The following is a 219,966-nucleotide window of genomic DNA, read 5'->3' on the forward strand; positions in this document are numbered from 1 at the left end:
TACAATGCTTTTAAATGGCTGTACTGAAGCTCCTTATACGAATTTCACTTACAAGGCTACACTCGTATAGTTGTGGGATTTGGAAAAATAATCATCAGTTGTGTGGTTTCATAATTGTTTATTTGGCTACTGAATTAGGTTAATGTCTTCCATCCCACACGACTTAGCATGGGGACCTTTTGGTAACGTTGCTTCACAGGCTCGCACGCACTCGTGTAAATCATGTAATCGAGTGTGATTCGAGCATAGTCATGGGATAACAGAAGACTTTGACCTATATCAGGAACAAAGGTTCAAAAGTCCCATAATGATGCAACTCACGCGATCTTATGGGTGGTTTAGAACTAGTGCTTGACTAGAGAAAAGGTACATTATTGATAGGCATTGTAAAGTATTTTCATATCTTGCCTTGTCTGACCCTTTGTCAAACATAGGAACAAAAGTGTTGCATTTTGCAAATGTTTCGGCTTTTGGGGAAGGTATATATTCATTACATCTCGTATGGTCCACAAGTCCTGACTTTAACACAAATTGTACACCTTTGATTACAGAAGTGTTCTCTGACTCGTGCTTGTGAAATAGCGTGCAAAAGATCACGTTCACATTCAATGTTTTCTCACTATATCAGAGCGATGAGAACAGATTTGATCATATACAGTTGAAATATTTTGACTCCTTCAGGTTCAAATTTTCATCCCGATCACATTTCTTTCCCATATCCATGGTGGTTAATGCTGTTTTGGATGTTATTAATGCTAAATAGTTGATCAGTCGCGATTTATAACTATCAAATTTATTTTATTGGACTTTTTTTGTTCGTTCGTTTTACTACTGAATAATAAATGAACAAACTCGTGTGTTCTGGTTACTTGACAATTTTACATTCTTATTGTTCTATCCGTAAAAATACTTCTGTTTTAATCGAAGCTGCAATGGTATTGTTATAAATATATAATATAAAGCTAGATATGCACCGTCAATCGATTTAGTTGATAAAAGACGATTGATGACGTTTGGCTAGGTAGGATATGCCAGCAGTTTAAAATAGAGACTCTGATGCCTGAAATAGTTTGTTTGAGTGTAGATCACATCAAAAGAAAACAAAAAGTACATTATTAGCAACAAACGGCTAAAGCAAAAAATTAAAAATATTGAATTATAATTTTTATGGAAATGTGTTGAAACTGGGTAAGAAAGGGTATTTTTTTACATAAAAAAACATAAGTAAATTCACTGATGAATGTTGGTGCAGACTTCAACATAATTTGTTGAGATATTAAAAAGATCTTAAAATAAAAAGCCTAAATTTGATATGATCTTCTGATTAATACTTGAAAAACCTATAAATGTTGCCATATTTGGCTGTCTCTTGTAATCCATGTAGCAGTGATATTTGAGTAGAAAGTGAAATTCATTATCGTATTACAAAAACGCCATGTTCAATTTTCTAATTGTACTGCACGCGCATCTTCATGTTTCAACAGGGCGTATATGAGATGATGCTCTGAATTTAGTTCACAGGCTTACCCAGAAATAAATGGGGGATGGGTGGGGTTAAAAAAACAAGTAGGCAAACTCACTGGGATAGAACCCTCACATTTTGAGCGTTTTTAGGTCATAATTTGAACCATCTAATTGTAATAAAAACCTGCTCTTTGGGACGAAAGGCGGACTTTTAACACATTATGGCAGCCAACTTTTGATATCGGAAACAGCCGACCTTTGGATTACGAGTATGACATTCTACCAGCTGATCTGCCAATAAATATTTGTATTGTATGTGAGTGAGCATGGGCATCTTTAGGGGCTCTACAGTAACGTATGTAATTGTGATAGACATGAAAACTTCTTACTATGGCACTTGACCTTCATTTGGAGTTATGACTATTAATCTAGAAGTATGGGTTTGGTTTGTGACATGTAGCCTAGAGGTAATACATTTTTGGTGTAAACTTTCAAAAATCTTTATCATTTCAAAACCTGGACACAAAATACATAAAACCGCAAGTTGTGAAAAAATTGGCTTGGATAAGTGATTGTGACTGTAGCTGTGTGCCAAACAATCATATTAGGTAACGAATAAAACACGAGATTTGTATACAGTTTCTAGATGTCTGTCAATGTTTTCGGCTTAAATATGGAGACAAAATTTCGACCTGAGAGAGAGAGAGCAAGGTTCTTCTTTTCTTTTCCATGATAGTTCTATACTTCAATGTGTCATACAATTGGAACTTCATGTACATTTTTTTCGTATTTGGTGTTATACTGGATATGTGAAAAAGACGTGTATTTGTATTATTCTATTACGTAATGTTGGTATAATAGTTTAAAAAAAACCCAAAAAATTACATTCTTGGCACCAATGATGCTTTAAAATGCCGTTGAACAGTCGATTGAAATGGCACCCGCTGTCGCAGACTGATTGGTGTGTTCCGGTATAAATTTTTCCGAAATAAAGCTTGAAACTTAGTTATTTTATCAATATGTTACGACCTTCATTCAAAAACGGCAAGAAAAAGGTCCAGGCCCTCTTTTTAACACGAAAATATACAAATGGATCAGAGAAAGAAAAGAAAACTCTGACATTTACAACCGTCAGCAAAGCGGTTAACATTTTAGCTAGTCCGATAAACCTAACCCCCAAATTTGTTGATACTGTTGGACTATATGTCGGTCTGATTTCACCTGGTCATTAAAATGTGCAAACCTGCATAAACTTTAGACACATACCAATAATTGGTAGCAACCATATTCCATATCTAGTGTGAAATTCAAAATGGACATATGGTTGTGCTATTGCACATGAATTTACAAGTCACCAAACAGTATTTGCTCTGGAAATATTATGCACATGTCACCAAAAGAACTCTTCAGCCGATGGTAGCTCCACAGCCGTGAGAAATGCCGATAAGTCTAGGTTCCAAGTTTTAATGAATAGCCTACATCAGCCTCTAAACCACCAATCATCAAGGGTGAGGGGCTGATTTATTGGCGTACATTTTAGCGTGGCCCTTGTTAAGGTAATACATATATAAGAACGAACCAAATTCAATCATCTTTCATTTCTTCTACACTATAAATTGATTATTTATTGCATTATATTGTTGCATTCTAAGATGATTTGCTTCATGACCCCAGTTTCAAGTGAGTGTTTTTGGACCCCATTTCGGGTGCGAGAGTATATCACGTGATTAGTGACTTCCAGGTCCCCAATTTCCAGGACTACTGTCAAAATCATCAAGAGCTATTATTTTAAAAATACAAATAATATCTTTAAATTTAAGTGTGTGTCTAATTTCAGAAGGCCAGGTTTTTGTTATTTTTGACAGTATTTAGTAGATACGACAATAAGAAACATGGGACCCCAGTTTCAGAGATATCTGTCAAAGACCCCACTTTGACGTTAAAACATGTATGTGTGTGTGTGTGTGTGTGAGTGTGTGTGTGTGTGTGTGTTCGCGTACGTTGTGTAGATCGTATATTTGGTTGTTTTTTCTTCTTCCTCCCGAGTGTGGACAGCATGTTTGGGGTTTGTATGCGTTAGCGACGTTGTGTGAATAGTATATTTGGGGTTTGTATGCGTTCGCGTACGTTTGTGTTGATAGTTTATTTGGGGTTTGTATTATCTCCCTTCTGTGTTGATAGTATATTTGGGGTTTGTTTTTGACTCTTCCCTCTGTGTGTGTGTATGTGTGTGTGTGTGTTTGTTCGCGTACGTTGTGTAGATCGTATATTTGGTTGTTTTTTTCTTCTTCCTCCCGAGTGTGGATAGCATATTTGGGGTTTGTATGCGTTCGCGTACGCTTGTGTGGATAGTTTATTTGGGGTTTGTATTATCTCCCTTCTGTGTTGATAATATATTTGGGGTTTGTATGCGTTCGCGTACGTTTGTGTGGATAGTTTATTTGGGGTTTGTATTATCTCCCTTCTGTGTTGATAGTATATTTGTGGTTTGTATGCGTTCGCGTACGTTTGTGTGGATAGTTTATTTGGGTTTGTATTATCTCCCTTCTGTGTTGATAGTATATTTGGGGTTTGTTTTTTCCTCTTCCCTCTGTGTGTGAGTGAGTTTGTGTGTGTGTGTGTGTGTGTGTGTGTGTGTGTGTGTGTGTGTGTGTTCGCGTACGTTGTGTAGATCGTATATTTGGTTGTTTTTTCTTCTTCCTCCCAAGTGTGGATAGCATATTTGGGGTTTGTATGCGTTAGCGACGTTGTGTGAATAGTACATTTGGGGTTTGTATGCGTTCGCGTACGTTTGTGTTGATAGTTTATTTGGGGTTTGTGTTATCTCCCTTCTGTATTGATAGTATATTTGGGGTTTGTTTTTTCCTCTTCCCTGTGTGTGTGTGTGTGTGTGTGTGTGTGTGTGTGTGTGTGTGTGTGCGCGCGTACGTTGTGTGTGTGTGTGTGTGTGTATTGGTCTCTGTTTGTCCCGATAAAAACTCACTTTATCCCTATCAGATACACTCTACCTACCTACCTGCAGTAGCGTGTATTCAGGTCAGCCACTTGCAACAGTGTTGACATTTATCCCCTAGTGTTCAGTACAGTGACGTCACTGACGCTGGAAATTTTGAGACTATAAATATCGACTTGGGGATTTCCACATTTTGTAGCTATACATATATACTAGAATTCATAAACAGGAACGTCACTCAAGCTGAGGCTATAAAAAGATAGTGGGATTTTCCAAAGGAAAAACCCACAAGTTGGAGCTATAAATAGATAGTGGGATTTCATAGGAATTTCAGCTGATTATAGATACATAGGTATTTATTCACGATCGTCACAGAAGTTGATACTGTAAGTAGTTACTAATTTTATCCATTTTAGTCTAAACCATTGTAACTTAATTTTCGGGGATATGTTTATTTTCCTTTAAATTCTGGGACAATTTCGTCATTTTAGCGTTACTTTTAGTCACATCCATTTTGTCGTTGAGCATTTCCTTGATTATAGCTATTTATAGCATCATTACAATTATGCAAATTTTTGAACACCCCAGCAAGATTTCAGGTCTTGGTGATGCTTTATATATAAATCTCACGCTTGTACTAGTGTATGTATGTTTCTGTCTCTGTTGTGTTTGACCCTCTACCATCATTGTCCCTAGACAATCCCACCATGTTCAATTCCCCTTGACGCTATACAGACCCACCATGTTCAATTTCCATATGTTCAATTCCCCTTGTCCCTAGACAGACCCAAACTCTATTCCCATGTTAATTTCCCCTTGTCGCTAGACAGACCCAAACTCTATGTTAAATTCCCATTGTCCCTAGAGTTGCCCACGATTTTTCTCCATGTTAAATTTCCCTTGACGCTAGAGTTGCCCAAGGGGTCTTGTAATGCTAATTCCCATTGACGGTAAAGTGGCCCACTTAACTACTGTCACGATTAAAATCAGATCTGCCCCGTCCTATGTGCAGATCTGATGACAACTACTTAAGGTTCATGTTCTGGAGACTTTTGAGTTAGCCATTGGAAATGTAGCTTGCCAAAACCTAAAACTGAATCAAATCGTTCGGTACACATTCGTGTTCTTCATCCACACTGTTCAATCTCCAAACGTGAAGATATAAGACTTCATTTGTTTAGTTCATACAATTAGCGATTATGGTAATACGATAGGTTACCAGAACATGACCCTTGAGTGGTCGCTGTCAGATGTTCATGCATAGCTGTGGAGATCTCATTTTAATCAGATTGATGGAAAGATATTCTCTTTATATAATGTTTCTATTCTATACAACACTGAGCTTACTTTTATATAGATTATACATTTATTTTGTTTCTCTTTGCAAACGTCATACACTGACATTTTTTATACTGCATTCCTCTTTGCCTTGACCTCTAAATCAATGTAACACTTATATCCAGTTCCACTGAGTGGATATAAATATATGGCCGATTCATTTCAAGTATTTGCATTGATAGTCAGGGGCACGAAAATCGTATTGATATATAATTCGAATTTCGTCTCGAATACATGATCAACCAATTCGCTGTTGTCATAAAGTTTATTTTGAAAGTGTTGCAAACTCACACAATGTTAAATAATATAGATAAATTAAGATTCCGAAGATACACGAAAAACCAATTTATACGGCTGGTATATTGTTCAATCTGCTCTTGTAGCACACTGCTTTTCAGTCCTGTATGATAGCAGTGAATAGCTGGTTAAGTAAGCTTTTTTTATCAAGATAGTTGGTGATACTGCCAAAGCATGTAGTATATCATGTAAAACCCAATTATATTCTAATTAAAACTAAACATTCTAACAACTATGAAAACTTCAAGTCACTTCCAACCAACTACCACCCTATAGCATAACCAGAAAAGAATGAACAACGTCACCAGTACGGACAATTATTGCTTTCATAAGGGATAGCTCAAAATGATAGCGACATCATATAAAAAAGGATCTACATGCAGAGATTGTAGTTGTATTACACATGCAACAAGTATTGATTGAGAGTGTGATATAAAAGCTTTCAAAAAACTTAACTTCCGGGTTCTGCACAAAATTACAAGTTCTCACAATTTTTTGAATCAATTCAACTTATTTTTGTGACTTAAATCAACTTCACCATACGCGAGATGGAAAAGCGATAACATCTTCCGCAGTCGAATGATTTTGGTCTCCAATTGCTTGAAAATTATTGGATATATATGATGCAATTATATCGTGCGAGTTTATGCGCGAAATAGATTGCCAAGAACTGTCTTTTTGTGCCTGCAGACAATGGTCGGGACAATTACTCTTTGTGTTTCTGTCTACGTTGTACACACATATGGACATGCATGCAGATCTTATTCAACATAAATAATTATTGGAGGACATATAATTAAGTATATTATAAATTGTTCAAAATAATTTTAATTAGACCCAAGCTTTGTATTACTTATCAGATATATTATACAATGATGTATTACAAAATAAAAAGAAAATAAATAGAAACGGAGCCTAAGATTCCATATGTCTTTGTCAAATTTGGTTTTAGCCTTCGGAGTGAACTGTCTGGAAGATCTAAATTGTTCTGCTCAAAGAAGTAAAGAATGGCCTGAGGCGGGTCCCAAGATGTTTAATCATTGTTAGTGGGCCAAAATGATTCCTGACTAAAAACGAATACTTGCTGATTCTGACAAAGGCTGATTCGAACTAGTTATCGGCTTATTCGACACAGATTTTGGTCTGATTCGGAGTCAGTGCCTGGCTGATTCTAACCATGGCTGATTCGAACTAATTATCGGCTTATTCGACCCTGATTATATTCTGATCGGCCCCAATGACATGCTGATTCTGACATGGCTGATTAGAACTAATTACCAGCTTGCTCGACCCAGATTATGGTCTGATTTGGCCCCAATTCCAGGCTGATTGGGACCATAAATTTAACACACATACCTGACTTATTTTTGTAGGTGGTACTATTACCGCAAGCTTACTATAAGTGAATGTAATTTTAAGATTGATTTTCTGTTACTAGCTGATTTCTAGATCAAATCAGAATGAAATAAATACGAATGATTTCATTTAGAGTTTTTGTAACGAAACCAACTTTTATTTGTTTAAAATAAAAACAATTTTAAGTTAATATGTAAATTAATACATCTGAAAATCATTTTGCAACTTTTCATAAATAAGGCCCGTCCGACCGAATTTCGATGTTATCGAACAGTAATGCATATAAATTGATACATGGCTTTTAATGATTCTCATGCAAACCATACGTTTAAGCACTGTATTTACTCCAAGAAAGTTTCATCTAAAGAGCAATTGATGAGTAATTCAATAATTTAACGTACCTTACTGTCATCGTTGATTTTTACTTTTCTCATAAAAATCTCAAACCAGTAAACCAACTCATTTTCATTTCAACCTTTCAAGTATTTGAAAATATTTCGTTTAAAAAAATCAATTAATTCAATATTGATTTCTAACTAGTCATTTTGTTATGTTAATTCCTATATAACTAAATGAAATATCTATGGGAATAAGTATCCCAAAGTTATTTCAGGTCGGCGTTTTATTGTGTTCTAGAGTGTAATAATTTAAGCAGTTGGGTCAATTGGCAAATAACATCAAAAATGTGTTTTAATTAGAGGCGCGTTGATCCAACTGGTTTTTGTTGGTCCATAGATGATCCCATTATACGTATTTGCAACTAAATTAATAAGTGAGCAGTGATCCAACAAAGCATTATTAAAGAAGCGGTGATAATATGATGTTTAATTATAATGGCATTAAATAAACAGGTTTTGCACACTATTGGTCAGATGCTCTCACTATCTGCATTTAAACGAATTTAAATATTACATGATTTTTATATTTGCTATTGTACAGTATACATTGTAATTTGCATAAAATTAATTGATTTAGTATTATTTCACAGAAAACAAACACTCTGTAATTTCGACGAAGACGTACAAAATATATTTCATGCTTCAATGGATATGACGTCGCCATTTTCGTTACATTATCATTGCCTTTATTTTAACTATTACGAGGGTCACAAGATTATCATAATTGAGACCTGTACTTTTGACAGATGATAATTTATGGAATTAACAGGAATTCTAATGAATTAACAGATAAGTTGTGAAATTAATAAATAATTGATGGAATTAACAGATAATTTATGGAATTAATATACATCTGACAGGACCTCTGTTTAAGTTTTGGAATACATTTGTTTTTAGCGACAACAGTATATAGTACAATGTATGGGTTGAAAATAAATTTTAAAAAATCCTAACATAAGCATTTACATACTTAGCCCAAAATATATGTTTACCAAAAAGAACTGCTTCTGTACGTTTCCTGTTTCAAGATATGTGTCAGTGTTGGTTATTTTTATTATTTCACAATAACAAAACATTTTTTACATTTCGCACAATATGACTGAGCTGCTTTGCCATTACACTATAAAATTGCCGATACTGGATAAACAGCTTTTAATTATTGAATTTTATGATATATAACAGCGCCATTTTCTAGCATAAAATTAGGGTTTTATGTGCACTTCTCAAGGTACCTAGGAATAATGAGAACTATCATATTCTGAATGAAGGTAAATGTCACATTTAAATCCATGACGAAATTGAATATTTCACATGGTCTTAATCAGCTGGTCATTTGGTCCGAATCAGTACGTAATCTGGGTCGTATCAGCGCGTAATTTGGTTCAAAAACCCTGGTTTGAATCAATCAGTTACCACTGAAACGGCAGATGCGCTGTATATAGTTTTAAACACTCCTTTATATTGTTATTACTGTTATTGTTATTAAACTGTAAATTAAAAACGGAATGTCAAGTGATATTTATTAATATAGTATTATCTATGTTTTAATCTAATATTTTATATGTTAATGATTGGCTTCGTAGGTTTCCTTTCTTTTACTAAGCTAAGTCGAAGATACTTGATACATATAGCTAGGAGTTATGACTCTACGGTCTTAAACCAAGTAAGAGCGAAAGCAAACAAGTTTTATTAACTTCAATAAACAATTTATTTCCCTTAAATTCAAAGTGAAAATGTGGAAACAATAGCTTACGATATTGTAAATTAAATCAACAAGAACCCTAGCGTGCGTATGATTCAAGTCCTGAATGAACTTTAGTACTATTGAAAAAGAAATCCAACGCTGGAAGTGTTGATATGACTGCGGTGGCTTGTTTCCTAGTGATGTGCCAACAGTCTTTTGTTGAGTCACCATAATGTAATTGAACAATATATCGTTATTCGAAATTTCACTATAAATCCACGTTTCTCATTCTAAGAATGGTATTTTTGAGCTTTTTGTATTTCCATAGACGAATAGCTTGATTGAAATAATTTGAATAAATAAATTCCAACCCAACTGTAATACTGGACACAACAACTATACAACTGATTCGGCTCAGGTCTTACAGCCCGAATAAATAATTTTTCCAGTAAACAAGATTTCATACTCTTGTACCTGATCTAGGTCTCCATTGTCATTCCCTAATACAAACTACCACCGGTCGGACAAATTCATTCTAGAAGGTCCCAAATGCTTGCGGGATAAATCTCAGTTATAATTACAAGGTCTGTTACTAAAATTATAATAAAGAACATAGTAAACACAATGCCATTGACTCAGACAAAGATAAATATGTTTACTTCTATTAATAATGATCTTAATATTAAACACGAACACACAGAGAATATATTTGCTATGTATTAATTAAAATAAACATTAAAAAAAATCAATGATTTTGGTCAGTTTTAAAATGAACTTCCTTATGGACAAGTTTAGCTACAAAATGCAACTCTGCATAATTCACAGCATATCATGAACATAAAAAATAACTATAAAACAAACAGTGCAAATTAAATATAAAATTAGGTCAAAGATAACTGATACAAGTAGCTACGTCGAAAATACCTGATGCATATAGATAGTCGGAAATAACTGACACGTAGAGTTAGGTTGGAAATACTTGGTACATCATATAGAAAGGTTCAAATATACAGATTTTCTTTACCCTAATCGAATAGTCCCCGTTAACCGTACCTGAACAAAATAAAAAGAGTACCGATTGAACCTGTTCTCGAAAATGTTGCATACTTCAACGCAGAAGAACAAAAATCGTTTGTATCTTTTCAATGCTGGGGAAAAAATAGATGTTGATATTTATACATGAGGAATACGTCAACTGAAAATTCTTACTTTATGCCTATTGTTTTAAGGGTTGAGGTATTTTATTGATAGCATGATTAAAGAACGTCTCTCAAATGCGTTATGTAATACTCTACCACATGACTATTCTTTTCGCAACCTTTGGGAACAGTACGTGAATAAATGTTGAAACATTTAGAAGAATGTTACTCGATACATTTGACAAGAAAATATCTACTGCCACGATATGCGCACAGTGTCAACAAAAATATTGTGAATGTAGTGGAAACCAAGAATAGTTGTTAAAAAAGAAAGCTTTTGACAATGCAGAGAGATAATGAGCCAAACTTGAATGATTGTGTTATTTTTTCGAGAACTTATGTACGTCCATGAAGGACCATATCAATAATATCCAAGACTTGTAACTGAGACTCTTATATTTAAAAACAGGACATGATTGCTAAATTGAAACAGAGTTACACTAACGCAAGGAACACTTAGCATACCTCATGCATGCAGTTACCTCAAGGAAATGCAAATATAGCCTGCAAGATAATAGACTCACATTTTTGTTTAAATCCCCAGTAAACTGTATATGTTACTTTTTTGGTGTACGTTAGAAGTAATTAATTATTTTCATAAATATGACCACACTTAAAACCACCTCCATTTGTGCAGCTCTCATTTAACGCCTTCATAGAAACTGTTGCTGCTAGCTTGCTCGTCTTGTGTGTCTGATAGTATTTGGCCACTGAAGGCTAGTCTTGTTTTTTAAGAGTCAGCATGGCCAACAAATTGCAAGCGGTTTCTTCAACATGTTATTACTTACGCGGAACGAGCAAATTTGATTTTATTTATACCCAGACGTATTGACTAGCAGTATGTATAACAGATTGAAATAGGAGATATAATTTGGTATCTCGCGCGATAATGTCAGTATTTATCCTTTTGTGTTCTGCCCTTGTTTCAGTATACTCAGACACAACGTATCAACATTAGCATAATTGTCTTTGCTAATTCAAGATACAATCATCTAAAACACAATATCGAATAAACAAGGCACATAGTGGAACATGAACATGTTACTCCTGTGAGACAGGTGGCTACGCTTGTCATTAGATCAAGCGAGCGACAAAATGTCAGACACAGTTTCTTGGTCATAATGTTACCCATGTATATTAACCACACTGAACAAACAATTCTAATTATGAATCAATTTTATTTCCTTCTGATAAAGTAGTTTCAGAAGATGGCTAATTTCGAGTATATCTTTGCTCAGATATATATGACACTACTATAAATATTTACAAAGCATCTTCAGTGAAATTTCTGACACCGTTTGGGCAAAATTTAAAGAGGATGTTGCTGAACTAACATGCTTAAAAGAACTGTAACCGACATATTTCTTTTCAGATACTTACAAAAAGACATTAAATATTCCGTCTTGTATTTTGGTTTTCAAATTTTGAAGAATTTTTTTTTATTGGAGTCATACTAGGGCACTAATAAGTAATGTTACATGGTACATGGCAACATTATTATTTGTATATTTAAACAAAATCTACTATTGATTGTATGGTGGTATTTCAAGGACATGCAGTTGTAATTTGTATGACATGAATGACTTGGAAAACATTTTTATGTTCCATCATGGTGTGTGATTATTTGTATTTTCTTTACTGGTATGCTGAGTTTATTCCTCGTGAATTGCATGCTTCCAGCTTTCTTTAGTGACTAAAGTTCAGAACAACTATACACCCTTCGTCAGCATATAACTAGGCCCAGACATTAATAACCATTTACCAGAATATATGGTAGGGACTGAATACTGGTCCACAAAAAATTAGATGATATAGTGTGAGGAAGGAACAAATAATGTTTTTATGTTGATAATGTACGAAATGTGCACGCGGCTAAATTTACGGTACAAAGTTTAAGATCTGGTATATTTTCCAAAGTCAGTCTACAAAGATTCGACAAAAAATAGTTATATTGTTTGTAGAAACATGGGTATATTTTAATACCGTTATGGTTCTCGGTATATGAAGTGGCACTTCATTCAGCGAAAGACAAAATATGATATGCATCTAGAGAGTATTCATAAAAAGCTTGTAATGGCGATGCAAATTGCTGTAAATGAAAGATTATGTTGTAGATAAAAGTCAAGTTCAATTGTTGTTAACACCTTAAGACTAATTCTCAAGTGCAGAGTATTCTCTAAATGGCATCTACCATCTACCGTTTTAAATCACCGACGTAAGGGTTTTTGATAAAAAGAGGGCAAAAATAGTATCGAAAACTTCTCTTTACTACCATCTTGAAATTTCAGATGCAAACACAAATACAAAAGGATGGTGCGACGAAAATAAACTGATAAAAATAAAAACAAATATGCTAAATTGAATGGCATGCCAACTAAACTGTCTACCTAAATGTTACACAAGCAAGCGACTAAAACATTTCCTTATGGATTGGACTATGTAAATCACGTAGATGACCAGTGGCAGGCAGATATTCTGACATGCAGGAAAATGAAACATCTATGAAATATAAATAGTCGATACAAACCTAAATTGACATGTGAATATTCTTCTTTCACAACTTTCTCGTGATAAGGAAGTAAAACCTAAAAATGAACACGAAATACGCGACGATTAATAGTTTTAAGGAGTGAAAATAGGAAATATACTGCAGGTGAGAGGAGTTTTATTATAAAATTGTAAAGGTGTGATGGAATCGGGACGCGTCGAATACTTCTCAAAAAGCATATATATATATATATATATATATATATATATATATATATATATATATATATATATATATATATATATATATATATATATATATATATATATATGTGTGTGTGTGTGTGTGTGTGTGTGTGTGTGTGTGTGTGTGTGTGTGTGTGTGAAGAAATTTACAAATAATGAAACCAGTGAATGGACTGATGTTTAACCACTAATATTTCATTGACAAAATAACCCACGCACTAATAGACAAGAGTACAAATCAAACAACAAGGAAAACAGATAAAAAGTAATAGTCTATCTATTCGGCTATTTGACAACTGATACATCTGGAACACTTAAATGTAACAGAGATAAAAAAAATTACAATCCGGTAGTTTACAAACTAGCAGATAAGAACTGAGATGATATATGGGACATGTTGTAAGAAGAAACGTTATCTGTTGACGATAAACATGTCAACGTATAGAGAACTGAATCGATCCTCAAGACCTAAAGAATGAAGGGTAAAATGTATGTTCTTTTGAGATAGAGAGAATATAATGAATCATTTAGCACTTGGCAATCAGCATAAATTATGATAAACATATCAACGTATAGAGAACTGAACCGATCCTCAACACCAAAAAAATGAACGGTAAATGTATGCTCCATTAAGCTGGAAAAAATATGATGAATCAACTTGGCTATCAGCAAAAATTATGATATGAAACAAATGATGCATCCAATGTACATCTCTCCTCCGGAAATGATACGCGTACGTCCGACCTCGCATTTAAGAAGAAAAAATACACGGTATTAAGGATTGTGAATATTTTAGGTTTCTACAAGAGTTTCTAGTACGTATTACATATATAGCAGAAACTGCAGGAAATAAAACATAAATTTTTGCGAAATTTTATCACAAAACAAGAAGACAAAAGTAGAATATATAAAACATAAAGCATCAGTGAAGAATAAATGATACACATGAAAAACATATGATGCTATTTCGATAAATACATTTTTATCTCTTGATACGAAATTGCAATCAGAAGACATTAAAAGGGACAATATTTAAAATAAAACTTATTTCAAACTTACCTTGTTTTCAAGAAGAAAACTATAGCTAATATATGAGATCTTTAACAACATAAATCGTAATGAAATATTTCAGATGCATTCTAATTGTATTAAAATCTATGTGAAGGAACCGAGATGAACTTGATTTTAAAATGAAAGACATGAAAACATCGAAGAGCAACATTAGCAGAGAATTGCATGTGCATCTCAAACAGTTAAAACAGGATAAATCGATTTACTTTAGAAAGATCGGTTTCAAACCAATATTTTTAATTTAAATAAATGCCTGTGTCGTAGATGATTAACTATGTTTGCTCATAGACGCACTTATTGTATTGCGTTTATAGGCCCTGGAGAAACACTCCAGACCTCCAATTTGAGCACAAGACTACTGCTAAAGTGTTCTCACGTAAGAAAATCGTGTCTACGGCCTAAGTTTTCATATTTTAAAACTTAGCATTACATTATATTACTGTATTCTTGCACTGCAACCCAGATTAATGCTCAGTCCAATAATTATATTGAATGAATATTTGCCGAATAAGTGTGTTAGGAAATAAATTTCTTAGATAACGACAATTAAATAATGTATGACAATGTAGACTCTATGAAGAGAAATATATTACTATATGAAATGCGATTGTGGCACAAACTAGGGGGTACGAATGGCAAAAGTATGGAATGGAGCATATCATTTTGTTTGCATGAGCTTACACTGTATTTAGCTGATAATGATGTGCTCAAATCAAATACAGGCAATGATACAAAATAATTTCACGTGATATAGGGGTAAGGTTAAAATTCCACCAGAGCATGACTGGAGAGAGCTCAAATGAAAATAAATTTGCTATTATCTATAGGACACACCTGCTTGCAAACAATATCTGATTGTACTGAAGAGGAATTTCATCACAGAATAATAAACCAAGATCTAATGATACTTGTTTCGAATAATATGTTACAGTCATGATATAATTATCAAGATAATGCGTATTTAGATAAAGATTAATCAACAGTCTGGAATTGCCTTTTTGTGCAAGATATCCATTAATTGACAAATGAGGAAAAACCTAGATTGGATAAAGGCATAAGCTGGTATTTTTTCCGTATTTAAAATGCATGGGTACAATATATATATATATATATATATATATATATATATATATATATATATATATATATATATATATATATATATATATATATATATATATATATATATATGCTAAGACAGTACCTACCTCTGTTAAAATCTGATGTGAAAAATTTCAACTATTCATGCCCTACATTTATCCTTTTGCTGGCAGCTTGTACAGCTTTTACATGGTTTTTAGTTGTTGATCCTCTACAGTGATGTATAATTCTTTCTTCTGAGGCAGAAGCTCTCCTATTTGAATTATTATATCACAATAGCCAATTATAGAGTCAGCTACGCTTATCGTTTCATCAAACACATATTTCCTTTATATTGCTAGCATCTCAATTTATTCAGGGACTTGCATTTGGTATCTAATGCAACAGTAAGTTCTGACAAATAGTTGGATTGCATACCCTTGATTATGGTGTCTTCATTTAACGCATCAACAGGAAGTACCAATATATTTATTTGTCTTATCCAAATCAAGTCACTTACCTAGTGCCATCCAATTTTATCCACTATAGTGTTAGATGTTTACTCTACCCGAGTTTGATTATTTCTTATAAAATACTAATAAATGTGCCATCAGGTTATTCAATATAAGGTGTTTGTTTTGTATTTTAATCCTGCTTTAGTGATGTAATGTATTATGCCAAGACTTCCCTTTTGTGTTCTGGTTATATAAATCAAGAACTTGCCGTGAAGTACAATTACCTTTGCTTTGAGAAACATCATAAAAATGTCCATTACTCATAACTAGAACTGTAATATCAGGAACTAAACAGTTGCAAAAACGGAATATTCTAGGAAATAACCTGTCAAAATATAACTGAAATACTTGGAAAAGAGAACAAGGAAAAGGAATACTCATAAAATATTTTTAAAATCGAAGGCTGCTAACATCATCAAATAATTGCCAGATTTTATAGATATTATATTTGATATCGTGTTGGAAGTATAACCAAATGCATATCCAAACAATAGATTAAACGGTTTACAGAAAGAAACAAAAATTGAATGATATCAATCAGAATTAGAAACATCCTTACATGTTTGCCTTTTAGTTAGGTTTGCACCTATCTGTATCGAATGCAAAACATATCAATTTCAAAACCAGAACATAAGCAAGGATTGAGAAAATGTCGATATAATTCGGAATTAAATATGTACTGTTGATTTGTTGTTGTAGCAGCTGTGTTAATAACTACTCGTGTTACTCTAATTATTGTTTTCGGCGATTCCGTCCATTAGGTAATGAGGTCATGTAGTTGAAATATATTAGTCAATATTCATGAAGTTAGGAATCTTGATTGATTTAACGGGGGGGGGGTTGGTGCATTTCCTGATGGCAAATCAGAATCATTAAACCAGTTTTTGCAAGAATTCAAGCGTTTAATCAATGAAAGTATTTTCCCTGCTTTCAGATTTATAATGGTCAAAGAGGCACATTGAATGAAATGATCAATGTCTAAATCTTCATAACTGCCGCCTTCAAGATTTGTATCAAGCGTAAGCACTTAAGGATATTTGCTAGACGTAGATTGAGCATCAAGTACTCTTAATAATAATAATGTAGATTACTCCTCAATTAAAGCAGATCTTACAATTGTTTAAGATGTCAATAGTCGTGCCAATAAACGCTGCTATTTAAGAAGAAAAATAACCTTAAAGTTTATCGTTTCATTTTCACTTAATCAGTTCACAACCGACTACAACCTGTAAACACCATAAAGCTAAAATAAAGCTCAACATACTTTGCTCAATGTTAATCATTTTTTGTAGTGACAAATAGCAGAGAAATGATCATAAAAAAAATTAATGAATGATGTGCAAGACATCATTTTTGTACAGCACGACACAAATTCAAAAGAAAATGTTACATATAGGAATGTTAGGTTTGGGAATCATTATTTTCCTTTACTAATAATTTTCATAAGAGAACATTAATCGCTAGATAGAGGAAACTCTAGATGACGTTGGACTCTAGATGAGCGTCCGCCTTTGTAAAACAAGACATATTTGTTACAATCGATGGATTACTTTAGGTAAATAAGATATTTTACAAATCTAATTGATTTACAGAAATCAAAACGTAGCGATTACATTGCAAATACTATAATTTTATTTTTAAGTACTACAGTATTTAATATGTACTCAAAACAAGACAGACACTCACGAGACAGGGACTAAAATTTATGTTGGGTAATATGCCATGAAAGGCATATGACAAAAGTCAAAGAGGGAATAATTCAAAATCCTCGTATAAAAGAAAGAGTTAATGTTATATGCTTGCATCCAAAACCCAAAAGGTAAAGTTACTAGTAGTAAATACATTACTATTTATATATCTGTAATGTGAGGAATCCATATATATAGATTTATATAGCAATCTACTAAATCAAATGCAGTTTCATGGATTTTAATCAAATTATATTGAACACTTACTTCAATTAGACCAAAAGTACAGCAAATTATTTTCAATGGCTAGTATTCATGTTTTCGAGCGTCCTTGCCAAAAAACAAGTGTATCACATATGCTTTGATTCATACAATGTTAATTTTCATTAATAGTAAATACAAAGAAGTACAAATAACAGATTTAACATCAGCATCAGATATGAAGATTAACATGGGATGCTTATAACGTAGGTAAGGTCATGTATATAATTTTTTAACATATATATGTAATAGATCGTAGTGATTCTCCTTCGGACCTGCTACTGCAATTGTCTTTTCAACAGAGACAAACAAAGAGGAAAACTTGGCAAGGTCTAAAAATGAGCCTTTATTGTCGTATGTCACTTGTTTAGGCTCGAATAAACAGTAACACAAGAAAGTGTGAAAACAACAAGCTTTTAAAAATACATCACTTTATTTCCCTGGAAAAATTCTGTAAAAATGAAAAATAATATATGAACTTATGGCTTTATAGAATCAAATCCAAAAAAGGTTCCAAAAATGATCCGAGAAAAAAATTGTAGTAGTCCTAAAAACAAAATGTTCTACTGAATCCAAGATGGAAGACGATGACGTATGCTGTAATATGTAGTGTTCAAGTGTACAGTTCCTTCTAGAAATAAAAATTATAACTCCGATTTCTGATAGCTGAATATATTTTTATAAACAAAACTGTCCTTGTTACACAATACTGCATGAACACACGTATTTTCCAGAAAATAACAGAATTTATCCTTTTGAATCCAAATAAGTCGAAAAAACTCCAAACAGCAAAACATACAACAATTTAACAGCCCAGCCTCTATTGATTAATTCTCTAAAACATGGGTTATATGGGCTTTCTAAAACGTAAACATGGGTCACGTGATCATGTTCTGGTAGTTTATGGAAGCAAATCCTTGTTACATATCACGTTTACCCAGTGTGATCCTGTTGAAAACAAATCGATTTCACTCAAAGAAATAAAAAAATTGTTTATATCTTAAAGACAATGTCCCATCATGACCTTGGAAACAACCAATCATTTTAAAATAATATATAACTTGTTTACAAAGGTTGCTACAACTTCTGAAACAAGGTCAGGATTTAGATCAACACGTGTTGTTTATAAATTAACAGTCACGGTCAAACTATTTGCTATAAAAACAATCATCTCTAGTGAATACATTTACATTACAATATCATGTAATGAAAAACAAACAATTTAAAACTGACAAACAAATAAATTGAAATAAATATATATTAAATCAGATATAATTAAATCAAATACACATAACAATTGTCAACAATAACTGTAATACCAATATAACAGATCAGATAACATTGGTTGCAGCAAATATAAGCTTTGTGCAATTAAAAAGAGTTCGTGCTTGAATTGGAATGGTGATTTGTTGTTCTTAAGATTTTTAATGCAATAGTTAATTTCTGACTAAGTAATTTCAGAAAAAAAAGTTTATTGTTATCAATTGTAATATTTACGTTATCTTAGGAATATATTGTTTCAATTTTGTTTTCGATATTCTTATTCTTATTCTTTTTAATTTATTTAATTCTTCGAGATTAACATATTGTCTCTTCATCCCGTTTCTCAGATTATTTAGAATTTTCTAATAATCCTTTGGTTTTCTAGTTCTAATTTTTCGCACATTTTTCGCGTTAAATTATTTTCTTACTCATGATAAAGTTTATTGGGGTTTTTTCTGTTGCGTGTTTTACTTGCATTCACAAGGTTTGTTCTATTTATATGTGTTTGGTTTATCTTATATATTTTTCTTGCTAGGTGATACTTTCTGTAAGTCTTTTCGCATTTTCTTCCGAACAATTTGTTATTATTATTACAAGTCTAAGTAGTATTTACAACAAAAATGTTTTGTAGCAGAATCGTTAAATAATTAGACGATCGATGAGTATAGCCTCTTATGTTACCTGTTTAGGCTAGAATAAACAATAACACAAGAAAGAGTGAAAACAACAAGCTTTAAAAAATACAATAATTTATTTCCCTAGAAACATTCTGTAAAAATGAAAAAAATATGAACTTAAGGTTTTATAGAATCAAATCCAAACATATTCAGAGAATTATCCTAGAATAAAATTTTTGAAGTCCTAATAACAAAAAAGTATTCTTATTTCACGTTCGAATTACAGCGAAGAATCCAAGATATCATATCTAGACTTCATTTTGGATTGAGCAGTGTGCAGATTTGCTCTTGAGACCTGACAAGCCTTTGACAACGTATATTTAAAAATTAGAAACATAATCAAGAAGATTAATTTCAGAATCTTCATTAGAAAAAGTTTCTCTTTCAATAACTTCAAAGGTCTACGCACAGTGTGTCCAAAAACCAGTTCAATGGGACTGAAACCTAAAGATTCTTGAACTGATTCCCTAACACCAAACAATAGTAAATGAATGCCATCAACCCAATCTTTACCCGTATCAAAACAATATGATCGAATCATATTTTGCAAAGTCTGATGGAATCTTTCGAATGCCCATTGGCTATAAGGGTGATAGGCAGAAGATTTGAATTGTTGAATGCCTAATTCGTGCATAACTTGCTGGAAAATTCCAGACGTGAAATTTGAGCCTTGATTAGATTGTACGGACTTAGTAGACAAAACTGAGTAAAAAATATTTTATCAAAGCTTTTACTATTGTTTAGATTTTATATTCCTCAAGTGAATTACCTCTGGAAACCTTGTTGACGCACACATAATGGTCAACAGGTATTGGTTACCTGACTTGGTCTTAGGTAAGGACCAACACAATATACCATAATTCTACTAAATGGTTCCTCAAAGGCAGGAATAGGTTGTATATGAGCCTTGGGAATTTTCTGAATTGTTATTACTATCATTTGACAGGTATGACAAGATCTACAGTATTTACCAACATCAATTTTGTTTTTATACAATAAAAGTGAGTTAAGATCTTGCGATAAGTTTTATATATCCCGAAATGACCAGCCAAAGGGGGTTTCATGGGCCAAACTAAGTATTTCCTGTCTGTAAGGTTTTGGAACTACAATTAGATGGTTCACTGACCATTCGTCATCAGCAGGTACCACGGGAGTTCTCCATTTTCTCGTAAACATTCCATTTTTAATGAAATAACAGACAGGAACTTTAGTAGCTTGAGTTTCACTAATGGCCTTTTGAAACAAACAGGAGATCTCGGGTTCTTTTTCCTGTTCAACAACAAGTGATTGTCGTTTATCACCCTGATTAGAATAAAGAGAATGAATGGTTCAAAGAGGATCATTGTGATCAATATCTTCCGATTGATCCAAACAAGGAGTGAAAGTGACCTCATTAAAAGCCTGACCAATACACGTGTCAGCTAAAATAATACTTTCCTTATCAACATCACTCTCAAGAGCCTTCTTTGCCATAGCTCTGGTAACTTCACAAGTTGGAAATACATCAGGGAATTCTTTTTCAATTGGATTGACTTTCTGATCCAAGCAAGGCTTGTCAGTTAGAAGTGGATTACCTACACTCATGTCTCCAGCTAAGTCATTGCCTAGTAATAAATGAATGCCCTCAACGGGTAAAACAGAGACTGTTCCGACTATCACAAGTACTAAGACTAAGTCTGATGACAAATGTACACAATGGAGAGGAACATTAACAAAGCCGCACTATACTCCCTGAATGAGAACACTCTCATTAGAAGAAGACTTCTCAGAAAAAGGCAAAGTACCTGATAATAAAAGACTCTGAAAAGCTCATGTGACCCTTAAAATATTAATATGGATAGGATTGACGGAATCATACAAGAGTGATATAGAACTCTTCGATATGAATGGTTCATAATTCTCCATAATGAAATTAGACAGGGGTTTGTTAAACCCAACAAATGTATTGCTTTCAATACATGAAAGTGACCTTGACATCTTAGAAATAAGAACATTGGGAATAGGTCTGTCTTGATTCTGATGCCTATTTTCAATTTGTAGCAATCATAAATAACGTGTCCTTTTTCTTGCAATACGTACTTGTAGGAAGAGACAAGGATTTTGGATCAAGCTTCTCCGAAGTTTGTTTTTTAGACGTTGTGCCAGTTTGAGTTTTAGAAGGGCTTGTATTAGGCTGAAATACATTTCTGCCAAAATTCTGTTGAGTAGGAGTCTTATTTACAAAAGGAACTTTATGAATTAAAGAGTACTCACCAGCAGCACGAACAGCATTTTCCTAGGTTTCAATCTGATGCTCGTCAAGATAAGACTTAATGTCACTATGTCACAGTTTTTGAACTCTTCAAGTAATATAAGTTGTTTAAGACTTTCATAACCTTGTTCAACTTTCTTAGTTAAGCACCTTCTATCAAATAACTGCTCTTTTTCTCTAGGAAATTCGACATGAGTTTGTCAAGCCTCTTTTCCATAGTTTCTGAAGTTTTGACGATAAGATTCAGGAATGAACTTATAACCCCTTAAGATGCATTCTTTGACCGTATCATAGTCACAGCTTTGTTGAAATGACAGTGAACGGTAAATATCACTAGCTTTAAAAGTCAGTACACATTGTAATAATTTAGTCCAATGCTCGTTGGCCACTTCAAATTTTCAGCAACATTTTCAAAATAAGGAAAATATTTGTCTGCTTCTTTTTCTCTGAAAGAGGGCATTAATCTAATATTCTTTGCAAGTTCAAAACTTAAATTTGGATTTGAAGTATGAATGTGCTTTTCAGTTGCCAGTTCCATTTTTTCATTCTACATTAATATTCCCTCTCTTGCTTCTCTTTCTCCAGCTGTAAATTTATTTGTTCTTTTGCTTTTTCAAATTCCATTTGTTCTTTTCCTTTCTCCAATTTCATTTGTTCTTTCTCTTTCTCCAATTTCATTTGTTCTTTTATTTGCTCCAATTTAACCGCATTTGCATTTGGCTTTCTTCTTTATCTTTCTGAAGCTCCAGCTTCCTCAACTCCAATTCCATCTTCTCTTTTAATTCTAATTCTTACATTTTTGTTTCAGAGACCGATACAGACTTACCGACTGAAACCAAAGCAATTTTATTCAAAACATTCCTTTCTACCAAATACTGAAACAAACTATTTCTAATTTCCAATTTCGTTAAGGAAGACTTTACTTCAAAAAGATCGTATTCTCTGGCAAGTTGAATCAAATCTTCTTTTTTGAAAATATATAATTGTTCCTGAGTAGGATTTGAAAGAAAGATTCCTAATTTTGATGACAATTTAGAAAAGCTTGCCAATGGCACTAAGATTTCAAAAATTTGAGAATCAAAATCTCAAAAGACAGTTTTCTGAAATATTCTTTCCAAATTTCAAAATTATCCCGGACTAGCCCCTAATTTCTTATGTTACCTGTTTAGGCTTGAATAAGCAGTAACACAAGAAAGAGTGAAAACAACAAGCTTTAAAAAATATAATAATTTATTTCCCTGGAAACATTCTGTAAAAATGGGAAAAAAATATGAACTTAACAGTTTTATAGAATCAAATCCAAAACTAACCCAAGAATAATCCACGAATAAAATTTTAGTAGTCCTAATAACAAAATGTTCGACTTATTTCACGTTCCAATCCCAACGAAGAATCCAAGATGGAAGACGATGACGTATGCTGCAATATGTAGCGTTGAAGTCTACAGTTCCTTGTAGAAACAAGAATTATCTCTCCGGTTTCAGATAGCTGAATAAATTATTATTAAAAAACTGTCCTTGTTCCACAAATTAATGAGCACACGTATTTTCCAGAAAAATAACAGAAGTAATCATTTTGAATCAAAGTAATTTGAAATAACTCCAAACCAAGTACTTTGAAACAACTCCAAACAGCATGACATACACCTAACAGTTTAAGAGCACAACTTCTACTGATTACTCCTCCAAAACATGGGTTATATGGGCTTTTTAAAACGTAAACATGGGTCACGTGATCATCTTCAAGACGTTTATAGAAGCAAATACTTGTTAAAGATCACGTTTACCCAGTGTGACCAATCATTTTTACTCTAAGAAATAAAAAAAAAAAATTGTTTATATCTTAAAGACAAGGTCCCATCATGAACTTGGAAACAACCAATCATATTAAGATAAAATAGAACTTGTGTACGAAGGTTGCTACAAATTCTAAAACAACGTCAGGATTTAGATCAACACCTGGTGTTTATAAACTAACAGTCAAAGTCCAACTATTATTCTAAAAAAAAGTATCTTCTCTAGTGAATAAATTTACATTACAATATCATGTAATGAAAAATAGAAAAACATTAAAATTGACAAACAATTAAATTAAAATAAATACATATATATTAAATCAGATATAATTAAATCCAATATAAACAACAATAATAATAATAATAATAATAATGATAATAATGATAATAATAATAATAATAATAATAATAATAATGACTTTGTATAGCGCCTGATATTTAAAAGCTCTAAGCTCTTTATAATATTAGACAACACCTATAACATAAAAAACATATATAATGATATGATTACCAAAAAAAAGCACCATGAAATTAGAAGGAAAGAAAAAACATGCTTAAAATATTGAAGGTAGGAAACATTATTAGGTCTTTAAGTTTGTTCTTGAAGCCTGTTGATAACATTTTTGTCGATGTTTTCTATTCTATTTAGTGCATCCCGGGTCTTCTACTATCACTTCAAGTTTACCGGTATCAATATTATTAATAAAATCATCCTTTCTATGGCTTTGTGATGATATTTTGTTTTCATAAACACAATTTCCATGTTTTGCAGTAAAAACTAAAGCCAGTGATTTACAGTGAGTGATCGTCAGTATAAAGTGGGTCAAGTTCATGTATGCAAAAGTTATTCACCTATTTCAGAGCTAGATAGAAACGATTGAATAATCAACAACAGAAGTGTTTCGGAGTGTTGTAGAATTAACAATCATGTCATTTCCACATCTTCCGTTTAATATAATAAAATTATTATTTCTGCGTATGTCTAACAGACTTTTTCCAGAGTTACTGGTTTCACTGTCCAGCGTTACTCGTTTCTTAGGCGATTTATTTTCAACTAAAAGTTTTGTTTGCATCTTTGAAAAACCTTTGCACAATCAGCACCCAAATTAAAGTGCATGAGAAGGAACTCGTCTATTTCAAGAAATTCATTTATGTTATGAGTTCTGGTATTAATGTCTTGCATTAAAAAAATGCTTATTACACGTAACCGGTTAGTAATTTCGGAAGCGAACATGTCAATTTCGTCTTTAGCATAAAACATTGCATTAGATGGAGGAACATACACTACCCTAAAAAAAAGTCGTCAGTTTGAAACCAGTTTTCTCGAATTTAAACCAAAGTATGTAATCTGATTTAGATTCAACGATATTTATAAAAGGAGAAGTACAATTGTTTGCAAAAACGCCCTACCCGCCACTCTCACGGAGATACCTTTCTGTTTTCGATTTTAGACCAAATAGTACATCTACGCCTTTCAATTGTATCAAAACAATCTAGCTTTGTTTCGCAGACACAAAATAACTTCATATTTTTGGATGAGTTCGCAGAAAACCGGGTAATAGAGTTTACGTTTAAGACCGCAAACATATTTTTCTTTGGTATAAGTAAGTTTTCAGATTGATTTGACACTGATTTGGAAGCGATCAATACGATCGTCTTTTGAACACTCCTTTTACTAGTAAACTGTAATCGATGCACGTTGATTGCTTGCTGATAATCGCGACTAATTCCAAATAAATTCGGTGGCTTTCGGTTTGAAAGCATTTGTTAAGATCAATTCAACATCCTGATAATCATGCAGGGCTGCTATCATTGGCCTAGGGCTCACTTTAGCAGGAATGGCTGATGGTAATCCTGTTGATGTCTTGGTTCATATTTATTTGCAGTTTTCCATTACGGTGAGCTCTTTGTACAGCATACAGTGTCTGTGTCAAGTCCTAATTTGTCGCCGAAAACGTCGTGCACTACATCCAAATAGTCCTGGTTTATGACCTTCATTTAACGCACAAAATATCGGATTGTTCCGTCTATTTCGTGGTTCAATGTCAATTGATTTATAAGCCAATGTTTTGATTTTGTCTGAGTTTATGTCGGCCATATCGTTAGCGTAACGTGCAACATGCTCCACAGCGGAGATACGTTCGTCGGCATTTTTTATCCTTGCAAATAAGCAAAAATTGATTCTAATTTATTATCATTGCCAAGAGTCATAAAATGGCCAAGAGAAATGTTGCTTACACTTGAAATGTGCATACTAGCTGATGAAACTGGCAAGCATGTGTCATGTCTCTTGCTTTTGTAGTCTGAACGATATCCGTTTCAAGCTTGATCATGTACGACTCATGGCCGCCGCCTCCTAACCACTGTATGTCATCCCACAAAATTTGAATTTTCTGCCATTTCCTTAATGTTCAAAGTCCAAATTATAAAGCAAATCAAGCTTATGTTCAGATAATAACAACAACCGAAGTATTAACTGAAAATTTCACATCCCGTGTTCAGACGCACATCTCACTGCGACCATGTTAAAACGTAGTGTTAACTGGCATTGTAGTTATTTTTAAAAATTTCGATTTATCATTCTTATTTGTTGCAAAAGATCAGTGCTAAAATACGGATTCCATCAATATTTTTTTCTGTCTAAGTTAATGTAAGGGATCAGAATGAAGTCTATGTTTTGATCTGTTCACAGATACATCATTGCGAAATCCAGTTATGTACGAAATTTGTACGATATATCCTGGTGTTATCTCCCTGGTCTAGACCGCAGTTATTTGAGCGCTGATATGTTTAAGAGTACGTTATTACAAAATTAGCATTGATTGTGTTAGTGTCAAGCTGGCCTATAATGTTCTATTTTAAGATGTGAAGCATTTTATTGAGTAGTTTGCTGTTTAAAGTTGCATCAGGATTCACTAGTATTTGTTTTAATTTTAACCATAACATTTCGTTCAGGATGTGAAATAAGGCTTTTTTATGAATCTGTGTAGGATAAAAAATATCCAACACAGGAAAATACTTGTCCTATCCACTGATGAGTATGAATTATTCTTTTAGACTTCAGATACTATCATAGTGTCCACTAGATTCCAGAGTCAATACAGCACTTACGAAAGTGGCTTAAGTCAAGATGGTGGAAACTTTGAACTCGAACGAATTACGAGAGAGAGAGAGAGAGAGAGAGAAAGAGAGAAAGAGAGAGAGCAGGTAATATTCGTTAACGAATCTCACACTTTATTCTTGTCGAATAAGCTTGAGGGTGTTTAGCTGTTGTGAAAATCATTTAGAAGTGGTGAAAGTCAGTAAGTATTTCTTCCTTGAACAACAAAGACAAATAAATCAGTAACTTATGTGTGAACAATTTTTACACTGACGGTCATTGTATCTGGTTTGATTTGAAGAACACACACATTGTACGATACATCGGTCTCAAATTGGCGAACGTGCAGAATGTATCCATAGAAAAAATATGGATGTTCACAAATTTGTTACTTGTTTTATGTGTCTAATTTGTCTGTAACAAGACTTACAATGCTAATTGATAGATGTGAGAATAGTAGCCAGGTAAGAAAGAAACTACGTTTAATAGACATACTTTTTATGGTAGACATTTTTTAATACACTGTACACTCCTGGTACCATGTTCAAAAACTGAATTTAATTCCCAACGTTTCAGAATTCGGCAATTTAGTTCCGTCAGCTTCCGGCAGTACCTCTTTATATTTGTAACGTGGTAACTAGGAGATTTAAATCCCTAAATAATTCACAGGCATGGAGATGTTGTTGCGTTAGTCCTCTTGTCTGTGAAGCCCACTATAATTATGAGCGCCATCACCTAATAATTCTAAATTCTCATAAATAGAAGACCTTGGTTTCATATAAGTCGCCAAATAGGTGTAACAGTTTATCTCTCACACATGGTACAAGAACGATTTGAAAACTATTTTTAAAAATCACAAATATTGTTCCTGCAACATAGAGAAAGGACACAAAAAAGTAATTTTTTTCTAAACGTTCAAACAGGCAAAATCAAAATGTAAGTCTCACATGCATAGAAAAGAATGAATGTTATCTTTTGGTGGCCAGTCAATATAGGGGTTTTGTAAGTTAAATGTACATTTAACGCAATCATTGTGCGAAAGAAGATTTTCAAAAGCGAAGTAAAACAATTCTTTGGTTGAGCTATCTAAATTAAGTTCTAGACATTAAAAATGGAAACTCAAAGATTATCAAATACTTAAAGCATATTACCTTACACTCTCAGAAACTATGATCATAGTACACCCTGAAAAATATCAAGATTTTGATACCTACACATTCAGTTAAGGAAGTCCCGTCACTTCAAATTTCACCCTAGCCACCACTTGCACATTTTATAGAAATAAATTAGAATATACCACTGTTTGTGGAATCAAAATATGCATGTGCAATAACAATTTTAGTTTTCATGGGAGGAGAAATTACATATCTATCCTGCTTTTTTTCTTGTACAGAAATGTAGATCTTAGTCGAAACAGCTTCATTGTGAAGATAAGAAGCTTCATTAAATTGTATACTTACTTAATGACGAGAAAACGTTTCAAATCTGATCCCTTTTACCTTCAATAATTTTTTTTTTTTTTTTTTTTTTTTTTTTTGTATGGCGATTATATAACTGGCATCATTCTGTTAGTTCCTTTATATAGTACAGGATAATTAATAATTGAAAGCGGAGATGGTTCATTCACTTTGGGATGTGGTGTGATTTTGAGAACTAAAAAAATTTGCGTTGCACATTCTCTTGAACAAAAATAGCGATGCACCAGTGCTTCTCGTTCTTTGATATAACGTTCGATGTAACAGTGTTAGAGGATGGGTTGAGATTTCTGCCCACCATGATTTTCAATTATCCCACGCCTATTCTCAGTAGTTACTGACTACTTTCGTACAAAATCAATATTTAATTCCCATGGACTCTATGGTGATTCACGTAATGTAACGATCCCTTCTGCACACCTAAAATCTGCATGTAATCTTATTAGATAAGATTTCCACCAGAACGTCAGTGACAACATCACTGTCTAATAGCAAAATGGTGCTGGCACCTCTTCGATATGCATGATACGCTTTATCAGATTCAAATTTAAAGTATCGATTGTATTCTATTCTAATGGAAGGTTGTCTCCTAATGCAAAGACGAGTAACACTAGGCTATAATTTCTGCCGCAAATATGGTTACATTCTGGGCGTGTTGCTTCAGAAAAAAAAGGAAAAACACAAAAGCTATAAACAGAAAGGAACGCACAAACGGAGTGTAGGGCATAGCATACTCTAGTCTATTTCATGTGAAATGTCGGCATTACGGAAAGATTCATTGTCGTAGTGTATATGGTAACAATATTTGCACCGAATATATTTACCAAGTTCTACAGATTGCTTTGCACAACTTTGCGTTAGACGGAAGGGTATTAACTTTTACTGTTCGTCATGCGGCATGCCAATAAAGTAAACATTTCAGGACTCATTTCTTTTCTGTACGATTTTGAAGAAGAAATGTCTCATATTAAAACTTATATATTCACATCGTATGTTGTAATATTTCTTTACAAGTCTAAAGACTTCTGAAAATAAAATCAAATTAACTATAAAGTTCTATGTATCTCGAATCAGCTAATATTTTAAAGTGAATGTTGCTTATATAAGATTTACTTTTAACCTCAAACACCTACAACACCTACAACTAAACCACATTCGATTAGCTTATATTCCTTGATATCCGAAGATTTTAGCCATACTGGTATTATTGCTGAAAATTTAACTATATGACATAGACTGTAAAGAAAACTTCAGTAGTAATCTCCATACATTAGGTTTTCTTTTCAAAACATGTTTATAATGAATTACATATCATACTTCAGTGCACAAATTCTTACATGTCAACAATATAAAATTATTTTTTTAACGAAAAAAAGAATAATAGTTTGGAGGTGGGGTCCATAACCACAAATGGGATCCAGTGTAGTAAACAGGAATTTAATATTTTGCCGACATTTTGAAAGTATGACCCTATGGGCAAAAGAACTTCTATTGGAGATGCGATGAAAAATTCTCCTTCCGACCATCATAGGACTGCGCAGTTACGGGTGAATAGGGAAGATTAGCATTGGTCCATGGGTTTAACACTAGCGGACCATCTGGGATCATGAGAGTAACATGGTGACACGGCATGGAGACACTGGCATCTTGCACACGATGTTGGGTACTGACCATGCTGATAAAAACTAATCTACACATCCTCTTACTGACCAGCAGTCACATGTACTAATACCCCTATACAGACCAGCACTCAAACCTAATGACCACTGACCACTTTTTTGACATTTACGTATACTATTTTAAACTGAATCTCACCAGCACTAACGTCTGATGCTCAAAACGCTCTCTACTAAACACAACATGTATAAACTGAACAGCATTCACACCTACTGAACAATACGCAAATCTGCTGCACAACATGTACACGTCTTAACTAGCACCCACCTCTAATGAACAAATGGGGAGAGGCGACACAGCCTTTTATTGACAGTAATCAAGAGTGATAGAAGATAAATCAATTCTGCCGACCATCACGCTGTCTACTAACCAGAACATGAATTACCGAACAGCAGTGACACCTACTGCATATCAGTCAACTCTGTTGCACAACATGCTCTCTACCAACCAACATACACAAACTGAACAACATTCATTCCTACTAAATAACACTCAACTTTGCTGCACAACACCGTCTCTACTGGCCAGAACAGGTACAAGCTGAACAACATTCACACCTACTGAATAACACTCAACTCTGCTGCACAACACGCTCTCTACTAGTCACATTATGCACAAACTAAACAGAATTCACACCTTCTGGATAATACTCAACTCTGCCGCACAACGCTTACACGTCCTAACCAGCACACACCTCTACTGACTGAATAGTAATTATAGAACATTGGGGAAACAATACAGCCTTCTAATGACAGTGATGAGGATGGAAAGAAAAAAAACAGACTTAATTTCATACATTTGCTCACTTTTACAATCCAAGATGTATGTTGTAAATATCCATTTCAAAACTGAATGAAGGCATGTTGTTTTTGCTGGAGTTTTTTTCTTCTTATGTTCTATAACTTTAATCCTTTATTATACTGTTTTTACGCTTGTTATGGTGTATTTCATACACATAGCGAACCAATAGGAATGCATTCATGGTGAACAGACGCAAAAGTTTGCTTTACTATCAAACATGGCCAGACTTCCGCTTTAATTTAACATTTTACTTTGGAATATACTAAAGTACTGTATACCCTACATTCCGTTCTTTCGTTTGTTTCTGCTTATAGCTTTTATTATCTTCCTTTTATATGTAGCAGCATGATTGACAAATACCCAGCATAACTGACTAACGCACCATCTTACTGACCAACATTCATATACTGATCAACAACGACATCTACTCAACATCACCATTATCTCATCATTATCCCCCATACTTGATTATCATTAACCCAATACTGACGGACAAACTGTCTTGCAGTACCAGGCAAATCAATCAATGCTAGACATATTTTTAAATGAATCAAATGTATGCATGATCATTAGTTTAACGCAAACGATAATACTATCTATCATACTTGGAATTTCTTCTCTCTCTCTCTCTCTCTCTCTCTCTCTCTCTCTCTCTCTGTATTGAATATGTTATTTACTAAACCATATCAATCTATAATCATGAAAATTAGCACACATAATATATATACATAACAACATGGTATAATCAATGCTGAGTCGATCTCACACATACAGAGATTTGAGGATTCAGTCTCACACCAGTTATGAACAGGATGGTTTGTGAATCGCAAAACAAAGTCCCCATTCTCTGCCCATTAGCAGGTAAACTCCTTTGTAAAATTATGTGAAGGAGCAGCGCGGCTGATAAAACGATTTACGCTTGCGTAAGGACATTTATGGAAGGTGTGATTGGGTATATAATTTTCCGCCAGATTTGTCGTGTAACGCGCTGTCAATGGCCAATATATTTAAAGTTTCTAATCACGTGTTCTGCCCAGCCAATTGCAATGCTTTCGCACTGGCTTTGCGGGGAGGGATTATCTCTGCTAGGGACTTTGGCGTCAGTTGAGCCAATTTCCTTATGGGGTGCAGACATGTTTTATTTTATGGTAGAATTTTTTTCACCGTTGTTATCGGTTCAAGTTGTTAGAATTTCCTCGTTTCCTGGAGATTTTGACCACGACGAAACGTCCTGAAAGTTAAGTATTTACGTACAATAAATTGTTTCGTTTCCACAAATTCTGCTAATCTTTCTTTTGATACATATTACGTCACTCTCATAATGGGTCATTCCATCTGTAAAAGATTGCAGCGTCATTTGAAAGCAGAAATAGACGATCGATTACGTCCCGATTTTATTAGTCGGCGTTATTCTCGACTTTATATGCATGGGGTTAGGGACAGAATAGTTCACACAATTATCATGCTCGATCTCTCAGTCGTACGCAAAATTAAACCAGAGAACCATAAGACTATATGTAGATATGCTTTCCATTGTCTCTTGCATACACTAATTTCATCAACGTATGTGCCTAAGAGTGCTTTATCATTATATTGTCATTGGTTCACTGTTAAAATACTTTCGAGCAGGATTTGCAAACGACTCGTGTTTGTTTTCTTTAAATTGGTTCCGTACCACTGGCTTGTGTTTTCGGCTGGTTCCGTACAACTGGATTGTGTTTCTAGCCAGCTGGTTCCGTACCACAGGATTTTATGTTAGCCCTCTGTTTTCTATTTAGTTCCGTACCACTGGAAGTTATGATTATTAGTTGATTCCGTATCACTGACCTGTTTTTTTAACCAGTTGGTTCCGTAAAACTGGAGTGTATGATTGCCAGATGATTCCGTATCACTGGCCTGTGTATTTACCAGTTGGTTCCGTACCACTGGATTTTATGATTACCAGTTGATTCCATATCACTGGCCTGTGTGTTTACCAGTTGGTTCCGTACCACTGGATTTTATGATTACCAGTTGATTCCGTATCACTAGCGTGTGTGTTTACCAGTTGGTTCCGTACCACTGGATTTTATTATTACCAGTTGATTCCGTATCACTGGCATGTGTGTTTACCAGTTAGTTCCGTGCCACTGGATTTTATTATTACCAGTTGATTCCGTATCACTGGCCTGTGTGTTAACCAGTTGGTTCCGTACCACTGGATTTTATTATTACCAGTTGATTCCGTATCACTGGCGTGTGTGTTTACCAGTTGGTTCCTTACGTTTTACGTTTGCTAAGATTTTCATGCTTGACGTACTTTGGTCCCGCACCTCACTACTTGACACTTGATTAGTCATTTATGCTTTCTGCTTCCACCACTTCGTTTCAGGTTAATGGGCTACGTGTTGCCCAGCTGGTTTAGGCCCACTGACCTATAATTGTAATGTTGATACTGGCAATATGTTGCATTCCGCACCTCAAAACAATGACCCATACTTTTCCTAATCTTCAAATTTTGTTCTGTTTTTCATTTTCTTTCTTACTACTACCAAGTTCGTGCCTCATCTCATTAGAGTGAACATTGATGTTCCTAATATTAAAATAAGGGTTATGCATTTGCAACGATTGCTACGCAATAATACCACTGAAATATATGTAATAGTTAACATTTTGTGGCATTCATTACAGAATGCCCCCTACAAAGGAAGCTGCGGCGGCGTCGCAAATGCAATGATGAGAACCAGACCATCAAGGTCCAAAATCCAAGAGGCGGTGAAGAGGCCCAGAAAGAAAACATCATTGTCAACGCCAACGGCCGCCAACCCTGAACGGGCTCGGATGGATCCCCATCTTCTTAATGTTATCCACAAACTTGGTTTCAACTTCAGCCCTCTGTAGCAATAGACAATACATCAGCAGCATCCATGGTATCCTGCGCCATTGTGGAAACCACGGCTTCACTTACAGATACAGCTGTGGATACAGATAACGTTGTCCAAATCGTTTCTTCCGGGGAGGGGGGCTTTCACAATCACAGTTCGTAAGCTCGTTTATCACAACATCCACTCTAATCCCTGATAAAATTAAGGCAAACATATGGGCGGGCTCATGCATTGATTTTCTACCCTCCTCAGTAACTCGCAGGATGCGGGTTTCAAATTTCAGTTTGATACGCACAGTACTGGTCCTGAACTTGGCATTGTCCCAAACATTAGGATCGTCCAACTCACAAGAGGACAGTGGATTCTTGCTTGGAGCAGGTTCACCAGTGTCCTATGTAAAAAAAACATATATCCCCTAGTTGGTACCTCTCTTCCCCACCACATAGAAACTGCCATGAAACAGGAGGAGAGAAGCTCTGATTGAAGGTACTATGATCAAAACTTTAGACAATGGGTTGCAAAGAGGGAAGCTAAATGTGGTACCACACATCTAGAACTCTATATGAAGGCTGTTCTAGAGTCTGGTCATAACAACTACGCAAAACACAATCCCTCACAAATTACAAACATAAAGTATCCGAAGGGAGTTTGTTTTAGTTACCACAAAGCGGTCGCTGTTCATCGCGATTTTCATGCAATTTTAAGTGCTTCACTTGTTTAGGGGGACACTTATTCATTCTCTGTCCCAAACAAATTTCTCAACTCTTTAAGGTACTTCCACAATACAGCCACTAACCGCAGCGACCTAACAACCTGATTTTTCTTTTCTAACGATCCGAACAACCGCGAACCACTAACCCGAACAACAAGAAACCTGTCAGCAAATAGTCAGAATTGACCGCTTGCAATATTGGCTCCACGATTTCGATACTACTACAAAGGAATACCTGCTTTTATGTTTTCAAATGGGTTTTGATGTGGGGTTTAAGGGGACATTGCAAACTCGCGTATGCGATAATCTGAAATCAGCTCAAAATACATATTACTGAAGAAAAGATACAGAAAGAATTATCATTGGGTCGCTTTACAGGGCCTTTTCGTACAAAACCATTTCCCAATTTACACATTTCGCCTCTAGGCCTAGTCGAAAAGAAAATTCCTGGGTCTTTCAGACTAATTCATCACCTTTCCTTCCCACCGGGCCATTTGTTTAACGATGGAATTCCAACTCAACAATCAGCAGTACATTAAGAAGGCATTGATAATGCCATCACATATATAAAACAACTGAGTAGGGGGTGTTTTATGGCAAAAACAGACATATCAAATGCTTTCCGCATTCTTCCTATTTGTCCCATGCAATATCATTGTTTTATGTACTAATATGTACTAATTTGACAAATACTTACCAATGGGCTGTAGTTCCAGTTGCCAGATATTTGAGACCTTTAGCAATTCTCTTCAGTGAATAGCGAACACAAAGTTATCTGTAACACACATGGCGCATATTTTTGACGATTTGTTTTTATATTAGATGCAACTCTTGTCCAATGCCAACATAAGCTCGATTGCTTCCTGACTGTATGTGCCGACATCGGCGTTCCAATGGCTGCGGGTAAAACATTTGCATCGTCAACAACCAAGACGTACCTCGGATACGAATTGGATTCCGTGAGAATGGAGGTTCGCCTTCCCACGGACAAACTAGAAAAATGTAACGAACTTATACATTTACATCTGACTTGAAATAAAATTACTCTCAAGCAGTTATAATCCATCATAAGTACTCTTAACTTTGCTTGAGCAGTAGTTTTGCCGGGACGAGCTTTTCTTCGGCGACTAATCAACCTGACAGTTGGCATCTCAAAATCGCATCACCACATTAGACTAACAAAAGAAGTAAAGAAAGATTTTAGGGCCTGGCAAAACTTTTTAACCGGTTTTATCGGTAGATCTTTATTCTTACCTGACATTTGGCTGACTTCCGTCACGTTGGACTTGTATAAAGATACTTCTGCCTCAGTTGGTTACGGTGCAATCCTAGGCACACACTATTTCTGCGGCATTTGGGATAAGACATGGGCATATCAAAATATAACGCTTCTAGAATTCTACCCCATCGTTCTGGCAGTTGAGGTCTGGGGATAACACTTATCAAATAAATGTATATATTTCCACACTGACAATCAAGCCTTTGTTGAAATAATAAACAAGCAATCCTCTAAGGACACAAAAATCATGCATTTCATTCGTAAGTTTGTACTATCTTGCCGTAAATTAAATATCTTGTTCAGGGCAAAACACATACCGGATATACGTAACAGACTTGCCGATGCCCTTTCTCGCCAACATGTTTTGAGTTTCCACGCCATGGCTCCCTATATGTACTCACACCCTCATCGCATTCCGCTTCTTCCATCCTTGCCCAACTAGAGAGTACTTTTGACCATTTGCTTAAAAATATCATACACCCAGCTACACAAACCACATGTAAGCGGACTTGAACGCTATATAACGAGTTCACATCAGACGCTTTGACCGAGTTCTCTCTCCCAATTTCAATAACCAATTTGGCCCTTTTCATAGCGCACTTAATCAACAAGAAATATGCAGCATCTTCGATGTCCACTTTTGTTTCTGCAATTGGATATGTGCACAAACTTAACGGCTTCGCAGACCCTTCTTCATCTTTTCTTATTCAAAAACTCATTCAAACCATTCACCAAAGTAAATCTCATGATGTTCGTTTTCTTATTGACAAATTTGAACTGGATAAGCTTACAGTTTCTATGATGCATACAATCTCAGACCTTTTCAGGCTTACCATGTTTTCGGCCATGTTTACATTGCCTTTCCATGCCTTTCTCAGAATAGGAGAGATTACAGTGCAAACAACTGCACATCAGAATGATAATTTGATACAATTATCTCAAGTCACTTTTCCCCACAAGCGTCTTACAATCACCTTTCGACACTTCAAACACGGCTCGGGACAACCATATATATTGCATGTTGCTTCCCAACAAAATCCTGCGACATGACCTATAACTTATTTATAAGCATACCTAACCCTCATGGGTAATACTCCAGGACCGCTTTTTATGAACCAAAATGGGCAACCAGTTTCCAGACTAGAATTTAGTACAGAACTTAGAACAGCGCTTCACTTTTGTGGCTTTAACTCTAACCATTTCAAGTCCCATAGTTTCAGAATTGGGGCCGCCACTGAGGCGGCCAGACAAGGTTTCAGTGACAACCTAATAAGGGAATTAGTCCGCTGGAGATCAGATGCATTTAAGAAATACATAAGGTTCGGCAAAAGGGTCTCAGAGTTGTAACACTTCAATCGCTTTTTCTAAGATCGCCATTCTGCCGTGAGTGCTACTTTATCTTTCAGGTCTCGTGGGTTGCACAGACCTAGACCCCTGGGCATCGACCGTGCTTTGCTGAGATATAATTCATTCGACCCGGACTAATCTGTGTCTACCTGCCTTTTCGACCCCCATTAGCGTATGAGGGTACTCTAACAGCTCTGGAAAACTAACAGTGCATTCTGGAAGTACACGCATCTGTGTTAAAGTTTCTTCCCAATCCTCCATGCATGCTGGATATATCCTAATTACGGGGGGTATGAGGGTGCTCTACAGCCCCGGCACTGCAGAATTCATAGGTTTAATTTTGATCAACATTGATATTTTCTTTTCTTTGATGCTGGACATTTTTGTTCTTTGCCTCATCCATCTTTTTGTTGCTGCCAGAAATACAGCTAGGTCTATTTGCTGTATTTCTGTTTATGGTGGTTGCAGCCTCAAAATTTTCTGTATTATACGCTAGGTCTCATTGTTCAATTTCTTAGCACGTTTCCTCTATAGACTTTGTCCAAATAGTTAGACTTTGCTGAAAATACATAGCAAATATTTGTTTCACTAATATCATTCATGTTCAATACAAAGTCACCAAAGTGGCCAGCATCAAACACAACGTTTGTCTTTGTTTTAATTATGTACCCCTATACTTTTACTTTGTAATATTTGCCCGACTGACCTAGAGAATTCTATCTTTTCACTCTCTTATCTTCCTCTCGACTCTACCGATGTCGGAAAGAGTAGGGTGGTGTATGCACATCTAATGTTACAATCTCATCAAACAAGTTAATAATACAGAACCCTGTGTTTTCATTCACTTTCTTTCTGACAATAACTTGCACACCTCTTATACATGAGGAAGAACACATCACATAAAAAACCTTTCAGTACTCAGGCGCTGGATGCTGGCAGAACTAGGGTATCTAGAATGATTAAGGAATTTGAAGAGGCCATCAGCAGCAAGGAATAAAAAAGCACCATAAACAAGCAACAGTTATACAAGAGTCCTTCGCAAATAAAGTCTCATCCGTTGTAACTGCCTATTATGACATGTAAAACCCTTTTAAAGAGGACAGTGGTGATCTCAACTTTGAATAACAAGGCCATAATTAATTTAAATGTAGTGGAGAGAGATAGAGAGATAGGGAGAGAACATTGTCGGGCGATTCAAACCAATTCAAGAACCAGCAGAGAAGAACATGCTGTCATTATTATCCAGAATAAATGTACTAGAAAGGAGAAGGACCAGTGTGCAACATTTAAGAATGTAATTTATTCTCCAGACTGTACACAACATGTTAAATCCCGAGAAGGCAATCGCTAAGATTTTAGCCAGCATGGGAATCAACCATGGATCTTATCCTTATCCTAAGCATATCATTTGGCACATAGTGACGAATAAGCATAGCACACAACAATTGCTCTCAACAGGAACCTCGCATTCTAGACAGCCTAAAATCTGCAAGAGTAACAAAAATGACAACGGTTTGCAAATGATGGTTGATCCTACATCAAGTGTTCCCAGTAACCGCCACAGCTTTCTCTTCCAATCGAAACAAAATTGCATTGGTCCGTCCTATGACTGAAAAAGTTATCTCAAATGAGATAGAAAGAAACATATGAGGACAAGTGCTATGTTCACTAGGCAGTAAACACAAAGTGTCACTGAACCATAATGATGTGACTCTATTGTCTTAAACCAAGCAATAGAAAAAGCTAGTTTTGTAGAATTCAAGAAATATTTCCAAGGAACACAAAGTAAAAAGTGTCGTGAATTAAATCCCAATTATCCTAAAAGTGTTATCACAAGTCCAAAAGTACAGTGTTCAGAATGAATCCCAACGGTGCTACAAATGAATTCTAATCTTGATTGTGTTGATGTACCAGTAAGCTTGAACGTGATAATGTGCTAATAGTTTTGTTGAAATCACACTGATATAGTCTAGAATGTCCTTGAATGAATTCACAATAATTCCAAAGTAATGATTTAGTCTTACAGTCAACGAGAACTTTATAAGTCCAGTAAATAATTTAATAAATACAACATCTAAACACAAAATAGAGATTCCACATGACAGACGTTAAACTATGAATGAATAATTCTGATTGAAATAACCTTAAATACCTCCACACCTGACAAATGTGATAACCATTTTCTAGAAATACTCTGTCAACTTGATGAAAATTTCAGTCAAATGCCTAAACAAGTTCATGTCTATTTAAACTTGTCAGAAGTTAGGTGAACCATATAATGTCCTAGGGTAAAACCAATGTTGTGAACTAACATCTAAGTAAACATTTAACAAATATTATGCTAAGGTTTTGTCTAATAGATGGACAAAAGTCAGCTTAGTAATAATCTACAATCATGGATCAAAATTAAACACACAATCTAGATATAAGTAACAATACTCAAAGAAGCTAGCATGCATATGACGATGCATCTAAAGTGCACGGCTCAAGGACTAAGTGACCTTGAGTAATTGTAGTGACAACGCATACCTGTAAAGGTAAACACCGAAAATAAGCATTAGCGTTTGCAATGGTCACTGAATGTGGATGAATAGTGGTTTGTTAACCTCAGCTTTGTTTTCGCAAATACCTGTACATATGATAATCTTTAGTACCAGCGGTAATATCTGAATATTGTTTTCCAAAGTAATTTGTTTGCAAGTATAAATTATGATGTATAAAGAACTTTCACTTTCGATATCAAATCTGGGAAAAGCTGCTCGACTTTTGTACTTAGAGATTTCAATTACGCTTGAAAAAAATCTTTGTCAAACAGGATTCCAGTGACAGGTTATTCAAGCTAATAGTTTGACAAATATGGATCATTATAAATAATAGCTTTTAATAGAATAGACTCGTGGCTTTTTTCCTATATGTCTTATAATACTGTATCAATTTGGACACATAACCCAGTTATTTGCGAGCTTATCTTTGCATTAAGTATGCTTGGTGATGGGTTTATAGTGAACATAACGTGACTTTCAACAACAGTCTGTAATTAAACTGCATACATTCCTTGATTTCTCCCGAACCACTGGCGTGTATGTCTGTTTAATCCAAATCGATGCTAGATAATATTACATCTGGAACATAAACATGCCTTGCTTTGTGGTCATTGACTATGAAAATACAATATAAATAAGTAGTCTAAATCTGCTGGGACCTTACACCTACCATTTCGAATAGTCTTTTGATGTAGCTAAAATTATAAGCAAATATCGTTGTAAAACATTGAAGCTCATTTATTTCAAATTTGAAGAAGATATAATGGTTACAAAGACAATGTATTTAACATGTGTATTGTATAGACTAATATTCGCGACATCTATTCTCTTGATACCATTGATCAGTTAATGCGTCAGTTTCCAAGTCAATATCAGCTAACACAAAACCGATTGTTCAGCTTTATGTCCATGCTAATCTTTTTTGGTCCAATTGCACGGTCTCGCCGTCGGTGTGCATTGTTCGTGATCATGAAGGGAACTCAAATTATAAGAATCTTGAGTGGAATCAATATAATTATTCGCGTCAGCTGTCTATCTGGGCAGGCTATGCCGAGAAAATGGAATGACATATCTATGAGTATATTAGTCAAAAAAGATAAATTTACTGATGACAGATCTATGAATACCTAGTCATATATAGATATGTGTGTGTGTGTGTGTGTGTGTGTGTGTGTGTGTGTGTGTGTTGTTACATGTCGATGAGCACGTAGTCGAAGAGATAATGTTGGCACATCATAAGAGTACCTAACAAATGAAGGTAATGCTGGCACATACATGAGTACCTGATAAAGGTAATGCTGACAGATATATGAGTACCTAATAAACAGAGGTAATGATGACACATATATGAGTACCTAATATAGGTAATACTGACACATCTATGAGTACCTAATAAACAGAAGTAATGTTGACACATATATGAGTACTTAATAAACATAGGTAATGCTGACACATATATGTGTACCTGATAGAGGTAATGCTAACACATATATGATTATCTATTAAACAGAGGTAACGCTGACACAGTTTTGAGTACCTGATAGAGGTAATGCTGACACATATATGAGTACCTAATAAACAGAGGTTATGTTGACATATATACGCGTACCTAACAAATGAAGGTAATGCTGGCACATACATGAGTACCTGATAAAGATAATGCTGACAGATATATGAGTACCTAATAAACAGAGGTAATGCTGACACATATATGAGTACCTAATATAGGTAATACTGACACATATATGAGTACCTAATAAACAGAAGTAATGTTGACACATATATGAGTACTTAATAAACATAGGTAATGCTGACACATATATGTGTACCTGAGGTAATGCTGGCACATCCATGAGTACTTAGTCAAGAAGATAATATTCGTCAGTCTGAGATACATGTAGATGTTCCAACTGTAAACAAGATGGTTTGGTGCATCAAACTTGAACCGATAGCAATACAATGTTAAATTCTAATGATGAGATAATTTTAACGTAATAATATGAATGAAAGAGTTGGATTACACTGCGATACAAGATATACTTCTGACAACGAAGAGAGTGTTAACTCACACTAAAGCTTTTTATCTGAAATATGTATACTTTAATCAGTAGAAATATGACAAAATGTAATTTCGTTTTCCAACAAACTTAACAATATATCTTCCATACAGGTATACGCCGAATGTAAAAAAAAACAGATAAATTATCATAGATACAAATAGAATATAACCTACCATAGAAATGAGAATGATGTTGAGTAGATCTACTTAAATGACATGTGCATTAAATCTTGGTAGCAACCTGAGTATTCTAAGACTATGATAGAATTTTTCAAAGAAGAGCACGAACTTGAACGTGTTAAATATCCAATAAATTTTGGAACGTGCAGATTTTTTTTAAATACAAACTTATAGAGTTAAATGGACTCCCAGTATATTTTTTAATAAGAAAAACAGGTTTAAATGTACTCCCAGTATAACACACAAACCGAAAGAGTCAAAAGTGCTTCCAATATAATCAAAAACCGATAGAGCAAAATGTATTCCTAGTATAATATACTAACAGATAGAGTTATATGTAAACCACCACCACCCCAGTATAATACACAAAACAATAGTGTTAAATGTACTCCCTGGAAATTACACAAAGTAATTGTTAAATGTTCTCCCAATATAATGCACAAACCGACAGAGTTAAATTTACTGCTAAATTAATAGACAAACCGATTGAATTATTGTACTCCCAATGAAATACACAAACCGATAGAGTTAAATGTACTCCCAGTATAATACATAAAACAACAGAGTTAAATGTACCCCCAATATAATACATAAACCAGATTTTAAATACTTCTCTTCATTAAATGTCATTTCTTCAAATATGGTCGCATATAATGCCCACTTAAATTGTGAAAGGATAACTTCTAATATAAACTAGGAATAATCAGTTCTTACGTATGTTGCACGAGCATTAATTTAGCCTTTTTAACCGGTCTGGTTTCCAAGCCCCTTCCTCGTTCGAAATCATGTTATTTCAATGATAGTAGTATCGGTGTTTCACATACAAAATGCACTATATTGCTTCTATTTTGTCTTGACGATGTTCTAAGAGATTATGGTCTTTTAATGAAAGATTTTAGGAAGACAGAGATCGTTGTACAGTTGCATACTGTATTTTTATGGCGTTGTATAGATGGTGCGTTACAATCCACGCATGGTATAAATTCCTCAATGATAAGTGACTAGTTTATTCTGCACACATATTCCGATTCAAATCATTCAAACGTAGTCCTCGACGGTGTTAATATTGCATATCATTAGTGGCCAAGTGGTTGGAGCGTCCGCCCCAGATGCGGGAGGTTGGAGGTTCGAACACCAGCCGAGTCATACCAAAGACTTAAAAAAATGATACTAACAGCTGCCTCGCTATGCGCTCAGCATTAAGAGGTTAGTATTAGGACTGGTCGGTCTGGCGTCAGGATAATCTGACTGGGTGGGACATCATGCTATATGTCTGCGGCATGATGCCCCAGTGCTAGACATCACTTTAAACAGCCACAACGCAGACATCGTAGCGAAATGACTGAAAACGTGAATAACAGTAATAGTACACTAGACAAAGAAGATAGAATCTTAAACTATATAAATAATGTTTCTTATGCATGGTACTGATTAAGCATTTTTTAAATAAAGGACATAAGGGTGAAAGTTTTTTTAAAAAACCTGAAGTAAAAGAAAATACCTTACTCTAAACCATGATTAGTCTATGTTATTATATAAAAAGAAACAGAAAACATAACCAGTCGAATAAAAACCCTCACCAACGAGAAAAACAGAGGAGCTATCTGTCACAAATTAATTTTGAATATTATAAATATAATTATATGTATGACCATTTAATTACACGTTTGACAGGTGCCAGGGTGGTGGACAAATTATATGTTGTGATGGATATTCGAGAGAAATCCAGCTTTTTGAAAACTTTCGGATTTCTTGCTAGTTACTTGCATATGTGAATGTGTTCAGTACATGTATTCCATTGTAAGACTCATCCAAACATTTTAGAAGAGCAGTTGTTTTATGTTTTAATTTTACTTAATGTCTCAAATCAATTAAATATTTTCTCGATGTTTTTGTAACTGTGCTTGATATGTACTCTCTCTCTCTCTCTCTCTCTCTCTCAATGGACCGACACTTTAATTTATGGGGTTTGGTCGTGATTTGTTTTCAACAGAGATATTTTATTAAATTTTATTTCAAATGTTACGAATCAAGGTCTTAAAATATTTACAGAAAGAAGCGAAACCAAAACGTTCAGCAAAATAAAAAAAATAATGTATTTCTCTACAAGCAAAAATTTTAGAAATCACGTACAGTATTGTGAATTAAATTCCAAAAAATCCTAAATGTACTATCACAAGTCCAGAAGTATAGAATGTTCAGAATCAACTCCAATAGTCTTGAATGTCCGGTACCAATAGCCTTGAATGTCTTGTAATACCAATGTCTTGAATGTCTTGCTGTGCCAATAGTCTTGAATGTCTTGTTGTACCTATGTCTAGAATGTTATCTTCTACCAAATGTCTTGAATATCATATTGTACAAATGTCTTCAATATCTTGTTGTACCAATAGTTTTGAATGTCTTTTTGTACAAATATCTTAAATGTCCTGTACCAATAGACTTAATATCATATTCTACCAAATGTCTTGAATATTATGTTCTACCAATGTCTTCAATGTATTGTTGTACCAATAGTATTGAATGAATTGTTGTACCAATAGTATTGAATGAATTGTTGTACCAATGACTTGAATTACTTGTTAATCCAGTGTCTTGAATGTTTTGTTATATCAATGTCTTGAATGTCTTGTTGTACCAATAATCTTGAATGTCATGTTGAAACAATGTCTTGAATGTCATGTTGTACCAATGTCTTGAATGTCTTGTTGTACCAATGTCTTGAATATCTTGTTGTACCAATGTCGTGAATGTTGTACCAATGTCTTGAATGGCGTGTTGTACCAATATATTGAATGTCTTATTGTACCAATAGTCTTGAATGTCATGTTGTACCAATGTCTTGAATATCTTGTTGTACCAATGTTGTGAATGTTGTACCAATGTCTTGAATGTCATGTTGTACCAATGTCTTGAATGTTTTGTTGTACCAATGTCTTGAATATCTTGTTGTACCAATGTTGTGAATGTTGTACCAATGTCTTGAATGGCGTGTTGTACCAATATATTGAATGTCTTATTGTACCAATAGTCTTGAATGTCATGTTGTACCAATATATTGAATGTCTTGTTGTACCAATGTCTTGAATGTCATGCTGTACCAATAGTCTTGATTGTTATGATATACCATAATGATGTTTTCTGGAATATCGTCGAATTAGTTCTCAGTAATTCCAAAATAAGATGTTAATCCAGTCATTGAACTCTTATTAGTTCAAGGCCCGACTCTAGGATGTGCGGGCCCAAGGCAGCGTGCGGGGCTTCAGGTAGCAATCGATTAGCGCGAGGCCGAAAACCAGTATATTGCATTGCGGAGTTGATTTCCTGAAAGGACTGATCCCAAGGCGGTTGCCTCGTTCGCTTTGCCCTAGGGCCGAGCCTGAGTAATTCTTATGAGGAATTTATGCAAAGAATTCTTCTTGATAAATATCTGAACAACAGCTGTAAATTCTGATAACAAACGAATTCCAGAGACTAGTTGTAAGATAAGAATGAAAACCCCATAAAGTTCCACTTGACCCGCTACGCAATAGCATGCTCTTGATTCCCATGGAAGACCACACTAACTCATAAACGAAGCAAGGTCTTCAAATAAAATTCAACAAAACATTTAGTTTACTGCTTAAATCATCGCAAACGTCTGGTATGCAAAACCTCTATCACCAACCCTCAATAGGGGGAAAAATGTTAAGCATACAATACGGATATACATAACACAAGGTAATTGTACCTTGCGTGTTCAAAGGCTACACTGTGTATAACATCTTATTTTTTTGCTATAAATCAGAACAAAATATTTTTCAGCCATTGACAAAAGGAAATATATAAAAACGGGTCCCGGTTATACAGCATTAAATTGTTGGTCCTTAACATAAAATACAAAATTGTTCGTGTTACCCAGCACAACCAAATCCCAGCACATGTACAGTCATTTAAGCCAATACCTAAAAGATGTTAGTTTGAATCGTGTGGCTCATAGTAAAGACTATCAAATCATAGTCGGCTTCTCAATTTCTAAATTGAACTCCGTTCTTTAATTGCTAGAATTGATTCACTAACATGAATGTAAAGTAACCAAGCGATGACAATCATATTTGATAATATTTGGGTGAAAATTAAATTTCTGAGTCCTGAAAGGTCCGTCTCCTATATATCAAGTATTCAACTGCATTACATCTTGTAATTTGTCAATCATTTATGGCTTTCTTGCACCTAAAGCCTATCAGAAAATTTGACTCAACATAACTGTAAAATACCACCACTAAAGCGAACATTATGTGCTCCTGAAAAGCAATGCGTGAAAACATTATCCCACACTACCGTGATTTAAAAACATATGATTCGAGAGCAAGTCAAATAGTATTGATTCGAACATGTGGCATCGTTAAAGGGCATAAGCTCTTGTTTAATGGTGATTGGCAAAAAGTCAAACACAGACGATGGCAAAAAAAACCCAGATAATATTTTGAAGTTTACATGCCATCGGCAGTTTTTAATACACTGATTATATTCCTATTTCTTTCCAGCTTCAGACCATTCTCTTTAGGAATATAGCAATGAATATTTTATTAATTATTTGCTTCTATTTTAATGCTGTTTTCTATACGGAACATAGTAATGACTGTATTCATATTTCCGTCTAACTTCAGAATATTATCTATGCAGCAATGAATATAAGCCTTGCTATCTCCTTCCAGCTACAGGCTGTTCTCTTTATGGAACAAAGCATTGATTAAAGAATCACAGTCAGACTCGACAAAAGACTCCTATGGTAATCGATGTACACTTAAAAGTTGCATCAAATTATATAGCCTTTGCGCAGATACCAAATGTGAAAGGTATGGTAGAGGTGAATGTGGGAAATAGTGGGGGGGGAAGGGATTTTTCTACCATATAAATTTCTATTTTATAGCAAATCATTACTGTCGTAATCTTCCTTTCACTGTCGATGCTATAAATATCACCCCTTCCGTAAAATAGCGTCAGCTTGATATGAATAGACATATTCATTATTGCATCGACAGTATTATATAACTGATTTAGATATGGACCTAAAACTGATTTCCATTCTAATATAACAGTAGATCCAAGAAACTGATGATGTGAGTACGTATTGATCTTTTATATACTACTATCTTAATCAATAATATTTTATTCTATTTGACAATATTTCCATGCACTGCATTTTTTATTAGTTTGAGCGTGTATTGGTTTTTGTAATCATATCATTATATCATTATGTTTTTTATCTTATAGGTGTTGTCTAATGTTGTAAAGCGCTTAGAGCTTCTAAAGATTAGGCGCTATGCAAAGTCCTCATTATTATTATTATTATAATTATTATTATTATTATTATTATTATTATTATTATTATCATTATTATGTGTACATCATAAGTGCGCTATTATTTAGAAAGAACACTTTTTATAAAAAGCTACTTTGATGAATTGATCCTTGATCTAGAATCTTCAAAACTCAAATTTAAATTATGCCATTCTTTAAATGACATTCCCAAAGACCTCGGCCATCATTCTAAATAACCTAAAGGAAAAAGTATCTCCGTATGTCTGTCTGTCTGTCTGACTGTCGATATTCTCTTTTCCTTTCTCGTAAAAGTCAATTTGTAATATGTGATTTTAAAATATTAACGAGATTCTACGCAATATGTCAGAGTATGGAAGAAGGATCTGCATATACGTTTATTTTATACGATGCGAAGACAACTTTATTAACGTACAAAACAGACCAAGGAGGGAAATAGTCTATTCCGATCATATTTCAGTTCTTATTGTTATTGCTTTTGCCTTAAAGTGGCCATAAGATTAGCAGTGCATTTTCATGAATAATTTAATAAATTCGAATCTATAATATAAAACTTACGCAGCATTCTATATCTTTCTAATCCACAAGAACTCGATGATGTGGGAAATCTTTTTTATATTATATTGCTTTCTAGTTGAGAGTGTATTATTTTCATGTTGTAATGATTCTTTCACATTTTTACCGAATTTTCCAAGCGCCCAGATAAACTAGGCTAACAATTACATGAACTGATAATGCGTAACGGTATTGATGAATGATTTTTATGATTTAAACATTGCCTTCGAAGTATGAATTTTGTTTATGGTTTGTACTTGTCGGGATTATCTGATATCGTGAATCTGTCAGTATAATATGTGTCAAGCAAGATATTGAAGATATGTAACCTATATTGTTATGTAACACGTATGGCAGAATGGTGTAGGGTATATAGGATCGGGTCACAATTAATACTTCCAGTTCAGTACCCACGAATGTAGTTCTAGTCTATTTTAGAACATATTTTCCTTTCTCATTTTGGTGGTGGTAGAAGAGATTTATTTATAAATTTTTTGTAGGGATTTAAATGTAATTGTTTATTCTTGAGAATATGAGCTCAGGGTGTTGTTGTCTGTGTGTATTTCGGCGATAGTGCACAGTGAGTAATAAGGCCTTGGTGATGATCCGGAAGTGAAATCTGTGTTCTGTTTACATGTTGCTCTGTTGACAGTCCAGCATCTCAAAAAAGAGCAAGTCAACCTTTGACGAGAACTTCACCGTGAAGTCATCTTTGAAGGTATTTTAGATTAACATATGATTTGTATTGATTGTAATACAGTGGAAAGGTCAGTACTGAGGAACAAATGTAGAGAACATATAGTAAAATTAATTGTGTTCTATGTCCTGTCAGGGCAGTATTGATTCAACTTTAAATTGCTATAAAATTGTTATTATTAATGATAATCACATGAGATTTTCACACCATGTGTATATTGATTGTATCAATTAGAAACTATAATTAAAATTTAACAAATTTAATTTAATGTTTTTAAATTAATTTTAAAAATTAAAAAATTAAAAAATTATTTTTTCCCCTATAAATTCACAGAAATGGTATCTGTTGGAGATGACACTCATTATTATTAACAGCAATGTATTCCTACACCAAACAGAAGTTGCAATGGAGTATTTTTTTTCAAAGCCTGTCAGTGAAAATCTCTTTAAATTCTGTGATAGCACATAATAGTGTTTTTGCAGTCATATTGTGAATGAATATGCATTGCAACAACTTTTTCATTTGTTCTGGAATGAATAGATTTTGGTATTTTGTTTCGATTCTACGAAAGTTCATGATTTTTGACTGGATTCATCTGTGCAAATTGTACATGAAATACATCGGATTGAAGCAACGTGGGAGAAGTGTGTTTACATTTGCAATTGTGTTTGTTCTGTCAATGACTATACGAAATCATAATGTAGGAAAAATATGAAGTGTTTCAATTGCAATTATCAAAAAGACGCAGTTGAATTTAATGTTTATTTAATTTTGAGGTCGTGCAGTATTCCATCCAAAAACCTCGTTCATATTTTTCCATACAAATGCAGTAACCTATAATTACAGTACAATTTCCAAATGTGTAATCAAGCTTGAGAACTCATGGCATGGCTCATGTAATTCGGATTTGCAGAACTAAAAAAGATATATTTTGAGGAAATTCTTGATGTAAAACTGTAAATATACTTTTTGCCATTATTTTTTACCAGCTAAAGGAGACAGTTTATGCCTTTATAGCTTGCATGTTATTTGTAGGTACCAAGCAATTTTATGAAATCTGGTGTCTATCGCAAAATCTGAAACAATGTATCAGAAAGTTAACGTGGAATTTAGCAAAGCAGTTGTTATATTGCAGTCCACGAAACATCTGCTTTAGTTCATTCAGAAACAAATTTAATCAACCAAAAGGTACTGCGCCTACTATCTGAATGTACATGATTCGTGTACAAAGTAATTCATAATACACTATTGGGCACATGTGTCCTGCGCGTGGGTGCAATATGAAGGTGTGCAATATCGTAAAATATTGAACGATTCTGATAATGTAAAGTTAAAGAAAGAAACAAAATGAGCATATAATAATTCAGAAAGATATAAGATCTCGCGAATGGGTTGCAAGATTGCCAGGTGTGATAAGTGCATTAAATAATGAAATTACTCGAACGACTAACATGAAACCCATTAATGCGATTACAAAAAAACAACATATACCAATACAACGACATGACTTTTCAAAACAACCAGTATTAGGTAATGTTACTTAAGATATTTATATGAATCCAGTGAACTTGAAGGCGGTGAGAAAAAAAAAGAGCCACTGGTCCTATTTGGAGTATTACGAAACATAAAATTTCTAACGTGGTAAGATCTACGGGTAGACCTGCAATCTACAGACTAGATTCAACTGCTCCACAACGTGGATTCGTACGCGAGCAATTACTACTACTTCATCGTATCTTGAATTCGAGATACTGTTAAAATCTTGTGACGTAAATTTACTTTTAATATCAATTATTTCTGACTGCTTCTTTAGGAGACTGTGAGTAGTTATGTGGGATACTATAGCGACAATGGGAATTAGCATTACAGACCCCCCCTTGGGAACATATAGCGACAATGGAAAATTAACATGGAGAAAAATCGTGGGAACATATAGCGACAAGGGAAATTAACATGGAGAAAAATCGTGGGACTGTTGAGCGACAAGGGAAATGAACATGGAGAAAAATCGTGGGACTGTTGAGCGACAAGGGAAATTGAACATGGGATTTTTTTTTTTTTAAATTTTTTTTTAAAAAAAGGGGTAGGCAATCGAAAGTCATTCTCTTTTCGAGAAATGTGGGTGGCCCTGAAAAGGGCCTTTGGGTTTATGTTAATATGCCCTTAACATAAAGGGCATCTGCGGCATCTTCTTGTCCTCAAGCTGAGTCTTACTCGAGGGCCATAAATCAGTGTCCTCTTGAGGCAACCTTGTCTTTCTACGTACACTCTTCGTATCCACAGACTGGTGTCTGACTTGTCGACAACGGTCCACTTGGACCGGACATACATGAGCATGTCCGTCCTAAACATCACTGAAGACACAAGAGTGGATGATTCGACTGTGGTCCACATCTTGAAGCGACGAGAACAGGTGAATCAATGCACTGAACTGCGCTTATTTATAGGTAGAGGAAGGATTGAAACGGATTGAGTTCATTCACCAATCCGAACACGCGTTACAAAATTCAGTCAGCCCGCATCCAATCCGAAAAGAGCAATTTGTGACGTCACGTGGTCTATATAGATTCGCCAGCGCCTGTGTGCAGTCAATCTATGCGAGAGTGATTCAACATGACGGAAACTCAGAAAACGATTCATTGGGGTGCACCAGCAGTGGAGACCACCCAAGGGAACCCGGACTTACTTTCAGAAGAGGTAAATTGGGATTTTGTGGATTTTCTTACCTCGCAAGAATTTGTTCCGGAACCTTCGTTACCTTCTTCATTACCGCAAGTGGAGAATTTTAGACAGAGACAGAAAGAAGAATTGGAGAAATTTATACAACGACAAAAGGAAGCGGAACAAGCTTTTCTCCTACAGCAACAGCAGCAAGAAGAAGAAGAGGTAAGAAAAAAACAACAACAAGAAGAAGTAGCGGCAAAGAAACAAGAGGGTGAAAATCAAACGGTCACGGTACTGTTGGACATTTTAGCGGAGTTAAGAAGTCTGAAACAAATGTATCAGACTTCTTTATTACGACCGAAGAGAATACGACCTTCCCGAGCTAAACACGTTAACCCTGTGACTAAGCCTACCGTACCACCCTTAGTGATTTCAACCAAATCATCATCATCATCAACAGTACGCAGTCCAGAAGTAGGCCTTGGCCGTGGCAAAGGCTTAAGGCAGTTAAAGTTGATTGCTTAAACTCACCCCTACACCAAAAAAGGTCCTTTTCAGGGCCACCCACGTCTCTCGAAAAGAAATACAATTTCAATTGCCAATAACTAAAAAAAAAAACATTTTACCCCTATAGTACGTGTATATGAGTGGGTGAGTGTACGTTCTTATCTTAAAATCAAAACTCAAAGACACTTACCTTATATAATTAATTTATTCTTTTATCCATTGTTACAATCCAATTCACAATTCACAACAGAACACTTTAAAAAGTTCATTAACTTCTTCTGTCTCTTTGTTTACTCTCTCTGCTTTTTAAATTTCTTCACCGTCTTTTCCTCTTCTTCCTCCTCACTTTCTTCCCTTCTTCTTTTCTTCTCCTGTTTCTTTTTCTTTGCCTCTTGTAAATAGAATTGTCTTCTTTCTTCCTCTTCTTCCTCTGAAGAATCCCTCTCTTCCTCTGAAGAATCCCTCTCTTCTTCTGAAGAATCCCTCTTTTCTTCTGACTCCTCTTGTTTCTTTTTTGGGCAATCTGGAGACCAATGTCCTTTTTCTTGACAATAATAACAGGTATCTTGACTTTTGTCTTTTTTAGCCCCTGTTTTTTTTCTTTTTTGACGGTCTGGACACTCTGAAGACCAATGCCCTTTCTTCTGACAATTATAGCAAGTATCTTGACTTTTATCTCGAAAGGAAGGAGAGTAGTCCGTGGGGTGGTCTGAAGAGAATTTTCTAATGACCCCTCGCAAAGCTCTGATGAAACGTTCGATTTGGCTAGTCTCTTCCATCGTTGTGCTCGGTTAGAGAGTGAAATGAATAGTGAAAGGACAAAGACACACCCTTTTATATACGCTGGTCTGCCATGACTATAAATTAGTCCATGGTGTTTAAACTTGAGTCATTTGACGTTTTTCACTCAAGATGAAACGATCCTATTCATTCGAGAAGAAAGAAGAAGAAGAAAGTAAGAGGCAGAAACGTGATCTATCGCCTCGTACCAGAGCTGAAGTCTTGGCACAAATTCATGCCAGTGATTTTGAAGAGGACATGAGTGAACCAGAATCCAAACCCTCTAAACCAAGTTCGCCACCCTTAGTCAACCCTGAAAAATACTATTCCATTCGAGAGACGGAAAAGCGCTCCTCTAGAAAATTTAGAACCACGGCTTACAAATACACGGTGAAGTTTAAAGATTTCAAGGCTTAAGTACCGTTAGAGAAAGCAGAAGTGTTCATCACTGGGGTGTGGGATTCTTTGCTCACCTCACTCAAGCAACAATGTCAACCCAAAGAAGACGATCGCTTGAGACTTTCCATACAACACGACGGTTTGAAATCCCCTGTTTGGATCGAGTTTAGCACCCCGGCAGAATTGACCACTTCCAAAGTCATGGACAAGATTCAACACGTGCAACAATCTAATGACCAGTTTGACATCACCGATGGAAAAGCCACACTGGACATGACCCACGTCTCTCCTCCTCAAGGGACTGGACGCAAAAAGATGTTATTGGTGAACGAGCTTCGCAGCATTAAGCGTAGCCTCGTCCAAATTCACAACCCTCAAGACCAGATGTGTTTAGCCCGAGACATCGTGGTGGGACGAACCTATGCCAACAAGAACGACACGGCAGAATGGAAAAGAGCCTGGAAAACTATTCAACGATCCGACCGAGCCAAACAACGAAACGAAGCAGAACTCCTGATGCAACAAGCTGACCTATCCAAAGACACACCCTGTGGCATTCCTGAGATGCAAAAATTGCAAGATGCCCTAGCTCCACGATACACCTTGAAAGTGCACCCTCAAGAAGTGTGCGAACCTCTGTTGTTTCGAGGCCAAGACTTTAAGGACGGAAAATACATTCATGTCTATTATCACGATGACCATCTTGATACCATTACCAGTATCACCGGATTCCTGGGATACGGTTATTACTGTGAGAAATGTGACCATGGTTTTAATAATCGAGAGCAACACAAGCATTGTGGATTGAAATGCTCAGGATGTTTGGCCTTTCCACCCTGTCTGAGCGAAGGACCAGTGCCTTGTTCAACTTGTCTGCGCACGTTTGTCAGCCCTACCTGTTACCAACAACATTTGAAGACGCAAGGTTCACAGCAGAAATGTACTTGTCAACTGTTGAGATTGTGCCCTACCTGTGGACAAGGCATACTTACCAACAATGCCAAGGCACACGTATGTCGAGGAAAGAAAAAATGTCACATTTGTCACCACATCGTGGACTTGGAACACCAATGCTACGTGCAAAAATACCAACCCTCACCAGAGAAAGAGGACGGTCACAAGAAGAAAGGCAATTTCATCTTTTTCGATTTCGAATGCATGCAAGAGACCGGCATTCACATTCCTAATTTCTGCGTGGCTCATCGAGCGTGCGAGAAGTGCATTCAGGAACCTATTTTCAGTCATTGCCCTCACTGCAGCAAATTTCCTGGAGGGCGTGAAAAAATCTTTCGAGGACCAAAGACGCTAGACGATTTTGCCAAATGGGTCTTAGACCCCATCGACAAGACATGGAGCCAAGAGGACATCGAACGTTACCGAGATTGTCATCGCCATGCCACAGTGATGGCTCACAATTTCTCCGGATACGATGGACAGTTTCTTTTGAGGTACTATACGGAACATGGCACCGAACATCCTAAAGTCATTTTGAACGGAGCCAAAATCATTTTCATGCAAGTGGGACAAGTGCAGTTTAAAGATTCGATGAGTTACTTGGCCATGCCTTTGAGTTGAATGCCTAAAACGTTTGGAATGACAGAAATGGCTAAAGGTTATTTTCCTCACTTTTTCAATACGGAAGCCAATCAACATGCCGTTCTACCCCATTTGCCTGAGGCTCACTATTACGACCCCGACAACATGCGTACCGAACAACGAGAAGCTTTCTACGCTTGGTACCAGGCTCATGCCTCTGACCCCTTCGACTTTCAGGAAGAAATGTTAAAGTATTGTCGTTCCAACGTGGACATTTTACGACGTTGCTGTGGAAAATTTCGAGAACTGTTCATGGAACACGGAGGGGTCGATCCTTTGAAAGAAGCTTGCACCATTGCCAAAGCGTGTTCCTTAGTGTATCGACAACGATTCATGCCTGAAAACACCGTGGCTGTCATCAGTCCTCAAACGACCCACTTTGTCAAACGTCAATACTCGGTCAAAGCCCTACGTTGGTTACATTACTTGTGAGACAAGGAAGACAAGTGGATTCAGCATGCCCGCAACGGAGGGGGTGAAAAGACCATCGGAACGCATTCGGTCGATGGCTGGGACTTAGAAAACCCCAAGATCGTGTACGATTTTAACGGATGCCTATTTCACGGATGTCCCGTCTGTTACCCTGATCGTAGCACTAAAAATCAGTTTTTACAACGAACCATGGAAGGCTTGTACCAGGACACTTGTCAGCGGCGCCTAAAGTTGGAACAGGAAGGATACCAAGTGGTGGAAATGTGGGAACACGAATACGATCACCGTATGAAAACCGATCCCGAGTTTAAACGCCTCGTGGAAAGTTACCAGTTCATGGACCCACTGAACCCGAGGGATAGTTTGTACGGAGGAAGGACCAATGCCACCTGTTTGCTGTACCAAGCCGACGAAGAGAAAGGAGAAGAAATCAAATACTTGGACGTGTGTTCGCTGTATCCCTACGTGTGCAAATATTGTCGCTTTCCTACAGGGCACCCACAATTGTTCACGGAACACATCGACCTGAAAAACATTCGACAATACGAAGGTTTGATCAAGTGTAAAGTTTTGCCTCCCACGAACCTATACCATCCCGTCTTACCTCACCATTGTCAAGGCAAACTGATGTTTCCCTTGTGCCGTACTTGTGCCGAAACGTGCAACCAAGACCAACCTTGTCAGCACAACCAGGAAGAACGGGCCTTGACGGGAACCTGGGTCAGCGTGGAATTGTTCAAAGCTCTGGACATGGGATACCAACTGTTAGAAGTGTACGAAATTTGTCACTTTCCCAAGACACAACAATACCACAAGGGTGACCCCAGTCAGAAAGGCATTTTCGCCGACTACGTGGATGCCTTTTTGAAACTGAAGCAAGAAGCCAGCGGCTATCCATCCTGGTGTCACACTCCCGAAGACCAAATACAATTCAAAGAGAAATACTATGAACAAGAAGGCATCTCTTTAGACCACATCGAGAAAAACGAAGGCAGGCGATCGTTTGCCAAAGTGATGTTAAATTGCTTGTGGGGTAAAATGGCACAACGACCGTGTTTACCCAAGACGGAATATTTGACAGAACCTTCCCGCTACTTCCAGATGATTCACGACAAAACCAAATACATGAAATACGTGGACGTCGTTCGCGAGGATTTGATCTTGGTCAATTACGAAGAAGATCTGGACTTTGTACAAGACGACCCTTTTGGAAAAGTCATCATTGCGGCTTACGTGACAGCTCATGCTCTCTTAAAATTGTACGAAGCTTTAGAACTGTTAGGGGAACTCATCCTGTACTTTGACACGGACAGCTGCATTTACATACATCACCCGAGTCAACAGCACCCTGACATCGAAGGAGACCGTTCAGGAGCCTGGACAGACGAACATCCTGACGACAAGATTCTAAGTTTCGTCAGTGACGGTCCCAAAAATTACGGCTACGAATACCGGGACAAACAAGGAGAAGTGCACACGACGTGCAAAGTGAAAGGACTGACTCTGAATTATCGTACCAGTCGTGTGGTGAACTTTGGGGTATTGAAAGACCACCTATCAACCGAACAAGATTGTACGTTTACCCACTCACCACATCGTCAGTCGACCCTTGGAAAAAGTCTATCAAATCGTGTACCAGAAGCGAGTTCGACTTCCCAATCATTTCACCTTACCGTATGGACACGTTGGTATAAAACATTGGTTGTAAGAGGATAGTCACCCGCTAGAAGGATGACTTCGCCACAGCAAGAATCGAGTGAGAAACCCAATGAGAACTCCAAGTTCAAACCCTACCATTTTCCAGTCTTCTTACCTGACTATTGTGATTGTGCCCGTCGATTGGACACGTTTCAGAAATGGCCTACGGATAGGGAAGGATTACCTTCTTCGCATGTGTTAGCTAGAACAGGATTTGTCTACTTGGGACCTGAGTCAGGATTGGGATACGAGGTACAGTGTTTCGCTTGCGGACTGAAGTTACGAATGGATCTATGTATCTATAAAGATTCAGCTATTCTGGAACATACTCGATGGTCTCCGCACTGCCCTTACCTTTCTATGGCCTTTCCACCCATCACACTACGGTACAATTATGACGGTACCTTAGAGACGGTACCTTCCAGAACAAGACATAAAAAACATTAAAAAGGAAAGATGTACAAGCTAGAGACTGCATTGCGACTAGTATAAAAAGGGGCTATGGTCAAGATCGATAGTTCATTGGGACTACCAAGACCGAGCGAACAAGATGAATACTTTCAGAGAAACACAAAACAAGTTGTTTAGAAAGGCACAATTCAAGTGTGAGGCTTCGGAAGTGGAATGCGATTGTGAGCCTTGCGATGGGTACGATGCTGTACGTTGTGACCTTAGCGATGCCGTAAAGCATCATGGGAACTTTGTTCTCACTACCCCTATCATGGAAAGTGATGCTGTGCGTGTCAAACCTGAGGGATGCGAAAGCGATGCCGCTCGTCCTCTTGGACATTTTACTGGGTTTCGTTTTCAAGGGGAATGTTCACCTTCACGTCTACCCCCCTACGGATGTCATCCAGCCCTGAGCAAACTCCTGCCCATGTCACTCAACCCTCATCGAAACGAACCTGTGAAAGACGAATATTCGTTTCCTGTGCGTTTGTCGGAATACTGCGACTTTGAAAATCGTCTTCAATCGTTCAAAGGAAAATGGCCTAAGTATCTGGGAGGACCGACCCACGAAGAATTAGCCAGATTTTTCTACTTGGGCGAAGGAGATAAAGTCAAGTGCTTCAGCTGCGGTGTGTCACTTCACCACTGGGAACCGCAAGATTCGGCCTACGTAGAACATGCTCGATGGTCACCGAATTGTCATTACTTACCCTTAGTGGGACCGAGATATTGAAGTAACGTACCATAATAATCTGTTCATGAATACTTTACACGAGAACATTCGTGCTTTGCCTGTGGAGTTGAGAGAACGCACTTACCGAGAGCTGGTCAAAATACAAGTGAAACGTAAAGAACAATTGCATCCGTTACGTCACCGGTGTTTGAACCACTGGTACCTGAAGGCTATACAAGGACTGATTCAATTGAAAGTGTTCCATTGGACAGACATTGATCAACGACCCCCTGGGTTTAAAAAGGATTGGTTTGCTCTGGATGATTCTATCTACTACATTGTAAACGTACTGCATCGAATTCCAGAGGAAGAGTTAACGAATTACCGACATCTTGTTCACAACGTCAACTTAGTGAAAGAGGAAACTTCTGAACGAATTGTAATGTGTAAATTAGAAACTAAACGATTTAAATTCGACACTGAAGTAAAACCATGTCTGTGCAAACGGTACATTTCTTGTGTCAGACAAAAGAGGATTTAGTATGACCTATTCATGGATACTTTGCTAGAGAACATTCGTGCCTTGCCTGTGGAGTTGAGAGAACGCATTTACCGAGAACTGATCAAAGTACAAGTGAAACGCAAACGCAAAGTTATTGAACCGTTTTTAAATTATGCTCTGTTCCAAAGTATAAGAAGACTGATTATGAGTGGATATTACATCAGGCACAAAGGTAAACGAGGCTATTGGCCACCACCAAGGATTCCAAAAACAGTGTATATACTTATGGATACTCTACAAGAGAACATTTTGGACTTGCCTGAGGAGTTGAGAGAAAGGATTTACCGAGAGCTGGTGGAAATACAAGTCAAACGTAAAGAACAATTGCATCCGTTACGTCACCAGATCTTTAACCACTGGTACCTGAATGGTATAAGAGAACTGATTCATCAGAAATTGTTTCAATGGTCAGACATTGTTCAAAACTTTGAGGTCGCTAATGATCGACATGTTCATAATTATGGTTACTTCGAGATTCACCTAGTGCAACGCATTGAGGAAGACAAGTTAAAGGATTACCAACATTTGTTACGTGGAATCTACTTAGCGGAAGAGGAAACTTCTAAACGAACTCTGACGTTTCGGTTACAGTATGCAAGATTTAGATTCCCTACTGGAGAACGAAGATCTCTGGCTAGAAAGTACGTGTATTGCATTCGAAAAAAAGAGAATATAAAAACAGGCTGCCATGCCACGGCTTATGTCACATGTCATTGAACAGATTCCGTGGAAGGAACTCAATGACCATATTCAAACCGTGGATCATTACCATCGATTATTACAAGAACTGTATCCATTCAATTTGGGTCGACAAGTGGTGTGTGTCTTAGTGACTTGTTTTCTGGGATTTCGTTTACCAGCCGATTCTTTGTGGACTCTTTACGATCAGTACTTACCACCTCAATGGCCTTAAATGGTCACGAAAAACTCCTTTTGCTCAAAGCCTTGCGTTTTCATCTGGATACTTCTCGACCTCAACAGGAAAATAAGATTCGTCAACTTTTAGCTACCCAAGACGTGTATGACGATGTGTGTGTAGCTTGTGACTTACATCCCCATTGGACAGATGTCCGTGCCTGGAAAGAATGGGATTTTGAGGCTTGGACCCAAGAAGTGGCCCAGTATGCACGAGAGTTGTTCAAGGAAAAAAGTTACTTTTCAACCCGTGTTAGTGACGGTGCCAGAAGAACCCGTCACCCAGGACGGGACAGTCGTGGACAGGCCTGAAAGACCCTTTCGGGAGGACACTTGTGTGACCTTACCCCCTACTATAGAACTGGTTAGAACATTACCCAAAACATGTTGTACAGACACTTGTTTTTATTCCACGTTAATGGTTATCATGTGCCTTTTATCCTTATACTTAAGCCTTTGGTTTTTATGTATTTTTGTCTTTCGTATTCATGTTTGAAACATTCAATAAACGTGTTCTGAAAAAAGTATATAAACTCTTGTCTTGTTTGTTTTCGTGTCACAAGTGACATTTCTAACATTATGGCTACCTCTGCTGTCTCTGCTCCCTCTTCCTCTACTGTCAAAGTCATCGACGAACACTTAGATCGTGCCAGTTGGGAGGCTTTGTATCTTCGCCATCCCTTTAACATGCTCATTGCTGCACCTAGCGGTTCAGGCAAAACCGAATTCGTCAAACGTTTGATCGAACATAAACATCATTTGATCGATCGGCCACCTCAACGAATCGTGTGGTGTTACAAAGAGTGGCAATCGGCGTACAGCCTCTTGCGAGAAAGTCAAGGCGATTCCATCGTGTTTGTGGAAGGCATTCCTAAGGAAGACGACGGCATCGTCTCTGACTCGCGTCAAACCCATTTGGTCATTTTCGACGACATGTTAGGAGAAGACGAAGAAGAAATTAAACTGTGGTTTACGCGCAAAGGGCATCATCGTAATGCCAGTGTCGTTTACATTACCCAAAATTTGTTTCAACAAAGTAAAGCCCATCGCACCATCAGTCTCAATGCGCATTACGTGGTCTTGTTTAAAAGCCCTCAAGATAAATCGCAAGTGCAAGTCTTAGCCAAACAGTTAGGAACGCCTTGGCTGACTCAGGCGTACGACGATGCCACTCAAACTCCACACGCCTATTTACTCGTCGATTTGAAACCTACGACCCCCGAGGATTTGCGATTTCGTACCCACTTGTTTCACCACTGGTGCCAAGACGGAGGGCCTGTCCTGTACACGTCTCCGTCCTCGACTTAATTTCACTCCACATAAAAAAATCTATAAAAACCTCAGACCCTTTTCGTTCTCACACAACGTCTTAGAAGCTAGTCTCAAAGAAGTCTTACGATGGTTCACGGTGACGGCACGTCAATTACTCCAAGGAATCATTCAGATTCCTCATCAAACCAAATGCTTTTTTGATCGAAACAAAGTCGCTTTGGTCCAACTGGCCGATCCCCGCATCGACACTCAAACCAAAAAACAAATCATTTTGAAACCTGGAGGGAGCGGTACTCTAGGAGGGGTCATCATTCGCTCTCTCTTAAGATGGGATCCTAATGCCCCCAAACTTCTCCCCAAGAAAAAAGTCAAACGAAGCCCAAAGAAGAAAAAGACCAGGTCCCCAAGGAGAACTTCTCCAGTGGCGGGGCCCTCCTCTTACCAGACGCCACCCCGGAAAAAGAAAAGAAGCCCCCAGAAAAAGAAACAGAGAAAAAGTCCCCAGAAAAAGAAAAGCCCACAGAAGAAAACTAGTCGCAAGAGAGGCACTTCGGCCAGGACGCAACCTTACACTCGCAAACCACGATCTGCCACTGCAGTGACTGCGTCTCCGGCAGCCTCACGTCCATCCACTTCTCCGTTGATGACACCAAGAACTGAAGAGTACTTGGATACGTTGATCACACCAAGAACTTCTCCGTTGATGACCCCAAAGAGAACTTCCCCAGTGGCAGGACCCTCCAATTTAGTGGCAGTGGCTGCTGCTCACAAAGTACCTTCTCCCAAAATCAAAGTTCAAGAAAGATCGGGCATGTTACAGAGTTTACTGGATTTGTACAAGCAAGAACTGGCTCGATTTAGTCCGTTACGTACCCCTGCACGACGTGTCATGCCTGTCCTGAAGTTGATACGACGTAAAGACAATCAGTGGCGACGCGTTCCAGTATAAAAATGGCCTGTGACCATGTCGGGATATCAGTGTTTTGGTGCTCCTGAAGATGTCACCCTCCGGAAAACATCCCTTTTCTAAACAACCCCAAGGAAAGAAAAGGAAAGGACTGCCTCCTCGTTTAGTCAAACATGGGGACATGTTATCTGTCCTGTCCAAAGCTTCTCCACCTCTACGAAACAAACTCATTCAATCAGCCTCCAAAGAGGTCATCGATACCGTGTGCGAATGTTGTTTGAACGTCTTGAAAGGCACGATCCCTTTGTCAAAACACCAGAAACAATGCTTAGGCAAACATCGTCACGTTCTTCGCCAAATGGTTCAAAAGAAAATCCCCCTTCGTCAAAAGAAGAAGATGTTGGTCCAACGTGGAGGCATTTTACCCCTCTTGTTAGGCCCCTTACTGAAAGGAGTCTTGGGAACCATGTTGGGAGGACTGGTGGGAGCAAGATAAAAAGGCCCTCGGAAGTCCCAAGATCTCAGAATCGACCCCTGACAACCCCATGGAAGGACGAAAACTAGCTTTAGTGCCTTACAAACGATGGATGGAATACCATCGTTGGAAAGAACAACGCACCCCGCATTTACCTCCCAATCCCAATTTGAGCGAGATGTCCCAGTTACAACACGAATTGCAGTCCTTGATGGATTGCCAAGATTTGTCCGAAACAGAAAAATCGCAAAAGTACGGCCAACTCTTGCAACGACTGCAACTCTTTCACCAGAAAGCTTTAGACGAAACAGCTCTACCCACTCTGAAAGATTTTAAGACCTTGATGAAAAGTCCAGCACCATCATCACTACCACTACCACCACTACTACCATCCCCAGGGGTCACCAGAGATGCTACCCCACGAAGACCTGAGGAAGAAGAGATGCGAGAAGTGTTTCAAACACCGTCAGCAGCTCCCATTTCGAGTAAGATTGCAGCATCCTTGTTGACCCCGTCCCCCACACCCCAACGAGAAGAAATGAAAGCTTGGGTTAAAAAGATGATGTCCACTCCTCCTTCGACAGAAGTGAAAAAGAAAGAAGGGAAACCAGAAGTGAAAAAAGAAAAGTAAACCAAAGCCATTCCATTGCCACCCCCACCACCACTACCTTCGACTTCTACTCCCGTAGCCCGTCGGACACGTAAATCCGTTTCTAAACCACCATTTCGACCCACCCAAAGTAGCATCACCGAAGAGTGGCTGACTTATTAACACACCAAAAAAATGGAAAAAGTCTTAGCCAGCATTTACTACGATCCCTCCCATCCTGCAGGTTACGCAGGAGTTCAAAAATTGTATCGTGCTGCCAAAACTCGACTGAAAAGTCTCCGTTTACCTCAAATGCAACGATGGTTACAAGAACAAGCTACCTACACTTTACACAAACCCATTCGACGCAAGTTTGCCAGAAGTCGCACCCGAGTGGAAGGCATCGATCATCAATGGCAAGCCGATTTAGCTGATGTCTCTCATTTGGCCAGCTACAATCGTAGCTACAAATATTTGTTTTGTGTCATCGACGTCTTTTCCAAATTTGCCTGGGTCGTGCCCTTGACTTCCAAATCGAGCAGCGAGTTAGTGCGAGCCCTGCAACGGGTGTTGAAACAAAGTGGTAGTCACCCTCTTCGATGGCAAACGGACAAAGATACCGAATTTCTGAACCAAGCTTTCCAAAAAGAATTAAAGAAACGTGACATTCATTTTTTTACCACCGAGAATCCCGAAACCAAAGCCAGCATCGTGGAACGTTTTCAACGCACATTGAAAGAACGCATGTGGAAATATTTTACGCATCACCACACTTTTAAGTACATCTTCATCTTACCGCACCTGGTGCAAGCGTACAACCAATCTTACCATCGAAGCATCGGACGTGCCCCGCAAGAAGTGACTCCCGAGAACGAAGTGTTGGTGTTTGAGCGCCTGTTTGGTACGTCCCCAACGAGGGCTGTCCCCAAGAAAAGTGGAGTGTTGGCCGTAGGAGATTGGGTGCGCATTGGTAAAACCAAACGCACTTTCGACAAAGGTTACTTACCTAACTGGACGACCGAATTGTTTCGCGTCACTGGACGAGTGCATGGCCGTCATCCTGCCGTCTATAAATTGGAAGACATGAACGGAGAAGTGCTCAAAGGAACGTTTTATTTGCCTGAGTTACAACGTGTCACCAAAAAAGAAGACGACGTGTACGACATCGAAAGCATTCTCGAACGCAGAACCGGTAAAGTGGGCAAACGACGTGTCAAAGAAGTCAAGGTACGTTGGAAAGGATATCCACCCAGTTTTGATTCTTGGATCGACGCTTTGCAAGTCATCGACTATAAAAAGAAGTGACCATCATGCCCTTTCACACAGACACAGCTACGTCGACCACTCCTTCACCTAGTTCTTCTCTGCAAGATTTACAAAAACAACCCTTGTGGGTGTGTTGTGGAGAACGTGTGCCTAAAACGCAAATCGTCTTTTTCTGCCAAATCTTCGTGGTGTATTGTGTCATCGGGGCAGCCATCGCCAATTTGAGTTTGCAACAAGGAGACAAACAATTGTGGACCATTTTATTGAGCAGTTGCATCGGTTACCTGCTTCCCAATCCCTCCCTGAAATTCTCCTCGAACGGGAACCACGGGAACCTTGTGTCCAGTGCCAGTGCCAGTCACCACTCCAACAACAACCACAACCAGAACCCCATTTTGGGCGGAGACACGCCTCTGACGTCCAGTAACCCCTCGGAGAGCCACAGAACTCTGGAATTATGAGTCACCAAAACCAATTTTACTTAACCTTACCTAGTGACAGTTCCATGGAGGTGTTTCCCAATAACACGTTGTGCTGTTACACGGCCAAATTACCTCAGGCCATCCCCTTAGATCACGAAGCCCATTGGGAAGTGGCTTTAGTGGAAATCATTCACCCAACTCAAGTCCTCAATGTCCTTCCCAATCAAAATTTTTTTACAGTGGAAGTTCATGACGAGCAAATGCAACAGTGGTTGGATGCCAATGTCAAATATGACAAGAAAACCCGTTTACAAAATCAAAAGTCGACTATCTATCACTGGTTCATTCCCCGAGGCTATTATTTTAGTGGTCAACATTTGGTCAGCACCATATCCACCAGGTTTAATGGCGTGTTTCTAAAAGCTTTGGAGCAAGCCAGAAAAAGTGTCACCCTGGAATACCACAAAACAGCTCGTCGCTTCCTGATGAAATTTCCTGAGGAGGGTAAAATCATGTCTTTCTTATTTTGTCCTGAATTGTTTGCCATGTTGGGCGGGGACATGGAACTGAGGAAGAAAGTAGAACAACAAAAAGTCGAATTAGCAGTCATTTCCGACAACGATTCTTTTGCCAAGTTTTTCCGTGCCCCGGTAGAACTGAACCAAGGACTGAATTTGATTTTTGTGTATTCCGATGTGGTGGAGTACAACGTGGTGGGACACACCTCCGTACCCGTCCGTTACTGCGTGTCATTCCTTTCAAAGTGGATTCTGTCACCCTCGCTGACGAAGAAGGTGGAAACACTTATCACGTCCACCGCGAATTTGTACATCCTCACTATTTACCTGTCAGCAAGTCGTATTTGGACACGGTCAACATTACTATAAAAGGAGATTTGGGACAAAATATTGCATTCACCAAAGGAAAAGTCACGGTGAAGCTCCATTTTAGAAAACGATTCTCTCACGACTCGTAAGTCATGTATCCAGTGTACCGAGGGGTTGCTCGACAGCGAGGACACGGTTTAGGAGATATGTTAAAATCGGCCTTTCGTTCGGTGGCTCCGGTGTTGAAACCGATGGTGACACGCGGATTGCACGCCTTGAAAGATGCGGCACTGACGCAAGGCAAAGAATTTCTCCAAAATGTCATCATCGACAACAAAACCCTAAAGAAGCCTTCATGAGGGCTGGCAAAAATGTCTTGCTGCAAACGGGTAAAGACATTTTAGGCCTACGAGACACACCTATAAATGCCCTGCACGCTACCGAGTCAGGCATTCAGCAAGGACAAGGCAGAAAGAGATGACGAAGAAAACACCCTTTCACCAGTCTTCAAGCTAGAAAGACAAAGAAAAGAAGAACCGTTCGAGACTTAGACGTTTTCGATTATTAAAGTATTGAGACACGGAAAAAAATGATGCACCGAGAGTCTTGCGCTTGTTCCAAGACGGAACTGGATCTGTTTGCCATGCCACCCACCATGATGACGATGCAAGAATCCCAATGGGTGGAATTTCATCATGTCTCCTCTTTGACGGATTCCGCTCCCATCGAGTTTGAAATCAAAGGACAACCCGAAGATTACATCGATCTGAATAGCAGTTACCTGTACTTGAAAGTGAAAGTGATCGAACCACCCAACGCTAACATAGACAATGATGATATAGTAGCTCCCGTCAATAATTTCATGCATTCCTTGTTTAGCGAAATGGACTTGTACTTGAATAACAAACTGGTCAGCAGCAGCATGGATACTTACCCTTACCGTGCCTACCTGGAAAATCTCTTGACGTACGGAAAAGAAGCCAAGAACACTCATCTGGATGCTTGCGTGGTATGGAAACCTGACCAAGCGACTAGGTTCAACGGCATTACATTTGCTGGGGATGCTCAAAATACAACGGGATTTGTAGAACGACGAAAGAAAATTCATCTAAGTCGTAGTTTAGAACTGATGGATCGCTTGCATTTGGACATGTGGTTACAAGAAAAGTATTTGTTGAACGGGGTGGATATCCGCTTGAGACTGAATCGCACCAGTGCCGCTTTCCATTTGATGGCTGCTGATGGTTCCACTTACAAAACCATCATCCAAGAAGCCAGACTCTACGTGCGTCGTGTGGAAGTGTTACCTAAAGTGGGAAACGACATCAGTCAGACGTTGAGCAGAACGACCGCCAAGTATCCGATACGTCGCGTGGAAGTGAAAACCTTCACCATTCCTTCTGGACAACGATCCATGATCGAAGATTATCTGTTCCAAGGACAGTTACCCAAACGTTTGATTGTTGGTATCGTCAAGAATTCAGCCTTCAATGGAGCCTACCATGAAAATCCTTTTGAGTTTAAGCATTACAATGTGTCCAAGATTAAAGTCAGTCGTGATTTCAAGACCTTGTGTACCCGACCTTTCGAGCCTAACTTTACCCAGTAGAATTACTTGAGATCGTACTTGTCCCTGTACGAAGCCACCGGACAGTTAGGAACCAACACCAGTCACGGTATTACGTACGATGATTATGAAGGAGGCTATGCTTTGTGGGCTTTCGATTTCACTCCTGACCAAGGCAGCGACGAGGGACATTTCCACCCTATAAAATCCGGCCAAATTCGTGTGGAAATTCAGTTTGCGAGTCAACTGGAAGCAGGGCACACAGTGAACGTCATCCTGTATGCAGAATTTGACAATACCATAGAAATCAACGGTTTGAGAAAAGTCATTCTAGACTATTAGAAGCCATGGAAGACTGTTATCCCTCTTTACCTAGTGGAGAAACTTTGGAGATGGAATGTAAGGAGACCGTGGAAAAAGAAGAATCCCAAGACAAAGACGAAGAAGTTGTCATGATGAAGTCAAGATGGCCAGAACAAGAAGCCCATTTAGTCTCCTGTTTTTGCCAAACACTTGATCGAAAAAATGACGGAATTGATCAAGAAAAATTGCTATCGATGTCAAAACGATCATCCCAGTCAAATTCAACACGATAAATGCCTGATGTTGAGTCAAGAAGAAAAATTGGACGAGTATCTGGACGAAGCTTGGAGTCTCATCTCGGACGAAGACGTGTTGCATCAGTGGTATAAAGACTTGCGTGAACATTCTTGTCCACCATTAACCACTGAAGAGATCCATCGCATCGAAGCTCTCCTGAATCAAAGTGAGGAGACGAAACGAAGAAACGGTTATTTGTCAGACATTTTCAAGCAAAAAGTCAGGATCGAATTGATGACTTATTATTACCTGTGAAGAAGAAGAAAAAACAAAACATGGATACCTGGGAACTTTATTACCTTTTGAACCACAGTTCGTATACGTCTTCTTGGAATCCTGTCGTCTGTGCTAAAGATGAACTCCCTCATCGCAAACCTCAAGACCATCTAGCTTACGTGATCAACACGGACGACAGTCATCTCCCAGGAACCCACTGGGTAGCCGTTTACTTTCCTCAAGAAGGATGTGTGGAATATTTTGATTCGTATGGATTGCCCCCTTTGGAAGACGATATCATCGACTTTATGAGAAGAAATGCTCAGACCACCCGATTCAATAACGTGAAATTACAAGGCACAGATTCATTGGTGTGTGGACAATATTGTGTGTATTTTCTGCATCATCGCAGCCTGGACTATTCCTTAGAACATTTAGTGACTCATTTTGATCCTCGTTCTTCTTCTAGAAACGATGTGAAAGTAGATCGATGGTTTTGTGACCATTTATGCTTATCTTTTGTCTCAAGCTAGGAAACGTAGTGTCCATCAATGGCCTAATGACTTCCAACAGTGGAAATCACAATTTCATTCACAACGTTGTCAGCCCTGTTTAAAGTAGACTGTAAATTGAAAAAATGTTTGTCATTTGAAAAAAATGTTTGATGTTATAATGTTGGATTATTGTTAAAAATGTTAGAGTTGTTGTTGGTTAGTGTTAAGTGATTTTGAATAAAAAAAATGTTGTGTTTTGAAAAAAAATGCCTTTATCGTTTGTTTGGTTATAAAAATGTTGATTAATGCTCTTTGACTTCTCTCTATCTCTCTCATGTCACTCATTGAACGTTCCGGCTCGAAAACCGTGGAGGGATGTTTTCCTTCACGTCCGCGCTTTGACTTTAAGAACCGGGGCAGTTTTTCCAGTCTAACCATCCATTGTCGACTCATCCTCCTACGAAGATGTGCTCCAAACTAGCTAAGCTAAACGAAGCCTACGTGAATTTGCATAGGGTCAGACACAGTCTGATACCGAAAGCTGAAGAGATAGAGAATGTGAGAATGTTAAAAGTCACTGAAGACCTGATAGAAGAGCTCTTCAGAGAAGAAGTGAACAGGGAGAAAGAAGAATGGACAGAAAAGTACAGACTTCAGAGACAGCAGCAACAGCAACAACAACAGCAGCAGCAGCAGCAGGAACCTGAACCTGACAAAGGCTTTGTCGATTGTCGTATCGACACCAAAGAGTTCTTCTTCTCTTTCAGAAGAAGTAGACCTATCGTCAGAAAGTCTATCCTCAGAGGACGACGCATTCTTAGAAACTGAAAGATTGCCATAGCAAACAAAAAAAAAACAGCCCTTTTCAGGGCTACCCAATACTCTAGAAAAGAAATAACCATCGATTTGCCAATGTGTGTAGGTAGAGTAGTGTGAATATAAACACTAACTCTTTTTTATAGTGTGAGTGTATGTGTTTGTGTATAAGATTGTGTGTTTGTAAGTGCTAACGTACGTTGGTGTGGATAGTAGATTAAGATCATGTCTTTTTTCTTTGTTGTTAGAGGTGTGGGGAGAGTAGATTTGGGGTTTGATTGGATTGCTTTGCGTATGTGAATAGTATATTGAAGTGATTAATGAAATTTTTTTAGAATAGTGATAGGTAGGATAACAAAGTGAGTGAGTGTTTCTTTTAGATCAGCGCGTTGTGTTGGTCATGATCTAGGTAAGATCAATTTTATGTTTTAGGGGGATGTTTTCCTTCACGTCCGCGCTTTCACTATAAATTGAAACTCGCTGGGCAGTCTAGCTACCCTTGTTGATTGATCAACACCAGAATGAATACCAGAATAAGCAAACTTCTTGAACTCAAGATACATCTAGAATATGTCAGGCGCCTGTTAAATGAACTGGCCGCGGAGGCTATAGTAGAAGAGGAAAGAATAAAGAAGGAAGAGGAGGAGAGAAGACAGAAGGAAGAGGAGGAAAAGAAAATAGGAGAGAGGATGGCTTACAAGATACCAGAGACAGAGGATTGGGGTGATGAAGCTAATCATCCTCCCTCTGCGCTCCCAGTCAAACGAGTCAACTGGAAAGATTGGAGTAGAAGATGCGTGTGTGGTGCCAGGCCAGGAAGGTGCCAACATTAGATAGGTGCATCTGGAGTTCAAAAACAAACAACCCTTTTAAGGGCTACCCAATACTCTAGAAAAGAAATAACCATCAATTTGCCAATATGTGTAGGTAGAGTAGTGTGAATATAAACACTGACTCTTTTTTGTGTGAGGGTATGTGTTTGTAAGCGCTCACGTACGTATGTGTGAATAGTAGAATATGGGTTTGTTTATTGTTTCTTAGCGTATGTGGAGAGTATAGTTGGGGTTTTGTAAACGCTCACGTACGATTATGTGGATAGTAGATTATGGATTTAGTTATAATGATTTGCGTGTGTAAATAGTAGATTTGGGGTTTCTTTATTGATGGTTCACGTATGTGGATAGCAGATCATATGAAATGAGAAAAGTAGGGGATATTTTCCTTCACGTCCTCGCGTTGTTTGGTCATGATCTAGGTAAGATCAATTTTATGTCTTAGGGGATGTTTTCCATCACGTCCGCGCTTTTCGTATAAGAACCCACAGTATTCGTCGTTCAAACCATTCTACGGAGAAGATGGCTTCAAACCACCTGGATAAAATGCAAACATTGCAAGACGTCCTGGACAATTTGGGCATGATGGAACAAATGCTAGTGAGACTAAATGAAGACCACTATTCTTATAGTCCCCATAGAGTAAAGATGGAAATTAATAATTTAAGAAAAGTAAAGGACATGATAAGTGGTGTAATGAAAGAGATAAAGGAGGAGAAGGAGGATGAAGAGGAAAGGATAAGGATAAGAGAATGGAATGAAAAAATTGAAAAAGAAGAAGAAAATGAGAAGAGGAAGAAAGAAGATGAGGAGAAGAAGAAAGAAGAGAAACAAAAGGAAGAGAAGAAGAGAAAGAGTGTAGGAGAGAAAATAAGAAGTTGGTGGAGAAAAAGAAGAAATTAGAAGCAGAAGAAAAAACCAAAGGCCCTTTTCAGGGCCACCCACATTTCTCGAAAAGAGAATGACTTTCTATTGCCCACCCCTTTTTTAAAATAAATTTAAAAAAAAAAAAATCCCATGTTCAATTTCCCTTGTCGCTATACAGTCCCACCCTGTTTAAATTCCTTTGTCGCTCAACAGTCCCACGATTTTTCTCCATGTTCATTTCCCTTGTCGCTCAGCAGTCCCACGATTTTTCTCCATGTTAATTTCCCTTGTCGCTATATGTTCCCACGATTTTTCTCCATGTTAATTTTCCATTGTCGCTATATGTTCCCAAGGGGGGTCTGTAATGCTAATTCCCATTGTCGCTATAGTATCCCACATAACTACTACTGTGGTTGTTTTTGTTGTCGCCGAGGAATTCGTGACCCTGGAGATTGTGGTTGTTTTTGTTGTCGTTCTATTTGTTGCTGCGGTGGAGGAAGTCGAAAAGAAGGTTCTTGCTGGAGAAGTTGTGGTTTAAGTTGAGGTTGGGAAAGTTGCCGTCGAGAAAATTGAGCACCTAACTATATTTTTTTAAAATTGCATTTACATACGCCTGATATATAATATCATCATTTGATATTCGATCTTTGTTAAATTGTATGCGATATATCCATTTGTACCAGGTTTCTGTATTTACAGGCTTATCATGCTCAGGTTTTAAATATCTTTCTCTATAACAAAAACTTGAAACTGCAAACGCAGCACGTTTAGATAAATCTCTTATTTTTTTATACTGCCTCAGCAGCCATGTCATTAAATTTTTCAAGCATCTTAACCTGTTGTTCTTCTGGTTCCTCTTCTTTTAGTTTTGGCTTTGCTGTACGAACTTTTTTTATTTCACCAATACCCTCAAGTATTTCTCCATCTACGGGGGGAGGTTGAGCAGCAGCTATTTCAGTTGGAAATTTATGTTTTTAAATTTTTGTTTTCTTAGTTACCAGTCTCTCTAACGTTGGACGAAGACTTTCAGTAACTGCTGCAGCTTTTTCAGTTGCTTCTATGATAGGTTTAAATACCTGTTTTTATCTTCGGCAAATTCTACCTGAGTTTCTTGACGTTCTTGAAGTTTTTGTCTAAGAAAATCACGAACAGGCAAAAACTTTTTGATTGCTTCTAATCTTTTTCTAACTAATATAGCTGTATAAGATTCCGTACCCGATGTCATTATTGATATATAAATAATGATCTAATTATAGCAGCAGAGGGTGCGACCTTACTTAGACGTCAGACGGGTAAACAAAAACACACACAAATTCCGACAAAGATAAAATAACAAAAAACCTAACCCAATTATAGAAACTCTCGGTAAAGTTAGAGGCTTTGGTTTAGCGTTGGTGACCTTATTTTTTCATTTCATAAGAAGCTTTTATCTTAAGCAAATGCCGTTTCAGCAAAATATAGGTTCACCCTCTCTGCTGCTCTGGCAATGAATATTTTTTCTATGTGGCTACTTTTTTTCTGATAGAATCGTTCAAAATTTAATGAATACCACCCACTTTTCTGCATTCTGAAGTAACATTTGACCACTGAGCACTATTCAGCATTTAGGTATTAAGAAAGAAGAAAAAAACACCTTTTTAATCACTGACGTCACTAGGATTGGGGTCACCCAGTGCGGTAAATCATGGTGTCACCCCCATGGATCTCCTTCCTGCACAAATATTCAAACATTTTATAGACAGTAATATGCGGTAAATCATGGTGTCCCCCCAGCGGCGTCGCTAGGGTTGGTGTCACCCAGTGCGGTAAACTCATGGTGTCACCCCTCCAGACTTCCACCATGGATTTGTTCTTCTTAAAATAACTCCAAATTTTGCTCCGACCAGCTCTGAATCTCATTCAAATAAGCACCAGACGCTCTGCAGACTGCATGGTGGCACCCTGTGCCTGCTAGTCATGTATTTAACTATGATCCTTATCCGCTTATGAAATCCGACTAGACCGATCAGTGTGTGCTCTGTAAAATTTGCAATTTTTCATTTTGGTGTCACCCCTCTGAGATGGTGTCACCCGGTGCGATCCGCACCCCCCGCACCCCCTAGCGACGCCACTGACATGGACACATCCTGTACAAACATTCAAAACTTTTATAGACAGTCATTTAGGTGTCACCCCCTATGATAGTGTCACCCGGTGCGGTTTGCATCCAGCTAATAACGCCACTGTTTCTATTTGTTCTTACGTTCCTCAAATACATTTTAATTTCCTTCAACTAGCGTATTTTCACTGAATGTCAAGGCTGTACGGAGCATTACCTTCGCGAACAAATGCCACATCTTGCATGAAGTATGCTAAATTACCCGAAAAAATCTAATTCATTATTTACGGTATTATTTGAATGAACGCGCTGTCTTTGTCTATCTAAATTGTAAAGAACATACTAACGATGTGTGTTTTGCTCTGTATGTGACTTTTTACAATGCAAAGAACTTAGTAATGATGAATGTATTGCTCCGTATGTACCAGTTTAAATTATAATGCAACGTAGTCATCATGTGTATATTGCTCTGTATGTGTCTTTTTAAATTGTAAAGAACATAGGAATGACGTGTGTCTTGCCAGGTATGTGTCTATTTAAATTGTAAAGGACATAGTAATGATGTCTGTAATGCTCTCTATGTGTTTATTTACAATATAAAGGATGTAGCAAAGATGGGTGTATTGCCCTGTATGTGTCTTTTTACAATGTAAAGGACTTAGTAATGATGGGTGTATTGCTCCGTATGTATCAACTTTAATTGTAAAGCAAAACAGGACGTTGTAATTGTGAAATGTCGAATTTTGAATTAGAGCAGTCTGACTTTAAAGTGACGACCCTAGTCGAAATTCTTTAGTCTGAAAATTTCTTAGAAGAGGGACTTATTCTCGACTCCGTGGAAAGCATAACAGTGATTAGTGCTTTCCTCGTGAAACAAGGAATCGACAATGGTGTTCGTCGTGTAAACAGAAAGACATGTTTAGTACTAGGACGTATAAGTCCTGCAAGAAACAGCGACAAGGTACGCGATCTTAGTTTCACGTAATATTATATTATTTGATTGTTTGTTTTATGAAAATGTGATTGCTATGACTAGGTTTCCATATTATGTATCGTTTATTCAATTCATTTAAAGTGTTAATGCTAGAGATGTTATGCAGTTTATTTTACTGAAAGTGTTGATGATAGAATTGTTATGCAATTTACCTTTTTAATTGTACAGTTATTACTCCACTGGTAGAATTGACTGCATGCGATTCAAATGTTCATATGTGTAGGATTTCATATGGCTATATGAAATAACTTCCTTTGTTGTTAGGACGATACAGATAATCGTGAGTTAGCAATAATTATCTAATTATATCTGATTGTGTAATACATCAATAGTCTTGTAGTTAATGAATGCCATGAGTTGCATTTCTTTTGAATTTCATGCAGTAGTAATCGAACATGTAGTAGCATATGTAAATTAATATGGTAATACTTGGTAGTCGTTCACGTGGTAATTTAAGACCTGCCGCTGGAAAGCGAGGTCAATGTCCTGCCGTATTAAGTCAGAATTTGCGCGGTGTATGGATAGCAACATGCTCTGAATAACTTTAAGTGAATTGAACGTACCTCTAAATAGTGGGTATACGGAATTATGGGGTAACTTTGTCCTTTAATTAACAGCTTTCTGAAAGGAAGACGAGACAGTCCGAAGACAGGAGTACGGGGAAAAGAAAGAAAGAAGGACGAGATCAGAATAAAAGGACCAGGAAGTCTATGAAGGGGGCAGAACATAGAATTTAGGAAGGATGAACTAGGTGACGTTGATATACGGTCAAAGTGAATAAAGGTGATGCAATCGATCGTGGACATTGCGCTCTTTTCATCTCTCGGTATGATAATGTAATAACTCCAAATTGGACACACCAGTTAAATTCTACTTAAATAATCTAACTTGAAGTGGAATTGCCGTTTTAATTTGTTCTGATTAAATTTGTTGTTTCTTTTTATTTATTTATTTTTTATTTTTTTGTCAAAGGGGGGCACGTATTGTTTATTTCTTCCCAACATTATCGCTCAGTTCTCTGTTGAAATTCCATTCTTCTTTCACTCCCGCCCGGCTATAATGTCGAGGGAGGTCATCCTCTGGATAACGCCAGCCAAACCCAATTAACCACCCCTCTTACTAAGAGGGCGACATTACAGTAATGATATTTGTTTTGCTCTGTGTGTGTAGATTTAAATTGTAAAGGACTTAGTAATGATGTGGGTATTGCTCTGTAAGTGTCTATTTAAATTATAAAGGACTTAGAAATGATTTGTGAATTTCTCTGTATGTATCTATATAAATTGTAAAGAAATAAAGACTATTCATTCATGTGGGTACCCCTGTGTATGTGTCCATTTAAAATGTCAATGACATAGTTATAATGTGTGTACAGCAATATATGTGCATATTTATGATGTAAAGGACTTAGTAATGATGTGTGTATTGCTCTGTATGTGTATATTTGCAGTGAAAAGAACTTAGTAATGATGTTTGCATTACTCTGTATGTATCAATCTAAATTATAAGGGACCTAGTAATGATGCGTGTATTGCTCTGTTTGTGCCAATCTAAATTTTAAAGGACTTAGTAATGAAGTATGTTTTGCACTGTATATACTAATTTAAATTGTAAAGGACTTAGTAATGATGTGTTTATTGTTCTGTATTTCTCTACTTACAATATTAAGGACTTAGTATTAATGTGTGTATTGCTCTGCATGTGTCTATTTAAATTGTTAAGGAATAAAGGACCTATAAATGATGTGTGTATCACTCTGGATTCTTCGATATAAATAGTAAAGGACTTAGTAATGATATGTGTATTGCTCTGAATGTTTTTATGTACAAAGTAAATGACTTGGTAATGATGTGTGTATTGCTCTGTACGTGTCTATTTAAATTGTAAAGGACTTAATAATGATGTGTGTATTGCTCCGTGTGTTTTTGTTAATTTTAAAGGACTTAGTAATGATGTGTGTATTGGTCTGTGTATATATCTATTTCAATTATAAATGAATAAAGGACGTAGTAATGATATGGGTATAGGTATGTGTGTATCTATTCAAATTGTAAAGGACTTAGTAATGATGTGTGTATCGCCCTTTATGTACCTATTTAAATTGTATGGCACGTAGTAATGATGTGTATTGCTCTGTATGTGTCTATTTAAATTGTAAAGGAATATAGGACGTAGTAAAGATATGTATATAGGTCTGTATGTGTCTCTTCAAATTGTAAAGCTCTTTGTAATGATGTGTGTATTGCACTGTATGTGTCTTTTTAAATTGCAACGCAAATAGTAATGATGTGTGTATTGCTCTGTGTGTATATATTTAAATTGTAAAGGAATAAGGGACTTATCAATAATATGTGTAAAGCTTTGTATGTGTCTATTCAAATTGTGAAGGACTTAGTAATTAAGTGTGTATTGCTCTGTATGTATCTATTGAAACTGTAAAAGAATAAAGGACTTAGCAATAATGTTTTTTATAGCTTTGTATGTGTCTTATTAAATTATAAAGGACATAGTAATCATGTGTGTATTGATCTGTATATTTATAATTAAATTGTAAAGGAGATAGTAATGATGTGAGTATTGCTCTGTATGAGTCTTTTTAAATTTTAATGGACCTAGCAATAATGTGTGTATTGCTCTGCAGGTATCAATTTATATTGTAAAGGCATGAAGGACTTAGCAATGATGTGCGTATTGCTCTGTATTTGTTTATTTAAATTGTCAATCATGTAGTTATAGTGTGTAATGCTCTGTATGTGTCTATCTAAATTGTAAAGGACTTAGTAACGATGTGTGTATAGCTCCGTATGTGTATATTTACAATGGAAAGGACTTAGTAACGATGTGTGTATAGCTCCGTATGTGTCTATTTAAATTGTAAAGGACTTAGTAACGATGTGTGTATAGCTCCGTATGTGTCTATCTAAATTGTAAAGGACTTAGTAACGATGTGTGTATAGCTCCGTATGTGTCTATCTAAATTGTAAAGGACTTAGTAACGATGTGTGTATAGCTCCGTATGTGTCTATCTAAATTGTAAAGGACTTAGTAACGATGTGTGTATAGCTCCGTATATTTACAATGTAAAGGACTTAGTAACGATGTGTGTATAGCTCCGTATGTGTATATTTACAATGTAAAGGACTTAGTAACGATGTGTGTATAGCTCCGTATGTGTATATTTACAATGTAAAGGAGTTAGTAACGATGTGTGTATAGCTCCGTATGTGTATATTTACAATGTAAAGGATTTAGTAACGATGTATGTCTAGCTCCGTATGTATATATTTACAATGTAAGGGACTTAGTAATGATGTGTGTATTGCTGTGTATATATCTTTAATAATTGTAACGGACTTAGTAATGATATGTGTTTTTATCTGTATGTGTTAATTTAAAATATAAAGGACTTAGTAATGATGTTTGTATTGCTCTGTATGTGTCTATTTGTGTTGTTAAGGGACGCGGTAATTATATGTTTTGCTTTTTATGAATCTCTTTAAATTGTAAAGGAATAAAGGACTTAGTAATGATGTGTATATAGGTCTGTATGTATCTATTTAAATTGTAAAGGAATAAAGGACAGTAATGATGTGTGTATACCTTTGTATATGTCTGTTTAAATTGTAAAGGTCTCTGTAATAATGTGTGTATTGCTCTGTATGTGTCTTTTTGAATTGTAATGGACATAGTAATCGTGTGTGTATTTTTTTGTATGTATTTATTTAACTTGTAATGGGATCAATGACTTAGTAATAATGTATATATTGTTCTGTATGTATCTATGTAATTGTATAGGAATAAAGGACTTAGTAATAATGTGTGTAAAACTCTGTACGTGTCTATTTAAATTATAAAGGACTTACTAATGATATGTGTATTGCTCTCCATGTATCCATTAAATTTGTATAGGAATAAAGACCTAGCAATTATGTGTGTATAGCTCTGTACGTGTCTATTTAAATTGTAAAGAACATAGTAATTTTGTGTGTATAGCTCTGTACGTGTCTATTTAAATTGTTAATGACGTAGTTATGATGTGTGTATTGCTCTGTATGTGTCTGTTTAGAATGTAAAGGAATAAAGGACCTAGGAATGGTGTGTTTATTGTTCTGTATGTGTCTTTTTACAATGTACAGGACTTAGTAATGAAGTTTGTATTGCTCTGTATGTATGTATCAAAATTGTAAGGGACCTAAGAATGATGTGTGTATTGCCCCGTATTGTGTCTCTCTAAATTGTAAAGGACTTAGTAATGATGTGTGTATAGCCGTGTATGTGTCCTTTTGCAATGTAAAGGACATTGTAATTATGTGTGTATTGCTCTACATGTGTCTATATAAATTGTAAAGGACTTAGAAATGATGTGTGTATTGCTGTCCATGTATCTATTTACAATGTAAAGGACTTAGTAATGATGTGTGTACTGCTGTGCATGTATATATTTACAATGTAACGGACTTATTAATTATGTAAATATGTATCACTCTGTAAGTATCTATTTTCATCCTATAGGCAATCAATGAGTAGGTATTGCCTTGCATTTGCTCTTCGTCTTCAAGAATTTCCAGTTTTCATGTGAATATGTTTTAAACACTGCAGGATTTATTTTGAAACCTGCACTTCAAAGGCACAGTTGGTAACATCAGCGCATTGGCACAGTTTATAACACCATCTGTTACGATTCAATGGTCGTAAATTAAGTAACGGAAAGAAGCAAAACCAACTAGTTCTGGAAAATTTTAAAGAACGTAATGATCGATGTTATAAAAAAAACATCCGAAAGGAACTTACAGTATTGTGATGTGAATCCAAAATAAGCTTGATTAAGTTCTATGAAGGTCCTAAAGAAAGAAAAATTCCGTAAAAGAGTTTTAAAAAAAGAAATTTATTATATGCTCATTTTTTCTCCGTTAACTTTGCATTGTCAGAATCGTTCAGTATTTTACGATATCGCACACCTTCATATTTCACTCACGCGCAGGACACGTGTGCCCAATAGTGTATTAGTGTCTAAACAAATCATGTACTCTCGTGTAGCAGACACTTTACGTTTTGGTTGATTAAATCTGTTTCTGAATAAACTAAAGCAGATGTTTCGTGGACTGCCACATACCAGCTGCTTTGCTACATTCCGCGTTAACATTTTTGATACAATGTTTCGGATTTTGGCGATAGACTCCAGATTTCATAAAACTGCTTGGTACCTACAAATAACATGCAAGTTATAAAGGCATAAAGTGTCTACTTTAGCTGGTTATAAGAATGGCAAAAAAATAGACTTACAGTTTTACATTCTGAATTTCCTCAAAATGTACTTTCTTAGTTCTGCAAATCCGAATTACATGAGCCATGTCATGAGTTCCCAAGCTTGATTACACATTTCGAAATTGTACTGTAATTTCAACTATATTCCAAGTGCAATAACATCCTTCTTACTGCACTCAAAATGAAATAAACATTAAATTCAATAGCGTCTTCTTCATAATTGCAATTGAAACACTTCATATTTTCCCACATCATGATTTCAAATAGCCAATGACAGAACAAACACACTTGCAAATGTAAACACGCTTCTCCCGCGCTGCTTCAATCCGATGTATTTCATGTACAATTTGCACAGATGAATCCAGTCCATAATCACGAAATTTCGTAGAACCGACACAAATACCAACATATATTCATTCCAGATCAAATGGAAAACTTGTTGCAATTCGCATTCATACACAATATGACCTCAAATTTCAATTTTGATTACACAAAAGCACCATTTGCTTTCGAAAATTATGTCTAGCGCGCGACAAGTTCAAATTTATCTGTGCGGAGTTATGTGCGTATTGCTGTGTTGTTGTGTAATAATGAATCTGCGCCTGTGTATTTAGTTTGGAATATGGCATATATTCATTTACGTTATTTCTTGTAGTGTATTTTGTTTATGTAATTAAGCCTTAGGCAGAATAAGAAAATGAGCATATAAGAAAAAGGTTACTGCATTTGTATGTGAAAATATGAATTCGTTTTGTCGGATGGATATACTGCACTCCCAAGGTCGTGCAGTATTCCATCCAAAAAACTCGTACATATTTTCCCATACTAATGCAGTAACCTACAAGTACTGGTCCGCCAAGAATAGTGACGTTGTCAAGATGGCGTCATCCATAATTCACAACAGTTCCAGAATATTAGTATCGTCCAAATAAAGAACAATTTCTATTTTTACTGAACAGTCCAAACAAATGCTTTTCCTCTCGAATAACGTCTAAGTACAATATATAATACGTTTGCAGACTTACAACAGAAACACAAGAAATGAGTATGACTTCACAATTGGAATGAATTTGATTTCTCAGTTCTCTCCCTATATACACCTATTACAATTATATTTCACAACATAAACCACGTGACAGATCATGCTACTCAATTTATCTGGAAATTGCCTATTTATATGACCTAACCCAACCAATGGGAAGTTACTGAATGTTTCTAGAACCGTCCAAACCCCGTCTGCCAATGGGAAATTAGCTCAAAGTTGTCATTAAGTCTTATTAAGGTTGTTATTAGTAATTGTCAATACATATGTAAGCATCTATTTTTAGAGTATATGTAATTTTACGCTCTTAACATTCCTAAACAAACCGAGGTTAGATAGGCAAAATCTAACTAAAGATAATCTGTACAATTTACAGCCATGAATAAAAATTTAAACTAGATAAAATCATGTACCAGGAGTTAAAAAAAAATAGATACACATACTATTCTCCATAAATCAACGTGGCTTTCGGAACAAACGGTCCACCACTGACCAACTTCTCAGTATGGAAACAGACATCAAACTCGCTTTTAACGCACATAGGAAAACCGATCGCAACCTCATAGCGGTTTTTCTAGACCTAGAAAAAGCGTTCGACCTAGTATGGACCAATGGATTAATGGCCAAATTAAACCAATTTGGAATAACTGGACGCTTGTTCAACTTGGTTGGCGATTTCCTCACAGGCCGGAAAATTACCACAAGAATAGGCAACACCAATTGGGAACAATTTTCACTTGAAAATGGAATACTGCAAGGCAGTATAATAAGTCCCCTACTATTTAACCTAATTGTAAACGACCTTGACCTCAATGCAGCCTCCACAAAAATAAACTTGTCACAATTTGCAGATGATAGTGGCATATGGAGGAATGGAAATCCTGCCAATAAAACAGTAGTTAAAGAAATCCAGCAGAGCCTAGACAACATAAGGAGATTGGCGGAAAAATGGGGTTTCAAAATATCTCATGAAAAAACTGTGGCAATCGTATTCATCCCCAAACGAAATAACAACCTAGTCTATCCAAACTTCTATATACAAAATCAATTAATCAAATACGTAACAGTAGTAAAATTCCTAGGAATATTCTTTGACAACCACCTCACATGGAAACAGCACATTGAACAACTCACCCAGAATTGTAAGAAAGATCTCAATTTACTCAGGAACATCACTGGGACTGACTGGGGATCCAACCAGGAAACCCTCCTCACGATATATAAAACCCTAATTAGATCAAAACTGGATTACGGTTGCCAAGCATATAACTAGGCTAAGCAACATGTTCTACAAAAACTTGACACTATCCAGAGAAAAGCCTTACTATTATGCACAGGAACACTCCCCTCAACATCATTAGAAGAACTACAAACACTAACAGGAGAACTACCCTTCAAATTATATAGGCAAGAACTGCTCCTCCGATACTCCATTCGATTTGATACCCACCCAGACAACCATCCCACCAAAATAGCTATAAACAAGTGTAAAGTTGTCTTCAAACCTAACATCATACCCACCACACCAAGTGGCAAAGTCATCCTTGAACCGAGAGAAAAGATACCTCTACTAAAAACAAACAGGTAACAAACAATACAGACCAGAATAAATCACCATGGATACAAAACCCACCAAGGATTAACACTAAAGCTACCAATATAGGCAATAAAGAAGGACAAGAAAACTTACTAAAACCTGTACTGTTAAACGAAATCAACCAAAAATACCCTGACTATGTTAAAATATATACCGATGGATCAAAAACAAACAACCCACCAAGAACAACAGCAGCAATAGTCATCCCTGAATTCAATAAACAAACGGGATCCAAATTACCTGACTATTGCTCCATTTACACCACTGAATTCTGGGCTATACTTGAATCACTATAAGGGATCAAAGACAACCAAATACCTAAAGCAGTCATTATAAGCGATTCCCTAAGCGTTATCAAATCGATCCAAAATCGCAATACACACTCTAGGGAACAATTCCTTGACAGAGCATGCCAATTAATCGACGATATCACCACAGCACATCAATTAGTCGAGCTCATGTGGATACCGTCGCACATTGGAATCTCTTGGAACGAAACAGTAGACAAAGTTGCACAAACCAAACTAGGAGATAAAAACTCTGTCAAGCTTAACTTTAGCTCTACTTTAGCACTAAGCTTCTCACAAACATATATACACCAAAAATGACAAGATTTTTGGAACTCCTCCACAAAAGGTGAAAAGCACCATAAAACTCAAAAAACGGCAGATAGGAACATACAGCTACCTAAGGGTACCTATTTAGAACAGAAAACCATAAACAGGATAATAACTGGAAAAACATAACTAGCAAGCAGTTTTGGAAGATTTATAGGACCCAAACCAGCAACCATTAACTGCTTTAACTGCCACACCACCGAAGATCTACACCACGTATTCAATATATGCCCAAAATATCAACCCGCTAGGAAAATATTTATCAAAAACCAAAAGGAGATTGGATCACCACACACATACCCAGAGTTACTTATGGACTCTAATAAAAATAAACAATCAGCATATAAAAATATAAATAAATTCATCGACTCAGCAGGACTTAGGAACAAAATATAATTACTATCCCACAAAACCAAAAGACCCAGTAACTACCTAAATAAATTTAGAAGCTCCCACATAAAAACCCATAACATATCATTCAATTTTATAAAAATATTAATAAATAATTCACTTACGAAGCACCTATCATAAAAACTAAGGAAGCCACAAAATCGGATGTCCTAGATGTCCTTAACGAACCGAGTAATAAGCTAGGACTCCGGTCCTAGATGTCCTTAACGAATCGTGTAATCGGCTAGGACTCCGGTCTCTTGCTAAATAAAGTATAAATAACATTCAATCTCTAAAAACATTAATAAATAAATAACTTAAAGAGGCAATATCTAAAAACTTATAAATAACATAAAGTAGGAAGCACACCCTAAACACCTCGACTAGTAATACCATAATAACCTTGAAAATCTCTCTTCATACATGATTTCTACTAACAACCTCTATAAACAGCATAGAACACACACCCCTTTTAGAACATTTTGAAGAAAGAAAAAAAAAGAAAAAACACGCTAGAAACACCAGGCAAATGCAACAAGAAACCAGCGATGTGAAGTAACCAGGACCGTTCCCGAGTTCTCCTTCCCACTAATGACAGATAACCAATCAACTGTAAGGGACCTTTATGGACACACAGATTGAGGCCAAACTATCAGGGTTCCTTGAACCCATAAAAGCCTGGGGGAGGTGGTACCATTCCCTTCCCCAGGAACAACTAGCAGGCTGCGGTGCAGTCAGAATAAAGTGGCACATGCACAATTGTGCGCACGACACTATAATCAAATTCAACAACAACAACAATGTACCCATGGAGTTTGTTGTTTTAGGGTTTAGCGCCATTTTACAGCACAAGATAGGCTATGCATGGCGGCCAGTAAAACTGGTGGAAGAAGAACCCCGGAAAACCACGGAAAGAACAACAGACCCACGAGAAGCCAATGAAAAGCTTTCTCACGTACCCACATTGGTCGAACCCGAGACTCGAACCCACGTAGACAAGGGTGAGATGGCAGTGAACCATAATGGTAAGCGCTTTAGACCACCTGCCCCCCCCCCCCCCCGGAGTATATTACAGTTAATTCAATCTCTTATTAACAAAGTACGTGAATGTATAATTAAATACGTTTACCAATATTTGAATTGAAAAATGTGGATTTTGAACCGATATTGATTTAATACAAAATAATAAAAGTGTTTGCATATTGGTGTCTTTTTAGAAGTTTTCTTGATTCAAACCAATTGGTTTTAGTGTTCTAGGGCAACGTATCCAATAAGACTTTATATGTTATGGCTCGGTAACTCCAGTTGCTGTCGATTGCAGTCAGTGTATTATGTCACTGAGAATAGAGAAGAGAAATGTTCTGCTACTGGACCTGTGACAAACTTATTTTGTCATTCAATCCGATTTATGAAGATTGATCCCTTCGTGTAGTGTTCGCTTTCTCTAATTTACCAACGACTGCAAATCATAATCAGATTCATTATATTCTCTGTTTAACATGTTTTGTTTGGACCATGTTTGTTCAATATTTCACTCGTCACAGTGCTAGAGAATGTGTTAGGCTCAATCGTATTTAATGTGGTGTTCTTTCACCTTTTATCTGAAAAGGGACATGTTTTTATTGGATCTGTTAAAACCAGTTATGATTAGTGTCTATCCGGTATGTGATACTTTCTCATACTTACACAATAAATAATGGACATGCTGGGAAGAACTGTAACAAAATAGGTTATATTAAGTTTGTTAATGGGTTTTTGCCTAGTAAAACGAAGGCGTGTTACTTTATTAAATATATTTCCGCAATGACGACAGCAGATCTACCCCTATCATAATGCTTTAACTTCACAAATCATGCTATCGGAAAAAGTTAGTGAACATTATACACTTGGACCCAAATTGAGACTTATATCCATTCATAGAACAGGGTCTTCAGGTTTTAAAGCTTGCCTAGATTTACATGTAGGCTTCAGTCTCAGTAATATATGTTTCATGTCATGATATGCCGTTAAACACGGATCCTTGAGAAGACGTCAGACATTGACTATATTTCTGTAGTAATTTGCTATATTTGTCTCATAACCCCTTAGGAACATTTTGTCAAAATCTAGGGAATTGTTTTTGTCCTTCGCAATCACTAACGGATTTGGTTTCTGTGAGCATGTGAGTGATTGATCAGGCTAGTTTGCTCTCTGAAATATCTGTTACAATCTTTACAACAGATGCCGCTCGGGGAATTTTGTGTGGCTGAGACTGCGCCAGGTGAAGCGATTCTGTGCGATTTCCAAGACCCAATGTCAATGTTGAAATGTTTCAAGGTTGACTTGAGGTTATTTTTTAAGCGTTTCTTTTGACCACCCTGATATTGCTTTCTCTACTTCAGTTCACCGTAAAGGATCTTCTGACATCCTATCCACCACATCTGTGATTTCATCAGTAGAGCGTGGATGCTTGGAATGCCTGCTATTGTGAGAACCTCGGTATCTTGGACCCTGTCTTGCCATCTTATCCTCATCAGTTTACGCAGACACCCTATGCGAAAATGGTTCGGTTTATGTACACCATCCATGTTTCGCACGTGTGCAGCAGTTTCGGCAACTCTAGGGCTTTGTAGACCTTAGGTTTTTGCAGACTGGCGCCTCTGCGCTTCCACACATCTGCACGTAAGTCGTCAAGGACCACAATTATTTAGGAATTCACCATCGATGTGGACTGTATGTGACAGTGTACTGCCGAGATATTTGAACTTGTCCACTGCCAGGAGAAATTGGCCATTTACTGCAATGGTAAACTCAGCACACGACTTTTCTCGTGCAGATTAGTGCAGCCCCTCTGCTATTTTGATAATGATTATGAGACCTGAATTGTCGCAAGCCGAAGAGGAATGTCCTATATTACACTGCATGTCACACTCATATTTGGCATTCAAAAACAGTTGTCAGCAAACACTAGATCACGAACAGTTACTTCCTATAAAATAGTATTTGCCTGCACTCTCCTCAGATTGAAGAGTGTACTTTCAGTTCAGAATTTGATGTCAATCTCACTCTCTTAGTCAGACATGCACCAGTTAGCATGACAGAATAGCACACTGAAGAGGTCTGGGGCCAAGACAGCTTTGCTCGACTCCACTTGTAACTGGGAAAGGTTGACATGACTCGTTGTCGTCCACGACACGAGCGAATTTGCCATCATTTAATTTCGAACAAATACGATGAATATTTCTGGGCAAACATATTTAGTCATGATATTCCGGAGACACCCACGACCGGCTGTATCATAGGCTTTTGTGAAGTCCATGAATGTGGTGTACAGGTTGGAGTTGTGTTCCTGGGCATTTCTCCTGGAGTTGATTAGCCACCCGAAGCCAAACTAACTCCCAAACATGCTCACGTGATGCACAAGGTGAATCTGCATAATTTTGGCTTTGCCCACTGTTGACCGCAAGGAGACGCCCTGGTTGTTATCAAGGCTTGTGCGTTGCCATTCCCGCTCGTACACCTAATGCATTCTTATATCCCTGGAATACAGTTCCTTGAGTCTGTATTGACTGGAAAAGTTCAGTAATGTTCTGTGTCATGTGCGAGACTTGGAACATTTAGACTTCTGCTTGTATAGCATGCGCTCCATGCTTTGCATTTGACAGCAAGTCGATTTTTTAATAATTTTTTATTTTTTTTATTTTTTTTTATTTTTACATTAAATTTTAATCGGATCTGGACGCAATGTGTTGATTTCCATTTGCGGCAGTCGATCGATTGTCCCCTCACTGATAGATGATTGTAAATTGAAGATTTTGTTATCCTTTTTCAGTGAATAGTGTGATGTTGTCAGTACTCAGTATTAGAAATGTTTTTGATGACTTTAAAACATCATACAAGTTCTTCATATTATTCGTTCATATCGTCTGTCTTGTTTCTCAGCCACGACTGTTGCAACTCTGAGTTGCATTGGACAGTTCTCGTGATGTCGTCCATGGCGACATTCTTAGATGATGAAGTGCTGTCTTCTAAACATTATTTTTGTAGCTGATGCTTTTGATTATGTAGTCTCTATATGGTAACATTGTTCGCATCAGTTTAATATTGATGTATATGTGTAGTAGGACCGAGAGTTTTTGATGCACCTGGGTACACAGTGTCTCTGAAGGATACTCAGTTTTCCTCAACATTCTCGGAGTTCGCCTCGATTGCTTCTGTTTGGCTGCACAGTTCTTCAGTGAATGCCTGTTGTACCTTTTCCTAAATCAATTTGGAGACGCAGCTATTGCGGCACTTTTTTGGTCATCATCTAGGCTGAATCTGGAGCCTGGAGACGAGGAGCATATGGTCAGCCCAGCAATCTGCACTTGTCATGGCCTTCGTGACTCCGACATTCTGCCTGTCACTTGTCCTGCCGACGACGTAGTCATTGAGATGAAAGTGCTTGGGGCGTAGGTGCATCCATGACGTCTTATTGCGAGTTACACAAACGGAAGACTATTTATTATTAGGATGTAGTTTTCAGAGCATTTCCTCAGTAAGACAAGTCCGTTGTTGTTACATTTGTCAAAGGTATTGTTTCCAATGACATCTGGCCATATATTTTGGTCTGTGCCAACTCGAGCATTTAAGCCACCAAAGATGATGAGCCTGTCTGCCGTCGGTATTTGTCCTGTGGAGAATCATCTATTCACGAGCTACCCTTAGACCTATTTACTCACAATTATAAAACACATGCTCAGCTATGTTGGTTAGGTGGAGTTCTACTAAAATGATTTTTCGACTACGTTTAGACCGTATTTGTACATTTTTTTCGTTGGTTTCTGATTCTAGTCCTATAGTTATACAATCTAGGAAATCTTATATATTCTTTGCGACTAAATACACTTCTACCGCAGACCGGTATCCAATCTCCGTCGGGTCTTAACGTACTTACCCATTGCTGAGAGGTACATTTAAATAAGAAAGTCGCAGACTGGTAGCCAATCTCCGTCGGGTCTTAACGTACTTATCCATTGCTGAGAGGTATATTTAAATAAGAAAGTCGCAGACGCGCAAATAAGAAGGCTAGGGAAAATGAGTATTGTTGGGATTTAACATTCGTGACATTTTCATGCTTCGAAACAGACATCCAACAATACGACTTTGTGGTAAATATATGATAATTTTGTATATGTTCTGACCTTTGTACTCTCCGTTATGGATCACTCATCTCACCTCTGTCTGCATGGGTTCAAGTCTCGGATTCGGCTAATGTTGGTATGTGAAAAAGCTTGCCAGTAGCTTCTCGTGGGTCGGTGGTTCTTTCCGGGTTTTTCCCGGGTTCTTCCTCAACCATTAATACTGGCCACCATGTATAGCCTATCGTGTGCTGAAAAATGGCGTTAAAACCTACAACAACAACAACCGACCCTCGTGTTTAGCGTGCCAGGTTCACAATTGTGGGTGGTGGGTCCAAAGTCTGCCCTTACCATACCCATCAACTTCCCTGGAACGTCACTGACTATGGACGTTTATTCACATGTCCTTAGCATTAAATGGTATTTCATGACATATTTTGCCGTTAAACACGGATCAGTGAATGGTTCAATCAATATGTACTTTCATAGAATAGGCTAAATCTTTTGCTCAGTTTCTGATTACTAATTAATCCAACGCACATATGACTAAAATGTCAACAATAACTGCAAGTTATGCTGGAGAAAGCAGAAGTGAAGTACTAATGGTCTAATATTGTCAGTAAGGTGACACCATTGGTCATGGGTATATCAGTCGATTCAAAATTGTACAATTGTACATGAGATATCAGCACAAACAGTGGTGTAATGCTAAATAAAGAAATGAGAGAACGCAATAAACGAGGGACTACGTGTTACACGGATGGTGGAAGACAATGAAGAGCGCGAAAAATAAGGAAACGCGCAAAAAATATCACTACACCTCAGAGCAAAAATGCTGAGGATTGTATCTTCACCGTCTTTACTTAGTGACTGCGTTGTAATCTCCATGTACTAGTATTACAAATATCCGCTTAAGTAAACGCTCCTTAAGATTCTTAATTAAAAGGTTGCTTTCCAATAGTTCAATATAATCAATATCATTCTCTCTCTTTCTTCGACTTGCTTAAACTCCGTTTTATAATTGGTGAAACCGATTCACCAACATGAAAGCAAACTAACCAGAAAATCACAATCGCACTTGATACGTTTCAATCACAATTAGATTTCGGTAGGCGTTGATCGAGTTTTACGTTCCCATGTTATTAGGGTTATGAATCAGCAGAATCAACGGTCGTTTAGAGATGGTTTAATGAAAAATAAGCATTAGTAGCACCGTTTTACGTCACCTCAGTATTGTAGTGGCCAAATACAAGTACGCTTCCTAAAATGTTAAAATAAATAACCGTATAAAACTGTGGGAATAATGGCAGACAGCTGCTCAGAATAGCCTTACAAACATTATTAGAAAATACCAGCACGAAAAGGGATTTTAAGAACTGAATACTGCGAAGCTTTTTGGAAATTACCGATCTTTGAAACAATAGACCTACAGCTCTAAATTAAATGGAATATTAAAGTCTGAAAACATTTTGATTTCGAAAACATCGTACTTTGTACTAGTAACATATCAGTTTGTGATCAATCTGATATAGACAGAGTATTGTATTTTTACCATCATATGCATTGAATCGACGTATGTAATATTATGACTATTCATGTTGGACCGATCTGAGATCACTAAAAGCTGGTTTTCATGAATTTCGGTAACTAGGTTGCTACATGGCTTACCCCATATATTTCGGCTATGAACAATTTTCCACCTACCATCCTAGAAAAGAAAAATAAGTTTTGGGAAGTAGACTTTCTTGGCCACAATATCCCTACTATCCACTTATTTTTAACTTTAGGCCAGCATCATGTCACCCACTCGTTTTGGACGGAAAATTGCGACACCTCCACTCTCTTTTGTGGGTTTCTTATAGTCCAGGTAGCCTCAGCCTTGGTGCCTGGTTATACATCTAACTCTTAATTGTACATGCTTCCTTCTGCCTAATTTTAAAAATATTATTATGAAATTGAATTGTCACCGATTATTTTACCATTGTTTATAATATTCCGTTCTTTTCCAGGCGTTGGATACGAGATGTAAATCTCGCGCGCTAGCTAGTCAAATCAAACTGTGTATTAATGATAAGCAAATACAACGTATTAAGGATATTCTATAGTTACCTTGCCGGCGGGGAAACATAAGAATCTGGAGATCATTTGCCCCCAAACCACATTTTATCTAAGTCTTGCATTGACTTTGCGTGAAAGGTTATTTTGTTATTCTTCTAATACATAGTATATGCACTGTTAACTTTCTGATTTTGTAAAGCCTGACTTCAGGTAACACAACTCAAACCAATCAGTAAACCAGACAATTTAGTTCACATTATTTTAGGTAGCAAAACAAATATTTCTGTAATGCAACCTGAGATCTGGAAATGGATTTGCTGTACTATTTCCTTTGTGTGAATGGGTTATTTTTCGTGGTGGAATTTTACATTGATATTTATTTAAGCGTTTAATTATCCTGAACAAACTGTAATATACCCGTCATATTTCACTGAATGAATGGTGATATCAAGTAATAATGATTGGCTGCCAATTAGGCGGGATTTGCAAATTTGAATAATGTCACCAACAGATTAATTTTAGTTATACATTAACAAATTGGATCGTGGTCGACATGTTTGTTTGCATTCGTCTTGGTAACTCTACTATTCCAGTAAAAAGTCGGATTTTAATTGCTATTGATATGGTGACATTGATTAATGATCACTCCACTGAACTCAGAAATTGCAAGACTACACAATTAATAAACTTTTTATTTATTAAATACAGATCAATATTATAATACAGTTATTTCAAAACAACGTAAAAGTGAACTATGAAAGTGAAAATACATCATTCATAAGCGTTGCAAATGGGATTACTATACGAACAAATGGTGCTTTTATAACTATTGTGTAAATATAACACGTTGATAATAATGCAAACAGAGCATATGCATAAATAAAAAGACTATTTTAGCCCTATACTCTCTCTCCGGAGGAGGAGGTGGAGGAGGACTAGTGCTTAGAGCGTCCGCCGTGGAGTCCGCTGTTTCGAACCATGGCTAAATCGTACCAAAGACTTATAAAATGGTACTAACTGCTGCCTCGCTAGGCGTTCAGCATTAGGAGGTTATTTGTAGGACTGGTCTGCCTGGGGTCAGGATAATATGACTGGGTGGGAAAAGCATGCTACATGTCTGCGGCATGATGTCCCATTGCTAGACATCACTATAAACCGCCACACTGCAGACATCGTAGCGATATGACTCAAAATATTTTAAAGCTACGTTAAAAATCTCTCTCTCTCTCTCTCTCTCTCTCTCTCTCTCTCGTGCCTTTTACTTCAGTATGACGTAGAATAAGTTACATGTATGTTGTAAGATTGGCATTGGATGGCTTTCGGATCAATGATCAGCCGAACCAGGGGTGCAATTTGGAAAATTGAAAATGTGTGTGTGTGTGTGTTTCACGTAGCTTTAACAAGTTGAGTCATATCGCTACCATGTCGGCAGTTTTGAAGTTATTATTGATGTCTAGCAATGGGCATAATGCCGCAGACATGAAATCATGTCCCTTCTTTCACACTATCTTGGCACCAGGTCGACCAGTCCTAATAAAGAAAAGGCAAGTGTGACGCAAAAAAGCTTTCTATTATATACTATAAGTCCACTTTTCATGTGGTAAAAAAATAAGATAAAATGTTATAAATGACAAAAGTATACATGAAACAATATAATTATATATACGTGAAAGTGTGTCTGCTATTAAATTGTCTTTTTCCTTGATGTGCCTGATGTCAATATTATATTCCTACAACAACCAACTCTACCTTAATAATCTCTGATTTTTGTTTTTCATCTTGCCGATGAAAGTAAGAGGGTTGAGACCACTAAACACAATAATCGGAGAAGGAGCTGAACTAATGTAGACTTCATAGTGTTTTAATGCCAATATCAAAGCCAAACATTCCTTCTCGATTGTGGAATAATTTCTCTGGTGTTTATTTAATTTCATAGAAAACACACTGGGTGATCTATACCATTTTTGTCTTCTTGAATATATACTGCTCCAACTCCAACATCACTTGCATCAACGGACAGTTTAAAAGATTTACTAAAATTTGGAGCTGTAAGAACTGGTGCACTCTTAAATATCGCCTTTAACTTATCAAAAGCCTCCTGCCATTTTTCAGACCAATGTAACTTGGTTTTCTTGCTCAATACATTTGTCAGAGGTTCAGCAATTATGGAAAAAATTGGAACACAATTTACGACAATATCCAGCCATAAATAAACATTTCATCACTTGGTGTATACCGAAAGGCACAGAGAATTCAGAGATAGCCTTGCCCTTAATATATATAGGCTTAACTTGACCATGTCCCCCGATATGTCATATAAATGTTATACAAGCATGACAAAGCTCATTTTTAGATAACTTAATTGTGCATCAGTGAGTCTGTCAAAGAATTTATGAATTTTCGTTAAATGATCTTACCATGTGTCATTGTAGATGATGATATAATCGATGTAAGCAACACAATTATCTAGACCAGGTGCCATCATCTTCATCAAACGTTGAAAAGTACTAGGTGCACCTTTCATCCCAAACAGCATCACTTAATTAATTGCATGATTAACCTGGCTAACTCCATCCACATACTTCTTTTCACATATTTCTCAGGAGTATTGATGACATAATTTAAATCATTTACTTTTTCAGCTGTGTAAGGACCATAATGCTTGGCCTGAAGAAGATTGTATGGTATGGGCAAGAGAGCCAGAATTCCATCACCAGGCTGAACACTCCTTTCCTTTGTATTTTGTTCATACCTTAATTTCATTTTTGACTGAGTAGAGTGCGGATTCGCTCTTGCAACCTCACAAGCCTTTGACAACTAATATTTAAATTGGAAAAGTAAAAATGTGATTCTTATGAGAAAATTAATTGCTATATCTTAGTTAGAAAGAAGTTTCATTTTTAACAGCTTCAGTGGTCCACGCACAGTATGTCCAAAAACTAGTTCAAAGGGACTGAATCCTACAGATTCTTGAACTGGTTCACTAATAGCAAACATGAACATGAACATTTTCATCCCAATCTTTACCCGTCTCAAAACAATATGGCCGAATCAAAGTTGATGAATCTTTCTAAAGCCCCTTGGCTATCAGGGTGATAGGCAGAATATCTGAATTGTTAGATGCCTAATTGGTGCATAGCTTGCTGGAAAATTGCAGATATACAATCTGACACTTGATCAGATTGGACAGATTTGGGAAAGCCAAATTGAGTATAAAAACTTTATCAAAGCTTTTACTATTGTTTTAGTCTTAATATTCCTCAAAGGAATTGCCTCTGGGAATCTTGTTGACGCACACATTATGGTCAACAAGAATTGGTTACCTGACTTGGTCTTAGGTAAGGGACTGACGCAATCTACTATTATTGTGCTAAATGGTTTGTCAAATGCAGGAATAGGTTGCAGATGAGCCTTAGGTGTCTTCTGATTGTATTTTCCTACCATTTGAGTAACAAGATCTATTGTATTTACAAAAAGAAATTATTCAAGATCTTGTGATAAGTCTTTTTAATCTCTAAATGACCAGCCAAAGGAGTTTCATTCACCAAACTAAGAATTTCCTGTCTGTATGATCACCTTCCTGATCCACACAAGGCTCGTCAGTCACAAATGGATTAAGCAACCTTATCTCCAGCTAGGTCATTGCCTAGAAATAAATGAACGCCCTCAATGGGTAAAGACAGCACTATTCAGACTGTCACGGCTCCTGAGACTAAGTCTGATGACAAATTTGCAAACTGGAGAGGAACATTAACAAAGCCACGTTCTACTCTCTGAATAAGAACACTCTCATACGAGGAAGACTTCTTAGAAAAAGGCAAAGTACCTGATAATAAAATACTCTGAGATCCTGTGTCCCTTAAAATTTTAATAGGGATAGGATTGGCTAAATCACCCATTCATGATATAGAACCATTCGACATGAATGGTTCATACTTCTCTATAATAAAATCAGACTGTTGTTTATTAGACCCAATAAATGCATTACTTTCAATACATTTTAGTGACCTTGACCTCTTAGACAAAAGAGCATTTGGAACAGGTCTGTCTTAATTCTGATGCTTATTTTCCAATTTGTAGCAAACAGAAATAACCTTTCTTTTCTTCTTGCAATAGGTACATGTAGGAAGAGATAAGGATTTCTGACCAATCTTATCAGAGAGTTGTGCCAGATTAAGATTTGGAAGAGTGCATACTAGGCTGAAATAACTTTTTTTACCAGACGACTACTGAGTGGAAGACTTACTTACAAAAGAAACTTTATGAGCTAAGGAATACTCGTCAGTGGTATAAGCAGCATTTTTTAAAAGTTTTGACTTTATGCTCATCAAGATAAGTCTTAACGTCACTATGGACGCAATTCTTGAACTCTTCAAGTAATGAGTTGTCGAGATTTTTGTCATCTTGATCAACTTTCTTGGCTAAGTACCACCTATCAAATAACTGATCTTTTTCTCTTGCAAATTCGACACAAGTTTGTCCAGCTTCTTTTTTATACTTCCTATTTTTTGTCGATAAACCTCTGGGACTAAGTCGTAACCTTTTAATATGCATTCCTTAACCAGATCATAGTCAGAACTTTGCTGTACTGACAGGGAAGCATCGATGTCTTGGGCGTTGCAAAAAGGTGCACTCTGTATTAATAAGGTCCAATGGTCTCTTGGTCATTTCAAATTTTCAGCACTTTTTTCAAAATGATTTAAATATTCATCTACTTCTTTTTCTCTAAAAAGGGGAAGAAACCTAATATTCGTAGTAACATCAAAACCTGAATGTAAAATGGGGATGTGCTTTCACTTGTCAGCTCTAATTCTTTTAATCTAAATTAAAATTCTTTCTTCCTTTTTGCATTTGCATTTGTCTCTCTCTCCAATTGCATTTGCATCTGTTATTCTTCTTTCTGTAACTGCATTTGTCTCTCTCATCTTTCTCCAATAGCACTTTCCTCTCTCTCTCTAATTACATTTGCATTTGTTTTTCTTCTTTATCTTTCTGAAGCTCAAGCTTTCTTAACTCTAATTCCATGATGAATTTTATTTTTAATTCCTTGTATTTTAGTTTTAATTCTTTTACTTTTATGTTAGAGTCTGAAATTCAAAGCACTTTTATCCAAAACATTCTTTTACACCAAATATTGGACCAAACTATTTGTTATTTCTTGCTTTGATAAAGGAGCTTTTGTCTCATAAAGATATTTTCTGGCAATCTGAAGCAATTCAATTTTTTTAAGGAGTTCAACTGTTCTTTGATTGGATTATAAATAGTGATCTCAACTTTGATGAATTATATTTAAAAAAAAAACTTGGTGATTTCACTAAAGATTTCTAAAATGTGAAGTAATACTTGGGATTTTAAAAATTCCGAAACTATAAGAATTCAATTATCAAAAAGACTGTTTTCTGAAATATTTTAGTGAAATTCGTATCCTGGACAAGTTCCAATTTTTCTGTTATGAGTGAAAGACAACAAAATTTGTAAAATGTAATGAATTTAATTTATTTCCTTAGAATATAAAGTGAAAATGAGACTTAAATCCAAAATCAATCCAAGAATTACAGACACAAGTCCTAGTAACTTAAAGTCCTGAATAAAATTCAGTAATAGTCCAGAAAAAAATCCCAAAACTGAAGTCGATGACGTGTCTGTAGTAGCTATTGAAGAGTTGATGTGTCAACAGTCTTTTGTTGAATCACAAGAACATAATTCCATGTTTGAATATGCTATAAACTCCAGTGAATATCTCTATCCAAGAATTTTATCAGAGCACTTTTGTATTTCCAGAGAAAACAATCACATGAATTCAATAATGTGAACAAAAAAAGATTCCAGCCTGAAATAATAAAAATACAATTCACAACATATAATACAACTTGAAAGTGCTAGATGTTAAAGCAAGAATGACCAAGTCCTCACAAGATTTTATAGTTTTCTACTTGACCTCAAGTCACAATTAGCATTTTCTAAAAAAAATTACCTAATGGAGTGGTTATTCCCGAACTCACCATACAAATGGGGTCCAGATAACCAGACCACTGCTCTACTTTCACCACAGAGTTCTGGGCAATAATAGAATCATTAAAATGGATTAAAGACCAAAAAGTTCCAAAAGCAGTTATCATCAGCAACTCACTTAGTGTAATAGAATCCATCAAATCTCACAGCACCAAATCATGAGAGTAATTCTTGGCTAGAGCTTTCTATGTGCTTAAGAAATTATCCACAGCAGATCAGATAGTTGAATTCATGTCGATACCCTCGCATATAGTAATCCCTGATAATGAGCTAGCCGACAAAGTCACAAAAACATTTTTAGGGAACCCTAACCCTGCCCCACTCAAATATAGAATAACAGAAGCCCAGAGCACAACAAGAAACTATATTAACCAGAAATGGCAGGAGCACTGGAACTCCACTACCAAAGGCAGGATACTCTACTCCATTATAAAAAAACAATAGCTCCAAACCACCCAAAGTGAACAGTCTGGACCAAAAAATTATCAACTGCATCATAACCGGAAAAACAAAATTAGCAGGAAGTTTGGGCAAACATCTAGGACTGAAGCCGAGGCCTGCTAATATCAATTGATATCACTGCAAAACCATTGAAAACCTGCCACATATATACAATATCTGCTTAAAATATCAGGTAGCTAGAATGTAATTTCAAAAAGCAAAAAAAAAAATATTGGAAGCCCTACCACTTACACCGATTTCCTTAAAAATAACAACCCCAACATAAATCTGACCTACCAAAACATACTTAAATTCCTAGACACATCCAAGCTAAAAGAAAAACTATAAAACACACTAAAAACATAAATAAACAAACCGAAATAACTTAAAAATAAATTTCCACTAGCAGATGGGCACCCCTGACATGTCCTGGGGGACCTGAGTGCTCAGCAAGGGTGTACCTCTAGCTCAAAAATAACAACCAGTAAAACAGACATAACCCACCCAAATACTCTCTAAAACCAGATTAATATACATAAACAGATGGACGCTTTTGATATGTCCCTAGGGATCTTAATATTCAGCAAAGGTTCCTATCTTCTTAAATCCCAAATATATCCTTGAAAATCAATAAAAATAATACTTTTTAAAAAAATCTTTTCTGCTCTCTACCTAGCCTTAACATGAAAGACAGCCAAGGTAATACTACGGTCTACTTCTGTTATACAGACCATACTAACACTAAAGCAGCACAGAGTTTTCCATCCAATCCAACCTAGCTCAACTTTAGAACAATTTTGGACACAAGAACCAAAACTCAAAATGTGTGCAAGTACATCCATTAAGACCACTACCCCGGAATAAGCGGACTCCTGCCTGCAGAAGGTTGCCTGCCTTCGTAGTCACTTCCTCCCTTGCCTCAGTCGGACAAAAATAAGCATGCAACGTACGCATGAAACACCTAACATAAATAAAAGCAAAAATAAATGAATAGCGAGTGGCACTATGGTGTCAGAATCCTTACACAATTCTATCGAGAGGCCTACAAGAACTATCCAGTTCAGCAGCTAGTACAAGAAACTAACTACATTTCCATGCTACACTGCTACCATTTCCCTGAAATTACCTGAGAGGAAAAAGGACTGCGGAGAAATGTAAAGAAGCAGAAGAAAAATGGGAACTTTTGCATAAAAAGCCTTTCTAAGGGCTATAAATATTGCCTCTTATCCAGGGAACCATTTTGGCCTGGTATCACATTTTGATAAAACTATTATGTACACTGACTTGATCCTTCAATCCACTGCTTCAAAATTCAAACCTTTTATGATCTAACAGTGACCAAACTTTTTATATGTTCCTCAGACGTATTAGGTAATACAAATTTGTAGGGCATCTACAACGTACACTATGTACTAGAATTTTTCCGATTATTAGGACGTAGGAAAATTTTACAACTTGTTTTTATTTGACCCAATTGCACAGGTGGCTAAGAAATGATTGGCATTTTTTATTGTCCATTAGTACAAATAGACTAAATCTGACTAAGTATGGGCTGGCGTTCTTGGAAGTGCATGACAACCCAACCATGGCTGGCTTGCCGAATTCCTTGCCCTCTTGCCTCTCTCGGACATCATATAATGGCGGAGATGTGGAACAATTTCCACCCGCCTAAAGCTAGGTGTCCTGATGTGATGTCATCATTGCGACCAATCGCAACGGCCATTAGATACTGCTTGGGTCGACACCTAGTACAGTCAATAACGGACTGAAATCAACTCTTTGTTAACAGGAGAGTGTGTTGGGCCCATTCCCACTCATGAAAGCCCTTCATTAAGGTTGTTAGGGACATATAGTCCTTATGACCTGACAGATAAATTAGCAGTGCTCCTTGAGCATATAAATGCCTGTGGGATGTGGCACTAGTTCCTTCCCCCTGAAACATTTAGCATCCTGCTGTGCAGGAATAAACCCGTCGCCCATGCCCTTTTGGGCGCGAAGCGACGTAAATCCAAGTAATCAACCAATCAACTTAATGGTTAATAACCTTCTAAAACGATCCTGATGTTTACAAAACAAAAACCATAACCTGTAAAATTCACTTAGGAAATTAAAAAACCCTGACCCAAATAAACATATTTACTTCTTCTGTTAATAAAGATCCTGACATTAAGCCCATATACAGAGAGACTAATTTAGCTATGTATTAGTTGTTTATATAAAATGAAATCAAAAAACTCAATTAGGTTAAGCAGAAATTAAATCAATTTAGGACAAGGTCAAGTACTGCATGCAATGTTACTTTGCAATAACATGTATTGAAGTTGTTTTTTAAATTAAAAGTAACAAAGAAACATTTTCCTGCATTTGCATCTCTCTTTTCATGCACTTGCATTTGTAATTTCCTCTCCATCTTTTTTCTCTTTTTTGAATTTTCCTCTCTTTTTCTCTCTTCTCTTTTTCAAGCTCAAGCTTTCTTAACTGAATTTCATTCACATTTTATTTTCAATTCCATAACTTGCAAGTCAGGGTCAAGTGAAGACCTAATAATCAAACTCAAAGCACCTTTATCGAAAACTTTCTTTTCTACCAAATATTGACAAATTGTTTTTATTTCTTGATTTAAAAAAAGACATCTTTGCCTCAGATCATATTGTCTGGCATGTTGAAGCAGTTAACAGTTTTTCAAGCACTCTAGCCATTCCTGGGTAGGATTTAGAATAAAGTTTTTCATTTTGCAAAAGCTTGCAGGTTTCACCAGGTAAAATTAAAAGACCAGGGACTAAGAAAATTCCAAAATAAAATGAATTTAAATTTCAAAACAATTTTAATTTCTCTGAAATATTTCTAAACTTCATATGCCGGATGAGCCCTCAATTTCTGTTACATCCTCATAGTCACAAACTAAGTAACAGAGAAGAAAAACCAGTAAGTTTTGTAAACCATAATAAAGAATTTAATTATTAAAGTCATATATATATATAAAGGTGAGAACACTTACAGTATTATGATGTGAATCCAGAATAATCCTTACAAAAGTTTATGAAAGTCCTAAATGAATGAAAAGTTCTGCATCAATTTCAAACAAGAAGTGGACTGGTCCATCAAGAGTCATGATTTTGTCAAGATTTTGTTTCAAAATAATATTGTCCAAATAATACGCACTTTCTGTTTCCAATGAACAGTCCAGGCAATATTTTATTCCTCTCAAATAATATGTAAGTACAACACAAAACACATCTACAGACTTATAACAGGCATATACAAGAAATGAGGATGACTCCATAATTGGAATGAATCTGATTGCTCAGTTCTCACCTAGTATATACCTAATATTGCAAGCCTTATTTCACAACATACTCCCACCTGACACATCACACTATTGATTTTGCGTCGAACTTGCCTATTCATGTGGCCTGGCCCAGCCAATGGAACATGCTGACTTCTAGAAACATCGAAACCCCATTAGCCAATGAGAAATTAATCCAAAGGTGCAATTAAGTCTCTTTATTAGATTTATTATTAATAATTGTTGACTCATACCTATGCATATATTTATAGATTCTATGTCATAGATTGTTCTAAACACACTCAGGTCAGGGGCCCTGAGTGGCCGAGTGGTCTAAAGTGCTCTCCGTTATGGATCACTGCCATCTCACCTCTGTCTGCATGGGTTCAAGTCTCGGATTTGGCCAATGTGGGTATGTGAGAAAGCTTGCCAGTAGCTTCTTTCCAGGGTTTTACTTGGTTCTTCCTCCACCATTAATACTGGCCGCCATGTATAGCCTATCGTGTGCTGAAAAATGGTGTTAAACCCTACAACAACAACAACACTCAGATCACGCAGGCAAAACTAACTAAAGATATTCTGTACAACTTAAAGCCATGTAGAAAGATAAAGATTACAAACATATATATACATGTATATATCCACCAATAATACTGGCCGCCATGTATAGCCTATCTTGTGCTGAAAAATGGCGTTAAACCCTATAACAACAACAACAACATGTATATATATATATATATATATATATATATATATATGGTTAGTTTGATACTGAACAGCACCAAATCAAAATCTATGTGTGTTCTCCTAGCCAATTAAAAATTATGTATTAGACATTTTAAAAAGTATATTTCTAAACACCGAGTTCTTCATCGGTTTGAAGAAGTCTACATGAAAATCATTGCTAGATGTTTGTCTCAAACTCATATTCAGCTATATCTAGCCAGGCTTACTCCTCAAACAATACATTTATGTGCATCTTTTTTCATTTTAGACCCAACTGCAGGTAAAACTATAAGTTTATATCATTTATCTTTGTTTTTCAACCTACACTTTAACACAGGCACAGTTAATTTAGTATTAGGGTAAACATTTAACAATTTTATTTGCATAAGGGATAAATCATTAACACCTGTCACATGCTTCTCTTTACTAGAGGATAGTCTGGAACAATTTGTGAAGATGTATTGGTATTTTACAATCCACTTTTAAAATCCATCTTGTGTCATTAACATATGGAATGTTTAACAAGTTCTTCTTAAACCATTATATTTTGTTCCTCACTAAGCCTAACAGTAAGTATTTAATGGCATATACTTGCTCAATGACAATCCATTGATATTGACGTGCAGGAATAATATTGTCTAATCTTGACCATGAACATGATAATGTGTTGGGTCACATTTGTAGTGCTTCTACACACATCCCTACATTCTTCGAAGATGTAACACAGCACCAAAGTATTTTTCTTCACATAATAGTCGTGAAAGTCACCTAATGTTTCAAGGCTGAAGTGTGATATCACATCCTGTACATAGTGATGCTTGTCATGTTTGAATCACTCAAATCAGGAGAGAAAAAAATTTTGTTGGTGGTTTATTTTTTTTTATTATGAAAGGCTATACACATCATCGTACAGAGATATATTCATTATCAACTTTCTCTGTCTTCATAAACCAAATTATTAAATCTAGCAAAATCTGACAGAAGCAAACTGAAGGGTTTTCAAATTACAATTTTCGTTAGGTTTGGTTCAGTGTCACAGATAAATTCATATAAATTTTGAATGCTACCGACGTAAAATCGGCTTTCATTTACATTTCTCTTAAATGAATCTTGTCATTTAGTACTGATTATGCATATGTTTTTTATTATTATAATTAAGACTCTATGGTCTTAAACAAAGTAATAGAAAAGAATGAAAACAAACCAGTTTTGTGATATTCAACAAATAACTTATTTCCCTAGAACAAACAGTGAAAAATGTAAAAAGAACTCATGGTATTACAAAGTAAATTCCAAATAGTACTAGAATATCTAACACAAGTCCTAATGATTCTGAATAAACTTTAGTGATATTCAAAAAAAATTCCAAAGCTGATAGTGTTCATGTGTCTGTCATTGCCGTGTCATAGAGATGTATCATCAGTCTTTTGCTGAATCACAATAACACAATTAAAGAATATAACCTTATTTGAATTTCACTATAAATCGAAATGCGTTTCCGAGAATGTTATTTTTTAGCACTTTGTATGTTCAGAGAAGAACACTTTCCTTAATCGGAATAAATAAATTCTAGACTAAATGAAACACTGAACCCATGCTGAGATCTTACTGCACGAATGAATAATTTATAGATAAACAAGATTATACAGTCTTCTACCTGATCTGATGTCACAATTAGCATTTTCTATATATATAAAAAAAGAAAAAAAGAAACAAAAACTAGTAGCTAATGGAAAATTTCATTCTGGAATGATCAAAATGTTTACAAGACAAAATCTTAGTTATAATCTGAAGTTCAGCTATTAAAACTATAATATAAAATTTAGTAATCAGCAAGAAGACCCAGCATTTCATGGGGAATTTCCAAATTCTGGACACAGATTGAGATAAACATGTTCTTTACAAACCAACAAAAACTGATTCAGGTCAGGTAGAACCTGAAACTGAACTTGATTTTGGGTAAGGTCAAGTCCAAAACACAATTATTTATAGCATATAATGAATAAAAACAACTAATAAATAATGCAAATTAAATATACATAACTCTTATACATTCGTCTCCATTCTTTATTCATAAGTACATGTATTATTATTTCATGGTTTTCTAGCTCGCTCTATAATCCATTGATCGAATATTGATGTCTTCATCATCGAGTTATATAACAATTTTCTGTACATTTTACTGCTGAACATTAAATATGTATGAACAAAGCTGTTTTAACCTTTTTCATGACATTCAGCAAAACAATCACTCTACCAAATGCTTCTTCACTTAGCAAAGGAAGCACTCACAACCTGCATTGTGGTGATAGTGGTGATGGTAGGGCACGTTAATGTTCTTTATCCTACATGATAGTACTTTGTTCAGTTAGAAATTCCAGGTTGCTAGCTTCATGAGTCTCTTGGTGGTGTGGAGCTAAATAAAAAAGTGAGAGAACTAATAAAGAAGTCAGGGAACTGATGTTGCGAGAGCAAGTAAGTAAGAGACACTCAAAAAATGCAAGAAAACGCCGTTCCCACAGCACTACAACCCTATTCTTTACGCAAACCACACAGAGGGCCCACTTACCACCACCCTGATGGTTACTTAAGATTGTTCATTCAAACACACATTAGTTGATTCAGCCTGTTGTCCATTATTCATTTTGCCAAAGGTGGCACACAGCCATCTCCTCCCTAAAGTACATCTAATATTTTAGGTTTCTTCCAAGCAAGTGTTTTTTATATGTGGCCAGTGTTAGTTACACAAGTTAGTTACAAATAATTTAATCGCAACTTTATGGCTTTCGATGTCATTATGTCTGTTTGTATTGCAGTGCTATTGTTGACTTTATTAGTGTGATATATCATTTTTGTGTGCACGCTGTAGAAAACAGCATTTTATTTATTTTTTAAGTGACATGTTTTGTATGGTTAGAAAAATAATGTATGTCTGCATTGTAGTAGAAATATTATCAACAATACTGTCATTTATTGTGTATTATGTGTCATATGTCTATCTGTGTTGTGTGTATACAACTGTTTTTATTCAATTTCTCTCCTGCCACAGCTAAGCCACTTTATTCACTTTAATGATGTGACACATTTACACGTTTAACTACCTGAAATGAAACAGACACATTAGTCTAGATTTGAGTAGATGAATAATGACTGGGCTGGCCTCTGAATCATCTAGCCAATTATTTGATATGCACTGAAGACAGCAGTGCATGCCAAAAATGATATTACTGGTTTAAATTCAAGAAGATGAGGAGACCCTGTATGGGCAGCCGTTAGCAGCAAAATTACATTCATGCTGTATGAAATTACATGATTTAACCCAGCAAATGAAATGATAAATCCAGATTCCAAAGGATGTGGTGTCACATGAAATGATTTAACAAACAAAAACAAATGATGAATTTAGATTCCAAATGATGTGGTATTAAATGAAATGATGTAGTGTGAAATGCAATGATTTTACACAACAAATGGAATGATGAATTCCAATTCCAAATGATGTTGTGTGATATGAAATGTTGTAGCATGAAATGAAATGATTGAACCCCAAAAATGAAATAATGAATTCAAATTCCAAATGACGTGGCATTAAATGAAATGACTTACTATGAAATTAAATAATTTAAAAAACAAAACAAAATGATGATATCTGCTTCCAAATAAAATGATATAGTCTAAAATGAAATGATTTAACCAAACAAATTAAATCATGAATTTAAATTCCAAATGATCTGGCATTAAATACAATGATTTAAACAACAAAATGAATTCTGATTCCAAATGAAGTTTTATTAATTGAATTTACATAGCATAATATCAATTGATTTAAACCACCAAATGAAATATAGGACTTTGATGATTAATATGTAAGTAAGTAATCCAGTAATGTAAGTGAGAAACAACTTGTTAGGTTAGTGTGTACGCTAAATCAGGTCATCAAACGCGGTAATCAAATAAGATCAAAATATTAATCTCCTTAATTGATAGATCTAGGTTTGTTGAAGCCTTAATTCATAATTTGGAAGCTTGCGCAGTGCAAGGAGGAGAAATGCCAAAGAACACACACACATTTTTTAATGTGGATCAAATCATCTGATGCTGATTGGAAAATATAGTTCATGTTTATATCACAGAAATAGAAACACATAGACTGTCCAAGTTTTTTCTGTAAAATTCTCAACCTAATGCTGAACACACTTCTCTAGATTATAAATATGGGCATGCTGACACCATACATCAAGGAAAATGGTCCTTCCCCCATGTATATTTGGATTTATGCTAAATGATTTTCAGTTTGACCTTACAGGTATAATGTTATCAATTGTATAACCCCTTTCTGTTAGGCTTTAAAAAACTTTGAGCCTCTTGGCAACATGTGAGATTATGTTAATTCATATCTAGATCATGTTTTGTATTTTTTATGATTTGTTTAAAAAATATGGTACACTTGCCTGAAAATGTCTGTTGTGACTAGATAACTCTTACCCCAGTCTAGTTCCAGCAGAGTTACCTCTCTTAAATGCAATGGAATGCCTGGTTCTATCCTTGTCAAATTGACAATATAACATTGTTCTCTATGAAAGTGTGTGACATACAAATGCTAAGGTAGGATTTTGGAATCTGAATTCATCATTCCATTTGTTGGGTTAAATCATTTCGTTTCAAACTGCATCATTTCATTTAATACCACGTCATTTGGAATCTAAATTCATCATTCGATTTTGTTCGTTCAATGATTTAATGTGAACCACATCCTTTGGAATCTGGATTTCATTTGCTTTGTTAAATCATTTGATTTCATCCTGCATCATTTAAGTAATTTTGGCGTTGACGGCTGCCCATGATAACTTTATCACAACGACCCCAACAGAATAATATAAATTTTACAATATCTGCCTTTCACTACTTCGTGAAGAGGCGCGTAGTTGCCTATACCCAGATACGTACTAAGATTTTGACGAGAACAAATTTAATTAAACCAATTATTTTAATATTTTGTGTTATAGTATATACGCAACCTCCCCGAATCCCATCTATGTAGCGGGAGGATGTTAACCCCTTCCCCTCTCGTCGCCACGCAACAATTCGAAAGCCGTGGTCATTCAGTACTTGCTTATGACGACAAATTTGTTTAGCTCTCCACTTGTTTTTTTATAGTGGATTCCATTATATGCTCAGGAATCAATACAATGGTCATACACTACAAGGAAAAGAACTGAAATAGCCAAATAAACCATCGGTTGTAGGTAGACTCGTCCCCTAACTTACTTATATGTTCTCGTTTGTTTTATATGTGCCGGGAACCAGGCTATTGGTGAGGGAGGAAAGAGAATATGATTCATAACATTATCGTTAAGCAAAAGAACATATCTCACAGAAAAATTCAGTTCAACAGCATTAAATGAGTTCGTTCACAAAAATTCATACATATTTCAAGCTAAAAGATGCACTAAGTATATAGGCCCTTTTTAAAATTCTAAATCTCTATTAAACTAAATATTGTACAAAAAAAACAGAATAACTTCTCCCAAGAGCTCTGCATTTTCATTGGCTGGTACATAGGGCGTCCCTGGAGAATCCGTGCAACAGAGGAGACATCGAGACCAACTTCAAGAGGTTCTTTACAGAAAAAGTCGATGTTTTTTCACACCTTATAGACGTAGAAACATGCCGAGAAGAGCTTTGCGTTGTGTTGTGGATTTAGACATCCACAGAGTAAGTGAAATAGTTTCATATACGTTGTGATTATTTTGAAAATTCCTGTCTTGCGGGACCCAGCAAGTTGTGTCTTGTTTTACGCAGCTCTCCAGATTAGCGGGATTTTAAACGTTTATTTTGTCATCAGAAGATGCAGTTTTCCAAAGAATTAAAAACGACAAATTTTCAAGTTACTTTTTGGTTTTAATTTCAACAGATCAGTTGTTAAGATGAAAAGAATGAACGATGTTTCGTGCTAAAGATAATGCTGCAACATGTCCCCACTGTGAAACACTGGTCTGGTGCTTAGCTACAGCATCGCTATTTTGATTATAGAGAGGCTGCGATGTTATCCTATATCATATAGTGAAGCAAATAGAGAAAGTGTAACAGTTGAAAAACTAATAGAGTTAAATCGGTTACTTAAAAATAGATTTAATTTTTTTCTTCGGAAAGTTCAGCTTATTATAACGGTATTAAAGCTTATATCAGGTGTTATAACGTTATAAAACCTATATAAGGTAAATATTTGGTATGTTTTCCCTCACTACTTTGTTGGTCATAACTGATCACACCAAAGTACAGTATCAGGTATTATTATATGCTCATTTTTTCTCCGTTAACTCTACATCGTCAGAATCGTTCAATATTACCCATTATTATGTACTCATTTCCCCCTCCCCGTTAACTTTACATTGTCAGAATCGTGCAGTATTACCTGATATTGAACCCGCGCGACAATACACATAGCATTCACGTGCATAAAGGAACTACTTTATTGTAAACAAACAATGGACGCAGAAGCCAGCGCTTTTGATTTGTACACAAATCATGTACACTCACAAAAGAGGCACTTTACATTGTGGCTGTTTATATTTGTTTCTGAATGAACTAAAACCGATGTTTTGTGGACTGCCACATACCAGCTGCTTTAGCACATTCCGCATTGATATAATGTTTCGGATTTAGGCCAGCTACAGTATATAACAGACGCAAGATAAGGTCCTTACAAATAACATACAAGTGACAAGTCATATACTCTCTTCTTTAGCTGGTGATAAGAATGGAAAAAAAAATATACTTACAGTTTTACATCCTGAATTTCCTCAAAATGTACTTTCTTAGTTCTGCAAATCCGAATTACATGAGCCATGTTATAGGTTCTCAATCTGGATTACACATTTCAAAATTGTACTGTAATTTCGATGATAAGTGCAGTTACATCCTCCTTACTGCACTCAAAATGAAATAAGCATTAAATTCCATAGCATCTTTTTGATAATTGCATTTGAAAGACTTCATATTTTTCCTACATTATGATTTCAAACATTCATTGACAGAAAGAGAAACACATTTACAGATGTCAACACGCTTCTCCCTAGTTTCTTCAATTTCATGTTTTTCATGTGGAATTGTCACATACAAATCCAGTCTATAATCATGAAATTTCCTAGAATCTGGAAAAATACCAAAATCTGTTCATTCCAGATCAAATGGAAAAGTTGTTGCAATGCACATTCATTCACAATATGACTCCAAATGTCAATTTTAACTAGACATGCCATTTTCTTTCAAAAGTTATGTTGAGCATGCAACTAAATTCAAATTTATCTGGGCGGAGTTATGGGCACAGTAATAATGTTGTTGTTGTGTAATGATGAATCTGCATTTGTGTATTTAGTTTGGAATACAGCATACATTCAGTTACTTTGTTTCTTGTAGTGTATTTTGTTGATATAATTAAGCTTTAGGTAGAATAAAAAAATGAGCATATAATAAAATGGTTACTGCATTTGTATGGGAAAATATGAACTCGTTTTGTCAGATGTATTTTCTGAACTCCCAAGGTCGTGCAGTATTTCCATTCGAAAAACTCGTTCATATTTTCCCATACAAATGCAGTAATCTATCATTATAACATTATTAAACCAATATAAGGTAAACATTTTGTATGTTTTCTCTCACTACTTTGTTGGTCATGACTGATCACACTAAAGTACAAGTCACACAGGTCATATAGGCATTCAAAACCGACTATCTCAGTAATGAGTGTCATTTATTTTAATTTGAGTATACATACCTTTAAGTGGCAAGTATTTACTTCATTTGGATTTGTATGCATCTACATTCCTTTGGAATGTCATTATTTGGATGCCCAGAGAAGTGTATTTGGCAAAGTCAGTGTTAAAGTACATAGATGTTTTTGAACGAAATGAACCTAAAGGTGTGATCCCGTACAATCCAGTTTGAATGTTGCATGCTGTGATGTCACAATGAAAGCTACACATATTGATGCAAAGTTTGTACTACCCTCAATTGTGACAATTCCACTCGACATGCTCTTATTTTAACCCAAGATTGGTACATGGTCACCATTGTGAAAGTCCATAGCGATAGATAATTTTCATCTGGAGTTTTCTTGATGACAGTTAAGGTGCAGAGCATTCAATAATCAGAATTGAATAGACTTTGGGTAAAGAAAATTATTGCTAAATTTTAAGAGAACAATTTGTATTTAATTTAAAATGAGTAAATACACATTCATGACCCATGTTACTTGTACTATAGATTCTCACCATAATTTTTTTCTCCAAATAATGTTGTCAATATCATATGTAGATAATTTTGCTATATTTATTCAATCTGTTTATGTCTCTAAATAAGGATGCATTGTCCTTATATGTAGGCATGCTGATTTGCACACATTCATCTTTCTCTAAATACTCTATGCAGAAAGTACACAACATAACATTCTGTTATTGATCATATTCTGGCCATTCACATTCATTTTTCCAGGATTTCTGGTACTTTATGTAGTAAAAGTCATACAGGTCATGTATGCTCATTTAACTCATCTTAAATTAAATAAAATCTTGCACCCATATTTAATGCTTCCTTATTTTGACATAGTTTCATAAACTCAGTTCCCAATAGAATGCATCTCTCATTGAAGTCACAAACATTACATTGATCAACATTGAGTCACACAGACAGAAACAATTTTGGAAATCCTGTTTTTCTTATTTTTGAAATGAAACAAAGGTGCATCCCTTTTTTGTAAAAAGTATATTTCACTAATTCTCTAATTTTCAATCAGCAACTCAACATAGAAATTCTTATCATCTATTCTGACAGTGTAAATCAACTTCTGGCTATAATAAGCATCTAGAATGCTACTCAGCATGTGTTAGTCACATTTCTCACAGCTGATAACTGTATCAGTAACACTGTTCTGAACAGTATACAATGTTAAATTTTTTTATATAGATTTGTCATTAGAGACATTTTGAGGTGGTTCTTTTGTTGTGGAAATTTTCATGAAACATAATTTTGTGATATATTGCATAACTAAATCAGCATCCTGTATACATTGAAAAATATTATTGTATTTAGTTTTTATTTGATAAATAAGAAATTTTTCTTTAATTATAAACTTTCAATCAGCCTGTTAGCAAATCTTGATATTTAACTTATTTGAACCAATTTATTTTTTATATACTCACAGTTAATTTTTTATAAATTGGTTTAATAATGGTAAGATTTAAAAAAATGAAAATAACACCCCCTATAACATTATGTCTTCTGTCTCTGATTATTTGTACTAAAGAGATAAGTTATGTTGTTGTTGTTGTAGGGTTTAACGCCATTTTTCAGCACACGATAGGCTATACATGGCCACCAGTATTAATGGTGGAGGAAGAACCCGGGAAATCCCCGGAAAGAACCACCGACCCTCGAGAAGATACTGGCAAGCTTTCTCACATACCCACATTAGCCGAATCCAAGACTCGAACCTACACAGACAGAGGTGAGATTTCAGTGATCTGTAACGGAGAGCGCTTTAGACCACTTGGCCAATCGGGGCCCCGTATAAGTTATGAAGGATGCAAGCCAGTTTAACATTTTTTAAAGAAACAGTACAGTTAAAGATTGAGGTTATTATCAAATTAAATATAGGAAAACAATCATAAACTAAATTCAATACTTTTAATCATTTTTATCATAACACAGACATGCTTTTCCCCAGTTTGATTGTTTTAGCTCTTGTGATAAATATGTTACAAAAAATGAAGATTAAGATAAATATAAGATAAACTTTAGGGATGCTAAATTAAGTTTGTTAAATGTCATTTTACATATAAACTTCAATTGTTTGTGTGCTACAGATATTGCTCTGCAGTAGATCATTTCCTTTGGAGCATATGTACAGTAGTGGCACAAGAAAAGCGGACTGATGAGGTGCATCAAAATGGATGGCTTATTACATGATCTTTACAACAAAGGATTTGCTGGATGAAAGCTCATTAAGAAGATTATGAGAGAATATCTGTACTTTGCTAAAATAACTAATGTTTCCAAAGTAATCAGAGATATCACTATGAATAGTTCATTTCTGAAAAGGTGAAAATATGTGTTTAAGTGCTTCAGAATTGGGTAGTCCAGGATATAAATTCTTGTTTTAAAATTTAATAGTGATTTTGTTTGACCAAAGCCTATTCAGTCCCTATTATTGAATTCTCTGCACCTTAAGAGTCATCAAGAAACATCCAGACAAAAACTATCAGTTGTTACGGGCTTTTACAATGGTAGCCAGGTACTAAACTGGGTCAAGATAAGAGCATATCCAGTATAGTCATCACAATATAGGGTAGTATGAATTATTTTCAACATATGTAGCTTTCATTGTGACATTTCAGCATGCAGCATTCAGTTAAGATTGTAATGGATTACTATTCCATGTTGATCTGATACAAAATTGTCTACATGCTTTAAACATTGATTTTGACATGTGTACTTTTCAGAGTTTGTAAATAATGACCTTCCAAATGAATATGTGTGTATGAGAATCTGTGTAAAGCAAATATATGTCATTGATAGGTATGTAGAGTCAAATTCTTAATATTGACACCCATTACTGAAATAATTGGTGTTAAACACCAATTGACCTGTATGACTTTTACTATAACTGTCTTCACTTGGTCATACTTATGATCATACTCTTTCTTATCATCTTCAAATTTCTGACATTTACGGGGCACCTGAGCACCTTGCAAGAACTTTGATATCACAATGCAGTGAATATTTATCGATTTTGAGCTAAAAATATCTTATCTGGTATTATTTTTGCACTATTGGTAAGGTTGGTAAACACAACCTTTTCCAATTGGGCTAGTTCTGGTACTAGCCTATCTTTTAATATTTGGAAATTCATTATCTTTTACTATATTGAATTCAATCGCATTCAGTTCTACATTGAATTCAGTCATATTCAGCTAAGCATTGAATTCAATCATATTCAGTTCTACATTGAATTCAGTCATATTCAATTCTACATTGAATTCAATTATTTTCAATTCTACATTGAATTCAATCACATTCAGTTCTACATTGAATTCAATCACATTCAGTTCTACATTGAATTCAATCACATTCAGTTCTACATTGAATTCAATCACATTCAGTTCTACATTGAATTCAATCACATTCAATTCTACATTGAATTCAATTATTTTCAATTCTACATTGAATTCAATCAAATTCAGTTCTACATTGAATTCAGTCACATTCAGTTCTACATTGAATTCAGTCACATTCAGTTCTACCCTGAATTTAATCATGTTCAGTTCCACACTGAATTCCATCATGTTCAGTTCTACACTGAATTTAGTCATGTTCAATTCCATATTGAATTCAATCATATTCAGTTCCACATTAAATTCAATCATATTCAGTTCCACATTGAATTCAGTCATATTCAGTTCCACACTGAATTCAATCATATTCAATTCTACATTGAATTCAATCATATTCAATTCCACATTGAATTCAATCATGTTCAGTTCCACATTGAATTCAATCATATTCAATTCAACCTTGAATTCAGTTATATTCAGGGCTTTCCTTATCAGCCAATCCCACCAGCCTACTTTGACAACTCGCCCTCCAATTTGAAACCTAATGGAAGGCCCTGTATATTCAATTCCAAAATGAATTCATTCATATTCAGTTCCACATGGAACTCTGTCATATTCAATTCTACTTTGAATTCAATCATTATATGTTACCGTATTTGTATGGGAAAGTATGAACCAGTTTTTTCTGAGAAATACTGCACAATGTTAGCAGTGCAGATTTACTCAGAAGAAAAATGAATTAATATTTGCCCATGCAAATGTAGCAAATTTTTTATTATATACTTATTTTTTTTATGACCTTATGCTGAATAATAAAAGAACACACTACAAGAAACAAAGTAATTGAATTTATGCTGAATTCCAAAGTCAATACACAAGTTTAGGTTCAACAATACACAATAGTAGTATTAATGCACACACATATTACTGCTAAGTGACCTTTGAACTTGGTCACATACTCAGTCATTTGTTTCAGAAATAAATCTTGGTTTGGTCAACTTAAAATGTAAATTAAGAGTCAAATTAATACATACTGAAACAACTTTTCAGCATCCGTTATTTATTTGTTTATAGTCAAAAATAGATTCTAACATGCAGTACTAGACATAAGTGTATGGAAAATACTGCACATTTCTGACGATGTAAAGTTAATGAAAAAAATGAGGTTATAAATAATATTCATTTCAGCATTGAATTCATCGTATTCAATTAATTATTGAATTAGGTGATGTTCAGTTCTTTGAATTCAGTCCTATTTAGTGTCCACACTATTTGCATGGTGTGTTTCATTTTAGTCAGAAAATTAACCCTGTGGACCTAAATTGAGATCAGTTACAAATGATCATTGCAAGACACAACAACAAATACTTTTAAAAACCATTTGCTTACTCTGGTGCTTTTCTACGGAATGAACTCCCCTCAGAAACAATAAGATATGTTCAATACAAAATCATATGACTACTATATCAAAAGGCAGTTTTCATTGTAAATTTATCAATATATGCACTCCAGTTTGTTCTATTATTGCATTTTGCATACACTTTATGCATTTATGCTCAGTGCATTTAAGCATACTTTATTATTTTTAATTCTGTGATTTTTTTTCACTTGTATTTACAATATTTTGAATATCGGGAGATCCTCAGGGGATAATAGTATGTTATACTAAGTTATCCACATCGAATGAAGTATTTATTATTATTATTTATTCAGTCGCAGTAGTAGCAGTTGTATGTCCCTGCTTGCATAGTTGAAGTTAAAGAAGGACTCATGTTATTGCTTAAAATGTCATAATTAATGTTGTTAATTTTCCATTTTGACTAGAATTAAAAAATATACTTGGCTTGAAAAGCATCTGACATGTGTTTAAATCTGAATTTAAATTGGTTAAAGCTGTACCACATAAATTGTTTTGTATAATACTAATCATTAGACATGGAAGTTCAAGGCATGTCTCCATGCTGGCTGCAGCTATATACTTGTATGTATGGTTCATTCACAGTGCAATTGATAAATTAATTTTAATTTCCTGTCCTGACATTTTGTAGGTATCAGCTCCAGGGGTCTGGCTGCCAAGTCGAGAAGATGTCTCCCTCAGCATAAGTTTGTTTGGGCAGTATCGAAATACCAGGACTGTTCTCTCTGTCTTTCCCCTTATCCTGCATGAACACTTCAGATTTGAAAAGGTTTGTATGGATTCTTTTTGGAAAGGGCTAAACAGACCTGGAAAAAAAATTGTTCAATGACTGACTTTCCTGGAACTAAACTTTCCATCAAATCACAAACAAAATTGGGACATTTTCTTCATATGTTTTTTTTAACAGTTATGGGAAGGTGAAGGACAATTTTACTTGCTCAACAGAACTAGTCAACTGTTATCCTGTTGAAATATGTGTTCATAAAAAGTCAAGTTGTTGGGTATGACAAATGTGGATGTAAGTAGTTTGGTACCAAGGTCAAGGGGAGTGTATCATTGTGTTTGTGTACTGACAAAGATTAAGATATAAAAATGTGTACAGTTGACCTCGCAGATTAAGAGAATGCAATCCTTAATAAATAGCATAGCTGCATATTTAAATTATCATTTGAAGGAGGTATGCAGCAGCAAAACTTTTGTCCAGGAATTCTTTTCTGAACAACTTGTGAATGACCAAAGATTTGAGCAGCTTTAAATCTGTTTTAAATACCATGATTAGGAGGAATTGATGCAAATGCTCCATAGGTAAATATCAGGAAATAAGTTTCTGCTGCCCTACTCTGCTGCATGTGTAGTGTTTAATTTGTGGAGATTTTAAAATAACTTTTATTGACCCCCACTGAAGGACTTATCTTGCTGACATTAAGTTTTAGTTTTCATTTTCCTGCTTGATATTAGATGAATATTGTGATATATGTGTAGTGTTTTTTAGTTTTCAGTTCTGTAATTTGCTTGTTGCTTTTAGTTCTTTAGTTTTGCTTGTTTCTTTTAGTTCTGTAATTTTGCTTGTTGCTTTTAGTTCTGTAGTTTTGCTTGTTTCTTTTAGTTCTGTAATTTTGCTTGTTGCTTTCCATTCTGTAATTTTGCTTGTTGCTTTCAGTTCTATAACTTTGCTTGTTGCTTTCAGTTCTGTAACTTTACTTGTTGCTTTCAGTTCTATAACTTTGCTTGCTGCTTTCAGTTCTATAACTTTGCTTGTTGCTTTCAGTTCTAAAACTTTGCTCGCTGCTTTCAGTTCTATAACTTTGCTTGTTGCTTTCAGTTCTATAACTTTGCTTGCTGCTTTCAGTTCTATAACTTTGCTTGTTGTTTTCAGTAGTGTAATTCTGCTTGTTGCTTTAGTTCTCTAGTTATACTTGTTGCTTTTAGTTTTATCATTTTGCTTGTTGCTTTCAGTTCTGTAATTTTGCTTGTTGCCTTTAGTTCTTTAGTTTTTATTGTATCATTTAGGTCTGTTCTTTAAGTGTTTAGTTCTGTAATTTTGCTTGTAGCCTTCAATTCCTGTTTCTGGTTATCATATATTTTCCTGTATTTGCTGTTTGTTGCTCATAATTGCTATATTTTGTGGTAGATACGCTTCCAATTAATTTGACGCCAATCTTGTATGTGCTTTGATGTCTTGTCTATTAACTAATTATCCTTGTATATGTAAATTTTTCTTTGGGTACAACTGTCACATAAGTATGTATTTGGCCAGTCCAAATACATGTATCTTTTTAACTATGTGTAATTTTGTTTGGATCTAATAATGTAAAATGATTTCCCTGCTTGGATCCTTTGAAAATAAAAATTGGGCTTTTACCTTTTATTAGATTTGAAAGATTTCAAATAAATTGTAACAAATGTCAGTCTGTTTGCATGTATGTATGTATGTATGTATCTATGTATGTATTTACAGGTAGAACTGGTTATAATGCAATGCTCGGGGTCCAAGGAAGCAGGATTGTGTTAACAATTTTTTCAAAACACTTCCCTGTGGAAAATGTGCAATGAAATTTCAATGTCATCAATTTAAAATAACCTCTTGATCAAATATCATTTAGTTAGGTTGCCGGGTTTCATCAGACATCAAATATATTTCAGTATACATGCCAATATGGCAGAAACAGTGCATGGTGAAGTTAAGGCAACATTAAACACAGTGCTGTGATTAAAAGTCTGCTAGGGATACGAATGATTGGCTTTTCTGAGAGCATGTATTTAGGATGTTAAAAAGAGAAGTCACCATAAATAAAAATGGGAGCCATCATGCTATAAGCAGAATCACATGATAATGAATCACATTATAACAGGTTTTACTTACTTATATGTATGTATGTATGTTTCATATATGTTATTTTATTTTGTTATGATTCTATGGTCTTAAACTAAGTAACAAAGAAGCAAAACCAACAGGTTTAGTAAAATCAACAAAATAAATTTATTTTTTCTTTAAGTTGCAAAGTGTTGTGAATAAAATCCCAGATAAATCCTGAAGTTTCTGTCTCAAGTTCAAAACTGTTGAAAACTCTGAATGAATTCCAATAATCTTAAATGTGTTGATGTCCCCCAGTAGTCCTGAATGAGCTGACAGTACCAGTAATCTTGATTTATCGCAATAATATAGTCCAGAATGTCTTTGCATAAATCCACAAAAAGAACTTTGTACTTCCAATGAATAATTTGAAATCATTGATTCCTCTCAAATTATATAAGGAACACAAAAATAAATAAATCAGCAAACTGAACTTAAAGGAGGAATGAAATAATTTTGTTTACCTAAGCCTTATACAAAAACCTAAGACACTATAAAGTGACCATGATATGTGTCAAAAGTTCATTTCGTGAATATTCTAATTTTCTAAATAAGGCTAGTGCTTGAACTTAAATATCAGTAAACAACTTTTTAAAAAAGATGATAAAAGCCAGGTAGGCCACAACTAATCTACCCTTACTTATAGACAAAGGTCAAACACAAAAAATGAATTAAATATACTTATCAGTATGCATTTATATGTATATACACTTGCCTTTATTTAATTTATTATTGCATGTGTATGTATGTATATATACACATACATACATACATACATACACACACACACACACACACACACACATACATACATACATACATATCTGTATTTTTATAACCAGTAAAGTAGATTTAGTGTATTTTATTAAGAATATTCAAACTGATACTGAGTACAAGTTGTACTTTTTTCTATTGAAAATAAATACTGAAAATGTAAGTTGGAGAAAAATGTTTGACTTTATAGAAAGTTATTGTACATTTTGTGTAGCCAAGATTAGGTGAACCATCAGTTGGACAAACACTTTTCTGACAATCAAACAAAGTCTTAAAAACTGTGATTAAGTAAACATGTACATCAGTCAGGGTGATCAGATTGGGTAGCAGTTGATTTGAATATTTGTTATATAATAGTTGATTGACCTGTGCCATGTTTGACCTGTGAGGTAAGTTAGTATTTTGGGGTTGAGTATTCTTTTACTGTCGGTGTCCAGAATTACAGACAATTCTGCAATCTGCAGAGGAAGCTGGATTATGGAGATGTGAATTTAGGGAAGTTTTACTGCATACATGTATGCATTATTTTTTCCTGATATGTACTTATATAATCACATATGAATAAAATCCAAGTGCAGTCTGCATAGGAACAGATTGGCCATCATATAATACACCAGCAGATCTGGATCTGTGATGATTATTAGGAGTAATTAGTTGAACAGAAAACATAGTCATTGATCTGCTAGCACATTTAGCCAGGAATGATTAGGGTCTTTTGTTTGCAATTTGACCCATTTTTACTTTGGTGCAAATTTTGTACATTATTCTTTTTCAAGACAAAATTTTGTATATTTTGATTATTGTTGTTGTCACATTCTTTTTCAGACTTATTACACAGCTGTTGATCCTGCACATGTAGCTGAGTTCCTTGAAGGTTTGTAAAGTCTCAGGCGTTAATACATATAACTGTCGTCTCTTTTTTGGCTTAATCTCTTTATTACAAAAAAATTATAAAATTAGAAGTTTTCATCTGGGGAAAAAAGATTATTTTTTTGAGAAATCTTTTCAAATTCAGTATTTGTTATAGTTTTATAATGGACATATTTCCTTTACTTGATGTATTTTTCTGTGTGTATAAAGGGACATTACTCCTTTCCTAGACCCAGATATACCAATCTAGGACTTTTATAGCAATTTAGGGTCTTGGTTTCTAATTGTATTCCAATCCTTTTTGTTCGTTTCTGTTTTACATGATATAAGGGATATTAATGTATTATAATTCTAATGGAAATGCATATATATATTATTAATTTTTGTGCTTTTGAAGGATTAGATGTCATGGTGTTATTAACTTGGTTCCCTAGATTGATTCATAGTTCTGGTACATTACAGATGTCATATTTACTTCAATTTTTAAAACTTTTGGCAATTTTGTACTAAAGATATCTCCAGATGCTTACATGAAAGCTACTGAAAGTGTGGTGTGGGTTGTATGAACTTGCTGTTCAGTCTGCATAAGCTTAGATAAAGTCAGTACCAAAAAAATATAGACTTACAAACAAATTGAAAATATTTCACATGTTTGGTATGAAAAATGGCATTGCCCTCTAAAATTTGGATGGTCAGACCTGTGTAAATTTGGTATTTATTCAATATATATATATATATATATATATATATATATATATATATATATATATATATATATATATATTGCAGATGAGCTTGTTATTTTTGAGCTTGTCCAGCTCTGCGACTATTCGGATGGTGCTGTTCGTCTGGCCTCATTCTCAACTGATGCCAGGGACTTCCTCTACCCATATCCAACCCTTGCTCCATCTTATGCCCCCACTGAAAGAGAGATTCTCATGTCACGTACAGTGGCGTTTCCTGTGAGTAAAAGATGGTTAATCTTGCTATTTTTTCTAAAACAGTTAATCGGTAAAAAAATAAATAATCATTAGTATTTCATTAGTATTTCTTTTTTGTCCTAGAACTTATGCTGTATAAAGTTCATAATTTAATAGCTGATGATGACTTTAGATGATAGTTATGTGTGATCAAAAAGACTGATGACAAATATATATGTTGTATGTCAATTAAAAATGTTTCCATATAGCATTATGCATGTAAACCAGTTTTTAAGAAATACCCTTAACTTTAATGTAGTTGGCTAGTTGAATATTAGTCAATGTACAGTTATGAAAAAATAGGCAAAATATCAAAATTAACAGCAAAGTAAGGTACATAAGAATGACAAAAATGGAAACAAAAGTATTAATATATTTATTTATTTGAATTTTCTCAGCAGTAGTTCATGAAATTCAGTATTTGAAATATTGGAAGTTTACCTTGGATAGCTGTTAAATGTGCTCATATTTAATTGATTTACTGTAACTTTATGGTTTTGCTTCCTATTGTCTTACTGTCAGAAAAAAAACATGTTTAAATTAACCATTTTTGATGATGTTATAAAACTTAAACTTGCACAAGTCATGTTATTGATAGAAAATGAAAACTAGAAAACATAATGATACGTAATGAAACATATTCTTGACACTACAGGGCATTTCTCCAAAAATTGAGTTCACAAGTAAAACAACGATTAAAGAGTCCCGATCTCCAGAACTTGATGCCCTTGAAGATGCCATGGAAGAAAGAGAAGTTGGTTACTATATTGTTGTTTCTTTTTCCTTGACGTATGCAGCACAGACTTATATTCAGGCTTCAAACTGAGCATGTGCAGTCAATACTAGTATATTTGGTCAGCACTAGTATATACTGTCACTACTAGTATATTCAGTCAACAATAGTACATTCAATCAGCATTAGTATATGCCGTATTTGCTGGCCTATAAGATGATGCTTTTTGACCAGAAAATTTTAGTTTCATCTTATACTATGAATTGACTTATATATGGATTATGTCATCGAAATCATTTTATCTTGTGTTGCATAATTTTTCGCATAGAAAACAAGTTCTCCAGTAAGTATGAAAAATAATGTGTAGAAAATGTTTCATTTTGGGGAAGAGATTATGTATGAAAAATATAGGACCCCACACTGAGAAGGATTTTAAACAATTACACGATTGTCAGTATTAAAAATTATTGTACATCAGATGTAATTGTGCTAAAGCAGCATGCACTAGTAATATACTTTAATTTCATTACTGGTACATATATATGCATAGAGTTGACAAATTAGGAGATGAATAACCATGACAAAGACAGATATTTTATTACATTTTTCTTCTTGCACCTCACTATCAAATAAAAATGATGCCCCATTTTGAGAGAGAGAGGTCTTGATGAATCTGTGTTGTTCATTAACCTGATTACTGTGATGTTATATACAAGTACAGTATTATATTCCATTATCAATTCATACAACTAGGTGAGCAGTTCCTTTTTGCTTTAGTTACCACTTCCAATGATAAAGAATCATATGACTTTGTAATGGTATTTACATGCTTATTAAATATGCTACAGCTGTTTGAGGTCAAGATTCGGCAGATCAGATCAGATTAGTGAGGCTATCAATAGGGAAATGAGGCTACCCGTAGAGTTGTTGTTGTTGTTGTAGAATTTAATACCATTTTCAGCATAAGATAGGCTATACGTGACAGCCATTATAAATGGTGGAGAAAGAACCTGGAAAAATCCCAGAAAGAACCACCGACTCATGAGAAGCTACTGGCAAGCTTTCTCACATAACCACATTAACCAAATCTGAGACTTGAACCCATGCAGACAGAGGTGAGATGGCTGTGCTCCGTAAAAGTGAGCACTTTAGAAAAACTTGGCCACTTGTAGCCCCTGCTCATAGAGTATTATGAATATGGTACTATATAATGAAAGGAAATGCTGGTTACTCATGTGAATTTTCCAACCAGTGACATCTTTTGAACTTGCCGATAGAGTTCTCATCAATTTAAAGTATGAGCAAAGATCAAAAACAATTGCTACCTATGTATAGAAAGAGTACATGCACTTTTAAAAAAATCTTATTTCTTGAGAATGGAAAGGTCATTGTAAAGAAAATTAGATAGCGTGCAAAGTGATCATTCTTGGCATTTGACCTAAATGGAGTCTGTATGGCTCTAAATAATTGTGACTATTGAAACTCTGAAGGAGTATGGTATGTATTTTAATAGTTTACATTTACTATTTAATTTAATATTGTTTTCTCTGTTCAACAACAGCTTCACCTAAACAGGGGCAGTAAGTCACAACCCCTCCCATAAAAAACTAGTAAAAAAACATGAAGAGCTGAAACTTCTGTCTCTCTTTCATATCAGGTGATATTTTATTTTGTAACTCAATTCTGTCTGGTTCATCTCAATATCTACTCCAGAAACTTCAAAATGTTCAAAACACAGCTGCTCGGATCATACTTAGAGTACCACGATCAGAGCACACCTCCCCACTGCTCTGTACCCTACACTGGCTATCCATTTGATCCAGAATCAAACACAAAATTTGTTCTCTGTGCTATGTTTCACTGTCAGACTCTAGTCCAACATACCTATTCGACCTCACCCATGTGTACACACCAGCAAGATACTTACACTCCTCTTCTGACAATCATATACTCATTATTCCCACTATGAAAACAAAGTCATATGGACAGTGTTCTGTTGCATACCAGGGCCCAGCAATGTGGAATGAATTGCCCACTGAACTTAGACACAAAGACACAGTGATCACATTCAAGAGGGCTCTCAAAACTCACCTATTTCAACTGCAAGAACAAACTTAAAGATCTAATAATGTTTCCTACCTGAAATATTCTCAGCACGTTTTTTATTTTTTAATGTTTTTCTAATTTCATGGTATTTGTTTTTGTAATAATATTATTATATGTTTTTTATCTTATAGGTGTTGTCTAATGTTGTAAAGCGCTTAGAGCTTCTAGAGATTAGGTGCTATACAAAGTCCTCATTATTATTATTATTATCATGAGGTGCAAGAAGAAAAATGCAATGGAATACATATGCCTCTTTCTCTGAATCTCTTTTCAGAAAAGAATTCTGGAAAAAGCATATTGTCATTAATGATGCAATTTCTTAACTGCTGGTAATGTGAAATAGCATACAGTAAACCTTTAATATTGATGAAACTGGAAGTTATTGTAATTGAATTCCACACAACATCACAAATTTTATCATATCTGTAACTGTATAAATTTTCAGGTCAGCATCATTATATGTAGCTAAATGTGCATAACACATTTAAAATACTTGGTGTGAAACAAAAGATTAGGTACTTTTAGTTCCATTTAATGATCTGGACTGGAAAGTTACTTAGTTATGTGTAGGATAAAATTCGTGATGCTGTGTGGAATGAAGTAAAAAAGACAAAGCCAAGTTATTGGTCTGGCCTTGTCTTAAACTCAGGAACAACTTATATATGTATGAAGGATGGAAAATTTGCCAAATTTGCTCATTCAGCCTATACTCTGCATCGACTTATAGGCCAGCAAATACGGTAAAAGCAATACTAATGTATACAAGCAATATTAGTGTATACAGGCAACACTAGTATATTCAGTCAACACTAGTACATTCAGTCAACATTAGTATATACAGGCAATGCTAGTATATACAGGCAACACTAGTATATACAGTCAACACTAGTACATTCCAGCGATGGTCCTGGCTTTTAAAAAGTTGTCGCCAAAAAAATCGCCAACCTCAATATTTTGTCGCCAATTTTCAAAAAGTGTCGCCAGAGCAAGTAGTGTACATTTTTTCAAGTGTTAATTTGGTCTATTAATGTAACAGGCAATGAAAATTACAAAAGATGGGTTAGTTAATACTCTAATTACAACAAGCATTAACAAAATGTTACAAAGTGTTACATGAAGATCCGTCGCGATTTTAGGGCTGCCCACTTGTTGAATGTAGTTTCAAAGTTTAAATTTTCACATCTGTACATGCTGATTCTCATTAAATTCTCGAGAGATGAGATGCAGAGTTTATTTCTGATGTCAGTTTTTATGAGGTTCATCTTACTGAATCCACATTCACAGTCTACAGTGCCGACAGGTGACACCAGTAGTCTCTCAGCAGCCCCCCCCCCCGGCTAGCTTCACAAAACTTGTAGTGAATTGCTTCCTAAATCCCAAGAATGATCACTGAATGCTGTATAAATTTTCTCGACAAGCAAAATAGGATCTCCATTCCCACGAATAAACTTACATGAGTCAACACCTGGCAATACTGGACCGTATATATAAGCATAAATTCACAATTGACTGTTTCTTGTTGCGGAGTTTAAGTCTCTGCAGTTGTAACACGGATTGATGGCAAAAGGAAAAGACCAATGAGTAAAATGCTGTACTGGCGACAGATATAATTGTGATTGAGATTTTTTCCATTTGCTTTGTATTTATACACAGTAGTCGGTACTTCAAAGGTTATCAGTTTTCTATGAAGGTTCAGCAAAACTAATGTATTGGTATATGTAAAAAAAACCAAAAAAACAGAAGGATTAGCCATTCAGTTAATTGTATCTGTTCTATTCGCGTCTTCAGAAGTCGGTCAGTTGTAGGTATAGTTCGGTAGCATGATTGACTGTATCACAGCATACAGTACTCAGCCCAGATGTCAGCATAAGCAGATTATGATGTAACAATGCACTGTAAAGATGGGGTTGTCAATACGAACAAAGGATCGTTTGTGTAACAGATTGATTCCAATGCATTGCTTAGTCAAGCTTGTGGCTTCCTTTCGTTCTCCCTTTTAATTTATCCAGTCCAAATCCATGATTGTATGTACAAATTAAATAACCAAAAAGTATGTCACCAAAAAAATCGCCAGATGGGATATTTTTGTCGCCAATAAGGAAAAAAAATCGCAATTTGCGACACTGGCGAAGGCCAGGACGATCCCTGCATTCAGTCAACTTAGTACATATAGGCAATACTAGAGTATATAGGCAATCCTAGTAGATATAGGCAATACTAGTAGATACAGGCAATACTAGTAGATACAGGCAATACTAGTGTATGCAGGCAATACTAGTGTATAAAGGCAACACTAGTATATTCAGTCAACACTAGTTATCTCAGGCAATATTAGTATACACAGGGAACGCTAGTATATGTCGGGAACATTAGGATATTCTTGCAATACTGATATATATTGCCTCTATTATTTTGCATTTATATTTACATATATACAAAATGAGATAATGAGGCAGTCATGTTTACATATATACAAATTGAGATAATGAGGCAATTGTATATATACAAATATTGCCTGAATGCATTGTGCTATACATTCATGTTCACCTATGTACCGCAAACCTCCATGACAGTCTTTTTGCCCATTGAGTGCTGAACATAGAGCTATTAAAATTTGTATGATAGTGTCACACAGCAACACAACTTATCATTGAGATAATAAGGCAGTCAATTATATTTTGGGATCCATTTGTGTTTTGCAGATATTTCATAAATATTACAGCCTTATAAAAACAAAAGGAGATTAAAATATCAGACTCACAATTTAGCATATAGATGCAAGAAAAAATAAAAATCTTTTCATAATAGTGATAGTAACAGTCACTCCTGGAGGTCAGATAAAGTCAGGTAGACTGTAATGTCTTGTTATTGGTTCAGCACCAAGTTTAATTAAAATAGGTCACAGTAAATGAGTTTTTCTAATATGAATATATTGTGCAATTCAGCAATGGTCTCTTCCATCTTACACTTATACATTCCCTCACATGCAGTATAACTGAAATGTAAAAATAGTGTATTTTTACCACCTAGATATTTGATAAGTTTCTGTCCAGATTCATTACAGATGACATATTGTTTATTACATTATATACCTTTTAGCCAAATATTAACCACCTCCATGTCTTTTTAGATACTGCGATCTCGTTCCCGCTCTAGATCTAGATCAAGATCTCGACAGAGGACACGTTCCTTGTCAGCTCACTCAGCCAGGTAGGCTGTCTTACTCTGTCCTGACTTCCTGTCATTGGTGGAGGCTGAATACAAGACAAATCTGTCAACTCTTTATCGGATTATTGTCCTAGACACAGTGCAGGCTTATTGACATTAGTAACTTGTTTTATATTTTCAATTTTTACATGTATACTCTCTCAAGTCATAATTTTACCTTATTGTGTACTTGATTTAAAATGGTCTTTATCTAACACCTCAAGTGTTTAACTGTCATGGATTTTAGATAACTCAGGTGACACTGTCACTGATATGGAATGGTGTAGGAATGAAAACATTTACATGTACATATAAATGTGTGGATTGTGTGACTACAGTTAGAGTGGATGCAACAGCCATACCTGAATGCTTGAACCATCAAAGTCATTACTTAGTTTAGATTTTAATGATATATATTAGTGAGTCATTTGATATGATCATTATGGGGATGAAAAAGTACAGGTATTGAGATAGGTAAGTAATGTTTTTATTACACCTAAGTCAATAGTTGCTTATCCAAAGTACTTAACAAATGACCAATTTGTGTCTTTGTAAAGAAAGTTATTGTTTTATTATTCTGCCTATGAAATTATGTAACTTGCAGCTCATGCTGATAAAATGATGAAAAGATTTCGATTAGTCACGATACCCAGTATATTTTATGATATCCCAGTATATCTTATGATACCCCAATATATTTTATGATATCCCAGTATATCTTATGATACCCCAATATATTTTATGATACCCCAACATAGTTTATGATACCCCAATATATTTTATGATACTCTAGTATAATTTATGATATTCCAATATATTTTATGATCTCCCACAATAGATTATGATACTCTAGTATATTTTATGATATCCCAATATATTTTATGATAACCCAGTATATTTTATGATACCCTAGTATATCTTATGAATTGGGCATATAATATTACCCTTGTCTGTACAAATTTACATGCATTTTTACATTTGTATTCCCCCACCCCTACCCTTTTTTTCACCTCAGCTTGATCATTTCAGATGAGCTTAGAGATCAAATTTGATACCATACAATACCATTGTTATCAAAATTTTTAATCTTGGAAGTTAACCTTTCTCTCTTGCATGTCATTTTAAAGCATGTAATACATAAATTACTTAACCATGTGACATGATCTTTTCTTCCTGTCAACTTATTTTTGTTTTTCTCTGCCAACAGTGCTCAGATGAAACATGACAGTCATGCATGACTGATGTTTCCCACAAAGTAGATGTAAATAAAGATGTACTAACTTATTAAATTGGTGCATGAATTTTTTATTTGGAAAGCAGAATGTAAACTGTTTCTATCAACATTTTTTGCAAAGTTTCTGCATTGCTTGTGTCCTACACAAACAATGAATATGCAGATGTCATATGTTTTCATTCAACATAGCATGAGCATTTCAATTTAATGTTTGTTATAGTTCAGTCTTTGAGGAATTTATTTCTCTAATTTGAACTAGCAGATTGACATAATGTATTTGTATTCTAAATAATTTGGCACATTTATTACTTGAAAATTATTTGTTTGTTTAGGGGCACTTATGAGCAGGATTGTACAATATGTGTAAAACGTATTCTTTGCAACATTATTTCTTTATCTTCACTTTAAATTGCATTTTCCCATGTCTCATAATTTTATGTTGAAATTTAGAGCCAACTGAATATTGCATGAAGTATATATAGATAATCTTTGCAGTTATCTTTTCTTTACTTGCATTTTCTTAATATCTTTTTTCTTTATCTTATGCTGAAATTTACTGTTAACAAAAAACTGAATTATATATATATATATATATATATATATATATATATATATATATATATATATATATATATATATATATATATATATATATATATATTAATTTGGTTGATAGGAAACATATTTGAAGAGCTTTTTCCATGTTACATTCCTGCTTTGCTTGGCACATTACTCAGTGCATTTAATTCAAGATTTTAATTTAAATCACAGGTACCTTTACAGTCCCTGATTATAGATTAAATCACAGGTACCTTTACAGTCCCTGATTATAGATTTTAGATTAAATCACAGGTACCTTTACAGTCCCTGATTATAGATTTTAGATTAAATCACAGGTACCTTTACAGTCCCTGATTATAGATTTTCATTTTTAGGTCATAATCAAAGTAATGTTTAGCTCTCATTGCCATAGACCAGAACAGAGCTTATGTGGTGACTAGTTGTCCATCATTTGTTGACTCTTAGCTGTCCTTTCATTAGTGCAAGTTTGTTATTGCGGCAGAACCTTAAATCTGATAATCTGTTTACTTATCCCAGACATTACAGAAACATGTTTTGACACAGTCTGGAAAATGTATTCTGTAATGTTGACTGCCTAGTCAGATTGGTATTAGGGTAGTGAAAGGGGGGATAATGCAGCGAAATATGTCCTGCAGTCATCCATTTCTGAGTATAAGATTCCATCTGTTGGCATCAAATATTTTATAGATCAGCTTGTTCTTCATACTTGGTTAAAATGGGAATGAAACAAGCTTCAGAACATCAAATGCACCACTGTAGAGTGACATCCCTCATATAGAACAAATCCTAGATATGAGGTAGTATTGTGCTAATCACATATTGGACACATTTACCTCACTCAGACAGTCCTCCTGAATGGTGAACCTCAACTAGAGTGCATTCCCTGTCAGTCTCCACTTTGGAACACATTCTTGTAGAGTGTGTCAGCTTTGACCTTGTGTGTCATTTTAGTATGGACTCATTGAAGAAACTTGAAGATGATATGCCATATTAGAAAATCTTGGACTTTTTGAGGGATTGAGGCTTATATAACAAATTTGGGCCATATGTTTTGCTTGACTTCTTTAACTTTTATATATTGTTTGGATGGGTTCATCTTTCAAAAGTTTATGTGTAATTCTACATAATACATACCTACATACATACACACACATACACGTACATTCATACATACATACCCACACACACACATCCATCCATACATCCATCCATACGTACGTACATACATACATACATACATATTTGCATACATATACAAACATACATATATACCACACACATACATACATACATACATACATGTGTGTTGGCATCCGTTAGTCTCGAGAGACGATGGAACTGTACCCATGAGAGATGCCCCAGTTGGTGGTTGTGCAGCGTCTGCTGTGGCTAAATAGTCCAATGTGGGAGTGGCAGCCCCTGCTGCACTTGCTGCACTTGAAGGTTGTGTCAGGTGTTGGTTGAAGCTGCTTCTTCTTCCTCTGCGATCGTCTTTCATCAGCTAGCAAGCGTTGCTTGTCCTCTCTGGCTTTCAGACCAGTGATCAGAGCATGTCGCCAGCTTGATCTGTCTAGAGCGAGCTCTTCCCAGGTGTTGACATCAATATCAAGGGCTTTCATGTCGTGCTTACAGACATCCTTGAAGCGGAGATGTGGCCGTCCGATCAACCTTTTGCCAGAGGCAAGTTCCGAATAAAGAATGTCTTTGGGGATCCGTCCGTCATCCATCCGACGTACATGGCCCAGCCATCTGATGCTGGGTTGGTGGAGGAGTGTGATCATGCTGGGAATCTTGGCATGCTCGAGCACCTCGTTGTTTGTTACTCGATTGCTCCAGGTGATCCTGAGTATGCGTCGGAGGCATCGCATGTGAAAGGCGCTCAGTCTTTTCTCTTGTGAGGCGTACAGAGTCCAGGTTTCACTGGCATACATGAGAGTGCTTAGCACGCATGCACAGTACACGGTGATCTTAGTGTTCATGGTCAGCATGCTGTTGTTCCACACTCTCTGCGACAACCTGGAGAGAGTTGTTGATGCCTTTCCGATCCGCTTGTTGAGCTCAGCATCGACCAAGAGGTTGTTGGTGATGGTAGAGCCAAGATACATGAACTGACTCGCCACCTCAAGTTCATAGTTGTTGATGATGATGCTTGGGGGTTCCGCGTCCTGAACCATCACGTTTGTTTTCTTTAGGCTTATGGTTAACCCAAACTCATCACATGCTTTAGCAAAGCGGGCCATCAGGCGCTGAAGCTCAGCTTCTGTGTGGGTGGCTAGAGCAGCATCGTCTGTGAAGAGCATGTCCCTGATGGTTACTTCACGCACTTTGCTCTTTGCCTTCAGTCGTGCCAGGTTGAACAGTCTGCCGTCTGATCATGTGTGCAGGTAAATCCCTTCTGTGGATGTCCCAAAGGCATGCTTGAGCAGGACTGCGAAGAAGATGCCGAAGAGCGTGGGGGCAAGGACACAGCCCTGTTTAACTCCACTGCGGATGTCAAAGGGGTCGGATGTTGAGCCATCATACTGCACTGTGCCTTTCATGTCATCGTGGAAGGACTGGATCATGCTTAACAGCTTTGGAGGGCAACCAATTTTCGCCAGGATTGTGAAGAGTCCGCCTCTGCTGACCAGATCGAATGCCTTGGTGAGGTCTATAAAGGCCAGGAAGAGGGGTCTGTGTTGTTCTCTGCATTTTTCCTGCAGTTGCCTGACAGAGAAGATCATGTCGATTGTGGACCTCTTTGCGCAGAACCCGCACTGCGACTCTGGGTAAACTCTGTCAGCAAGCGTCTGCAGTCTGTTCAGGATGACGCGTGCGAAAATTTTACCCACGATGCTGAGAAGTGATATGCCCCTGTAGTTGTTGCAGACACTTCTGTCACCCTTGTTCTTGTAAAGGGTTATGATGTTAGCATCTCTCATGTCCTGAGGCACTGCCCCCTCGTCCCAGCACTGGTAGAGGAGGTCGTGCAGGTGTGTGAGAAGCACGCTACATCCACACTTGATGAGTTCTGCTGTGATGCCATCCTTCCCTGGGGCTTTACCTAGGGACAGTTTCTCTAAGGCCTTCTTTAGTTCGTCTACAGTAGGTTTCTCATCCAGTTCGGCCATTGGAGGGAGGTTTTCAATGGATTGAGGGCATCTTTGTTCACGTGGTTCTCTTTGGAGTACAGTTCAGAGTAGTATTCCACCCAATGCTCCATCTGCTTGCCCTTGTTGTGGATGGTATCGCCTGTGGCAGACTTCAGTGGTGCTGTCAGTTTCTTCGTGGGACCCATTGCTTTCTTTATGCCATCGTACATGCCTCTGATGTTTCCAATATCTGCTGCTGACTGGATACTCTGACAGAGCTGAAGCCAGTATTCATTGGCACACTGCCGTGCTAATCTCTGCACTTTGCTTCTGGTAGACCTGTATGCCTGTAGTGTCTTCTGATAGGGGGATTGCTTGTATTGCAGGTGAGCACTGCGACGCTCTTCTATGGCTGGCATGAGTGTGGCAGAGTTAGCCTCAAACCAGTCATTGTTCTTTGATTGCTTCTTACCAAAGATCCATGTGGCTGTGCTGTATACAGTCTCTCTGATGTAATCCCATCTTTCTTTGGCACTGCCATTGGGGGGTTCTGAGTCAAACGTCTTGGAAAGAGCATATGTGAATTCCTCAGCCTTGTCTGGATATGATGTCTTGCTCACATCAATGCATGGTTGACCCTCTTGCCTAGAGCGGTGGATCTTCTTTGGCTGAAGCTTCATTTTGCAGCACACCAGCGAGTGGTCAGTGTCGCAGTCAGCACTGTGGAAGGTACGGGTAAGAAGCACACCCTTCATGGCTGACCATCTTGTAATGATCAAGTCCAGCTGGTGCCAGTGTTTAGACCGGGGATGCCTCCAAGACACTTTGTACTGTGGCTTTGTCTGAAAGAATGAATTGGTGATGCTGAGTTCGTGGTACGAGCACATCTCTAGAAGGCGCTGCCCATTCTCATTCATCTTCCCAACGCCAAACTTGCCAAGACAGGAGGGCCAAGAGTCATGATCGGCACCCACCCTAGCATTGAAGTCGCCCAGCAAAATCAAGTTCTCTTTCTTGGGAATTTTGTCGATGAGCGAGTTTAACTCATCATAAAACTCATCCTTGGTATCTGTGGTGGATCTTAGTGTGGGAGCATATACACTGATCAGGTTGACAGGCCCGTTTGCGGTGTGGAGGCGGAGGGATAGCAGTCTTTTATTTCCTTGTTGGCAGGGTTCTATCATTCCCAGTAGAGTGTTCCTGACAGTGAATCCAATACCAAACTCTCTGGCTTCATCTGCGCTCTTTCCTTGCCAGAAGAATGTGTAGTTCTTTTCTCTGAGGGACCCAGAATCTGGTAGTCTTGTTTCCTGTAGTGAGGTGATGTCGACCTGGAGCCTTGCAAGTTCGTCATTGATGACTGAAGTCTTACGAACATCACTGATTGTCTGGAGATCATCTGAAAGCCCAGTCAGCATGGTCCGGACATTCCAGGTACCTAGTTTGAGGATTGAAGTCTTCTTTTTTATTTTTATTTTGTTATTTCTTGGTGCAGTAGTTGCATTCCGCTTGTCAGGTACTCGCATACCTTAAGCCTTACGCACCAAGCAAGGCAGGCGAACTATGGCAGGACAACACCTTATTGGCTGGGGGCTGCCCAGTTTGAGGCGGGCGGTAGCTGTCCTGTGAAACATGTTGGTCTCTCCCACCGTCAGAAGCAACCCCTGGCGTCTGGCTCTACGCCAATCGAGCGGTGACTTATAACCGGTAAATTGCTGCTTCCCGTGTTGTGTCGACGCTATGGAGCAAAGCTGGAGTGTCCTCTCCAGGGCGCAAGCCTGGGCAGGGTGATATGGAGAATCAACTGTTGCCCATGCAGCTGATCCCCCCTCTCCACGCAGCTGATGGATCCAAGGGAAAGGACAAGCCGATACATCATGGCACCAGCTGCATCGCAGGAGTTGCCGAGATGACACTGAAATCAATGCCAAGTCGCCTTAGGGACTCCGACTCCAGATTTTCTGTTGGGGTTTACTCCATTAGCCTTTCCCCTAAGAAGGTATAGTCGCAAGGCAGTGAAGGTTTGAAATCGGAGTTTACCTTCTCCTAGATGGGTGACCACCCAAGGTTAACGAGCCCCATCTGCCCGAAGCATCTGGTTTTGAGGCGCCAGAAGCTCGCCTGTCATCCCTTCTCCAGTCAGTTTAAACAGGTTCCGCCACTTGTGAAGGCCTGGAGCTGGATTTGGTTGTCAGAGGCTCTATCAGATGCAAGCCATTGGGAGATTTCCAAGGGAAGTGGGTGCTTATGTCCCACAACCGCCCCCGGCGATGACAACCCTTGAAACCCATACATACATACATACATACATACATACATACATACATACATACATACATACATACATACATACATACATATGTACATACATACATGCATGCATGCACGCATGCATACATACACACACACATACACACACACACACACACACACATACATGCATACATACATACACACACACACATACATACATACATACATACATACATACATACATACATACATACATACATACATACATACATACATACATATTATACATACATACATGCATAGAAATTATTGGGAGGATTACCATGAAACGTTATACACACATTCATCTGAATGTCGAGTTGGTCCTGAATGAAATCGGTACATCTATTATGACCTCTACAGCAGTTATCTTGAAAATCTTGTTATTGCTACTCCTACTGGATGGAAGGTCATATAGCAATTTGGGTTTTCACTTAGTAACTTTTTGTGATATCTAGTTTATCCTAATGGAAAATGATATAGATCTGACATACAATTTAGCCACCATGGTGGCCAACTTGAAAATTTTTAATTGAGGTTTTCACTGAAAGATCTCTAATGATTGGTCCTAAATGAAAGTGGCACCCACCTGTTAAAGAGTATCTGTCAACAGGGACCACATGTTAGTGGTATAATTAGTGGCCTTTTCTTGTATCTTTCTACAAGTTGCCATGTTCTCAAGAGTAAAATGTAGCAAATCTGAAGGATTTTACATTGTATTTTGTGGCATATAAGAACATTCCATTTGAATACCTTTTTTTCATGATTACCTTCTAATTTTTATAGGTACTAACCCATAGTTTATATGATTACCTTCTATTTTCTATTGGTACTAACCCATAGTTTTATATGATTACCTTATATTTTCTAATAACCCTTAGTTTTTCCATTCTCTTTGCTAGTTTACTGATTCCCATTTTAAGCAATTGAAAAACACAAGTCAACATTAACGTTTAATAAAACAATACCATCCAGTGCTTGCAGAAGCTTATTTTCATTCTAATGCATTCTGAAAGGATATATCATTACCAAATATTGCTCTAATATAGAACAAAGAATTGTGACTGGTTAAATTTTTTAAAAAATGTTTAAACTATTTAAAGACATTTTTGGCTTTTATGGTAGGAAGTTCTCAGAATTGTATGTTATAGTCTTTCGTACAATTCTAATAATGCTTTCCTTAAAAATGGAAACACAATTCTAAAAAGTTTAAAATCTTTTCATTAACATTAACAGTATTAATTTTTATTAAAGTTTCTAAATATTGAATTCAGACTTAGTGAACAATTAAATTGTATCTTCATTCATTGACTCTTTGGTTGGTATTAAGAGACGACTTTGTGTTTTACTTTTGCTTCCTTACTGCTAAGTCAAACATAGCTTTTGTAGGAAAACAATTAAGTTGCAGACAGTAATTAGCAATTAATTTTAAAGCTTATTAACCAAATCAAATAGAAAATTACCTCTTTGTTATGAAACCTATTGTGATTTTAAAAAGTAATTAGGTGAGACAAAGTTTAGAGACATTACACCTTGCATGTATTTTGAATTACTTTGGTAAAACAAAAGCTACTTAATGTTTCAAACTTCATTTAAACAAGATCAGTGTTGATGATCCAAAGATGCTGACATGGTACTTTTATTGAACAATCTGTCAGATTTGGAGATAGGGCAAAACCATTCATGACTGAAATCGTTCTGAATCAAAATAGAATTTTCACTTTAAAGGAGTTTTTGGATTACTGGGGTTCATTATATTCATCTGTGAATGAAAAATATCATCAGATTTCCTCTTTTAGGCAAGAAAATGTTTTCCTGTCTTTTTTTTTTTTTATAAATGATACATAGCTGGTCAGTTTCTAATAACAAATATACCGTACATGTATGTACTGACTTATAAGTGGAGTCCATCTCCAAATTGCATAGACCCTGATTTGCTGTAGCATAATGATTCTGGCAGATCAGAATCTATATTGATTTACTGAATACTTATAACCAATATCATAAACCCAGATGTGTTGGTACATCATGCGATAGCAGATCAGATCTGTGCATTTTGCATTAGGACTTGACTCTTAAGCAAGTATACATAGTATGTATAACTAGGATTTCACTGCATCATAAAGATTTTCTAAGCTGTTTTCTACTTTACTTAATGGTTTACTTGGTTAAAAGACCATTGTCTGCCTGTATACATGGAGTAAGTTTCAGTATTGTGGGGATCATTATAGCATAATAATGACATTAGGGACTAAACAGTTCTTTTGGCCTTCCGATTAATGGTTTTTTTAGTTTATTGATGTAAATTTTTGGGAATTGAGGGACAAATTTAGGGACAGTTTTTGGTTTCCAGGGAATATTGGTTGCAGAAGATTCAGTCTTGAGAGGTTTCATTCTCCAGTGCTTTCCTGGTTTTTAAAAGTGAAAAACAATTTAGATTCTTCAAAGGAAGTTAAACTTGTGATTTGATTAAGGTTTCATAGTTATCAATCCTATGTTTGACTTATCAGTAAATAAATTTTCTTTTCCTGCAGTAGATTCTTTCTACTTAACTACGTCTTCTATATCCCTGTCTCTCTTCAGGTCTTACCTATCGGATTCCAATGAGGAAGACGAGCATTACATGCGGCCAACGTTAGCCTCTATTTTTCGTTCCAGGTCTAAATCACCAGCAGCTCGCAAAGTTTTGGAAGAGGTCAGTAATTATCGAATTCCACAGCCTTCAAGTCCAGCAGAGAAACCTCCTTTTGTTGTTAGACACGTAGGTTGAAAATAAGAGGGTAAAATCAATGTAAAGCTTGGTTTGTAGTGATTTTTTTTAAAATGTTTTATATTTTGAATTAACATCAGAAATTTGTAATCAGTGGAATGGGATAATTTTCAAAATGCACAAATTAAGGATTTTGGTAAAAATAATTTAGAGTACCAATGAAAGTTAGATGCAACTCTTGAATTTGTATTTCCTTTGGTATTCTTCCTAGTGAAAGAAAGCTATCTACCAAATTTTTTACTGGAAAATAATTTTTGGGATGATCAGGATTTGTTTTTATTTTGTCTTAATTTGAATCAGATTTAATACAATAAATATTGTTATTTTCATTGCAGTTTTCCTATGTAGAATTAACGATTCATATTCCTATACCATATTGACTGTTATTATGAATGTGAATATTTGTATTTTCCATTTCAATCGGGGATTTTTAAAAATATCTTTTATGTGTAGACTTGTATCATGTTATACTTTGTACTTTATTTCTAGAGAGGAAAGGGAGATAACTTCACTAATTTTGCTTGCCTAGAGAGACTCTACTTTTGAAAGGAAATAAATGGCAGTAATGTGTATTTGAAAAAACTTGAATCTTGTGTATCAAAATGCAGATTCCAAAAGGTCCCTTACCATCAGGATGCAACCTACCTAAGCATTATATGGCATTTAGATCAGTGTGCTTAGATTATTAGGTTGTGTCCTCAGTCTAAGTGCAGTCAATATAGTTTGGAAATGTTGTTGGAATCATGCTTCTTCTAAGATCAAAACAGAGTTTCCAAGATGTAAGCTAGCAGAGTTTTAACAAAGAAAAAAAATCCAATATATTTATTGTAATTTCCATTATGAATTTGTTTTACTGCTGAGCAAGTTATCATTTAAATCAAGTTTTGCTATTTATTTAAAATCAATTTTATAAAATGCAAGCCAAAACAATCACTGCTTTGGAGCAGATCAGTTGTCAACACCATTGTAAGACAAGTGTCAGTCCTACTCAATGTGTCTAAATTAATTTACTGGATGGATGGCCAAGCCCGCTATATATTTCTAAATGAGACTGGATGGCTGGGTAAGCCCACTATATATTTCTAAATGAGACTGGATGGCTGGGTAAGCCCACTATATATTTCTAAATAAGACTGGATGGCTGGGTAAGCCCACTATATATTTCTAAATGAGACTGGATGGGTGGGTAAGCCCAGTCTATGTTTCTAATTGAGACTGGATGGCTGGCCAAGCCTACTCTATATTTCTAAATGAGACTGGATGGCTGGCCAAGCCTACTCTATGTTTCTAATTGAGACTGGATGGCTGACCAAAATCCTACTCAATGTGTCTAATTGAGAAAGGATGGCTGGCCAAGCCCACTCTATATTTCTAATTGAGACTGGATGGCTGGCCAAGAAGGCTATATTTCTAAATGAGACTGGATGGCTGGCCAATCCCACTCTATACTTCTAAATGAGACTGGATGGCTGGACAAGCCTGCTCTATGTTTCTAAATGAGATTGGATGGCAACAAACATGCCAAACCCACTGTGTGGTTCTAAATAAGACTGGATGGCTAACTTTTGCTATAGTTACTATGCAAGGATTCTAGTTTATATTCTAGCCTACATTAACTGTCAGTGGGTGATGTCATTTATGATAAGAATGAAAATATTTCTTTAGTATGCAAGATTGTACATAATGTGGATGAGGATGTTTATTGCAAAATATGTTCGTCCAGTATGAATGGCATGTATATATAAAATTTATTTTAGGTACATTATACCTGCTGTCTTAATCTTCAATGAAAAAACTTTTGTCTCTATGTACATTTGCAACGTTTGATACAGGCCAGATGTCAGGTAGTATATATGTAATTTGATACAATTCATTTGATTGGTCACAAGGTGGTAGAACACTTTGTTATCTTTTAACTGTAAGTGTTTTGTTGTGAAAGTGGCAAAACTTCACCCTAAGTCCATCAAGCTTTCCTAGTGCTGTTTATTTCGAATCTTTATAATTTAGCCTCAGACATGCACCAATGAATATCACTTTATTTTAATTTTGTATCCCTATCTTTTTAAAGAAGCACTGGGTATTATAATACAGTCAGGATACAGTCTTGTCTATATGTAAGCATGTAGAGTTTTGTATACATACATGTATAATGTCCTTGAACATCTACGCCATTAAAACTAGGTACATGAAACTTGGATTATTGATTGTCCGATGGGTGCAGATTTTGCCAGCACTTTCAAAATTTTGGTCACACCCTTGCGGGTTGGGATAGAATGGGATTGGGGTGAATTTACATACATTTTGTCTTATGTTGGAGAATTGGCATGTCTGATGAATGACCCAAGTGTCAGCACATTTGAAAGTGGCATCCCAGAGTATTGTCCTAGGGTCTTTCCCTACCCCTTGGAACTTTGCTCCTGGGTCTTAACATAGACATTTTTTAGGTCACCATCCATTAACCACCTATACACTTGCAGACGTACTGCGCATGAAAAGACAGATAAGTAAATGCATTTAACATTGACACAAGGATCCATCCATGCCCTAAGGACATAGCCCTTTGGATCATACTTATAAGCAACTGAAACCCCTACATTACAACTATTAAAATAAAAATGTATCCATGCAGCTGACAGTGGCTTCAAGGTTCCTCTTTACCCCACCACAGGGATTTAGCCTTTAACAACAAATGAGATCCACACCCAGTAATTATGTACATAATTGCCGGTCATAAAAAATCAAATGCACATACTCCACTGGCATTTTCCCCTGGATCAGTCATTACCTAAATGACCTACCAACAGACTCAAATTTAGGTATGGATGTTGAAATAGTGAAATGCCAAGTTACATGTTTCACAAACACAGCATTCTTGTTTAACTATTAACATTATTTTGTTTGAGATAAGAATTATTGTAAAGCTCAGACAAAATGGTTGTGTATTGTTCTTTAAAATTTACCTATTTAGAATATGTGAAGTACATGATGATGCCAACAATGGATATATAAACATTAAGAACTCTTTCACATCTGAAATTATTGTGAAAAGTATCTCATTTTTGTTTGTGAGAGCATATCAAAATTGTTTACCCTCACCCTCACCATATAAACATAACCCCTGAAAATGGGATGTTATCAAATCTGCATTTAATTTATATTTTGTTTGCATTACACTTACCATCTTATTGTTGTATGTTAACAGTCCCACAAGTGCATTCTGATTTTGTGTTTATAGCTTCCATTAATTATGTGCTTCCATTCATTATGTCCTGTTGGGTTTTTTTCAGTCATTGGGAATAGTCAGGATTTCCATTTTCAGTAAAAGTAAAAGAAAACAACTATTGCTTTCTTATCTTATAAAAAGTATTCTGTAATAAAATATTTAATGTATAAATTCAAAAGACAGCATTGAATTTGTGACAATTAAAAATATTACTACAGTTGCAATAAATGTAAAAATATAGTTTTAGAATATTATTCAGCAAATTTTATTTCTTATTTTATTTTCTTCAAATGAATGCTGGCAGATAACACTACCAGCAGTGATGTCATCACGTCAGTGCATTTGTTTAAACAGTTTCATGGCTTTTATGTAACAAATAAAAGAATGTAAAGAATAAAGAATCTGATCATGAATGATCATACTAAGGAAATTTAGTATTAGCCCAAAATGTAGGTAAATAAATTTTCAAATCCAGTTATGAAATACATTCATGTTATGTTTCATCTTTGTTCATCATTTATTGTTTTTTGTTTTGCATTTGCTTCTCTTTTTCATTCTTATTGTATTCATCATTTTATTTGTGGTGATTTACATCTAGTTTGCATTCTTTTAGCATTCTACTTATGTTTCACTGCTAACATTACCCATTTCAGGGTCTATGCATGCATAGTTTTGTACACATGTACAATAAAATATAAATGGCAATGTAATCAACCCATTCAGCCACTCTGATACTCGTCTCCTCCAAAAAGGTGCAAACTGTCTGTAAGTTGTTAATAATTGTTTTCCTTCAGTTCTCTAATGTGGTGAAGGTTCACATTGTGTGTTTTAGCTTTAAAACACATTTGTTTTATAACAATAATTTGCGTTTAAATTTATGTTTTATTTTCATCACAAAAATCTTAAATGATCATTATTAGTAGAATCACAAAACCAGGAAAGAATGCTTAATTTGGTTAAGATATTAATACTAGTTATATCTGTCCTATTCTTCTAATTGGCATGATTACTTGTTGTCTGTGTACTTTAATATTTTACAATACTCAATTTTAAAATATATTTATTTATTTGTTATGCTCATAGAAACAAATTAGTCTTTCTTCAGGTATACTGCAACAAAACACTAGAATTTTGCAAAGCATTTTTAAGGTAATCCATAAAGCCTTAATTGGTACTGTTGCTCGTAATGTTTTATTGTGAACTTGGTGATCATTCACAAAATCAGTCTAGTGAACATTTAAACAATGTGATTTTCACAGTTGCCCTAATTAACAGGACACATATCACCTAATTACTTGTTACTGATTTTCGTGCTAATTTAGCACAAATTTAATTCTTATAGAAATTGTGTTTTACGGTGACCTTCCTGTTTCCTTGATCTCTTGATCAAGTTTGCAGACTATGTTACTGTTTATGTTTGGAGAAAAGTTTAATGTCATAATAATGAATTATCATACACATGTTATTAAAATTTATGTAATATAAGTCCCTGACTTACAAATGAAAAGGAGTGCTCCAGTGGCATAGTGGTTAGAGCATCCACCCCGAAAGCTGGAGATCGCATGGTCGATCCCCGTCCGAGTCATACCAAAGACTTATAAAAATGGTACTAACAGCTACTTCGCTTGGCGCTCAACATTAGGAGTTTAGTGTTAGGACTAGTCGGCCTGGTGTCAGGATAATGTGACTGGGTGGGACATCATGCTACATGTCTGCGGAATGATGTCCCAGTGCTAGACATCACTATAAACTGCCACACTGCAGACATCGTAGCAATATGACTGAAAAATTGTTCAAGCTACGTTAAAAATACAAATCATCACACACTCACATACACATAAAAAGTTAACTGTAATCAAATGAAACTTATCAGTTATTCATGTTACCTGTTGTAGGTAAATTACAGTTGCATCACCAGTAGACCTGATTAAAATTTCTGAACACTTTATGTTTCAATATTGATTCATTGATAGATATAGAGAATAACTGCAATTTTGAGTACAAATTAAGAAATATTTGGTATGTGAAGATAATTTATTGATGTATGAAGTCATGTGTGACAGACAAAATGCATCTGCTTCAACAGTCTGTAGGCAGTTTTATTTCTGATTAGTTCATACTGTGGCGAGAGAGAAAGAGAGAGAGGAAGAAGAATAAAAATGAATTAAATATAAAGACATGTATGTAAGGGTAGATGAATTTCCTAAATAGGAAAAAAGTAGTTCCAGATCAGTATCATATTTAACACCACTTTGACAATATAAGTTTTGATTCTGTTGATAAATTTCAGGATTTCATTTTCAAATAGACAATAAAATCCTTTACCAAATTTACTTTTGTACCAAATTATAAACAGCATAAACCTAATCTGTAATCCCATGACGGACCAGCAGATAGGGGTATATGTTGTTGTATGAAGGGTCAACAAATCAGAATGTATGGTGTTGTATGAAGGGACAGTGGATCAGACTGTATTTTGTATGAAGGGACAGCAGATACAGCTGCATTTTGTTTTATGAATGGACAGCAGATCAGGCTGTATTTTGTACCAAGGGACAGCATATCAGGCTGTATTTTGTTGCATGAATAGACAACATATCAGGCTGTATTTTGTTGTATAAAGGGACAGCAGATCATGCTGTATTATGCTGTATGAAGGGACAGCAGATCCAGTTGTATATTGTATGAAAGGCCAGCATATTAGGCTGTATTGTTTTGTTTGAAGAGCAAGCAGATAAGGCGGTATGTTGTTGCAGCATGAGCATTTCAATTTAATGGTTGTTATAGTTCAGTCTTTGAGGGCAGCATGAAGGGCCAGCAAATCAGGCTGTATGTTGTTGCATGAAGGGCCAGCAGATCAGACTTTATGTTGTTGCATGATGGGCCAGCAAATCAAGCTGTATATTGTTGCATGAAGGGCCAGCAGATCTGGTTGTATATTGTATGAAAGGCCAGCATATTAGGCTGTATTGTTTTGTGTGAATAGCAAGCAGATCAAACTGTATGTTGTTGCATGAAGGGCTAGTGGATCAGATTGCATATTGTATGAAGGGCCAGCAGATTGGGGTATATGTTTGTTGTATGAAGGGACAGCAGATCAGGCTGTTTGTTTTAAAAAGGGCCAGTGGATCAGGCTGTATGTTGTTGTATGAAATGCCAGCAGATCAAGCTGTTTGTTGTTGTATGAATGGCCAGCAGATCAGGTTGTTTGTTGTAAGAAGGGCCAGCAGATCAGAATGTATGTTGTTGTGTGAAGGGCCAGTAAATCAGGAAGTATGTTGTTGTATGAAGGAGCAGCATATCAGGCTGTATGTTGTTGTATGCTGGGCTAACAGAGTAGGCTGTATCTTGTAAGAAGGGCCAGTCAGTTGGGCTGTATGTTGTTGTATAAAGGGCTAGTTTATCAGGCTGTATGTTGTTGTGTAAAGGGCCAATAAATCAGACTGTATGTTGTTGTATGAAGGGCCAGCAGAAGGATGTAAGGTGTTGTATGAAGGGCCAGTAAGTCAGGCTGTATGTTGTTGTATGAAGGGCCAGCAAATCAGGCTGTATGTTGTTGCATGAAGAGCCAGCAGATCAGGCTATATGTTGCTGTCTGAATGGTCAGCAGTATAGGCTGTATGTTGTAAGAGGGGCCAGTAGATCAGACTTTATGTTGTTATACAAAGGGCCAGCATATTAGGCTGTACATTGTTGTATGAATGGCCAGCAGGTCAGACTGTATGTTGTAGGAAGAGCCAGTAGATCAGACTGTATGTTGTTATACAAAGGGCCAGCAGATTAGGCTGTTTGGTGTTGCATGAAGGACCAGCAGATCAGGCTGTATGTTGTTGCATGAAGGACCAGCAGATCAGCTGTATGTTGTTGCATGAAGGGCCAGCTGATCAGGCTGTATGTTGTTGCATGGAGGGCCAGCAGATCAGGCTGTATGTTGTTTCTTCAAGGACAGACAGCTTAGGCTGTACGTTGTTGCATGAAGGGCCAGCAGATCAGGCTGTATTTTGCATGAAAGGCCAGCAGATCAGGCTGTATGATGTTGCATGAAGGGCCAGTAGATTAGGCCATATGTTGTTGCATGATGGGTCAGCAAATTAGGCTGTATGTTGTTGCATGATGGGCCAGCAGATCAGGCTGTATGTTGTTGTATGAAGGGCCAGCAGATCAGGCAGTTTAATGTTGTATGAAGGATCAGCATATCAGGTTGCGTATTGTTCATTCTACAGGTGATTTCAATTACTTAACATAGAGTATGATTTGTTGCCACATTATGCAGTAACAGTTGTGGTTTCTTGCTGTTTACAATTGGTTGCACAGTAAACTTTAAGGCTTTTAAAATCCCATTGCCCGTTGCCATGGTCAGTTAAACTTAAACACAGGTAAGCAAATGTCCAGATGCAGTTAACCCATCTGGAATGAAGAAGTATAACATTGCTTGTTAGAATGCTTCAGCAAGGGAATTGACCTTCTAAATAGTCAAAGAAAAGTATGAAATTAACTTGACCATGAGCAAATAAACTTTTTAAAAAGACTATGCCTGCATTTTTCAGTGCAATATGTAATTAGCCTTGAGTTAAAAAGCTCTTACAACTTGTAATGGGTAATTTTATTCCTAGTTATTCAATGTATTTCTTACAATTAAATTTGGTATCATCCAGACTAGTTTGATTTTTTTTAATTTAATATTTTCATCTGTTATATGCTAAGGCTTTATAGGTAATTTATATTTCAAACAACTCTATTTCATCTACATTGCAGCTAGACAGTAGTTTGATTGGCCGAAAACCTGGGTCACCAACAAAGGTAAAGAAAGGAAAGAAAAAAAGGTCCAAGACACCTGTGCGTAGATTAAGTTTAGGTAAGCATCCATCTTCGGTGTGGTTTGAGAGTAATAGGTACTAGAAGCAATGTTATTTTTGGAAACTTTGGGGACCATTATGAGAGTATTACAAATATAGATCTAAGCATGTGTTTTGAGGACAGGTCATGTCATGAATTTGTATTTCTTATATTTGTTATTTTCCAGATTTAAAATATTTGTTTTTAACTATTCCTTCATTTCACACTTTTCCAGCAATCCTTTTCACAATGTTAATGTTTTTAAAATTTTTTTATCAGGTTGCAAAATAATAAAAATTCAAATTTTATCCACTCAATCAGATATTAAATATCTTGTCCCAAAATATGTACTTTTGTTAGATTTTGTAGACATATTATTGGAGAAACCTGTACATGTCTTATTTTAGGATCTCTTAATTCAAATTCATGTTTCATCAAATTATTGCTTCCTAACGATACTATTGTATCATCTATGCAATCAAATTGAAATTGTTTCCTGCACATAGAGAGCCTCAAAACATGTTAATCTGTCAAATTTTAAACTTCCTGATTGACCTGATGCAAGTTTTAAATTAAAAAATAACAAAACTAAAAAGAATAATCATGTGGACAGAAGATACAGCTGCACTCAAGATTGTTTGTTGTGGAAAAAGTATGAGCCTTCAAATCTGTTGCATTCCTTTCAACAACATTTCATCATGATGCTAAATATTATTCATGACATATTTCACCCTGAGGTCACGGTGATAATTTTGTGTTTACTCTGAAATGACTAAGAATCTCAAGGTCCAGTTGATTTCAGCAGACTGTTCCGGAAGCATAGCACTATGTATGGGTTCAAAGCATATCTCTTACTTTCAAAACAAATGTGGCTGTTCATGACAGGATAGCAGGCCATTATCTGTAAAGGTCCTTGGAGAACTGAATATCCTGTCCTGGTTTAGGAAAAGGTTTCTACTGTGAAGGAAACTTTGTGTTGGTCTGCTTTCAGACTAAGATGGCTTTCGTCATTTTCCTTTGTAGACAGACAGTGACTCAGTGTTACCAGTTCAGCTTGGCTTTAATGGACACTAGGATGACACTGCAGGGAAATATAAGTTTGTAATTTGTACACACATTTATGGGAAAATGAAACAAAATTTATTTTCCTAGCAATTGTTATCCTCACAGTGCAGAAGGTGGACATTATGATACTCTGTCAGTGACTCCTCCAAAGAAACAGTTTACATGGAAATTCTAAGTAAACTTGATGCATAGGCTGACCACATGATGACCAAGAGGGGTGTGATATTTGGCTTTCTCCCCAGGTGACTCTTTAAAGCAGGAAAAAGTCAAATATACAAAAATTAACAATTGCAATGGCATTTGTAATATTTTTTAAAAACAAACTTTATGCATATATTTGTCATAGGAGCACGCATAATAAATTTTATGTAGTTTGAGTTATGACCCCTAGATCATGGTCCAAAGGAGGAGTTGTGGTCTGGGTGGGTTGGTGGAAGATAATATGTAACAAAAAGCATAGGGTTTGGGCATGGTGAACCATGGAACTTGTCCCATGCTACCAGTCAGATGCTTTTTCCAGCCTTGATATTTTGACACATGCTCATGAGATGAGAATTGGTTATACTTTTCCCTGCTTTTTTATTTCTGTTTCTGTCCATTGTTTGTATAATGCATCCTTCATGTGTGCTGTAGATGACTGTGTGGTCTGTAGTGTATATAGACAGCATATGGGCCAACCCTACTGGGGTCATGGTCCAGATGACCATGACCCTGAGTTGCAGCATGAAAGGAGATACTCAGCCCCAGAGGTAACAGAATTTGATGGAAGTCAACCATTTTTTTTTGTGACTTCAAGATTCATCTAATCGTTCTTTGTTGTTATACAGCAATGAATTTAAATTTCTAACCAGCAAGATTTAACTTTCATTGCTGTATAATGCTTGTATAAATTTTGCAAGTTTGTCTGTTTGTTAGATTTATATTTGCATTTTACTGATATATAGTTCATGTTTATTGAGAGATTAGTTATGATAAGAGGAAGCAATGTGTAAACTCGTCAGATTCATTCAGTTTTCATATAATTCTGTGTTTTATGATTTTTATGAAAATTATTTCATCCACAAACAAAAGCTATTTTACAATAGTATATTTTGAAAATAAATAATCGTGAAAAGTAAAAGCTTCATTACAAACAAAGCAAAAATATAGTTAATTGATTAATGCTTCAGTAATTACACGAGGGGAATGAGTCTGGTTAGGAACACTTAAACTTCGCTCTCTCTCTCTCACTTTATACGTTTGAATAGTGTTTTCATAATGATGCAGATTTGTCTATTTTTATTGTAAAATAATTGTCTTATTACAAAACACCATCAGTTATTGCTTCAGGACATTTTTGATTTATACTAGAGTCTCAGTTATTCAAAAAATAAAGTTAATCTGAATTTATAAATCATTACTGATATTTAAACACAGAATCCATTATTGTAAATAACAGTTATTCAAAACATTCTTGTGGCCTCAAACCTGCTCAAATTATCAATTTTTATTTTTTGAAAAAACCGGTACATTGTTGTGAACATCATACTCAATGTCCAGAAAAGACTGTTTTGAAGCATATCATCCTAACAACTGCATCATCCCAAGCATGACGGTCCTTATTTATGAAAGTATATCATTTGTATTTTGTTCATATTTATAATGTTTAATGTTATTTCATCTACTCCATTCTTTGTGTCATTTTCCTTTCTCAAGCAAAATTAGTATTAATCAGTCATGATTGCATAACTTACATCATCATGTAATTCATGATATCACATGTCAGATACAACCTGTATTCTATGATATCTTGCTTTACTTCATCATGTAGTTTATGATTTCACACATTACTTGTAACTTTTTGCTTAGGACAGCAGAAGTGATAAAAGGTCTTACATGATCAAATAGTTCATGATATCATGTCAGATATGACTGATATATCTGGAAGAGCTCAAATGACTCCTTGTTTTACATTGTCATGTAGTTCAAGATATCGGAGTTCATATCACCTTTATGCTTGGGACAGCTCATTTGTAAAAATGCATAAGCAATCAGTAAGCTGGGATATCATGCTCTACGCTATTTGCTCAAATTCATAAAAATGATGCTCTCTGTCATCAACTCTGCATTTTGAGACAGCAATTTGGGTTGTGTTGGCCTCAGTTAGTTGTTATTACATGGTCAGATAAGGTACAGGGCCATATTTTTTTCTTCAATATTTGTTTGTTCATAGCATTTTCCAAATATTTTTATAATATTGCATTTATATTAAATGGTATCATTAGGAAAACATCAATATCAAAATCAATAAATACAGTAGAATGATAATAGTCTATATGTTTTGCTTTTATCCCTTCAGTCGTAAAATAGATGCATACAGTTTCATCCAATAACATATCACTATCAGTTTAATTTCATTCAGTAATGCATCACTATCTGTTCAATTTCATCTATTATGGTATCACTTTCAGTTCAGTTTCATCTATTAATGTATCAATTTCAGTTCAGTTTCATCCAGCAATGTATCAGTATCAGTTCAGTCTCATCTATTAATGCATCACTATCAGTTCAATTTCATCCAGTAATGTATCACTGCCATATCAGTTTCATCCAGTCATGTATCACTATTGGTTCAATTTCATCCAGTATTGTATCACTGTCAGTTCAATTATATCCACTCTTGTATCACTGTCAGTTCAATTTTATCCAGTAGTGTATCAATGTCAGTTCAGTTTCATCCAGTAATGTTTCACTATTGGTTCAGTTTAATCCATTAACATATCACTATCAGTTCATTGGACAATCAGTTATCAGTACAGTCTGATTCAACCAAGGGAGCTATGGTAACTCGGTGGAGAATCAGACCTGTAATCCATTGGTTGCAGGTTCAATATTCTCCCATATCAGCCTGATTCAGCTGCCTTGATGTATTCTTGGGATAGGCACTCCATTTCCTCAGCATGATGTAGTGTTGTTTTAAAATCGCCTGTAAAATCAATAAAAAGAAAACATACTCAACCTGACTCCAACATCTCTCCAAAAGTAGAGTCTGGTATAAAATTGTGGACAAGTGATTGTAATTGAAAAGAATGACTTACTAACAAATTATTTAAAGAGTAATGATTTGTCAACTGAGTTTTAGTTCTGCTGTCTGAAAATAAAGCCACAGATGGCCAGTCTTAATGATCAACATTTAACTGTACTTTCTACCATATAATTTTATTGTAAGATACAAAAATGACAAGTTATACACATGTGCAATCTCATTTCATTTATTGCTAATTAACATATATTGGCCCATTAGATAAATATGTGACCCTGAAAAGCTGGGATGGTGAATATTATGATGATGATGAGGACGATGTGTATGATGATAATGGACTACATATAGAGGTAGTTAAATCGAGTAGATAATTTGATTTATCATGCCTCCATTTTCTCTTGTATGTGCAATTATTAATCATCTGGGAAAGTCATTCAAAGGCCATGCAGCCATACATAATTTTACGTAGAATTGAAATTATTTGTTTGTTAAAAGTGAAAAAAGTCTTTTTAAAGCATAATCAGTGTTGTTGTCTTATTTATTAACTCTACAGTACACTGATGCGTTGGAATACTTAAGTTGGAGGAGGAGAATGATAGTTTTTCTACATTTGTAACTTTTCCATATACTTGCTGTTTAGAGTTTTGAACAGTTCATAATTTATTTTTTGAACAAAATAAACAGGTAGTAAGGAAAAGGTCAATCTGATTGAAAATCAAGATCTCCAACAGAACAGAGGTCTTTTGGACACCAACAGGAGGCCATGTTCTGCTGACCTTTTAATTCACCAATCACGTTGCCGTTTTCACATTTATGAAGTGTAAAACTTCCTTCAGAATATATTGATCTAAAATAAATGGACTGGGATTCCAAAGCTTAACAGAACATGAATTTGTATTGGTGTCTCATATCCGTTTAGAAAAAGTACCGTTCCTGCTCATTTACAAGTCAGATCAAGCTGCAAACTAGACAGACTGTGAACTGCCATTGTATAATGTGCTGGCAGATCAGTGTCTATTTTTGTTCTACTGGCTCCTCCTAATAAACTGTATAGATCCAGATCTGCCAGTACATTATGTGATGTCAGATTTGGATGTATGCAGTTGGATCCGACTTTTAAACAAGCACATACAGAAGATCTTGAATTGAGACAGATTGGGAAAAAAGTATTGAAACATAAAAAGTTATTTCTTTGTCATATTCTCTGACAAAAATATATTCTTCTTGTTAAATCTTGAAACATGCAATTTAATAATGAAGCTTATAAGTCATACATTGATTATTGCTTTCCCATATGATTCTGTTGTAGTGATCATAGCCTCTGTACCTGTGACTTGACTTACACCCTCATATTCTGTATTTCTCATACCAAAAAAATCTTATACTTTGGAGGTAACCACAAACTTGTACCACATTAAGACCAAGCTGGGTTTTTTTTTCAATATCATTTATTGAATTAACTCGTCTATTCAAATGGACTTAGTCTTAAACTGTGAATATTTAATCCTGCAATATTACCCTATACAATTGGTAATATTAATTTCTGTGTGCACTAAATCTTTTCCTTTCAGTTTTGGTTCTTTTGTGTTGTTAAGATTTGCCTTCAAAATATAGCTTAATCTGACTGATTGAGCCGGATGTGCCAACATCATGTTAAAGTTTTGAAGCATATTCTAAAATATACATATTCTGAGCATTTAGTTTAACACACATTTATTAGTCCAGTTAGATTTTTTTTAAAACCTCATTTAAAGATTGCTGACATATTCACTAAAATATGGAATATGAACTAAACAAAGGATAAAGTAGGATAAGATAAGTTTGATTTAACATCACTGTGAATTATCTGATATAACATAAGGTCTCGTGAGCTTTTTATTGGCAAGCAAAGCACACTACAATGAAGACATAGACATTTCATACGTGCATAAGGCATATTGTGTCCTCAATAAATTGAGAATACACAATTCAGTGGTTTACATGATAGTTCTGTCTTATCAGACAAACCTGTAATGTTCATATTATAGCTTGTGACCGTCAGCAAGATCCCCAGTTGTTGCCTAGACTGCCTGATTGTATGGTGTTGTATAATTAGCTTCATTACTTTATAGTTTGACCCTATCACACGGCCCAGTTTAGCATCTTATAGCTTTGGGCCAATAGTGGTACCACCAGTTTTGATGTTACCCTGAGTGATTGTACAGCATTATATATCCAGCATGGTTACTTAATAGTTCCACCCTGTCATACAGACCAATTAGCATCTTATAGTGTAAGACCAATAATTGGATTGCCAGATGTTGCTGAGCCTGAGTGATTGTACATTTGATATAACACAAGTTAGCTTGTGGGAGCAATTTATACAGATGATGTCTGTCCATTATTAAATATAGCTGCCATTGCAAAAAGAATGGCCAACTTTTAAGGACTCTTTCCCAATAGTCATTTAAAAGAATTTGACCAAATTTGTCAGAAAGCATTCATGCTTAGCATAAAGTCCTTTCAAGCTTATGCATAATAATGCAAAAATCCACCATAAAATATGGCTACTGTTACTAAAATTAGAAAAAAAATATTTCATTGACCACATTTGATAGAAAGCACCTGACATAAAACCCTTCAGTTTTGTACAAAAGATGTATAATGGTGCTGATTGTTTTGCCATAAAGATACCAAAATTGGCCAAACCTTTAAATTTTAGAAGATAGTCATCCGACTGATCATGATTTCTTGTCTAAATGCTCTAACTTGTGTTTAACCAATAGGAATGTATCAATCAGCTGAATACTCTCAGGCTCTATTGCAGATTCATGTTATTCAAAGCAAAAAATCTGTAACATTTTAAAATTTTCATAGAGTTAGAAATTATTTCCCTTTTGTTAGTGAGGTTAGGTAGGGCATAGATCACATAGGAGAACTCTCAATGTACCACTTGTTCTGTGCAGTAATAACTAACTTGACTTAGTGAACAGAACTCACTCAGTATTATAACATGTGAAAATGATAAACAATCATAAAATTAATAGCATGTTTTCTTTAAATAAAATTCTTTATTTAAAATTCAAAAGTAATTTTTTTAAAACTAAGATGCACTGTAGGTGGTCAGGATATGCTGTGACATTATAAAGTCATATAATTGGATGACACAAAGGTACTACACAATTTTACACACATTACATGGAGTAATGTATATACAGTGTGCACCAAACGGTAACTTTCCAGGCACACAAAAAACAAGCACTCACAAAAATAGCATACTGAAATATAAAATTACAGAACTATTTTGTTATTTTCAGTTCTTAATTACTATAGACTCCAGTTAGTATTCATTGGTTAATTGATTGCACTGAAAAGTATTTGGAAGTTAGATTATAGTAAGTATAAACTGTCAGTTAGTTGGAAGTTAGAATATAGTCCTTATAAACAACCAGTTGGAAGTTAGAATATATTGATTATAAACAGTCAGCCAGTTGGAAGTTAGAATATATTGATTATAAACAATTAGTTGGAAGTTAGAATATAGTGATTATAAACAGTCAGTCAGTTGGAAGTTAGAATATAGTCCTTATAAACAACCAGTTGGAAGTTAGAATATATTGATTATAAACAGTCAGCCAGTTGGAAGTTAGAATATAGTTTTTATAAACAATTAGTTGGAAGTTAGAACATAGTGATTATAAACAGTCAATCAGATGTAAGTTAGAATATAGTCCTTATAAACAACCTGTTGGAAGTTAGAATATATTGATTATAAACAGTCAGCCAGTTGGAAGTTAGAATATAGTGATTATAAACAAATCAGTTGGAAGTTAGAATATATTGATTATAAACAGTCAATCAGTTGGAAGTTAGAATATATTGATTATAAACAGTCAATCAGTTGGAAGTTAGAATATATTGATTATAAACAGTCAATCAGTTGGAAGTTAGAATATATTGATTATAAACAGTCAATCAGTTGGAAGTTAGAATATATTGATTATAAACAGTCAATCAGTTGGAAGTTAGAATATATTGATTATAAACAGTCAATCAGTTGGAAGTTAGAATATATTGATTATAAACAGTCAATCAGTTGGAAGTTAGAATATATTGATTATAAACAGTCAATCAGTTGGAAGTTAGAATATATTGATTATAAACAGTCAGCCAGTTGGAAGTTAGAATATAGTGATTATAAACAAATCAGTTGGAAGTTAGAATATAGTCCTTATAAACAACCTGTTGGAAGTTAGAATATATTGATTATAAACAGTCAATCAGTTGGAAGTTAGAATATAGTTTTTATAAACAATTAGTTGGAAGTTAGAACATAGTGATTATAAACAGTCAATCAGATGTAAGTTAGAATATAGTCCTTATAAACAACCTGTTGGAAGTTAGAATATATTGATTATAAACAGTCAGCCAGTTGGAAGTTAGAATATAGTGATTGTAAACAATCAGTTGGAAGTTAGAATATAGTCATTATAAACAGTCAATCAGTTGGAATAAATGCAGAAATAAAAGGTTTTGGTTTGGTTCTTATATTTTTGCATAGCAAATCAAGTAGTTTATTTGGTGCCAATATAATTGGAATAAAGTGCCGTCCTCAAGAATACTGCACAGTAGACAACCTGGGCAGAAGCAATGGTATGATTCAAACCTGGATCCTTTTGGTTGCAAGACCAATATGCTAAACACTGGGGCACTGTGTCTCTTGATTCCATAAGTTGCCTCTTGCAATACTATGGCCTTTTCTACATCCCTGATCTTGTGGGGTGATGTGGAAGATATGGAAACTTACTGAACCATATAAATTGCACTGAGGGACTACCTTTAATCAACTACTGATAAAAATAAATTTCTGTTCAGGAGGCCTTACTGGTTGTTGTAAAATCAAATATTTAATCCCATTGTACATGTATTGATCAGTTACCGTGTACACAAGTACTTCCCTAAAAAAGTCATTATTGGGACCATGGTTTCTAGCAAGTGGCCAGTTTAGAGAGATTTCATTTATATTGGTTCTGTTAGGATCAATATATGTAGCTCATTTGCAGAGGTTTGTGGTTTACAAATGGTCCTGATTAGAAATGTTTTACTGTTTTTGGATAATTGCTCATTTTATGTTGAGAAAGAACAAAAAAGAACTTATAATACATAGTATATGTAAAATTCATCAAGTTAGTTGGGTGGGTGGGTGAGGACTTCCATATGAAATGCTGTGGTTTTTTTTAGACCAGATTTGTCTTCACTTAGGCTTAGGGAGAACATTATTTTTGTAGAGGATTTTTGCTATTTTTGTTTTGTTACACATGCTAAATTTTCCTTTCATAATGATTGATTTGTTCTTTTTGATTGTCTTTCAGCAATTCACTTTGACTTTCTCTCAGAAGACATTCAGACTGGGTTTTTTATACTCACGTTTTTACCATTTATTCAAAATTAAATGTTTAGAAAAAAGGCTCTGGATGTAGTGCACTAAAATTTCATTTCAGGTTTTGTTATAAGTAGATAGATAAAACAAGTCTTAGTATATTGGTTATTCTTATTTTTACTCTAGACCTTTATCCTTCTTTTAGGGGATAATTTTACACCTTTGAGAAAGCAATATCATCTGAAAGAGGTAACATTTTGTGTAAAGTAACAGCTAATTGATCTACTACATTTTTCCTTCAATCTAAGTGTGGTTGCTGGTTTGTGGCATTTTACCTCATGTAGAAACTTAACCTTAGTAGTCCTTTTGTACTAACATGTAACAAATAAATCTGACTTAATTGCTGAACAAAATACTGTAACAGATGCTGCCCAGTTACTTGAAATACAAATAATTAGTGTCATTAAATTTGTGTAAATTTTTGGTGGGTTGTATATTTTTCACATACATATGTTGCTATTAATCAGGAAAAAAATTGGTGTTAAACTGAATTTTCATATTTCATAATATGTTTTATTTTCATTTTTGTTTTGACATTGAAAGTATATTAAGCAAATAACTAATGAATTTGAATAAAATGAAAACATCTTTATGTTAAATTAAATGCCATCATTTAGGATAATAATAGATATTTGGTGGGGCCCCGAGTGGCCGAGTGGTCTAAAGCGCTCTTCGTTACGGATCACTGCCATCTCACCTCTGTCTACGGCGGTTCGAGTCTAAGATTCAGCCAATGTGGGTATGTGAGAAAGCTTGCCAGTAGCTTCTCGAGGGTCGGTGGTTCTTTCCGGGGTTTTCCCGGGTTCTTCCTCCACCATTAATACTGGCCGCCATGTATAGCCTATCGTGTGCTGAAAAATGGCGTTAAACCCCACAACAACAACAACAGATATTTGGTAATATCTTCATGGTACTGATAACATAGTATTATGCTATCACAGAAGTATGTTTAAAAAAGTTCATGTACTTTTCTTCTCTTTGCCTTTTCCTAAAGAAAGGATGTCATACAAGCTAGGTACAGTAGTCATACTGTTGCTTAATAGTCCTTCGTGCACCATAAAGACCCACATCTTTCCTTTCTCTAAGGAAATCACTTGAACAATTATAAACATATATTTATGAATAGTCATTTGCTGTTGATGAACTAATTATAGGGGAAATCCATTATAATGCACTTCATTATGACATGGTTTTGGACATAACAGGATGGCCTGTCTTAGTCTGATTGTTATATAAATTGACATGGGGCTATCTTAGTCTGATTGTTATATAAATTGACATGGGCCTGTCTTAATCTGATTGTTATATAAATTGACATGGGGCTATCATAGTCTGATTGTTATATAATTTGACATGGGGCTATCTTAGTCTGATTGTTATATAAATTGACATGGGGCTATCTTAATCTGAATATTATATAAATTGACATGGGCCTATCTTAATCTGATTGCTATATAAATTGACATGGAGCTATCTTAGCCTGATTGTTATATAAACTGACATGGGGCTTTCTTAGTCTGATTGTTATATAAATTGATGGGGCTATCTTAATCCAATTGTTATATAAATTGATGGGGTTATCTTAATCTGATTGTTATATAAATTGACATGGGCCTATCTTAGTCTGATTGTTATATAAATTGACGTGGGGCTATCTTAGTCTGATTGTTATATAAATTGATGGGGCTATCTTAGTCTGATTGTTATATAAATTGATGGGGCTATCTTAATCCGATTGTTATATAAATTGATGGGGTTATCTTAATCTGATTGTCATATAAATTGACCAGGCTATCTTAATCTGATTGTTATATAAATTGACATGGGGCTATCTTAGTCTGATTGTTATATAAATTGACATGGGGCTATCTTAGTCTGATTGTTATATAAATTGACATGGTGCCATCTTAGTCTGATTGTTATATAAATTGACATGGGCCTATCTTAATCTGATTGTTATATAAATTGACATGGGGCTATCTTAATCTGATTATTATATAAATTGACATGGGCCTATCTTAATCTGATTGTTATATAAATTGACATGGAGCTATCTTAGCCTGATTGTTATATAAATTGACATGGGGCTTTCTTAGTCTGATTGTTATATAAATTGACATGGGGCTATCTTAGTCTGATTGTTATATAAATTGACATGGGCCTATCTTAGTCTGATTGTTATATAAATTGACATGGGGCTATCTTAGTCTGATTGTTATATAAATTGATGGGGCTATCTTAGTCTGATTGTTATATAAATTGATGGGGCTATCTTAATCCGATTGTTATATAAATTGATGAGGTTATCTTAATCTGATTGTCATATAAATTGACCAGGCTATCTTAATCTGATTGTTATATAAATTGACATGGGCCTATCTTAATCTGATTGTTATATAAATTGACATGGAGCTATCTTAGCCTAATTGTTATATAAATTGACATGGGGCCTATCTTAGTCTGATTGTTATATAAATTGACATGGGGCTATCTTAGTCTGATTGTTATATAAATTGACATGGGCCTATCTTAGTCTGATTGTTATATAAATTGACATGGGGCTATCTTAGTCTGATTGTTATATAAATTGATGGGGCTATCTTAGTCTGATTGTTATATAAATTGATGGGGCTATCTTAATCTGATTGTTATATAAATTGATGAGGTTATCTTAATCTGATTGTCATATAAATTGACCAGGCTATCTTAATCTGATTGTTATATAAATTGACATGGGCCTATGTTAATCTGATTGTTATATAAATTGACATGGAGCTATCTTAACCTGATTGTTATATAAATTGACATGGGGCTTTCTTAGTCTGATTGTTATATAAATTGACATGGGGCTATCTTAGTCTGATTGTTATATAAATTGACATGGGTCTATCTTAGTCTGATTGTTATATAAATTGACTTGGGGCTATCTTAGTCTGATTGTTATATAAATTGATGGGGCTATCTTAGTCTGATTGTTATATAAATTGATGGGGCTATCTTAATCCGATTGTTATATAAATTGATGAGGTTATCTTAATCTGATTGTCATATAAATTGACCAGGCTATCTTAATCTGATTGTTATATAAATTGACATGGGCCTATCTTAATCTGATTGTTATATAAATTGACATGGAGCTATCTTAGCCTGATTGTTAGATAAATTGACATGGGGCTTTCTTAGTCTGATTGTTATATAAATTGACATGGGGCTATCTTAGTCTGATTGTTATATAAATTGACATGGGGTTATCTTAATCTGATTGTTATATAAATTGACATGGGCCTATCTTAGTCTGATTGTTATATAAATTGACATGGGGCTATCTTATTCTGATTGTTATATAAATTGATGGGGCTATCTTAGTCTGATTGTTATATAAATTGATGGGGCTGTCTTAATCCGATTGTTATATAAATTGATGAGGTTATCTTAATCTGATTGTCATATAAATTGACCAGGCTATCTTAATCTGATTGTTATATAAATTGACATGGGGCTATCTTAGTCTGATTGTTATATAAATTGACATGGGGCTATCTTAATCTGATTGTTATATAAATTGACATGGGGCTATCTTAGTCTGATTGTTATATAAATTGATGGGGCTATCTTAATCTGATTGTTATATAAATTGATGGGGCTATCTTAATCTGATTGCCATATAAATTGACCAGACTATCTTAATCTGATTGTCGTATAAATTGACAGGTAATAAAATTATTACTATATAATTTACTAGCATTTTGTTTACCACCACCCCACATCCAACACTCATACACACATTCATAGCAATTGGTTTACCTCCCCACTTCAGATATTCATACACACATTCATAGTTTTCTTTTTACCCCAACTTCCAACCTCAAACACAATCAGAGCATCTTATTTACCCACCTCACTTCCAACATGCATTAGTTTTATTTTCTTTACCCCCCATTTCCAACACTCCATGCATTCATAGAATTTTGCTTACTCCCTCCCCCAATTCCAACACTCATCCATGCATTCATAGCATTTTGTTTACCCCACATACACACACACTTCCAATGCTCATACAATTCATGGAATTGTGTTTATCCCCCCCCCCCAATTCCAACACTAGTCCATGCATCCAAAGCATTTTGCTTTACCCCCACTTCCAACACTCATCCATACATTCATAGCATTTGTTCACCCCACCCCCACTTCCAGCACTCATTCGTGCATTCATAGCATTTTGTTTACCTCCCACTTCCAATACTCATCAATGCATTCATAGCATTTTGTGTACCTCCCCACTTCCAAAACTCATCCATGCATTCATAGAATTTTGTTTAGCCCCCACTTCCAAAACTCATCCATGCATTCATAGAATTTTGTTTAGCCCCCACTTCCAAAACTCATCCATGCATTCATAGAAGTTTGTTTACCCCCCACTCCCAACACTTATCCATGCATTCATATCATTTGTTTTACCCCTCTCCCACTTCCAACACTCATACATGCGTTCATAGCATTTTGTTTACACCCCCCCACTTCCAACACTCATCCATTCATTCACAGAATTTTGTTTGCCCCCCCCACTTCCAACACTCATCCATGCATTCATAGCATTTTGTTTACCCCTCACTTCCAACACTCATTCATAAATTCATAGCATTTTGTTTACTCCCCCCCCCATTTCCATCACTCATCCGTGCATTCATAGCATTTGGTTTACCCCTCCCCCACTTACAACACTCATCCATGCACTCATAGCATTTTGTTTAAATCCCCATTTCCAACACTCATCCATGCATTCATAGCATTTTGTTTACTCCCTCCCCCACTTCCAACACTCATCCATGCATTCATAGCATTTTGTTTACCCCCCACACTTCCAACACTCATCCATGCATTCATACCATTTTGTTTACTCCTCCCCCACTTCCAACACTCATCCATGCATTCATAGCATTTTGTTTACCCCCACACACACTTCCAACATTCATTAATGCATTCAAGGCATTTTGCTTAACCCCCCACTTCCAACACTCATCCATGCATTCATAGCGTTTTGTTTACCCCCCCCCCACTTGCAACACTCATCCATGCATTCACAGCATTTTGTTTACCCCGCCAACACACACACACACACACTTCCAAGACTCATCCATGCAGTCATAGCATTTTGTTTACTCCTCCCCCACTTCCAACACTCATCCATGCATCCATAGCATTTTGTTTACCCCCACACACACTTCCAACACTCATCAATGCATTCAAAGCATTTTGCTTAACCCCCACTTCTAACACTCATCCATGCATTCATAGCATTTTGTTTAACACCTACTCACAACACTCATCCATGCATTCATAGCATTTTGTTTAACACCTACTCACAACACTCATCCATGCATTCATAGCATTTTGTTTACCTCCCTCCACTTGCAACACTCATCCATGCATTTACAGCATTTTGTTTACCCACACTTCCATTCATAAATGCACTCGTGTAATTTTTATCATTCTTGTTGTACCTCTATTTGGTACATAACATGGTTATCAGTTATGGACTCTTACAACAGCATTATAGTAGGGATCTCCTATGTTTACTCCCTATAAGGACTAAGTTAGTAAAAGATTTAGTATCACAGTAAAATGTAATTCAACCTTTGACTCGGATTCAAGTCATTTACAATATTTCAAAAGTTTATTATCAAAAGTTACAGTTGTTAATTATTATGTTTTGTTGATTTGATAGGCCTATTTTAGGTAATGAACATTATTGACAATTTGAAACAATAAAAAAAATTTTAAAAAAAAAATTAAGCTAAAATGGACTGGATCACATTTATTGTTGCATTGTCAGCAGAGTTTTGGGTCAGATTTGTTTGTAAAATTACTCTGTCCTTTATCTTTTCCTTTTGCCTAAATGTGTGTGAATTTTGTAGCACTATTTATACTCATACACAAAATACCACAGACTGTGTAGTCATAGATTTGTGATAAGCTAAATGTGTAGGGCAAATCCCTTGATTTGTCAGCTAGTTTGTGTAGATCGACTCCCTTGATTTGTCATCTAAATGTTAAGGGTAAAGCCTTTGCTTTTTCATCAAATTAATTTGAAAAGCATTGTCCCAGATTTGCCATTATTTGATTAACAAATTGTGAAAAGCATAGTCCCAAATTTGTCATGAACAAAGCATGAAAAGCATTGTCCCAGATTTGCCACCAACTGTGAAAATTAGTCTTGAATAGTTTACATATACGTTTCTTTTACAAAATACTGCCAGTTTGCTAGGTAAACAAATGAATACTTGAATACCAATTTCCATTTGAATATCAGTGGGAAAGTATTCTGATGGACTTTTCGATATTCATTTGAATATCAATGGGAAAGTATTCTGATTGGACTTTTTGATATTCATTTGAATATCAATGGGAAAGTATTCTGATGGACTTTTGGATATTCATTTGATTTTCAATGGGAAAGTATTCTGATGGACTTTTGGATATTTATTTGAATATCAGTGGGAAAGTATTCTGATGGACTTTTGGATATTCATTTGAGTATAAGTGGGAAAGTATTCTGATTGGAATTTTGGATATTCATTTGAATATCAGTGGAAAAGTATTCTGATTGGACTTTTTGATATTCATTTGAATATCAATGGGAAAGTATTCTGATGGACTTTTGGATATTCGTTTGAATATCAGTGGGAAAGTATTCTGATGGACTTTTGGATATTCATTTGAATATCAATGGGAAAGTATTCTGATGGACTTTTGGATATTCATTTGAATATCAGTGGGAAAGTATTCTGATTGGATTTTTGGATATTCATTTGAATATCAATGGAAAAGTATTCTGATTGGACTTTTTGATATTCATTTGAATATCAGTGGGAAAGTATTCTGATGGACTTTTGGATATTCATTTGAATATCAATGGGAAAGTATTCCGATTGGATTTTTGGATATTCATTTGAATATCAGTGGGAAAGTATTCTGATTGGACTTTAGGATATTCATTTCAGCTGTAGTCTTGAAATTATTGTAAAGGGGATTAAATCACTAAATGCATACAATACACTACATCACTTCACCTGCATGTGTGTTTTTGATGTGTAGCTTATGGAGCATATGAGTATGTATTATGTACCCTTGAACTCACTGATTCATATATACAGACTTCTTAGTTGTGTACTATATGTAAGACATATTGCTTTATAGTACTATAATGTCAATGTCATACTCCTAGATTTAAAGTATTAATTCAGTCTTCACATTGCAACCTACTTTAAAAATTTGAATACTGCAGTCATCAACTTTCACAACACTGACAATTTTTGTTATACTGTTGTACTGACTTTGACGTGTACTTTTAGTCTGAGCTATCTACTTTAAAGATAATGGAAGGAAGGCTTCTGATTTCCAGTTTGAGTATGTCAGTGTCAGAACCTAATTATGTTGCAATTTCTGATCCACAACAATTAAAACAACTCTGCCTTTCCTGTCAAGTCAAGAAAGAATTCTCTGATGTTATTCACTTTCACGGAGAACTAGACATGGAACTACTTTTGTTCACATGGCACAGTACGGCAGTGGAGGGAGACATGGGCACATTGAGAATATTATCGGCCTTTTTCATCACAACATATATGGTACATGAAAAGCATCAGATTTTTGTGCATTCATAAAATTACATACATATTTTCCTGACTCGATGGAAAAGGCTGAGTGATGTTTTGATTGGATCCACCAATACTTTCTCATCAGCTTTGTATAATGTTATGGCATCTATTGTTGAACGGTTACATCATTGTTTCTAGACCAAATAATTTCCATATTATTTTATGCCAGAGTGTAAAGAAATTAACAGATTTTAGCTTTAAAATATATATAAAATTTGCTTTGAGGCGTAATGATGACTTGTTTGCTTTTTAACTGACCTTGTACTCGATCTAAGTAACGATCAGCATAAGCATTACCACATGAGTGTATGTGTATATGTAATACAAAGGATGATCATTTTTGGTCGTTTTACTTAAATATTCTAAACTAACCTTTTTTCTGATGGGTACTATACATCATTTTCTAAATAAAATGTGGAATTTTGTATATAAATTTTTTTCTCAATGGATCAGTAATATTTCACAGTTAATTAGTAATCAAATTATCTATACATATCTAAATTTCGTGAAGTTTACCTAGAATAACTGTTAATGGAGTATTTCAAAAGCAGATGTAGGTTTCAATTGCTCACTTTTGCGCTATGATTATACTGTATTGGGTTAGGCTTATGTTTTACATAAAAGAACCATTACTCCTGTATAAATCATCATAATATTTTTTGGATTAGTTCCCATTGTCATCCAAGTTGGAAAACATTGGAAATTTGAAACATACAGAATATTAAAAAAGTGTAATAATTTTTATTCTTTCTCTTTGGTTTTCATGTACACAGTGATAATAATAATAAGAAGTAGAATTTCATGATCAGAAGTGGCTTAAAGAGTTAATCTGAAGGGAATAAAGAAATGTTGCATCAAATGATGAATGCATGATGGTATTGTGTGCTCTTCGATTTGTTATGTTTGCAACAGAATTCTGTACTTGCCACTCACTTATCCTTCTAAAGGAATGACCATTTGTAAGAGAGTAAGGGGAAGCCTGTGATTTTCTTTTTATGTCAGGACAATTTTGAGGTTGTTTTACCTCCAGATGATTTAAGGACTGAAATTATTTGCATATAATTTTAGACACCACTCCTTTTGACCCCCCACAAAAAAATAAATGGTCATTCCTAACTATGCAAGGTTTTTTGAAGAGCATTCTTTGCTAAACAATTATATGCCACTATTATTTCACTTTATGTATTATCAAATATGAAAAAAATCAGTTGACATATTACATTTGTGATTTGAAGGTGATAAGGGATCGGTCTGACTCTCCACTGCCTGTGTTTGAATCCAAGTATTTGACCAGTGATGAAGAAGGTCAGTATAAAATTATTAGTAATAAATGCATAATTCTCTCTAGAATTACTAGATTTACTTACAGTTTTCTTTGTACTTGCCAGTTTTTAATATGATTTGCAAATAGTTTATTAACTGGGATTCCAAATGGGGTTTGTTGATTGGGGTTCCAAATGGGGTTTGTTGATCAGATTTCTTCCACAGGAGGTTTATTTATTTCCTTTGCAGTAAACTCTTACAAATAATGCATTTTTTTTTAAAACTGTAGGATTGAACATAAAATGTTGTACCCATCTACAGGATATGTTCTAAGTTACTCAAATACATGATTCATGATAATTTATAAAAAGAATTATGCTGAAAATTCAACTAAATGCTACTTTTATTCCTTTATTCAGTAAATTCTCTAATTTTTTAAATCCACAGGGGAATTTCCTCCCTATGTTTCACTTCAGAAATAAACCCTGCATCAAATGATGCTTTTTTCACCTATTTGAGTCAGAATTAGTTTGTGCCTGTTTAAGATCAATAGGTTAACATGCAACAGGGTATCAAAAGTAGCCAAACTGTTTTACCCTAATAAACCAATTTTTTCTACACATGTGCTCAAATACAGATTCAGGTACCTTCTGTTACCTTGGTGTAGTAGAAAGGTTTTTTAATTATAAATTGACAATGTCTAACTTTTTAAATTTCAATTTGAAGTGTGGTATGCAGTTTTGCTTGCTAGAATGGGGCAGTGACTATAATTGCTTGGTTCTGTATTCAAATATTAACTCTCAGAATATTCATGCTGATCAAAGTACTAGACCAACAGGGGGAATGCTTAAATTAAACCATGTCATGCCAATATAAGCATTCTGGATCCCTCTTTAGATGACAAATTACCCCATTGGGCTAATGTCTGGATTTACATTTTGCCAGAAGTTTATCTCTAGGCAAAATGTGAAACTTTTTAAGAGTGGAAAACAAACACACATATACACACATGTAATACTTTGCCTTTGTGTTCTGCATCGGAACAGAGTGGTGAGACAATGGAAATTCTGTACTATGTACTATAAAGGCTGTTTAAGGAATTAATTCCTTAGCTTGTAAAGGACAAACTTTTCTCAATTACAATTTTTTTATCAAGCCATGAATTTGATAATTCTAACCATAATATCTTAGCTATTAAAGGCAACACTCAATTTCTTTTCCTCAATGGACAGTCCTTGGACCCTGCTGCAAATTTGATAACATATAATGTCTTATGCTTTGTTAACTGTGGAAGCATATTACAAATCAAATTGATCATACTGAACAATTGACAACTGACTGAGGTTCAGTTGTGCTGATCTATTAATGAAATTTCACAGACTGTATGATCAAATTGAGCCTAAGCTCAGTCTCTTTAATGGTTTCTGAATCATGAATGTTTTGGTATTTACAGTGGATCATGTCACAGATATCATACATTTCAAATCACTAGACATTTGTAGTTTCTTCAATATGGGAAAAGACAACAAAGTACTTGTAATGAAACATTTTAAGTTAAAAGTTATAGGCTTTGCATAGGAACATAATTGCACCAAAGATTGTGAAATTTGTGTGTCTGACTGGTGCAAGATAAAGTCAGTCATATAGTGTCATTGAAGATGGTGGTTGAGTCCTTAAGAAATGAGGTATTTCCAATGCTATCAATGGAACAGAGAACAGTTAATTCGTAGTGATTTCATTTGAGACAAGATCAATACCAAAGCACCCACATATGACAGCAAAGACAAGGAATCAAGAGTTGAGTGAGGAAGCAGAGTTGGACAGTGTTTACCACAACTGAATGGCAGTACGGTAATTCAGAACTTTATTGGGTGACTCAGACAGTGAGGATGAATTCTTGGGCTTTCAATCAGTTGGCATCAGACAGTGATATTTATCAGACACTATGAATTACACAAGTGATGACTTTACTCATATTGTTTGTTTGGAAGATACATGGAATTATTATATTATGAGATAATGTGAATTAAATCATTTTGGACTATAAGTTTATACCATTATGTGATCTATAGTCAAATTAATATATTACTCATATAAATGGATTTATCATTTTAATTATTACAGATTTCTATGGGTGTTATTAAATGAAGAAGAACCAAAACATATTCCACTTTTTAATATAATTGTATTTGTTTTACACAGACTTTGTCATTATTTTTCCTGTTTATATTTTTATCCAGTGGTATCCAGTTTGGCTTGTTTGATTTTCCAAGGTGCATCATTGGCTCACTGATAACAATGTACCCATTACAGTCAGATTTGATTTGCAAATTACTCCTCAGCTTAAAGCAGGTCAAAAAGAAATTAGCTTTTTCCATTCCATGTACAGTTTATTAGGATTAATCAGTAGAAAAAACAATGTAGACCCTGATCTGCAAATGCATTAAGCTATAGCAGATCTTGATCTTTGTTGCAATCAGTTTAACTTAATTTATAAGCCAGTATATGCCATATGATGTAATAACAACCCCAGGCTTGAGGGTGGTTCAAAATCTTTTCTGGAATATTATGGAAAATGCCAAGGATATTTTAAGGAGAAAACTGCAGTTGAGGAAATAAAATGCCAGCTACAGCGGCCCATCACATATCATATATGATTAATGTATAATTAAAGGGCCTAAATATTATTGCCAATGTATTTTATTTCACTCAATTTAAATTTTTGCTGATCCAGTTAAATATGGTTTAATTCATATATTTAAACACCCTATTTAGATATTTAATTTTGTATGAAAGAATTTTTCTTACACAACCTTGCTTTTCACATTGTTCATTATAATTTGACCTTATTTATACTGTGGTGACTCCATGAACCATACTATAGTAATTGTGATTTACATTGTCTCTTAAGTACATTTAAATACTTCAGTCATACTCATTTTTATTTCTTCAACAGATGAAGAGGTGGCAGCTCTAACATCAAAATCCAATGTTTATATCCCACCTCCTCGCCCTCGCTCAGTGAGCCCAATTTTGTACACACCTAGCTACCGTTCTCGTTTTTCTGATGGCCCAGTTCAAGAAAGAGTGTCCAGAAGGATTGAGAGAGCTCTTAATCGTAGCATTTCTCCAGTATGTAATTTAACTACTTTAGTACAGAGTATTTTATATTTTAAAAATGCATTGTGTGCTTCAATTTTATTTTTAATCTTTAAAGAAATAAGGTCACAGAACAATTCCAATATAATTTATATAATGCAAAGAAGGTAATAGTCAAAGACTAGGATTACTTTGTTTTGTGACTGCCGTACTTAGTATTAGTGGTTACACTATTGTCAGTTACAGAATGGCATGTAATTTTTGGTTTCACTGTTGAAAATTGGTGATGCATCTATGGAATAAAACCAACAATAATTTAATTCTTTGAATCTTCAGTCACAAGACTTTTCACCATTTTAACCCACGTTGGAAAATATTTTGTCTAAAACACACTGTGAATTCACTTTTTTTGTGGGTGTCAGTTGTATTGTCATAATACTGTCAGAAATTTGGGCCCTGAGTGGCTGAGTTTTCTAAAGTGCTCACCGTTACGGATCATTGCTATCTCACCTCTGTCTGTGTGGGTTCAGGTCTCAGGTTTGGCCAATGTGGGTATGTGAGAAAGCTTGCCAGTAGCTTCTTGTGGGTCAGTGGTTCTTTCCGGGGTTTTCCCAGGTTCTTCCTCCACTACTGATACTGGCTGCCATGTATAGCCTATCTTGTGCGAAAAAATGGCGTTAAACCCTACAACACCAACAACAGCAACAACTGTCAGAAATTTGATTATTAGTAAATCAGAAAGTAGCACTCACAAAAGTATTGAAATAGAAAATTATAATTTTTGTCCAGAATAGAACTTTTTTCATCTTAAAGTAATGTACAATTACAATCTTACAATATCTCTCATTCCTTTTCAATAGTCTATTTCAGGACATGTATGTGATAACAAGGTCTTGGATTTCCAGGGCAGTAATTTTCAGGAGTATTAAGTTTATCTTGACTGTATATCAGAATCTGTAATTATGACTGGTAATTATGACTGGTCATAAGAAGGGTACCTATAATGTATTTACCTGCCATAGTCTGCACTGTGTAACACCTTTTCAGATGATTGCTATATGTATTTGATGGACAGGTGTTGTTGGTTCCTTTTTCTAAACTAAAATTATTTATGTTTTGACATTAATTCTTTTCACCAGGCATCATTTATTGGTGTATAAATAATATTTCATAAATTCAAACCAATATACGTTGCAATAACTCAAGCATCAATATCCACATAAAGTATCTTTGCCTTCATTCTTTACTTAAATCTGAAAACTTGATTTCTACATTATTCTAGATACCTAATATTGATAAAACGAGGACTTAATTCATATCTGTTAGTACAAAAAGTTTATTTTATCAGAGAGAAAATTAAACTGGTTGAATATTTAAAACTTTTAATGAAATTTTTTCATCCTTAAATTCAAAATGTTTTGCAGAAAATATGTATATGTACAAGAATATATATTATATGAGCCACACAGACTTGACAATACTCAATTTATCTGTTCTTTCTTATGTTACAAAATGAAGTTATTATTGTTTAAATACAAGTGTGATTTTGTGCTTATTATTTCAGCGATTTGGTCGACAATCTCCGTATTTATCATCCCTCAGTAGCTCTCTTGATGACCTGGAAATTGAAACAAAGTTGGTGAAGAATAGGAGGTATTACTAAACAGGTTCATATCATTTTATTTCTACACTTGTGTGCAGTGATGTACATACCTCATTCATTTGATGTGAAATTCTTGTAACATAGCTAAATAATATCTTTGGCAATTTTGAGTGGTTTCAATTTTTCAGTCATTATACAGTAAAAATATTGCTTGAAAATATGACATTTGGTGTCAAACTTTGTACAGCATTTCCTCATTATAACATGTTTCCTGTTTTAAGGCAGGTATAATCATGGGTCTCATTTGATGTAATTGCTGTAAAATTACATGTATAATTTAAATCATTATATAGCATTATATTGAGGTAGTGCTTCTGTTTGTATTTGTTTTTGTATATTTAACAAGCTAACATACTATCACATTAGGTACAGTTTGTTTGGTTCAGTAGGTCAGGTACAGTTTGTGATTTTCAGTTCAATATATTTGATAAGCCAATATACTGTCAGATAGGAAGATGCAGTTTAAACTTTGAGAGCTACCTTGTTTTAAATCTGGCATTTTTGGATGAATAACAAATTTTGAAACTTGATCCTCTAACTGGTAACAGAAGCACGTTTAAACCTGTAAGCTACTTTATTGTGCCCCTTCTTAATCAATACTCTAATGGATAACAAAAACAAGTTTAAGTCTGTGGTAACAGAAACAGGTTTAACTCTGTGGTTATGAAGGCAAGTTTAAGTCTGGGGGAATAGGAACAAGTTTAAGTCAGTGATATTAGAAGCAAGTTTAAGTCTTTGATAACAAAAACAAGTTTAAGTGTGTGGTAATATAAGCAAGTGTAATTGTGTGGTAATGCAAGCAAGTTTAAGTCTTTGAAGAATTTATCATACCCCAGCATAATGCAGTTATATGTATCCATTTATTCTTGATCAATATGTTTGTATGTATATCACTTATTCTTGCTTATTAACTGACAAGAGACAGGGCAGATTGAAATATGTTGTTGTTAATGTCCTTAACATATAGGAGTCCAATTTGTAAACAGTATTTTTGGTTGTGATCTTACAGAGTTATGATGTTTTTAACTAAGAGAGTATGGTCCCTGAATATCTTGAATGTGATAGAGTCTGGTGAAGATTTATAACTGGCAAGATGGATGTGGTTATTACAATTCTTACTTTTATTACTTGACTATCTAGGACTTAATAGAGTCTGGTGAAGACTTCTAATTGGCAAGATGGATGTGATTATTACAATTCTTACTTTTATTACTTGACTATCTAGGACTTGATAGAGTCTGGTGAAGATTTCTAATTGGCAAGATGGATGTGATTATTACAATTCTTACTTTTATTACTTGACTATCTAGGACTTGATAGAGTCTGGTGAAGACTTCTAATTGGCAAGATGGATGTGATTATTACAATTCTTACTTTTATTACTTGACTATCTAGGACTTGATAGAGTCTGGTGAAGATTTCTAATTGGCAAGATGGATGTGATTAATACAATTCTTACTTTTATTACTTGACTATCTAAGACTTGATAGAGTCTGGTGAAGATTTCTAATTGGCAAGATGGATGTGATTATTACAATTCTTACTTTTATTACTTGACTATCTAGGACTTGATAGAGTCTGGTGAAGACTTCTAATTGGCAAGATGGATGTGATTATTACAATTCTTACTTTTATTACTTGACTATCTAAGACTTGATAGAGTCTGGTGAAGATTTCTAATTGGCAAGATGGATGTGATTATTACAATTCTTACTTTTATTACTTGACTATCTAGGACTTGATAGAGTCTGGTGAAGATTTCTAATTGGCAAGATGGATGTGATTATTACAATTCTTACTTTTATTACTTGACTATCTAGGACTTGATAGAGTCTGGTGAAGATTTCTAATTGGCAAGATGGATGTGATTATTACAATTCTTACTTTTATTACTTGACTATCTAGGACTTGATAGAGTCTGGTGAAGACTTCTAATTGGCAAGATGGATGTGATTATTACAATTCTTACTTTTATTACTTGACTGTCTAGGACTTGATAGAGTCTGGTGAAGATTTCTAATTGGCAAGATGGATGTGATTATTACAATTCTTACTTTTATTACTTGACTATCTAGGACTTGATAGAGTCTGGTGAAGATTTCTAATTGGCAAGATGGATGTGATTATTACAATTCTTACTTTTATTACTTGACTATCTAGGACTTGATAGAGTCTGGTGAAGACTTCTAATTGGCAAGATGGATGTGATTATTACAATTCTTACTTTTATTACTTGACTATCTAGGACTTGATAGAGTCTGGTGAAGACTTCTAATTGGCAAGATGGATGTGATTATTACAATTCTTACTTTTATTACTTGACTATCCTGGACTTGATAGAGTCTGGTGAAGACTTCTAATTGGCAAGATGGATGTGATTATTACAATTCTTACTTTTATTACTTGACTATCTAGGACTTGATAGAGTCTGGTGAAGACTTCTAATTAGCAAGATGGATGTCATTATTACAATTCTTACTTTTATTACTTGACTATCTAGGACTTGATATAGTCTGGTGAAGACTTCTAATTGGCAAGATGGATGTCATTATTACAATTCTTACTTTTAGTACTTGACTATCTAGGACTTGATAGAGTCTGGTGAAGATTTCTAATTGGCAAGATGGATGTGATTATTACAATTCTTACTTTTATTACTTGACTATCTAGGACTTGATAGAGTCTGGTGAAGATTTCTAATTGGCAAGATGGATGTGATTATTACAATTCTTACTTTTATTACTTGACAGCAATTAACCTACAGATTACTTTGTAGATTATGTATATCATTGCATGGCAGACATTGGGGTGGGTGGGAGATTTCATAACCCTTTATTACTTGTATTCTTTTCCAAAACTTATACTTAAAACACATGTTACATCTACATCTTGTTTATTTTATGATGATCCATATATTGTTGCTATGATTCTTGCTTTGATTAGAATTCTGTCATTACTTTCATCTGTTTCAATGTCATACATTCATAACATGCATCTAATTAGATGTCATACATTCGCAACTTTCATCTAATTAGATGACATACATTCGGTCTTTTTCAAACTATTTTTGCCAGAGTTATAAAAAAAAATCCAAGCACTCAAATACATTTCTTAAAATATTGATAGCTTTTATGTAATTTGAGAGTCTTAACCTTCTGTCTTTTGTCATGAACTTAACGATCTTAGGTATCCATTATCCATAGTCCATTATCCATAGTCCATTATCCATAGTCCATTAGCACAAGTTTGTTATTGATACTCTTCCTAAGCAACAAGGTCTGCCCTGAAACATTACAAACACATTCATCCCGAGGTCTGGTTAGTTCTAAATGAAAATATTGCCATTCACACAATCATCCAATATGGCCACTATGCTGGTTAGCTTGAAATTATTGTTATCGCTACTTCTGAGCCAGTGGTGTTCCAGTTACAATGTAAAAATCATCTCCAGTTGTCATCTCATAGACAAATCTTGGAAATACTAACCTACATTGTTTTTTGACAAGATTAGAGTGGCAAAATGTACTGAAATGTTATGTCACTATGCTTTATGAGTAGCTCTGAGAAAATTGAATGAGGAACTGTACAGAATTTAGCAGTGCACCAGTAGTGTGGAGTGAGGTTAACAACAGTTGAACACTATTCAAATTGTCAAACAGAAATGGTATGTATTTTTTTCAGTGTAAAATTAAAAATGGACAAAACATTTTTCACTTTAGAGTTAAGTTTTACAGAATTGGTGTAAGATAATGTATTCACATGGATAATGTGTCAGTGAAAAAGCTAGAAAGCCCATGCCCAAATTTAAAACAAAAGAACCACTCATTGATACCTACATACACATATATAACATAATTGGCAACTAAAGTGTAAATAATTATAGTAAATATACTCACCATTCGATCTCATTGTATTTTTAATTTTAATTCCATTGAAAATGGGCACAAACAAAATTAATTTCTATAATTTTTCGGTTAGATTCATTCCAATCCAAAACTTAATTTCTTCATAATTCTCGCACTAAGTTATGAACCACTGTAACTCCCAAAACATTCCTATTTACCTGACTTGTCCAAAGGGTCTGATTTTAATCTGAAAATAAAATGCATGAATCAGACATTTGGAATTTCTAGCAATAAACTTGTATTTAGCCTTGAAAAATATGTAAACTAAAATTCATATAGGAAACCTTGGATATTGGTCTTATAATGTACTTGAGATGACCAATTCAACAGGTGTATGTAACTGCCCGGACAAACTTCAGTAGTAAATCATTTGAGTAAAGAGTGATATCCATAAAAAAATAGCTGAGTCATTCTCTAAAAGACAAGGAAGCTCAGTCTTATAGCTGTAACTTTGCACTACTGCAGAGCAAAAACAGAGAGTAATATGTTTGATTACAAAACAAATCTCTCCACTCCTAGAACTCAGATGGTTGTGTTCCAGTCTATGGTTGACAACAGTTCATCTGTAGATGGAACTTTAATATTACAATGACAAATGACCTTTGTATATTGGAGTGATCTGGAGCTGGTATCTGCATTTCTGACTCCAAAATAAAAATGATTAAGGTGATGGGATGGGGTACATGGCAGTGACTAAAACTGCTCCTGACAATGCAGGTGATAAACTAGTATCAACAGGTGTGGATGAAGGTCATTTATTTTGGTACTAAATCTTTTAAGAGCTTCAAGCAATGGGGAAATTAATGTAAAATCTCAGGAGCCATGCCATGACTGTTATATCTAAATTCATGTTATAACAAAGTATGTTGTAGTGGTGTTTCACTGCATCACTGTACAAGACATCCTGACCACTATAGCTGTAAATTGTGCTTTAAATAAGCAAAATAAAACACTTTAACTCTTGAAATAGTACTGAATATATTTTTGAAAACATATGAAGGAAAGTTCATTATTAGTATCTGCCTGCAAATACATATCAGTGGCATAAGATTATTGCTTGAAGTTAATAAGAAAACTATCTCTTTTTTTTCATCTGGTCAAGAAAACATATTATGAGATTTTGAAATAAGATTTTGCATGAAACTTATATGTTAATATGTAGATGAACTGATTAGATTTTTTCACACTTCCAGTGCAAATTGTAAATGAACTTATTGTCCTGTCTTGTTTAAAAGTATTGAAATATATCCATCCTGTTTATCAAAGAGTACAGGCATTATGTTCTTCAACGATTTCTTTTACTTGTTAAATTTTGGTTCAATATTTAGCTTTTTGACACATTTTGCACCCATTTTTGCCAGTTTGTGATGGTACTGCTTTGTGGGTATAGGTGTTTTGAAAGCACAAAATTGCTATATTGATGCTATGTTTGTGTCTGTTATTATTCATTCTCCTAAGGTCTCTTTTCAACACATCAATGCAACAGGAGGTGTACAGGACAATTTATTTTACCCCACACGCATACCACAGAACAAATGCTAAGTATACCTGGCATTCTTTTCACAGTAACAAAGTAAATACTGTCTATTTAATACCCATTTTACAGTAAGTAAAGAGCATCTGCTAATCATAGTTTGTCAACACTCCAAATGAAATCCTTCCATTCCAATTAGCACTCATAAATATTTTGCCATTATACATCACATTAATTTTTTTATGGTCAGGCCCTTCACCCATTGTGCATTATCTGTTTTCCATTCACAGGTGTTATTCGCAAATTCTTAAAAGCTGCTAGACCAATTTGCACCTAATTATAAGGGAGCATTTTGGCATCAAGGTCATTCAGGTTTGATGCTGATTCCTAATTTAGTTTGAGCACCATTATTAAAGATATAATAACCTTAAAACTACTTCTTTTCAAAAAAACACTTAACAAAATAGGGGCAAACATGACAGAAAGCATCCCAGTGAAAGACCTTTCATGTTTATACAAATGCACCTCTCATTCAATAACCCTTGCACCATGGCATGTTATTTTATATTCATGTTGGGAATAAGTGTCATTGAAATGCTTTTTCTAATGAAGTTTTTTTATTTTCTGTATAAATTACCTTTTTATTTGGATAACCAACTCTTAAAGATCATTAACAGAATATTACCCCAAGAGGTTTTGAGACAAATTATGTGTACCTATGAAAACATTGTGTATTACAGCATTACTTTTTGTATGTAAATTTGGATATATTTGAGTGTTATTGTTGATTCACAACAAAACCAGATTTCCTTGTTTCAAAAACTAGGGACATTTAATCAATGAAAGAACAATAGTCAGTGCCAAAACCTTGTCTTTATGTAATATTGCTCTGTTCATTGCAAGTACTAATGAGATTTCAGTCATCCATGAGCAAACCTCTGAGTGCCAGTTTGGGAATTTTAAGTTCAGTATAAACTTTGGAACTCACTTCTCCATAATGAACCATATCTGTCAAGCAATGTTTTCATGCACCAAGCACTCCTTTCACAGTGCTTCTATTGCTGTCATTGATCACATTTGAAAATTAGTAGGATAAACCACTAATTAATGTTTGATACTTTAATTATGTTACCTACATGATAATGTTTACAACAGTATTCAAATATCAGTTGAAAAGAGTTTATCATGACCACTAACTCTTACACAGGGAGGATTTGCATGACTTTTAATATTATTTTTAATTGTTCCACTCCCTTGTTTTATTTTACAAAAGATGTAATTAATCTGATAATACAAAACAGGTCTTATATTTGATTGTAACAATACAAAAACACTTTTGCAGATCAGAGATCAAAACAGTCAGCACTTAATTAGGTTTTAGAAACACTTGTGGATATATAACTGTGACTGTAGATTTGCACTTTCCACATTTGAATAGAAGAAGGCATATTAGCATTTATGATAATTGCATTGAAACTAATTTTAAAGATGCATCTTAAACACAAATTTCTCAGATTTGACTTCTTATTAAAAGTTGCAAATTTCATGATGTTGAATCAGATTTCTGAAAACAAACCACCATTTTACACAATAAAATGACCGATATATCAAAGTTTAATTTACTAGTTTCTGTTGTGATTTTCTTCACGTTCAAGAAATAGGGACAGATATTGAGGGTTATTTTGTAAAGAAAATGCGTTCAAAGCCTGACCCCTTGTTATAAAGCCATTTCTTGAGTTATCTGGGTTCAAGTTATCAGGGGAGAGGTGTGATGACTATAAGCCATCATTTACAGATACCATTGATAAAAATATAAAATCGTTAAGAAAATTTTGAAAAAACAACTCAAGCAAATTTGATCACAATTTGCAGGGATAAAGATCTTCAAACTTTATTCATATGATGCCAGTCAGCCATCAAATATGGCTACTGTTAATACAAATATTTAAAAAATACTTTTAATGATTTTTCAAAAGCCATCATGCAGAATTTAGCCAAATTTAACCAGCTGCATCCTCACCTGAATGCCTTTCAGATTAATACAGATGATGCCAATCTGATGTCAAATTATGGTGCTGTTACTATAACTAAAATAACCTTTAAACATCTGTTTGTAAAAACCCACCCAACAGAATATGACCAAATTTGGTGTAAAGTTTTAAGGAATAAAGAGCTTTTAAATTTTGTACAAATGATGCTGATCCAGAACTAGCTGCCATAACTAAGTATAAAACATGTGCAAAGAATGACTTCTCAAGAAACACTTATCAGAGTTTGGCCAAATTTTATGGAAAGCACCCTGACCCTAAGGGCTTTCACATTTACCAGACAGTGTACTTGCTGAAGTGGTTTTCAGGTTTGTATAAACGACACCAAGGCACTATAAAATATGGCCAAACATTACAGTCAAATATGGCCACCATTACAGTAAAAAAATAGAAAAACCTTTAAAAAGACTCAAAAAGGATTATAATTATTTGACCAAATTTAACATAAAGCATCCTGGACTAAAGGGCTTTAATCTCCTATGAATGATGCCAATCTGCAGCCATTACCTAAAATAGGACAACATTTAATCATGTTCTTCTTAGAAGCTGCTGAACAGACTTTGACCAAATTTGACAAAAATTATACTGATATACTGATGTAAGGACTTTCAATTTGATACAAATCATGACAATCTGTCATAGACAATGTTACTAAAAATTGGAAAAGCATAAAATGAATTTTGTCTTAAACCACTCAACAGAATTTGATCAAATTTGACAGAAATCACTCCAAGAATTAATGGTTTTTAAGATGATACAAGTAATGCTGATCCAACACACAAATATGGCCACCAGTATCAATAATATACAAATTTCATCAACTTAAAATGCCTCAGGATCTAACCAGTTTTGACTGAAGATGTGCTCTTGTGCCATTAAATATGGACAAAGATACAGAAAGAGAAGCCTTGAAACACTTGTTTCTTGACATATTCAGTGTACCGTATATACTCGCATATAAGCCCATTCACGTATAAGCCGACCCCCCAAACTGAAGTGGTAAAACTGTTATAAAGTGCATGACCCGCGTATAAGCTGACCACTAATTTCTAGACTACCGGTACATCACAAGATGCACAAAGTGAGTTCTGAATACGCTTATTTAAATCACATTATTAAATAAAATGAAAGTAAGAAATCTAATTTATATGTTGAAATAAAAACAATTCTAAAGTGTTAAGTCTTAATGGAAATTTAATTAATCCTCATTCTAAAATCATGAATGATAAAAGTTCTATCACTTTTAGAATCCTTCAAAATCTGGCTCTGTATCAGACTGGCCAAACAGTTCATGAAATTCGGCTTCTGTGACGGGCGTGCTTTCATCATATACATCGTCATTGTCATCATGCTCATCCGATAGTGTGATTCAATTGATCAAAATATGATTGGTTTCAGCGTGGACATTATTCAAGCATTGTGACAGTTTATAACTTTGAGCAGAAACCATGTTCACAACCATATCTCATTAAACAATATATCTGATTAGTAAAGTCATTGGCATTGTGCAACAAAACAAAACTATCAGAGATCTCGGAAACACTTAATTACGCATATTTGGACGCCAATTTTTGATCTGGGACCCAGAAAATCCCAGAGGCGGTAGTCCTCCGTATGCATGTTATAGGTGTGCGGCAAATTTCAAAGACTTGCCAGTCCTGCTTCAGCCACCTGCTTTGTGGGAAAATGTGATGATTAATTAGCTATGCTCATATTTACAATGACAGAATTCAGTGACTGAAAGACCCCTTGATGTTCATACATGTTGCCATTATAAGAGTACATAAAAAAGAACATGCTGCAATAGCTGTGTGGCAAGATCAAAGGCTTTGTTTGACTGGCAGCCGGATGCGAAAATGTACTGATATTTACAGTCATTGAATTCAGAGTCAGAAAGACCCAGAGATGGACATGTGGTCATTTATAAAAGTACATCAAATAATCAACTTAAGCTTTCGTTACTGTATTCATTTCCGAATGTATCGGAATAAGTAATGCACGAGAATCAAGACATGTTGAGACTTAGACAAAATACCATTCGTAATTTGGATAAGTATTTTGGGGTTAAACGGCAAACTAACGAAGATTGTAACGAGATTCAGAAGAGTGCTAAAGCTGCTAGCATTGATAGTTCAGATAGGACAGTAGTCATGGACTCCTAGTTTTAAATCCTAGCGAGATCTCTGCATATTATCCCTGAGGCATTTACCACAGATTAAGCATATGGTAGCTATTGTACAACACTCAACTGCTAACAAACCACTTTGCTTTACTAATAACTAAACAGCAGTAGTATATAAACTGTGTCTGACGATTACTTCTAAAACACCTGTCAAAGAAATTCCACAAATTATATTGTTTTACAATTATTCATGCTGACTCGTATATTGCCCTGTTATTTACCCTTCCTAAGCGTGCGCGCAACAAACCCCTAGGGATCCTCTTGATATTGTTCCTTTAAGACTATCATACATGTATTTCTACTCTCGATCAAAATGTTTGTCGTATATACCTTCAGGATCGTAAATTCTTTTATTTTTTTACGTAGATTCTTTTCATATTTACACTAAAATAAGCTAGCGTGCATTTGTACGATACCGTAGAGTTCAATGATTACTGATTAGCTGAGGGTTAAATACTTGACTGGAGATTAATAATATGGCGGTTCTTTTGAAAAATACACGCACCACCGTGGCTCAAATAACACATATGGCTGCATTTTCTGGTGGATGGACATCTGTCAGATAGACGTAAATACGTTAAAACATGTTTTTCATTCATTATCCTACCACGTAAGTTAGAAATAAAATATTTGTTTCACTTCACGACAGCGCAAATCTTATGAGCCATGTGGCATCATTAGGCATGTGATCTCATCTTCGGAAAAAAGCGTTAAAAATTTCAGACTTGAACCTTGGCTCGCAGATAAGCCGACCCCCCTTCTTCCAGGTCTTATTTTTTTCCTAAATTTTTCGGCTTATACGCGAGTATATACGGTACATCTTTATGATTTTTTAAAAAGAAAATTATCCTGTTTATACCACATTATCATTTTTACCATTATGAGAAACTAAAGAGCATCTGCCTCGAACGTGGGAAGTCGCAAGTTCGAAACCAGGCCGAGTCATACTATAGACATAAAAATAGTACTAACAGCTGCCTTGCTAGGCACTCAGCAATAACAGGTTAGTTTAAGACTGGTGAGCCTGGTTTCAGCATAATGACTGGGTGGGACTTCATGCTATATGTCTGTGGTATGATGCCCCAGTGCTAGACATCACTATAAACTGCCACATTGCCGATAATGTAGCGATATGACTGAAAATGTTTTAAAAGCTATGTGAAAAATCAAAATCAAACACACACACATAGAAACTAAAGAGAGAAGTGATTCTCTTAACATACATTTTTGTAGAAAAAAGGATCATTGTAAGATCTTAATTTCCAATTTATACATTTTTTCATTTTTCATTATTTCTTCTCTTGATTTTTTATGGTTTTCAATAGCTGTGTATGTTAGTTTAATTGTTAATTTTAAGGAGAAACATGATATGTACTTTCTGTCTTGCCTCTTTTTGTGAAAAATGTAAAACATAGCAATCATGAAGCTGTCATTGGTGTCAGTTCAGTCTAGAAGTTTTTTTCCAAGTCAATAACTCTAAATCTTGTTTTATTTGACCAACATGTTACACTTAATGTTTCGGGAGTGGGGGATTGCTTTCTTTCCTCCAAGTGAATCCCATCCTACCAGAAGGAGGGAGTGGGGAGGGCAAAAGTCATCCCCTAATTTTTTCCTGCTTTTTCACAAATGGCTGGGAGATGTATCTCTATTTCTCTCCATCATTCTGCAACCATTTATGATTAAGGGATGACACTTGGTATACCAATATTCTATCATTAGAAGGTGTGTTCATATCTCTTTCAGGAACCATGTCATCAATGTCAACATCGTGGTTCGATATTAAAAGCTTTTGTCACACTTACCCACTTTAACTTTAAAGCCATTCAAGATTAAGGAATGACATTTTGTAAACCAGTACTTATACATCATTAGAATGTGTCATGTACCATGTTAGAGGTCCTGTTTTCAAAGTCAGTGTCACACTCAATTTTTTTGTAGTCATCCATAACACTTTTTTCATTCCACTTAATAACATTAGAGCTATAAGAGACTAAAGGATGAAATTTTCTATACTTTACTAATGGAAGGTATATTGCATGCCATATTGGGGATTACATATTCAAAGTCAGAGCAATGACTTAACACTTTTATGTTTTCCATCACACTTACCATTCTAGTATATTACTTAAGTGCTGTTGAAAATGAAGTGATGACTGGTAATTATTACATCATCATTGAAAGATATTTACCACATTGGTGGCCCTATCTTCAAGGACAAGGTCAGTGTTTCTGATGTAAAACGTTGAGCCTTCAGCTTTAGAGATGACATTTTATAAACTTATGTATCATTGTGAATTTTATCTACTGGGTTATGATTATGGATCAGTATTTTATGTTTTCCACCCGATTTTTCTTTCCACCATCTAGTTTAAGAAGCATCTGTGATTAGGAGATGAAACATACTATACTTACACATCGTTATTAGCAAGTGTATTGCATACCATATTGGGAGTCAAAGCTTCAAGGTCATGGTTATGTCTCAGTGTTATGAGTTTTTTCTCATACTTTCAGTTTTTATTCTATAATAATAGAGCCATTGAGATTAGGGGATGAAACTTGCCATGTGCCACTTCTTTATTGGTCTTATCTTTACAAACAAGGTCAGAGGCTAATATGTTTGGCTTCAGTAGCATATATAAAAAATTGGTCAGAAACCAACATAAAACCATTAGTCTGAGACCCAGAAAAGTGACACAATAGTGTTATAAGGAAACTTTGTATTTGTACAAAAAAATTTACTGCTAGTGTTAGTACTACCAAGTTGGTGTAAATTGATTTGTGTCTACTTGTAGATCAAGAAGGAAACAAATACAGGAAAGGTTATAAAATAGCACAAGATTTAGAATCAAATGCAAACATTGCACTTTTTGCTTGTGGTGAAAATGGTATTTGATGCATACTACTCAAAGTTTGATGTTAGAGGTGAGATTTGTGTGTTATTTGCCTTGGAATTTTAAAATTGCTTTTGCAGACACCGTTTGCTATCTGAGTTGAATTTGTATTGAAGTTTAAATCATTATCTTCAAAATATGCAGGTTATAATGATTAATGAAGCAATGAAAATAAGAATATTTTCTAATTTTTGTTTTTTGTTAGCAAAACAGTGACAGAACAATCATGACATGTAGTCGCTGATTTATAAACAAAATAACTCAAAATACATAAAGGAAATGTATATTGTGTTCAAATTATGCACAATTAGATTTTAAGCACTTTGTCCTGTGTTTCTGTCATAAGCAGAGTCTGTATCTTTGGGGGCACATATGATCAATACAAACCATGCTACTGGCATAAGTTCTTGATGTTCCATGAATGTTTGAAATGATAGTACTTAATTACTGTGAGAACAGACTCACAATAGAGGCATAATACTGAACACACTCTGTAATAGTTTTGGTCACCAAGCCAGTTTAAACATTTGAAAAAGGCATAATAAATGTCATGATCATTAAGGCTGATATCAGAAGTATTTGTTTTGCAGTGTTCACAAAATACGCCATTGAATTTTTAAATATGCATTTAGTTCCAAACCATGGAATAAAATATTCATTTGGCGAAACCTTGCTCTAGAGCTCTGCATTATTTAAAAGAAGCAGCATAGATGCTATTGTAATGACAAACATTATGAAGTGGAAAGTTTGCAAGTGTCTGCATTGTTTGCACTTTAGTGCATGTAATGCATGGGTAAATGCAGTAGATGAAGGCTGTAATAACATCTTTTGTAAAAGTAATGCAAATTCAGTTATTTATGTTGATGCATGGAATTTTAATTTTAGATGTCGAATTATATCGTATGGAGGGAAGAAGTATATAGGTAAAAGAAAGCTATTTTGCTGAGTCTTCATCTTTATTGTTATATTGTTTTTTTGTCTGGGATCATTTTCTTTACTCATTTGTCATCTTTATGTTTTTGCATAAGGGAAGAATCTCATATAGGCTGAATGTACTTGTTATAATAAGGGCTCTCATATGCAAGTGAAAGAACATAAACTTCCCTGGAAAAGTTTGTGGATCAAACATTTACATAAAGATGGTTTTGACACAGTTTGATGGTTGCACTCCTACATTTGCCTACTGGTGTTCTGTCAGTTCTCATCAATAAAGCAAACTTTATGTTACTTTTCCAAATCAGCTTGCATCATATTTTCAATATTCAGTATTTAAATATGATAATTAGTTTATTTCTTTATGTTAAATAAACAATAGTGTAAATTGTTAGGGGCCCTCAGTGTGGTCTTAGATATTTCCCTTTACAGATCAGTCACACCTCATCTCAGCTGGTGTGGGTTCAAGTCTTGGCTCAGTCAACATAGCATAGGAGAAAGCTTGCTAGTAGCTTTCTGTGGGTTGGTGTTTCTTCCTGGGGGTAGTCCTGGGTTCTTCTTCCACTTGATATACTGGCTGCTATATAGAGCCTATCATGTGCTGAAAGATGATGTTAAACCAACACAGTCAAAAACATTATATTGCAAATAGCCTGCCATTTATGTTGTTTATAACAATAGCCCAATCAGAGCAAAGGCTGTCTCACTTCTAAACCAGTTCTCATCATGCACCTTTTCAGTGTTGTTTTTATATTTATTTATGTCTTTTATTTAAATAAGTGCATTTCTTCTTTTTACATTTTTGTATCCAGCAGTGTCACACTGAGGAACTAAATAATGATAATGTTGACTTTGAGCATTCAACTTCAGATGCAAAATTCCTGACCGATCCTTAATAGTTCCAAAAATATAAAGGAAACTAGGAAAGTGGTGGCTGTTTGACTGATAGGTTTAGCCAATATTATTCATTACGCCAAAGAATAGATGAGGGATAAGTAATATCTATTAATAATGGCTCAATAAGAAAACATTACTATTCTTTGAAATTTAACATATTGGCATATCGATATATAAAGTTTCAATATTTGAGAGTAGTGCCAATATAAAACATAGAGCTAGTTACCCATACAAATGTGGATACCTTGGCTTTTGGCCACACTTCTGTGAAAATAACATGTGTGCCTTATAAGTTTCTTATATTCATCACTTGTAAGAGGTTTGTACTGCTTATAAGAAAAGTCTAACTGCAAACTGCACAGACATGAATCTGCCATCTCATAATGCACTGGCAGATCTGGGTCTGTGCAGTTTGTTAGGACTAATAAGTAGAACAAACAACATGATCTGCAGGTGAATTATGCTATAAACCTTCTGGGTCTTTGTTTTTCATAGTTTCGACTCGACTTTTAAGCAGGTATATATGGTAAGCTAACTATAAGTGACAAATAGATGATTGATTAGTATTTTATATACAGGTTTAGGTATTTCACTTATAAATGAAGTCTACTTAACTTTTATAACTCATAAATTTGTCACACTTATCTGATAAGGACATCAATATGTCATTTTTGCCAACAACCTATTAGTATTGTTAGCAATTAAAGGTTTATAAATTACACATTTTAAGATCTTGAGCAATCATATTTTTAGTTAAGTCAGAGTACTTGCTGTGAGGGGGAGATGTTTGCCATGGTGGGGTGGGGTGGGGGTGGGTTTGAATTCCATCCAACCAAAGTGCCAGTGTGATCTGCATAGTTAAGGGTAGTCAAGTCAAATCAAATCTATGCCACTATATTGTATAATAAAGACAGTTTCATTTACATATAATACAGAAAAATGAAAGAATAAATCCAATTTGTGTCAAATAAACTTACTAATGGTAAAAATGTGTGCTAAAATTCTAGATACTAAAATAAAACATGGGCTTAGGTCTCTGAATTGTTTCCATTGCAACATGGTCATAAACATCATCATGCTTGTCAAAGAGTAAAGTGAATGTTTGCATCACATCACACCACCCTTATGTATTTAATGGTGAACACACAGATATGTGGCACATGTTGAAAGTATATCTTTCTCCTAGAAAGTTAGGAAATGTAGTTCATCCTCTATTCCATAACAACAAATCTTGCAGATTGTGTCTGTGTTGACATGTCTCAGTCTAGTTCATCCTCTGTTCCATAACAACAAAACTTGCAGATTGTGTCTGTGTTGACATGTCTCAGTCTAGTTCATCCTCTATTCCATAACAACAAAACTTACAGATTGTGTCTGTGTTGACATGTCTCAGTCTAGTTCATCCTCTATTCCATAACAACAAAACTTGCAGATTGTGTCTGTGTTGACATGTCTCAATCTAGTTCATCCTCTATTCCATAACAACAAATCTTGCAGATTGTGTCTGTGTTGACATGTCTCAGTCTAGTTCATCCTCTGTTCCATAACAACAAAACTTGCAGATTGTGTCTGTGTTGACATGTCTCAGTCTAGTTCATCCTCTATTCCATAACAACAAATCTTGCAGATTCTGTCTGTGTTGACATGTCTCAGTCTAGTTCATCCTCTATTCCATAACAACAAATCTTGCAAATTCTGTCTGTGTTGACATGTCTCAGTCTAATTCATCCTCTATTCCATAACAACAAATCTTGCAGATTCTGTCTGTGTTGACATGTCTCAGTCTAGTTCATCCTCTATTCCATAACAACAAATCTTGCAGATTGTGTCTGTGTTGACATGTCTCAGTCTCTAGCACACTTATTCTCATTACAGCCCCAATCTAGAAAGTAAGAGCTCTGTAGAAATCACAATCATCAGTCTGTGAGTCAAGAATTTTGTTTTTTCAAGATAACTTTACTGGGAATAAATTGATTTCAACCACCATTTTGTGTGCAGCTTTATTTTGATGAGACCTTTTACAAAGTTGATTTTCAGCTTTCTGGGTTGTCATTTGGAGGAGTTATGACCCCAGATTACCTATATCCCAAGTTTTGATTTCTGCAGTAAATATTAGTTGGATTGTAAAAATATTTTGCATATAGCTTGATATTGATAAGACCTTGAATGACTGTTCCACATTTTATTTTGTGTGTTATTGTCCCTTAATGCCCATCTTTAACCATGGTGCCTCAATGTTTAGTGTGCCTGACTCATGACTCAGAGGATTCAGTTCAGATCTTACCATTGGATCAGCCCAGGTCAGTTCTGATGGTGTGTCCCTGGGCACATTATTTTATTACAATTGCCATTGCACAAAATAACCTTCACATCTTGATGTGCCATGAAATACCAGACCAGACCAAAACAAACTCAATCCATCCTCCTAACTTTGGTTTCAGCAGCTTAAATTTACCAAGAATTATTTAATTTCATCAAATTTGGCATGCAGCTTTATTTTGATTAGGCTTTCAATTAAATTCATTTAGAGTTTTACTTGTCATCACTTGCAGAATGTATTGCCACTGATTGCCCATTCTCTAGTTATACACTGCATACCATTAGCAAGAATTGTTTGAAATCAGCTGAATTTTGCATTCATCTTTTTATTGTTGAGATATTACATGAGTTTGCTTTCAGTATTAACAAGTTTGAAATAGTTGCAATGGATCAGAACTGAATTTCACTACAATTGTTGATAGGTATTGTGATCATTTGATTGTTCACTTCACTGAAGGCAACAGATTCTCACATGTATCGGATTCTAGCCAATGACAGCATGCTGCTTAACATGATGAGACCGTAAGAGATTTTAATTTCCAGTATTCCACATCTTCATTTAGAAGAGTTTTGGCCCCAGATTGCCAGTTCCCATGTTTATTTCTGCTGCATAATTTTTTTTTATTGGGATAACAGGATTTCAACTAAGTTTAGCTTTCAGCTTTCTGTTGAAGAGTTCTTGAATGATTGCCAGTATTCTTATTGCATCATTCAGAGGAGTTATGGCAGCTGATTGCCCATCCATCTAAAGTTTGTTTTCTGCAGAATAAGTTTAACTTTTTTATTAGATGGACCTCAGAAGAATTCCATTTTCAGTTTTCCATGTTCTTATTTTGATCAGTTATGGACCCTGATTTCCTGTTCCACTAGACTAGTTTCCTTTATGTAACTTTACTGTTGAATATTGGGTGTAAATTCAGTTTGATATGCAGCTTTATAATGCAAGATCCTGGATGAGTTTGTTTTCTTCCAGCTGTATCCCATGAGATTAATTATCAAGATGTATTTTCATTAATTTGTGAAGTGGGTACATTTTGCCCATGCATTACCAGTAAATGTTGGATTTCAAGTGAATTTCTTGTACAATATGTAGTATTTACTTCTAATATAAATCTGAATGCAAGCTTCATTTTATTTAATAGTTATTGCCCATTATTGTTGGATAAACTTCTTTGTTATCCTCCTTTGTTTAAGGATCTCCAGTGGACAGTTTAGCAAGTGGAGTCCTTTGCAATGCAAATATCACTAACAGCTCTAGTTTTTGTCACATCGTCTTTATTATTGCTGTTATAAGCTATGGTAAATGTAACGTGAAATTTAGTATGGTATTTCTGTATGTTTATGACTTTGTAATTCTCTTGGTATTGTTCTGCTAGTATAGAAATAATTAGTTTTACATTTTAATTTTGGACATCTGTAGTACAAAAATCTTTAAAAATATTGCAAATTATCCTTCTCCCTTCTTTTCCTTTTCTTCCACTGCTCTCATTTGATAGGTACATTCAGTATCATGAATAATTTGATTTTACTTCATCTCTTGGTAGTCATCATCATTTCAAAATGCATGGTTGATCTAGAAAAAACATTACAACTTCCATCAATAGTTGTCCAAATTTTTATAAACAGGTGTATCTCAAAACAACAGCTGATATTATCATATGACACACAATTTGTCACTTATTTAATTCTAAAACGTGTGTACTGATTAAGCCATCAACAACATGTACATGTAATAAAATAATGGTCTGTGATTATTTCCCCTTTTTGGTCTCTTAAGCACATGTTTCTATTTTAGAGCAATGTAAACAATATTGAATTATTGTAGTCTGAGCCACAAGCCTCAATTGATATATTTATAATAATAATAATAATAATAATAATGTATTTATAATAATAATAATAATAATAATAATAATAATGCTTTATTTATAGAGGGTGACTCATTAGTCAAGGACTATTCTCCCTTGAGGCCCTCTATAACTAGATTCATTTGATTCAGGTCTACCATATTTATAAATGTGTTTGTTTATAACTTACTTTGAAAGCAACTAAAGGCTCACACAGCACAGAATTAATTCAAATTTGAAAGTGTATGCATTGTGAGAACTATTATGAGAACTGTTAATGATGAGAACTGATAGGATGTGAGTAGTCATGTAACTTCTGGACAGTGTGTTGTTTTGTGGGTTACAATGTATTTCCATAGTTTGCACTCTGATTTTTGTCTCACTAGCTTAGAGAGTGTTACTATTGATATGTTTTTTAAATGTCTTATTTTGCCTATTATATTATAACATTAATATTGAGAGACATATTAAAAATTCAACCTTATGTGGCTGATAAGTATTTAACTTTACTTAACCTCTGCTATTTATTGTATAAGGATTTGAATTTTCTAATTGTAAGACCATATTTCAGATAATTAATATTAACTTCATACAAATAATTACATGATCATACATGTTCTATATGTGAACATTTTTTGTGATGTCAGCCATACTTTAATATCAGAATTGTATGTGCTTATGATTACAGGTTTTCTGTTGGTATTTAATATATGGTTTGTATACTTAGTAATTGATTATATAAGTACACAGTACTTACATATTTTGTTCCAAGTTTTTCCACTGACTTTGAACAAATGTAGTTTCATCTTTTTTATATACCTTCTCTTTAATGCTTTCCACATATTTCCAGCTATGGAAACTTTATTTAACTCCAGCTGGATTTCCACATATTTCCAGCTACCATGCGTAGGCTTAAGTGAAACACCAGACTTGTTTCACACTGGATATTTGATCTGGATATATGTATTGATATTACATATGGAATGCAAGATCAGACATGTTAGGATATTGTGGATATGTAATAACATCATGGTTTATACACTTAAATATGGTGGATACACAGTTTCCTATGTGGAAAGATATACTAGAATGCTTAAAATATGGCTGATACACAGTTTCCTATGTGGAAAGATTTACTGAAACACTTTAAATATGGTTGATACACAATTTCCTAAGTGGAAAGATTTATTTGAATGCTCAAAATATGGCTGATACACAGTTTCCTATGTGGAAAGATTCATTGGAACACTTTAAATATGGTTGATACATGGTTTCCTATGTGGAAAGATTTACTGGAACACTCTAAATATGGTTGATACACAGTTTCCTATGTGGAAAGATTTTCTGAAACACTCTAAACATGGTTGATACAGTTTCCTATGTGGAAAGATTTACCAGAACACTCAAAATATGGTTGATACACAGTTTCCTATGTGGACAGATTTACTGGAACACTCTAAATATGGTTGATACAGATTCCTATGTGGAAAGATTTACTGGAACACTCAAAATATGGTTGATACACAGTTTCCTATGTGGAAAGATTTACTGGAACACTCTAATATGGTTGATACACAGTTTCCTATGTGGAAAGATTTACCAGAACACTCAAAATATGGTTGATACACAGTTTCTATGTGGAAAGATTTACTGGAAGAATCAAAATATGGTTGATACACCATTTCCTATGTGGAAAGATATACTGGAAAACTCTAAATGTGGTTGATACACTGTTTCCAATGTATATAGAAAGATTTACCAGAACACTCAAAATATGGTGGATACACAGTTTCCTATGTGGAAAGATTTACTGAAACATGCTAAATATGGTTGATATACTGTTTCCTGTGTGGAAAGATGTACTGGAACACTCAAAATTTGGTTGATATGCAGTTTCTGATGTGGAAAGATTTACTGTAGCACTCAAAATATGGTTGATACAGTTTCCAGTTTGGAAAGATTTACTAGGATGCTCAAAATATGGTGGATACAGAGTTTCCAATTAGTAAAGATTTACTGGAATACTCTAAATGTGATTGGTACACAGCTTTCAATGTAGAAAAATTTACCAGAACACTCTAAATATGGCTGATACAGTTTCCTATGTTTAAAGTTTTATTAGAACACTCTAAATATGGTTGATACACAGTTTCCAATGTGGAAAGATTTACTGGAACACTATATATGGTTTATAGACACTATTCAATGCTGAGTATATACTTCCATTTAATTAGACTTTAGTGTTTTGTGTGACTTCATTGTATTACATATCAAATGCCCACTACTTTTGAAGTGTTTTCATGGAATGGTCATTTCAAGTGAAAATCATGTTTTTTATTGTCACAGCTTGTGATAAAGATTTAAATGAAGTGACTGCTTTCTTTTTTGGAAATCCTTGAGGAAGAAATGCACAGAAAATATTATCTAGTGATTTATAAGCTTTGACCAGATCAGAAGTAAAATTAAAGAGTGCTGCATGTACCGCTCATTCTAAATTTAATACCATGGATATTGAAAGTGATCAAATCATTCTAAATTTAATACCATGGATATTGAAAGTGATCAAATCATTCTAAATTTAATACCATGGATATTGAAAGTGATCAAATCATTCTAAATTTAATACCATGGATATTGAAAATGATCAAATCGTTCTAAATTTAATACCATGGATATTGAAAGTGATCAAATCATTCTAAATTTAATACCATGGATATTGAAAGTGATCAAATCATCACTAAGCCTTCTTCGGATGTAAACACAGAGTTGGACAATAACATTAGTATCTAGGAGAGAGAGAGATTTAGGTAGTCTTTCATTTCGTACAGGAATCAGAACTGAAAACGGGCTTTTTTCTGATTTATGCTTTAGTAAATAACTAAGAATAAATAAATGCAGCAAATACAAAGTGAATGATGGTGGAAAAACTATGTCAGGAAATAAGAGGTGATATTTAAAGATGGTGGAAAAGCTATGTCAGTAAATAAGAGGTGATATTTAAAGGAGATTCCCAGTAGTTACTATCTCATTTAACTATAGTGTATTCTGACACAGTTATTGGGACAATATTTTGACCAGAATAGGTATTTGGTGTATCATAATTATTTTCTTTTCGTGATATATGTGAATCTTTGACAAGCCAAGATTGCAATATTTGGAGTGGAATGCACTGTATTTTGGTAATTCTTCCTGAACTTATGTTTATTTAAAAAAAATTAGACCATTGATAGCTGTATAGACTAATGTTTTACTGGTAATTACATTTCCACAGAATCACAGTTCATCTCAGTGCCTGTAACAAGTCACATATGTTGTGATCTTCACTTAAGCTAGCTATCTTCACTTGATACATCAATTCCACACACAACTCAGTTCAAGATAATGTCTGCTTCATCTTTAGGAAGAGTAACACTTTTGAATGCAGTAGCTTTTAAACTATGAAGTATAATTTTGTATAAAGGATTAAAAAATACTGGTAGGTGTGACTTTTTGCATACAAAATGGAAAAATGATACATTTTCACTACCTGGCATAATTGATATATTTCAACGATACATGGCTTGTATATGGTAGAGAAACACGTGTCCTAGTCTTCTGAATATTCTGAGTTCAGTTATTTGTGGGTTGTATCAGTCTTCATGGTTTTATTAAAAAAATGACAATTCATCTTATGGATTTAGGAAGTTGTCCTGCTGCTTTCTCAGTATGAAATTACTGTTAGTTTTTTATTTAAATTTGTGATTTGTGGTATATGAACTCCAAGAAAATTGGTACCCCTTGATAAACAATGAATTTGCAGTATATTTCTTCGTCCTTTAATGCTGAACTAATTTGCAGTATTATTAGTGATTTTAGTAATTTGCTAATTAGAATCTTATCCTTGTGCTAATTAGAATTAGAATCTTATCCTTGTGCTAATTAGAATCTTATCTTTGTGCTAATTAGAATCTTATTCTTGTGCTAATTAGAATCTTATCTTTGTGGTAATTAGAATCTTATCTTCATGCTAATTAGAATCTTATTCTTGTGCTAATTAGAATCTTATCTTCATGCTAATTAGAATCTTATTCTTGTGCTAATTAGAATCTTATCTTTGTGCTAATTAGAATCTTATCTTTGTGCTAGTTAGTATCTTATCTTTGTGCTAATTAGAATCTTATCTGTGTGGTAATTAGAATCTTATTCTTGTGCTAATTAGAATCTTATTCTTGTGCTAATTAGAATCTTATCTTTGTGCTAATTAGAATCTTATCTTTGTGCTAATTAGAATCTTATTCTTGTGCTAATTAGAATCTTATCTTTGTGCTAATTAGAATCTTATCTTTGTGCTAGTTAGTATATCTTTGTGCTAATTAGAATATTATCTTTGTGCTAGTTAGTATCTTATCTTTGTGCTAATTAGAATCTTATTTTTGTGCTAGTTAGAATCTTATCTTTGTGCTAGTAATAACTTATCTTTGTGCTAATTAGAATCTTATCTTTGTGCTAATTAGAATCATATTTGTGCTAATTAGAATCTTATCTTTGTGCTAGTTAGTATCTTATATTTTTGCTAATTAGAATCTTATCTTTGTGCTAATTAGAATCTTATCTTTGTGCTAGTTAGTATCTTATCTTTGTGCTAGTTAGAATCTTATCAGTGTGCTAGTTAGTATTTTATCTTTGTGCTAATTAGAATCTTATCTTTGTGCTCATTAGAATCTTATCTTTGTGGTAATTAGAATCTTATCTTCATGCTAATTAGAATCTTATCTTTGTGCTAATTAGAATCTTATCTTTGTGCTAATTAGAATCTTATCTTTATGCTAATTAGAATCTTATCTTTGTGCTAATTAGAATCTTACCTTTGTGCTAATTAGAATCTTATCTTTATGCTATTTAGAATCTTATCTTTGTGCTAATTAGAATCTTATCTTTGTGCTAATTAGAATCTTATCTTTGTACTAAATAGAATCTTATCTTTGTGCTAATTAGAATCTTATTTTTATGCTAATTAGAATCTTATCTTTGTGCTAATTACAATCTTATCTTTGTGCTGATTAGAATTGTATCCATGTGCTGATTAGAATCTTATCTTCGTGCTAATTAGAATCTTATCTTTGTGCTAATTAGAATCTTATCTTTGTGCTAATTAGAATCTTATCTTTATGCTAATTAGAATCTTATCTTTGTGCTAATTAGAATCTTATCTTTGTGCTAATTAGAATCTTATCTTTGTGCTAATTAGAATCTTATCTTTATGCTAATTAGAATCTTATATTTGTGCTAATTAGAATCTTATCTTTGTGCTAATTAGAATCTTATCTTTGTGCTAAATAGAATCTTATCTTTGTGCTAATTAGAATCTTATCTTTATACTAATTAGAATCTTATCTTTGTGCTAATTACAATCTTATCTTTGTGCTGATTAGAATCCTATCCATGTGCTGATTAGAATCTTATCTTTGTGCTAATTAGAATCTTATCTTTGTGTTAATTAGGATCTTATCTTTGTGCTAATTAGAATCTTATCTTTGTGCTAATTAGAATCTTATCTTTGTACTAAATAGAATCTTATCTTTGTGCTAGTTAGGATCTTATCCTTGTGCTAATTAGAATCTAATCCTTGTGCTAATTAGAATCTTATCTTTGTGCTCATTAGAATCTTATCTTTGTGGTAATTAGAATCTTATCCTTGTGCTAATTAGAATCTTATCTTTGTACTAATTAGAATCTTATCTTTGAGCTAGTTAGAATTTTATCTTTGTGCTAGTTAAAATCTTATCTTTGTGCTAGTTAGATCTTATCCTTGTGCTAATTAGAATCTAATCCTTGTGCTAATTAGAATCTTATCTTTGTGGTAATTAGAATCTTATCTTTGTGTTAATTAGAATCTTATCTTTGTGCTGGTTGGTATCTTTGTGCTAATTAGAATTTTATCTTTGTGCTAGTTAGAATCTTATCTTTGTGTTAATTAGAACCTATTCTTTATGCTAGTTGGTATCTTTGTGTTAATTAGAATCTTGTCTTTGTGCTAGTTGGTATCTTTGTGGTAATTAGAATCTTATCTTTGTGTTAATTAGAATCTTATCTTTGTGCTAGTTGGCATCTTTGTGTTAATTAGAATCTTATCTTTGTGCTAGTTGGTATCCTTGTGCTAATTAGAATCTTATCTTTGTGTTAATTAGAATCTTATCTTTGTTCTAAATAGAATCTTATCTTTGTGCTAGTTAGGATCTTATCCTTGTGCTAATTAGAATCTAATCCTTGTGCTAATTAGAATCTTATCTTTGTGGTAATTAGAATCTTATCTTTGTGTTAATTAGAATCTTATCTTTGTGCTAGTTGGTATATTTGTGCTAATTAGAATCTTATTTTTGTGCTAGTTAGAATCTTATCTTTGTGCTAATTTGAATCTTATCTTTGTGCTAGTTAGAATCTTATCTTTGTGCTTATTAGAATCTTATCTTTGTGTTAATTAGAATCTTATCTTTGTGTTAATTAGAATCTTATCTTTGTACTAAATAGAATCTTATCTTTGTACTAGTTAGGATCTTATCCTTGTGCTAATTAGAATCTAATCCTTGTGCTAATTAGAATCTTATCTTTGCGGTAATTAGAATCTTATCCTTGTGCTAATTAGAATCTTATGTTTGTGCTAATTTCGAATCTTATCTTTGTGCTCATTTCAGTGAAATTTATTAAACTTGCTGACATCAATTGTTTGCTTGCCACAGCTGGCAAATGTTAGAAACTGTTAAACCTAATTTATATATTTCATTTGAAATTAGTGCATGTGTGGGATCGATCCTTTACTCATATTGGGTCTGTATTTATACTGATCAGATTTGTCTCCTACTCTTAATAATATAGTTGTGTTATCCCCATATTTTTTAGGCAGTTGAAGATGAGTCATACATTTTGGGGTTAAGAAGTTTTTGCCATTTAAATTCCTATTTTATGATCACTAAATGAGATTTTTCAGTGACAGCTGAAAGTGATATCCCAGATGGGGCCCATTTTTATCCCATTTAATTCAATCCCAGTTTGACATTCTTTCCATGCCTTGCATTGCACAGACCTATAAAGTTCAAGAATTCCAAACAATCTACCATATATACTCTAATAGAAGATGGAACCCAATTGGAAATAAATAAATCCAGATGAGCCATAACAAAATCCATCTTTATCTCTTGACTTCAGAGATAAGACATTTCATAAAACTATTTCATATTTTGAATATTACAAATTGCATCATGTCATGACATAATCAAGGCTGTATATCTGAGACATCACACTCTAATTCTAGTCACACCACATAGCAATGATTAGCATTTCTCTTTTCTCTTTAAATTAAAATTGATAAATTTTGTCCTGCAAGGTCTGCATGGTCATTAAAGGTCATTGAAAGTCATTGAGAAATAAACACCTCAATTCAAGGCCATGAAAGCCATCTAACCTAGGTCATTGAAAGTCATTGAGAAATGAACACCTCATTTCAAGGCCTTGAAAGCCACTGATCTAACCTAGGTCATGAAATTCATTGAGAAATGAACACCTCAATTCAAGGCCTTGAAAGCCACTGATCTAACCTAGGTCATTGAAAGTCATTGAGAAATGAACACCTCAATTCAAGGCCTTGAAAGCCGCTGATCTAACCTAGGTCATTGAAAGTCATTGAGAAATGAACACCTCAATTCAAGGCCTTGAAAGCCGCTGACCTAACCTAGGTCATTGAAAGTCATTGAGAAATGAACACCTCAATTCAAGGCCTTGAAAGCCACTGATCTAACCTAGGTCATGAAATTCATTGAGAAATGATCACCTCATTTCAAGGCCTTGAAAGCTGCTGATCTATTCTAGGTCATTGAAAGTCATTGCATTTTAGAGAGTTTGCTTAAAGTTTATATGATGGCAAATTTGACTTTTGAGTCATTTATTTTACATTGTGTGATGATCCAATGTAAAGTTTGATTTTCTGTCACATCCTAGTAATTCCACCATTATCATAATCCATATGAAGTAATCAGATATCATGCATAATGCCCTCTTTACATGATGTCATTACCACTTGCACACTCATTCTTAAATTAAGTTTAATTGGCTCATTGGGTCCTGGACAAAGCATTCTGTTTCAGTTTGAACCATGCATCAAGAAAAGCTTTACAATTGCATATCTAATATATGGGATGCCTAGAAAACCCAAAATGGCTGAATCCCAGTGCAGTTCATTTTTAGATGACAGTTTCATTCAGGAAATACTGGCTTATAATAGCAATGATGGCAGGCCATATAATAAATTAATAAATTTTCAAAAGCTAGATATGTAATTTTAATAGGTCTGATTATCATCTTATCACCAGCTAAAGCAGTATAAATTTCTAGACTGTTCATTTGGTGATTGGTAGCGCTAACGTGTGGACTTGTAAACATGGATTAGCTTCTTGGTCTTCTTAACGAGTGTCGTTAAGTATTGTCTTGAATTTTAATTTACTGCTCAGTTTTCAGGTACAAGAGTGCCTGCAATTGAAATAATGAATAGTAACACAAATTTATTTTCTTTGATTCGCCTGGATTATGTTTTTATTTCGGAGTAATCAGTGGAATTTGAATTTTAATGTACAATTGGGAATGATTTACTGCCAAATTATCCTAGATAGGTAAAACATGGTGATGCATGTTTTCACTGTCTTTTTAATTCACTTGAAGAAATATTGGGATATAACAACATTTATTTACTTTGCAGTACTATAAAAAGTGTTTTCTCTTTTAACATACTTGCAAATTCCCTTTAGTTGATGAGAAAACTGCTGGTCTCCAAATTTTGGAAAATTTGACTATGTTATATTTAGATTTCAATTTTTGGTGTGATATCATAGGGTTTATGAGTGAAAAACATAATCAAGTAATAATGAGACCCCAGTAAATCCGAAACTGTTATTAGTCCTCCTTAAAAATGCTTATTTCAAAATACCTTGACCATAGCTTTTTGTAGCCCTTTGAGGGTTCAGATAAGTTTAATAAATAAGAAAATGAAATTAGGAAATAAAGATATTTATTTCATCAAAATACTGGTCAGAAAAAACAGACTATGACACTGATGGAATACAGCTTTATGGATTAGATAGTAAATTTGGCATTGTAGTCAATAAAGCACTGATTCAAGAAAGTGAAACTTTAGCAGAGCTTATGTTAATAAAAAGTCTTATTTTGCAGTAAAAGTACCGAAAAGACAATACCTTTGAGCTGTGGAAAATCACACATAACAAGTATCAAGAACAGTCTCCAAACTTTTTCCAGCTGGTTAAGCTAGCTATGTATATGCCCCTTCAGTGGGGGCATCTCAGCACTGAACAATATTCATATACAGATAAAGAACAGATTAAGTTCAGAATAAAATCAACAGATTAACATTTATAGAACTAGTTGCAGCATCTTTTAAATATTTTTATTTCAATATAACTCTAACAGAGTGGTGTGGAAAGGAAAAATAGATGGATATTGAAGTGTTATGTAAATATTGAACTACGGTCGTTTTCTTCTCCCCACCATTTTGTTCTACTTCCCTCTTATTTTGGCGAGAATTGTGATCCCTCCCTCACCATTAGATAAAATTCTGGCTGCATGTCTGAAATGAAAGAATGCACAGTAGCTGAAAGAACAGAAGCTAAAGAGCCATGGTAACATGTAGGTCCAGTTACTATGACTTTTTCATAAATATCATTTTTCTTTCATATTTCATTACATTTGTTTATTTTTGTATTGTTTTGTGTTTGTTTTCTGTATTTAAATTAGTAATGGAAGTAGAACACTTGATACCATGAGTAGTCATTGAAAATTGAAAGCTGGTCCTTATAAAGTCATTGAATTTTGGTTCTTCTGATCTGTACATACCCTGCCATTGATAAATATCATCCTAAATTGTAGCTAATCATGTATGAAATTTATTTAGCTTTGAATTTCAGATCAGTTTCACCTTTTGTGTGCTGAGGTTTCACAAACATAGAATAAGAAATCATTCCACATTTGAAATAATTGACATGCCAAGGCTAAAAATACCTCATTAAATTTATTTCAATAATTTCATATAAGATGAAGAATTACACAGATTTTTCTGTTCAAATTAAGGTCTGAGCTTGCTTTTATACAAAACTGACAGAGTATGTCTGATCATAACTGCTGACACACTGCTCGAGTCCATTGCCACATCCAAGTGTAGCTCATAAATATTAGTACCCTTGGTCTTCCTTGTTAGTATATATGGTAATCTGCCGCCCCATTCCCTCCATTTTCTTTACACCCAAGGGTATTATTATTGTAATCCAGCCAGAACGTGAAATGCTATAGAGTTACAAATCTAGGTCAAATTGTCTGTGTGACTAAAAGGAATTATTATTAGCACATATAAACTAGTCTTGATGGACAGCTCCATATAAAGGAAAACAATCATGAATCTATTTGCAAGTTTACTTTGGTTTTGATCTTTCTATAAATGACATGTGTTCATAAAGAACACTTCCTGGTTCTATTAACCTCTGTAGACAGGTTTCACTGTAGTAATTTGATGATCTAAGATAATCTTCTTTTTAACACTTATTTCCCGCCCCCCAAAAAAAAAAATTGCTGATCCTTACAAAATCATCCTTATGTAATTTAGATACTAAAGTACATTAATTTTTACTATGATGTATTTGTATGTTTTCCAGTATCTACACTGGTATAGAGATGGTCTGCATAATGTTTTCCATTGCAGATTTGAAATGTTTTAAAAACTCTTCAGGAGATTAAATTTCCAAGGCATGGTGGTATACGTAATGAAGAATGAAAAACATCACAAAATGTCATCACTTTGTGGGCAATTATTTCCTCTTCGATATTCTCATGGTTCTTCTCACCCTAATGTCAAGAACATTTGTTCATAAACATGGTTCCCAGGTTGGAAACCAACACCTCCTCTGAAGTGGGAGTAGTCAAGAACAAAGTTGGCAGGAAAAGGGAAAATTAGAAAGTAATGTTCACAGATTTAATGAAAAAAAAATATTTTTATTTTCCCTCACCACATCAACAGCATCACAAGGGGATATAGCATTTTGTCCTTTAGTTTAAATGGGTTTTTTGTGTGTTTGTCCATGTGTTCACTTTTTCTCACTTGTGTTCATTATTCTCCATGTATCATCACCTCTTTTTCACCTTCACTGAAAATTGGTATGTAGATGTATCTCAGAAAAAGTAATCCCGCCATACAAAAACTAGATCACTGTGACCTAATTTCATGCTCAAGTGACTTGTATATTTTCAGCCATTCATCTGTTACAGCTTTATTATTTTGAATTATGCACTCATGGTATTTAGATGCATCACAAAAGTAGTATGTCAACAATACCAAACCTGTCACTGAGGCATAATTTTCAGAATTGTGTTACTTTTGTATTTTCAGTCATTTATTTGTTACTCCCTATAATACTTTTGGTACAGTTTCACCAACACTAGTGAAAATTAGTGTGTGGATGTATCACAAGGAGAATAACATGTCCATATTAGAATAAGGTCACTATGACCTAATGTGCATTCTTGAGTGAAATATGTATTTTTAGCTATTCATTCATTATACCCTCAATATCTTTGACCCAATTCCACCTATGCTTATGAAAATTAGTATTCAGATGCATCTCAGGGAAAGTAACTCAGCCATACCAGAAACTGTCATTTTGACTAAATTTGCATGCTTGAATGACTTATGTATTTTAGCTACCTGTTCTCTGCATCCTCATTTCTTGGACCCTCTTTCACCTTCACATGAAAGAGTATATTAATACATTTTAAAGATAGTAACTTTGCCATGCCAAAAATTATGTTACTTTGACCTAACATTAATGCTTAAGTGACTTAACATATTTCAACTTTTCATTCATAACACCCTCAGTAAATTGAATAATATTTAACCTTTACTCATGAAATTTTTTATTTTGATGCATCTCAAGGAAAATAACTCATCTGTACCAAAACTGTGTAACTTTGGCCTAATTTTCATATTTGAGTGACATACTTTCAGCCATTTGTCTGGTACATATGATGTATCTTTAACTTTTAGCATCTTGACTAATCAAGACTGCTCCGATGGCCTAGTGCTTAGAGCATCCACCTCGGATGCAGGAGGTCGTGGGTTCGAACCCTGGCTAAGTCATACCAGAGACTTATAAAAAATAGTACTAACAGCTTTCACGCTAGGCGCTCAACATTAAGATGTCAGTGTTAGGGCTGGTGGTGTCAGGATAATATGACTGGGTGAGACATCATGCTACATGTCTGCATCATTATGTCCCATTGCTAGATATCACTATAAACTGCCTCACTTCAGACATCATAGCAATATGACTGAAAAATTGTTATAGTTGTTTTAAAATTTCAAATGACATAAACATGCTTGACTAATTAAACTTGTTTCAACCCTACACTGATGAATATTTCTTTGTTGATGCATCTTTCTTTGCTCCAGTTGGCCTAGTCATTTGCTTAGATTCACAAGTAATGGGTATCAGGTTTGAATCCTGTCCAGGCCAACATGAATCAGATTTTATGGCATATCTCAATAAAGACTGTTAACACACTGCCTGGGTGGCACTTCTCTTTGCATGGCTTTTAAATCCCATTTTCTCAGCATTAGTCCTCCATGCCAATCTGTAGATTGATGGCTACACCAAGCATGCTCCTTTTGCTGGTTAGTGTATTCACATTAATGAGCAAACACCTTGCATACAGAAATTTGTAACTGGACACTTTTTGGGACTACTGGATGCTTTATGGGACTATTGGACACTTTTTGGGACTACTGGACACTTTATGGTATTTGCAATTATTTGAACTTTGCAAGTTAGTTAATCAGCTTAGCAAAAACCTAAAAGTAACAACTCCAGATTCTCCAAAGGTGGGGCCACAAGGAGCTTTCCTTTTTTTTGCAGCTGGAATTTTCAGAATATTGTTGACAAGTGTATTGGCCTCACTTTGTGAGATAATATATTTCATGTAACAGCAATAAGGAATATTCATGATTATGTACCAACAAAGGCAATAACAAATGCATTGAACAAAACCTGTTTCTTAATTCTTCTGTTAGTTTAATATTTATTTTTAGTGTTTTATATGTACATTTATTTGAACGATGCTTTTTTTCTAAATATTTTTTTTTGTACATGAGTTTACCATATTCGGTCTTGACTTTTTAACTGGCACAATTGTAACAAGATAACCGGGTTGGATTTCAGATTTATAACAGAACACTTGATGGTGATACAGTTAAAATGTTTAATGATGAATGACTTGAATGAGAAAAAAATTATGATTAATACTTGCGTGTATAAATTTTACCTTTGTGCAACAGTGGAAATTCTTGACAAAACTTATTTGAGGGGAAGGAGGAAGGTTGGAAACTGACATAAAAACTGTTCTCTATAGCAAAGTAGGGATGCCATTAAAGAACAGTACTCCCCCCCCTCCCTTGGTGCTTCAAACCCTCCTGCCACCACCATCTATATGGCATATTGTCTTATATAAAATTTTCATACCTAATAGGATAAGACAGAATACCATAAAGCTGTATCTAGTAGGCGAGACAAAGATGATGTTTAGCAAACACTTGACCTGAATAATCATCCTGATGTAGGGGCATTAGACTGACTGACTGTTTATCTACCATAATAATATACTGCCTATGCCTCCAGACCCAGTTTTAATGAGCTAATTAGATCATAGTTGATGTGTGTTATGACCCTATGGTCTTAAACTAAGTAATATAAAAGAGAAAAATCCATCAAGTTGGGTAAATTCCAACAAATAATGTATTTCCCTAGAATACAAAGTGAAAATTTGCAAAGAACTTCCAGTCTTGTGATTTAAATCCCAAATAGTCCTAAAATTTCTGTCACAAGTCCAAAAGTGTTGAGTATTCCAAATGAATTCAAGTGGTGTTTCTGATGAATTCCAATTTTGAATGTGCTGATATTCCATTAGTTTCAAATGTGCTAATGTTCCAACTGTTTACATGTATCACAATGATATAATCCGAAATATCCTTAAATAAATTCACAGTAAGCCAAAAGAGTGATTTAGACTGAAACCAATGAGTACTTTATAATTCCAATGGATGATTTAAGTAAATAAATGAAATCCTCACAACTAAACAGAACTAAAATATATTCCACTAAGATAGATGTCAAGATATATAATGTGTAATTCTAATCAATATAAAAACCTAAGACACAATTTGAAGACCAGGATGAGGGTCATTTTCTCATCAAATTCATAAACAAATTCTAGAACATTCATAATTTCTCAAAAATAGTCCTTGAAAACAACATTTGTAAAACATGTTTACCTCCAGGTAATAATTATCTTAAAATATAATTTAAAAAATCATAGAGAAATATTACCCATATAATTTATTGTTTACAGACTAACAAAACATTAGTCAGGTAGGCCCTAAGCTCAGCTGCTGACCAAGGTCAGCCACACAATGTAGCTATACATAGCATAAAATCAAGGAGAAAAACCAACAGTCACAATGCAAATTAAATATACATAACACTTGTATATCAACATCCTGACTGATATCCAGTTATATTTTGGTCGGGATGATCAACGTTTCAAGTACAGTACTTTTATATTTTTGTTGGTTGTTTTTAGGACATCATAAGACATGTAAGGGTTATTGAAACAAACTGTGAGAATCGAAATTATGGAGTGTTAAGGTGTTTTTGTCTTGTTATATTAAATAGAATCAATCCTGAAATTAATTAGCAGATTATAACAGATGTTTAGGAATTGATATTACACTTTATACAGCAATATGGATAAGTTCTGAATTTGTTCCCTATCACAGTTATGTCAAGTTAGTGTGTGCTATTTTTTAGCAATCAAAATATTATAGTGATTGTCTTTGGTTTAGCATGTTCTAATTAATAGCCATTACAACTATACAAAATGTCATCATTTTATCCCTTCAGTATTGAATGTTATTCATCATATTTAAAGAATGATGTTGCTAAAAACAAGTGCTTTATTGGAAGAATTTAACTGTTTTGAAATGTTTTTATCTGTGATGTTCAAAAAAGTCAAACAATATTGTTAACACAATTAGTCATAGACCCAGAAGAGCTTATGAGATGGCCTGCTGCCTCCATCATTTGTTGTCCGTCCATCCATTAGCACAAGTATATTATCACTGCTCTTGCCAAAGTACTTGAAGGATTGTCACAAAACTTTGCACACACATTCATGCTAGGTCTGTTTGGGCCTATAGTTTTGCTCAAACATCTGATATAGCAATATACAGTTTTCGCTACTCCTAAATGTATGGCCATATCAGCATGGAGTTTTCCATGAACACTTCCTTCAATGTCAAGTTGGTCCTAAATGGAAATGGTGCTAGTCTGACATTCAGTTTCGATATGTGATTTTCAGTAGAAGACTTCTTATGATGTCTAATTGGTCCTGTATGAAAATGGATCTGCTTGGAAAGCATCACTGGCCATCTTGAAAATCATATTATCACTACTTCTCCCGCATGGATGGTCATATCAACTTTTAGCTTTCACTAACTGACCTAATAATGATTAGTTGGTCCTAAAAATGTAAAATGGTGCCAATTTGGAATCCAATGTGGCCGTTATGGCAGCCATCTTAAAATTCATCTTATCACTTTGCCTTAAAGTCATATCAATGTGGGATTTTCACAACAAGACTCTTAACGATGTCTGCTTGATGCTAAATAAATTAGTGCAACTCAGATATCCAATATGGCCACTATAGTGGCCATTTTGACAATAGATGTTATTGCTAGTTGTCCTGAATGGATAGCCATATCAACAAGGGATTTTCACAGAAAGACTTCTTACGATGTCCAGTAAGTTTATGACAGCCAATGTGACTGCCACCATGGCCATCTTGAAAATATTATCATCATTTATCCTGAATGGATTGACTTATTAACATAGGGTTTTCACTAAAAGCAACTTATGATTTTAAAGTTGAACCTCAATAAAATTGGTCCTGATCTGAAAACTGTGAATCTGATATTGAATATGGCCATCACAGTGACCTTGCAAATCTTGTTATTGCTTCTTCTGAAAGTAGTCATTTCAACAAGAGGTTTCATCAGAAGATTTCTTCTAATGTCTAGTTGTTCCTGAATGAAAATAATGCCACTTGGATATCCACTATGGCCACCATAGTGGCCAATGTGAATATTGTCTTATTGTTACCTTTCCAAATGGAAAGTCTTATAAGCATGGGATTTTTAACAGAAGACTTCTTATGGTTGGTCCTAAAGAAAATGATGCAGATCTGACACCCATTATGGCCACTGTGGCAGCTATCTTGAAAATATTGTTATCACACTTTTTCCTCAATAGATAGTACATTGGCATGGTGTTTTCACAAAAACACCAACTATGATATCTTGTTTATTCTGAATAAGAATGGTGCCAATCTGACCTTAATATCATTGGCATGGCAAACAAATTTGAAAACCTTGTTATTGCTATTCCTCCTAAATGGAAAGTACTGTCAACATGGAGTTCTCCCCAGATGACTTCTTATGGTATCTAGTTGGTTCTGTATGAAAATTACATCACTGGGACATCCAGTATGGCCACCATGTAAGACATATTTGAAAATCTTGGGATCATAACTCTTCCTGAGTCAGTGGTCATACTGACATATCATTATCTACAAAGATTTCATATGATATCTGGTTGGTCCTAAACGCAAATGGTACCAATCTTATATCAAATATGACTGCCACAATGGCCCTCTTGAAAATCCTGTTATCGCTACCCTTCCTGAAGGGATGGTATTATCGTTAACAGGTTTTCACCAAAAGTCTTGTAATAATGTCTGGTGTGTTCTAAATGAAATCTTACATCCAGTATGACCACCACAATGACAAATTTGAAAATCATATCACTCAAGAATATCATAGATGGTTTCAGTACCCAGTAGTTCAAAAGTAGAAATGGTCTAATCTTGAATTTCTGGAAATGCTTTTCAGCTAGTAAGAGTATTAGCTCCTTCAAGAGATTCTTTTTTCTAGAAGTCAAAGAATGATTATTACATTAGATACAGGTAAAATGTTTTTTTGTTCTCTTAGAACTTAAAGTGTCTAAGTGTTAATTTGATTTCTGGAATTTCTGATTCTTACATTTTTAATTATTTTGATGTAGTTTATCACATCATCATAGACAAATGTCTAAACAAGATCTGACTTGCTGAGAATTTTATTCTCTTTTACAGTTTGGAACATCTAGACCCTGGGCTGTATTGGACACAACGATATGCAAAATTAAGTCAAAGACCTTACAGAAGAGATTTCAATGAACACGTGACCAGCATGTATAAGAATTTGTACAGTAAAGCCACAAACAGGGTCCAGACATAGTGTCTTTGAACTGTGGTCACTGTTTAGATCCACTGTAGCAGAGACAGTAGCACAGGGTTATATCACTAGACTAGCATGTGTTAAATAATATATGTCATGCAAAGGCTGTGTGATAAATTATCTAGAATAGATGAATAATATATTTAATATTTATTGCATAGGAACATACATGTATTCAGGTAATTTTACTCAAATCTGTTGATGAATGTATTTTTCTGTGATAAAAGAAGCTTAAAAAGTCAAATCAACATGGCAGCCTCATAGAGAATTCTATACTCCAGTATATATATTTCTCATAAATGTTCTTTTTTTTGCTTTTTCGTTCCAACAGATATTATGAAAAGGTTTTAAAAAGCATATAAATTTTCTGTATGGTATATTTTCCCCAGAATATTGATGAGTAGCAAGAACATTTTATGAATAGAAGGAATTACAAGAAATATTTCCATACTTCAATTAGTATTTAAACATTTGAAAAATTTTAGAAATCAGCAAAAGGGGACAACACTGCCCTTGTCAACTATTTTGTATTCAGAATTATCAGAGATCATATTTTGTCCAACATTTTCTATGCTTATCCATTAAAAATGCCACTCATTTTTTAACATTTAATTTTTGAAGCAAAATTATTTGAATGGTTAGGTTTTGGCTTGTCCTCAAGATTATGCTGGCAAGATAATCAAATATTTTTCAGAAAATCAGACAGAAAGTTCTTATTTAGTACCAAACTCTCTGAAAGGAGGTTATGCTTGATGTGTAATGGTCATTTTGATTTATTAGGCCATTGTATGAACATTTGATGACATCTTGACAGCAGATATATATATATATATATATATATATATATATATATATATATATATATATATATATATATATATATATATATATATATATATATATATATATATATATATATATATATATATATATATATATATATATATATATATATATATATATATATATATATATATATATACTCGCACACATCTCCAAGTTAATTTGATGACAATTAAATGCATTGTATTGACTTTCTGGTTTATGCAGTGGAAACATTTTACTCTATGTAAACCTAAACATCTGCTGGTTTTTTTTGTAGGGAAGTGAGGGAGATTTTTGTTAAATAATAAAATCAATTTGCACATTTTTAAGTTTGAATTGGTAATACGAATGTGTGTTGTTTTGCAATTTTAACAAAATATTGCTGTGTTGATTTGACAGAAGTCCATTTTGTACTTGGAGATTGTATTACTTGTAGCTTTATATAACCAATTGAAAGAAAATAATACTTGGTGGCTAGGTTTTAGTGGGTATTTATGAAAATATAATTTATGTATGAAAATTAACACATGCACTATACATAAAAATAAAATTTTTGCCTAATTTTTATAAAATCTGATTCTTTCTTCAAAGATCTGGTGTCTAATATAAGACAATATAATCATAAAATGCAACAGGCATACAGTTGGGTTTCTTTCAACTTCAGAGTTTCATACATGATAATTAATTGTACATGTATTCTTCTTTTGGAGAAAAATAACTCATGTATGTATGTATGTAATTATGTATATATATAAGTGTCGGAACACCAACAAGTTTGTGAAATATTGTTGGACATTTGTTCCATTTGGAACAGTTTTAGTTAATCCCAAATACTCATCCTCATCCATCTTGCCTCGAAAAGATTTTTCCACAATATGTCCTTTACTCAGGGTTTTGATTTCATTATATAGCTGTGGAATGCTTGAAAGCTGACATAGTCCTTTGCTTGTTTAAAATTTAGTGAAGCAGATGTAAGCTTCATATCAACCAAATTACATACGATAGTTGACATTGTACTGATATGATACACTGTATTATAAAGAGCCATTGAAGTTACAGGGTCAAGGACTTTGATGTTACACTGAAACTTGCTACTTCCTGCTTTTCCTGTGCATCAGTACAAGCCATATGTATAAGCTTAGAATTTAATTTCTATAGGGTTCATTTTACTTCCCTCTGTCTTGCTGAAGATGAGGTAACTGTTTGTTTGGAATCCCTCTTTTCTCCTCAAATCCAAAACTTGGTCAAGACAGGGAACAATTTCTCTGGTTGATGTTACTTTATACTCTATACACATGCCCCATGGTAATTTTACACCTGTTCCAATGTACTTATTGCCTAGAATATGTAATTCTCGTCCAGAATCTAGGCATACAATTAGGCCATTACCATCATGTAACTTAAAGTTAATACAATTCTTTATCAACTCTGATAATGGGGGGGGGGGTATCAGAAATTTGCAACATTTGATTTGAGGATTTTCTTTTGTTGGTTGGAAAAATCAGTCCTGTTAGACATGTCTGGTAAATGTAACCAGGTTCCTGGGGCCTGTTGTGTGTACATACATTTCATACATAATACATACATACATACATACATACATACATAGAGCACTATTAAACATTTGCTAAGTACCATATATATTTTGTACATGTAGTCCAGCTAGAGAGAGATAAATAGATATTTGACATTTATTTGCTTTATGATTTCTCTAATATTGTGCTACTGAAAAGACAGATACATGTATTTGAGATATATATATATACATAATAAAAGAATTTTTTCAAATGTAGGCTGAATTTTGAATAACTTGAATTTGGAGATTCCTTTAGCTTAGTGGATAATATATTCACTCAAAACTGATCTGTCAGTACCATGTATTGTTCAAGACAATTAACAGAACAAACAAACAAACACAGCAGAATGAGCTAGTCTTATGCCCAACATTGTTGGATGATTGGTGTGAAATTGTATCAACACTAAATTTTATGCAGTATTCATTATTAGGTGTGCTATTCTTATCATTTTTTCTGGGATACATCCAGAACAAATGACTGCACTGCTTGTATACTGGTAAAGTCTGTGTAATTTCAAATAATTATCTGTGTAGTTTTGCAATTAATTACCTGTGTAATTTCACATGATTAATTACCTGCCAGACATCTGGTAGCTGCTTTTATTCCTTGAAAATGACAGATGATGTGCAGGACAGTTAGCTAAGGTGGTTGTTTCTCATCTGTTCAGATGGCTTTCCTGTGAAATACACTTGTACACTGACCATCAGCTGATCAGGATCATGTGTTGCTCCAGAAAAGAAGCATACAATGCACCATACCAGACTGGCACATTCAGTGCACCGAAAAATGTATAATTTTGTTCTTTCGTTTGTATGTAAAATAGCAATCATAAATGTTTCATGTTGTGTCAACAAATCCATCAGGTATGTTGAAACCCTAACGTTTTGGTCCTGGGCTTCAACAAACTCCTTGGCATTCAGTGAATGTTGATACAGCAACTGAAAAAACATGTATATTATGATCCCATCTGGTATTTGGTACAAGAAAACAAATGTGCATTTTTTCATATTTTGTTTCACATTGTAACACAGACATCATGGTAGTTGTAGCAGAGTTTAAAAATGCTGAATCGTTGCTTACACTCAGATTGTTTGCACTGATGGATACTATGTTACTTTACACCCAGATTGTTTGCACTGATGGATACTATGTTACTTTACACCCAGATTGTTTGCAATGATGGATACTATGTTACTTTACACCCAGATTGTTTGCACTGATGGATACTATGTTACTCTACACCTAGATTGTTTGCAATGATGGATACTGTATTATTTTACACATAAATTATATGCACAGACAGATAGTATGTTACTTTACACCCAGATTGTTTGTACTAATGGATACTATGTTACTTTACACCCAGATTGTTTGCACTGATGGATACTATGTTACTTTACACCCAGATTGTTTGCACTGATGGATACTATGTTACTGTACACCTAGATTGTTTGCACTGATGGAAAACTATGTTACTTTACACCTAGATTGTTTGCACTGATGGATACTATGTTACTTTACACCCAGATTGTTTGCACTGATGGATACTGTATTACTTTATACATAAATTATATGCACAGACAGATAGTATGTTACTTTACATCCAGATTGTTTGCACTAATGGATACTATGTTACTTTACACCCAGATTGTTTCCATTGATGGATACTATGTTACTTTACACCCAGATTGTTTGCACCGATGGATACTATGTTACTTTACACTCAGATTGTTAGCACCAGTGGATACTATGTTACTGTACACCTAGATTGTATGCACTGATCAATACTTAGTTACTTAACAATGGAAATGAGCAGTCAAAATTTGTCAAATAAATGTCATCACAAATATATTTGCTAAAAACTGGAGAAAGACTTTGTTGACATTAATAAAGTATGTGTAGTGATGTTTTTGTGTTTATGACTTGTATTAGAAAAGGTTAATCTTCTCTTTTTATTATGAACTCACTGACACCTGAATAATCTTGAGTCTTTGAATGCCATGTGTCCTGATACAGTTGGACAGGGATGGATACATATCTATGTAAATCAGTTTCAATTAGCTATGTTAAGCATCATTGCAATCCAGGCCCAGATAATACCCTTGAATCGTTGGCCATTAATTACTTGACATTAAGAGACTTTTGAAATAATTTCAGAAAAACTTTGAAAAATTGAGTAGTGTTGTAGGTCCTCATTTTGTTTTATTAGAGGTTTTGGCTGTTTCTCGGTTTTTGTTAACATCATGGAGGAAGGAAACTCTTTTACAAGAACACAAGACATGTCAGGCAAGTTTTTTGTGTATTTGAGTGATTGGGACTCTCATATTCGATAGGGGTGAGATCAGTATATGACAGGGATGAGATCAGTGTTTGACAGGGATGAGATCAGTGTTTGATATGGATAAGATCAGTGTTTGACAGGGATGAGATCAGTGTTTTACAGGGATGAAATCAAAGTGCCACCAAGGCTGATGGCATAACATATGGGAGCTGTGAAGAGCAGTGATGAATCAGGTGTAAATGTTAAAATGTTTTTCAGCATCGCTTTAACTCTTTAGAAGCTATGGCTTTATTCAGCTAATCATGTGTATTCTTGTTCACATTGAGTCATTGTCATCCTGCCATCCTGGGAAAGATCCAAATGACTGATCACATGATAAATTGATGTTTGAGCTATTTAAATTTGACTGTATATCATTCTTAAGTCACCCCTCCCCACCCATTCAAGTTAAGATAAAAAATGAACTACACTTTGCATTACTTCCACAAGGCTTCCATTAGAGATATTTTACCAGAGGACCACAGTTACCCTGATGGTGTTTCAAAGGGTTCACAGCCAAAAAACTAAGGGTTTTCAGTCAGTTGAAAATTCTTTTGTACATGTAAGACAGGCATATTGCCATAGAGGCCCACTTGAAAATCTTGTTATCACTACTTCTCCTATTTCAGGAAAATACTTCGTATGCTATTTTCTTCATCTGAAACGAAAAGGTTCCAATGTGACATCCAATATTTTCACAATAGCAACTTATGAAAAATTTCATTTTCACTCAAGAATATCATAGATGGTATCAACATTCAGAAACAAATACATTCTCCTAAATAAGAATCATCATGAAATTTCAAAACCACATAGCAAAAAAATCTATTTTATTCTTCTTTCTTACTGTTTTTCTTTTTGTAATTCGACTGCATGGATCGTTTTGCGTCAATACCTGTTCGAATATTAATCCAAGACTGTGTTAATGAAGAAATCACACACATTATTGTCCACACACTATTAGAAGTCCAATCCGTTTGATTACATGGTGTTGAATTGCATGGATACAGCTGAAATACTGTATTTCTTCTATTTTCCAGTGCTAGATGTAATGCTCTTACTAAAACGGCTATCTACTGTCTGCTAGTTGTATTTTAAGCATATTTACTGTCAAGTCAGGCAAATTTTCATTTGATGTTTTTTGTGTGACAAATGTTACAAAGTTGCTAATCCTAGCTACATTATGAAGCTTATATTGAATTTGTCCAGCTGCTTTAAAAAATTTTGTAATTGTTGCAAAATTTTCTTCATCTAGAATGGGGTTAAGTTTGCTGTTTTTATTTTGGTTTCTTTTCAGTTTTGGTGACAAATGTTACAAATTTACCAACCTAGATTTATGACACTGATAAACTATCACAGTGACAAAATAAAAACAATCATTTGTATTGTAGACAAAAGAACTAACACTGCAATTTTAAAAAAGCCACTGAGTATACTTTATTATTTTTTCCAATCATATATTTTAATCCCTTCAGTAAAATGGCTGCCCTGTTTGTTTCCTTGATAAATATATTGGCAGAAGTTGCATTGCAGTCTTAATGTTTGAGTGAGGTGGATTTGTTTCTTCAGTAGTCAGTGTGTTACAAAATAATGTTTTTCTATCCTAAATCTAGGAACTGAGGGACTATTGCAAAAGATAGAGGGAGAGAGATTTATCAATTTTTGCACAAAAATATTTAACACCATTTATTTTCTTTAAAATCATTATCTTGTTCTTAAACAAGCCCCGCTAATTCATATATTAATAAAAAAAGAGATGGAATTGGGACTAGTTTCTCATTCTCCTTCACAAATAACAAACATGACACATGAACGCAATTACAAGGTTGACAAAGTTGTGAAGCAAGAGGAGACCTTCAATAATATTGTACAGTGTCATTTTGCTTGATGCTTACACAGTAATATCTACATTTCGAGTCTACTATTGCCTATGCGATACTGTACAATTTTCATACTAGGCACATATCCTTAATATAAGCGAAAATGGAAATTAAACGAATACTGGTCTTTGGGTATTTTTTAGCAAAAAATAAATGCGTATACGTTTCTACAAGTTCAAGTCGCAAAATTCACTCTTTTGATGATTTTATTTCCCGAATTAAATGATTCGAATGTCTATTTAATTTACTTAGTGCCTTGTATTGTTACTTCCTTTTCTATTTTACCTTCCTTTCATCAAACATTTTAATGTGTTATGATTCTAGGTCTTAAAATGTGTAACAGAAAGAAAATGTAACCAACGATATGACAGAATTAAGCAAATAATGTATTCATTTAAGTTACAAAGTGAAAAATCAACAGGAATTTACAGCATTCTGATTTAAATCCCAAATATCCTATCACAAGTCCAGAAGTATAGAATGTTCCAAATGAATTCCAGTAGGTATGAATGTCTTAATGTGTCCCGATAATATAATCCCAAATGTCTTGGAATGAGTCCTCACTAATCCAAATGTAGTATTTTTTTTATTTTTTTTTATTTATTTTTTTTTTTAAAGCCAATGATCAGTTAGTAATTCCAATGAATAATTATATAAATCAATAATTCCTCGCAAATTATGTCTAAATACAAGTATAATTGATTCCACAGACTGGTAATTAAACAAGAATGAATAATATTTTACCAAACCTCTTTATATACTATCCCCACTTTACCTTCGAAGTAATAGTTTCCTAGTGACAAACCCACTTACTCGCAAACAAGGTCAGGTCCTGAACTCAAATTCAAATAAACATCTTGTAAACAAATACAAGTAAACATCTTGATTACCAGTTATAAGCATGACAAAAATCAAGTAGACACAACCCTCACTCACGAACAAAAAATAAGTACACAGTATATATACATATGTAATACGCCACTGAATTTAATTGACAAGCGTAAATTTTAGAACATTACACTTGACTGGATCGGAGTGCATTACAATCAATAAGCACATTTGGGGGCCTATAACCATTATCACTTTTTTTTAAACAAAATTTATTACACTTAGTATTGATAATTTGCAATATAACACTAAAAGGTGAGAAGGTCAGGTCAATCTATTTGAGTATAAACACGCACAATGCTGTGATTTTTCACTGCATATTTCACGCATAAGCAGTATATGAGATCCCCTCCTGCCGTGTTCAAAATTGTGCACTTTTGACCTTTTCCATTTTCACCGAAATGTGTCTTCTTCCCATTCACCCGCTTAATGACACGATTTCAGACAATCGCAACATATTCCGAGTTTAATTTCTAGCTTTGTACTGATTAGATTAGAAGACAAAAGCAGCGCTGGACAACGCACGGAAACATCCGGAGAATCCCAGATAATAATTTACTGCGCTGTTTACGACTCGAATTCTTACGCCGGAGACTAATCTCACGAAGGAATTTATTGCTATCTATTTGCAATTATTCTCTAACTGTACGTCCTCTCTATCAATTTGTGTAACAATAGCTCTTTTCAAACAAGGTCATTAGCAGACGATTATAGTCATGGTGGTCAAACATGTATCTTTGTGGAGAACAGTTGACCGAAGCTGCTGAATATTCGAGAAAACAGAGATAAAATCATTAAAAACGTTACTGATACTTTTTTCCATTTCTGTTTGTAAAGTTTGCGATCATATTCGTATCACGTGACATTCCGCCATTACTGTTCTGATATTGTCGAAATATCAGTATTATAGAAACTGCTAAAACACATTTACTGTATTTGCGTATGTATTTAAGCTCACAGTGCGTAGATGAAACCCATATTTTGTGAACTGTGTACCCTAAAGCCTTTCCCCATATCCATTTGCCTGATCAGTTCTCTGGGTTGTTTTTAAGCCCAAAGCGATCATTTTCGCGATGATTTATTTCCTCAATTATTTGATTCATATCTCTAAAGTAGTAGTGTTTATAAGTGGGCACTTCTCAAGTTTCCAGCTGTGTTAGCTGGCAATCTTTGCGGCGTTACCCCACCCCCCATTGAGCTGAGCGTGTAGAAAGATTTTATATGTTCACGTATCCCTCTAAGGGGTCGTCCATTAATTATGTCAACAAAATAGGGGGGAAGGGGGTTGAAGAAGTTTGACAATTGTTGACATGGGGGAGGGGGGAGTTCAAGATAAAATGACGTCAACATTGTTATTTTTTACAATAAATTTAATAAATCAAAAAATAGGAAATTAGCCTTAAAGCACCAGATGCATCTGAGAGCGACTTGCACAGATTTCCATCTCTTTTCTTTAATCAGTCTTTGAAAGTTGATAACATGCTACCTCAATCGGCAAAGGCATTCAAAATTCTTCCATATGATCTATATTGTCCTTCCATTCAGTTGTCGTTGCTTGAATGGATCTGCAAAATCTGTCACCTCTGTGTTGCTTCACAAGTCATGTTGAAGAAGCATGTTCAACAGCACCGACAACGCGATCTTGGGCCTAGGCAATTACCACATGCTCCTCAACCGCAAAGAATTCGGACAATACGAGTGACTGCCAAAAGACAGAGAGAGCTGATGGCAATTATTGCTCATGGAGAGATGTTAAGCGCAGAATGGTTAGATGAAGATGATGTTGACTTGTTGGGTGTATGGGTTCCACAAGAAATTAATGAATCAGCCACTATGCCCATTATAACAATTGAGGAACATTTGGCTTCCCCATGGGAAGATGATAGAAGCTAGAATATAAAAACTCTCGATTTTTTCATGAATTCAAAGTGTTATAGTCAATTTGAAATCTGTTAAACAAATAAAAAAAATGTATTAAAATTTATTTGTAGACCTTTTAATTTCCATAATTCTATTTTTAGCATAAAAGCCAGCAGTATAAAATATTGTTAGTTTGTGGGGGGGTGGGGTACAATTTTATTAGGGGGGTCACTGAAAGTTTGACAGTTGTTGACAAGGGGGGGGGGGGGTAAAAAATTGCCTACAAATTGTTGACATAATTAATAGACGTCCCCTAAGGTCTTAGATGTTTGTTTTCTTTTCTTCGCAAAAATCAAAAAGAATTTTAGATATAAAAACTTATTTAGATAAGATTTTTTAATTGGGGTTTATCTTTTTATTTTCTTTGACTTTTTGGGGCAGGTACTTATCAGGGTTCCCGGTATTATCCACCAACTTCCCTTCCCTTGTTTTAAATGATTGAAGTTGCCGGGTTTGTACTTCCTTCCATAGGCACATGCCAAAGGCCGGTTTCCTTCCCCCTGTTTCTCGTAAGTCATAGCCAGAAGATCTCCCTATTTTCCTGTGTTTGCTATGTGTTGGATGCTATTGTATGTGTATGCTACTTTGTATTTGTGTAAGGACTGCCTTCATAATCGAATCAAGACATAGTTGTTAATTTGTTTATATTTTTAATATTATAAAAGGCGTTGAGGAAGTCATTTTATTCCTCTTCCCATGATCCTTTTTGATTCGTTTGTTTTCCAAATACTTTTCTGATAATGAGAAATACTATGTATAGTTTTACAAAAATGTAAAGAATACAAAATCAAAATAAATCCTCTATTTTGTTGCTCTGTCTTTTTATTTGTATGTTATGAGCTATATTATTTCTTTCATTTTTACGGGTTTTTGTCTTACGATGAAAATTTCATGTCCATCTTTATTTCTCCTTTTTCTCGACTCAGTCTGTGTTTTTTATGCTGATAACTTTTAGCAAACGTAAGAAAAAAGCCGAAAATGAAACAATGAGTACAAAATCTGATTGGGTAGCCATGTATACTGGGTATGCAGTGGTGTTCGTATTTTGTGTGCGTGTGGGTAGTTAAATAGTGGGAAAAACGTTTTGTTACTTGTACTGATGTATCCACTAAGTCTGTTTGTTTCCATTTATTCTGCTTGCTCGGTTTTCTCGAGCTCCTCCATAATCCTGTACGTTTCGCGGAGCGCCATGTAGCATAGCCCTATGGTGTCCACACCCGATACTTCCCTCGTTTCGCAGATCCCTTGTCCCGTCTGTAATAATTATCTGTACCTAAGTGCTAAAGTTAAAATCTGTATTAGATATGTGAATTTCCCTTCGTGTCTGGTGATGATAAGTTGCAGTTATTTTGTTATTGGAATATATTAGTACTGTGGTACGAGGGATATCACGTATTCTTAGTAATCTTTCAATGAATTATGAATACCCCATGCTGCTTTTCGTTAAAAAAAAGGGTCCCCTCGATTGACATGGACGTGTGTGGGAGGAACACCCAGTTCATGCATAGGCAGTTACCACCCCTGAGTAGGGTGGCATCCTGGATCCCATTCCTGAGAGTGAGTGCCCCTTCATCAATACAGGAGACATTTTTTGATTATTATATACTCACCATTATATATGTAAATGTCTATTTTTTTTTTGTTTGGTTTTTTCTTTGTTTTTTTTTTTCAGAATGATAACTTGTCCGCATTTGAGCGTATTTTTAGTGATATCATCTATTGTTTTGGCTAGTATTTTCTTTGATGGGTATCCTATCTAAACAGATTAAACTATTGTCGTGGTATCCCCTTTAGATGTAGTAGGGTATTTAAAATATCTCGTGACGTGTTATTGTTATGTTGTCATGGCATGACATTTCGTAAAGTTCACCCTTCTGCAAATGAAACATTTTGGCACGATTCTTGTCGTACGTCTTCTAAGGGCTACTTCACCACTTAGCCAGACATCGTGCAAATATTTCAACAGTATGCTTTGAATTTTCTATGATTCTACCCCTATCCATTTTCCACACTTCTTTCCACTGAACTTGATTATTTCTCCATTGTACATTGATTATGGTGCTTTTGTATATACTTCCTTTGTAACATGACATGCTCTAAAAATAGACCTGATTCCAGCTACAGTACTTGCTCACTAGCGATTCAATGACATAGACATAGTAACATACATATCATTTAAGACAGATAAATGAATTATCTCAGTTCCTATTAGAGTAATGCATCAACTTCATACACAACATGATTTCTATTATATCTGAAAGAGGTAATTCGAAACAAAGTCATATCAATTCGAACAAAGTCATATAATACACGAGTCATATAATGTACGAAACAAAAGCATGGAAACCATAAGCTTCCGAACTCAAGTAAATTCGATGTATGAATTTGAAACGAATGAATTCAACAAATAATTTCAAACTTACATAAATGAACATATCGTATGTGATTGAGACATATCGTATGTGATTGAGACATATCGTATGTGATTGAGACAATACGTTTGTGCCTTTTCGAGGCTCGCTCTTTCTGTGTAGCCTCTGGTACCGAGTCTCTAAAATTCTTCCAGACCCCCGTTCCTTGGATAATTTATTTATCGAGAAAATTACTTGTAGATTATCTCGGAGTCTCTTAGACGTCCCTTTCGGCAGAAAAAAAAACTTGGACTGCCGAATTTCGCAAGGGAAATTACTTAAAATTTGACTTTCCTTTGGGAAACACACCCCTCGTATAGCTTAACCAGTCAGGAACAATTTTCTCTAACAGCCAAAATGTTAACAATCCTATTGAAGTAGTCAGCCTTTATTAATAACTATTCCTGGGCAGTTTCATTTTATGACACCTATTTCCAATGGCTTGTCTCAACTTTTTGTCATTTTCTTTACTTGACCTTACGTTAACATATATGTCAGGCCGTTATCCTAGCAGGTCCTAATTAAAATCCAATTGTGCCCCCCCCCCGCCCCCCCCCCCCCCAAACAAGACAGGTTAACATTCGCAAGCAATTATTTTATTGTCAGCCAGGCACATACGTCAGTATTAAGGGTTACTTGTCACACTGACCACGACAAAACAGCATATTGCACCATTACAATGATTACCAACGGATATAAGTATCGATACTGGTGTGGAGGTCAAAAGATCAAAGGTCAACGTCACAGTGGTGAGTTCCTTATTTGTGTAGTTAAATCATCTTATCAGTGAAGAGGCGTTTTACTTTTAGCTAGATTCTCCGGTGTACGTGGCACATCTTTGGAGATAATTCATCGAGGGTCAGTTCTTTCCAGGTTTAATTGTTTTCAGTGTTAATTGTTAACAGCTGTTTGAAAGGGCTATATCTTCTGTTTCCAATTATGTATTGTTATGACATGTGTCACATACATCAGCAGAGGAACTGGTTGATCAAAAATCAAAGGACAAGGTCACAGTGGATGTTTAGTCATGTTTTACTATGCCTGCAATGACACGGTCGTATGTGAGACGATAATGTTACTATTATGTTTAACTTTTTCCCCCAAGTCAATATTAATTGCTGAAAAATAACATATGATACCTACAGTTTTAGAGACAGACTCACACTTTCATTCAGCTTGAGAAACAAAACAATACAACTTCAAAATCACTCCCCATGATCTATTATCATATAGGGCTAATATATAAATTTTAACGTTGTCCTTAATTCACAGATTTTCCACTCAGCAAGCTTTAATTTCAAATACGGGTTGATAAAACAGTTCCATGAGTAAAATAATAGTACCATTTTTATCAGGATAAATTGATAAACCAACTGCAAACAGTATATATTCAGGTATATTGTGTATGTAGATCGGTGTCTTCACTAGAAATCATTAGTAAACCGCGGTATAATGTTTTTGCAGATCAGTGTCTTCACTAGAAAATCATTATTAAACCGCGGTATAATGTGCATGTAGATTAGTGTCTTCACTAGAAATCAGTAGTAAACCGCGGTATAATGGGTATGTAGCTCGGTGTCTTCACAAGAAATCATTAGTAAACCGTGGTATAATGTTTTTGCAGATCAGTGTCTTCAGTAGAAATCAGTAGTAACCCGTGGTATAATATGCATGTAGATTAGTGTCTTCACTAGAAAAGCATTAGTAAACCGAGGTATAATGTGCATGCAAATTAGCGTTTTCACTAGAAATCACTAGTATACCTTGGTATAATGGGTATGTAGACCGGTGTCTTCACTACAAACTATTAGAAAAATAAACAGTGAAGATACTAAGCATTGGTAGAACATTGTTCTGTGCACATATGCATGTTATGCACCAGTCGTTGGAGTACTTGCACTTAAAGGTACGTGTATTCAGTAAACGGTACGCGTATTCAGTAGCAGACACAACTGGAATGCGCTGTATATCGCTAACCTTGGTGTTGTAACAGATAAGACCTGAAACGATTTCATGACTTATAAATTAAGTGTTTTGATTTGTTATTTTGGCCTTAATTTAAAAAGTAAATTACTCGACAGATGTATTCAGCATTGCTGAAATAATATGTATGTTAGATATAATGGTATATCATGCTCAACATCACTTAGAGGCATAGTCATTTCTAAAGTACAAGCTGGTGGAGCGCCGGACTCGTAACATAAGGGTCACGGGTTCAATAACCTACCAGTCTAATACGAGTCGGCTGCCTTACTGAGTCCTTTGAAAAAGCATTTACCTCCCACTTCTCCGGCATGCTATAACAATAATTTGCTGATAGTGTCCTTAAATGTTCAGGAAAACAAACGCAAAGATATCAACTTCATGTTCACAATTGCCTCTTATATGTTAGCTTGCAAGACAGGCGTAACTTACAAAACCACAGAACAAGATTTAGTTTTACACATTTACTAACCAAGCACGTGAATCATTCATATTATTCTTTATGTAAAATGAGATCCTGCCCACATTTAAATAAAACAAATTATTTTCATGAAAGCAAAAATGTTTTTAGACGAAGTATTAGAAGAAAATTACTCAAAAACGTATCCCATCTAAAATTTAAATAGGAACATTCTTTGAGGTTATTCTATGAAATAAGGCGTGGATCTCCGTTGTGTTTAAACAATGCTTATCATCTTTGTAAAGTTGTATGAAAAGATTCGTAAAACTTGTTTGATAAGCAAATCGTTCCCCGTGAGATTAACAAGGCAGGTGGCTGTAAAAATTGCTTTAGGCTAAATAGCATTGTAACGCGGTTTAAGATCGGATCACGGATATGTGTAATTTTTGTATGTGGGAACAGGAAACAGTGAAAGATCTACCACAACACAAGATAACCTTTTTTTGATTTTCTTTCCATGAACGCTTTCTGATTCCTGCGCTATCTCAGTTGCTCATGGTACCTTTGACCCTTTTTGTGGCCAATGGAGAATCATGCCTTCCCTAAAATTTGTAACGGTTGAGCGAAGGTACTTCTAGATGCAGTCTTGAAGGTACACTTAAAATGTGAATAGTCATTCGTATTAAAGTCCTTGTACCTGAAAGGAAACATGTTTTCTTTTTTCTTTTCATTTTTTGAAAATTGTATTTGTATTTTTTTTTTAAATTTATTCATGAAGATGTATTTTAATAAAAATGCAACAATAAAAGGAATGATGAATATGGACTAACACGCATTATTTTGATATTTATGTTAATTAAAGAATACAGTCAATTATTATATCAAAACGGTTATACACTAGTTTTTGCGTCCAATATATCATTTGTCGCACATATTTAGAGGAAATCATGAATTTATTAACAAATCCCAGTCTGAACTAACGATGCTGTGAACAATATGACGCAATTCGTATTGTAAGAAAAACATATTTGCCACACCAGTCCCTATTGAAAATGGACTTATACTAATTAGATTTTGATAATGCAAAAATATGAACCAACTGCCTTTAAATGCAATAAGTATTTTGTCCTATTTTGGTTTTCTTCCGATGATAAAAGAAATCTCATCGTAATATATAAAAAGACAGGCTTCTCTTTGCTCTTGCTTTCCACGAGACAAGCCGGAGTTATGAATTAGATACTCGTGGGGACCGCTCCGGTGGCCTAAGTAGTTAGAGCATCCACCTCGGATGCTGGAGGTCGCACGTTCGAACCACGGCCGAATAATACCAAAGACTTAAAATAGGTACTAGCAGCTGCCTTGCTTGGCGCTCAGCATTAAGAAAGAGGTTAGTGTTAAGACTGGTCGGCCAGGTGTCCGGATAATGGGATTGGATGGGACATTATGTTACATGTCTGTGGCATGACGCCCCAGTGCTAGGCATCATTATAAACTGCCACACTGCAGAAATCGTAACAATATAATGTGTTATAAACAAAATTTAGATGTATGTTTCTTTGACTTGTCTGACACGAGCTAGTGAAAGCGAATGTTGTTCCTGCTACCAGAATCTTCACCCACCGGTTTGTGCTGTTTGGAATACCGTTTTAATAGCTTATGAGACGAGTAAAACTGCAAACTGTACATACCCAATACTCCAGCAGATCTGGTTCTGTGTAGCTTGTTAGTTGTAATTAGTTGAGCAAACAACATAAACTATAATCTGAACGTGCATTATGCTTTGGCAGATCAGTATCTTTGTTATTTGCAATCTTACTTGACTTATAAGCGAGTCCAGACGGTATATGGGGTCTACATCATAAGCTGAGTTTATCAGCCTCGCGCAACCGAAAATATAAGAAAGCACACTCAAAATGCCTTGCTCAGAGCAATGAGTCTCTTAATGTCTCAGTTGCCAAGTTTATGGTCATGTGACTACACTAAGCCAAGCTCTCAAATTTATCCAAGCAAGTCTGAATCTCTTAACTGGACAATCAACATCGTTGATATTGGTTAATTTGCTAATTAGGTATAATTAATATACCTTATAAGAAGCCATACTATCAGCCGAATTTTAGACCCATCGATTTAACGACAAAAATTAAATAGACTACATTACCTCTTAAATATTAGCCGACCTCATTATTAACATCATCTCGGTATTGAGGCCACGTATTGTGTAGTCACATTAGTAGTCTCATTTGAGACGTTCTCTTGGGGTTTTTTTCTTCAGTTTCTTTATTCCCTTTGATTTGATCCAAATGTAGGAACCTTTTATCTTATTGACTATTGTAATCATTTTGATATGATCTTAGTGTAACACTATTTTATTTTATTTTCAATTTGTTTAAATTTTGATCATTTTGGTTTTATTGAAGTGAACATTTCATTTTTACTTTTTATTTCTATTTCTGCGGGAGGGGGGAGGGGTATTTTTATTTAATATTCGTATTACACTATATTATTTAGGTTTTCTTTATATATGCATTTTATTCCTTTTGATTTTATTAAAATGTAACGATATTTTAAAAATATTTTATTACCATTCGGTTTGATTCCAGTGTGACAATGTTTGATATTTGGCAGACTTGATGGGAATCATTCAAGATATTTCTTTCACAGTAATTCTGAGTCAGTCATCGTTCAAAAACCCTTTGTCTGTCAGTACAGTTAATTCGGCCTGTCCTAATTACATCCTCTACACACAGCCTAGGTCCAGTCTTGTAACTTGATCCGGAAACTTAAATGTAAAACTGTAGCTACCATCAGTCGTACAAAATTGGTGTATGCTTGTCATTCGACACACGTAATTTGCTTCTCCTAAAACCTCTTCTAAACCCGCCACAGCGAATATTCCACAAATATGTATTTGTACCGTCTGTAGACCCCCATAATCGATTTCCGAAAGGGAAATGTTCAATAAATTATCATATTCTGAGAAGAAAACAAAATACCACAGAAGCGTCAATAGGTTAAATTTGATTTTTTGAAAGTTATTGAAACGCATCTATAACAGAGCCCAATCGTCGGAATACATTTTCTATGGAAATCAATGAGACCCAAAAGTAACTTATTTCCTACCTTCCTAGTTATTTTACTGCTTGAATAGAAGTAGCTGTGAGGGAAATTCAATTACTGGGAAATTTCTTTTCATGACATTTTTGTCACAATTATTTCAATCTAATCTCGCTACTTCGTGTGAAGTGTCTGACAATGAACTATTAAACTCCTATGAAACCTTAGTTCAGTCTTGACGTATCTCTTCGGACAAATTGGATATTTGATACACCAACAAATAGGCGCGGCGTTTCCATTATGTTATCTGCAGGTGTCCAGAGATTTGTTGGTCAAAAATTCATTTCTGTACACAAGGGACGTATCCACAAATAACCTTCAGTATTTTTTTTGGAGGGGGGGGGTGTAGCTAAAAAGTAGGCGAAGGAACTCCTGGTGGGTACCCAGCGAGCGAAGCCCCTAAAAGCTTCGGCATTGTAAGTGTTTCCAGGGCATCGTTTTAACTATCTAACTGGTCCGCCCACCACTCTAACCTTCCTATCCCTGTTTATGTGTGTGACCATTGACACTGCTGTTCGGTACACAATGAAAACCGGTTAATTGTAGGTTTCTTGGTAATCGGTGTTCAAAATCAGCACCATTCAAGGAATGAAAATCAGTACCGCTAAGTCTCGTTAATATTCAAGACTATGTTCACTTTAAGAGCCTCTAATGTTGCATTTGATTAAGGAAATGGCAGTGTGTGTGTGTGTGTGTGTGTGTGTGTGTGTGTGTGTGTGTGTGTGTGTGTGTGTGTGTGATTTTGGATTTTTATCGTAGCTTTAACAATTTGTCAGTCATATCACTACGGTATCTGCAGTGTAGCAGTTTATTGTGATATCTAGCACTGGGAAATCATGACGCAGACATGTAGCATCATGTCCCACCCAGGCACATTATTTGATACCAGCCCGACCAGTCCTAACACTAACCTCTTAATGCTAAGTGGCATGACTCGACCGGGATTCGAACCCACTACCTCCCGCATCCTAGGTGGACACTCTAACCACTTAGGCCACCGGAGCGGTTAGAAATGACATAGGGGATAGTAATCCGTACATAACTAGCAAGAGCAAAGTATGTACCCGTACACTGAATGTAGCTAAATTTATTGTGCCGAATTTTATTTAAGATGATTAGACGAATGGTGCAAAATTTCGCAGAGTTAATTTCGCAGTACATTCTCTCGTGGTCAGTGTGATATGTAGCAATTAAGTCTGACATATGGTCTAAACCAGGGGTGGGCAAACTACGGCCCGCGGGCCGCATGCGGCCCGCCAAGGGCTTTCATGCGGCCCGCCAAGGGTTTTCGTACAGCCTAGGAACAAGTCTTCATTCGCAGTGACTCTGTTTATGTTACTCTGTTTATGAAATAAAAGTGCTTCTTTTGAAGTTTAAGTTTTCAAATATTAACAACATATTAACAAT

The 219,966-nt window shown here is 35.1% G+C and overlaps 1 protein-coding gene across 7 annotated transcripts; it reads left to right on the forward strand.

The window, feature by feature from the left end:
- The first annotated feature begins 105,652 nt into the window (after positions 1-105,652).
- Positions 105,653-205,550, forward strand: LOC149806952 (spermatogenesis associated 6-like protein). Of its 7 annotated transcripts, none has more exons than XM_089960059.1 (14): positions 105,653-105,801; positions 113,246-113,383; positions 117,068-117,116; positions 117,902-118,074; positions 118,748-118,846; positions 124,062-124,141; positions 133,901-134,078; positions 142,066-142,165; positions 143,845-143,960; positions 160,546-160,615; positions 163,530-163,705; positions 165,237-165,325; positions 177,737-177,763; positions 201,097-205,550. In XM_089960059.1, exons 1-14 carry the CDS (start codon positions 105,754-105,756, stop codon positions 201,239-201,241), a joined length of 1,488 nt encoding a protein of 495 aa, XP_089816185.1. In that variant the 5' UTR covers positions 105,653-105,753; the 3' UTR covers positions 201,242-205,550. The 7 variants fall into 7 exon arrangements, with proteins under 7 accessions (XP_089816185.1, XP_089816191.1, XP_089816203.1 ...); XM_089960065.1 differs by lacking the exon at positions 143,845-143,960 and adding an exon at positions 146,495-146,583; XM_089960077.1 differs by lacking the exon at positions 143,845-143,960 and adding an exon at positions 151,798-151,841.
- The last annotated feature ends 14,416 nt before the right edge of the window (positions 205,551-219,966 follow it).

The sequence above is a fragment of the Sinohyriopsis cumingii genome, chromosome 1 (assembly GCF_028554795.1).
Source record: "Sinohyriopsis cumingii isolate HCF-2022 chromosome 1, ASM2855479v2, whole genome shotgun sequence".
Classification (NCBI taxonomy): domain Eukaryota; kingdom Metazoa; phylum Mollusca; class Bivalvia; order Unionida; family Unionidae; genus Sinohyriopsis; species Sinohyriopsis cumingii.

What these genes read in the sequence shown, in the direction of transcription:
- LOC149806952 (XM_089960059.1), top strand. Translation starts at nt 105,754, where the DNA reads ATGCCGAGAAGAGCTTTGCGTTGTGTTGTGGATTTAGACATCCACAGA. An exon ending in ATGCCATGGAAGAAAGAGAA is followed by an intron (nt 118,847 to 124,061) that starts GTTGGTTACTAT and finishes ATGTCTTTTTAG; the next exon opens with ATACTGCGATCTCGTTCCCG. An exon ending in TTAATCGTAGCATTTCTCCA is followed by an intron (nt 163,706 to 165,236) that starts GTATGTAATTTA and finishes TTATTATTTCAG; the next exon opens with CGATTTGGTCGACAATCTCC.